Below are 205,467 nucleotides of genomic sequence, written 5' to 3'. Positions count from 1 at the left end.
CACAGCTCTTCAAGGAGCCCAAACAGCTCATCTCAGGGCTCCCAGCCCTGCAGGAGGGAGCTGCACTGCTGCACTGCAGCCTGGCTGGGGAAGGCACATTGTGCCTCCTGCTGACAGCATCCCAGTACAGCCCTTCTCTGCCAGCTCAGGTACAGCAGCGCTGGGATTTGGGATGGGAAGGAGGGAAAAGGAGGCCAGGAGAAGAGAGCTGGCGGTGCTCCTTGCTGGTGAGCCCTGGCTGCTCAAGATTGTCTTGAGCTAAGACAGCGCTTTATGGATGAAGTTGGATTAAAGAACCCGAGCACATCATCCATGATACTGCATTTATGGCAAATGTCATTTGGAAATATAGCAGCACCCAGCCTATCTGTCTTCCTCTCCGCCGGGGCATGTTTGTGCGGGAAAGCCAAGTTTAATAAAAATCTCCAGTTAGTTCTTTGGCTGTCAAAGCTTCAGTGGGAAGCATGGGGAAAATAGCTATTTTTCAGGGTTTGCTCCATAATCAGATGAGCCTTTGTGGTCCAAAGGCGGACAGTTTTTACTCAATCTGGACTTAGTGCTGGATAAATAGATCACTTTGATCTATTTGTTAGAAGGAAGAGGAGGATGGAGAAAGAAACATTTGGCTAATCCCCAATGAGTTGCGGATTTAAAATATCCTCTCCAGTAAAAGCAGCCAGTTAACCCTTCCACTCAGAGCAATCTGGAGCCCAACAAACAGCCCCATGCTCCCAATTTTATGCTGATTTTATGCAGTGATTGCTGTCAGTAAACCAGTTTGTCCCTTATAGCCCACGTGAGTTCCTCCCTGGAGAGCATCTCCCCAAAAGTCGATCCTTGTGAAAGGCCCAGAAAGGCCCTGGGCTGTGTGAGGGCAGAGGGACCTTCCTGGAGAAAGGAAGAGCTCCAAAGGCCATGTGGATGGGCTTGAATAAGCAGGTGCTTATGCAGGACTGGGCTGGGAGATCTTTGCTGCAAATACCTTTGCCCTTTCCTCCTCGCTGTGCCTTTTCCAGGGTGTTTTCTGCTTGTCGGTGCAGCAACAGCAGCTGTCCTTTCCCTGCTGTTGCTGCTGGCCTTGTCCAGGATCTGGAGGTATAAATCCAGCCTGGAGTGATGGCACAGAGGCTGCAGCAGCGAGGAGCACTGCAGCCACGCAGGAGGATACAATGCTGCACTGAGGATTTCTTCAGAGCCACACCTGGGTTGCACAGAGGTATTTCTGCTTCACTCCATGGTGCATGTGAATTATTTGCTCGTAAATGTTGTCTGCGCCATCCCAGAGGAGCTGCTGCTGCCTTCCTGTCCTCTGTAGCCACCGTGTTCTTGAATCCTGTGTTTATAATCAGTGCAGCTACTGCTTTAATGCTGTATGCCACCATAATTCAGCTGATCTCAGTGGTGTGGTTTCTGCTGCAGTGCCTTTGTGCAGGCAGCGGCTCTGGCTGGCCCTGGCTCCCCTGCTATGTGCCATCTCCCTGCAGCTGCCCTCTTTCTGCCCCACATCTGCAGTGCCTGGAAGGGCTCCCACTGTGAGCAGCTCCTGGCAAAAGCCCTGGGATGCAGGGAGGGATCAGCATTTGCGTCCCCCCCCAAGGGCAGCAGTTGGACTCTTCCTTCCGCCAGACCAGGGCTCAGGGGCTTGCTTTGTGCCAGGGGAGTTGCCACTGCCCCATTGGCCCCAGGCCCTGCTCCATCACCTCTTCCACTTTCTTCCCTCTGTTTGCTAGGAAGCATCTCTGTTTCCTCTGTGACCTCAGGTTGTGATAACCGTCTGCCCTCTGTACCAATGCCAAAGCAGCACAGCTCCCTCAGGGAGAATGGGGCAGGCTGGGGGACTTGGAGTGGCACGGGAATGCCAATGAGAGCACAGGACTTAGGGCTGATCCAGGAAAGACCAGCCCTGCTCACACCATATTAGCACATCCCAGCTGCCAAGGGCACTCCTGTTCCACGCAGCTGCAGAGGCTGCTGTGAGTATTTAATTGATTGCATCATTCAAACGGGGTCACCCAGCTTGTGTCAAAGCTTGCAGTGGGGAATTTAAGAGCCTGCCTAGAGCAGGGCAGCTAATTGCAGGGTCTGACCCCTTGTAAAGCAGCTGGCCCCATGCACATCACTCTGTGCCCCTTGTTCCTGCTCAGCTAAGCTGAACAAGAGGCAGCAGCACCCACCTGGCCATGCTTTGGGCTGTCTCTCATGGTGAGGATGAGTCCTTGGAAGATTTTTTAATTCCCACTCTGAGGGTGGGGCTGTGGCTGGATTTGGACAGCATGGGCAGTGCTGGGGGGAAAGTGGACTGCAATCACCCTCCCATGCTCTTGCCCCTCTGCCAGCTTTGCTCAATTATGGGAAATCCTTTAAGCTTTTGCATTAGTGCTGTATTTAGGTCTGAACTGTATTAAGACTTGGTACAGGGGAAGCAGAGTCAGATTTCTCACTCAATATAGAATGTTTTAAAGGTGTTAGTCACTATGGCCCCACTGCCAGCCCGGTGGCCCAGTGGCTGGGGCACAGTGGGTACTGCAGGAGGGGAAGGTGCTCACTGCCTCCTTGGCTGGCTGTGCCTGGCTCTGGCAGAGCCAGCCTTCCTCTCTCCCTCCCTTCTGCAAGGCTGGCGGGCTGGCAGGAGGCCCATCCTGCTGGCAATAAATGTGTCATCAGGATGCAAGCAGAGATAATGAGTCACGAACACCCACTACCAGGCAGCCCAGTCCTGGCACAGGGCTGCAAGGCAGGAGCAGAGGGAACAGGGCTGCTCCAGCCCACACCTCCTCTTCCAACCTTTGTGCTGCAGTGATCAGGCAGGAAGGATTTCCTCTTTGCAGCATTATTGATCTGCACCATGAGGACACAAAACAAGGGAGCATCCCTTCCATCTGGGTCTGCTGTGAGGCTCTTGGCAGTGCTGTCCTGGGGCTGAGGAGGCAGCTCTACTTCCCTTGTGCAGTGTGGAGACGTGGCAGTCTCCTAGTATCCTTCCTGCAGGTGCAACCTCAGCCCTACCTGCTGTGAGTGGACAGCTAGGCAAGGATGGGACCACGTGTCCCCCATGTGCAAGTGGCTGGGCCAGCTCAGGACATGATGGCAGCCTCCCAGGCTCCCATGCTCGCTAGGCTGTGCTTTTTTACAAGAAGAGCAGGCAACAAGTTGTGCCTCCAAAAGCAACCTCAACACACTTCCAAAACTTCCCCAGCCTCCTCAGAGATGGACCAGGGCAGAGAAGCTTTGATGGAAGCCTGATGGAAGCTTAGGTTTTCCATCCACTTAGGAGGCACACAGGGACAAACTCCCTTCACCCCATCCCACTGATCACCTATTTCAGCCAGATTGCAGAGTTTGGGCAACAAGGCATGGGTGGATAATGGCACCAAACTCAAAGCAAAGCTGCTAATTGCCTTTTATCCACCTCTAATCACTACTGGAGCTGCTGCTGCTCTTGGCGTGATGTCCATTCCCATTCACTGCAAAGTACTGGATAATAGAGGATAATTTTCTTCCTAGGGAACATGCAAGAATTTATGTCAAACAGGTGTAATGTGCAAAGAACTCATGTTTAAATGATCAGAGCATAGTGGCAGACCAAGGTATGAAGTCTTGAGACAGAGAGATTAGAAAACCTTCATAGAAAAAAAAAAGAGAGAGACTTGCAAAATGTTATGAGAATGAGGAAGAATTTAACATGGGATTAAATACTGGGGAAAAAAAAATAGGAAAATGAAAAGCAGGAGATAAGAAAAGACTTGGGGATGAGGCAGGTGCCACATCAAGGAGAGCTTTCAGACCACGGTCAAGGATGAGCCTCAGTGCTCTCCCCCAACATCTCAGATCTGCATCCCCAAACCACTTGGGGCCTAGGGCTGGACTAGCAGATGGACCTCACTGGGACAAGGGAAATGCGAGTGTGTTGGGGCAGGAGTAGGGGCTCAGACTCAGCACGGACAGGGGTTCAAGATCTGCACCTGCTTCCAGGTCTGCTGCAACACAAGGCAGAGACAAAAGCATCCTTTCCCTGGTGCCTGGGCTCACCTGGGGGCTGCCAACAGCACAGTGCCCATGGGCTCCTGGCCACAGCTGTTTTCCTGCAGGGCTTTGTGTGTCCACCTGCAGGGCCAGAACAGGATCAGACTGCTGGCTTTTATCCTCAAAATGAACTTGAGCAAGTTCATAAAGCACACAGCAGAAGACTCACGGTCATGGGCAACTACCACAGAGACCCAGCGAGCCCTCAGCAGCACAGCTTGCCCCATTGAGCCTACCCACGGTCCCTGCTGCTCTTCATCCTGGCTGGCAAATATTAACTCCATTTTTTAAGTCAAGAAATGAGCTGTTTTGCAACTCCATCCCATTTGAATTCTCCAATGAGACTTCAAGGAGCTTCCCCATCTTCGAGCCCAGGGCTCCAGGCCAGGCTCTGATAGCAGCGGGGCTCTGAGGCCGGGGCTCTGGAGCCTGCTGGTTCGCCCCCCACCTTGGGTGCCATGAGCTCTCCAGCAATTGCTGTCAGGGCATTGTACAGCTCCTGGATGTTGCCTGGCTTGTCTCCAGGCAGGCAGGTGCAGCTTCCAGGGGAGCTGACAGTTTTGGCAAGGAGGAGCTCTGCACCATTGCCCTCCCTTGGCAGGAAGGCTGATAAAGTCTCTCATAATGAGATTGCCGTGTTCTCACTTTGCAGGCAGTTTTGTTAGCTTTTGCAAATGCAGTCTGGGGAGAATCTCTGTCTGTCCAGACATTGCTTGCAGCTCTGCCAATACACTTAGAATTGTAGAATCATATAATAGCCTGAGTTGGAAGGGACCCACAAGGATTATCTAGTCTCATGTCTGGCCCCACACAGGACCACCCAAAATTCAAGCCCCACATCTGAGAGCATTGTGCAAACACTTCTCAAATTCCAGCAACTCAGTGTCGCGACCACTTCCTTTGGGAGACTGTTCCACACCTGACCATCCTCTCAGCAAAGAACCTAATACCCAACCTGAACCTCCTCCCACTCTTGGGATTGCATGAACAAGAAATGCTGCTTCATCACGAGGACTGAAAGAAGAGCTTACATCCCAGCCCGTTACCTGCCTCCTCCCTCCAGAGAGCCACATGCAGTGTGCTGACCCAGAGACATGCACAAGAACTCTCTGCTCACTTTGTTGCACGTGCACATCCTCAGCTGTGGCTGCAAAAAGTGGTGAGTGTGAAGAAGAGTGCACAGGGATGGGGCATGGCATGCAGTGTTTTCACAAATCCCCATTTGGGTTGAATTTTAGGTTTTATTCTCTCCCTGCAATGGGAATAAACTGGAGAGTATCACTCTAATTGATTGTTAGCTGCTTCGTTCTGCTATTGCATTTCATGCACAAGTTTGCACACTGCTGTAGCATTTGAATTGTAATTGCTGAGGGAATATGATTAAAAAGGGAAACCCGTGGAATTTTGAAAGAACTCTTCTCTTAGGTGTCAGTTTTAAATTGCTTTATATTCACAAGTCTTCAATATTTCTTGACAGCATGTTTACCTTCCTCCACCTTTCTTTTCAGTTAGGGTTTAAAACAACAGGCTTGGTTTATTTGTTCATTGTTACCTTCAGGCTTTTGAGCCTTAGAGAGGCAAATTTTCAGCTTTATCCATGACAGCACTGGCTGGAAGCCTCTCTATGTATGCAGAAAGAGAGAGGCTGTCACATACGTTGGTGATTTGCCATGGGAAAGTCTGAGGCCATTTCCATCCCATCAACTTTGGAGATGCTGGGGATGTTGGTGGAAGCTGGTGAGCGAGATGTGCTGGTATCACAAGATATGCGAGGTTCTGGGGAGGTGAGCAGGACCGAGATTGTCCTCCTCAGAAATTCCAGTTACCTTCTTGTACCAGCTGTAACTCAGTGCATCCCCAGAATCAGTAACTGCTTTGGAGGAATCTCTTTTTATAGGTGCAAGCAAAGTAATAGGTTTAAGCACCCCAGCAGAAACAAGAAATTTCAGAGAAAAGTCCTCAGAACTTGCCTCTGAGTCATCTCCATGTCGGCAGGAGAAATTGGCAAAGAACAAAAGTGTCCCTGCAGGTAGTGCTGCTGCAAAGGCCCAGAATTAAGAGGCTCAACCAAGTGAACGTGTCCAGCCCCCAAGACAGACCTCATCGTACTCTGAAGGAGCTGAAACAGAAAGCTGTTTTTATGATTATGGGGTTGGTGAAGAAATAACACAAAGTCTTAAGCTTCTTTTGTCTATATTCACACATACTATGTACTCAGCTAGTGTGTAACTTAGATGAAATCCTGGCTATCCCTGTTGGAGCAGCCTCCACTCAGTCACCTGCTGCAGACTCGCTGGCAAGGGCCTGGTGCAGAGCTTGGGCAGAGGCAGTGAGTCACAGCCACCTCTACTCGGTAACTGCAGCCTGCAGAGGCAGCAGCAGAAGTCGGTGCACTGCTCATGCTTTGTCTGGTGAGGAAGTAGCTGTATCCCTGCCATGAGAGCTGCTCCCTCCCTTCAGAGCCTGGGCTGCTCCTCTCCTGGCTTCAGGACAGGGCAGGGCTCCGCAGCACTGCACAGGAGTCGCCTCTCACCTTCGTGAGATGGGGATTGCAATTAGTCCTGGCCCTTTGCTTGTGCCATCTGTCTGCTCCCCGAACATCCCTGCAGGATCTGTGTCTTAGCAGGTTAATTTAATAACTGCCCGCTTTATTGTTGCTGGCCGCGGGCATGGCATGGAGCAGCTGAGTACATCAACAGCACAGAGCAGGAATCAAATGCTGCCCAGATGCTCATTTAGGAGGTTTGTTTTGCTGAGAGAGCACAAACCCTCCCGTTTGCGTCGTTCTCCTTGGCAAGAGATGGGTAAAAAACAGCAGTGGAGATGAAACCAGGTCACAGACCCAGGGCGTGCTACACCTCAGAGGTACGGCGAGGTGAGGACAGCATGGGAGCAGCAGAAAGGTGTTGTTGGCTGGAGGTGAGCGCTTGGCACGGGGCTTGGCCATCGACAGAAGCAGCAGCCGTTCTCATCTGGAGCATCAGCATCAGTTTCTGTGGCTGCAGACCACGGCAGCAGGCAGACCAGTGAGACAGCCCTGCGTTGGTGTAGGGAACGACCCCCACCTCCTGTACAGGCACCATAAAGCACCAAGCGCTGGGAGCTGGGAAGGAAATCTCACAGACCCCAAACCGATCTTCATTAACAGGACCTGGAGGAAGAACCCAAGCCGTGCCGGCTGTCGCTTTGTGCCGCCCAGCCGTGCTCTTTGCCCCCCAGCCCCATTTCCTCGCTCATTCCTCCACCCATCGCACAAAGGCCAGGCAGCGCCACAAAGACGCGCACACAAGGAACCAAAGCGACCGTGTAATCTCATTATTGTAACCTTCATCCTCCCTTTCCCCTTTTCTCCCTCCCCATTCGTCGCCGATTAGAACCGGCCGGCAGCTCTCAGCCGGTGAACAAATAACGCTATTTATGCACGCGGCCGGGCTGCCTCCCGGGCTGGGCGCGGAGCTCCCCCGCTGAACCCCGGCGCCCGCAGCCCAGCGGGAGCCGCAGCCGGGCACCGGACGCCGCGCCCCGGGCCGAAAAGCTCCGCGCTGCGGCCGAGGGGCGGCGCGGCGCCAGAGCGACCGCGCGCGGCCCCGGGCGGCCCCGCCCACTGGGCGAGGCCCGGCCCCGAACGCCCCGCCGCCATCTTGAGGCGGTGCCGCGGTGCCGCACGCGACGCGGTCCCCCGGGCGGAGAGCGAGGCGCCTCGGTGCCGCACCCAAACCCGTCCCCTTCGGCGCGGTGACGTCAGACGCAGAGAGGCGGTGCGCGCGCGGCCGGAAGTGACCCGCGCAGAGCGGCGGGGAGGGGCGGCTTCCGGTGCCGCAGCGTAACCCTTCCGGGCGGGGCTGGCCGCTGCCGGGCGGTTCCCGCGGCGCGATGGAGTGAGGCGCGGCGGTAAGCGGCGGGGCCTGGCCGCAGCGCGCAGCACCGGGCCCTAACGGCCGTCTCTTTTCCTCGGGCCGGCGCGGTGAGCGGCGGGGCCTCGCCCTTCTCCTCGGGCGGGCCGGGGCTATGCGAGGGCCGCGCTGCCGCCTGCCCTAGGCCCGGGCCCGGCGGGGGAGCGGCGAGCGGGGCCCGATGCGGGAGTACAAGGTGGTGGTGCTGGGCAGCGGGGGGGTGGGGAAGTCCGCCCTGACGGTGCAGTTCGTCACCGGGACCTTCATCGAGAAGTACGACCCGACCATCGAGGACTTCTACCGCAAAGAGATCGAGGTGGACTCGTCCCCCTCGGTGCTGGAGATCCTGGACACGGCGGGCACCGAGCAGTTCGCCTCCATGCGCGACCTCTACATCAAAAACGGGCAGGGCTTCATCCTCGTCTACAGCCTGGTCAATCAGCAGTCCTTCCAGGTAAGTGGGCCGGGGCTCAGCAGGGCTCGGCCTTCCTCTGAGGGCCGAAGTGAGCACGGCCGGGGTCCCGCGCTGTGCCGTTGCCTGTCGGGGTGGCTGCGTTGTGGAGGCCCACGCAGCGCTAGAGAACAATGACCCGCTCCTACTTCCCTCTTAGAAACGTGTTGGCAATCCCCTTTTGCGAGGAGATCACTCGATATTAAAACCAACGGTTCCTCTTTTTTTTTTTTTTTTCCCTTTTCTTAAAAGGAGTTTTTCTTCGGTTGCTTTTGAAGAGAGAGTTATTGCTCTTCGGTTAAGACTTGCTAAATCAGCTGCTGTTTTCCATCCCCCTCCCCCCAAAATCACGTTCCTGTCCAGCATGAGCTCGGTGCTCTGGCACTGTGGGTGGTGTGCTGAAGAGAAGTGAGCTGTATGGGATAATGTGTGGCTCTGGATCTCGTTCCTACTCTTAAAACTCTCAAAAAATGGAAACGTCTTGGCCAGCACCTGGGCTAAGCTGCCTGTAGGATCGAGGCTTTATTTGAAGGGAAATGTGCGTTTAGCAGCGCTGCATACAATGCAGGGATTCGCATCTGCTGTGTTGGCTTTGGGTTTGGAATTAGGCGTTTTCCAGCTGCTTGGAGAAACCTTGCACACAGAGCGGCTGCTTCTACTGAGGGCTCAGTTTTACCTTAGCAGAGGGTTCTGTGTAGTTGGGTACAAGCTGCAGACGTGCTCCCTTTGGAAAAAAAGGACGTTTGGATGCTTCTCCCTTTATTTTCACATATTTTGAGGACTGGTGACTCCCCATTATTCAGGGAATGGCCATACAGTTAGCAATCCACCCTGTTAATATTTAGTTATTCTTATCTGTTTACAACATGTTTGCTGCAAAGCCTGTAGGTGTAAACCACTCTGCAGATCTTTTACACAGTAGTGACTTCAGACACTTAATTGCTTTGTCTCAGAACTATGCAAGAATTTGCAGAACTTAATGGCTGGCACTGATTGTGACTTAAAACAGTCAGGGGACAGAGGAGGCTGACTCAGACTTGAAAGTGTAAACTCCTGATGTTAGCTCAGGCTTGAATAAATGCGTCTCTAGGTAATGCAATCTTCTTGCAGCATCTAATTTGGTTACTTACATGTGATTAAACGTGTTCACAATGAATTATTTTAAGCCTTCCACAAATGAGAAGGCTATTTAAAATTATTGGCTTTCTCAAGCTGCAAACTGAACACAACACCCTAATGTGTGGTGGTGTGATACTGCTCGTGTTACAGGTTTGCTGTCATTAGACCTGAGACCATTTATTTTAGAAAACTGAAATCAACCTTTCCAAACTGTGTCTTCATCCAGCTGAACTGAAAGGCTCTCTGAGATTTATGTTTTTATGGGTGTGTTTTATAAAATGTAAGAATAGCTTGTGTAAAATTAGGAAAAAAACCAAACATTATTAAAGGTGGGCCTAGAACTTCTTGTGAGTTCTAGTTCCACATGGTTATGAGTTTAATAAAGCTTTGAAACATTTTCAATATTCAGTAGCATGTGATGGTTGGTTAAACGTGCTTCTGTAGTGGTTGTATAGTGATTTCATATGATTGCTTGCACGTACTAACTGCTTGGATTGTTTGATCAGGACATCAAGCCAATGAGAGACCAGATTGTCCGGGTGAAGAGATACGAGAAGGTCCCTCTGATCCTAGTGGGGAATAAAGTGGATCTGGAGTCGGAGAGAGAGGTCTTGTCTGCAGAAGGCAGAGCTCTGGCTCAGGAGTGGGGCTGTCCCTTCATGGAGACGTCAGCCAAGAGCAAAACAATGGTGGATGAACTGTTTGCTGAGATCGTCAGGCAAATGAACTATGCCTCCCTGCCTGAAAAACAAGATCAGTGTTGTACAACTTGCATCGTCCAGTGAGAGAAGTTAAGGAAAACCTCAGTCATGGCCATACAGAGCAGGTTGGTTGAACAGTTGTAACTAACCAAAGCGTGCAAGCATACTGTTTAAACATGATAAAATGTGCCAAAGAGTCTGAAATGAAGTAGTAGAGCTTTGGAGGTAGTTTTCCTCTGAAAGAGCTGGAGGTTCGTGGGTTCCGTTGCACATAATTACTTGAGTCACACAGACTTCTTGCCTTACTGCAGTATTGGTGGTTCAGGGAACGCTGCCTTTGCTTGTAGCAATTTTGTAGTGCAGCAGAGTTCATCATCTCATCTCCACCTGTTTTGCTGTCAGCACTGTATTGGACATTACTGTATCCTTAATGATGTTTTTGTGATGTTTCATTGTGTTTGGTATCTGAATTATTTTCAAGTTAATGTGAATTACCTTGGACTTGAATAGCATTATATTTGTTGAGCTTCCCACTAATTGTACCGAGAAGACTTTGAGCTTGCTTTAAAAAAAAAAAAAAAAAAAAAAGCTCTACAGAAACTAAATGTGCTTAGAGTACATTTCTGTCTTATCAGTGGAATAAGTTTAAGAGAGCTACCCTGAGCTGTGAGGAGTGGCTAGAAGCCCACATGTACTAGTCAAGGACATGTACAAAGTGTTCTTCATCTAAAGACTCCTGAGCAGAGAATACATGATAAAATGGCCTCCCGAGGCCTGACTCTGCTTTCCCAGTGACTCATAAGAGGTGTGGCAAGAGTACAGTGCTCAGAAGGGACCCTGAAGTCAAGCTTCACTGGTCTTGGGTATTGCTTTCATTCTTCTGCAAGGCCCTTTGCCTGCAAGGTCATCTTTCTGTACCACACCTTGCCTTTCTCCCAGCTGTGTAAGTGGCTCTGCACCTCCCATGCAAGCAGCAGCACTGCCATTCCTGCACAAGGTGCTTCTGTAACCCCCTCCTCTGTTTTCCTCGTTGCTGCTGTGGGTGTGGTTTCAGTACCAGCTCAAACCCCTGCTTTGGAAAAGAGGCCCTTCTGTACAGCCAGCTGGTCTGTCAGACCCACAGTTGTTTGCAGAGTCAGATGCAACAGACTTGATGTAATCTGTAAGGGCAAGTGCAGAGATGAAGGAGGACTTGAAAATGCAGGGGAAAGAACTGCCTCGCTTGACAGCTACACTGATTAAAGCTTAAATTCTGACTGCCGTGTTAGTAACTCAAGTCAAAGGAGCTTCTTATGTCTGAGTGACAAGAGTGAAAACAGGTTATTACTGGAAGCTTTGGACTGTGCATCCTCTTTAATCTTGAGCGTAAGGTCAGAGAGTGAAGTCTCAAAGCTTGTCTTTGAGATTGTTGTCAAGTGCTTTGTGGATGTAAAATTTTAGGTGCTCATGACCCTGGTACTGTCATACTAAAGATAGCAGGGTATTTTTATCTCCAGTTCTGTGAAGTAAGGAAGGACTGCTGTCACCATGTAAGACATGTGTACAGGTTCAAGGTTTGCTTGGCTGAAAGGCGAGCAAACTACTGGAGCAGAGAAAAATACAAATGAAGTGCTGCAAGGTTAATATCTTGGACCACTCATAGTAATGCAGTTTCAGCAAGTTCTAAGACAGTTTCACAAATAAGAGCATCTCTTATGATATTGGGCCAGAAGTTACAGCAATCTGTTGAGTTACCAGTGGTTCATCTTGTGCAGATTGCTGTCTTCAGCTCTGACAAAACAAGGCCTGTTATCCGTGAAATTTGTACTGCCAGAGTTGGTTACTTCTAAGAGAAGCTTTTGAGTAACCCAGCCAGTTTGGAATGTGACTTTAGATACCAAGTTTAGGCTTAAAGATGGGAGGAAACAGAGCCACGCGTTATCTCTTTGAATCCTTCTAAGTTATGCCAAATCAGGATGAGTTTTCTAAGCAGAGTATGCTCTTGCTTTCAGAAGAAACATCTGTGTTCTTATGTCTTTGTGATCTCTTGAAACACAAGATTCTAAGTTTCTGTGGTATGGCTTTCTTCATTCTGCTGTGCTCAAGGAGTCGCATAAAACCTTGAGCATCAAAATACTTCCTTGCTTCTGGGAGATGCTGCTTCTGTCCAATATCTCTCACTTCAGCCTCACACTTTTTAGATGTTTTCTTATTCCTGGCTCCCATTCGATCCCTCCTCTTTGATTGAATTAGGGTTAGGATCTCATTAGCTCTGCTGCCTGGTAATAAATGTCTCGTGTGCTCTAGTGTAGGAGAGCTGCTGATGGTATTTTCTGATAGCTGTAATCTGCTCTCTAAGGGTAAATGTTCTTATCTGTGATCCAAGGGACAAGTACTGCTTCTCAAACATCTGCTTGAGCAGCGGCCCCTCCTAGGTAAAGTGAAACCAGGGCAGTTAGAACTGCTGTCTTAAAGGGGAAAAAAAAAAAAAGAACATGCATGTGGGAAATGGAGTTGATCTGTAGCTCTGTCCTGTCATCACCTCTGCAGCGTGTGTGTGACCTGTCTGTGCCTGGGAGCTATCTTTGGTGTGGACCAGTTAGTCAGCAAGGGGTGAAGTACACGGAGACTGTTTGTTTCTGCATTTTTGAGAAACTTAAGGGAGGGGTGAGTGTGTGTTGCTCCTAGTCACATCTAAGGCTGTTTCAGTATCAGTTTTAAGTAGCGGTTATCACTTACGTCTTTTTGGTTGTTAGCTCAACCTATCTCTTGAGGTATCAAGTAGGACATTGTGTAGGTTCTTTAACAATATTTCTTGAGTAATACATCTTTGAGTTACTGTTCCAGGCAGCCTTTGGTGAAATGAAGGCTAGAACACATACATAATCAGAATAACCCATACTTCCCTTTAAAATATGTGTTCTTGCATTTTGTTTCCCTCCCTGTCCTGCTTCTGCAGTGGTCTTCTGTCATCTCATTCTTGCATTCAGAGATATGAGATTCCCAGTAGCTGCTTCCTGTTGCTCAGTCCAGCGTTTCTCTTGTATTTTCAGTATGACAGTGTTTCATGTTTTACATCTTCTTTGAAATACAGTGCCTGTTGTTGAAGGTCTTCTTTAGAGGCACTGAACAGGTTGAGAACACTTACTGTTGGTTGGTCCTGGTTAGTGATTTCTGCTCCCTCCATTCATGGCTAACTGACATTAGCAAGTGCTGAAGGAAAAGTACTCCTTTAGGGATTAAACCTGAACGTATGCTGTCTTCTGTGTGTGACTGTGACACAGACAAATTCTTCTTACCAGGTTTTTTAACACCCCCCACCCCCCCTTCTGCCTGCTTACAGAAGGGAGTGTAGGAATGTCATGGGTGAGGAAAGCCAGCCTGGCGGTGCTCACTGTAGTAAATAAAATCAAATGGAAAGATCAGAAATCTAAACTGGGGGTTCCCTGATATGCAAACACACGGATGCTGAAAGAGCATTTTGAGGAAGCTATTCTTGCTTCTGTTATTACTGTGCCATGTGATTCTGTGCTGGCCACAGCTCTGGGTGCTGCGTTTAGGTGAAGTTTTGGGGTGGATCAAATCCTGGTAGGATGAAGAGCTGCCCTGTAAATGGTTTGCCTCCTGTGCTCCAGGCAAAGATGAAAGATGTATTAAGTAGGTCTAATGCATCACTGCTGAAAGCTAAATGCTGTTGGCTTTGTTTTGGTTTGAATTCTTTTCCAGCAGTACAGGGACCCTTCACATCCGTAACCCACGAACATCAGAGATACAGAAATGTCTTGGGCAGTGCTAATAAAGGTTACTTTTTTGTGTGTGATTAAGAACAGCAGCAACGATGCTGCCCTGCTGTGAAGCTGTCTGAGAAATGTTAAAAGCTTTTTTGATGGTGACTAAGGGGATCAGAGTACTGAGAACTCAGATGTCAAAAGCACATTGGTTGGCTCACCTGCCTGTTCCCAGGGTTTGTGTTCTGTGCCTTTGCTTTGTGTTGCTCAGTGGTGAAGGGTCTCTGTGCCACCAGTGTGAAGCCCATTCTCACTCTAGAGGAGCACTAAAGTTCCCTTAGCTGTTGGACATCTTTAAGAACAGTTGAGTGTCCCTTAGGGGCAGCAGTTAGGAAGTGAATGGTTGTTGTTACCTGCTTACCTCTTGCAGCACCAGGATTAGAGGAAAAGAACTCCAAGAGTGCCACTGTGTAAAGTACTGCTTTGGAGCTTAGTTCCACGCTGTAGAAGCAGCTGAGTTCCCTTTGAATATGTATTGCATATGATTTTCATTACTTACTCTGTTTACATTGCAGATAAAACTCAGAGGAAACTTGCACAGATGCTGCTTTGGAGAACTTTCAGCCCAGGTTGCAGAGCTGAGCCTTGGTAAACCTGTCTCTATTACAGCACATTGCCATACATCTAAGTGCATAAGGTTGGTGGCCTCCAGGATCCACACACCTTAATCAGAATGCTTAGCATGTTTACCATAAGTTTAAAATCTGTTCTTTATCTATCAGTCCTTTTATAGCTTTCTAAGTTCATATAATGGCTAATATGCAAGAGTTCATTTTTAATATTTTAATTGATTTCTTTAATCAATTTCTGAACTTGTATTTATTAAATACTTAAACTCAGTATTACCTACTCAATGCCTTTTAAAAGAGAGTTTTAATGGATAATAAATTGAGCCTTAAACAAATGGTTACTTCTGTATATTACCTCGCATCAGTGCTTATTTCTCTTTGCAAAGTTTTCTCCTCCAATGCAGTCGGTCATTCTTTGAGACTTTTTGTTTACGTGTGACAGTGTCATGAAAAGATACTGAAGGCACCTCTGTTGTATGGATGTAGTATCCCTTTTCTTGGCAACTGCAGCTGTGATACTGTTTGTAACTGGTCTGATTTGACAGCAGGGATCTGTTAGAATGGGGTGTGAAGTCTCCAGCTGATGTTTTTTGGGCAATCGTGGGTTTCTTAAACTCATTTAATCAGAAAACAACAATTGTAGCATTGAAAAATGGCAGCATTCTTTTTTGTCTACTGAGTTTCTCAACTTGCTTGTTTACATGTAGCTTCTCTATGCCTTTGGGAAGGGATAATGTATCCTTCAGAATGGGCTGTGTGCCTGGTGGGGGCAGCTCAGCTTTGCCTGGCACAGTAAGCGACATCTGGTAGACCTCTGCACATGTAAATCTAATGCAAATAAGATCACTTTACATTTTGTAGTTCCTAATATTTGTCTTTCTGAATAATATTTTAAAGCAATATTTGTTAAAAGTTTTTCTTGCACTGTCACAAATTGCTTTTTAGGTTTGTTGGTTTTTTTTTTTCCCAATAAACAAGTTTAATTTTAGAGACAAGTTGGTGTAACAAGGGGAAAAGCACCAGGTTTCAGTGATACTAACTGCAAGCGTGCTTTAAACAGCCATTGCCTTCCATATTGTTTACCTGATCAACATTTTCTCTGAATACTTGAAAATCTTAACAATAACACAGGTATAAAGAGCAGAATGGAAATGTACAAAGGACAGATGAAATCGTTTTGTTCAGTTTTAGTAACATGTTGCATACATGAGAGCTTTTTCTAGCAGTGGTTTAAAATGTGTGATTTTTTTTCTTTGCAGAAGTTTAATAACTGCAGCTCACCTACTGCACCAAAGTTCTAGGTTTTTAGGAGCCCAGCTTTAGTCATTTGAACATGCTTCTAGAAATGTACATCCTTTCCCTGTAATAGTTAAATACCTTCGAGAAAAGCTCCAGTAAAAGCAGTGATGGATATGTGAGGTTAAGCAGTTTCAAACTCACGAAATGTATTGTGGATGATGGCATTTGAAACAATAAAGGATCACCAGTACAGTATCTCAACATTAATGTGTTTTATTGGTAATAACACAAGCTGACTTTAGCGTTTAGCAGGAATACAGATTCTGAGTCTACATTCAGCACTGAATTTGAATCCTGATGAGAAGAGAAGAGCAGGTTTCCTGCTTGGGTATCAAAACACCTGATATTTTCTTGTGGGGTTACTTGAAATGTTGTTTTTTTGTTTTTTTTTTTCCCCTGTTTGTACAAACTTTATCAACAGGCTGAGGCTAATATTTAGGTTTGCACTTTAATATCAAAATTAAACCAAACCTTGTACTCAGAGTAGGTTTTTTTTAAGTGGTGGTTGTTGATCTTTTTTGTAGGTTGTAAGGAAGTAATAGGAAATAAAAGTAATTCATAAAGATCTTAGTTTTCCTTTGTCTAAAGGGGGAAAAAGTTGGTCGATATTAATCAGTGGCTCATTCCTATGGGTAGTTATCAAAGCAGTGTTCATTTTCATTGTCCTCAGCCAAAAAAAAAAAAAAAGAAAAAAGAAAAAAAAAGAAAAAAAAAAAAGAAAAACTTTAAACTTGAACTAGCTTAGAGTGACAGGACTGGGAGAACGAGACATGGTTGCTTCAGCACACTTTGGGGGGAAAAAGGGACCAAAAGTTATTTTAGGCTTCCTCAATAGATTGCATGTGAAGTTGCTTATTAGATTAAGAGGCTAATAAATGAGATATGTATCGTCTTTACTATGGCATCTGTTTAGGAGTTGTTCAAATCACTGCAGTAGGGCTCTACAAATAAAATGTAACCTAACATCATGTATCTAATGTACTGTATCTTTATCAGTGATAGGTGAAATCTGGAATAACAAGTGCAAAAAAACGGAACAATTACCTATAATGCTTTGTAAAAGAGTTTTTTCCAGTAGAAATCATACTTGTCATTTTGTAAGACAACCCTACAGTCCACCTGTTTGTAACTTTTTTTAATAAAATAGATACCTGTATTACCAAACTGGGGTCAACTGGTCTGTATTCCATTTCTTCCAGAGTGGGCCAAACAAGCAAGTCTCTTACTTATGTGTGTGTGTGTATGTGTGTATACACTCACTCACACTCACACTCACTCACACACACTCACACTCACTCACACTCACTCACACTCACTCACACTCACCCACACTCACTCACACTCACTCACACTCACTCACACACACTCACACACACTCACTCACACACACTCACACACACACACTAACACACACTAACACACACACATACACTCACACACATACACACACACACATACACACACACACATAAACACACACACATACATATACACACTAACACACACTAACACACACTAACACACCCACATATACACACCCATACATATACACACCCACATATACCCATACACACCCACATATACGCATACACACCCACATATACGCATACACACCCACATACACACATACACACCCACTAACACACATACACCTACACACACACACATACACACACACACATACACACACACACTAACACACACACACATACACATAACACACCCACATATACATACACACATATACATATCCACACACACACATATACACACCCACACACACACATACACATATACACATATACACACACATACACACACGCACACATACACACCCACATATACATATACACACCATCATATACATATACACATACACACACACATACACACACACATATATATACACATATACATATATATATATATGGTTTTTTTTTCTTCTGGTTTGAGTATATATGTTTGTCTTGTCCAAATCTGTAATGGCCTTATTTTTTCATGCAGGCATTTCTGTATGTGTAGGTGGCAATGGGTGCAGGTCCTGCTGCTGTCATCTTACTGTGTCTCCTGGTAACCCTGCGCAGGGCTCTCCACCCCGCTCACTGATGAGCACGTTTGGAGCAATGCTTCAGAGAGGCAGAAGATTTCTCTAGGAAACCTTTCAGCTGAGAGTGCTGTTTGCTGGCTGTTATCTTTAATGCTGGTAAAAGCCTTACATTTGCTAAGTGGTTGAGTCATCTGGGTCCTGTAACAAGAACTGCTTCTTCCTCAGAACTTATTGTCTTGGTACTTGACCTTTTGTATTACTTTTGTAACTAAAGATGTCTATTAATGTGAAATGCGTTTGAAACTTTTAAAAACAGCCTTGCTGTCTTAGCAGTGCTTCAGGTTGGGTAGGCAGGCATGTCACCTCCCAAACTTAATGCCCCTCCTCCTGGTAGAACGGCGTGAGCCTTATCTTGTTGGTAGGCTTCTACTTCCTCTCTGAGATGGGGAAATCATTTCCATCTCAAAGGAAGATGACGGAGAGGAAGGGCAGGCTCCCATCCCCAGTCAGCCTGCAGTAAATGAGTGCTTTCTCAGGGCTGTTGTGACCGGCAGTGATGTGTCAGTGGGTGCATCTGCTGACAAAGACAGCTGTGCTTTGAGATGCAGTTGGTTGCTTCTTGTCTGTCTGATTTCTCGTGCAGTTAAAAAAAAAAATTAAAAAAAAAAATCATTAAACAGTAATATTCCTGCTCTGTGTGGCACTGAGCTGCTTCTGTTCCTGCTCAGACCGGGAGCTGTGTGAGTGCAGCCCCCGTCAGGGCTGGGGGCTTTAAGGAACCAGGTAAGATTTGTGTGCAAGGCTGTTATATTTCAAAGGTCTTGATGCTGAGATTCAGCTCAGCTGCTGCTGCACCAAGTGTCGAGTGGCGTCTTTCGCAAAATAGGCGTGACAGCTTCGTGCCGCTGTAAGCCCGGGTTAGAGGGCACAGAGGTGGGGCTTCCCAGGCAGCTTTGTCTTCGTTTTAACAGTTCCTGCTACCAAAGTGCACATGCCGTGCAGAAAGCTGGGCCCCGTCCTGCTTCTCACACAGGTTTGACCCCCTCTGTGTTTGAACGGCACTCGCACAAAGCTGGAGGACAATTCTTCCCCATCCTGCACGGCACTGTGACACGTCAATGAGCTGCTAGCAGAGCAGAGCTGCTAGCAGAGCAGAGCTGGCCTTGCACGCTCGGTGTGAAGCTGCAGCCCCAGGAGGAAGTGCCGCAGATACCGGCGTGGGTGGGGTGCAATGCGGGCGCCGCACCTCCTGCCGGGTGGTGAGCTGTTATCTGCCCCTATCAGCTCCGCTGTAATTACAGCGCTGAGCTAGGTGCGAGTGTCTAGTCTTAATTAAAATGAGATACGGCTTCTAAAACAATGCGTTAATCGGTTTGAGTTCTCTCTGCTGGCCAGTCAGCAGTCCCGGGGTGCAGAGGTGGGCATTTCGGCCGTGCGTTGGCCACACTGAGGAGGCCGTGGGCAGGCTCAGGCAGGGGGGCAATGGCCCTGTGCTCCACACCGTGTGAAAGCGAAATCGTTGGCTTTGATTTTAAAAGTAGCCGTTTTTAGCTCTGCCTAGTCCGTAGAGCTGCAAGGAGCAGAGGAGGTGAACTTTCAGCTGCGTATCAGCAACAGCAGTGCCGGATTCAAATTTAAATCCCACTGTAGTTATTTGTTGGCTCTGTTGAGGGCAGCATTGAGCTTATAATAGCTTTGCTGGCAGCGATGATGCAGTTTTAATTACGGGGTTGTACAGAGTGAAGTGCATTGCTCTTCTCAGAACCTACAAAAGCAGCCAGCTCCCAGCTTCAGGTGGATGCTGCTCTGCTGTCTTCTCCTTCCTGCTGCAAAGAATGACTTTCACTCAACTTCAGCTCTGAATTGAGCTGTATAGTTGGAATTTGGTGGGCCTTGATAAAGCTAATAGGGGTCTTTAAAGGAAGGGAGCTGTAGATGAGAGGCTACCAGGAAGGAAAACGTTACCGAAATGCAGGATTGATGTCTGTGTGGTGGAGGTGGGTCTGATCCCTTAGGCTCCTTGACAACACGTGTGTTTCTCTGCCTACATGTAATCAAGGCTTACTCAACTGAGATGGTTGTCTCAAGCCAAGAGGGAAACCACATCTGTCATGAAAGTAAGCAGTATAGTTCCTTAAGGTCCATCTTTTCTTCTAGCACTCGTTCTCTTCTTCAACTGTTGGAGAGTCAATTTGATAGCTTCCTCAGCATCAGCCTTTGGCCATAGAATCATTCTTGACGATGCTCAGCAGAGGCTTCCACCATCCTGGCCTTTAATTCCCTGCTGAGCTGTTGCTGCTGCTTACGGTCTGATAACTATTGCCAGAGCTATGTGAGCAGAGAGCAGGCACTGCCCAGCTGTCATTCAGGTTTCTGCAGTGTAGTACCTGCATGGTGAAACCAATATGAGTTCCTAGCTGGCATCTGGTGCTTTCTGCCTTGGATTATAAGGTGGGAAAGCTCTGCTCGTGACTCAGGGAGCCATACAGAAGGGGTTGATGGGTTCAGCTGACAGCACTTATGAGGACAGAGCCTGGGCACCGTGGCCTCGTGGCAGTACTGACTGCAGGTAAACCTGCACTGCTTTGCCTTGTTGGGGTGGGGCTGTGTTGGGAGGGCCTGGAAGAGTTCATGCTTGATACAAACTGAGGACAGCCTAGCCAAGTCCTGGGGTTTTTCTGCTGCTACATAAGATGTAGGGAGCTGCATCCGCCTATAGAAGTGACTGAATGCTGAACAATGCCAAATCTATAGAAGCATCTGTGTTCCTCTGGCTTGAGAGATTCATGAGGCTTTGCTTTTTCTGTATAAATTGCTGTCTTGTGTCTTGGAAGTGATCTTTCAGAACTGATCTGTCAAAATTAAACTTCGCTGAACGCAACCATCATATTAAAAATGAGATAAAGTCGTATTCTGAATAATAGCTGAGTAGGGCTATTTAGGATTCTTATATACCATCTGCGTTTGCTTAAAGCAAATTCTGCTTCGCTTCCTGTTAGTACTTCATAGAATCATGGAAAGGACCTGCAAGATCGTCTAGTCCAACAGTCCTTCTTATGTGACATGTGAAATCTGGAGGAAAAAAAACAACAAAGAGTCAGCACTGCGTCAGTGCATGATGGGTGGTGGAACTGCTGTGCTCGTGTTCATCCCTGCAGACACCAAGGTTGGGGATGGGACCCTGAGCACCTGATGCAGCTCTGGATGCCCCTGCTCAGTGCAGGGAGTTGGACCAGATGGCCTTTAAGGTCCATTCCAACTGCATCGATTCCGATTTAAGCCTTATTGCCACCTGCACCAGCTTGTTGTCAGCCACAGCCACGAGAGGGAGCCTGGCTGCAAGCACAGCTCTGCAGGGATAGAGAACAAAAAGATAAACGGAGAGAAACTGGTATTTCATCGTGGTCGCAGTGTGTCTTACCAAGTGTTCCTGGAAAGTTTTGTGTTTGCAGTTAATTTCTCTGGGAATTGCAGGTGACACTGGGAGACTTTCTGTGGGAGATCAGGGGTTGTTGCTCCTCCAGGTGACGTGTCGTTGTGTCATGGTGTCATTGCTGTGCTGGCACCACCCGGGGTGATGCTGCTCAGCTCTCCCTTACGCTCAGCACGGCACCTTCTGGGGAGAACTGGGGCAAACTGGAGAGAGAAGCGTTGCTGCAGTGTCACCTTCTGGTGGCAAAGCACAGGTGGCTCATAGCTGATGATCCGGCACCGAAAGCACAGAATTAACAATGCGACCACTTCCATTTCCCAGCAATGACTTCTAAGTAATAACATCAAACTATTTTGCTGATGCTGAACAAGTGAAGTTTGATGGAAATCATTGTTGTATTCAATAAATAGGGTGGCTCTGGGTCAGAAGTTTTAGGAAGGACAGATCTTTTGGCTGAGTCGATTGAGATGTGCTCAAACCAAAATGACTTGTGGAATCGATGAGAAATAATTGTCCTTGTTAAAGAGTTAAGGAGCTTCTCTTAGTCAGGGCCAGTTGTTGGTGCTTTTCAGCCCTGTCAGACGACTGTACTCTTTTCTCAACAACAAATTGATGAGGTGTTTATGAATAACAGCACTCGCTGGTAGCTGCCTGTTGAGTTAGCCTGGAGGAAAGCCTTTCCTTTCGCTTCCTCTTTCTTCTCCTGCCCACATGGGTCCCAGCTGCCACCAGCAGCAATCCAGGAACTGGCAGTCTAGGAATCCTTCCCTGGAGCTGAGAAAGTCCTTGCTGGCAGGGGTAGCTGTGCTCGCACACAGAATCAGCACAGCAGCAGGAGGGGGTTTGCCTGGACCTCCTGTCCCAGTATTTATCTGTCTTGCACTTATAGGGTCATGGCTCGTGTGCCTGGGACACAACTCAGAGCTTTCAGATGGTATTGGGGATAAGCCCCAAGCTCTGCTCTGCATCCCCAAGAAGGGCTCACACAGGGTTTGGTTCAGCATAAAGCATTTTGGGGGCTCAGGTGAACCCCCCCAGTGCTGCCAGCCGGCTGGTTGCTTGCAGTGAAGCAGAGCAAAGCGCAGTGCTGCTCAGCCACCTTTGCAGCAGAACCACTCTGCCCTTTCTCCTGACCCTGCTGTGTGACTCCTGCCCTCCCTTCGCCTTCCCATTTCTCACCAGTATCTGTAAAATTCTGTGTTATCAGCCTCTGTGCCAGCCCCATCAGCACGTACCACGCAGCGTCAGTGCTCAGCCTTCTCCCATAGCAAGAGAAGCACAGTTCACAGGGGGAAGAATCCTTCAGCACAGCGATGCCGTTCAGCCCACTCTCAGGCATTCCGTGCCCTTGCTGCAGCCTCCCCTGCCCATCTGTGCGTGCAGCCCTGCGCCCAGCTGTGGGGAGGATGCAGTGTGAGCGAGCAGAGGGGGCTCTCTGCCCTGCACGCCGCTCGCAGCAATAGGGCTCTGCGCACGCCTGGCTCCAGGATGCTGCATCTGAAGGTCCAGTTCCTGGATGACTCTCAGAAGATCTTTGTAGTGGACGTAAGTGGGTCTCTTATAGAGAAAGACGAATGGCTTTTGCTTATCTAGTGTTATCCTTTGGATACTGGGGAAGGTGAGGCGATGCTCTGGGCGGGATGGTGTGCTCTTGTTTGTCTGGCTGCTGTGTTAACATCCAACAAGCAAAAATAAGTCTGAGAACAGCATGAAAATTACAGCTTGAACCACGCAACCTATGGTGAGAAACGTTTGTGTGCATCTCTCCTTGGGCATTGGGATGAAAAAGAAAAGGATGTGGTTTTGGGAATACCTAAGGAACAAGCTGAGGGTATCTTGTTTTTACATGGCAGTGTCCCAAAGCACACTGTCACTGATAATTCACAGGTAATGAATATCAGCTCTGAATATGCACTGTGAAATATGTCTTAAATGTCAGACATTGATATCAAAGGTGTTAGACTGGAGTGTGTGTGTGTGTGTACATTGATGACTGAAACTAAATGTGATTGATGCCCTGTCTGTGTGCTGGAAGTGGGACTGAGCTGTTGGCTGGGCTTTGTTAATCACAGCAGCTGAATGAATGAGATAACCCAAGTGAATCTGTTCTAACCTTTACCTGCATCTATTATGGGACTGCTGTGTTTAATATAAAATTCATTTTTCAATGTTCTGTTGCAGTTCTTAGGCACTTCTGTTCTCTTTATAGACCACCGCTCAGTCTTGATGTGCTGTTCAGTTTCTTTGTGACAGCGATTCTGCACAAAGAGGATTGCAAAGTAATTCCACTATTTGGAATGACATTGAGTTCATCTGACTTGGTTCCTTTGATGCATTTTAGACCTGAGTTTTTCTTAAAAATGAGAGTGGTCATTTACAGATGTTTGCAAGGGATTCGTATTGATTAGATCAGGGCACAGTGAGAGACCATTGGAAAGATGCTGCTGTTACAATATTGCTGCATTTTATCCATCTCTGCTCTCTTCTTTGCTCAAAACACAGTCCTGTGCCTCTGCACACTATAGTGCAACAAATAGGTTCCATTAGAGGGACTCGGAGCCATTTCCTTTTTTAGCGTGGAAGGGTCCTGGAAATCCCTTTGGGGCACTTTGTGTGTTTCATGCTGTGTGGTTCAGATAAATGAGAACTGGATTAGAGACTTCTCCATTAGAAAGGGACTGCTTTGGGCTAAGTCTTGAGCATGCATTTCGAGAGACTCATCCTAAGCCCTTCCCGAGTTTGGAAAGCTTTTTTCAATGGAGAGCACTTTGGTATAATGGGAGGAGAAGGACAGCAGAGAAAAAACATGGCAGGGCTGGTTACAAATCAGCATAACACAGTGCTCCGGGGCAGGGGAAGGCATCAGTGAGTGGGTGCCTGGCACTGGGAGGGCACTGGGCTGCTCTGCTGCTTGCAACGTGGTGAGGGAGGGAGAGCACAGCCTCTCCTTTCCACCATCCCCACAGGCAGCACCGAGGGCACATTTAGGGATGTGGGGTGCAGCCCAGCCCTGTGCAGCAGCTGTGTGCACCCAGCCCAGGCAGCAGCTCGCTGCCCACACACGGGTGGGGAACAACCCGCTGGGACGTGCCCATCCTCCCCGCACGCCTGACAAAGGCCAAGGCCTTTCATGCTGGAAAATTCTAGCTTAGAAATCAACCATTATAATTGTTTTTAATTAGCCTTGCGATCTTGTAATTTCGAGGAGAACCGGGTGTGCTGCAGAGCAAATGCTGTTATTAGGCTATCACTTTGCAGCAGGCTGACAGTGCAGAGCTGGCAGCAGCTGTGACAGGTGCTCATTACTGAGCCCTGAGCCACCCACAGCACCCCCCCCAGAACCCTGAGCTGCCCCTGTGCTGACCTGTCTGTGTTCCTGGGTGTCTCTGCCCAAGTTAATAACTTAGGAATTGAGTTTCTGCTGGTTTTTGCTCTCTGCCCTGTTCAGTTTTGGTGCTTTCTGGCCTCCTGTGTCAGAGCACGGTGCTACTTCATTAGCACTTTGCTGACCCAGGGTGTAGGATCTCTGCAGGGTCTGGTGCTGTTAATTACCACTAATTGCAGCTTATCGTGCCTAGCTGAGGGGCACCCAGGTAGTGTCTGTCTGCAGCTCCAATCCCAACAGCAGTGACTGCAACAGTCCTGAGGTGTCCTGAGACTGAGAGTTCTCTCCTGATTTATCAACTTCCTAAAGAAAGGTGAGAAGTGATGGGGAGAAATCTGACCTCCACGAGACAAGATAAGTGGCATAAAGCTGCAATTGTCCCATCCCACCTAACAAAGATATTTACTGAGTAAGGTTTTGCTGTGGCACAGTAACAAAGCAACCCACAGCCCATCTCAGCGGAAGGGAAGGGGATGAACAACTTCCCAACCTGCCTGAATTCCCCTCCCCAATGCTGTCAGCACTGCTAACCTGTAGCTTCTCCATGTATTTGCTCACCAGCAAAAGTCCTGCGGGAAGGGGCTGTTCAACCTCACCTGCAGCCACCTCAACCTGGCGGAGAAGGAGTACTTCGGGCTGGAGTTCTGCAGCCAGGCTGGGAACCACGTGAGTGCGTGCGCTGTGCCCATAGCATGGCAGCAGCATCCTGCATCGGGGTAGTGGGTAGAAAATGGAGATGGGAATACCTTGAAAATGGGAGCTGCAGGCCACAGCCAAGCTGACGAAGCCCTCGGGACAACCACAGCTTGTTCGTGGGGTTTACCCACAGCCACCTGTGGCAATGCAGGATAGCCCCACATTGGCCAGCGCTCCTTTATGGCATCCCACCACGGTGCTGCTGCTTTCATTTCTGCTGCCCTCGTGCTGTTTGCTGACCCAGCTCTTTGTTGCCTTGTTTCAGGTCTGGTTGGAGCCTCTAAAGCCCATAACAAAGCAAATTAAAAGTAAGTATTGCCAGAATGAGGTTCTTCTCAAGCATTGCGGAGGCAGACAGCACTGCACTCTGCTGTCCTTCTTTGTGCTTGGGGGTGGGAGCTCTGCCTTCTGGCGTTTACCTGCCCTCCCTTAATGAGTTGAGGCTGGGCAGAGTTGTTTGCAAAGACACACGAACCCTTGCAGAAATGTTTCTGCAAAGTGCTAGGTGCACGTTTTAGACCTGAGCTGTTCATATCCCAACAGCTGGGGTGGCTGTGTGTGTGCATTGCTGTGCTGGCAGAGCAGTGGGGATCGCTTTCTGAATGCCCTCCTTTCCCATCTGCAGCTCTTTGCAGCCCAGATGCCCAGCTGTAAGGCATTCAGCACGCAGTGACTCTGCTCCCTCTCAGGCCCAAGGCCCCACTGCTGCATGGTGATGCTGTGCAGCCCGGCCTGAATGCATGAGCAGTGCTAACACAGCCCCTCCTTCAGCCTGTTCCTCCGCCTGCAATGAACCAAATGATATTTGCCACAAATACGTGATGGTTAGGAGGCGGTCAAAAGCATGGGGCTGTGCGTGACCCTGTGTTTCTATCGGGAGTCCTGGAGCTGTCCTGCAATGGCTCTCTTGGTGCCTACAGAGTTGGCTTCCTACCTCCACGTGCTTTGCCTTGGGTTTGGCTGCTTGCTCTTGCTTGTCTCACAGAACAGCTCTGCTCAGATGGATTCCCCTGAAGCTGGTGCATCCCGAGGGCTCAAAGGGCCAGGGAAAGCCCATGGCTTTTGCTGAGGGTTTAACATGCAGCCCCAATGGCAGCTGCACCACTCCAGGGCATTGCTCCCATAGGAACCCATGCAGAAATCCCCTTCCTGATCCTTAACAATTTAAAGTAATGTTGGGTCGTGTTTTCTGTAATGCTATTGAGGAGTTCACCTCCTTGTTTATTTCCATCCATGGTGGTGGGGTCTGAGCAAGATGGAGGCCCTAGCGCTCAGGGCTTCTGCTCCAGACCTGTAAGGGGCAGAGTAACATAAGGAGAGGTGTGTGTGAAGAGAGTTGTGAATGTTCTCCAGAAAAATGAAAGAAAACTTATGAAGGTGTTGTGTTTTAAGATCCTAAGGAGGTTCTTTTCAAATTTATGGTGAAATTTTTCCCAGTGGACCCCGGACACCTGCGAGAGGAGCTGACGAGGTACCGTGTTTGTTCTGTGCTCCCCTTACTGCCCTGTCACCTTGTTTCTGCAGTCACTGCACGTGTGTTTATTGCCTTACCATCATCCAACCCAACCTGTCTGTTTGTGGTGGTAATCCCAAATATTGACAGAGCCCTGTGCTGTACGAAACAAAACCCCAATGCGTATCTTTTCTTGGTGCTCTGTTTTTATATAAAATCCACTCGATAGCAATGCAATGTGCTCTCTGCCAAATGTTTGAGCAGTTGGGCTCTCAGTCGTCTGGCTCTTGCCTCAAGCTGTGTTCTGAAAGAAGAACCTCCATTTTATTTTTGAAATGGACACGGCAAGCTCTTACATTTCATAGAAAGCACTGCAAGCAGGAACTAAGAATGAAACCAATGCAGTGCTTCTGCAGAACATTAGCCCTGAGAGAAACAAATGCCCTCCGAAGCATAAAGGAATGTTAGCTCTGAAACCAACTAATGGCCATATGAGCAGCAGGGGCACACTGCTCAGGGTGTGCCCAGCTGGATCCTCCTTGGGGGTCTGCAGGCTCCTCCCATGCCCCCCCCTCCAGCGCTCCATCCTTTGGACAGGGGCACAGGTGCACCTGGCTCTGTGTCCCGTAGAAGTATCCATGCTCAGGGCAGCTCCTGTCCTCCTTGCAGGTACCTCTTCACCCTGCAGATCAAGAAGGACCTGGCACTGGCGAGACTGCCCTGCAGTGACAAGAGTGCGGCGCTGCTCGTCTCCCACCTGCTGCAATGTAAGGGCAGCAGGGCTGCAGGGCTTTGCCTCAGCCGTGCAGCACAGGGTGCCCCCAACCCTGCTCTCCCTGTGTCCCCCTACAGCCGAGCTGGGTGACTTCCATGAGGAGACAGACCAGCAGCACCTGGCCACGCACAGGTACCTGCCCAACCAGGAGTACCTGGACAACAAGATCATGCACTACCACCGGCGGCACAGGTGAGGGCTTCTCTGCCTCTCCATCAGTGCTACAGCTTCTCAGTACCCTGACATGCCTGCATCCTGAAACCTTTTATTAATTCCTTCAATTTCCTGGTGTTTTTGGGATTCCAGGGGGAAGACGCCAGCTGAGTCAGATGCCCAGCTGCTGGATGTGGCCAGGAAGCTGGAGATGTATGGGATTCGCCCACACCCTGCCAGCGACGGCGAGGGAACACAGATCAACCTGGCAGTGACACACATGGGGGTGCTGGTCCTGCGGGTAAGCACCACCTCCTATCCTCCTATCCTCCCCTCTCCCCGTGCCAGCTCCAAGTCCTTCCCAGTCCCACATACCTTGGGACCTTGGAGCTGCTCTGGGCACTGCCCAAGGCTCAGCCTCTGTGCTTTGCCAGCTCGGGCTGCACGCTGCAGTGCATGCCCATGCAGAGCCCTTGTCAGTGCATGCACGTCTGTGTAAGCACCAAAGGTTACACAGCTGCGTCACGCACGCTCACCGTGTAATCTTCCAGCAAAAAATAGTCATCTACTGTCTGTGCAATTACATAATGCTGTAATCACAGTGTAGCTGCAGAATAACTACAGACTTCCTCGCAGCCGGTGTGAAACAGCACTCGCCTCCCACACCAACTAACTTCAACCTGGGAACATCTTGCCAACACAGAAAAAATCCTAACTGTGGGTCTGCAGTTGGCAATTAGTGCTGCCAGACCCGGTGATTTATTGAGAGACGTAAACACCCCCTGTGTGGAGGCATGATTGGAGCATCTGTGAGCTCACGGCAGCCTGGGCTCTCCCAGAAAGCCAAGAGGAGAATCAGTGCTATAGTATGGCGTGGCACCATTTGATCTGCTCCCACTGCGGGGCTGTGTCCAAATCAATGTGTAATGATAATAAAGGTGAGGTGTGCTTGCAGTCTGTCCAAGCTGGGGTTAAGAGCATGGAGGTGAGCTGAGCACTTCTTTCAAGAGCAGATTCTGCATTAATTCACCTGCCCTGTGGGCTGGGAAGGATGGGGTGCTGCTGTGACTTCTGTGAATTTTCTCTTGGACTGCTGCAGTTTCAGCTTTAGTAGGGAGCATTCAAGCCCTGAACATCAATTCCCACTCTTGGAACCAACTGATAGATCAGAACTGAACACCAGACCCCCGGAGCCCTTTGCCTAGAGCCAGGGAGGAGCACTGAGAGCTGCAGCAGCAGCTTGTGCAGAACCTGCTAGTTCAGCTCTGGCCCAGTTGTATTTCTGCATTCGTTGCTTGTCCTGTCCTACAGTAATGCTCTGTCCTTCCTTGCAGGGCAATACGAAGATTAACACGTTCAACTGGTCCAAAATTCGCAAACTGAGCTTCAAGAGGAAGCATTTTCTCATCAAGCTCCATGCCAACATTGCTGTAAGTGCTGTGCTGGGGCTTGGATGGGTAAGCAGCCAAACCGGACCCTGCACCCTGAGCCCTGTGTGTTTGTCCCCTGCCGTCCAGACTCTGTGCAAGGACACGTTGGAGTTCACAATGGCGAGCAGGGATGCCTGCAAGGCTTTCTGGAAGACATGCGTGGAGTACCATGCCTTTTTCCGGCTGTCTGAGGAGCCCAAGTCAAAGCCCAAAGCCCTTCTGTGCAGCAAGGGCTCAAGTTTCCGCTACAGGTAAGGGCCCAGGGGAAAACCTTGGTGTGAGGCTGCCCAGGGTCGGGCTGAGGGCACTGCTCACACCTTTCCATCCTCACTGCTGTAGTGGGAGGACGCAGAGGCAGCTGCTGGAACATGGGAGGAAGGCGAAGATGAAGAGCTTACCCTTTGAGAGGTACTAGGAGGTGGTGGGAGGGAGGAGGTGGGAGCCATGCGTCCATCCATGCATTCGGCCTTGCAGGAAGCACTACGCGTCCCACTATGATGAGAGGCAGTGTCGCTCCTCCCCGGACCTCCTGACGGATGTGTCCAAGCAGGTATGACCCTATGGGGTGGGGGGCAGCTGGAGGCCAAGCCAGCACCTGGCTCTTCATCCTACTGCTGGTCCTGCATTGCACCCACACACCCCTCATCCCACAGGTGGAGGAGCTGCGCTTGGCCTATGGCAGCTGCGGCTCCTTCCGCACCACCAGCGGGGTGCACACCTCCGAGCCCACGCTGGACAGCCGCCACAGAGGATCTGCCACAGCGATGATGTTTGCTGCCGAGCTGGAGCGCTCCAGGCCTGAAGTGGTTCCAGCCTTCCTGCCCCACTCCAAGAGCAGCTCTGCCTTCCCCCTGCTCTACTCCCAGCTGGAGCTGGAGCGGGCATGGGAGCCCACCGACCCCTTTAGCAGCAGGAGCCCCTTGACGTCCTTCCGGCCCCAACACAAGTTTGCTGGGAGCAGCAGAAGCCCCTCAGTGGGCAACATGCGGGAGGTCAGCGTCAGGCCGCTGGTGTACATGGACGTGCCGTGCCCTCCGCTGCCACCCACCCCGGCCTCCCAGCTCCTCTTCTACATGGACAGGCCACCGCCGCCCCTGTGCCATGTGCCCAGCGAGGAGGCAGAGGGAGCGGCCGGGGGGTGCATCCCTGTGGCCACAAAAACTGCCAAGTGGGGCCCAAGCAGCGCCTGGATGGGGGAACTGCAGCACGAAGCTTCGCGCAGGGCTGTGGGCAGCGGCGTGGGCCCAGACGGGGAGAGAAGGCAGCTGGCTTGCTCCTTCGATTACAGCCTTCAGGAGCAGCCTCCCAAGCGCTCCTGGAGTCAGTCGGACATGAAGGCCATCCGCTTCCCCTACAGCTCCGAGTTCAGGCCCCTGGGTCCATGCCCAGCCCTGAGCAGCCGGAAGGCCGGCATGCTGCAGCACGTGCTGGCCCAGCAGGGTGCAGTGCCAGGGCTGCGGCGTGCTGCTGAGCGCTACGTGGGCAGCAGCACCGAGTCCAGCGACTCCGATTCTGATCTCCTGGCTGCTGACTACTGCTCCCTGTATGGCAGAGTGCTGCGGGCACCCAGGGCCCGTGTGCGGCTGTCCTCGGGCAGCCTGCAGCTGGAGGAGGAGGAGGATGAAGAGGTGTCCTTGGCCACCAGTGCTGCTGAAGAGAGGACTTGCAGGGGGGCTTCCAGGTATTTTACATAGATGCTTCGTGCCTGCCAAAAGGAGGAGGCCAGGCAGAACCAAGCCTGCTGAGGGATCGCGGTCCTGCTTGCTGTTCGTGAAACAAGGTGGTTGGTTGGCTTGTACTGTGTGAGTGATGTTAGCTGTAGAGGATGTGTTAACAGATAGCTGAGGGCGTCCAGAAGTACCCATCTCCTGTGGCACATAGGAAGATGTCACATTGCTGTCACCAGGTTGTTCCCATGTCGGAGATCCAACACCAGGTAGAAGGGCTAGGGCTCTCCCAAAGCCCCACAGCCACCACCTCCAGTCCTTGCTCAGCCACTGCTGTCATTATCAGTACACTGGGTGGAAAGGAGAAGGCGGCTGCATCCCATGGAAGTTCATAAACATCTTGTTTTCCCAGCCCCAGGGAAGCACATGTTGAGCCCCCTTTGGAGGGGGGCAGCATGGTCAGGGAGCTGCCACTGTCCCAGCACAGAGCTTGTCTGCTACCTCACCTTGCAATCATGCTCCCAGCCCTTGAGAGCAGCTGCACACATTTTTTCCCCTTTTTTCTTTTTCTTTTTGTAATAAAAAGACCATTACCCTACCACTACAGGTCATCTACTCTGGCAATAGGAGAATGGTGCTACCTCTGTATGATGTTAGAGGAAGATCTTTCTACTTTTTCTTTGATTTTTAATAACTCCATGAGACTGTAGGACATGACTACAATAGGGACAGTATATCTATGAGTGATACTGGAATGGATTTCAGGAACATAGGAGCTGAAGCAAGGACCAAATAGATCAAGGTGCACAAAGAACTAGGTTTACGGTTACTGTCTCACACTGTGAGTCACTGTCTTTTGTTTCAGAAGCTGGACAATAAAAAGCAGTTGTTCACAGATGAAATTTGGTTTCCTTTTTGCCTTATCTGATTGTGACCCACCTTCCCCTGCACCTCAGAGCTCCCTGGTAGCCCTCAGTGCTCCTGGTTTCGGTTCCCTCTGTGCCTTCATTGTCTCAGCAACTGCTGAGGCTCAATGAGTGCTGCTGAGAACAGCCACATTCTTCGTCAGCTGCCCAAAGAAACATGCTAGATCACTAGTGGAGCAGAGTTTGATTTTGCTCTAGATTATTCCATGCTGAAGCTGTGAACTACCTGGACCCTCCATGCTGCTTTGGGACTGCTCTATTAAAGGAAGAGAAAAGGTAAACTTGAAGAGTTGTTTCTTCCTTTTCCCACACTGTATGTCAGAAATAGCATTTAGGTGTTATGCAGTTCACATGCATAACAAGGTAGGGAAAAGGTAAGCAACTACAAAGTCTATACATGGTCTCTAAAGAATACCCCTTAAATATTTGTCATACCTTAAGAACACAGGCAAATCTACGGTCACTGTTAGGTCCTGAGCATGTGAAGCTGTGTAAAGGCAGGCCAAGATGAGCTTTACCTTGGGAGTTGCCCAAAGTCCCACCACAAGACATCATTATCATCCAACTACAGCGCACAAACCTTCAGGAACTGTCAGCTCTGGCATGCAAGACTATGCTGGGAAAACTACATTGAGATGGAGAAACAAGGACTTGGGGACTATTTTTGGATTTTTCCATTGAGCACAGAGCTCTGGGACACAGCATGTGCACTGTAACTTAGCACATCCTACATGCAGACCAGCAACACAGTAGAGGAACAAAGCAGCCCTAAGAAAGTGATAGAAATTAACATCTTAAACTAAATTCACCACATAAACAGCTTTCCTGGAACCAACTAAAATAAAGAAACGATCACAGTAAGCACAAAAGCAAATGGATAACCAAGAAAATCCTTAACCACAGGACCTGTACTGTCTCTTCTCAGCCCCATTCACCAAAAAAAAGCAAAGAATATCAACTGACCACACTTCTACTAGCAAAAGGAAAACAGGATATGGGGGAATGACAGAAGGATTTGAACGGCTGACGGTGGAAGATATCAGTACATAGGAAAAGGCAAATGTACTCATTAAGCAAGCAAGTTGTACTACATGTGTCTATGGATTGGGGTATAAAACATCAAAACGTGCACAGTATAGGAAGAACATCAGTCTGGAGGAGCACTAAGGTTTCAGCATATCTAACTCATTTCTGTGTTAAGTGTAACTTTGCTCCTTGGAACAATGTGAAATGAGGCAAGCCAGCATACATCCATTACAACTTTGCAAAGAAAATAATTTTATTCCAGTGTTGTCATGAAAGTGTGATAAAAACCAGGCTTTTAACAAATACCAAGCTTTGTGCAAACACATTAAGATTCTATATACTCTCCTACCTAACTACAGACACCCAACTGAGTGCAAGAACAGGCTTTCACAATACCACATGCTTACCAAAGATGAGTATGAGAGGAATCAGACTGGGGTTTCATCAAGGAAGATATATACTTCAATATCAATTCTTCTCAATTTACAGTGGGACAACTAACAAACCAACCAAGCTAGATGGCTCTTGCCTGAATATTTTGATACCTTTTCCCCACTGGTTATCTGCTAGCAACAGAACAGTGTTGATTAAGTTACACAGTTCAACAACTAATACATAATGGGGAAAAAGTCAACCGTCCTCTGGAAACCAGTAATACAGACATCCATTCTTAAAGAGTTACTGTCCTATGAAACAGAAATCTTAGGTGCAAAAAATGCCAGTAAAATAAAGTTTTAAAGGGACTGATGTTGTAAGAGAAAAACAACATGGATTATTTCTCCTCCACACACTGTCCTAAGAGGTAGGTATACATCCACACATTTCATAGGATGCACCATAGTTCAGCAACTTGTCCTATTTGTGGTATGACTACATGTTCCTTTCTCCCATTAATTCACTATCCCTAGCTACCCAGAACTGGCTATAGAGCTGCACAGATTAAAAGACTCTGTGTCCACAGGCTAGAGGAACCACTTAAAACATTCAAGAAAAACTCCCCTCCACTTGGCCTCATATAAAAAATGAAAAGCACCTTAGGAAGGAGGTGGCACAGAAGTAAAAAAACATGCTTTTACTTCTGAGAAATTAGTATGCAAGTGCTTAAAATGAGATTTAGGACGAGACAGGTGAAGTAGATAGAAGCTGAGGTCACTGTGGCACAGGCCTTTCTGCACCTCCGCTCCACATCGCCCAGCTCACCATTAAGCCAGCATTCCCACATCTGCACATGGCTGTCACAGGGCACGAATGCTTGTCTGATCCTGAAGATGCCTCAGTGGGACTGAAACCAAGCTGATCACTAGAGCTGCTCCGCCTCTCCAGCACTCTGTGCTGCACAACAGCTGCTAGGTGTTCTGTGGGTAAGAACAGCATGGGGGTGGGAGGGACCCCAAACCTTTTTAATGAGAATGACCACGCAGCTCTGTGTGCTTCTGCTGAAAAACACCACCAGACTCTAAGAGGGACATCCACACCTCTGCACATCTGTTAGAAATCCAGAACAAAGCGCACGACAGAACAAGTTTGTGAAAGTTTACAGAACTTAAATATTTATTTTTAAACCATTTAAAACCCCCCAAAACATTGAAATAAGCTTCATCTATAAACAGATTTACAAGACTAACAACTACAGAAGCTAGAGGAGCACTACAATTTGTTTCTGTGATGCAGTTATTCTGTAAAGCTTCAGATCAACTGTATTTACAACTTCTGCTGCTTTTACATTTATAAAAATATTTATTTAATCCATAACATTGTTTTCAAAAACTATTTCCAGACTTTGTTTCTCAGATATAAATTCTAATCGAATTTCAGTTATATAGCAGATGAAAGTTTTAAACAGAAGCACTTTCTTAAAATTAAAACAAGGAATTAAAAGTAATTTCTTTTTTTTTTTTTTATACAGTGTAGGCACCATTGAAAATAATTGTCCTTGGCATATCTAACCACCATCTCTCACAAGTGTCCTTTATATAAAAACGATGTAATGGCAACATTTGACTAAAAATGCAGTATTTACTTGCACACCATTACTTTTTCAATATTTGGCAGATATATTTCAGATTCTTTAAAATGACTTTTGTGCAAAAACAAAATGTGCAGGTCTGAACCATAAAATAAACACACCCAGCCTTTATCAAAAAATAAATTTACACCAACAGTTCCACAGCTAAGTACTGAAAAACAATCCCAGTTCAAAACTTCAGCATAATATACATACTGGGTTGAAAAAAGAAAGAAAAAAAAGAACAAAACCAAAACAAAACAGAAGAGATTACCCATCTAGCAGTACCATAAATATATAACTGAAAGCAACTTTATAGTCTTACCTACTTTTTATGAAAAAAAATCACTCCGTACTGCACAGTACTACCTGTTTGTGAAAGAATATCTATAACTCAGCTCTTTGCATATTAACTGGTAAATACATATTTAAAATACACTTCCAGAAAATTATAAACAAATTATGTTGATGTACTGTATTTAATGTATTTCAGAACAAAAATGTGTATAAATATCTTACAGGAGAAACAACACCACCACAAAGAACGCTGGTGTTACGCTTATACCTGCTTGTGAGGTATGTATCATGCGACGCTCGGCTTCTCTGGCTCCCTTCCACCCAGGTATATATAGTCAGAGGAGAAACATTAAATTAAATTGGACTTCAGGTTTCGTCCATTATTGCCAAAAGCCCCACCCCCTCAACTGTATTGCTTTAATTTTCCTTCCATGACGATGTAAGATTGAGTTACTACTTGTTCTAAAAGGTAATACATATACTGTACATCAGGATATACCTGTTGCTACATATCACCTGCAAACTATTGACATATTGCTCTCAAATATATTTAATCATAGAGCTGCCTAGAATACTGTACCAATTTAGAATCATAGTAGATACTGTTGCAGGTTTATTTTCCAGGGCACGATAACTATATGCTGGTTGAAGCAGGTGCTACAGCAATAACCTTGCCACTACGTTTTGAATACGCTCGTGAAAAAGCTATTTTCTCTGAAGCTCGTTAGTGATTTACAAAAGTTTAACTCATGAATACAAAAGACCTGTACATCCCTGTGCACAGGAACAAAACAGCATCAAAACATACTGTACTCGCACTTTCTATTAACTAAAGTAATGGTTATTTCTAAAAGCAAAACTGCACCTCAACTTTTATCAGATTAAACAGGTGAAACTACAATATTAAAAGTTGTTCTTTACAAAATAATTTCCTGAAAATATAAAACCATGTGCACTGCCACAAAATAGTTGAGTAGGTTCTTTCAAATCCTCAAATCACCATCAATATGTTGCAAAGATCCAAAAGGCACAAGGAGCTCATGAGCTAAGCACTGCCAAGCTTGAAGTAGTTTTGGTGGGTTTCACTGGGTCCATACGAAACAGCAGTCAATTATGTGAAGTTTCTTAGGATGAGTCATTAACAGAAAATCTACGGATATGAAAATGCAAGGAAGAGTGTTAATGATTCTATTTTGGTGTGGCAAACAGCAAGTAACTACCTGTGCATCATTAAACTGGTAAATGCCTTCACCTCATCCTAACAGCTCAAAGGAAAACAAACAAGAAAACACACACCAGAATGCACACTCAAGAAAACATTCCCTAGAAAGATAATGGAAAAGGAGACTCTTTGACTTACTTGCCATAAACATACTTAAGATATAACTGCAGGCTAAACTTAAGGAAACAAAGTATGACAGCTATAATAAAATTGCAGTGCTGAAAGACCAAGCAGAAAAAGTCACCGTTTCTTATTAGTTTTTGTTTCAATAACCAGAAGTGTTCTGTATGAACAATGAAGCTAAAAGCTGAGCCCTATATGTAACAGATCTTTCACTTATCAAAAAACTGTATTCAAATCTCCCTAACACACGAGGTGCTCAAAATCAACCAGCTTTTCCCAAATGGAAGTGCTTCCCCTCACCACACAATGTATGCAATACTAACTTACTTCTGAAATTTCTCCATAAGTTTCTTCACCATCTTATCTGTGATCCCTGGACATGTTGCTTCTGCCATATTAATGCTTTTTTCAAGTTCCTCAATTGCTTTCTTTCTGCTAGCATTATTTGTGTCCTGCTGTTTGAGCTGAGTAGTAGAACAAATGAGATAAAGCTTACAGAATTCATGAACGTTCAGACAATTAATTAAAAAAACTGATCTGAAAGGAAAACTTACCTCAGCAAAGACAGGAGTGATTATCATAGTTAAACAACTCAAGGTTTTAACAAGATCTTGATCCTAAAATTAACAAATAAGAATATCAGTATGTTCCTATGCAGTATCTAAGCTGCATTTAACACACACTGTGATTTTAGAACTTCCTATGAGTTCAACACAGCCCTTACAGTACATCTCAAAACAGGCTACAGGACATCAAGCATTATGTGATGTGTAAAGAGATGCCTGATGGCACGCAATACATTGTGACAGCTCAATTTCCTCTCTCTAATATTGTATCACAGTTCAAAAAAAAAAAAATCATATCTCCATGAATAGATACAGATCTATTAGTATGTGATATCTTTTGAAGTTAAGGCTGACGAAGTTAAAGGATACATCAGTAACAAGCGTTATCTGTTGAGGTACAAAAAGGCTGTCAATTCTTATGAGAAAATGTATAGTTACAAAGTTTTAACACTACCTTCCTTACGATGGCTACAAAACCATTCCTTAATAGAACTCAGACTACATACCGTCCCATTCTGCAGCTTCTTTGCATCCGGTTTCTTCCGAACTGTAGTAAAGCTCCACTCAGGATGAGAGTTGTTCTCTTTGTTACTTGATTCCCTGAAGGAAAAGGATACGATGTACACAACACCAGTCACAACATAATGCTAAGCAGCCATAGGTAACCCAAATACATAACACAGAATCACAGAATGGCCAGGGTTGGAAGGGACCTCAAGGATCATGAATCTCCAACCCCCTGCCACATGCAGGGTCACCAACCTCTACTAGACCAGACTGGAACACATCTATAAGGATTATTTCTATGTCTTCAAATAAGAAAAAAGCATGTATTTAAAACTTAGGAAACGCTATCTCAGAGAGCAAACTGAAATACTATCAAAGCAAACAAGAGTTGCTGTCTACCTCTAGGACCTCCCTTCTCCAATGGCATCCCACCAAAAACAGTTATCTGATATCCAGAAAAACCAAAGACTTGCAGAAGGTATGCTGTTCTACCCACATTGTGCTAACAGTATTTCCAGTTGTGATTCAGTAGTTTCTGTATAACCGCTAGCCTCAGAGTAGGAAACACACAGCACTTAAGCAGAACTGAAAATGAGTTCAGAGGTTAAAAAACGTTTAGAGAACAAGCACATAGCTTGACTTAAGCATTAGCCTTTAGCTTCAAACAGTTTTCTTTAAAGAAGCCAATGGAAAACAGAGAACAAAGCTAGATAAAGAGACTAAATTGTGAAAATTAACTTACGAATCGGAACCATCGGAATCACTTTCATCACTACTATGTCCCTCTGCTTTCCATCTCTTAAACCTATCAATTAGCTCTGTCAGATATGAAGTCTTCTTGGCATTTTTCATAATGAATTTGTGCTTCAGGAGTTCTTTTGCTGTAGGGCGCTGTGAAAAAACCAAAACACTGGAATATTTAGTATTATGCTAGCATTTTATGACTTTAAATGTTAGCAGGGAAGATTTGGTACAACAACAGACTCCCAGTTCTAACACATACAGCACCAGGAAATTAGTAGAAACAGGAAGTCAAAAAAGCCAGTAATCCACATTTACAAGCACTCTAAAAATATGATCAAGTCACACAGACTATATTGCTTACCCTTCTATGCTAGAAAGTACACACCCAGGAAAATGACTAATCAAGTTTCTCCAATGCATTTCCTTGTAAGCAGAATTCAGACAGAAAACAAAAGTTCTACTAGGGAAGAAAGTTAGGTTTCTCTTCTGACAGTATCTTAGCTTTGCATGCATTCTGGGAAGCTGCCTCTGCCATCACTTCCTTTGTCATTCCTCCTCCCTCCATTACTTTAAACAAAAGAGGCTGGGGTGGAGAGAACTATTAAAAAGCACTGTTGCTATCTGCAGTCAAAATTAGTCTCTTGAACTATTTTAGTCAACTCTGATGCACTATATCAGCAAAACACTTGACAAGAACGCATTAAAAAAAGAAACATGAGCATCTCTACACACATTACAAACATACACACACACTTCTCTACTCACAAATGTTGGATCCTTATTCAGACACGCATCGATGAATTCTTTAAAAGGTTTACTGAATTCTCCTAATAAAGTTGGAGGATTGTTTTTTGGAATGAGAAACAGAACTCTCATTGGATGCATATCAGAGTTGGGTGGCTCCCCTTTGGCTAATTCAATAGCAGTGATTCCCAATGACCAGATGTCAGCCTGTGAAATGGAAAAATTACTTTCAGTATAAAGTTGAATGCCATCATAACAATGCATTTACTAACTGAAACCTGCATCTATATAGTAGAATTAATTTTAGTCTCAATAGATAATGCACAAGGATTGCTTTTTATTGCCCAAGGCTATTATTCCTGAAGACATAAGCAATTTAATCAGTCTTTAATAACTTCAACTAATGAATACAACACAATATTCTTGCACTGTTGCTTTCTTCCCTAACAGCCTTATTAGTTTAGCTAGGAAACTGCCAACAACTCCAGTTAGACCTGAAACATCAAGTTGGAAGCATGGGCTTCTGAAGAGTCATGAAGAGATACTGATTTTACCTAAAAGACAAGTTTCATTAATGCCTTATGAACTATGAGATCTTCTTTCAATTTAGAGACTTCTCCCAAGTGAAATGCACATTCTCTGCACTATTTTCAGATGAGTTACAAGAGCCATTAAAATCACTATAAGCGTTTCTCATTAAAAACTGCCTAGGAATGATTTGACTACACATGGCAAAGTTGTAACACTTAATTATATGGACAGCTTTGGGTTACAATTTGCATTTCTACAATATTCCTTTCCTATTTAGAAGAACTACTAAAATATCTCTATTTAATACTGAAGAATTAAAGTAGCTCATTGTTACTGAAATATCATAACCAACAACTGTAGACTAGAAATTAGTGTGTCCTGTCCAAAACCCTTCATCTGCTGTATCCGAAGGCTTGGAAAGAAAGGAGAAAAGGGTACTGCTCTTGCAACAACATTGAGGAGACAAGGAAAGCAGGAGATTAGGTTGTGCAGAATGTAAATGAAGGGGTGGCACAGCTGACACAGGAAAACCAGAAGATGAATTATTTTAATTTGGATTGGAGAACCTATTTTTAAAACAAGGTAGAGTGCTTTCCCAAAATGCCACAGGACAAGTAACAGTTGTAAAGCTGAAACCCTACACATGAAAATTACAGCTGGATGTACAAATTCCTTACTGTCATCCCTCATATGTATACAAATTTCTTCAAATCTGACTCTAGGAAAGATCTCTGTGGATCTTTAGAACATCTCAGATAGTCAACAGGTTTTTTATTAGGGCCCATCACAAGTACAGTTACAGACTTACTATCTAAGAAAAACACTACAAAAGTTACTTTGTACATACCAAGAGGTTTAGCTTTCTGAATGCATGTAAACAGGGTAGAAAATCTATCATCAGCACTAAAATAAGCTGCCATTTCACTAACCTCATGCCCTAAAGCATCTGATGGGCATACACACAAGAGAAATGGGACTGTCCCTCCTTATTATCATTTTTCCTTCCAGTACTGATAGAATTAGAAAGACAAAAAAACAAAGCCATTTATGTTAGATCAGCAGATAGAGAGGAGAGATCCTCTACATTCATACTTACTTTGGAATCATATGCTGACTGCTGGATAACTTCAGGGGCCATCCAAAACGGGGTTCCAACAAAGGTATTCCTCTTAATTTGTGTGTCTGTCAACTGCCCAGCAACTCCAAAATCAGCAAGCTTAACATCACCTTGCTCTGATAACAAGACATTGGCAGCTGCCAAGGGGAAATAATACAATATTTAAGTCAGAATGCTCTTCTACTTACTTTTAAGGATTTTAAAAAGATGCATTTTAAGTGAACCTTTTATATCCCTGTGAATCTTCTTCTCTGAGTGCAGGTAGTCAAGACCTTTCAGGATTTCCTTTAGCATAGTAGCTATCTGGAACTCATCAAAAGGCCCAGCACGAAGCTTTAGAGAAAACACACAGTAAAATAATTTTAGCCATATCTAATTTCTGCCTTATTATTGATTTAAATAAATCTTAAACTTGAAACATTTTTAATTTAAAGAGCTAATGGAATTCATAATGTGAAGATTCAATTAAGTAGCTTAGTATTCTACCAGAAAAAGATTCCATTAGAATAATCATCTTCACATCTCCTCTACTGGTAATACATTACAAATTCTGTTACTTTTCTATACAGTACACACTCCCCTCAGCATGCAATGCACATGAAAAGCTAGAATTTCCCAAGAAGTTTTACATTCTTATCAAATACAGCAGACCCAATGCTGCATTTGAGTGCATCAAGAAACTGTTTAATTCAAAACAAAACTTTTTTTTAAAGTTATTCCAATATTTTTGATTCTATGCTTGCTTTTGCATTATGAACATAATGCACAACTGTCAAAGCTTTGCACATCAGAAGACTATGTACATAAAACAGAATAATTAAGATGTGTGATTCTGCTATTTAAAAAACACAAAAAACTCACAGCAGTGAAATGGAAAACAATAAAATCATGAAAAAGTTGAGGTTAAGCAAAGGAAATAAAAATTAAGTTGCCCCTTAGAACACTAAAACCTAAAACCACTGAACACCACTAAAAACCCCCCACACCACTTCACTATTTTCTGACAGTCCAAAAGAGACTACAAACTATGTAGAAGTGTTAAAGAACAAATTCTCTCAGCTTCTTTCTCAAGACGACCAAATTCCAAAGCTACAAACTGTTACATGCTACTCATAATTCCTGTGTTTTTGCATTCCTAGAGTAAAGCTGATATGATGTAATTTCATGAAGTTGAAATAGGCTAAGCACATCCACAGACCCTTGCAGACAGAACCACTGGTAGCAAACATATAATTAACACCATTCTGTAATACTGAAGACATGATGCTTCTCCTTCAGATCACACAAAGAAAGCGTTATATTATCTTGCAGGAAAGGGTGGGTCTCATAGCTTTACAGCTGAGGTAGAGCTGCACTGAAAATATGGGGAAACCACATCCACATACAGTGAACTGTGCTCTCGCACTGTCTAAGCTACATCCTTCATGAATGCTCCACTATCTGAAATAAAAGGCACTTTCATGTTCAACCAGGATTTCTGAAAGTGGAAAACTAAACACCTTTTAACCAGTTAATTTTAACTGCACTCCGTGGTGACATACAACGTTCATTCCTGAGATCCTATCCTAACAGAAATATTTTGTATGCAAGTGTAATGAATAACCTGGTGGTGGGGCCCACAGAAACACCCCTACCCTCCCACAAGTTCCTCCTCCTCCTCCTCCATATGTGGCAAACTTCTATACACAGAAAGAAAACTACCACCTTGCATTTGACTGAGAATGAAAGTTTCCTCATGCTTAGAAACAACCAATAGGAACAACAAATAGACAAGAAAATCAGCATCAACTCAGTGCACCAACATGTGACAGAACTATTATACAAATTAACACTTCTTGAAGCATTATAATGTAGTGCTGATGTAGCAGTGAAATCTGGACTCTGTTACCAAGAGATACATACAACCAGATAGGTTTTACTAGGACTCAGAATGCAAATAATCATATACTTACAAGATCCAAAGCTGACCCTCCACCCAAGTATTCCATTATTATCCATAGTTTTGTGCCCTACAGAAGAAATGGGAGATGTTAGAAGTCCAAGGGTACCATTAAAAAAAGAAAATGTACTTCAGTGGAGTACCAGCCAGCTGATAGGAGAACACAGAGCCCCACGAATCACCAAGTTACAGCTCCTGGGCAAGACCCAAACCCTGCAAGAATGCTCACGTTTCTGAAGTCTTTGCATCAGACATTCCAAACCAACCACTAATAGGTCAGTGATAAGAACAACACAGTTCCTTTAAGTTATACTTTTTATCTAATTATCTTAGACTTCACAGAGTTTTTCTTCTCTGTTTTGAATTTTAAGCAATACTTCAAAGTCCTGTGTTCTTTTCTGTTCTTCATGTCATGCTACTTGAATCTTTACTCCTGGGAGTTACTGTGCTTTCTTTATTGAGATATCTCAGCTACAGTACTAGAATTCAAGTTCTTCCAACAAGGGTTTTCTAGGCGCTGCTTTTCTCCTTCATGAGCAACTGCAAGAAGTGGCAGATTCATGTAAACAGAAATGGAAAGATTTAGTACAAGATACATAGAGTATGTTTCAAAACTGGGAGCTCTTCCCAACTGCTCACCAAAATTCCCTCACATTTCAGAAACAAACCTAGAACAGTAATCCATAGGTTAATGCTCAAGAAATTACTGGAATAAAAAACACTCATTTGAAAAACACAGCTATCAGAAATACTAATATAGCCCAAGTACCATGCACACTTTCTAAGTAGGAAGTATTTACTAGCACTAGTTTCTTACAGCAAAGCACAAGCTCCTAGCAGAAGTCCTTTTTAAAGCCTCTTGCATTCTACATTGTACTCTGACCTACCCTATTTCCTGACTAGTGATAGAAATCTAAAGGAAACAACAAGCAAATAAAGGTGCAGTTTCTGGAAGTACCACATCCAATTATGCTAACAAGGCACACTCTGTTAGATTTATACTAAATTTAAGAAACATGCAATTTATGAGAGTCTATTCCAATATTATGAGATCAGCAGGGAAGGGCTGACTAATTTTAGCAGTTTTTATAAAGCCCAACTTTGTCAGTTGAGAAGACCTGCAAGGAGCTCCAGTTTAAGGCAAACATTGTGGTTACCAGACGTGTTTGGAGCATTTGACCATTACTTGAAAACAGTATAAGGTGGAAATGAATAAGTACTGTGTTTCTGAAATAATGTCTCAAAGAAACTGCTGCTATCCAGCGTAATCGGGTGGGGATATTTTCTAGCCAAGCATGTACAACCTTTTTCCTAGCTATTTTAGGTCAACCATGTATAAATAGACAATGTAGAACAAACAATATCTTCAGATGGCCTCAAAGCTTTGCTGCACTAAGTGCAGTACAGTTCTGCTGGAATACACTGGATGTTACTATAGGAATTTTCCATACTAAAATGTGAAAAGCTGAGAATAACTTCAGGCTTGTTTTAAAAGCAAAATCGAAAAATAAAAGCAGCCCAGGTGCGTTCAGCAGTTACAAGTTATAGGATGGACAATTAATTCCCTAGCCCAAAGGCTACATGGCACAAATAAGGAAAACAATCCACATGGTTTTGTCACCCAGAGATGATCGCTCTCTATGGGATCAGACAGAAAATACAGCTCACGTATTTTATCGAGCTTCACAAACTGGCATAACAAGAACACACCAGTACTGGAGTAACTCTCAGTAACTTTAATCTTTCTCCTGGATAAGCCAAGAAGGCAGTAATACTGACGTGAGGACAACACTTCAGCACTCTAGCATATCTTACACTGCTACACACTATCACTTTGAAGGGCACTTTCCACAATCTATGTTTTATTTAGTGAGGTATGATGTTAACTGCAATCAAAGTGCAATCCTGGATGACAAGTCAAGTTTACATGCTCACCTACCACAGGCAGGAATGTCTACAAACATCTACATCAGGATTTAAGTTATCTTGCATCTACAAAAGCTCATCAGAGCTGCTGCAACCTTGCACAACTCCACACATAACAGAAAAAGATGCGATACAAAAGGCAAAACCCTTTCCTACCCAACACAAATGTATTCACAGTATATTAACTACGTTTGTGTATCACCTACCAATGCTTAGATCTTGCAAGACATCCAAATTTAAGGGAGAAAATGATTAAGACTAGCAAAGTTTTGAGATTTATTCAACAGTAAATTCCCACTTGAGCTCCGAAGTTCAAGATACAAAGGTATCCCATGTCTTCATCATTTGGGAATTTTGCACCTTTTTGTTTCACAATAATGGAAAATGAGCATCAGTTTTATCTCAGTGGTAAGGAACCTTATCTTGTATCAATAGTGTTTTTAAAATATCTACTAGCAGACAAATAACACTATACTGTTAGGTAAAAGTATTTAGGGGCTGTCTGTATTTTTAAAACCACATTTACAAGTCAAACATGAAGCTGTAGCTAAAGAGCAGCTAGGCTGCAGAATATAAGAGTATCTTATATGGCATCAGTTGAGCTGACTAGATTACAAATTAGTAAGTCAAGTAATGGAGATAAAGACACTCTTTCCTCCTTCTGTTCAGTTTCTCCTTAGCAGGAGGAGCACTGGGAAGATCCTGCATGTTGCTGGTAAGTCACAGGGCCCCTGGGACTGGGTCACTCCATTCCTGTTAGTCACAATGCTGGCTCTGCATCCTGACAAGCAAGAAACTAAGCACAGTGTAAAGCTCCAGAATATTTAAGACTGTACATAGAAAAAAAAAACCTCATCTGAAACACTTAACAGTTAGAGAATCCTCACAGTTAACACATCTTATTTAATGTTTTCATCATAACATTCAATTATGAAATGTGCTTTCTTACAAAGGAGAAGAGCTGAAGCTGACTGGGACTTGATGGCAGCAACCATCTCCTTATTCAAAGTTCAATAAACTTGGTTACTTTTAAATACTGAAATACACCTGTGCTCTTTTTGCCCTACCTCTGGAAGTATTTATAGGAGCTATTTTCAATAACCTTGATGTATAAAACCAACAAGCCCATTTGATCACATCATCTTGGTACCAGTCATATCCACTGAGAACTGCTATTACTCTCAGCAGCCCAGGACTCTGCTTTCTATGAAATAATGTGTCTTAATTTTCAGGATCTAGCCTCAATGTTCTTTACCCTTTAATTATAAAGTCATTTTGTACAAAACCATACATACTTCACTGTTTCCAGAAGAAGTCTAAAGAATATGCAGAACAAAATACTGAACAGCCGAATACGAAGGCTAACAGCCATTCTCAGAATTATAGCTAATAAAAAGTTAGAAGCTATAGCAACCTTAGTTTTTACTTTTAAGAATAGACAGACAGTACTCTCAAAATGCCTGTTATTACCAAAATTAGAGTCAGCATAAAAGATTCTTTGGACACTTCTAACGAAGCCAATACACTCTTCCCCCTTAGGAATCTCAAGCTGAAAGACCTAGTACTAGAAATCAAGGCTAAATCCAGCCTAAGATACTAATTAGGCAGGGAAGAGCAAGCAATATAATTAACTGCCACAGTAGTCTGGGATGAAAAACATTCCTGTGATTTTTTAAGGGAAGTTTCTTAAGGGAAAATAAACAAAATTTCACAAACATCTCTTCACCCACAGAAGCCTTCCCCAAAATAGTAGAGGTAAGAAAAATCAGGAGACCAGCATTAATCTTTCAGAATACAACGAAAATGGAAAGTACCCAAACAGCAGTAAGGAAAGTAATGCAGAATTAACACACTCTTGCATTTGCCAGGAATTTTTAAAGAGCAGAAAACCCTAACCAAGAGCTGAAAGTTATATCCAGCCATTCTGTCACTGCTATACATTTACACACTTTCCATTTTTATTTCTGTGGGGTTGTGCATTACTGTGTGTGTGTTGATTTGATGTTTGCTTTTTTGTTCAGCTTGTTTCTTAAATTATGCCTTAGATAACACTTCAGAGTTATATAACCACTTTGTACTCTTGTCAGTTCCACTTTGTTTCAGGCCTACTATAATGCATAATTACAAACATCTCCACACCGCACAGGGTTTCCTTCCATATCAAAGAAAGGTTTCTCTTTTTTGTTAGCCTAGCTATGGAAACATTTTTCTTTCTCCAAAAAGGCACAAAGTTGCACTAGAAGTTGTGAGGAAAGAAAGAAGAGAGCACCTCTTTCTCCATGTAATTTTATAAAAGCAATAGGAATCTTCTGTCAACTCCGTTCCTTTTGTAGCCATTTTGTGAAAATCTGAGCCTTAAGGAGCATGCAGCAAAAGAAGCAGAACAAAGTCAACACCATTCAAAGGAAAAAACTAGAAGTCAAGTTGATTTGATATCATTCCCTCAGTTTTAGAATTTTTCCTTTGCATCATTCAAAACGGGCTGACACACTGCTAGTAAATATTTGTGCAGTACCATACGTTACCTTTAAATATGATCCATAGTATTTCGTTACATAAGGACTGTCACACTGACTTAAAACAGTTATTTCTTGCTGTATATCTTCTATTTCATCTTCTGCTTCCTCCAGGTCTATGATTTTTATAGCAACCACTTGCTGTGTCCGATTATCAATTCCTTTAAAGACTTCACCAAAGGAGCCTTTCCCAATGCGTTCCAGTTTTGTGAATAATTCTTCTGGGTCTGCTCTATGATTCTAGAGAAAAAGTTAAAAAAATAAAAAAGATATGAGCTATCTTAATTTACTTCCAAGTTATTAGCCCTCATTACTTCCCAAGAAACACATCATCCAGATTTATCATCATTAGAGGGCTCGTATCAGATGAATTTATTTCCCATACACTAACTTCTAATTCAGCTATTAGTTACAGGACGTATTTTATGCAATTATGTCAAAGGCAAATGAGTCTCACTAAGGAAAGCATCAGGTACAAATCTCATTTCCCACCTAACGCTTTTAAAGGAAAGAATAGCGCTGTTCTTAATATTAATCCTGTCTGTGTGGTAATTCAGAAGTTTGCAGAATGCAATTACTGGCACGAAGTGCTAACATTGTTACCCATGTGAATGAGGCTGGGCTCTCCTACAAGGCCAACAGCCTGGAGCAGACAAAGCTGCACTGCAAGTAATACAGCACACAGGTAGCCGCAAGAGGACTGCAGCACCTGGAGCCCACCAGCAGAATCCTCCACCCAAGCACCCTGAGCTTCTGAGACCTGCTAAGATGGTGCACACGTAAGGCAGCAAAAGGGATTGAGAGACGTTCAAAGGAGTGTGGATGCAGAAATGAAACTGAAGCACTGATTAGAACCTGCTGACATCACCCAAATAGGCATGGGGTGGGGGAGCACAGCACCAGACAGTACAGCACGTCTGAGGACACCTGGTTTACTCTGAAGGTCAACTGCTCTAAGATCAGCACTGACATCACACAAAGATCTTAACACTTCTCAGCTTCATTCAAGCAAAGAGGGGGCAGAGAGAGGAAGGAAAAAAAGAAAAAAAGAAAGCAAATTCTTATTTCTCTTTCAAGATAAAGCATATGGCTGCTTGTGTATCCAAAAGCCACAGCAGCAATTTCTGATGGATATGGATGACTTGAACTATAATTTAAGAACACTGAACTTCAGAGCATAGGAAATTTGCGGAAGGGTGAATTTAAGAGGCAAAGCAGATGTGTTAACAGAACAGCCCATGCTTTGCAGAAGTTAAATACATTACCAATTACAAAAAAGCACAACTGGATTTTGAGAAGGATGACCTCTAACGCTTGCAGCAGCTTTGCTGTTGTTAACTTGCCATGAAGAAGAAACCTCTGCCCAAAGGCTCTCTGATTCTGATGCCTGATGTCTCTCCTGCATCATGCTTACCCAGCAGACCAACTGAACTGTCATGACAGAAGCGATAGTTTTGGCAAAAGCAGCCATTGTGCATCTGCTGCATGGATTACCCTGCACAGCAGAATGCTCCAGTACCAGCATGGAACTCCACAAAACATCTTAACATCATCGTCTTGAAAATGGGTGCAAAAATCTTCACTGAGAAAAAAATATTGCTCCTTTTTTTGACTGGAGTAAAGCAGCAATCTCACTGCCTTATCGGCCCCTTACTGTTCCCTTCCTTTATCAGGATCAGAACTTATTCCACAATATGGTGGGATGAATCAGGGAGCAGATTTAGCTAAGAGTTAACCATATGATTTGTCAAGTTTATTTTCAGCGGAATCAATTCACTGCTCATATACACCAAGCTGCCATTTGTGCTCTCACAAGAGAAGGGAACATTAAGTAGTATGGCAGATTTGTGCTGATCTGTGTAACTGAATTTTTACATCTTGCAAATATATGAAACGCTGCTGTGCCTGCGTGGTACTTAAAGCCAGAAGAATTAGTATTTCTCCTTTGCTACTCTGATAAAAACCAAAGAAATACACAAGAATACACTTTCAGAAAAATAACTATGCATAAAATTGTTCCCCTCCCCCCCCATATATTGCTACATCTACTGAAGGACTTGAAAGATAAGCAAACACACAACCAAAGTGAATGATGAGAACTATTTTGACCTGAGATTTGGGATAATTACATGACAATAAATATAAAGAGAAAGAAAGCAAATGTAGGCCTCATGACTGTTAGTTGCAAACTAATGTATTCCTGAACTACAGTGTCAACTGCAGTAAGAATAGCTCTTCATTTACATTAAAAAAATGAAAGTGTAAAGAGAGGACTGGCAAAACTTTTTATTACCTAAAGCAGTCAGCTGCAGAAATACTAGCTTTATTTTGAGACACCTCAGAGCCTGCAACTCCCATTCAAGTTACCTGCTACCTATTGCTGGGTTTGATAGAAAACCTGTTGAACGCTTCCACATAGCTAAAAGAAAAGCAATGTGCTCCCGGACACAGTCACTGATCCAACCTTCACAGGAGCCTGATGAACTCAAAGAGCAGCTCTTAAGGTTTCTCCCCAAGCGAAATGCAAGCAGAAAATTCCGCTGGACTCCTCAGCAGAAACACGCACCATTCCACCCACTTAACAGTCAACAACGAGGCAGGCCTCAACTCTCACCCCCAAGCTACTTCAGGTGAATCAGAGCTTTTAAGGCTATTTTAACTCCCAGCAATTCCTAACGCCATCATGTGGGAGTGCTGCAGTACAGGGAGAGATGAAGCACGGCTGGATATCCTGGCACACAGCACTCCATGCACACCCATGGGAGAGAGTGGAACAAAGGCGCATCAGAGGTGAACAAATGGTGTGGAATTACTAAAGGAAAAAGGCAAATCTTTATTTGGAGCAAATCCTTTTACTGCGAGCAAAGCCAGCTTTGCAGCTTCTGTTATTCATCCAAGCTGACAAGTATCTGTAGGACACTCCAGGACAAAGGCAAGAATTTCTGAACAATCATGGCTAATATTGAGGTAATTTCTCTTGGAAAGGCTTCAAACTAAGAAGGCTCACATTACTTAAAACACAGGCTTAGAACAAAGCTGCACTGTGAAACAGACTTACCTTTACCTTTCTTAATTGCCTTATCTTTCTGGCTACTGTTCTAAAGTATTCCTCTGTCTCATAAAAACAGAAAACTACTTTTTAATCGAAGACAAAAAGATGTAGCAATGCCTATTCTCTCCCTCTCAGTACAGAGAAAGATGGAGATACATTTTATGTAAATAAAAAATGTGTGTACATATACCAGCAACACACACCACTGAGATTTTGCAGCACAACTGTCAGTTAAGCTCCTAATGTGCCAAAAATTAGAAATCTAATACTTCTAACACTCCTGAGCAAAACTGTTACTCCGTGTGCTTTCACTGAATAGGAAAGAGGTTTAGAAGCTTTGAAAGTTGCCCATGAGTAACTGCGTGCATTATTATTTTAATTGGTTTCTATGGAGAGTCAAGTCCGTTGGGCAACAGATGGTATCAGTACAACAGCGTATGGACTCCATCACCTCTGATAAGGTAACACCTGTAAGTGGACAAATTTGTAAGACTTGGCTCCTCTCACCCCTAGGCCTGCTCCCACAGGCAGAAGCAGCACCAAATACGACAAGCTCAGGCACATACACATGCCAGCTTCAATCTAGCCAGCATGAGTAACAGCACGGGTATCAGCATGACAACACAAACCCTCTGCACAGCTCAGGAAGTCCACCATTTCAACAGCGCAGCACAACTACACAACCTACATTAGTGCTTACCAAAAACTCTCCTATCCTTCTTTCCACCTCCACGCCATTACTGTCTGGGCTCACAGGCAAGTGTGTGTACATACACAGAGTCCCAGAATCATACTGTAATTTGGCTAGGAGGGGATCTCAAGAGGCCCCACTGTGCAGCCTGCTGCTCGCAGTCCCCAGATAAAAACCTCTACAGCCCAATAACTTCTGCCAGCATACCCACAATAGCTGCCATCAAGCACTCTGCCAATATGGCTTACATAAGCATTTTCTTTTTAATAAACACAGCAAGGCAATGTCCTGGCTAGATTCAGCTACAGGACTGACTGGCTGACTCACCTTCCTATCTATCTCTGACCCTTTCATATACCTGTTCTCCAAATTCTGCATTCCTCCTTTAAAACAAAGGTAAAGCATGCTGCAGATCTGACTTCCAAGATTATACAGGCTTCTAATGATATGCATCAAATTATGGTAAGTTATTTAGTAATTAAGCTGCATTATAATACTGAAATACAAATGAACAACAGGTAGAAAAGGATAATCTCCACATAACATCTTATTCAAGACCTACAATTCACAGAACTGAACCTTCTTGTATTCAGTAGCCTTTAACAAAATTCATTAATGAATCTTCTTACAACTGGATGAAAAACATTAGTTGTAAAGTATCTTAGATGCAAGCCATTAGCTCAGTTTCAGTCCAACTAACTCAGACCCAGGGTCCTCAAGGTTTCCCAGAGCAAATAATTCAGCATAGTCACATTAGATTCCTTCTAAGCAGCCATCAGTGAAAACACACACTATTATCTCAGAAGTATTTCTAAAACCTGAATGAGAAGTGCTGTAACGTTATGTGGATGCTGAAGCATTTCACACTGTTTATTTGGAATAGAAGTTCCTTTAAAATTGTAGGAGTGTTACAGAACAGCTCAGCTAGACTGGGAAACATTGCTCAAACACAGTTATGTGTACATTATGTAAAAGATAAAGTAATTCGCTCAGAAGATTTAATAAAAAAGAAGAATAGAGTGTCTACTGTCATATTTTCCAAGTATCCCCCCCACCGTGGCCCTAACATGTAGTGGTATCTTTGGCACTGTCATTAGAATTACCTGCGTAATTTCAAATACCTCAAACAATTTCTGGAGTGAAGTCTCACCTTTCTAGGTGTTCTGGAAGTCAAGGGTGAAATCTAAGGAGAAGAGCCATCTTACAGAAAGCTTCTGGAGAAGGTTGTTGTGGTAAAACTTTAAACAAAAAATAAGTCTTATCTGTTGTGCAGCCCCGCAATTGCACCCCGCAATCATATTAGCATTAAATGCCAGATGAAGAATACATGCGAGCTTTGCTGCAGAAGCCAGTGTGCACTGCACCATTTCCCTTAAGTCCCAGAACTACAGCTGACAATAAAATAAGCAGGCATGATAACTGCTACTTCACCATTAACTGCAAAATCTCTAAGATATCCTACTGTCTTAAGAATGCAATGAATAAGAGACACGCAGTTTTTAATATCATGTTAGTGACTTTCGAATCACTTCACCTCTTCTCAGCATTTACCTGACTAACAAAACACTGGGTAGAGCACATCGAAGTCACAGGTAACCAATTTATTCACAGATATTATCTATTCTCAGGGAATAAGTTACCTGTGAGTTTCTGTTCTATTCGGATGCAAAAGGAAATTGAAAATACGTGGGAATAGGATTGGTGAAACCAACAGGTTATGGGATTTTGAAGTAATGTCTCACTCAGCAGATGTGCCGAAACACCTTAATTGAATTTCTTTTCATATATTATCTGCATGCAGCTTCAGAGATTACCCAAATTATAGGCCACACACATTCTACTGTATCTCTCTATATCCACATATTTTACTGCCATATTTCACCTGTATCAGGAATGTTTTGCTTCTTTACAAAATAAAACCACAACAGGTATAGAAAGACTTTAATTTCTAGATCTCTTCCTCACCCACGTATTTTCTCTTAAATGCATATTACAATGTAAGTTATGCACACAGTGCCACAGGCTTGTATATATATATACACACATATATATACATATATATATAAAAAAATACTAAAATAGCTTGAAGTCAACGAAAGCACAGGTGCAAATCTATCATCACTTACAAAGAATCAGGAAAAAAACGCCTGTAGACATTCACAATAAGGGTGGAGCCTGCAAACATTTCTTCCTCCATCTTGTATGCACTCTGGCTTCTCGGTGACTTCTGTAGGGAATTCAACTCTGATGTCTCCCTGCAGTCCTTTCCAAGACTCCAACATCAAGATATCAGACACTTCATTATGCTTACCAGAACCATATGGTAAGTACTGAAGTAGAAAGTGACTTTAAAATCAAGTTGTTTTATTGTCAAAGTATCAAATCTTTATACTACCTAACTTTTCTATGCTACAGGGAACAAAAACCAGACTTGAGCTCTCCTGTCCTTAAAGGGGACCTAAGCTCTGTTACACCCTTAATGATGCACCTCCTTTAACTCAAGGCCAAGACTCACTGCTGTGTTTAGTAGGAGCCTGAAAACACTAGCGTAAAGCAAAAGCAAAACAAACAGAAACCCACAGGACTGTGTTTTCATCACACTGGCTATAAGGCCAGCTGCTTGACAATTCTTATGACTATCAGTTTTAAATACCAGCTTTCCTTCTTGCCCAGTCTCAGATTTTTAAGGGAAGAATCATCTTCATTCTCCAGCTCTCTCTGACCTGTGACAGATGCACGTTGTCAGTTGCATATTGTGCTGAAAAAGGAAACGACCCAACTTCCTATATTCTTAGCTATTCTCCCACTTCAGTAGCACAGCATGAAGCAGCTCAGGGAACAGGGTAAATAAGCAAAAAGCAAGAGGAACAGTACATCTACTATAGATGGGCCCTTTGATGCAGGCAATTATAAATTGACCCTAAATGTTTATGTATTCTGCACAGAGGAAAGACATAAAAAGGAAGTCCTCGTGCCAGAGAAGTTTTATGTAACTTACAGTTAACGGAGACCCAATTAACCTTCATTCTACATACAAATACCTTTTAAGCACACAGTATCATTTAAAAACAAAAATCCTCAAACCACTGCATACCGATGCCTGTCCTTCATTTGCTTCCATCTGTGAGGAGCACGGCCTGGCAAGCGGGAGGAGGGCCACAAATTACGTGACCAGATCTGCACTGTAATTTGCAATAAAAAGGCCCAGATGACAACACTCTATAGCTAGGATGTCTGGGTGTGCTTTGATGCTGAAGAAGTTAGGATTCAACAGATTCCTGGATCGCCAAGTGTTCAAATTCCATTCTGTATTTTATTATGGAATTCACCAAGCTGCTCTTTCCAAACAAATGTAATCTCCTTTGTTGAACAGAGCAGGACAAATGACTGCTGAACGGATAATTAAGCCACCTCAATGAACTGCCTGTACATCAGAATTAGAAGATAGAAGACTACTCCAGTTTCTCACTGGAAAAGAATATCTGCACTCTTCCTAGTCTGTGAACTGCTTTGAAAAACCTAATCTGCAGAGAGATTACAAAAGCCACGTCCAATGGGAACACGGAAAAAGCACCATTTATGGGCTGCAGCCTCCTTGCAGCGTATGCCCTTCCTTTCAGCCAGCAGCCTGCTTATCAGCACACAAACAATTTTTTTTTTTCCCTTTTTGCCACACCCATTTAAAGGAACAACTACGTCACAGCTCTACCAGCAATAAATTATATAATTTGGGCATTTGTACTATTTTTATAATGCTTAGAGGTTTAGCATCTGCAACTAAATTGCAATTGCTACCCAAACTTCAAAGGCTCCTCGCTGTTCTATCATAGAAGCCATTTCAGCATTCATTCTGTGCAAGTTAGAACATGATACACAGATTTTCCTCCTGTAAATAAGATGAAACTCATGCTATAATCCAGATAGAAGAAAACAAACAACAAAATCCAGCTTTTTAAACTTGCTGGTTCATAGACCAGAAAGCAGCAACAAAACCTTAAGTTAAACACAGACAAGTCTCCTCGTTAAATCTCTCTACTAAAATCATTGCTTCTTTTCAGGCTAAACAAAGTCAAAATGTGACAGAAAAAAACACTGGCTGGAAAAGGATAGCTCCAGAACACTGCACAGGAGTAAGGAGCAAGCCAGTAACTTTATTTCACACAGACATCTCCCCAGAAATAATCCACTGCCTGCAATAAACCCCAAATGGGAACCCACGGTTAGGGGATATGACACCATCCCTTTAGTTCTGGAAGGGACCCTTTGGAGAAACACGGCAGTCTTCTAGAATCCTGCATTCCCATCCTCTCTTCGAGGCCTCCTCTTCATACAGCCCTTGGTCATATCAATCATAGTGGATCTGAAGCTACAAGAAGCTCACAATGAAAAGAACAGAAATAAAACTCCCAAATGAGCTACAAAGGAAGGAAGAAACTTTCCCCACCAAGAACCAACCTGGCCATTTCAGGGAACTCCTTTTTTCCAATTCTGCAGCACACTCATAGCACAGCAAAGCAACTCATTACATAAAATGCAGAGGAAAGGCGTAGGGGAGGAAGAAAAACACCTTAAAAAACAAAATCAGATTCTTCTCGCCAACTAGGCTGGAATAAAGCTGAGCAGGAATGTAAAAGTGCTCTTGCTGTGAGTGGTTGCCAGATAATGCCTTCCTAGGTGAGAGATCAACAGCAGTGATCTCTGCCAGTCTGCACCACCACACCCAGCCTCTGCCCGGCAGCAGCTCTCTGCCAGTGCTGGCACTGGAGCTGTGGATCACCTTGCCCCTCCACGTTTCTCTACACGCTTTCAGGTCGATTTGCATCAGTGGAAATTCAGCCTTTTTTGCTCTGCACTTTACAACACTATTAGTCATTCCAAGGTGAATGGTTTTTTCCTGTATTCTACATTCAGCTCCCAGTGCAGAAGTCTGCACTGAAATACAGCTTGACATCTAGCAAAGCACAGATAGTAAATGCCCTCTGATAATCCTCCATCCCCTCCAAGTCAACATTATTCTAATATTCAGGACATACATCCAGTTGAAAGAAAAGCCTGCAAAAGGCAGACAGGGTGAGGAAATACAAACATTGAGGGAACAGATGGTTCTTGACTCCTGGTGCATGAAACCAGAGCTGTCACCCTGGGCTCCCAACATTCCCACAGCTCAGGTGTGAAACCTGCAGTTAACCAACAGTCCTCATTCATCAGCGCATACAGAATTCATGCAGACCCAAGATACGTAACTCCACAAGGCTTTTCCAGATACACTGCCTCCACCAAGACCAAAATTCAAATCCACATTTTTTGGCAAGACAAACTTTGCTTCACACTTCTAACACTCAGCTATGAAGGGAAGCTTTGAAGAACTGTAATCAAGCAAGATCTAAGCTGAAATCTTTCCCGAGCTACAGACCTAAACAACACTGAGTATATACAGTGCATCTCTGCAAAACCACATGCACAAGATGAAAAGAAGAACAAGACCAGCAAGATACTGTTACCTTGTCAGACCCTTTATTAACAACTTCACTGATTGAGTTCTTTCTGTCCTATTTATTTAGGTAGCAGTCCCTCCGGCAGAATGGTTTTTAGTATCACCAGATGGGCACCTTTCTCACGAGATTTAAGTTTCTCCTTCAGAAACTAAGGATCGTGTTCAGTGATCCTCATCTAATCAGCAGAACAGATTTCTAGAAGAACTGCTGAACTAATGAATTTAAAGCACAAATGACAGCTCTTTAAATAGAGTTTCAGAACATCAAGAAACCTGGTGAGGCAGGTGAGAAGGAATTTGACTGCCAATGACTGTTATAAGTTGGAAAGAAATAGCAGGACTTGCATCAGTGGGCCCTGACTTGATAAATACTTCACCAAGTTCATTCCTGCAGAGAGCATACATATAGCCACTAATTACAGCATACCAGGAAATTATGTTACAGAACAGTTTCACAGCTAACCTTGTACTGTTTATCCCCTATTCAATCCCCCCAAAAAACATCCATGAACTCTTCAAGTGCCTGTCAGTTATTAAACTCAGTTTGTTTTTCAGCCTTACAAACCACCTCTTAGTACTTCTCACACTTTTTGACCCACTCTTAAACCTAAAGCTAATCACCAAACAAGTGACACAACCACTAACAGATTTTAAATTCATCCTTTCACTTTTGGGAAAGACTGAAAACCGTATTTTCAGGGCACTGAAAACAGTGAAAACGAAGATAAGGTGCTTACAAGGATGTTTCATAGGTCTCACACTACAAATACTGCTGCAGAGGCACGTTTGGTCCTGAGCTCTTAGTGGTGTGCCACAGTTATCACAGATCTCTGAGAGAGCAGTGGGCACTGCAACAAGTCCTGCAGGGCACGGGTCACAGGTCTTCATTTTCAGGTGAATCTTTTCAATATTGAATTCAGTAAAATAGCCTCTACAGAATAAAGTAACAATTAAGTGTATTTTTAAAGCTGAACATCTGGTTTTAGGCGTTTGTTTTTTTTTTTTTTTAAATCGTTTGAGGGAAATTATTCTCTGCTCAAAAGTGATAGTATCAGATAGATGGTGCAGAAGAGCAAAGCAATTAAGGTGAGAAGAGTCGAGTTTGGCTTATGTATTCCCTGCAGCTTCAGCAGATTTGCAGAATTTCAGGTCAGTGCACTTAATGAGAGTATAAAACTGTAAAATCTGCACCCAAAAATTACTAGTAAGAGACTGCTGTAGATTTTTTTCTTCTCAGACTGATAAAAGTGTCTGCTGAATTCCAGCTGGTTATACCTACATAGATTCCACATAGCAAACACTTTCCAAAGCTTGCTCTACCCCCCCCTTGATGATACTAAGCCAATCTAAGTATGACCGAGCTCTGCTTTTCTTTGTCATCAGAGTAACTTATCAAAGTGCACGAGATGGAAGAACCAAGCTCAGCTAATGAAGCCTGAGCTGAGTTAGCAGACTGCTACTAGGTATGATACAGCTTGTACAGCAAGCACAACAAGGCAAACAACTGCAGCATTAAATTCCACAGATGTTTTCATGTGATCTACTTGAAGAAGCAAACAGGCATGCTCTCCCTATGTTTTAAAATGCTACCTTCCTGCAGCCTGACTGTACTGTGGCTCAAAGCTCAAATACCTCAGTCCAGTTTCAGTTCCTTGATTTAACTGCCAAAACCCTAGAGCCCACCCTAGCTCAGTCACAAGGAACCCCTCTTTTGTAGGCTCTGTGGAAGTCCCACAGCATCCTGCAAGAGCTGGACATCCCACTTTTCTCTAGTTAAGTCATGTTTCTAAATAATAGAAGTGTAAAGCCTTTACAAACCCACTGCAGAACGAGCACAACTCAGTTCTGTGGACAGCAGTACATCAACAGATCCTCGAACAGATCTTTCCTCAAAGGTCCAAGTTCCTCCAATGCACACCCTCTAAACATTTAGGTATCTGACAGTAACGAACTGTCTGCTCTTAACTAAGAGACACTCCTGAAACTCCAATGAATAAGGCTTACTAGAAACCTGACACACCTCCAGACTATCTTTAGGCACCACACAAAGAGTGCATTTCTACAAAGGCACCCATTTATTTATTTATTTATTAAATCTCAGCCCATCACTTCCAAATCTAAAAGCGATTTCTCTTTTCATCTCTCTACACCCATCCAATAACTGGATGTTCACTGATCTCCCTCACAGCATCCCGCAGAGAGAGGCTCTCCAACAGCCAGGCTCAGGCTGCGCGCTGAGCAGCGCTTTACAGCTGGTTCTGTTCACTGAGAGCAAAGCTCACCCTTACGTTCAAGTTTGTGTTTAATCAAGCAGTCCTTCAATTGTGAAGGAAAGTACAGTGGCTGACAGGTCACGTGGCTCCTGGCTGCTCTGCTTTTAGAGGAAGTTACGTTTTTTATTGCAGTGTAGTCTGGATGCCAGTAAGAGCAGATCGGGTCTAACTAACCTTTGTGGCTACACTCAAGACTACTGGATATACCAAGAAAGCCATAAGAAAAACAAAAAGTTAGATGAGTAGAATAGCAGAGGAACAGAAATACAAAGCCACAAATCAGGTTTCAGAAACACATACGGACAAGAAACACAAATGAGAACAGAATCAACACAAACATGAGTTAATTAATATTTCAGGCTTGGATTTTGCACAACAAATTGGAATAGGAAAAGTTTACACGCTGAAAAGTGTACCAGTTTAAATAAAGAAATTATTTATGTGAAGTTCCATTGCTGAAATCTAGACCAGCCTGAAATTTCAGGATGCTGATAGCAAAGTTCCCTCACTGCCCAACCTTAGAAAAGCTAACTGTCACTCATCTGTACTAATGAATTTTGGAGTAATGTGTAAGATGCTGTCAATAACATAAGCCCACGAGAAGACACATCGATCTGAACTGACATACTTTACATTTCCTGATAATTTGAAACAAACACAACCCTCTGTACCACAAAAACTGAATAAGAGCTTCAACCTGACTCATTTTATACATTTACTGAGTTCTTTGGCCATACTAAACAGGCTTAGAAGTTTGAGTGTTCACATTATACAACTGGTGCAAACTGGGCCTTTCTAAGTAAGTGACGAGGAGAAAAAAACATCTTTAGGAAATTGTTTGCACAGGCATGAATTGTTGGGTATAACATCTGGTTTTGTCAAGGACACAAGACAGGTTAAACAGAACGCAACCACTAAATAAACACATAATTCTGTAACTATTCATAAGGGCAGCAGATAATACTACCTCTGGGTCTTCTGTTGTTGTCATACTACTCACAGGCAGAGCTCAAGTTGACCAAAACAACTCTATGGGCCTCCAGTATTTTCAGATATAAAACATTTAAGAGACCTTAAAACAGTCAGAAGAGCTTTTGTAATGCTTCAGTGATAAACTGGCAAAGTCTTTTTGGAGTCTGATTTGTTTGTTTGGGATGGAAATCACAGGATTACAGTAAAACTGAAGGATTCATACCTGTAACACATTCTCTGGCATATTCTGTTTAAACTGTTACAGTGAAAACACTTCCCTCAACACAGACTATAAACACAGAGCTTAACATTACATGCACTTTTGCACAGTGCTAGTTTTAATACAACTATTAGATCTTCCTCCTTCACAGGCAAGTCTGTTTATTCCTTCTTCAGTCGCCATGCATTCATTTTAACACTGAGCAGATGCAGGGATGCTTTCGTAATCACTTAGATGATCTTGAATGAACAGTTCAAATAGGTATTAAGAGGAGGAAAAAAAAAAGTAAACTTCATACTTTAGACTACCACCCTTGGCCAGAAGATTTTTTGTTTGCTTTCTTATACCATATTACAGACCCTCTTAAGGAACAGCGAGGTGAGTATCTTTTCACCAAATCTAATTCCTTTGCATTGTAAGATTGTTGTGACTTCGGTAAAAGCATTCATCAAGAGTCATCAAAAGGAGCTATTTCTTAATTCTATACAGCTGCATGTATCTAACAGTTAAAAAAAAATAGGGAAAAAGGATTTTACACACACTATATGTTAAGAGATTTGGGATAAAGCTAACAGCACTAGAGAAACTATTACATAAACGTTAGTGGTTTAACAAAAAAAAACAGGATCTCAAATAATTCTCAAGGTCCTTTGGTGGTGACAAGGCAGCCATGGAAAATAGGTCAGCAATAGATCAAGTAGGTATGACAATAAGGAGTTGATAAATTTGGACTTTGAAATAGAAGTCTTCCAAACACAAAAACATTAACAGAAGATAGTGGATAGAAAAGCTTATGTCATCTTATATCAACAGCAAGTCAGCGGAGGACCAAAATTTAACTGATTTCAGAAGGCCTTCGAGTTACTAGAAGTGAAAAAGGTAAACCAAACCTCAGCATTGCAACCAATGCAAATCAGTATAAAAGTGGTCTTTATACATCATTTCTACACTCTAAAAAACATGTAAGATACCTGACCAGGAGAAATTTTAACCTTCTGTTCTGAAACCTCCTGAACTGCTTGTATCTCACACAGATACAAGGCTTCTCTGTTACTGGAACTGAGAAAACCCCAAAATCCCTCAGCTATGGGGCAGGTATGGCTATCCTAAAAGCTGAGAGAAAGCCAAAAACGCTGACGGAGCTGCCAGCCTCTGACAGGCAGAAAACAGCACCAAAATGAGCTCAGCTCCTTTCTGTTTGATAAAGATCTCTGCCCAAGCTCACACGAGGCTGTCCAGCAGAATAAGAGTGAACAGTCAGAGGTATCCCAGCCTTCCTCTGAAAAATCACTTATGTACGGCATGCTTGTTTGTTCAAACAAGTTCCACAAGCACGCGAAGGACACCGGGCCTCCCTCCCAGCCAAGGAGAGGAGGCATTTTCTGACAGATGACGGCTCCCAACGGCACGCAGCACAAACATCGGCTCGCACCTTTCCCGAGCACCAGGCCTTCATTGCACGCAGGGCTCCGCTCTGCAGGCCCGGGTCGATATCGTCACTTCCAGCGCACCCCGCGATTCGCTTCGTTTTGCCTTTCACCAGAAGCCCCTCCACGCTCCGGGATGCGGCCCATCCCGAACAAAGCGGTTTAGGGCGCTCAGCCCGCAGGTTCGCGGCACCGCGGCTCCTCCCCGGGCCCCACCGACCCCTCCCGCATCGCCGGGGCTCCGGCCCGCTCCCAGCCCCAAGCCCTGCGAGGCCTCCCCGTTCCCGGGCCGCCCCGCTCCGCTCCGCCCGCGCTCCCCCGGACCCAGCGCCCCAACGTCGGCCTCCGCGCGGCGCCGCTTCCGGAGCCACAGCCGAACCCGCCGCCTCCATTTTGGGACCGGCGCCGCTCGGAGCTCACCTGCATGCCGGGCACTTGCACCGCCACGGGCGAGTGGGCCATGGCGGGCTGCGGCGGCCGGGCGCCGCCCGCTGCTCCCTCCTCTCGGCCTCCCTGCTGCTGGGCGGCGGCGGCGGGGCCTGGAAGGACAAAGCGGCGGGGAGCGGCTTCAGCGCGGGCCGCGCTCCCTCCTTCCCTCCCCGCGCGGCCCCGCCCGCCGCCGACTCACCTCGCTGGGGCCGCGGGGCCGAGCTGCGCGACGCGGGCGAGGAGCGCTCTCTCCTAGCGCCGCTCTGCCATGCCCGCCGGACTCCCCGCGGCGGCCCTGCCCATGCCCCCCCTTCCCGCTCCCGAAGCGGGGACGGCGGCTGCTCGGTGTCCCCCGGGTGGCGGCTCTCTGCGCGGCCGGGCTCAGAGCGCCATGTCGGGCCCCGGGCGGCAGGAGGAGGAGGAGGCTGCTGTGCGGTGGCGGCTTCTTCCGTCTCAGCTCCGGCCTTGTGGGGCGGAGCCGCCGCCGCACGGGCCTCGGCGTCACTGCCTCCGCCTCCGGGCCGGGCGGCGGCGGCGGGGCCGCGAGTGCGGTGTGCGACGGGCGGGGCCGTTCGCGGTGCTGTGGGGCCCTGCGGAGCTGTCACGGCGCTCTGCCCCCCCCAGGCGCGTTGTGGCAGGGCCGTGTCCCTTGCAGGCCCTGTCTTACCCAGCGCCGTGCTCACAAACACAGAATTACGGAATGGCCAGGGTTGGAAGGGACCTCAAAGATCACGAATCTCCAACCCCCTGCCACATGCAGGGCCACTAACCTCCACATTTAATACCAGACCAGGCTGCCCAGGGCCCCATCCAACCTGGCCTTGAATATCTCGACGGCAGGGCATCCACAGCCTCTCTGGGCAGCTGTTCCAGCACCTCACCACTCTTGTAGGAAAGAACTTCCCCCTGGCATCCAACCTAAATCTTCCCTCCCTCAACTTAAAACCATTTCCCTTTGTCCTGTTATCTACCCTTTCTAAGACTTAATTCCTCTTGTCTGTAGGTTCCCTTTAGGTACTGAAAGGCTGCAATCAGGTCACCCCGCAGCCTTCTTTTCTCCAGGCTGAACAAGCCCAGCTCCCTCAGCCTATCTTTGTAGGGGAGGTGCTCCAGTCCCCTGATCATCTTCGTGGCTCTCCTCCGGACCCTCTCCAACAGCGCTCTGTCTTTTTTGTACTGGGAGCTCCAGACCTGAACACAGTAGTCTAGGTGGGGCCTCACAAGAGCAGAGTAGATAGGGACAGTCACCTTCCTGTCCCTGCTGGTCACTCCTCTTCTGATAGAGCCCAGGATCCCATTTGCTTTTCGAGCTGCAAGAGCACACTGCTGGCTGATGTTAAGCTTTTCATCCATCAAAAACATCAAACACAGCCACAGTGCCCGTACCCTGGTGTCCCCTGTGCGAATGATTTGCTGGATGTTTTATGGTTTTTTTTTTTTTTTTTTTTTTGTTTTTTTTTTTTTGCCTCTCCCCACCTTCTCCTTCCACATGGTCATCCATCATGGTCAGCCATCCCCAGGTTCTGCCAGAGCCTGGGGAGGAGAAAATTTCATTGTTTTAGGGCAACATTTTTCTCATTCATATGTGAGTCACCTCTCCGTGTTGCATGATTCATGTTCCTATACATTACAGTTTTGCTGGTTACTCAAGTGAAGCTAAAAATGACACCTTTTATGACACTGGTCTTCCCCTCACTCTTCTGAGCAAGAGCACAGAAATCACAAGAGGTGGTCACACTCATATTCAGCTACAAATATCACAGAATCACAGAATGGCTAGGGTGGGAAGGGACCCCAAGGATCATGAATCTCCAACCCCCTGCCACATGCAGGGCCACCAACTTCCCCATTTAATACCAGACCAGGCTGCCCGGGGCCCCATCCAGTCTGGCTTTAAACCCCTCTAGGGATGGGGCATCCACAACCTCTCTGGGCAGCCTGTTCCTGCACCTCACCACTCTTGAGGACTTTGCTCAAATTCACAGATCCATGAGCCTGAAAGCCATGCGACTGAAAGGTCAGGTGAGATATCGGACTGTTGTCCGTACCCCGTTCAGAGGGTGGTTCCCTTCAAAAAGGGTGTGATCAAAGGAGGTCTCTCTCCATTACAACATGGAGAAATGCTGCACCATGCCAAGGAGCACAAAACATCTCTGTGTAAGGTAAGGTTATGCTAGCGCCAAGAATTTCAGTGTTCGGCAGTCTTTCCAACCTTAACTCCCTGTGGTTTGAACCAGAAAACAACTCACAGTGATGTTAGCTAAGGACAGACTTGTGGCTCATGCTGGAATTACTTTATTTTCTGACTTTCCACTTTGTCCAGCCTTTACCGTTATTAAAATATTTCAACCTTCTGCACTATTTAAAAAATACATAGCTGTAAAAGGCTTCTAAGTGAAGTTATACATCTAGGTTAACCAGGAACCCATGAGGAGATCAGTTTAATGAGTGGAATATTTCATTTTCTGAAAGTTTGTATTGTGCACTTAAATTTTAAAATATTTTGATTAATAAATATTTGGGACAGAAAGAGGATTTCTAGTGAATGAATAGCTTTCTTAATTGTGTACAGCAGCTCAGTAAATAAATGAATAAATATCCATTCTTAACAATTCCGAATTGTGCCTGATTCATTCTACTTTAACATACCCAAGTCACTTCTCATTTTATCTCGTACTGATCTTTACAAGATGATCCCAAGAAAAAATCCTGGCAAATGAAATAGAGCAGTTTTGTTCCAACTGCTAATGCATCACCATTCTGGTTCCCTCTGTTCGTCTTCTGGCTCTGAAGCTCTGCTTTTCTTTTAGTTACCTTGATTTTTGTTCCTAAAATCCAGCTAACCAGTTATCTCAGCCTTGCCTGGATTGTCTTCTCCACCTTGAAGGCACTTCTTACTTTTAATCAGAGTACTAATTGCCAATCCATGCTTCCTGCTTTAGGGCCGTATACTGAGACTTTCAGCCTTTTAAGCATTTCAGACTTGTATAAAACCACATACAACAAAGGCTCTGTAACAAATGTATTTAATAGGATAAGAACAGGACTATTGGGATGCATGATACAATGTGTTTATGTCACACACACCAGGAAGACTATGGGATGATACAGGGAGCACAGCCAGGAAGGAAAGTCTGCTAGGGAATTTTGAGAAATCAGACAGGCACGTAAGGACTGAATCACCAAGCCAGGCAGAGGAGTGAGGTAGGCTGGCACCATAACATCTAAGAAAAGGGTTGTAATACTGTGTGCCACTCTGTAATTAGCAAGATCTAATTCGTTCATTAAGAAAGCCAGATGGTCAGTTGCTGATACTGCTGTATGAAAGGCCTTCCCTGCCCCGTCACAGCCCGCCATGTGAAGGCCTGTTGCTGCTGTTCACCAAGACTTACACTGTGTCTATAATCCACACAGGACTGCTCTTGGGGCCTCACAGTAGCGGTGCGACCCAAATCAGACCTTCTGTTGTATTGTGAATTCAGCTGCTGTGTTGGTGTTGCTGCTGTGAAACCACAATTATTTCTTCACCAGAAGACTGCAGGGAGCTGGTAAAAATACAAGGCTCTTTGGGGTTACCTGTACCACATTAGCTGCTTTAGAGCTACCGTAAAACACAGCAGAAATTTCTCTCACACTTCCAAACTTAAATGAATGCCATTACACTGGTGAGCAGAAGAATATTGCATTTTATAGCTGTGGGCTCAAGGGACTCCTCATACCTTTCTCACAATAAAAGCAGCATAGCTGAAGGGCCCTTCCATAAAGGCAGAAAACTGCATCCCAAACTGGTAAAATACTATGCCTTTCATGTCTTTATATTTGGAAAACTCCACTGAAGACACTTCGGATGCTAAAAGTCAAGTGAGACCAGAAAAAAAAAAAAAGTCTGCATATTTATTTTATTAACGAGAACACCAGAGATGTAAAGGGAAGAATGAAAATGTTTTCAGAAGGATATAATTTCTCCATTCCTCGACATAAATCAGTCTCTGATTCATGGGCACTAGGAGTCACTTTGTCTTAGAGGCAAGTTATTCAGCAGCTGCAGAATTTCCAGTACTGCTGGTGGGAATTGCTGGTAGTCTCTCACATGGAAGATAGATGTAGATCTCATCAATCCAATTTGATATTTCTACATCCAGTTAATCTGTTAAAATTGTAAAACTTTGCCATTGGACTAGAAACATCCATAGCTTCCCTGTCCACACCCTGCATCCAAGCTCCTTGCCTCCCCTCATTCTCCAAGCTCCTGCAACATCCGCCCTTCTCTGTTTCCTCTGTGATCTGGTGTAATTGTTTCCAGCCTCCCACTGTCTACGTCTACTGTCTACATGCACATAGGTGAGTGCCAGGACATAGAGTAGAGGTTCCCCTTGTTCCAAGCACAGTGACAGCCTGATGCCACCAGAAGAACTGGCTGCAAAAAGCCTTCTCCAGTTCTGGGTTTCCCTGGCCAGCATGTGCTTGGAGCTCCTACAGCACAAATGGATTATTGAGAGAATTCAGTTACCCACATCTGCCAGTGCCAGCAAAGTGTTTAGATATTCCAGTTCTCACATGATGTATCCGAACTGTGCACTTCATCCTGAAGACAACAATGGCACATCCACAGCGATGATTGCTTTACCACATTCTGCATCTTCCCTCAAAAGCAAGGGGACACATTTCTTCTCCTTAGAGGGGCAAAATGACACATCTTCCTGCAGTCTTCTTAGAAATAGCTGAACTATTTTTTAATTGTCACTTCCTGCAGTTTTAAGGAAAATAATCAGGCTGAGATAAACACCTAGAATGGAAAGGGTGGGTGAGGGATGCTCGTTCACCATCTCCTTCCATGCAAAGACTAACAATCATTAAATCAAACAAGCAGGTGCCAAATTCAAAACAAACACAAGTAGGTACTTCTTCATAGAGGGTATAGTTACACTGGGGAACTCTTTGCTACAGGCCAGAAGTGACTGGACAATGTAATGGAAGAAAGAAAAAACATAGGGAAATACTATTTATAAAACCAGCACCTCTGGTTGAGGAAGTATGCGAGCTGCAAAACCCTGGAGGCGTGTGCAAGCACTGCCCAGGCTTAACTCCATTCTCACACTCTTTCCCAAAGTCGCTGCCACTGGCTCCAGTCAGACAATCTGCCATGGCAGACAGATATTCAATCTGGCCATAATCTGCCCATTTCTGTGTTGAAGTCTCAACCTGGAGGGTTAACATTTGGCTAAACGGCACGCAGCTGGAATGAAAGAACCCTCCTGCCCCTGTAGGCAGAACTGCTTGCTCTGCCAGAACAGGGAGACACCATAACTATGATCCTAAATAATCCTGCAGCTCAGTTTCACCATCTTTTTCCTGGGAGTTATTCCTGGACATAATCAAAATATCAGTAAGTTGTCTTTACGCAGGTGCTGAGCTAACAGTGAATGCGTGTTGTACCCGTGTGGTGAATGGTGAGTCACTATATGACTAAAGATTAAAACAAGTCAAATGGTCTGTTCATAGGTTCAAGGGCAAATTTTCCACCTCTTTCATAAAAAGATCCTTGTCCTCGTGAACTTCATGTTTCAATGTAGTATTTGGCTTAAAGGAGCCAGTCCTCTGTAGGGTAGTCCTGTGCAGAAGTGAGATAGTGCTAAATGTTGTGTTTCTGCATTGTCATTACAAATACACTTTACCTATGCTTTCATTTGTAAAATAAACAGTGTGTTTATACACACACATATGTAATTATATACAGTTCAGTAGTTTAACATCACAGAACATAGATCTTCTTGAAGGAATGTTCTCATATACTCTCCTCCCTGCTTGCAAATATACTTTATTCTTTTAAATAACTCTTCTCTGCTCTAATTTCCCCCCATAGCAGGAAACCAAAATTTCAGCAAAGCTTGCGCACTTGGAATACCGAAAATACTTTGGCCACAGCAATGGAGGGGGTAAAGGAAGTGAGTGAGAGGCCCTGCCAGTGGGCAAACAGAATGCCAGCCCCATCAGCACAGCTTCTTTGCATAGCTGGTTCAGATATATATATAAGTAAAATACATAAGGTATTTATAGAATTAAAAACATTTTTATGTAAGGAAATAGCAACAGGAAACTGGATTTGGTAGAATTTCTTTATGAAAAAGCAATTGCTCCACATGGGTTGATAGCCCCAAGCAGCCTTCTGCCAACACCCAGCAAAGGGTGGGGAGAGAGAGAGAGGTGGGATGGGTTATGGGAGAGAGACAAAAGTGGGAGAGGAACTTTTTAAGAAGGAATAGGAATAGGAAAGGAATAGGAAGGAAATAGGAAGAGGAATGAAAAAAAAATAGGAAAGACAGCTTCAGAGAGAAGTAGTAGCTTGTCTCAGTAATTCTCACTTGGAATTACTGTTTTGTTTTGTTTTGCTTTGCTTTTTTTAAAAGGGATCTGCTCACCTTTTTATTGCATCTTTGATCTTTTTGGTGTCTGGCTTCTCTTGCTATCCAGAAGAGAGTTATCACTCCATGCACACTGGTCCAGGCCTACAGCAAGACAGCAGTTTTATGGTGAAGGAAACTGGGAAGAAACAACCAGAACAATGAAGTGCTAGGAGCACAAGCTGAGAGCAGGAGACCGCTTTTCCCTTGCCTTGCCAAGCTGTCATCATCCAGCCAGAGCCAAGCGAGCACTTGTATGTACACACACAGCTGTGCACACATACACACATAAGCACACCCATTTTCAGCCCATCTCATGCCTCCTGTGAGGCTTAAAACCTGCCAGGGCCATCGGTTTGCTTGGTGCTGCCCTGCCACATGACTCGCAAGCCCGCTTCCCTTCACACTGGTTGAAGTGAGAAGGGCTGCCTGCTGGGCCTGACAGCCCTTGGCTCCTAGGAAGAAGCATTCACACACGGTGGCAGCTCAAGAGAAAAGTTGAAGAGGAATCAAAGCCATCTCTGTTGAAATAAACATCTGCTCTGCGTTCAGTATCGTGGCAACGGGGCTCGCAAAATGCACGGGCAGCCCTCCAAGTGCTCCTGGCACATCACAGCTATTGGTACCTGCTGAAAACAGGCTGGCGGAGCAGCCACAGCCTGGTGGGGAGCACAGACGGGGATGCTCAGAAGAGAAAACTTTGGTCAAAGCTAGAAATAACTTCATGGTTTCCTTGGAGGAATACAGCTTAGAAATTCACTGCCCCTGCAGTGATGCTGGCAGATAGGAAGAGACTGCAGCACTGTAAGTTCTTGCATGGGGCTGGGATCACCCCAAACCACAGCCAATTTCTTCCTTGTTGCCCCAGATCAGGGAGAGAGAGAAGGCGTTGGGATGTAGCTGTAGAAGAGCACTTGTGTGAGGAGCAGCGAGGGTTTGGTGGCTCTCAGCTAAAAGAATCATGCAACTCCTCAAGGAGCTGTCAGAAATGGGAGAGACCCGCTGCCCTTGTCTCTGCCTACAGCTTCTGCAAGGCCAGAGCAGGGCACCAATTGCACAGCCCTCTGCTTTCCTTGTCTGCCTTTGCATTCGTGTTTCCCAGCAGCAGAAAGTGTTACCCACCAGCAAGCTGAGCCCAAAAGGAACAGTGAGCTTGAATAGTTGGGACTGTATTACTGCCACAGCTAGTAGACCCCAGTGCTGTATTTGCCTTGTGTACCTTTACTATTAATGACAATGCCCTAATAGGGACAGGACCATAGCTTGGCTCATGCAGACTCACACCTGAGCCTCCAGCTGGAACTTGGTAACGATGGCAACAAGTCTTTTTAATGAATGAATTGAATGTGTTTGAGCCAGGAACTGATGTGAAGAGACAGCCTGATAATACTGTGGTTACTGAGCTTCTTTCCAGAGCAGAGATGCACACTGTATGTAGGAAGCTGATACCTTCCTAGGAGAGGGAACAGAGAGATTTTTGTCTCTGGTCCATCTTACCCAAATTTCTCCCAGAGCACAAAGTGACAAACATGGCCTTCACTGGGAACAGCAGAAGAAAATTCTTGTTTGCATAAAAGACATGTGAAGTTGAGCTGGTTGTCAAAGGAGAACTTCAGCAAGAAGAGAGTATGGAACAAATCTTTTGGAAAAATGTTTTGTGGGAAATGATTGTGGGAAATGAGTATCGACATCTGTGTTCTGCTTGGGCTATCAGTTGATGAGAGCAGCAAGTGCCCAGCTTTGGGCATGCTGCTAAACATCAGAGGTGGTGTCTTGTGTAGAGGAAGTCAGGAGATGCTCATGACATTATCAAGGCCAGTAAGGGGGAAAGAGAGGCCACGGAGAAGCTGGGAGGGTGAGGACAGTTCAGAGTTTTGCTAATTTTAGCACAAAACATTACAGGAATAGAGAGGAAAAATGGGGCTACCAAAAAAGCTTGCTGGCTTCTCATTGCCATTTGAGTGTGTAAGTAAGGTGATCTGGAAACTTTCCTGCCTTCACAGCTCTTGTTTCCAGGAAATGAAGTCTCAAGCAATGCTGAAAACCAGCCCAGAACTGTGTTGAGGAGCAAACAAGGTGACAGAAAAGCTGACAGTTCTGTCTCAGTTCTGCAATCGCTCTTGTATGGACAGAGCTTCATATGTAAAACATAAAGAACTCCACGCAAGGGTCTCTCTGTGTGAATGGATAAAGCCTAGACACCAACACTGGGAGCTGGTCTAAGTGGGTTCAATGGTAGAGACTGAAGGAGGGAAGGGAAATTTCAAGTACAGCACCGTGCATAGGGAGTCATTTTTCTTCCAACTAGGACTGACCAAGAGCAGGTTAATCATAAGTTACTTCTCTCCCAGCTGCTTTGGGAGCTCTGCTTAATCTGATCCAACTACGTTTACCTGTTGTGCTGATGAGGAGGTCAGGCATAAATATGTGAATCAAGGCCAGCAAGGCTACTGGGGAGACTAAATGGCATGAGGGTGACAGACAGCTGCATCTATAGAACTCACAACAGTTGGTGCATCCTCCATGCATGCTAGTCTTGCATCCAAGAAAGTAGGCATGCTTCTAAGTGAAATGTAAATAATGGTGACATTTGGGTAAGTACCCTCTCCTACGAGCAGTGTGTTCACTCCAGGAAACTGCCACTACAAAGGTTCAAGTACACAGAGGATGTGAGTGAGATAGGGAAGAGGAAGCATTGCAGACCCCATTACCATTCATTGCTAACGAGCTGCTGAATACATGGGACATAGGTTCTCTCTTTCTCAATGTGTGAATGAGGAAGACAGCAGAATAACCTGCCAGAGAGTGCAAAAGGAACCCCAGGAGATGTGTTGAGAGCGCACTTCAGAGCCTCATCCTCCTGCTGTGTTTGGAAAGGCTGCTGCAAGGCAAAATGTTTACTAGACTGACTCAGATACCAAGTAGAATCAGGGGATAAGTGGGAGATGAGGGAAACAAAGAAGTCAGTGCAGCAGAGGAGATGAACTTTCATAAGAAGGAAGTGAGGAAAACTTGTTTTTGAGCTTTGTCAGGAAGTCCTGTGACTAACCCTATTTCACTCACTAATTTTATGTATCAAAATTGTATTTATTGCACATAGGAAAAAGTGCACAACAAAGCAGTGAAAAGATGGACTCACCTACCCTTGGCAAGGCTATTGCCAGCTCCCTGGAAGCTCTCCTGCCAGGAGAGTGTCCATCAGAGCACAGTTCTGCCTCTGCAGCTCTGGCTGTCGCATGGTGACCTGCAAACAGATTTTGTAACCCTGGGGAGGAAACAGAGTAGAGCTGTGTCTTGCAGAACCCTGCTGGTTTTGCAATTTCAAATAAGAAAATTTGAAACACCGTAGTTTTGCATTGCACCAGTCTGATTGTTCCCAGACAGCACAATATGGCATCTTCTTTTTCCATTTTCCCTTTCCTGCATCTTTCCTCTACTCTCCGAACTCAAAGGAAAGCAAAACTATGCTATTCTGCAGTTGCAGTGGCAGTTGCTGAATCACATGAAGAATAGAGCTGCTTAGGAAACTTCTCTAGCATAGCTTTCCTCTTTCTGTTCATTCATAGAATCACAGGTTCACTAAGGTTGGAAAGATTGCCAAGATCATCTAGTCCAACCATCAAGCCATGGCCCAACCATCATTACCATGGTGTGGACAGACATCCAGAAGTAATCCAGGAGTTTGTGTAAACCAAACAGAATGTACATGAAGTACAGCATCACCTGGACAAGTCTGTGTTCACAGAAAGGCAAATCACGCATGATGCTTAGAGACTGTGAAATTCAGGGGAGGAGAGGAGAGAAGGCTCGAAGTCAACAGTGCCAATGAAGAAGGATTAAAATTAAATATGCTTAATTTGGTTAAACATCCGCTTACAGATAAAAGGAACAAGCCAGCCTCCTGAAAGATTGTGCACAAGCCAGGAGGATGAAACATAGTGCCAACCTTTGGAAATATTGTCATCTCTGTACTGCTGGCTGCCCATGTGATGTGCTCCTGTGCCTCTGGCTTGGGATGCCTGAGGACAAGGGATGGGTGTGGGTGCTGGCAGGCAGGGCAAGCAGGTGCCCTCACATGTCCTTCCTGCCCCACATCCTGCTGCCACCAAGGGGAAACCCTGCAGGGTGATTTCCTCCCCTGCCATCTCCCCAGGAGGAGACAGGTCATGAATCTGCAAGTGTAAGGTCAGAAAGAGCAAGTCCCATATCTAGCCTTACCCAGTGCCTGGAGGTTTGTGCTTCAGCTGCTGGCCACAACCCTACTGTAGCTGTGAACCGTTTGGTGACAGCATTGAGGTCTGCAAGGACACACTCGGGTGATATAGGTCCAACCTACCCATGTCTTCTCCAGCACATTTCCTCCTGCTGCGGTGTGGTGGTTTATGGCTGACCTGATGGATGCATTGTGGCTGCTGGCTGGCTTGTCCCTTGGAAAACACCAACCTAACCAACAGCATGCTGTTGGCATGACAGCATGGGAAGGAAGAACTCTAGGGCCACATCTTAATCTGCAGTACTTTTCTTCCACTTCTCCTTGCGGTGATGGACAAAGGGAGTAGAAATCTCCTCTGTGATGTTGGGCTGCAGGGGAAGCTGGGACTTGGCCAGCAGCAGCAAATGGCACCAAGGAGATATGCACCCACCTGGGTGCTGGGAGTCCTCATTCCTGTTCCTGGTTGCTTCCTACCCAAACCCCTTAGGTGTGTTCCAGAGCTGCCTGTATAAGTAAATAAGTCTAACCCGCTTTGATTAATGTGCTCCTCTCTCAGCTCTTAGCATCTCACTTCTCTCTGTCCATGTGTGCCCATGCTCGTACACCCACAGTCCCCATGAAGTAAACATCTTCAGCCCTACAGCTTTGCCTCTCAGCCCATGCTTTGTGCTGAAGCATAGGCCATGGCACAGGGGTGCCCTGTCTGGTTCCCCAGACCTTGATGTAGGTCCTTTTTGCCCTGTACCTGGCACAGACCTGGTGCAGCCTGCCCATTTGCTCACTCCTGCAGGATGGCAGGGAGCAGTTTGCCCCAGCTGATGCCAAGGCAAAGAGCTCAGCCTCCCTCACTTTCAAGCTTCCACTGTGTTTTCAGCCCAGGAATGGAAAATACAGCCTGGCCCCATGCTCTGCAGGGTGGAGGAGGATGAGTAAGGTGGCTATCAGAGCCCCCAACCATGAGTCCCACAGATGTCTGCCCTTCTCATTACAAAAGCTGCTCTGAGGAACAGTGCCACGTCCCTGCAAAGGTCCCATGTTCTGACAAGCCACTCCACACCAGTGCTTTCCACCCAAAAGTCCCCACCTGTCTCTGCTTTGAGGGCTAAGGGGATAGGGAAGAAAAGCAGCAACCAGCGTCCCTCCCAGTGCTAATTCTTATTGTTGTTACCTGGGAGAGGCAGCACAACTACCAACAGTGAGTACTTGATGAAGCAAGACTTCTCCCCCAGTTATTTCAGAGATACTTATCACAAAGCACTGCCACCTGCACCAGCACTGCCTTTGAAGCTGACTTGTTTAGGAAACAAAATTGAGAGAAAATAGCCAAGTCACCCAAGGTGTCTGCACCAAAAGGAAGCTCAGCAGTCAATTAGCCCTCCTGTGATGCCTGAAGTGGATGGATTTGGGGGCGGAGGAGAGATAAGAGCAGATTACACCGACTTTCATTCATTTGCAGGTTAGGCCGGTTCAGCAGGATTTCTGGCTGCTGACATCAGAGCTCTCTGTGAGCAGAAGGCAAGGCAAAGCCAACACATTACATTTTCAGGAAATGCCAAAGAAACTGTCATTAGTGGCTTATTAATAAAATGTAATAGTTCCCTGTCATCTTAGACTTTTGAAAAGGGCCCGGGCACCCTGCTGTGCCTCTAAGGTGTTTCCCAGGTGTGCTTTACCTTTACTAATTCAGGCTTTCAGGCTGTTTAAGTATCAGGAGAGGCAACTGCAGGAGCCCTCTCTGCTAAAGGGAACACGAGACGTGCTGCCGACACTGGGTAACTGTAGGCTAACACAGCCACTTTGCTCACTTGAAATAGAAGTCCAATGGAACTGTAGGCAGTGCCCAGCAGCTGCACGCTGTGTGGGTCCAGTCCTGCTCCCTCTCACCACTGGGCTGTGTTCTGCACCTTGACAAAGCCCTTTCACACCCCACCGAGTCGTTCGGATGGGGGATGTGAAGCCCAGAAGCGGAAAGAGCATGAGGAACTCCCAAAGACGCCATGGAACGGCGACATTCCCATATAGAATGTCTGCGCTCCGAGGAGCTGTTAGTTGCTCTCAGACAGGAAAGATGCACGCCCAAACGTTTTATCCCAACAGCGGGAGGGATGTCCAGCCTCCATTCACCTCCAAAGCTCAGCGCCAGCCCCTCTGCAGTCCGTGCCCTGCAGCACGTCTGAGAGCACACCTGCACACCCCGGGGCACACCTGCACACCCAGCCTTGGCAGCTGCGAGGCGTGCAGGGTGCCAGGGCGTGCTCGGGGCGGGGGCTAGGCGTGCACAGCGGGTGGCAAGGCACGCATTCCTGGGGGTGGGAGTGCCAAGTGCCCGGAGATGGCACGCTGGGAATGGACGGAGCAGAGCAGCGCGGACCCGTTCGTAGGAGACTCCCGCCCCCCAGCGTCGGCCCCGGGCAGCGCCAGCTGTACGGGCTGCAACGGGCAGCTCCGCCTGCGCTGTTCCGCAGTTTGACATCGGTTCGACGAATAAACGAACGCACGCAACTGTTGTGGCATCCTCTTGCTCTCTGGTCATTGGTCGCCTTGTAGCGATATGTTGGATTACGCTCCAATTTTACACTTCCATTTCTTCTGCAAACGTGACTTCTCTGAGGCTCGGAGGGGGGACTGTCACTTCCCACCCCCTCCATTTTCACTGTTGGACTTTCGAGCACTTTCAGCTTTCCTGCTGGAGTTGGAAAGGACCTTTAAAGGCCATCTGGTCCAACTTCCCGCACTGAACAGGGACACCCACAGCTCCATCAGCTGCTCAAAACCTGACCTTGATGTCTCCAGGGATGGATCACCACCACCATCTCTCTGGGCAACCTGTGTCAGTGCCTCAATGTCCCTACGGTAAAATTTTTTTTTCCTTTATATCTCTTCTCTTTAAATTTGAAATCACTTCCCCTTCTTCTATCACAACAGACCCTTCCTTCCTATAGACCGCACTAGATACTGACAAGCTGCTATCAGGTCCCCCTGGAGCCTTCTCTTCCCTAGGCTGCACAGCCCCAGCTCTCAGCCTGTCACAGGGGAGGTGTCTTTCCAGCTTGTAAAACAGGAGATGGATGAGACCTGTGAATGAATACCAGGTGAGAAAAAACACCTGCCAATTCCCCTACCTGCCAAGCGGCTGTCTATGGGGAGCACAAGGCACAAATCTGCAGATATCAACACCTCGTTCATCACAGCCTTTCTATTGGTGTGGAAAGATGGAAAGTATGGTACCTTTCTCCATGTGCCCCCTCCAAGCTAAGAAAAGCACATCTAGCAGGAGCTCGGGCTCTCCCTAGGAACGAATTATCCTCCAGGATTAATAACTCCAGACAAGTCCAAGCTGGCAGGAGCAGAACCTCTGACTATTTGTAAATGAGATGCAAGTAACATCAAGGCCTGCCGTGGATCTCACAGTGTTTGACATTTCCCCCACAGCTCAGAGTCCCAGAGATAAATGGCATCAGCTTCCATTAGAAAGCTTTTACCTCCCTTATAATCAAGGGAGAGCCAGGGGCTGACTCAATTGCACCAAAAAGGCAAAGAATCCAAGGGAGGAAAAAAAATGGGTGTGATGTGACCCATCTGTATCTGTGTTGTATCAATCCGAGTAAGCCAGCTTGGGTTCTGTGCTTTTGGAGAGACAACATGCTGAACTACTCCATTTTATCTGGATTTACCCTTAGAAATAGAGGCTTTTTTTTTTTTTTCTTTTTTTTTTCTTTTTTTCCCCCGCTGGCGAAATGAGAAGTTTTACTCCTAATATTCAGGAGTCGTACTGAAAAAAGTACATGGCTTTAGCTTAAACACAGCAACAACTTACCACCTTAATTTTGTTAGCACTCAGAAGCACTTCACAACACTTCAGCTGTACAGTGAAAGCACTGACTGTGTGCCAGTTCCTGTAGAGGCCGCACATAACTCACTTATCCCAGGCAGGTGCCTTCAGATGAGAATCTGCTTACAGCACTGCTTGCTATCATGAGCTGTGTGCACTGAAGGCAGTGCTGCTTTGCATCGCTTCTTCTACTTGTCTGATGCCGTGGTGTTGCCTTGGATGGAGTTAATTCCCTCCTTAGAAGTAGCGTGTTCTGGATTTTTGATGAAAACAGCAGTGATAACACGGCAATGTTTCGTTGCTGCTGAGCAGCGCTCACACCGAGCGAAGGACTTTTCTGCTCCATGTGCTGCTCTGCCAGTGAGGGGCTGGGGGGCACAGCCAGAAGCCGGCTGGCCAAAGGGCTGCCCCATCCTACGTGACAGCACACTCAGCACTGGGGGCTGGGGAAGGAAGGAGGAAGGGAGGGGACACACGTTGTGACAGCGTTCATCTTTCCAAGAAGCTTAAGCACAATGAGCACTGCTTTCTCAGAAGGGACTGAGCTGCTTGCTGATGGGAAGCCGTGAACAAACTGCTTGTTTTGCTCTTCTTTGTTCTCACCGTGGATTTTCTTTGCCTTTATGTCAAGCCACACGTTCCCACAGTTCTACCTTTCCGATTCTCTCCCCATCCCACTGTGGGAGGAGAGAGCAAGCAGTGCTGAGCTGCTGTGGGGTCAAACCATAGTGTTGGGCTCGAGGGGAAGAAAAGTGGAAAACCCACTGGCAAATCAGGAGGTGGATAACAGGAGGACAATTTAAGCAGCAGCACATTCACGGAATCAACCATAAAACACCTTTATGCATGTCTAATCATTTTCATGATTAAGAAAATGGAATAAGTGCTACATATGGACACCATCTGGAATAGGACTGTATGTGGTTGTGTATGAAGACTAGGGGAGCTCCCAGCATCACATCCCCCCTGGGGCTGTGGGATGGACACAAACTCAGAGGTCCGCTTTGCACAGGGGACTGAGCTCTCAGCTGCTTCCTCTTCCTAGTTGCTAAAATAAAATAAAATAAAAAAAAAAAATCACATTTCCCAACCAAAACAAGATGTTACATTTTCTCATGAGGAAGAAAAGCTGTACGAGTGCTGAGTCAGTTCCAGATTGTGAAAGATACACCTCAGTCACCCCTGGAGAGACATGCATTCTAATCCCAGTTACAGGCATCTACAAATCCACAGGGGCCACACTCGTGCTGCAAATTAGCAGCTCTAGAAGGTTTGCTTAAATAAAGAGAACAAAAACTCAATGAAGTCCACATGCGTTATGAAGATGCTATACAGCTTCCCAACATACAGACAAAATAAAAGCTTGCAGGTATAAAGAAGATGATAGAAAGACCAGCAGCACAAAGTTGGGCACTGGCAAGCAGAAAACCTCCTGTTAATTACAGCTTATTTTATGAGAGGACCAGAGCCTCAACTCTCTTTTTAATAGTGCACTTCCCATTCTTATTCTACTTTGAGAACATAGCAACAGAGCAAAAATCCACATTGCATCCACTTTCATATGTTCTTAGAGCGAAGACTGACAAACGTGCAGCAATAGGTGGCACCAGACCTCATCCTCCTGCCATATTTGGTAGAACAACGAGGACGGGAGGCAAGAAGCAGCAGCCTGGCTTGGCAGGGCACTGGTAACGAAGCCTGCTTTGTGTATGCTGTCATTTGTGGTCGCTATCTCAGGAAGATCTGATGTTTTTCGTTCCTTCTGAGCATGCCCTGCCTCTGCTCTGTGCTAAGGCTGAGGGCATCCTGTAACAGAGGGTGGAGCAGGCAAGGAAAGAGCCTGTGTACCCTGCAAGATAAAAGAAAATGAAATAGGGGTGTATGACCCAATGGGATTGGAACAGGCAGTGAATCTTCATGCATTCCATTTTCCTTTTGTTTCAGTCCTTGCAAAAAATTATCATCTGTAATCAGAGCACTTCAGCAGGCAAATAAAGACACTGGCTGGAGAGCATTCAAAATGTGTGTGTCTTCGGGTGGGCAGGGCCATGCTAATCCCCCAGCACAGAACCACCTCAATGCTGCAGCCGCCTGAAATGCTGCATGTCCCTTTGAAACAGATGGGAATTCTCTCTAGAAACTGAATGACAAACATCACGATCGTCTGCAGAAAGGAAGTCTCCAAGAAGTTATTCGTCCAGTTATCCAACTCTTGCTCTAAGATTTCTATAGGGATGAAGTAAGCAGTTCTGTATCTCTTCACGTTGCTTACAAGCCCTCAACAACTGCTTGTACCAACCCCCTTTTTTTTTTTTTTTTCTTGGTAGGCCAGATAAACAGGGCAACCTTCCAATCAACTCAAGGAACTACAATAGCTTATCACCGAGATGGACACACAGCTTGCTAAATTGTAGAACAGTTGAGGTGGAAGTGACCCTTAAAGGCCATCTGGCTCAGCTCCCCTGTACTGAGCAGGGACACCCACAGCTCCATCACTGCTCAGAACCCTCCAGCCTGACCTTGGGTGTCTGCAGGGACAGTTCCTAAAGAGCTCTTGGCCATCCAGTAGGACAGCAAATGCTATTTCACAGGAATCTGTGAGGTTAATAGCTCCATTTAGCATTTTGAATGATTGAACCACGTGAAAGAATCCACTCCATTAATTATATTGAATGAAGATTGGTTAGAAAGATGTCCAGGGACGCAATTAGAGTATTAAAAAAAGTTGCAACAGTTTTCAATTGGCATAGGCAGGTAAGTGACAAAAGTTATTAAAAGCATTCCTCTTAGGCAAGAGAAATCAATTACTCAGTAAAAAGTGACAGACAGAGTAGAAGCATTGCTAAAAAATAACCACAAATTGTCAGAAGCCAGAAAATGACTGTGCAACAATCCATTGCAGCAAGAAGGAAACGCTCCTAATTCTGGACATACTGGGGAATGAGGACTGGCAGACCAACCAGGCAAATGTTCTGTTTGAAGGATGATGCACTTTTGCTTAGAACACAGCGCAGGCACTACAAGGAAGACAAAAAGAAAGACAAATTGCTTAGAAAATATATGATTGAGGCAGTGAGTTTGAAAGATCCAGGCTCTTTTCAAAGCAGAAAAGTGAAAGCAGACTGAAGTCAGGGCAACATTCAAGAGCGCAGAACAGCTGCTGAACAGCCACAGTCTGCGACAGTGGCAGGAAGGACAAGGAATCAACTCAATTTGCAGCAAATTCAATTTAGGTCAGTTACTAGGGGAGCTTTCTAATTAAGGCAAATACAGCAGAATAGGAGCCTGGGAGACCCTCCTTCACTGGAGATTTCTTTTGCAGGCAAACAACCACGGTGGTGCCCTGAGAGCCCCTCCAGCTCCACAAAGCCTTAACCAATGGGTGATGGAATACAAGCCACAAAGCTCTGCACGTGCAATAAAAGTGATGTGAAAAATCAGCTCTGGAAAAACACCAGCTAGTGATACTGCTCTATTATTTGCTCATCTGGGCAAGGTTACCTACATTTGAATGTTCTCGTGGAAGAGGATATAACTACCTGAAGGGAGGTTGTAGCGAGCTGGGGGTCGGCCTCTTCTCCTGTGTAACTGGTGATAGGACTACATGGAACGGCCTCACGTTGCACCAGGGGTGATTCACGCTGGATGTTAAGAAATACAACTACTCCAAAAGAGTGTCAGGTGCTGGAATGGGCTGCCCAGAGAGATGGTGGAGTCACCAACCCTGGAGGAGTTCAGAGAACATTCAGACGCTGTGTTGAGGGATGTGGCTTAGTGAGAACCATTAGTGACAGGTGAACGATTGGACTCAATGATCTTGTAGGTCTTTTCCTACAACCTTGGTGGTTCTGTGATTCTATGATAGAATGTAAATTAAAAATTAAGTAGCCAGGCTGTGAGTAATGTTCCTTGTAGCAGATGGGCACGTTGACATTTGAAGAGCAGAGCAGTTTCATGGCTTTTAGAAGTACCTCCTCGGTATTTTCTAAGTTTCTACACTGACATTTTATGTAAAGGAAGGAAATAGGTGATGCTCAGAGGCTTTGATGTGTAGGAGGTAGAAAGGTTCCAAGAGGCAAAACATGGTGACTAGGAGCTAATTTCAGTTCTCTCACTGCCACAGTCAAAAAACAATGATTTTCCTTCAACTTGCTCTGTTCAAGCAGGCCCAGGAGAAGAGGCAGTGACACGCTGAGTGCTGTAGGGAAGCACTGGACTTTTGTATTCTGGACTTTACAGAACAGCACCAGTGAGAAAAAGCTGATAATATGTGATCTAACTAATCTTTGATTGAATCAGTATGAAAAGACACCCAGTGCACATCCTAAAAAAAAAAAATAAAAAAAAAATCAGTACGTTTTCCAGGATGAAGCACACCCTGTTTTTTTATTTTTTTAAAAGCTCAATAGTAATTTAACTTTGGTTCAGCATGCTGCTTTCCAATCTTCCAAGTTCCAAAAAGTGATACTGCCTGAGCATAACAAACCTCTTCGTCTCTATTTTTAATCCCATGCTTTTAGTCAAGACTATTTTAGCCATTTAGGGTAAGTTGAATACAAGAAAAACTTCAGTGCAATAGGCTAAGGGGATGATTACTCGAAACACGGGTTAGCTGGAAAACATCTCTTCATAGACGCTTTGCGCAAGAGTCAAAATAATTTTAGTGCTTTGGCAAAAGCAAAGCAAGGAGCAGAAATTACTAGAATACACTGGCTGGGTTACAGCTCTGCTTATGACAGCAGTCATTAGCTTTCCCTGCTGAGTTATTACCTTAAGAGCACCACTTGGAAATAATTATAGCACAGCTGCAGAGAGGATACCTTAATGATAAACACGCTAGGTTTGCAGCACAGAGAAATTATTTCATTAACCTAAACCAATGTAACTGGTGAAAAAATACAAAAACAACAAGAAAAGACCCAGAAGCAATCAACAAGCTTTCAAGATCTTCGTGCTGCAAACCTGAGCACACCGTTTCCGGACCTGAAAATTTTTCTCTCTCCTGTGCCTCCCACCCAAACCTGTATCGCTTTGCTGTGGTGACAGCGTGGATTCAGTTACATCACCTTGATCTTCAGTCATCTACTTTCACCATGATTCAACAGAGGTTGTAGGAAACTCACCCAAACCGAAATACCTTAATCTGATTTTGTGTTTGGATTTTAGCTTTCATCTAGAAGCCACATTTCTACAGCTGGCAACACGCTCACTAGGGGTTGTTTTTTTGCTGCAAGCATTCAGTCAGAACAAGTGAGCAAAACCAAAGTAGTTGGTCATCTTCTCGATGGGCTCTCCATAGTGCTGGCTGACCTCCTGCTCTCCCCAGCCCCGCTGTGCCCACTCCCAGAGCAGCAGCAGCTGCCTGAGCACAGTGCCGAGGGGTTTCTGCAGTGCCATGGCCATGCCTGGCTCCCAGTCACCCACCTCTTCCTTGGGGCAAGGGGAAAATCCCTCCAAAACTGAAAGCCTTTTAACAAAAAAGAAAGAAAAGAAAAGGAAAATCAACCTTTTCCTTCCAGTGGAAATTCTGAATATTTCAAGTGCTAAATCAGAACTAAATTTATTGGGTATTTCCATTCACTGGAAAGTCTTCCATCTGTGAATAGTTGTACCTGTTGAGCACTGAAATGCTTTAACTTACAACTGAGGTATCCACCTACTGATTCCTTTTGAGCTACCTATGTCATGTCCTTACCTTAATTGAGAGCTATGAAAATTTGCAAGTAAATCAGGTGTTGGATTTTTCTGTACACATCAGATACAGAAAACTTCATTTTGTATCGAGCGCAGTGTATTAAAAACAGAGAATAATTTTTGAGGAGAGTTTAAAATCGTTATCGCTCATTACTGCCACAAGAATTTTGGAACTGGAAAACAAAAATCCAAATAGCCTTGCTATTTATCCTCACAGTTTGTTCTTTAACTTTGAATGATTTGCTCACTGAACTGAAGGGAACAACGTGTACTTTCACAGAATCTTTCAAACAAGCCATTGCTGATGTGCTTATTTGGCACTTGAGCGCATCTGGGTCTAAGCAGCCAGGCAATGGCTATCATCAGGTTAGCAACTTGACATTTTTTAATTACATCAGCAGCTAACAGGCACATAAAATACTCCAACTACTCCTATGGTTACAGCAAACCCAGTCAAATTTCTGCCTGAGAAGGTATTATTTATTACTTCTCTATTACAGAAAAACACACCAATGGAAGAAAATAGCGTTGGAGTGAGAATGCACAGGGCAAGAGCGTGCATTGTGTGCACAGCTCCATCTCCATCTCATTATTTCAGCCCCAAATCCTCGTGTTGCCCATTGAATACACGGGCTGGGCTCACTGAGAGGAGAGGTAGCAAAGCAACACTTTGCTCTTCTTCTGTCTTTTGCGTGCCTCAAACATGCTTCCTTATCAAACCACTGCCATCTTTTCTCAAGCCAAGAACAAAATGCCACACACCTGTATCGAAAAATATTCCAACGTATTTATTCATTTTTTAAACAAATGTACAGCTCAAGTAACTGCAACAAACAGCACACAGACAATAGCAAAACTGGGGAGAAAACCCTCACCGTAAACAAGATGTGCTGGAGACCACAATACACGCAGACACTTTGCATGCTAAAACACAAGCTCAGGAAGTGCACCCATCCATCGGGGGTCAACTGCTATTATAAGGAAAACAAAGGATTACCCCAAACATTTCTCTATTGATATAAACCATCCTCTGTATTGAAGCTCTTCTTTCAGCCTAGAACTTCAAGTCTGTTTTTACTCCCTCCTTTTCCTTAAGGGATTTCTGTTTGTTTTCCAAACAAACACATTTTGGTTTTACCATAAACACCAGAACAAAGCTGAAAGAACTCAGGGTAAAGTACCAAGGATTATCTTCCTAGATTGATATACCAAAAGCCACAAACCTTTACGTTATGTTATGATTACTGATACTGAAATCATACGTTTGTTTGTCTAGCGGTCTACAACGAGCAACATTTGAGATGAGGTAGATGTGAGAAATGATTCTCTCTCTATAATGTCATGAACATTGCATGGCAGCGGGAGTGAAGTTGATGAATGAAATTAATAACTTTCCCCTCATGCTATTCTTTTACTCTGGAATACCAAACAGTGCTGCTAGCTGACTCTGTATAGCCTGAGTGTCATTCTATCACACTGAAATCCCTGAGACTTCTTGTTTTGTCTCATCAACCAATTTATATATTTTTAGCATGTTTGCAAGTAGGAGATTTAAGGTAGTATGTGATCTGTTAGTTCTGCTGCATTTCTCCTTCCCTTTCCACCATCAGCAGCTGGAGGTAGGCAGGAGATGTGGAAGGAACTGCATATCTGAGTGGTTCAGTGGGGACTGGGAAATATTGAGGGGAGGAAGTACACGGGAGGGTAAAGGATGTACATTTATAGCTGTGTTCTACTCCTTGTACAAGAGTATGTTCTTAAAAACAAACAAACAAAAAAACCCAAACAAAAGTATTTCGTTTCAGGATTTTGACAGAACTGAGCTTGAGGGTAGGGCTGAATTTTAAAGCATCAGTAGTTTCAGAACACACTCCTAACAAACCTCTGGAGATCTCTTCCCAGTCTGCTATGAGGGCTTCAACAAACCACACACCCACACCGCGATGCTGAGGGAGAAGAGGGAGAAGCAAGAAGCCCCTCAGCACCTCTGCACAGCCCCTTTCTCCCCATGGCTTTCTGCCTCCAGCACAAACCACGCACTGGTGTCAGCAGCCTTGCAGCACAGCTCACAAACCAAACGCTCACAACTCAGTGCAGAGAAACGTCACAGTTGTGCCAGAAAACTTCTGCTGGGCTCTGCTGGGTAAAGTAACCTCAAAATAAAACCATGCAAGAAAAAAAATGAACAAATTCATTCATGATATTAAAAAAAAAGAAGTCAAATAAGCACCTTTTAAAAAACTGCAAAGTCCCAAGAGAGGAAACTGGAATCCGAATATCATCATACAGTTGAAGCAGATGATCTTCGTGGTCTTTTCTAACCTTAACAATTCTGTATCATTACTGAAACAACAAAGTTTGTCCCCAAGAAAGCAGGCCAAGGTTGTCATCACCTCCTTCCCCAAATCCGTCAGCACAGCAGTACAGGCAAATCTTGAAGTCTTCACATTCACTCAGTTTCTGTGGTTTAGGAATCATGCATCCACCCTGCTAATTCTGCTGGATAAACTCCCTATGATTCAGCTTTTATAGTCATTTGGCCAATATGGCCAGAGCAAGATGACAGTCTGGTGACAGTCACCAGCCACTGCACAACAGAGGTAAAGATAATGGTTATCACTTAAGAAGTTTCATTAACACTCAAAGTTCATGAAGGCCTTGTAGCTAAGGCACTTGAAAGGATAAAAAAAGTCAAAGCGAGCCTTCTGTGAACAGTCTGGATACCAGCTGGAAGGTGAGGAGTTGTCTCATACATATCTCAAGAAAAAGCAACTCTCATACTGGGTTTATTCAGCCCACGGCTGAAGCACAGCTTGGGAAGGTCAGGCATGGATGTTTCCTGGAAACCCCCTGCCCAGGGCACCCATAGGGCCACTGCTCTGCATCCCATCTGTTGGCAGCTCCATGTGCAGCACAACAGTGACTCACCTGCTGCAATCAAGCCCTGCCTCACCTGCTGAGGAACAAAGCCAAACACTTCAGAGAACTCACAGCGCCTGCTCCAAAACAAACAAAACCTGACAAAAAGCAGCCAACACTTACAAACTGTGCAGCACAAACACAGGTGCAGGTGACAAGTAGTAGGGCAGAGCAGGTCGGAGGCTGAACAAGAACCGCTGCGATGCAGTCAGATGAAATTTATGTACGTGCTCATCTCAAAGGATCCAAGATGAATTTTGCTAGCAGAGATGGAAGAATGGCCAACAATGGTGACGCATCTTCTGAGCATCAAAGAAATAAGGCTCAGAAAGGACTTTGGAAGGTAGGAGTTGGTGAATGGTCCTCAGGCCTTTTCACATCCACACTGTCACCTGAGTTAAAAGAACAACTCTGGAAATCTTCACTTATCTTCTATTCTGAAAGCAGTTTATCGGTGCTCTTTTTCAGAATTAGAGGATTCAGGAGTTTCTATTAAAATCAAAGAATGAATTTCTTCCTCCTTGATTAACCTGTCGTAACCGCTCATACAGTCCTCCTTTGCACTGTTCTGGAAGAGAAGAGCAATGTTTTTAGCAGCATTTTTTTTTCTCTTCATTGTGAGAATTGTTTTTTCAGCCCCCCAGAAGACAGACCAGTTTCACAACATAAAGCTTTGAGTAACTGTTTCCATACAGCTCTTACCATTGCAATTGCTTGGTTTTACGTATATCATGTTGGTTTTGAGATAGATGGTATCAGAAAGAAAAGTGAAAGCTTACAGATTCCGGCTCCACAGATAAGCTCACCAATCAGCTTTGTACCAACCTGGGGATCCTCATTCTGCTCCCCAAACATGCGCTTCAGGATTTCCCGAGGGTCCGGGATTGGGGGAAGAATTAATATCTTCAGCCTTCAGAAAATGAAGAAAAAAACCCTCAGATGAACTCGTTACAAAAGAAAAATCACCATTTCCAAGTCACAGTTGGTTGCAGACAAGAAAATGTGTGGAGTCAGCTTTGACACCACCAGCTCGTTTTTAGCTTCTGCACAACTGCAGCCCCATTCTTTAATCCCACACCTGTATATGCACTTCATGTATATTCATTTTGAATTTGGACTTCATTGCTTGAAAAGAGAAGATGTGACACCCGGAGAGCAAGAATCTAACTGTAAGCAGACATAAGCAATGTTACCAATGGGAAAACAGAGCACCTAGCTGGCCTGCTACTCTAATTCCAATGGATGAGGCACAATGGTGTTGCCATTCTTGCTATTTGATGCATGCTACTGAAAAAGCAACTACTTTTGAAACATGTCACATCATGAACAATTAACTGGAAGACAGATGTGTTACAACATAAATCAAAGACCAGTCAGAAGTAATGGATTGTAAATAAAGCAATATAATAATTTACCTTTTAAGGTAAACGAGTAGGATTATTGTGGACACTGTCACTATTAATGGAATGGTGATTATTAAAATAAAATTGAACGCAGAGTTTGGATTCTCACCTGGAAGACAAAAATTGTTGAAACTTAGGGATGTTTTGGGAGGCTTTTCAGGAAAAAAAAAAGACAAATAAATTAAGTCTAATTAACTCACAGACAATGTTTTTCAAACACTAATACTTTCATAGGCAAGGACTCATTTTTCAAAATGTGATATTGTAATGTAGATACAGTTGGCAAGAAAATGAAAAACAGAGACTCAGAGCTGAAGAAGTGACAGCACTTGAAAGAGGAGACTGCACAGCTAAATGGATGGCAACCCAAAACACAGAAGTGTAAGCAATAACAGAATTCCCTTGATCTCTCTTCATGCAAAATTAAATACCTACACAGGAAGATGATCCAGGGCACCCATTAACTCATTAGACAAGGTATGAGATTCCCAACACATAAATTCAAATTCAAGGAAAAATTGTTCTCACCGATGCTCCTTTCTTCACTCCATTCACTGTAGAACTTGCTGCTGTAGCATTCAACCTTGGGCTGTGCTCTCACTTGGAAGGTGTACTTACTATTAGGGTCAACACTAGGAATTGACGTAGAATTAAATTTAACCTAGCATAAAAGGAAAAGGTAATTTACTTTGTATGATTACCAATATAGTTTTTTGGTTAAAAAAAAAAAAAAAAAACAACAAAAAATCAACAACGAGCCCCTTTCCCTCTTGCCTTTATTGTAATACTAATGTTTTGATGGAAGATCTTTTCATGAATACTGAACTTCACAGGAAAGGTCATAACAGCATCTAACCAGCACAGAGCGCCTAAAAGAGATTCCAAAGCTAAGATTCAAACTGACTCACTGTACCTATCATATATCAGACTTCTTGTCTGGCATGGTGCCTTTTGTTCCTTTTTTTTTTTTTTTTGACAAAACATCTATGACTTGCACTGCCTGCCCCACTCTCAGACAGGGCAACAATACTGATTTAACTTTAACCATGAAAAACTCTTCTGCGATGCCTCCTTAGAGAGCTGGGCTCAAACTTCACATCTTTTTGATAGAAGACGGCAGTTCCCCAAGAATTGTTAAGATAATTTGAGTTTGCTAAAGATGCTCTGCTGGACAAGACTGGCACCTTGCTTTTAAATTTATCTTGTTGTTTACCATTCTGATCAGCCAGCACAGTCAGTTCAACTACACAGATTCAGGCATGACTACATCCAGACACCAAAGTCAACGCTTTTTATACGTATGTATAGTCAGTATATTTAAGACTGCACAACTTTTTTTCCACACCCACACTCTGTTGTCACTTTTAATCCCCTCCAACTTTCTGTACAAGGTTCTGTCATCTTGTGTGCAATTAATTTTGCTTCACAGTACTTGTCATCCAAGGACAAACAAGTCACCTGGCAGAGAGCAGACCAATAGCAGGCAAGCACAACGCCACCAGACCAAAGTTCCAGATCAAAGAGGAAAGCTTAAGCACTACAGTATATTTCCTGGTGAGTGCTGTTACTTAGTTGAACATATAGCTCTTTACCCGAGACTTATTACAATTTATTGCTCTGTAATAGACAAAGGCATGGATTTGGAAGACTACCATGGATTATGTTGTATATATATTACTACTGGAAAACTACCGTATGGGAGAAAAATCTATCAAATCCACACAATGCTTTCAGCTAGTGCAACCAACCCATTCACACGCAGCACGTAAAATTATTCATTTCTAAACAAAGGATGAGTTACTATGATCATCAACACAAGTTACAGAAGGCACACTCCTGCCTATGGCAGTGGGTTGGAACTGGATAACCTTAAGGTCCTTTCCAACCTAAGCCATTCTGATTCTATGCACAGGGAAAACAAAACAAAACACAATTGTTAGATGTAAGCAATGAAAACTCACTTGAATTGTCTGAGCAGTGGTCAAGTCACCATTGTGATATCTCACTTCATAACTGAGACAATTTGCTGGAATGAAGCCCGATTCACTCCACTGCAGATGAATTCCATTGTTAACATACGATAGTTTAGCGATTGTTGGTGTGGCAGGTTTTACTGACATACAAAACAGAAATAAATGGAAATAATTAAAAATGATATTGCCTTGGTTACAGATGTGAACAGAAGTCCTACATTGCATAATGTTACACATATACCAGCAACAGAAAAAGGAAAAAGCACCAAAAAAAAAAAAAAAAAAAAAAAGAATCAAAACAAAGAAAAAGAATAGAAATGAGTGAAAACTCTTCCTGAGAACCAAACCTTATCTATATAATTTCTAAATCAAAGATCAGTAGAAGAAGGGAACAGCTAATCATGCTGTTCCTCAAACACATTGACAAACCAGCCAGTTTCTTTTCCTCCACCATTTTTTCCCACCCCCTCTACACGGCATTCCACTCACCAAGCGTGGTAGGATTTTCAGTCTTGCATACAGGCATAACATTTTCAGAGTCATCTCTGATCAATATACTGATCAGTGGGTACCTATTGGCAGCCTGGGGGAAGGTAAAATTGAAGGCACATTCAAAGCTTCCTTGGCTCACAGAATAATTTTTGCACTCTTTATGTCTTTCCAAACCATCAAACCTATAGGAAAAAAAAAAAAATTAACTTCAAAAGAAAAGGAAGCAAGGGGCAAGCTTATTTATAAAGCTGTTACAAATCCTAAAGGCAGATCTTAAAGTTGTGCTATAGCATATTTTTGTTCAGCATTAATTTTATGTAAAAACCTTCTCACTCATATCAAGCTTTAGGAAGAATATTATTTTCATAAAGTGTCCAGCAGCTGAAAGAGAGACAGGTCACAGTGTTTTTACTGCCAAGCATCAGATTGATGACTGCTTTCAGACTGAGTCCTTGTTTTCTCCATGGGAAAACAATTTCAAGGGAAAAAAAAAACAACAGAAAAGAGTTTAGAAAGCAAACAAATCAGGATCACTTCCCGTCAACAGTTTCACTTGTGCTAGGACGAGGTGACTAATCTCCTTCCACAATGCCCAGGGTATGGCCGGTCTTGCTAAAGATGGACACATTTCACCTACAGCATGCATCTGCTTTCCAAAACATACCCAGTACCAGTGAGGCAATGACTGCCTCCTTCCTTGCCTCCCCAGGTTCCACTGAAAACGTTCCAGTAACTTTCCCTCCACAGAAAATGAGGGGATTGTTCTCAAACCAGCAACCTGGGCTTCGTTTAGGAGCACAATAGGAATGATGCTTCCCTGTTTCACACTGCCCTACTGAAGGGCTGCCAAAGGCACAACTGCCCATCCTATCTTCAGGTTCCCTCATGCATCTGTTCCTCTTATCTCTAATTTGGGTCTAGGAAAGAAGAGAAGCATTCAGAGCAGACAGTGCTATGTAGGTGCATCAACCTGCTCTGGTAAGCCTCCATTTCAGCAATGACTGCAGTGCACTGACCCAATTTGTTTATTCTCAGCTAACATTATACCCATGGTATCCCACAAGCCCCATCAGCCAAGTTTTTGACTGCACTGCAACCCTCTCCCTTTGGAACAAGAGTCTGTTTATGGCAGTCAGCTGGCAAGCATGGATGATGATAAAAAGATGCTCTTCATTACATGCAGCGTGAATCAGTTATTTATGACATAGCAGATACAAACAGAACTACTAAATGTTAATGCTTCCATACCATTTTCCAATGATTTAAGAGCTGACGTGCATTAGTGAGCAATTCTGACTTAAATTGCCCATGCTTATGGGGCTGCAAGGAGAGGAACTAACATGCAGCTCCAGTGCAGTTCTTCTTTTTCCTTGTTTGAATCCACAATTAGAGAAAAAAGAAGAAAAAAAAAGCAGTAAAAGGGCTTTAGAAGCAGCAAATCCTTCACATATCAATTTCCTGGACTCTGCAGAAGCAACTTCTGCAGCCTCCAGCAGCTGAGCTTTCTGTTGGACAGGACCACCCTTGTCCTGAAAGCGCTGTGCACATTTCAGAACAACAGGAAATAAAATGCATTAAGTAATGTAGAACTACAGATTAGCGCTAAAGCAGTTTAGGGCTGGTAATAAAAAGTTAATACGAACCAGTAGAATAAACTATAATTGGTATCACTACTTGCATTCTCTCCAGGATGCCACATACAAAGCATGTACTCCAGGTTGTGCCAGACACAGCTCAAGCCAACAGCAGCAGTACCTGGAACACCTGCAGGGCAAGTTTGAAAGTTTGATTTTACCAAAGTCTTCTCACTGCTTTCCAAAAGTCAAGCATCCCTTTTTATGTAACTGAAAACGTGCAAAAGGCAAAAGAAGAGTAATGTCCCAGCTCGTGTTGCCCCAGCACAGCAAAACATCAGTTTTCCAGTTTTCATTGACATCCCCCCAGGACAGCTCCTGAATGTCAGTGGTTGTAGCAGCGATACTCAAATTTTCCACCACATGTGAATTACTACTCAGTTACCTGAGGTGATGAGTCAGGAAAATATTTTGTTTCTATTGAACTACAGACACTTTAGAAAGGAATTAAAGTACTCAACCATTGTAGGCACAGTTTATCATCATTATTATGGACATCTTCCTTAAAAACAGTCAATTATATTTACCTTCTCTGGACAAAAATATTACTTTCTCAGTATTCTGAATGGTTGGAATAGATAATCTTAGTGATCTTTTCCAACCTTAATAATCCTGTGATTTCAGAAATACCTTTAGTTCCTAACTACGGACAAACACAACACTGGGGTAAGTTGGAATTTCCACTGATACTCCTAGACATCCAATCATAGAAATAAACTTACATGCTAGTGACTGATCAGTAGGTATAAACCAACGTAAGTTCCCTCTTATCTCACAAGCACAAGATGGCAGGTAGAAGATGAATGATGGTGATCTCAACACCTTGAAAGTGCATTTAAATGTGAAGAGCTTCCCTATGAGACTTTAATGTCAGAAGATTTCATTGTGTGCCATTCTGTTAAGCTCTGCCAACTGACCTCCGCTTTACCCACGTATCTCTCTCAGACATATTTTGCTCTGATGTATTTCTATGATATTTTGCTCCATCTCCTCACCCAAGAGATGCACGCCAGCCTCAAGCCTTGCTGTTCTGCATTACCTTTTGGTGGAACAGAGGCCTCCACCCACTGGCTGTGATCGGTGGCATTACTGTTCTTGCATTCACTTCTCACTTTGAAACGCATCTCCTTATTCAAGACTGTATCAGTCACACGAAAGAGACTCTTTCTCCACTCCTAGGTTTAGATGGGGGAAAAGAAAACCAGAACATTTGAAATAGCACACCAAATACACAGAAATTACTATTAATACAAACACACATTCGAATCCATTAAAAAAAAAAAAAAAAAAAAGCTGAAAGCCTGATGAAAAGCCCAACGACACAAATGTCTGACCACACATGGAAGAATTGATGTCACTTAAATGTTTGTTTTCCTTATCAGACATGCTCCCAACTCAGCAAAAGAGAATTCTGTGTGCTTGTTCATGTCTATTGTAGTGGGAGCAAGGAACCCTACCACAGTGGGGTTAAGAGATCAGAGAATTAGCACAGTGCAGAGGAAAATGATCCTGCAATAAGTCTGCATGGATCTAACAGCTATTTCACTGCTGCTGACCTTATTTGTTAGACCCTCCCACAAACCATTCCACTTGCAATCCAAGCAGGCTTCCAGTTAGTTACTGAAACTATTAAGGAAGTAAACATCTTTCTGCTGAGTTAGCAAATTCAGCTGACTCATAGAAAGGTCTGACAGCGATCATTAGAGGAGAGGGTGTCAAAAATGACATATAACCCTTTTAGCAGTGTCCAGACATCCTATCAGCTCATCTGTTTGTGAAACCGCAGCCTTGCTCCAATCCCAGCTCTGGGATCCTGGGGCTCTCAGACAGAACACAGCAGTCACAGTGCAAAGGCCGTTAGGAACATGAACAACAGCTCAACAACAAAGGATTACTTCAGCAGACATCCTTAGGGGCATTGCATTGATTTTAACCATGCCCAGCACTGCTGGTCCCATGGTCAGTGTGTACCTCAAGCTTCAAATTCTGACTGTTTGAAACTACTGATGGGTGGAAAATTATCTTGCTACCCCTCCCACAGCCCCTTCAGTGTCACAGAAATGCTTCTTGTCATTGTGATCAAAGAGTTGTTCATCTATAGTGAGACACACCGAGAATCACACCTGGGATGCAAAACACCCCAACAGAAAGAAAAGCAGAAGAGCCAAATGAACTCATTTTCAAGAGAAAAAGATTTCTTCCGTGCTGTCTTCATAACACAATGCCCACGAGCAATTGTAAGCACAGTGCTGGGGCAGGGCAGGCACGCACACACACTCTCACATTATTACTGCCATACTTCTGTGTTATCGGGAGTAGCTCCGTTATCAGAGAGTGACAGATTTTTGTCTGCATACTCCACATGCTGGCATGACTCGTTTTTGAGGTTTTGATCCCACGACAAGAATTAGAAGTTGTATTACAACTGCACTTTTTGATATGTCTACAGATATAATAATATCACACACACAGACATAGCTTTATCGTAATAATATATTCAGCAGAGCAGAGCAGAGCAGCAGGACAAGAGGAACTCACGTTTTTGTGCTGAGACACCTCATCGATCAGGATGTCACTGGAATATTCCAGGTCACAGCTACTGCTGATGTTCTCCGGGGGATTCCATGTCCAGTTCAAGGTGCAGATTTGGATAAATGAATAATTGAGGTTGGATGGAGGGGGAAGAACTTTTTCTCCTAAAAGGAAGGAGAAGTTATTGCTGTAACAACTCCATCACTCCACATTTCACCATTGATAATGACAGATTTTTAGCTCTTCATCAGAAGATAAAGAGCATTCTTTCCTGTTTGCTATCAGATAAGATACCGTCCACCAAAACATCTCTACCATTCCCATTAACAAGGCCCACTGATTATTTAAATTATTATAAGAAACACGGAAAATGTTTTAAAGTAATTTCAAGGAAATCACAGCATAGAGCATCTGTGGCAAAGAAACCAATGTTTATAGGGAAAGATGAATCTCAGTGCCCGTGGTTCCCATTTCTTGCTGTGAGTTTGCATCACAAACGCCAAATCTTTCGCAAATATATGTAGAGTCTGTGAAGCCATTGATGCTTTATCCTACCCACAATTCAGCCATCAGTACAGGTTCAAAAAGAATACTTCAAAAAGAGAAAAGTCATCACCACTCGACAACTGTAGGCTAGAGCCGCATTCAGCCCAATCTAATCAAAACCAAGAGTGTTACTCAAACAAACTGACAAAAAAAGCACCCACAACTTCTTCAATTACTCACATTTAACACCATGCTCACACACAGTGAGCCAACTTAGCACAGAAAGACAGTAATCACCGTGGTTGTGCTTCAGTGGTAAATGTTTTTGCCTCCTCCAAAGCACGACGGAGAAGAGGAAAGCAGAGGAAAGTGACTCAGAGGCGCTGGGATAAGCCCTGTTGTGCCTCCAACCTTCCAGACCTGGGCACTGAGTCACTGCCTTCTAACAACTCATCGCGGCTCGAAGGTCAGATGGAGAAGGAAACGAGACAGAAAGTAAAAAACTGTCAGGAAAAACTAAAGCGTGGTGCATTCTAGAAAAGGTCAGCAACTGGTAACTCCCAAAGAAACCCTCTGCATGCTACTAAAAGATATTTAATAAGAGGCCAAACAAGACGGCTTCTCGATGGCATTTAGGTCTCATTGCTACCTGCTGGCTGTGGAGGGGTATCCTTGCTGTGCAGCAGCTCCACAAATGCTTGAAACTGATACCAACCGGCGCTACGTGTCCCAAAACCCCCTCTAACGTTTGGGGCAACGTGTGTGAAAAGGGAAAACAATGACACAGATATGAGATGTCCCATCCAATTCAGCATGCAGCCACATTTGCTTCTGCTAGCAGAAGGAAGGGGGTGGAAGACAAGGTTCCTTCAGCAAGAATTCTGCTGCAAGCATCTGTCATATCACTATCTTAAATGTCCTGAGAGACATCTCTGCTGAAGCTCCAAGAAATTCATCCAGCAGCTGCAGGGTTCTCTGAATTTGCACAGCCAAGGAACAGGCAGCAGCAGAGCTCAGATGTTGCCATCTGTGTGACAATTTACGTTCAGAACGAAAATGAGAAGAGTCACCAGGATTTGCTGCCTTAGCCCAAACACTCCTGGCTTTTCTGAGCAGACAAAGCTTGTGGGATTATTATTATTATTATTCTCAACAGCTGATCTCAGAAGAACACGCAGCAATTCTGAATCACCAAGCTTACAAAATAGTCTCCTTCTAGAACACCAAGGCAGTGAGCCAGAACACCATCCCCATCACCTGTCCCACTCCTGAACACACTTCCCTATTGCCTCTTCCACAGCAAAGCCCCTCCAAACAGCAGCAGGGTCTGAGCCTGTCAGCACCAAATATTTATTCAACACGACTACATGCTCTGAGCAATGTCTTTTTGTGATCTTTCCTTAAAATCTTTGCATTTCTTTAAAATCACCTACAAAAGCCACAAATCATTAAAAAAGCGAGTTTTCTCAGTGATCACCATTTAAAAGGTCTGGTGACAATTTTCTGCCTGCCCGCAATGAGAACTGGCAACACTCAAGGTTTATAAATACATGAATTGCATCAGTGTAAGAGACTGAAATCCAAAAAGTGTTCTTAAGCCGAAGCTTAAGAATTGTGTGAGTTCATTCAGCTGAAAATTTGCTTTTATTTGTGCATCCAGTCCAACATACACATATATATTTATCTATAATATAGACACAATCTAATGCTTTGTTATTCAAATCTCATTGGCACAGCAATTTGGCAGGACACCTCAACAGCCAAATACAAAACACGAAAGATATGATTGTTTGGAGGGTTGGAAGTGGGTGATCCTTAAGGTCCCTTCCAACACAAACAATTCCAAAGCTTTAATTTCACTCTTTAAAAGAAAAGAAAAGGAAAACCAAAACCAAACAGCGCAGTGATAGCTTCTAAGAAAGCACAGCAGTAATGCAAAAAGCAGAGCTGAAACAATCCTGCACATAAACAAACACAAACAGCACCAAAACCCCACAACACCTTTGAAAAGCCAAAAGGTGGAAACATCAACGAACGTTTTGTATAAATTACTGTAAAAATATCGTAAAAAAGAACAAAACAAACAAACACAAAGCCCTTTCTCCTTGTCCTTTACTGTCTTAAGACGCATTTCGTGGTTATAAAGCGAATCGCACCCGGTTATAAAACAGCAATTCCCAAACGCTTACGGCCGTACGGACGCATCAAAGCGAGTAAAGGGCTTCATCCCCCGCATCTGAACACCCCCCGCTTCTCATCAGCCCCCCACGCACCCGCACCGCTTTCCTGCTCGCCCTTCCAGCAGCGAAGGAAGCCGGGATGCGGAGGGGCGGCTCGGAGCACCGCTGCTGCCCAGCGCACATCGCAATGCCCGCACAGCTTCGGCTCGGGTTTCTTAAAGCAACGGCAGCCCCGGGAACCACCGAGCTTAAGAGATACCTGCCGACAGTATGCGATGCTGCCCTGCAGGGAAAGAGACGCAGAATTCCGAGCATCTCCCTTCCCCGCTCCCGTAAGAGGCGCAGCGCAGTGCGGGTGCCGACCCCTCTGAAGCTTACGCACTTCGGGCGATGCAGCCACGAAACGAAAGAGTTTGATTTCGGTACACGATGCCAAACAATCCCCCCAGCCGTCAGCCGTCCGTCGGTCCGTCCGTCCGTCGGTCCGTCCGCTGGCAGCCTCTCGCCGATGACGGCTCCCCGCCGGCACCGAACCCGGCTCTCTCCGCCCGCCTCCCCCCGGCCCGGCCCCGCTCACCTGCAACCGCCGCCGCCGCCACCGCAAAACACGCGGGGAGGAACAGCAGCCGGCACCGCAGCGGAGCTCCGAACGAACCCCCGCTCTCCATCGCTCCTCCGCTCCGTCCGTCCGAGAGCGACCGCACGCTCGCACTTCCCGTCGCGGGGGCCGGGCCAGACGGGAAGAGCCGCGCCGCGGCCCGCCCAGGTAACCCGAGCCGAGGGGGAGCGGCCTCGGACGGCGGCTGCGGCCAACCCGCGCCCACCTGGGCGGCCCCTCGTCGTGCCCGCTGCTCGTCGGTACCGCTTCGTCCAGCGCCCGTAGCGCGGAGCCGAACGTGAGCCCGGCGCGTCTGCTGTGCCACCCAGGGCTCCTCCCCAGGCATCAGCGCGGCCGTCAGCTCGAAAAGATCGCATCTGGGGGAGTAAAAGTGGTTTTTCACAACTCGGCTCCGACCGCTATTGAAACGTGCCCGAGATGCTAACGTCTTCTCGTGAAGAAATTGAACATGTTAGTGAGTCCCCGGTAGCTCTCGTGATTTACACTCAGTTCTTCAGTTCCCCCCACAGCACAACTCCTCGCTTCCAAATCCCTCCTGCAATTTTGTGCCATTGCTGTAGTTGCCATCTGAACTAAAAATGTGGCTTGTTCCCTTTCCCACCCACTATGCCAGCTCTTCCTTATGCAAACTTTCCCAAACTTCCTCCGCTTCAACAGTTTTGCAATCAAGATGAAGGTTGCTTTTTGCTCTCTTTTATTGGTGTGACGTGGCTGTAGTTTTCCCAGATTTCCACATTAGTGGAAATACCCCACGAGTGATCTTTTAATACCAGGATAAGAAAACATTCGGGATGTGGAATTTTCCTCTGACCCCTGTTGTTCTGGTTAGCATTCCTGCTCCTGGTTATCACCAGAGAACAGATAGAAAATTGCATGGAACAGAGAGGAGACTTTGGCTAAATTTTAAGGCAAACTGAAACCGATCAGTGAGGATTGCTTGTTCCCACTCATCTGAACTGTTGAGTATTTCCTCAGTAATTCAAGGAGTTTTGCAAGAGTTCATCTGCTTTTCAGAGCTAGATTTAGAAAAAGGAAAGCGGATCTTTTTACGATAGGGAGGAGAATGTTCTGGGCCAGTGCTGTAATTTTTCTTTTCTGCCTGTTTGTTTGGATAGTCCTGGAAAAACAGGAGGGTTTAGCAAGTTTCCTAGCTGCTGCTAGAAAGCATCCATGAACCTCCAGTTATAAACAAATGAAAATCACCACTTCACATTGCAGGACACGACGATATTGTCAGGCTGTAGAACTGCATGTGGCTGATGTGGACTATGGTTCTGCAGATGATCTTTGCACGGCACGGCTGGGCAGACCCAATGACCTCTCTCTTGCTTTCAGTTTCCTTCTCAATGTTTTCTTTCCTTCCCTCTTTCTATTTTGTCCACTCTATCTCCTGGGATGTGGATCCAGGCACACAGCCGGGGCTCAGCTCAGCCTGTTGGCTGCCTGCCTGCAGTCGGAGGCAGAAGCAATGTTTCTCCCTGCCCCTGCTCTCACTACTATCGGTTTTCCTGTCTATGTCTCAATGCAATTGGAGCTTCTGCTGAACACTTTGATCCTCACCACCTCCCCGAGACTCCCCGTTTCCCAATCTCAGTGAGTCCTGTCCTGCATCTTGTTGTTGCAAGCCCCGGGCTTCCTGATGTTCTGAGCTAATGAATCTGCATTGCAGTGCCTGGATCTCATGCCGACGCACCTGATGTACTTCTGAAAGGCTCTATTAAATACCTAGCACATGGCATTACGTCTGGTTACATCAGAATAAGATGACACTGGTGAGCTGCCTTTGGCTGCGTGCTCCTGCCGTGTCCAGCCATGCAGTCGTAGGGCTGCGCAGTGACTTTGCTGACATGTTCTAAAAAAACCAACAGTAGCAGGTTAAGAGATGGATGAGGTGCATGGCGTGGTGTGGCTGCATGGTGACTGGCTGCAAGAAGAGGCAGCAGTGATGAGCAGTGTGGGGCAGGGGGGGGCTGTCCTTTCTGAGAGCAGAGATCTTCAGTCGCCCCACATCAATCACAAAGTTCTTTCCTTGTCGTTTCTGATCTTGCAGCAGCTTCTGTGGGCACTTCAGATCTCAGCTGACGTCATTACAGGCTCTTCAAAAGATGGATGGGGTCAATTCAAAGAAGAGTCGGCTTGATTAGAATACAGTTGGATCAGAAGCACAAACATCCAAAAACACTGCTGAAAAAATCCTCTCTGACTCAGCGGGCCTCTCCCTTTTTGACCTCGGTGTTCTTCAGGCCAGGCCAAGAGTTTTAGAGTATGCGTGCTCATAACAGCCTCATAACTCAGCAAGCTGCCTGCGAGCTGCTACCAGCACCTCTGAAATCCAGAAATGATGTGGATCTAAATCCTTCTAAGAACCCTTTTGGGTAGATGTGGAACCAAGCATGCTTGTGTAAAAACTGTATCCCTCTCCAAAACATTGATACTATAAATGGTACTATAAATGCACGCATCAGTTCAAGGTCTGTTTAATTCACCTATGTATTTAGCAAGGGAGTGACTCCTTCACCTCCCATTTTTCCCAGACAGGTGAGAACAAATCTGATTCTGCAGCAGTTTTGCCAAGACTTGCAAGAATCCTGTGCAGGAGAGCAGATGCAGCAGCAGAAGTGAGGTGGTAGCAGTGCTATTACGGACTTCCATTGCATCACATTATAGCTGCTACAACTGCCTGGGTTGGAATATTTATTATATCCTGGCAACTGAATCTCCCCATCAGCTGAGTTAGTGGGAGCAGAGTGACTGGAGATGTTCCCAAAAAGTCTGGGTTTGAGAACTGGAACTACACAGCACAGCAAAACCCTGATCATGAACTTACTGAACATTTTTCTTTTTTAGGAAAATAGGCAGATTTGCCACCAGATTTCCTCACTGGAGAATCACACTTTATTCTAAATTTGTATACATTCCTACATCTCAGTCATTGGTTTCCTGAAGAATCACATTTCTGGGATCCTCGGAGAAGGACACGTGACATTTGTGCTCCTGTGCTATTTCTGAGTCAACATCTTCCACTTCCCAATGAATAATTCAGCGCTAATCCTAAAATTTGGTGTGCTTACGCATCTGAAGGTTCTTTTTTTAAACTTGGAGACAGTGCACGCAATGGCACATCTGAATGACTTTGGTTCCCAGCATCTTAATGTGGTGTTGGCTTCAGCTCTCTCATTTCTGTTATTCAGAGAAGGAAAAAAAGAAAAAAGGAACCTAAGCAAAGCATATTGTTTGCAACACTTATTTTTCCATGTTGTAGTCTCTGTGTATGCACTGGAATAAACTCTCCCTTTTTTGGTTTGAATGGAACATGAATTTGCCCTTCTTGCTGAAATTATTGATTCTCCAAGAACAGGACAAAGAGCAGTGTAGGAGCACCTCAGGATTCTCTGGAGTTGCTTTGTGTATTACTCAGTGCCAAAGTTACACTGGATCACAGCAGAGGTGAATGGGAGGTGCTGCTCTCTGCTGTCATCGGAGAAGTTAACCAGGGCTGTACAACGCACATCCATCCAACACACACCATAAAGGCACTTCTGCTATGACTTGCTAGTAGCATGTGTTAACCACGTCCAAAGAGAGTAAATTACATCCAGAACAACTGAAATTCTTACAGCCACGATTTCCCATTTATTACCCCATCTCGTGGAAAGTTCTGTTTTTGGTAGAAATTCAGAACAAGTGTGCAGAAGAATATCCTCAGCTGCAGGAAATTCCAGGTCCCAGGCTTTTTTATTTTGAAAGAAACGTTGAAATGATGCCTTAAAATACCGCTTTCTAATCTGTGTGCAGGGAGAAAAGCCGCGTGCCAGAGGCAGCAGTAAATACTGACGCTTTGCCAGCTCGTCTCACGCAGGTGAACAAATCTCTAAAGCACGTTCTTGTGTACAGAGTGCTGGCAGACCCTGGGTGGCTCTACATGCCCTAATCTGTTTGGCTCTAACGCACAACCATCCAAAAAAGTCCCGATGCTGAGAATGGCGCTCCTAATCCTCGCTGCCAGGCACCTTACCCACTCCTTCTCCTTTTGTGCAAACAGCAGAGCGATTGCAAAACGACCCACGCATCTGTTGTGGAGACTTGACAGGTTAGACAGCAATTGTGCAGCAATGGTAATTAGAGGTCTACTTGCAAAATATGTACGTGCAGCTATAAGGATGGTAGAAAGAATGTTTGTGAATTAAGCTATTGCGACCAGAAATAAGAAAAAACAACGGAGGGCTTATTTCAGTGGTAACAATTACCTATGAAAAGGATAGGAAGGGAAAATGGGAGCACCTTCCGGGTAGAGTTGCCCAAAGATAGGAGTAATGACGGATGCAGCAGTCTGCAGTCTACTGATCACTCCCTATTGTTCTCAGATTGGTACAAACACAAAGCAAGGCCAAGCTGGTTTGTCATCAGTGTCATTATATCCTGTAACAAAAAGGCACCTTTTCCTTTGAGATTCTTCTGTTTTACATCCAGTTGGATTATTTAGCTGCAGGAACAGGGGACAAATCCTCAAGGAATGAGCGTTTTTCTTATTCATTTATATATGCTAACTGAATATAATACATTTTTTTAGCTGATTTACCGTAACAACTTTCTTTCTATATTATATTAAATTGAAATGACAACTTCAAGACTAACAACAGAATTAGAAGTGAAGACAAAAATTCAACTTGGAACATTAGAGACATCCAGAGACATGAACAAGAATTTTGCTGGAATTCCAGCAGAAATAAGGAATAACAAGTGAAAATTCATCCATACATGTTACTGTGGAACATCCAAGACATCCAGAGACACGAACAAGGATTTCACTGCAATTCCAGGAGAACAATTTGATTTTCTGTCATATTTAAGAGGTATAGCTCAAGAGTTTTAATATGTCCACATCTCCTCATTGCTTGGTATGTTCAAAATAGGTCTTCCATAAGTACCAGTGTTCAGAATATTACTAGTTCCAAAAAAAAACCCCTTTTAACGTATTCACTATTAAAACTGCTTCATCACCTTTTAGAAAATTGGAAAACTCTCACTCTCTGCCCTTGTATGTCCTTTGCTGAAAGATTCAAATCAGTAAGGTAGGAAACCATACTTACATGTCCTAATCTCTCTTCCTCTTTCTTGCAAGCTAAATGCAGAGCCTGCTTGGCATGAGAGCACACACAAGCAGAAATGCGGTCTGGTGGTCACGTTGCCACATCTGTGTGTTGCTTGCAACAGCTCATGGGTGGATTTATGGATCACAATGTTTGTTTCTCAAAAGACAATTTCAGATATTTAGAATCACACTGAATAAACATTTGGAATGTGGTACGTTTACTACCTGAAGATAATTTTTCTTACAGAAATGAGAGGCTTAGCATTCTATCAGCCTTATAGCCAAGCTAAATACCTAGGCTGGAGTCCTTCTTATAATGGCATTTTATTACATTTCATTAAAAACCCCAAACCTTTCCATATAAACTACTGGAACTGTATTTACAACTGATGGGATTTTGAAAAACACAGACTTTAAACATGTTGTTGGATAAAAGAATTCCTGATATGTTTTCTCCTTCCATAAGGAGACACAGCCAATGTATCAAAGCTATGGGGAGGGGAAAAAGGAGTAGAAGAATGATGGCAAATACATTTTCTCCAACACCTGTTGGACAAAAATAACATGTTTCCAGAAAACGGATTTGCTTCATAGGAGGGACCATTTATGTCATGTGATGTTAACACCAGTCAGGTCTGAGCTATTTCATTTCAATGCGCTGCACTTTGTTAAAAAACACATCTCACAGATAATAAGAACTTTATTGGAACATTGTAATTCCCAACTAACTTTCAGGTGCCTCAGGGTTTATATTTGTGTGAGACCGTGAATGATAAAGAGGATAAACTGCTATCAAATGATAAATCTCTCAGGTTGTCTTCAGAGGCTACACTCCATCCTTTTGCAGATGTGAAAGGTTAGCCAGAATTCAAACCAGCTAGAGTAAATCCAGCTCTTGTGGAGGTTACTTTACGACCACCTGCCCAGAGGATGTACAATAATTATCATTTCTAAATTAAGTTGTAGTTATTCCAGACCAGGGCAACTTTACTCTCATTATGAGTGCAATTGGAGACATCTGGGCTCCAGGTCTCTTTCTAGAAGGGGAAGGTCTCTTACAGTGGCTACAATTTCTCCTTCACGTCCCCTGCCCAAGAAAGCTTTTAGCAGCAAATATGATACAGTGCTAATGTCTATATACTCTATGCTCCTTCTATTTACAGAGTAGTTTTACATTTTATTATATCCCATTGTACAACTTTACATAGTACCTCTGTCATTTCAATTCCTTGTTCTGCAATTCAATGCATACTTGGTTAACTGCCTTTCCGTGTCTGGTTATAGACTTAGCTTTTAAAAAAAAAAGGTAGAAAAGAAGCACAGTGGTGCAATGTCCAGGCACTTTCCATGTTGCTCAGCAGAAGAAGCAAGCACCCTGTCTGAAAGCACGGTAAACTCAAGGGGGAGGAAAAAACCATAATCTCTGTTCATGGTGGATTTTTAAAAATCCTTTACACAGTTCCAAGTATTCCTGAGAAAGCTCTGTAAAGTGTCACCAATACGTTTATATTTCAGCAGTGGGTCTGAGAGAGCAGTAACTTCCATTGCTGGATGTGCCGCTGATGGCGCAGAAGACGTGCAAGGAGTCGTGCATCCACGGCGAATGCATTGGGTCTTCGTGGTACATCTAGGCAGAACAGAACAGCCACAAGCTCAGTAAAAGTTTCAGTTTGTTGCCTATGAAAAAGTTGTTTAAAAAGGTATGGGAAAGAGATATCCAACCTTGTCTTCAGAGCTGTTTCACAAAGGCAGCATAACAAAAATGAGAAAGAACAGTGATTTAGCAACTTCTGTAGCATTCAGATATATATGCCCTTCTGTACATTACCAGATAGTCTTCAGTTATGACTATCCAGTCTAGGAAAGAAACAATTTTCTCTGTACAGAACTTTAAAATTATATCTTAGCATTAATAAAATCAGATCTAAATATTTATATATAAGCATGGGGGATATATGCAGCTAAGTGCAGCAAACACCACTACATCTGTGCCACGTGCCAAGACTTTGCACTCTCTATCCTGAAAGATGCCTTACAGCACTGAATCTACATGCACCAGTAGGGCTGTCCTAGAGCTGAGTGTGTTTTTACCCTGTGATTCATCAGAGTTTGTCTGAATTTACAGTCGGCAAACTGAGGTGAATCACAGAATCACAGAAACACCAAGCTTGGCAAAGACCTACAAGATCATCCAGTCCAACCATCCACTTATCACCAATAGCTCTCACTATCCTTGGGCCATCATCAACGCATTCTGGACATCCAGTGTTCATCCACTCGGAGGCTTCTTGCGCCCATCTGCCTGCAGCTTACCAGTTGTTTTCACATTTCCCTTAATTAAAATATCAGTAGGAAGGCTACAGGCTGACCCATCTGTCCCGTCACCTTCACTAAGTGTGCAGCCTGTGCTTCGCAGCACCGAGCACACGTAGAAAAGGACCTGTTATTTGGAATGAGAACCCTTAAGGAATATAATGTACCTTCATGTTTAATGTACCTTCATGTTAACAAAATTAACATGTTAATTTTGCAGGAGAGGAAAACATGTTTCACTGTTTAGATTGTCAGATATTGAGCCCGTTTGATGGCAGTACAAAGTTCAGGTCAGCGGTTATCTACCGATCATTTTACAACAACTAAGAACGGTGCTCGTAAACACCATATTTTAATACAAAATACTAAAGCCTCACAGAAGAAAGTGAAAATATATCCTTCCCAATGAGCAATTCACTTTGATATTTCAGTTGCTGTACTATTCTGCACATTAATCGGAGAACAGGGCAATGCATTTGTAAATATGTTAAAATTATAGGGCATGCTATAATGGTACTTCTTTGTTCCAGGGTAATTTTAACTGTAGTGCTCCCACAGCACAGAACTGAGTGATTTGTTTCCAATTTGACTATTGCAGAATTCAGAAACCACAGAAGTTCCAGCAGCTGCATGCAAATCAGGTGTCCTGGAGGAAAGCATTTGCAAACAGCGCGGAGTAAGCAGGTGGCAACTCCTATAACAAACAACTCTCAACCAAATTCAGCAGTGAAATAAACAAAGTAGGCAGTGTATGAGAAAAAAAAGTGTGCTAAAGGAAAAGACCAGTAAGAGAAAGGTGGTCCGGAGTGGAATAGCAGGGAAATCTAACACGGAGGGGACGTGGCAGTCATCTATCCACAAACACATCCTCTTCTATATCTCTACAATGAAATTCAGCCCCATCATGACACTCCACATCCTGTTCCCCTGAAATGGTGTACTACTTTTTTTTTTAAAAAAAAAAAACAACTAAAAAGCCTTTGAGCATTGTTTTACTGTACATAAGACTGACTTAGAAAAAGCAGCCCGGTGCACTTTGATTATTTTGCCACTTGCGTGTTTCTGTGTTCCTTTGAACAACTGCTCCAATTACTGTGGGATTTACCTATTTTCAGGGACTGCTGCAGTTTTAATTAACTGTCACACATGGGATTGTTGCAGTAAAGGCAAACAAACAAAGTTTAAGCCGTATATTATCTAAGCCATAAGAAGACAAAAGACATTACGTCAGCAGGAGATTTTGGAAACTCTCCTAATTTTCAAGACATATGAATCACAACAGGCAGCAGTGCTTGTCTCACGTGCTTGCTCTGTGTGACTACAATGAGCTTTTTTTTGGTCATAATGAAGGCAAAATAGGAAAGCAGATGCTACTTCAGACAGTTCTCATTGTATTTCACAGCACGATACTAGGTAGGTGTGCACCTCACCGATGCTACTATTCAAATGTGTTTTCCTAGAAAGAGTCAAGAGAACATTAAAACAGATGATGGAAGGCAGCACAAATATCTTCACAGTGCGTGCAAATGGTTGGTATTAGGTCAATGTTCAAAGAAAATATTCCTTAAAGGGGAAAAAAAAAAGAAAAAAAAAAGGAAGTCAAGCAGGATATAATTGAGGAAATGGAAATTTAGGCAGAGAATTTCAATCTCTGACTTATCACAGCTTTCCTGCAATGTAGAAAACACGAAGGCAAACATGGCACAAGTATTCTGATGACCACTACATCTAGGAAACCAACAACACGAATCACTGACGACTCCATCCAGCATACCAACACCAGGATGAGACTTTCTGGCACTGAATGAGAGGATTGTGGGGGTTGGAAGGGGCATCATCGAGTCCAAACCCCTGCTACTGCAGTTTGTGTGGGAAAGCATCTAGTTGGGACTTGGATATCTGTAGAGAAGGAGACTCCACAACCCCCTGTTCCAGTGCTCTGTCACCCTCGCTATTGCTGTTTGTGCAGGTAAGATGGAATGGGAAACCAACCATGTCATTGATAACATGAGGTGTTTTCTATTAGTTTTCAGTGAGTTTTCAGCTTTAGCTACTTTTCAAGCACAGAGAACCACTTCTGTGGGCCCCTGAGATGCAGTACATGCCTGTTCATGGATGATGTCCGAAAGCTCTTTCACCATATCCCGAAAGTTTGATTTTAGTCCCTCGTGGTACTCCACTTGATCCTCTTTAATGAGTCTCTCGTTGAGCTCCAGAGCAATTCCACAGGCTTGTATAAACTTCCTGGGGAGGAAAAGAATGAACTTTAGGCATGACCATTTCCCAGTCTTCTACTGAAGCAGACAACCATGTCTTCCTGTTTCTCCAAGTCACATTCTAGGGCCATCCTGAGCACAGTGGATCAGGGAATGGGGAAGGATTGCAACACAGGACTGTGCTTTTTGAAGGAGCTCCTTGGAGGCTCCACAGGCACTAAATGGCACTAAATGTGGCACACACCTGCAGTCCAACACAGTGGTCTCTGACCTTCTCCAGAACCTGTGTAGACACACAGTGAGCAGATCCCAGGGAAGCCCAGCCAGCTGCCAGTGGGGACACAAGCAGAGGCAGGCCATGGTCAGGTTCACAGGGTTTGGTCCCTCTGAGCTCAAATTTCTAGCAGCAGGCACACCCTCCACGAAGAAATTTACATCACGTGGAGCTCTCGTACTGTTTTTACAGCTACTCATTTCATGGTTTCTCATTTTCTTCTCTTTATTTCACATGCATAGTTTTCCTTTTAATTATTTAATTAATTTAACTGAGACTGTAATAAAAACACAAGCATTTCTGGGATTTTCCAGGATGTTTTTTTTGTGTTTTTTTTTTTCCTCTGAGTGTGTGTGTGTGTGTACATGAAACAGATTATGTTTGGTTATTCTTTCTGGCTGCACAGCAGGGCTGAAAAGTAAAGAAAAACATTCCCTCTGCTCTGCAGCCGTGCATGGCAGATTTGCAGAGATTATTTACTTATTCTTTCCATGGTTTGCTTGGTTACTTGATGAAGGTAAACAGGATTGACACAAGTGCTGCTCTGTCTGTAAGTTACCAGTGGGTGAAATGGGCACCAAGCAATAAATATAGGAGCTGGTGGGCAACTGCTTGCTGCTGGGAGGTCCAGAAAGTAGTGTGGCAAAGTGTGGGGACACACATAGTCCTGAGGTAAAGTGAGAGCTTCACCTGATTGGGTCTTGGGGGACAGTTTCAAGTGGGAGGTAAAAGGCCATGTTCAAAGCACCTACTGTGAAGGGCTGGAGATAGATAGAAAAATGCCTGTGCAAGTCATGTAGTGTCCAGAATTAGAGACAGAATCCAGAATGACAGTCCCCCCCACAAACTGAAAAGGGATTTGTTTCAAAATACTTCATCATTATGTAGTTAAAAATCCCTTTGGAAAGATGGGAAAACAACGCACAATACGAGAGGGCCCTGAACATGACTATCAGGCCTCTGGTTTTCAAACATTCTTTCTTCACACTATCACCTCAAATACTGATGCAAATAACTGAATAAGGCATTCAAGCATGGAAATCACAACCCTAAGACCTGGCATATATTGTTAAATTGGCTTGTGACAGGTGGATTTTTGTAAGATACATCTGAGCATGCAGCGTCTGCTGATTTTGGGGACATGCAAAAACACAGCTAAAAAACCCAGGCTGCTGTTTTTTTATTACATTAGAAATCCTACCTGAACATTTCTTTCAACTCGTTCACCTTCTTAGCAGGATATTTGCTGGACTGGCTGTCACTTAGGAAAGCCCTGGCATAGGCCAAGGGACCAGCATTAACCTGGAACCAAAGAAGTAAAAAGTCATTTATGCCACAGCTTTGAGTCAATAAGGGCATTTTAGAAGGTTAGAACAATTTTTTAAGGCTTGAAAACCATTATCATGTTATTTGAATGCCACTAACTCTGCGTTACTGATATCACCAGAGCAAGCTGAAGTCTCTAAACTTGAGTGTTAGTTTTTCTATTTAGGTTTTGAAAGCCCAAAAGATAAATGCAGATAAAGAAGAGGAAGGGAGTCTGTTTCCTCATACTTTCCTCATACTTCTGCTTGGCAAGCAGTATGGTCTGAGTCTTAAAGTCATATATCCGGCTGGAAAAAAGTCAGGTTCACAGAGAGGTTATTTCTGCCTGATATTTACCAGTGCAATCTTAAAGAAATAAGTATATTTCAACACTCTTCCAGGGCCAGCTAAGGTACAGTAACACTTAGCACTGCAAACACCACTGGACAAAATGTTATTGTCTCAAGCCATTGGTGTAAGTGGCAGGCTGATGGCTGCAGTGCTGCAAACGTGGTAGTTAATCATTTATGGAAAGCAAATGCGCCGTGCTGCGAAAAGATGACTCAGTGAGGTATGTCTGTCAATGTAATTCTGAAGAGCTGTCAAGCCTTACCTGCACAGAAACACAGCCTTGCAGTTTGAGCTGCAGCTGGATCATGTCAACATCACCTGCAGAGCAGAGCTTTTGCAGCTCTGCTGTCTTGTCTTTTATTTCATCGGTTGCAACATCAATTGGTTTTAAATTAACCTGATGCTCATAATTGACTGGAATTCTCTTCTTTACGTATGGAAAGGAGTTCGAAGCTGGCAGAAACAGCAAAGAAAGTTTATAGATTGAAAGGCTGTTCAGTAAACAGAAGAATGTATAGATAGATCAGTTTTACTCAGTGTGGGTGAAATCCTGAACAAAGCTCTAACTTAACAGCATCATTTATTCATTTATAAAAATTTGCCCATAAAAATGTAAGAGAAATTCCCCCTCCCAACATGATTATTATACCACAATTCTGAATAAGAATTAGAGAAAATTTCTGATTCTTTTGGGATATTTTTATAAGCTAAAATAAGTCTATAATTAGTTGCTGATACCTATTGCCTCGTGTTCAGATGCTTTAACTTACTGGTTAGAATGGTCCTTTTTTTACACTGCTCTTCCACACTGCCATGCTTTTTTCCAGATAAAGTGTAAGGAGTCTCAAATACAAATCTATTGATATTATGATTCCTTTCAAATTCAGTCTTTCTTTCAGAAAGTTCTTTGTCTTCAAAATAGGGTTTCACGTAAGTCACTTGAATATGAGCGTACTTGGGGTCAAGGTCTTTAATGTTGACCTGTGAAACAAGAGAGTTACACTCTAGAAAAACAAAGGTTAGTGACTTACAATTGTTCAATTTATCTCCTGGGACCTGATGAACACTCTGATTCCCTGCTGTCCCAGCCCCATTGCGTGCGTGTGAATAACATATCAAGTACTCCCTTTGACCTCGGCAGGGATCGCTAGACTGTGAGCTAGCAGACACACAAGACAATGAGGTTGCAGCACAAGAAATACCTCATCTAGTGTCAAAAAAGGTGTACCTGGAAGGAGCAGTCATATCATGCTATCCATCAATGCAGCACATTCACACTTTACTCAGAACCTCCTAACACAACCATGTTGGTTCCAGGGCATGAGTTGTACAGCACTGTGCTGTAGCATGCAAATCTGCAGGCTTGCACAAAACCTTTGAGGTCTCCAGTATTGCTGTTAATAACCCAGATGAATCCATAGCTGCAACCCAAGGGAGCATAAAGAGATAGGTATTCTATGCCCAGTGTAGTCCCAGGCCCTAGAGAACAATATTTATGTCACACTCATCTGCTAGCCCCGATGTTCACTGCATTTCATTAGCTTGTTCACACAGTTTAATTTTACCTTATTAGAATCCTGGATAATTTTTACGGTTTCTGACCCAAATTTTTCTCCATAAAGTTTAAGAAGTCTGAAAGAGATCTCAGAAAGGCCCGTCAGCTTTGGCTCTTTGTAGATATATTCCTTCCCATCTTCTTCTTCAAAGAACGTCTAGCATTAATCACAAACAAGTCATGAGGAACAGATGAGTTTCTCTGCTTGGAAAACGTTCTTTAAGATTTGCTGGTTTGAAAGCAACTTTCTACTAACAATTCAGAATGTCAGTAAGGCTTAGTAGGCTATGGTTTGCACAAAGACTCTGTGTGGTCTAACAGATTCCTTCAAATATTGTGTAAAGAAATTTTATCCTTGACCAATAGAAACACATCATCATAAAGCACAAAGGCCTAAGTATGACTAACAAGAAATCCAAACAGTGTGGCAGAGGGGTTTGGCCCAAGGTTGTCTTTGAGGAAGGTTGGAAAGAGGCAACCAGGACAAAAAGCACAAAAACAAAGCATAGAGGATGAGTAGAAAAACAAATTCTCTAAGCCCTGAAAGCAGAGCCATGTGAAATTTGGAAATAAGAGGGTTTTGTGTAAGCCAACGGGGACCTCAAGTAATAAATGGAGAAACGTGTTTCCGCTGCTTTGATTTCTCCTGTATTCAGGGAAGTGGAACTCCGAATATTTGTGGTAAGTAGAGAAAAACTTGCAGCAAAGATTGTGCCTGCATCACCAGTCCTTCCTGTAACGGAAACAGTGTGAAAGCCTCATGCTTTGGCTCAGGTTCAGGAGTCGTGACAGACTGTTAGAAGGATCTCTGTGCAGTTTACAATATAAAGCTGGCAAAGCTCTAAAGTGCAAAACTGGATCGATCATTGGCTGTCAGGATGATGCTAGCTTGCGTAATTTGACCCAGTTATTTCTGTAGATTTTAGAAAGCCAAATTAGCAGTTGTTTAATTTGTTGCTAACTTATTTGCTTTTCACATATCGAAAGTACAAAGTCTGGAACCAAACGTTTGCTGCAGCAGAAGTCAGTGATCAGATTTGTTGTTGTTTGTTGTGTTGTTGTGAAGTGACAGTGGTGTTCAAAGGCACAAACTCAGGATGGTTTCAGGGGTACACATCAATTGCTCTAAAAGAAGGAACCAGGAAGGGCAGGGCTAGTGTCATTTACATAGCATTTTCTAGAGAGGTGACCTGCATTTCCCCCATAGTTACGGGTCTACAAGTAGAAGAGTAGCAGAAGACACATGGGAGATGAGATGTAACACATTTCATTAGATTAGCTGGAAAAATAACAACAATGTGTAACTGCCTTCAGGCTCAGAAGATATGATAAGATCACACTCTTTCTTGTGACTTTGAGCCCTAGATCTTCTCAATTTTTTCCAGCCACTTAGAATCACAGAATCATAGAATGGCTTGGGTTGGAAGGTATCTTAAAGGCACCAGACCCTGCCGTGGAGCTGTCAGGCTTTTCTGCTTAAGAGCTGCCTGAGCAGCAGCTGAAGGGTGCCAGGTGAGCAGTAGCTGGTGAGCCTCTGTCTATACTTACTTGTCCATAAAAAGCCACTCTGAAAAAGGTTCCAAGAAGCCTCTTCCGTGTGTGCATCACCTCCAGTATCTTAGCATATGCCCCATGAAGCGTTCTGTACAGTTGAGTAAGTTTCTGGAAAGCAAAATTTGACAGCAGAACTTCAAGTAGGAAATTCTAACTAAGGCTGGAAGCTACTGAAATATCTGAACACAATTCTCTGGAGGATTCAAACAAGAATTTCAGGCTTCAAGTCTGAAAGATACCACAGGCTGCAATAAAACCACTGTCCCTAGAGAGAACGCTGGATCTACAGTCTCAGCATGTTCCCTTTAAGCACTAAGCCTTTAAGGGTAGAGAAACTTGCATATTTTCCTCAATGATTTTTTTTTTTCTAATTAGAAACAGCTTTATGATGAAAAAAATAGATCATGATTTCTCCAAACTTCTATTGCAGAGTTGCATGCTGTCCTGATATGGAGAGGTCATGGGAGAGGAAGGGAAAGGGAAGCACTGTTCAGCAGCAGAACCTTACCAGAGCACAGATCACAGCAGGTGCTGCGAAGGAGCAAAGCTTTAACTCCTTTCACTGCATTATCTTTCACTAATTTGTTTAATGACCAGCACTGAAGCACAGTGTGTGCTACACTGATGCCAACCCATTAATTCAACATCAGAAATACAAGCACTTTGCTTTATCCTAGCAGTCTGTGAAACAAGACACACACAAACGAGTTCAAAATGCATACCTCAAATTCACGCCGCTTTTCATAAATAGGAATGATCAGTTTGGAAACTTCAGAAATTGTTTCGTAACGCTCTGCTTTCCACAGACCATCCACACATTGCTCCAGCAGCTCCACTAGGACTTCCTACAAGAGGAATCAAATGGGTGTGGTTAAGTCAAAAAGAAGATAAATCATTTGAGCTTCAGATAATTTAATAAGTTCCACTACTATGACCAGAGCTACAGAATTTTAAACACTGTGTGCTCTTGGCCTTTCCAAAGGTGTTCTGTAAGTTTTGGATGAAAAAAAAACAGACCAATTTTTAAAAAGTTTAATTCTTAATAACTCATTTGCACAATAGTAAGCAAGCATGCCTTGGTTATTTAGGTACCTCCTAAGAAAATGCCAAAGCTTTGGGAGGATATGGAGATGATAGTGTTGGAAGAGAGAGGGTATACGTCTAAGAAACACATCTGAGGAATATGTGTAAGATGTGCTGCTGGGGATCCCCAGGCCTAGCACTGATGAATGGACATTCAAGCAGAATGCACCTTCAAGAGTCACCTTGCTCAGCCACATGGCTCACCCAGTACAGTTGCACAGGGGTGATGGAGAAGTAATTGTGAGTCTTTATAATTTACAGAAGGATCTTCTCACTTCCCCTGGGCACTGCTCTGGTTTCTGGACTGTTCTGCTGCCATGGCAGCACAGCCCTAACTCAAGGGGAACCTGAGTTGACTTCTTGCTCAGCAGACCTTGACTTCTAACCTTCTATACCTTCTTGAAAATACTATGCTGTCCTGCCCTGTGCTGGCGAGAGTTAGCATTTGCATAACATGGCAAGCAAAGTTTGCGGTGTAGCTTTTTCAGTCTCGGGGCTAGAAAAGCCTTTCAGAGGAACCAAAAAGCTATACCAGATTTACGTATCTGAATTGCACACAAAAAAATCCATCAGTGCAGATTTCTCTTGGGAAATTGCCATGGAACAGTCTTTTATGCACACACCAGCGTACAACAATAATTTGTTACAGCTCACGTGAGTCTAAAACTAAATCTTACTTGGTTATCAAAACTCCTGTAGTCTGTGCTACGTGACCTCACCTCACTGTAATGTACGTCCATCATCCCGCCATCTTCTTTCATTGCACCTTCTTCGTCAATGTTGGGAGTGATTTTCCTGAAGGCAGTGCATCCACTGGGGAAGAGTTCTGTAGCAGACAAAAGCAAATGGATTCATGGAATAATTTATTTCAAATATATCTTGCTTCAATGGCCAAGGAAGCAGTCTATTGATAATGAAGTCCTACAAGCAGCAGAGGACTGCTCATTTTGGCTGCTCATTTGCTATAATAGGACTGAACACATGAGAATCTCCCCGGCCATTTGCCACAGGAGTCTTTCCTGATATGTGACTAACACCAAGCACAACAGATCTTCCAGAGTGCTATCCGAAGTCGCCTTTGACTAACCTGATGGCCTGCAACTGACTGACAGTCAGGAGAGAAGAACAAGGGTGTATTTTTGCACAGAAGATGCAAAAAGAAAGCTATCATGAGATGCTGGAAAGCTGGGTAAGAAGTGACTGGGATTGTACACCTCTAGCAGAAAGCACAGTTCTTGATGCACCCCAAAGCTTTGAGAAGTTCAGTCTGTATTGAACCATTTCCAGCCTTACATATACAAGTACATAAAGTGTCAGAGACAGAAATAACTCGAGGTATTGACTCAATATTCCTTTTGACTTGTTCCTTTTCTTTTTCACAAGTTCTCCCCTGTGACTGTGATCACAAAGAGGTGACAACCACATGGGGATTGTGGTCAGCAGCCTCTGGGACATACATAAAGAATGACCACTTTCAATGCTTTCCCCTCTGCAGCCATGTGAAGTTTGGATACGTATCAAATAAGCATGCCCTGATTCTTCCCACATAGCCAACACAAAGTACAGAATGTGGAGGGACTTCCAGCCCTCTGAGCAAGGCCCTTAGAGACCTTTCCTGCCAAGGCAGTGCCTGTAGTCATCTTCTGTGCAGCCCAACATTAAAAGCAGTGGGAAGCTAAGTCCTTTTCAGCACTACTTGCTCACATGGAGATGTGAAACGTGGTCAATGTATCAACTGGAGAATTGATATTTACAAGAAAACTTGCAAAACATTGTATTGTTACTTGAGAACACGTGAGTCTGTCCTTGCTTCCTGTTTTGCATTAAACCACAACACTCCCTTTTTTTCCTGGTTGCTCTTTACTTATTTGTATAGTCAGGTTACATATTTGTATAGTTAGGCTATAGCCTCATTTTTTGACTAACTTTTGACGGCTTTCTCCAATAGTTTCCCATATTGACTGTAGTGATACTTCTGATGAACACACTGGCAGACAGTTTGTAATATGGGCTTCCCCTGTGAGCACATTTCCTAATGTGAAATACATCCAAACTTTTCAACCAAGACGAGATGTGTCGGTTCTTATTTTACTCAGTAAAGTGCCAACATGACTACCTAAGAAGACCTGACCAGCCCAGTAACACTCAGGTTACTTTCTTTAAAACTGTTAATCATCTGATACCTTCATCATGCCACAACGCATTCGTTTGTCGGGTTTTTTCTTTTTCCTTTTTAGCTTGTTTAGAAGAGATCACAAATAACCATTTACCAAACTGTCACTCATCACTGCATTGCCTCACGCCCCTCAAACAGCAAACACTTACTTTTCCTGTGCAGAAACTCTGCAACGAGGGCTGCTACGTGAACGTAACACATGGCTGCCTGCAAAGCACAAAGGGAACATTAAAATGTCATCTCCACATCTGTCTTGTTAAGCACCATGTTTTGAATTACGTGAATTACCTCTGAGAAGTCTCCATTTTTCACATGTATTTTTGCCATACTGTCCAGCCATGTTTTCCGTAGCTCTGGGGTACTTGCATAAGATTTAGCTAAGCTGTACTGGAGATCTATCAGCATTTCTGGATCCTTTTCATGTTCTTTCATTTGGGCAGTGGCCATAAGCACCGTACGGATCCTCTTTGTCAAATCTTTGACTTCCGAAGGAAAAGCAGTTGCCTGATACAAAACAAATCTAATTAGAAGCAAACACAGAGACAAAAGGTGTGGCAGGCTTTTTCAAAGACTTTTGCTACCCGTAAGCCAAAACTCCACTTACTGCCAATCTAAAAAGCAAAGCATAGGAAATAACATTGACTGCAGTTTTACCTACTGAACACACGGTGCGTACAGCATACAGTATTTAACGTGCAATCAGAAGTGTTTCCACCTGGGCATGCACAAGACGTTGGCTATTCCAGTGCTGAACTGCAGCAGGTACCTCTATGAGCTGAGGAGCTGGGTGAGGGTTGGACAGAAGTCCTCCTTGCATGCAAACACCACAGAATGGAACCGTAAACCATTCCTGAAGCATTTTCCACTGAGTTCACCATCTGGACTGTTAGTGTCTGATGTGGTCACTCTTTAATTCCTGAAGTCCCATGGGCATTCTCACCACAGGAATGCGTTAAAGTAACACAGGCTCCAGCTGATCCTCTGCTACAAGCAGTTAGATTGAGGCTTATCCAGCCAAGTTCTGATAATCTCCAAGGAAAAATATCTAATATCTTTTTTGGTCTGTGTTCCAAAAAGGGAACATTTCTGGGAAGTCATTTTTCTTTATGTAAAGTTGGAATTTCCCTTGTAGCATCTCGTGCCTATTGCCTCTTGTCCTGTCCCTCTGCACCTCTGGGACAAGTCTGACTTCCTCTTCTCTAAAACCTCATCAGATGCCCCCTCATCTTTCTCTTCCCTGTGCTTGAGCCTGGCTCACTTCGCCCACATGCCAGCTCCTCAGCTATGTCTGTGTCTGTGCACAGCACCATCTCCAGTGTCCTGGAATCTCTCTTGTACTGGGAGATCTCTCCTGTACTCTTGCTCCTATGTAAGTACATAATCTGGATATAACAATGGTGGCATGATGCAAAATAAGATCAGCAAAATGGGGATTAGTGAAACCCCTATCAACATCTGTGTGCAGAAGGGAACAGAGCTTCTGTCATGTATATCCGAAATATAATTTTGTTATATCACAATTCAAAACCTAACTGAGGCTCCCATTCCTTTAGCTCATGGAATGATCAGAGCTGTAAAACTTTTCCTATATTTACTGGGTGCAATGGAGCAAATTGCAGTGATAATTTATTATTCACTGGATTGGATAGAAGCTGTTTATTTCAGCACAAGGGCGGACAATTATTTTCCAAAGAAACACAACCATCAATGTCTACAAAAGAAGACCTTATTAATATTAGCTACAATAAAAAAATTAATTTTAATTCCTGCTAATTATGGCTTTTAGGCAACAGGCCCTCCCTTGTCATTCCTGTCAAAGCTGGAAATTCTTAGAAAGGTCTTTGCATACTCTTGAAAGGAGCACCCCATGCAAATTGTAACCTGAATTATAGTGCTCCCTCCTCTTGGCATTAGGCATCACAGTGGAACATGACATAGTGCACCTGTCCCTATTGCTGTTGGCATAATCCCTTTGTTCTGAGCAAACAGTCCAGAACAGGCTTATAAATTTTACAATTAGAACTAATTAGGCTTATCCTAAACATGATTTTCTTGAGTGCATCCCCCATCTCGCATTAATGGCTGATAGCACACGATGTGATCTCTCTTCTCCAACTTACCTTCATAGGCCTGTCACTGTTTGCAAAGTTGTTAATGATGAGCAAGGAGTCCTGAAACCTCGTCCCACCGCTGAGCGCCACATCTGCTATTAACTGACTCACTGCAATTATTATCTGTTGGGACAGCAAAGGAGCATTATTTAAACAAGCCCAATAGAAGAGCTTTATTGTCACAGATACATAAAAAGCTCATTAAAAACATCATATCTTTCCCACAATGTAAACAAGGACCGTTGTTGTGGCTTCACTGTCTGAACTCTTGTGGACAAACACTCCTCAGAGGGCCAAACTTCTTTGCTGAACAGCAAGTTCACAGAATTAACGAGATAGCAGTCCTAATGCGAATGCTGATGTGGAAGTAGGTACCTCGATTATCATCATCTTCCCTGTTTTAGCACAATCCAGACAGCGTTCATCTGCACATCTAGGTATCTACATTTGCTTCAAAAATGTAACACTGCAAAAGCAGCTCCAGCAAAATCCCTCCTCCTGCCCTGAAGGTGTCTCATGCCAACCTTCCACCCCACCCCAGCCAGCATCCAAAGCAGAGGTGTGTCTTGTAGCTGCAATTCCAAAAACACAACAACATGGAGAGCTTGATGGAATTGTGTTGCACCCAGAAAGCCTGGAGCCAATCACTGAAAACAGGGATTAGGCAAAGCCAGGAAATCCAGAAGCTTTTTGTCCATATATAAGATCACTCCTTTTAGAAATAAATGATAAGCTCCTCTGTAGACATGAGGTAAGACATAGCTACGTTGATACACCCATTCACTACATCTGAGGCATCCCACTGCCCTCCTTTCCCCAGCTGCTCACCTGCAGGTGCGTTCTCAGAAATGTCCTCCTTTTGGTGAACTCAAAGTTATTTCTCATCAGCAGATACAGAAGAGCAGAAGCTTCATTCCTTGTGGAGGTCACCTTCGAAGTGCAGCACTTGAGGATCTCGTAGCAGAGGGCAGCACACATGTTCACCCTTCCCTTGAAAAACGCTGAAGGAAACTTCACAAGAGACAGGCAAACATTAGAATATACACCACAAAATTACACTTACAGGGCTCAGATGGGCAAGAGCATGGGGCAGTACATTGGGCTCAACCTTGTAAAGCCTAAATAAAACTCCTGCCAGAGTGTTGTGCTCAAAACTAGTTTGTGGGAATACATTCAGAGCCTATTTTTAACCACATTTCCTTGCTGTCCTTAGCTGACGTGCTTTTTGGGGATCTACTTGTGCATGTCCATCTATCCCTATCCCAAACAACATTTGGGTTCAGTGGCAGATTCTCAGCACAGATAGACAGAATTCTGTCTTATGCCCTTATAAAAGCCCTAAACATAGGAGAGATAGGAGAGGTCCCACCAATGTCTGCTGTGGGAGATATCTGCCAGAGCCCTCCAACGTGTCCTTGGATGCCTGCACCACTACTTCCACACTCCCTAGAAAAAAAACACCTAAAAAGATGACTTCCCTCAGGAATTCCAGTATGCAAAAAAGGCACACGCTTGTCCCAAAGCCCCTAACACACACGGTGACTCATAGCCTTGCCCCCCATATTGAGCTGGTGCCAGGAAGCAGTGGAACAAAGCCAAACTGCAGTATGAGTCCTCTTAGTTGGGAGCAGGGCTTGGGGATTTGCAATGGAATGGCCCACACTGTTGTAGTACATCTGCCCCCTGAGCAAAAACCTATTTCAGAGTGGCAGACCTCTATGCAGGACTTGCTGGAGCACCAATCCACCTGCGGTCAGAGCGGTGATTGGTGAGGAGGGGACACTGCATGCTGCTTCCTTCCACCCCCACTGCATTGGGCTGGGCACAGGGAAGCAGAAGAAGGAAGGGTTTGGTGCTGGCATGCAGCCGCCTCCGCAGCCACCACAGGGATGTGGCTGCAGGGGGTGACACCCGAGCCTGCTGGGGTATTGAAGGCTGCTAGGACACTGTGGGATGGCACTCTGAGCCCTACATTTCTTGGCACAGCCATAACCATGGGTCTTATCCATGCAGGGGAGAGGTTTGCTCAGTTCGTGTCTTCCTGGGCATGGTCCATGAGCCAATTCTCTGTTCTATCACCTTCTCCTCATAGGAGATGACAGTAAATACTGCCAATGAATTCACTCACATCCTCCGAGTCAGAGCCTGGAGCAGTCACCTTGGCCCTCTACCTTTTATGCTAAATATACATGATTCAGAAAAGCTGGTATGTACTCAATATCAAGATCCCTTCCAAACTAAGCCAAACTGCTGGAGCCATCACCGTGGCATGCTGGTAAATGGGTTTTAAAACAGGAACTAAGAGTTGTGTCTAGCAAGACTACTCCATTGGGTGTAGCCCACCATTACACAGAACCACACAGGTTAAAAGAGTGTGAAGACACTGCTCCAGTACGTGGTGATCTCTGCATCTTGCTGGAAATAGTCACAGGGAAAAAAAATGGGAGAAAAGAAGTGAATAAAATGGGGCCAAGAAGATCAAGCGTGCACTTGAGCAAGGAGCTATTAAGTAATTATTGCCTGTTGTAATTCAGTCCATCTCCCATTGCGAGATGGGGTCATGCTCAGAATTGGGATTAGCCCAGAGCTGGCTGCAGTGATATGAAATTGGGAGTGCACAGGCAGCACAGGGATACCCAAGAGAATATGGCTGACATTGACTCTCAGCATGACTAACTGATTGCCTGCAGGGACTTATCAGACACTTCCAACCCAATGCTAGGGAGAAAAATTTTTCCTGGGAACCTGCTGGAGGACAAGCTCCAGTCTTCTCTCTGTGCGTTTCTCCTTGTGTTGCTCCAAGAGGAGAACCTGTGCCCTGTTCACAGTAAGCCTGCATCCCCAGGCAACTCCCTGCTGGAGACTGATCCTGAGCAGATGCTATCACTCCTGGCACCTAAGCAGCACCCAAAGGGTTTGTGCTTGCCATAGCTTTGGCCAGCTGCTGAGTTACAGCTGCCAGCGGCCATTATAAACTCCAGTAAAGGAGGGCAGACAGCTTTATGCCCCCTCTTGCCTTTTCCAGCCTAGAAGATAGTGAAGTTCCCAGCCTGCTGCTGTGAGATTGTGCTAACAGGGAGGGAAAGCAAGACTTGATGTGGTTGGATACAATCAGCTGTTGCAGAAAAAGAGCAAGGCTCTGCTGCCCTGTTCCTTCAGGGCCTGGGATTGGTGATGCCTCCAGCATGTTCCCAGAACACATGCGTGCAAGCAGCATTCATTTTAGACCCAGAACCAAACATGCAAACAATTATAGACCTTGTTTGTTCCTTGCTTTCTTGCGTACCTTTTTAAAGTCTCCTTCCTAGCAAATGACCAGGTTTAGTGAAGGAAGAAGGGTATTTTTAAGACAGATTTTAGGAAGCGAAATAGCTCTCAGTTTTTCCCTCCAGCAATCATTTGCTGTGACACGAGATAAAAGGGGGATTCTTTTCATTGTAATTATTAGCTGCAGAAGGCCATAAAAAATGGGAAATTGTCTATTCCAGCTGTGTCAAAGGTATAATGCAGTTTTGGCTTTCTCAAAATTAACACCGATTTATAGCTAGCCATGATATGCAACTCAAAACAAAACAGCATAATTTCTGTATTTCAAAACAAGCTGGCAGGAAAACAAACCATCCTTGCACTTGCTGTGAAATGCTGTAACCCTCACCCCCAATTATTTAATCATCACTTTGTGTCTTAGAAAAGCCCTTCAGAGGACTTAAAAGGAAGTTTGGGACCCGTGTGGTTATGGAGTTGGCAAAGAAATCACTTCCTTGTAGATACCATCTGCTGGGCTCATATCTTGCTTTTACAGAAGCAACACTGTGTCCTGTCACTGGGGAAATGTGAAAAATTAACTGAAAGAAATCTTTCAGATCTCAGGACCAGTAAATCATAGAATGGCAGAATCGCAGACTGGTTTGGGCTGAAAGGTTCCGTGAAGGCCATCCAACCCCACCTGGCCTTGAGCACCTCCAGTGATGGGGCATCCCCAGCTCTGCACAGCCCGTGCCAGTGACTCACCACCCTAAAGGCCAAATCCATTGTGGCTTTGAGCTGGCAGAAACCCAAGGAAACCACCCGGACCCCCATCCTCCAGCAGCCCAGAGTGCAGCCTGCACTGCTGCAATCAGTGAGCACGTAACGCCCATAGGGCTCCAGGCTGTGAAGGCTGATGGTGAGATCAGATGGAACAGGTGTGTAGGTTTGGCTGCACGCTTAAACAACCACAGAAAATTTGCCAAGGAGGCAAGGAAGATCTCTTACTTGCTGTAGGCAGAATTTTTTTTTTTACAGCTAAACAAAATTTCAGCTAATTAAAGGGAGAGAGGAGCAGGAAGACTGTGTCCATGTGGGCTGTGTGTAGATCTGCAGCAGGATGTATTTCAAGGCTACGCAGACCATGGTCAAGCAGAAAACTTGACAGACACAGGGAAAGGCAGAGCAATAATCATCAATTATACCCTGCAGAAAAAATGGAGTGATTCCTCCAGCTGCCAATGTGGGAGGATGTAAGGAGCCCTGTGGAAGACCTCAAGTAGGAAATTGTGCTGTCTGGAGCCAGCTAGCTAGTGAGACTTCTGCATTTTCTGCTTTTGGTTTATCTGCTCAGGACAAACCAAACATCAGTCCTAGACATATTCATATTAGCTCTTAGCTTTGCTGTGTGGTTACAGTAAAATATTCATAGCACAGGCTTTCTCCATCTGTGAAAAACAGTTTTAGATGTCTCTGTCTTATAGCAAACTTTGTTCAGTGAGTTGTGCAAGACCTCCTTTGGAAATACTTGCTGCATATCCATAACATGCTGGGCTGTCGGGCTGCAATCTCAAGCCACACAAATTTACCTCTTTAACAAAGTGTTGCATTCAAGTCACTCCAGAGCTTTTCATTCATTTGATTATAACTGCAGCTTGGAAGCAGTGGAACTTGCGTGTACCTCTGGTATCGAAAATGTATTTATGAGAAGTGGTACATTGTGACAAACATGGAAGGAAGTGCCAGCAATAGCATCACACTGCTCTGGTGTGGTTAGCTGTGGCTTTGAGCTCAGGGGGTTGGACAGCCTCACTGTGTTCCAGGGCTCTGAGCTCAGCAAAGTGCAGGGATTGGTTCAGCCATTGCTACCCTCTCCCACATGCAGCCAAGGCCAGGAGATACTGGTCTCCTCTGTCATGCCTACAGAAATCCCACAGGTTTGTGCTATGTACCTTGCTGATGAAAGCTCTCAGGGAGGCAAACACGTGCTTAAGAGCTGCTTCTGACTGCCCGTTTTTCAGAAAAGCAAGGTGAATATCAAAAACCTTCTTCATGAGGGGATTGTGGCCATCGTTGCTTAAGAGCTGGGTCTGGAAAGCAATGAGAGAATTTACTTTGCAGCAGTGTTGTGCCTGAAGGTGAAAATGACAGCGATAATTTTGCACCATATCAATTCTTAACCCTTAACATCTTAATTCTTAATTAAGATGTGGAGCAGAGTCTTCAGTAAAACTGTAACCAGAAATCATGACAATCAGTACAAACTTACAGGATTTGGCCAGAGACTATTTTAAGAGAAGAGAATAAATCCACGTTGACACTATTGCATCACTAATTCTAAAACAAAGTTAGGTTTTGGACAATGCTCTGTAAAATGTTCACCAATGGTCCAGGTATGCTTTAAATAAAACAGGCAGTTACCAACATACGACACTGCTTTCTCCATTTTGCTCTATGAGTCTCAGGAAGAGTTTTATTTACGATCCACATGTTTTAGTTGAAATTATTTATGCCGTCAATAAGAACAGCATCAGCACTTTTACTGCAGCACACTTCTGTGTGGTAACACTGGATGTCTGTAAAAGCAAAGCAGAAGCCCATTAAAGCAGAAGGGAACGCAGCCTATCCTGTGGTTTGAAAATCATGTTGTTTTGTGGTCCAGCTATATTAAAAAAGAGGCAGCGGTGAAAATAAAACAAGCTTTAACTCTTGCATCTAGATCCTTCTGCTGCTGCCAAGCTGCTATGGAGCAGATGGAAGCACCAGGATGGCCTTTTTTCTCAGTAACAGAAGCACAGGATATGATTTGTTTCGTGTTGTTCAGTACATCTGAAAATGAAATCTTGGTGGTGCTTACTCTGAGATACAGAGCTGTTCTTGCAACACCATGCAAAACACAATGCTCTTTGGAGGAACTCTGCTCATGAGTTCCTCCAATTTCAAGGAAGAGCTTTTCTGGACCAGTATGTCAGTACTTGTTTGCCTGCCTGGGCTTCTCTCCATCACAGAGGCTCTGATTCTTGCAGATGTCAGTGACTGCCACAAATGTGAATCAATACATGGAGGGGACTGGTGCTATTTGGACTGTCAAGTACAGCTGGAATTCCTCAGCCCTAGAGACATCCACATACAGCAATACACAGAAATCTAAATGTAAGCAATTAATGATAGAAAGCAGTGACTGTTCAAAGCATGCCAGACCTTCATTTCCCTTTCCACTGCCTCCTTTCTATATGGTGGTTTCCTTTTTTTCTATTTTGCTCATGTGTACAATCATAACAAACAACATAACATCCACATAATTTTCTCTGGTCTTGCATTTTTGAAGGAATTAGGAGATATTGCATAATTGCTTGGCAAGCCCATGAAACACTCCATGCAATAAGCTGCAAATGATTTACTTCTGTAAACACTTCACAATCTGTCAGTCTAAAAGAACAGATCACTGAAAGCAACAGGCACACAGAAACACAGCATGCTGTACGATGGCACTATTGATTTCAAAGCTGACCTTGAAACTCTGAGTGAAAAAAGAGATGGTGTCCAGGACTATCAGGCACACTTCAGTGGCTATGTTGCCCTCCAGCAATGCCTGGTGCACAATATCTGCTTCTGAGGTGCCTGCATCTGTGAATGGAAAACAAATCAGGAAGAAATGGTGCTCAGCACTCCCACCAAATCTAAGTGCTGATACGGATAAGGTTCTCCCTTTTCACATCCCCAGGCAATGAGGAGCAAGTGATCAATGGACGCGTGCATGTTTTCAACAAGCTAGTATGGCATGGGCACACCTTGCTCTGCTGTACGTACTGTGGTTGAGTGTGAAAGATGTGTCCAAGCTGCCCAGGTGTTGAAGCCGTGCCTGCATCCCCCCAGCTCTGCTGCGAAGTGCTGGCATTGTCTGCGATTTCCTATCAGCTGCCACGTGCTTGGACACCCAGACGTCGTGCACCCTGCAAGGGCAAGGAAGGCTGTGGGATGGGATAAGGGTTGCTCCAGGCCTGGGGGCTCCAGCACAAGAAGGATGTGGGGCTGCTGTAGCAGGTGTGGAGGAGAGCTGCAAAGGTGCTCAGTGGGCTGGAGCACCTCTCTTATGATGAAGGGTTGAGGGAACTAGGTTTGTTTAGCTTGGAGATGAGGAGGCTCCAGGGAGACCTCACTGTGGCCTTTCAGTACTTGAGGAGAGCTTATAAGCACTTTTTCTAACAGAGTCTATCAGTGATAAGATAAGGGAAAATGGTTTTAAACTAAAAGAAAAAGAGGGGAAACTTAGGATAGATGTTAGGAAGAAATTCTTTACTCAGAGGGCACAGACACTCACCAGGCACTGACTCTACTGGCTAGAGATGCTGTGGATGCCCCATCCCTGGAGGTGCCCAAGGCCAAGATGGGGCTCTGGGCAGCCTGACCTGGTGGGGGGGCACCCAGCCCACAGCAGGGGTTTGGAGCTCAATGACCCTTAAGGTCCCTTCCAACCTCAGCCATTCTGTGATTCTATGACACTCGAGGCACCTGCCTGGAGACCTGGCCTCCCTCTCATGCGCTATGTGGCTCATCCCAATACTGACTGAACTACTCCCTCCTGCTTCAGATTGCCTTCGAGCTAAGAACACCAGAGCTGCTGCTTATAGGGCTCTCACCTGCAGCCAGCTGCAGGGTACACTGCAAACCTGCACAGGCAGCCAAAAGTGCCTGGGGCTGGGGGTCTTGTGCAAGAGCTAGAGGGGAAGGAAAGGGAAGGGTGCTACAAGGAGAGGACTCTACTCATTGCATGGCACTGAGATGAGTCCCAGCGTGGCCCCACAGACTTCCTGCCTGCTAGGGTTTGCCCAGTGTGGGTGTGAGTGCTCCCTTCCTGCCCAAGCTGCAGCAGGGAGTGTGGGGAGGGCCCCCAACCCCGGATGGAAGAGCACAGTACCTGGCGATATTTCTCTTCCCCACATATCTGAAGTGAAATAAACACACTCTGGAAAAAAAAAAAAAAGAAAGAAAAACGTTACAGATTCTGCAGATCAGGAACAATCAGAACATTTTAAGTCATCCCAATCCTTGTCTGTAGGCACACTCCTCCACACATGAGAGTTTGGGGTCTATATTCATGCGTTGCAAGACCTCAGACCCTTGCTTCTGAACTCCCTGGTGCTCTGCTGACTCCCCAGCTATCTGCTGCTGTGCCACCTCACCACACCCTGGCCGGACACCTCTAGGGCTCTGCAGGGCTCTGTGTGTCCTGAGAGGTAGCTGCACTCACTCCTTCCTCCTTGCTGCCAGCACAGAGGTGCAGGGTTTGAACTGCAGCCTCGTGATACTCACTCCAGAAGCACAAGGACGTTGATCAGCTCTTGAGGTGAGAATTTGTTCCAGTAGGCTAAAAGCGTATCTGAGAGAGAGAAAGAAATACATTGAGATTCTTCTCTTTTAATAGAAAAGGGACCTTATAGACCCAAGCAGCTCACGACGGTCTCTTGTCTTTCTGGCTGCCCTCTGGTACATCCCATAAGGAGCAAGAGCCACCAACCTTCAGAGATCATCTTCACAATGTAGAGGTAGCACATCAGGAGCGTGCGGATCTCAAACTGGTCCAGGCGGCTGCAGTGAGACACGCTGCTCCTCGTGGAGCTCCTACGGATCTAATGGGACAGGAATGTCACGTAGAGGCCCAGTGGCCATGGGTATCTGGGCTGTGCTTGAGCACAGACACAACAAATCTGGCATGTGCCAGATGCACCAGCGCTCCTCCCGTCCCCAATAGCACCTCATAGGACATGCCTTGGACAATTCCCATCTAGGGATAGGCAGTCTGGAAATCCAGCCAAAGCTTTCTTTGCCCAGCAAACAAATGTCTGGGCAGAGAAGGATGCCTTATCTAGCAAAATGCATGGCAGCCTTGCTGCTGCTCCTGCTCGCTACAGCATCTGAGCTCTGTGACGTTTTTGAAGTTTTTGCCAAACAAAATTCATTCACTTTCACGGTTTAAAGCAAGAATCTTTTTGTTAAATGTGTATGCATCAAACCAAAATGTCAGTAACTAAAGAAACAGGAACTTTCCACTTAAGCAAAGAGCCATTTTGTTTTCTCCTCCTGAGTTTTGGGAGTGCCTTTTATTTTTTTCCCCTCCTCTTTCGTGAGTTAGGCAAACAGAAGAGAAAGTCTTCTGTTGTCAGTGTCTGAGGGAAAGGAAGGCTTGTGCATTCTGTGGTGGGAAAGAGGGGACTTTTAAAGATGCATCACGTCGTTTGGCATTCTCTGTGCTTGCCCTAGTCATATCCTCTGACAAACGGATACAGTTAAGCTCTAAGGAGGATGCTTCTCTTAAAGCTGTGCCTCATATGTTTGGAAACTGACCCGCAGATCATATGTGTTGTTTATTCTGGGACAGGCTATGGACGTGAGTCATAAGAACACAGAATTAAACATTCAGATTAGGGCTGCAGATACAGTGCTATGGCCAGAACTGTGCTGCCGACCATGCCAAATTGTCCAGAGAGCACACACTCCAACAGAACTGCAATAAACAGTGTTTGCTCCCATACAGAGCCTTAGAGCTGTGCTCCTTCACAGTGCATTGGTCTTACAGGGCTTTGAGGAAGTGATATACATTGACAGAGAAGCTATTTTCTACTACTTTGAAAAATATACCTTCAAGGATACGGACGAGTGTACCTGGCTGTGGGGATGAGGTGAGCTGAAAGCCAAATGTTTTCTGCAAACCCAGCCAGGTGTTGCTGCCAGCAGGGTGGAAGCACATGCCCTGAGCTCTGCAGTGTGATGCTCAGGCGATTGGCTGTGCTTGGTTTTGTAGCCTTGTGATTCTTGCGGGGGAGCCCCACCTCTCCTGAGCATGTCAGGACACAGTCAGCAGGAGTCCGGATAAGCATTGCTTTGCTTTGCTCCTTGGAAGGGCCAATGTTTTTAAAGCTGTAGCAAGGATTCGTGCCAACCCAACACATCTGGAGAGCACCTGAAGGCAAACCAGGAGCTGGTCTGCACAAATACCGATTTCCATGCGTGCGATCTGCCAACAAGGGGAGCACACACCATCTGGATGCTGCAGTCGGACCTCTTTGTGCTGTCACCTTCTGCAAGTTTATGACTGTGCTAATTTTCCTACCAATATCTCATCTCCCACGTCAGCAGTCACCAACTCTCACATCATTGTGCTTTGACTCCCAGCTGTGTGTGTGAAAACCACTCAGTGTATGCTGACCGGGCTCAGCCCTGTCCCAGCACAGAGAACACATCTGTGTGTGGATACATGCACCGTGGGAGCAGAGCATTTCCTCATGGATTTTGCCATTCATAAATAATTTGCCAACACTTACATTTTTGTCTCAGAGACTTTTAAAGAGGGAAAGCATACCAGACCAGTAAGCCCAGCTTCTGCTAAGATGAATCTGTTTGTTTCCAAACTGAGGCATTTCATAGAATCATAGAATGAATCACAGAATGGCCTGGGTTGAAAAGGACCACAATGATCATCCAGTCCCAACCCCCTGCTATGTGCAGGTCACCAACCAGCAGCCCAGGCTGCCCAGAGCCACATCCAGCCTGGCCTTGAATGCCTGCAGGGATGGGGCATCCACAGCCTCCTTGGGCAACCTGTTCCAGTGCCTCAACACTCTCTGTGTGAAAAACTTCCTCCTAATATGTAACCTAAACCTCCCCTGTCTCAATTTAAAACCATTCCCCTTGTCCTATCACTATCCACCCTTGTAAACAGGTGCACCCCCTCCTGTTCATATGCTCCTTTCCAATATTGGAAGGCCACAATGAGGTCTCCCTGGTAATTACAAGCTGTTTTTTCATTGTTACCAATTGTTTTTTGTCCCCCTTAGCTAACAGCCTGCGCACAGCACTGAGCACTGTCCTTTCTAACCCCAGATACGTTACATTTTCACTCTGATCCGGGGAACCAGTTGCCCCCTCTGAGTTCAGGGATCCTTTTGAGTCCTCTCGCTTCATCCCATGGCCATTTGGAAGTGCTGCTGAAAAAAAAAAAACACCACAGACCCCAAATGATGCGGTTTGCACTCACACTCCTCAACATATCACACTGCCAAGGACTGGTGGTAGTTGCATTGAAAATAAAAGCAAGAGTAGAATTTTAGAACAGTTAATTTACCTGAATCTTTGTCCGCAATCAGGCTGGATCTGTTTGAGGGGGATGCAAAATTGCAGATGAATTCATCCCTGGATGCCTGTAAAGCAATAGGAGGTTTTTGTGACCAACAGGAGATAGCACCTATTCTTTTATAGAAGAGAATAATGGAATAAAAAAGAAAATTAGAGCAGCTTTTAAAACGCAGGTGAAAATTGCTTACATCCTTAATAAGGAAACAAATGCCCTGGGGAGTAGTACAGAGAACAGCAAGGCACGTTAGAGGAAGCGATGGCAGGTTGTTGCCTTTCATTTTTCATCACTTGATTTGATGTTGTTTTTATTCGGACTTTTTTTTTTTTTTTTTTTTCCCCTGTTGTTGCTTTGCCCTAAACAAACTGGGAAGCCTCATCTGCAAGCCTGAGCCCATCTAGGAGGCAGACGGGAACTGAGTCCTGTTCTAGCTCATTGCATTTGGAGGGACTTACCTCTCTGCACAGCACGATGCATGCCATAGAGGAATACAACAGCAAAGAAAACAGCAACGCAGCAGGTAGAGAACCGTCACAGGAGAAAGGTCAAGCAAAATAAACAAGCACATTACTGGATGGAAGGAAGAAAAAGAAGCCCATTTGGGCCGCTGGGCTGTACTCACAGGGCTGGAGGCAGCTGTGCAGGAGATGAGCACGTCGCGGCCGGCCACGCGCTGGATGTTTTCCAGCAGCAGCCCCAGCAGCGGCAAGTAGAGCTGGACGATTTTGGCCTGCTGGTTCTGCAAAAGGGGAGAGGAACAGAGGTAAGAGCTCAGGGTTTCCACAAAGTGAAAAAAGGAAATTCTTCAGCCAAAATGTGTAGATGCCACCAGTGGGTATTACCCTTCCAGCAGTGAGCTCTGGGAAATGAGGGATTTCGGGGGCTGAATGGCATTCCCAGTCGTACGGGAAGCATGGCAAACAAATCATAGAATCATAGAATGAATCATAGAATGACTTAGGTTGGATGGGACCTTAAAGATCATCTAGTTTCAACCCTTCTGGCATGGGTTGGTTGCCATCCACTGAACCAGGCACCAGCTCAGGATGCCCAGAGCCCCATGCATGGCCTCAGGCACCTCCAGGGATGGAGCACCCACAGCTCTGGGCAGTGCCAAGGCCTCACCACCCTCTGAGTGAACAATTTCCTCCTAACTTTTCACCTAAATTTTCCCTCTTTTAGTTTAAAATCATTCCTTGTCCTGTCACTGTCAGACCATGTAAAAAGTCAGTTCCTCTCTGCTCAAAAGCTCCTTTCAGTGCTGGAAGGCTGCAGTGAGGTCTCTGTGGATTCTTCTCCTGGCTGAGCAAGTCCAGATCCTTCAGCCTTTCTCCAGAGGAGAGTTGCTTCAGTCCTCTGAGCATCATCATGGCTTCCTTTGGACCCACTCCAAAAGCTCCATGCCTTCCTTGCACTGGGGGCCAGAGTTCTTGACACACAATCCCGGATTTCCTAACTCTTTAACTGGCAATTCACAGCTCCATTTTGAAGTGCAAAACCCGGCAGTAATGAAATAAAAACATTTGCTTCTTGAGAGGTGCTGTCTATTGCTTCCAGTTGGGAATTCTCCGTAGCAAACACTTCTAGTTAAAATAGTTTGGAGGAAGGAATTAACTTAAAAACTTGAATTAACTGATACAGATTGTTTATAAAGTTTTGAAATAATCAAGAGCAGTCTATTTGGCCTTTTCTAAATCATGGTTCTCTGACAACCAATTCTTTTCTTGTTAAAAAATGATTATCCTGGAGTTGACAGAAAAAGATATCTAAGGGCTGTGTTGTTTTGATACAAGCACCCAACATTTTCTTCTGATTCCGTATGACAAAAGATATGAGAAACCTTGATAATGCCCATGGGCTCAGCAAACCCTCTCTCAACCATTGATGAAGATGAGGTTTCCTTAGCTGGAGTGAAACTGCAGCAGCATCTGCTGCCTGCAACGAGGCTGGTTTCCCGGACGCCAGCTGAGCATCCTGCCCTGGCTCCATGCAGCCTTCTGGCCATGCAGCCCAGAGCAGGACACATACCAGAATTCAGCAGGGCAGTTTTAAGACACGTGGCGTTTTTGAGAAGGCAGGGAGCTGCTGCATGCTGATGAAGCAAACAGTTTCTGAATTAGCATGAGGGCTTTCAAACATCCAGAAGAGCCGAAACAGGCTGCCTCTGACCCAGCTGTGACAGAGAGTTGGCAAACCTCTCCTGTTTCACCAAGTCTGTGCAGCAACCACGTGTTGTGGTTTGTTCCAGGCTGTGCGAGTCACTGGGGATTCGTGGTGCAGAGAGAAACAAGACCACCTCCCACTCAGCCCTTCCAGTTATGCTGCTGAAAGTCCAGAGAAGGGAGAGGAGCTGCCTCCAGTCCATGCAGAGAGGCAGGAGTCCCTGGTGCATTTGGGTCACGTCCCCCACCCTTTGTGTCCAGGATGCTATCCATATTCCAAAGTAAAATCCTGAATGTAGCAAACTAGGAGCAATTTTAAGAGCTAAACTCTTAACAGAGGCATGTTTACAGCCTACAGCAAGGACACGTAGTGTCTGTGCTGGTAGCTCAGTACTTTCAAGGACATATGTTTCAGCAGGGATCAGCATCGAGAAAGAAAACCAGCCCATCTCCGAGCTCTCAGCAATACCACATGCTGAGCCACTGACCAAAGGAAGCTGAAAACTCCCCAGCGGAAATCCAGCATCTCGTGAGAATCCACAGATCCTCTCTTCTGGCTCACTAATTGGCAGAACATGCAGCTGACTTGTAACAGAGATCAGTCCTGCTTCCTAATTATAGTACATTAACGCAGGATATTAATTTAAGTCCAAGTCCAGAAGACCACTGACTTTGATTAACTTTGAACAGCCTCTTGGCTAAGGACACTTTCAAGTCCTTTAATGGCTCGAGGCTTTATTATGTAAACTTTATTATGTAAATACTCAGCATGGATAAGAGCTCTGCAGTTATCACGCCACATTATTTGTATTCCTAGACCATTTCTCAAAGCTATTCCTCTAATGTTATAACTGTAACTCAAAACGGTTCCCTGAACGGTAATGAGAACACCCTCAGTGCATCATACAAAATCTAAAGCTGATGTTTTTCTATAAAATTCAAGACCTTTACGTTTAAAAGCCAAGAAAATAAGCCTGACCTTGTGCTGGTATCTGTTGTCGAAGGCATGCTTTATCAAGAGATTTTTTAAGACTGTGATGGCCATATATCTGATATCATAGTTGTCCTGCAAGGCAACAGAGGTTTCTCTGAGAAGCATCCCCACCAGGAAATGATGCCTGCAATACTCATCAGTTAAACTGTATTCAAGATTTACATCTGAAAGAAACAGCAAAGCAATGGTTAAGGGAACTGTTCCAAAGATCTATTCAGACTGAGACAGAACTGTCAAGTAAGCCACAACAGTTCATGGGTAGGGTCCATCTCACTCTCTCCTACAGTGCAGTGATCTTTTAATGAAGCCTGAATCGATGACAGCTTTTTCAACCACAAAGTAATATGAAAGAATTTGTCATCTCCCAGTTCAGACGAGGCATTAACTCCAGCCCTCACCACCTCAGCAGCAGCTAAATGAAGGATTTATGCAGCGCAAAGCTTTGCAAATCTCAGTGCTCTGAGGACCAGTTGTAAAGTCAGAGATGGATGAAACAGGGAAAGGCAGCACAGCTCCAAGAACCGCGTGCTATCATCAGGGTCAGAGTGCGGAGCAGAGGCAAACACTGCTGGAGTGAGGGATGCAAACGAGGTGCCAAGTGACCTCCAGCAGTTTATACAGCCACACTGTAGGACTCAGGAAGCAGGGCAGGGTTCCAGGGAGCTGTGTGCCAGGAGCTGTGAGGCTCCTTTAGCTCCCTGCCAGCAGACACCAAGCACCACTCCATGGAGAAGGGCAGCTCAGTACCTAACCATCCTGGCGAACTGACTTGCACTCTGCATCTCACGCAGATTCGGGCTGTATCTATGCTGTGATCAAAGGGGTGGCTGCAACAAGGGTAAGGCATCATTGTCACTGGCTTGCCCAGATAATGCAGCGGAAAAGAGACACAGATTTCAGTGCGGGTTGCATGTGCACTCAGGCTGCTACGGATGACCTTGCCTTGACACCCACCATTATCTCTTTCAGGCAGCCCGTATCCCTAATCAGAGCCTCAGCAGGCACTGTTTGACTGTTGCATTACAGCTCTGAGCCTCCCAGAGGGATAACCTCAGAGCTGTGTGCTCCTCCCCCAGATGGTACAAACCCCGTGTGCTCAGCTCCGATATGTTTTTGAAAAGCCCACAGGCGTGAAAGCTTTTCTGTGGTGCACACACACAGCTTTGGAAGTCCCAGCCAAAGGGCTCCAACACCACTGTTCCATACAAAAAATACTTTCAGATTGTTGGCTGATTCATAAGTTGCCCTTACTGGCTTGTGAAAATCTGATTCAGAGGAAAGAGAAAGCAATCTGGAGCATTATCTAGCTTTCACTGTTAGTCATGTTAGCAAATGCCTAAGTGTCACACATCATGGTTACTTCATTAGTTGGATACAAGCTAATTGACTGGAGACTGAATATTTAATTTAATTGGACATTAGAGGACTCAGTCATCCAAGTTGGACCCACCTACTGCTCCACAGCACATGCAAATATCTAATTTGCATGTAAAAAGAAAAGGCACAAATATAAAGACAGCAAAAGTAAGCAGGAGTAAGTAAAATTTCTCCAGGCTTGGAGAAATTGGACAGCATGTTTTAATGTTTTTCCCAAGGCACTTGCTTAACTTCCAACTCCTGGCAATCTCATGGGTTCTTTGCTCGAGCACAAATACCTAAGGATATTTTAAAAACAAAACCTCAACTGGCAGGTCCTAGTCACAGTAACACAGAGGAAAGATGAGCTGCTCCTACAGCTTTTCAGTTTCACCATTGGCAAACACAAAGGTGAATGTTAACCAAGGAAGAGCACCCTTGTGTTCACACGATGCTAACAAGCAGAGGAGAGGCACCATGGTTGTGTGCTTTTCTCTATCTCAGCCATTTCTAGCAGTGCAACTTGTTAAACTATGCCAGTCAAGTAGCCAAAGTGATGTAAGAGATCAGCAGCTGGCCCAGAGGAAGCTCAGAGCAACGTCTCAGAGAGACATACCAGAATAAAGGAAACCTGAGAGTTATTGCTGCTTTTGCTACCTGGGTGCAAAGGTAACCCCTCTAAGGTTTGCATGGCTGCACCTGGGGGCACACCCAGCCATTCCCTTACCTCCACCAAAATAAATCCACAGGGCTTTCCCATGGGGAATTCCAAACCTCACTTTCCTCTGTGGTACTTGGCCAGGCTGCTTGCATCCAGAGCTGGCAATCTGCACTGTATTTATCAAGCACAGGTGAGAAACCATTACCCAGAGAGCATAAAGCTCTGTCTATAGAAACCTCAGGGGGCCCTTGAGGTGTGTCCTGCACTCAACACAGTGGCTGCATGGCTGCAGCCATCCAGATTTGCACGACACCTCAGTTTAGGCACTTGCAAACCTCGTTTGCCCTGCAGAGAACAACACCAGGAGAGGAGGAGGTGTGGTGTGACAGTGAGAACAGGCTGGGTGTGCATGATGCCACTGTATAAGCATGGTATGCACTGAGGATTGGCACAGACTCAAGACTTGTGCTGGCTGTGTTCAGCCCAGGCTTGAGCACAGCCCTACTGTTGTTCAGACTGAAAGCAGAAAGCCACAAAGAGAGCTGACAGCAGAGCAGTGAATGCAGTCTGTTCTTCTGTATCTCCGTTTGCTGTGACTCTGGCTGATGGGACACCCTTCTAATGCTGACAGTTGTGGGTAGAAAGGATTAGACTTGCACAATCTGTACTTACTGAAAGAGGGGCAACTTCTTTTGGATATTGTTAATCCTTTGCAAACTTAAATGTAGGAAATACAGTACAGACTGATTGCAGACCATTCTGACTAAGGTAACACTGCCAGACCAACATCTTCTCTTGAGGTTAACATCAGACAGGCTAAACTGAGCATACTTTCCTTGACACTAAACTGAGTTATGCCTGCTCTGAAGCCATCGAGAAGGACAAACCATAGCTTTCTAACCAATCCCTTGAGAAAAGACATACCTTGAGCTCTCTGCAGCTTGGGTTTGGAAAAGGTCATCGGTAAGTTCAGAGGAATGTAGTGCTCATGATTGCAAATGGTTTGAAGAAATTCAAACTTGTATTCAACCAGCAGCTGAGAAAACAAATAAATAAAACCGAACAAACGCAAAGTATGTTTTCAGTTTGGCTTATTTGCTTCTAGTTGTGTTTCTTGCACAAAGACTGGGGAATCTAAACAGCACTCAGTGCAACTCTGTAATTAATGGCAAAAATTTCATGGTATGAAATTATCACTACAGAGCTTTGATTGATGCAAACAGATACAAACTTCCAAGAAATGTACTACTTACCTTAGGGTCTTTAGGGCTGAATCCAGAAATGTAATCATTGATCAGGTTAAAAACAAACCCTCTGTCCATAAAGGTCAAACAGCGCTGCAGAAGAGATAGTGGAACGTCACCGATCATTAAAAGAAAAAGCAATCACCCTAAATCATCTCCATGCCACCACCCCACCAGCAGCCAGATTTGACCTTCCAGACTGCTGCTGACTTTCCAAAATTGCTTGCTCCCATTTTTCCAAGATTATTTAGACAACCTCCCTTAAATCTCCAGCAGACAACAGAAATGTGTAAAATGAGAACATGTGTATTTCATCCCAGGTTTTGAACAGTTGCTAGGCAGGATTGAAAACCCTAGATAGCATATTGAGTGCCACAGTCCATCAGAAAGATAAAGAGCCTTTCCTAGGGAAGAAGGAAACTCCCTGAAGTTTTTATCACCCAAGAAACATAAGGGATGAGGCAGTACAGACACGCATGTTTGTTTGCTACTTATTTCTATACACATATAATTCTGATTAAAGCCTGGGAGAATGAAAGAAACTGCTGACCTTCAGGAAGTTAGCCAAGCTAAAATTGGCATTTCGGGATTCTTCGGGGATTTCATTATAGCGTATGGTCACATGAGGGATGATGGCAAGCAACAGTGAGTGAAGGGCGTGCTGGTAGGAGTCTGGGAACCGCTGGGCCCTGGGCAGCTGAAAGCAAAAGTGTTGGGTGAAAAAATTCACAGGAGAGTTTGTTTGTGGTGGTTCTGTAATGCAGCATTGAACAGATTCATTTTTACCTTGATTTTGTTTTCCTCCAGTAAGTATATTGCCATGGACTTCGCCAGTGCTTCAAAGAAAAACCACGAGTACTGGAACAAATGAAAAATACTATTACTTTTCTCAACAGGATCGAACACGCTGTGTGGGGAAAAAGCAGTGTGGGAGGGAAAGTTTGCATTCAGATGGCATTTTGAAAGCATGGCTGTGCTCAGCAGCCAGCTCAGCGTGGGAAGGCACCTGGAAGCACACTTTGCTACCTGGGGTAGGAACAGCTCCAACCCCTCTGCACCCCACAACAGCCTGCAAGGAGTCAGCAGAGTTTGGGGGGCCAGCCATGCCCAGAGGGCAGCAGCTCAATTTTCCTCCCCTATCTGGCTTGAAGAAAAGAGGTAAAACTGGCAAAATGAAAAGCCCTTGCTTATGGCTGGCCATGAGACTTAACACATGGGAATTTGTCTTTGTTGTAAGGGGAGAACTTCATGTACAAAGATACAAGGAGCCATCCTGGTAGCTTTGCTCCTGGGTGGGAATACTGGGCTTTGTATCAGGTCCCATTTTCTTCCCTTCCACCTCAAGCAACCAAGCACTGCCTGTACTTCACCTTGAGCAGTTTATTGATGGCGAGAAAATCTGCTGATTGCTTCAAGATCGTGGCCATGGAAAGGACCAGGATTTCATGGGTCATCTTTGCCTGTGTCACACTGGGTTTCTCAGCTCGGAAGACGTACTGGGAGGCAAGAAGGACAGTGTCAGCAGTGTGCCTGCTCCAGCACGGAGCTGCATGGAGCAGCGAGCCGTGACTGACCTTTATGAAGGAGCGCAAGTAGTGGTCTAGGCCTTCTTCATGGCACTTGGACACGATGTGCAGAAGAACCCTGGGGAGAAATGTGTTCAGCACGCAACATGAGGGCAAGTTCCTCCCACACGCAAAAGCAGACACCACGTGTGCCCTATCCTGCTCCACCCAAAAGCCTCACCACTGCTTTTTCAGCCAATTTGCAGACCAGGGTCCCTCACAGCTCGTGTGGCTGCACCATTCTTGCTATAGCTCAGCCTCCCCACTGAGCATTGAGTGCTGAGCATCCAAAGCCTCTTCTCTTGGTGTCATCCAGCCCTGCTGCCTTCAGTGCTCAATGCTCCCTGCACAAGGAGGTGGAGGATTCCCTGCGGGGGACACATCCTACTCTTTATGCATGCCAACATGAAAGCCTGCAGCTACTTACACCCATATTGCAGTGAGCATTGGGCACCTGAACAACACTCAGGGGTTAGGTAAGTCAAAAACAAAAATATGCAGTTCATCTGCTCTCAGCCAGTTCTCTTTGGCTGGCGTTGCCCAACAGTAGCTGCATCTTCACAGCAGCTACATGGAGAACAAACCCATTTTTGCCTACTGCACATGCTGCAGATTCATCCACACTCTATGCTTCATGGCATACTGAGTTTCGCCTCATCATGAGCCCTGTCTTAATAATGGTATGAGTGACTATTACAGCTGCAGCACTACATCAAATAAATAATAATTAAAAAAAAAACTATGCAAACAAACAAAACAAAAAATCAAACAACAACTCAAAATCTGTTCAGAGAAGTGGGGAAAAATTCTCTATGGTTGTTATACTCTGAACCCCCAAACCCTATACTCCTCCTGAACCTCCAGATTTACTAATTCTGAAAGCTCTTTTTTACTGAACTAGGATAGGTATCCTCTCTAGCTCGTAGTTACACGCTCTGGATTATTTTCAAGCTGTAGTCTGGCAATTCACTGGGGACACACAGCCCCTGGAGAACATGCCAGCCCTCTGGATGCACTCCAGGCAGCTGATGAAGGCAGCAAATGCCTGGTTTCCCAAGCCAATATCAGAGCTTTACATTCCAGTCCAGGTCAGAGAGAACAACAAACTATTGCACACTGTCACAGACCCCACGAGTCAAACCACAGAGTTTACAAGCCGTTTATCAGATACGGCGGCTTTTGAAATTCCACTCTGAAATCCTGGATAGGAAAACTGTTGTCATTAACGGAGAGCTACTGACAAACTGGAAAGCTTTGAAAAAATTGGTGGAGGGACACGCGGGAACGGATCAGCCAGGAGGTGTCCTCTGTCCTTAGCAGAATGGGAGAGTGTTCCTCACAATAGGAGTCCTTACAGCCCATGTCACAGGACTGAGACTACAATGGGCCCTTCATCCTTGGGGACCCAGGGCTCAGTCTCTGGCTTTTAGTTTCACTGGAGGGAAATGCTTTTGGCTGCACGTGACCTGGAGTTGAAGCAAGACCTCCATGGAGTGGTATGCAGCATCCCCCTCTGCTCTGCAGTATGGTGGAAGCGTATGTGTTTAATGCACCCATCAGTTTACATGCACAGGGATCTCAGGTGGGACAGAAAAGTGCTCTGGCAGCTCGTGCTCCTCTGGGAGCAGCAGCAGGGCACAAGGCAGCACTGCCCTCTGGGGGCTGCAGGCACTGCCGAGCAGCACTGCACAACACCCTACTGGCCTGAAACTTCTGCAGTGAAGCCTCTGAGCCACAAATAAATCAATCAATTCATCCAATCCCTGCTCCCAGGTTTGTCCCCTCACCTCCTCGCTGTCCCCACCACTCCTTCTCAGCAGTTATCTATAAGATCACACATTTCCCTCAGGCAGCTCCCAGACCCCACACTACCCTGTGCCACCTGGACGTGCCATCCGGGTGCTTTGGTGCACAACCACTCCAACAGGCAGCAGTGGACAGCCAGCACTGCCACTTAGCACCCTGTACTGGGAAACCACCTCGCCTTGCACTGTAATTTGTGGCTTTGCATTTGTAACCAAAGACAGATGGTTTACCAGATACTCACATGGTGCAGTTGACAGCTACTTCATCTTCCTGGGTCACATTTGTAAGGACTCTAAATAGTTGCATAAGAATTACAGGTAGAAACTGAATCATTACTTGGATCTCCATGGCGTGCAAACACTAAAACAAATGTTCAAAACACAGACACTTTTAGTTCAACAATTTGCAGATGTCAAATATTTATAGTCCACAGATATTTCTGGGGCAATACAACAGGCATCAGAAAATGCTTTGGGGTGTGGACATCAGACTGCCAGAGGACAGGGGGACTTGGATCCCAAGCAGTGCTCACTGCCTGCTTCCAACTGATGGATCCCGGCTGCGTGCCCTCAGGGAGCAGCGTGAATCACTCCTGGCAGGTATTAATCTTCCTCTAAGATGTGCCAAGGCAGCTGTGACTTAATTAGAAATCACATGCTATAAGCTGACCCCAATGACCCAGAACTTAAGGCTGAAGTTTTGCTGCCAACTCTTCTTGCTACTTGATGGGATGAAGTCCCATTTTCCCAAATGCCTTTACAAAGATCTGATACCCAATAGCTTGCAGTGAGACCTTTCTCTAGAGGTCACAGCTTACTATTGGAAGTGGGATTTAAGATCTGGTGAAGGTCAGGATCATCTGGTGCATGCACCATTCACCCATCACATAGCCCTCTTTTGCCTGAGTATCATGATATGAGTCCAGAAAAGATGATGTGTTTCATTTTCAGTTTTTAAACTGCAAATCTAAGTCTTAAATCTGTATGTAAATATTTAAATTACTGAAATTACTGATGTCGCAGAAGTAAGAAGCTCCCACTTGTGGTCAGTAAGGAAATGTCTCCCTGTCTGCAGACTGCAGTGAGGTCAAAGCAACTGCTCTTTTAATGCTTGGCTCCCAAATCCGCTATATTTTTGGTTAGGGTATTTGTACACTGTGTGAAACACACCCAGTAACTCCGTGATGATAAATCCCCACCACTGGAAGTGGAGCTGTTGCTACAACAGCAATCTCAAACACAGGAAGCTTGGAAGGAAGCAAGGATGCTGAAGAGCCAAGGAACACAGCCCCTTCAAAAGCCTTGCTGGACTCTCTCCAGTGCCCTTACTCATGCTGCAGTGAGTGCTGAAAAGCTGGGTCTGGGGTCACAGCCCATCTATGGTGAAACTTCACCAAGCTGCAATCTCACTGATCTTTTTCGGCCTGAAAAAAGTCCTGATTTGAATGGATTTATTCCTGAAAGAGAGGAATCGTGCTACAGTTTTAAAAGTTTCAATTGGATGTAGGGCAGCTGGGGGGGAGCATTCAAGTTTGCTCCTCCTTGAGGAGGCTGTGCCATGAGCACTGCTGGGTGATGCTGACTTGTTTCATCTCCTGGGAAAGGTAGCAGGAAGCAGCACACAGACAGCAGAAGGTCGTGTCAGTAAGAAAAGGTGAGGATCTTGCACAACCGATCCCAGCACTGCCCAAGTGTGTGTTCCTACAGAATAGGGCTCCAGGTATTTACTGATGATGCAGAAAAACATAAAGCTCACTGACAGGCATTGTTCACCTTCAGGTATTTAACAAGCTCTCCAGGGACTTCCTTCACACCTGCCTGAACCAGCTGGCAGTACTGGAAGAATTTGTGCAAGTGCATGTCCTGGAAAAGATGAAAAGCAAGTTCAGTGCTGCAGCCTCAGTCTTTGTCAGTCCCTGCTTTCTAGCTTACATTTGAAACTCCACAGATCCGCAGCTGACAGACCATGTCCATAGCAAGCTCCCTGTCATTATCACTGGCACTTTTTGGTCCCCAGCTGCCACCCCCCCAGGACTACAGCACTGCTGCAACTCTTAATGATTGCCATTGCTTCCCCATTCTTCTCCCTCCTCCTCCCAGGATAAAGTTAATTACTGGGTTACTTAATCCCGAAAAGGATCTGGGAATGTATTTTGAAGGGAAGTGGAGATAACATGCTGTACAAAATCAGTAAGACTTTAGAACAGGTTTAGATTATGCTGAAAACAAGTTGCAGTGAACGTAAATGCAGCTGATCACATCCAGCACAGGACATCAAGCCCTGCCAAGGGCATTTCCCTATGGGCAGTGCAGACAGGCAGTGCCCTGGAGCATCTGCTAGGAATCTTTGCTGCACGTCACATGAAGCTTAGGGAAGTCCATCACCACTGAAAGTCAGCAGAACACTTAAGGACTAGGTTAAACAGCCTAAACTGGTTTCAAAGGGAAATGAGGAATCTGGTTTTCTTGTGACAAGTGTCTGCTGTAGTCAGAAAACTTCTTTTTCGTATGGCAATGAACAGCCTAATGTTTGGGGGAAATCTTTCATCTCCACCAGTTATTTTCCTTTCCATGCCATTGAAGCAGTTCATTCATTCAAATGTTTCCCTTGTCCTGCCAGTTACAGAGCCTCTAGCCAACATAACACCAGCACCTCCCAGTGCTCATTCACTCGCACAACTGTCTCATCACACCCTGACAAAGCAGAAAACCCAGGCAATGAATCCCAGACCTGCTGCTAGAGAAGTATCACAGCACTGCTCTGCAAACAGCAGAGAAGCAGCAGAGATACAGCAAATCCTTCCTCTGCTTTTGTGTTAAAAGTCTACACAGATAACATGCCCAACCTACCTGGGTGTAAATGGTTGAGTCCAAGTGGATTCTGACTTTAAAGAGTGGCTTTGCTCCATCCACCCACTTTGCATCCACGCTGGACTGCTGTGAACAGACAACATTCATGCACTTGGCTTCAGACTGTGGGAAGAAGGTGGTTGTGTGCGGGCAGACAAGGGGTGAGAAGGTAAGCTTGAGGTGGAATGGGGACCCCCAGTGACATGAGAACATGCTCACAGAACACGTCCACTCTCCTGCTGTGCACCATGTGCAACAGCCCAATCCAACCTATCACAAAACACACCAGTTTTGAGGGCTACACTTCTGTGATGATCTTTCCAGCCACGCACAAGCACAAGCCCAGAAACTGCGGGGGCAGCAGAAGCTCAGCTTTCCTTTTCCCTTTATGTTTAAGCCCATTTTTTAATGTCTTCCCTACCCTTCGTGACTCTGTGTCCCCAAGACCCAGGTAGCCAGGTGGAAGGTTGGATGAAACAGGCAAATGCCGTTCCAGGGTGACAATCCGTCCATCCTTCAGCAACGGGACCCAAGCGTATCCCACTGCAGAGGAAACCAATGGACAAAATTAGCAGACACACAGTGATGTATAGTTAGTTCAAGCTCCAAAAACAGCTGTATCTCGCCCTACAAAAATCCAACTCACAGTTGTGCAAGTGGCTCCTACCAAGCAGGGATCAATCATATCAGCCTTGCTAAAACATATTTTACCTGCTGACTCAGTGAACAAAATTCAGCACAACGGAGATCAGGAATGGGTTTGAGGAGCAGAAATGATGTGCAAGCCTTCAGCAAAGTGGCAAAGGTCCTTTAGTTGCCCAAAGACCAGTTGGAAGGAGAAGCATCCCAACCAGAGGGACTTCAGTCTTTTACACGTGCCCAATGTTGGCAGGAGTGGCCCCTGAGGCCCTGATCTTGTGCCAAGTGCTTGATAGTGACTTGACTGACAATTTCCCCATTCATACATCAATGTTTGGTACCAGCAGCAAAATTTGAGCTTCACCATACACAGCTTAAACCCACAGTTTCTCTTAGGATGCTCCCATAAAAGAAAACATAGACAGAAAAGTGTTGTAGTCAAATATTATGCTCCAGCAGAAGTAATGTAAGGAGTGAACATACCTTGAGTTTCAATGGTGTCCTGTTTTTTCGATGTTGCCTTTGTATTAATTTCACAGCTGACATGATAGAAGGTGAAAAGCAAATGATGCTTTTGATGGAGGTGAATTGGAAGCTCAATTTTAATCTAAAATGATATCATGATAGGTAAGGCTGTATTTTTAATCACGGAATAGTACTTTAAGTTCTATTTTATTTCACAAATGTTACATTTTATGCAGTTTTACAAGACAGACTACTACCATCTTAAATAACTCCCAACTAACATTTTCAGCACATTTGCACATTACTTATTAATGGTGGTGTGTGATTGGAGTGCACAAAGCATGACAGTAAAAACAGCAGAAAACAAACTGGCATTAAAAATTGATAAAATCTCTGGCTCTGCTGGGTTCTTCTACTGAGGGGCAAAGAGATGATGTTTGTTTTTTAACCTGTATTTCCCCCAGCCCTGGAAACAGATGTATCCTGAAAAGCTGCTTGGCTTTGTAGCACCCAGGAAAGTTTATTTCCCACCATTTTGCTTTACCTCGTCGTAGAACTCCGGGCTCTGGTTGTGATGCAGCACAGCTGCATAAGCGTTGGATGTCAGGAGCTGGCCTCCAGGTTTGCCATAGATACACTGGAAATACAAATGAGAAGCTTGATTCGGGGCTGCTGCCACCCTAAATTAGATGACCGAATGGAAACAGTGAGCATGGAAACTGTTTTCCTATTGTTCTGCTCAGCCTGGTTGGCATATGGTACGAAGCTGCAAACAAATGTCAGCCCCAGGTCACTAGAAATAAAAGGTACCCACCTTTAATGGCCTGGCATCAGCTTCATCTGAATCCCTGAACTCAATGCAGACAGCAATATTCCTTGCCTGAATTAGAAGAAAAGAGGAGGATGAGCCACATCCACAGGTCAGCAGCATCACTCCAGAGCCCACCAAGTCACTCACCTTTGCAAACACCTTCTGGTTCTCATACTTCAGATGCAAGGGGTACACATACAGGTGGTTTTTGTAGACAGTGAAGGGATAACAGTATTTTGCAACTTCTGGGACAAGCTCCTCCACTTCAACTGCAATGTTCTCACAGCTCTTCTCAAAAGGCTTTATAGGAATATAAGAAGCTGTCACACAATCTAAAAGAGAAGGAAAGGATGAGCACATGCTGCACAAACATGGGAAGCACAGCTCATGTGTCATGAAATTTGCAGGTCTGAAACTGCCATTGCTCCCAAGAACTCAGTTCTCTCCATACCAGAGGGCCACACGTGTGACCAGGCACCAAGGTGTGGCTCACTCCGTAAAAATAATTAGGGGGAAATTCTCCTCTCAATCATGTAACATCTGAGGTCCCCAGCTGCACTAGCAACACTGAGAAAAGATGGGTGCACAGGAACCACAGGGCTCTGCTCTTCTTGCCAGAGGGGACTGCAGAAGTGTCACTTCACTGAAGCTCTGGGGAAAGTCAAAGGGCCTTTTGGACTTCCCACGTCTGGGCAGGGATGGCTGCTCTGCTCAGCACCTCCATCTTAAGATTCCAGAAATCTGACCTGTTACTGCTTTATAAAAAATGCCACATGACCACATGACCAAAGAAGATGGACTTCTGAAATGACAGCTTGAGACTGACTTCTCAAAGTGCACAAGTCCTGCAGTGTCAGAACTTTTCCACCCTCTGCTTCCATCAAGAGAGTTTTTAACTCAAGTCATGGTGTTGGAGGAAAGGGAGAGGAAAGGCAGCCTGCTAAAAAGTCTTTTAGACAGGGAAACAGATGACAGAATCCATGACAGAATATGGGATGATCCTGTGATGTGACACTGAACACACCACAAGTGTGGAGAATCAAACTGAACACATAATGTTATGGATCAAAAATGTTATCTGAGCTCAATGTAATAATAATGGCAAAAGCAGACAGGCGTCTTCCTTTAGATTTAGGATGTGACAGCCATGCAGAATGTGACACCCTCAGGTGAATCTCTGCACTTAGACCACATCTCTCCACAGAATCCATCAGAAAAACAAGTCAGTGGTTGTGTTGAATTACTGATTTCTTATTTCAACCCCAAGATATTCTTGCTAATGAAACAGAAAAGCTCCCCATACAAGCACTAACTCCCGAGGCTAGCACCATCAGCATTTATTTTCAAATCCAAAATACTTACTTGTGAAGTCCAGTGGGATGTCCTTGATGACAATATTTAACTGGGCTGGAATGATCTGCAGCTTTGTCTTCTCTGGTCTGCATTAGGAAGAAAGGAGTGAGATGATGAATTTTGAAAATTCAAGTGCTGAACCCATCAGCAGGGCTTTTAGTTACCTCTTGAGTATTTTAGAAATTGTTATCTTGTGCTTACACCTACTGCTTAAAAATGTATGTTAAAAGGCCTGTTCAGCCTCTGCACCAGGCTTACTTCTTATACTCTGCTAATAGCTTCAGCATATCTTCATTCGAGAGTTTGCCACTGTCTTGCTTGTACAAGGGCGAGAATTTTCCTTCAGCATCAAGAGTGCCCTGGGAGTCTTTGAACACCGGTCTGCAGAAAAGAAGAGACACATTCCCTAAATGATGGTAAAGATGCAGGCATAGGACAATCAAGCTTCAGAATACACATGGCAAGCTGCACACCACCAAATCCCTATCCACTATGACAGTCATTTGGTGTTCCCATGTCATTATTGCCCCTTGTGTCAGCACCAAATGGCAATTTAGCAACAGGAGGTGGTGGCAGAGAACTGAACTTGCCTGTAGGGCCTTCTTTTGACATGAGTTTTAAGGGAGTTAACACTGAAATAACAGCAATGAAATACAGTCACTATCTCCAGTTGTTCCCAAGAACATTAATTAAAGCAGAGCCAGAGACAGAGATGTAACTGCTGCTTGTCTCTGCTTTTGTCCCCTCCCTGGCAATGTATGGTGCCAGGGAGTAATTTCTGCACCAGTTCTCACAGTAGCACGGGACAGGCCTGTGGGATGTTCTGCTTTGAAATCAGTAGCTGCAGGTCAGCAGGAAGGTTACAGTGTTCCCAGAACTGTTTACTATTTAATATTTTGTTTCTAATTCTAGAGAGTATATTTCAGGCCAATCCACGTTCTGCCTGAGAAGTCAGGGCCAGATTCTGCCCTCTGTTGCTTCCATGCAGCCTCACTGACTTCAGCAGCTTGGCCCTCAGCCCACTCAGCCACATCAGCCTGATGCTGTCCCAAATCACTGACAGCAGCAGCTCCCAACCCAGGAAAACCACGGTTCAAGGCCACTAACCTGGCGGCCCAGCCAAAGGGCATCCGGTACTGCCCCAGACGGCTGCACACCTGCTTGGCCACCTTATGGACCTTCTGGGCTGTCTGAAAAACACAAGAGAGAAGGTGAGCACGTGCCACTGCTTCCATGCTGCGCTGGGAAAAGAAAAGAGAGGGCTGTGTTCTCCAGGGAGGAGATGCTCTGTATTTCACAACGCACAGCGCTGCATACACACAGCATAGCATGGCCTGAGGAGCTGATAGAAAATCCCTGTCACCTCACACCATGCAGATTTATTACAGTACAGGCAGCAGAATGTATGGAGATCAGACTTTGCCAGAAAGCAGCTAAAGAGCGGCAGAAACATCCCATGTTACAGACCACACTGCTGCCCACAGCAGCATGCAGTATCGCTAAGCAGACCCCCCCCACAGCCCCATCTCACCTTCCCTGGGTCCGAGTTTTTCATGTATGGTTCTGCACAGTGTGTAATGCTGCCCTGCAGCACCTTTTCCACGCGGGCCACCAGGAAGATCTCCGCATGCGGGTCGGTCACAGAGAAAACACCCTACAACAGACAAGATGGGAGACTGTCAGCAAGTGGGGTACCCTACTTGTAGCTCTGGGTTTGGCCCTGATTGTCCTCTCCCAGAGGGGACACAGATGCCATGGATGGGCCACTGGAGCTATCAAGGCTTGAGAATGGTCAGCTCCTGAAGAATTCTAGCTGGTGCCTGTGAGCCCACAGGAGCAATCAGGCTGAGACTGACCAAAAAATGAAGCTACTGAACAGCCACAGCCTCACAGAGACACAGAACAAGAGGACAAAGTCAGTTCTTCACCCGTTTTATGTAGCGCAGGCAGGACTCAGGGATCCCATGCACGAGGCTCTCGCCTGGCGAACGCCCCTTTACATCCTCCACCTTGGAAGCTGATGTATCCAGCAGCATGTCACGGACAGATGGAGGGTTCAGGTCCACGTGGAAGTCTGCAGAAATCTTGCAGTTATTTTTCAGGTCAAACAACGCCAAGCTGAGAAAAAAGGGCTCAACCTGCAAATGGAATCTGTGTGTCAAAAAGTGCGTGGTACCAACTCAAGGTTATTCACATGCATTGCTTTTCCCACCAGCCATGCCATTCTTACAATTCATGCTTATTTGATTTATAAATTCATAAACCCACTTTTCTCCTTCAGTATCTTATGTTTTGATCTAATCAATTTAAAAAAGGCTTTCATTAGAAAAATGGAGGGAATTTTCTATAAATGATAAACTACAAGTTTGGAGAAAAAATGATCCAAATTACTCAGTTAGAGCTGTTTGACCCTGGTAATGGGACAGAAAGCATGTTTATGTTCACATGCTGGAAAACACCTTTTATTGCCTGAAGTCCATCAGCTCCAGATGGCCCATCTGCAGACACTGAGAACATTCCCTTGCTGCTACACACGGGGGCACAGAAGCAAAGTAGGTGCAAACCACCTCCCAGCCAGGAGAGCTAGCACAAGGCTGGGAATTCTATGTGCAAAATCTACATGTGGGGAGCTGCTCTACAGCTGAAGGCTGTCTTGCACCAAGCTCAGCTTGTTTTGTAGCTATGGACTTTAACAGCACAATGCAAGTGGCAACAATACCATGTGTTTTCAGTTCAATGATCCCAGAAACTGTTGTCCACATAAGGATAAAAGTGAAGGCTTGAAGAGAGGCTGTACCACATCTGAGATGTTACAGCATAAGTTGGAGGAATTACCTCAATACTAAAATTACCTCAATACTAAAAACATGCTGATTAGGTCCAGCACTGGGCTGATAATATCAATCGAATAATATCAATCTGTTATCAGTAATGCATTCATCTCCTGGGAGGGACTGAACAACAGGTTTGGTGTGCTGGCTGATCCCACCAGGACCGCGATACCATCAGCACAGAGTGGTCAGCTGGTGCTGCTGCCTCCCAGCTCTGCAATGCTATCTGCTGCTCTGGGCACCCTTGTGTCAAGGGCTGACTCTGATGCAGGACATGGTAATAGGGAGAATGTCATGGGAGAAAAGACTGGAGGAGAGTGGTTTGTTCAAGCCTGGCAGACCAAAGCCAGAGAAGAGATATAATTGCTAGCTATAATTTTCTGAGCTGCAAGCTAGATACAAGGAAAAGCTTTTTAGGCTAAGGCACAGCTTTGGCACAATAACAAATGGATATAATAAAGTGGCTGTGAATAGTATTGGTCTGGGAGACAGGAGATTTCAGAACAGGGAAATCCCTTGCCATTAGAGGAAATGAAATAAAACACAGCAATGGGTGCCTTGGAGATGGAGTTAATCATTTACCAACAGGACTTTCGTGGGGATCCAGAATACTGCAAACACAGTTCCTGTTCCCTGTGCCCCTGAACCTCTGGCTTCCTAGTATTCCCAGTTCCTGGCAGGCCAAGATATGTTAGGGCAACTCCATCCCAAGACATATCTGGAACACCAGAATACCAAGGCAGGCAAACCCTGCAAAGACCCTGGGCCAGCAGACAGCACCTGCCCAGGCCCCACCATAGCTCATGGCAGAATGGGACTCCTTTATCCATCCACATCAACCTGCCATAGGTTTTTGTTGCCAGTAGACAAAGCAGGAAATGCCAGAGCTCTCCTTACGTTGGTGGGTCCTCCCTCGGACTGGTCGCTGAGCTGAGCAAGGAGGTTGAGGGACAAATCTTGGCAGCAGACCACAAAGCGCCTGCTGCTCTTCTCCTCGAATGGCTTCACGTCCGGCTCCATCCCCGAGAAGTCAAGCCTCTAGACAGCAAACAAACAAATGCGGTCTCATTAAAAAAGAAAAGATACCCCCAAATAATGTTAAGGGGTGACATTACAGCCAGTACGATCTTGACCATTTTTGTTTAAGTGGTGCAAAAAGTACAAGACGTTCACAGATGAGTGCCACTTTGTGATGTTACACAAATGCGCTCAATTCATGGGGATGTATCAGTTTTTAGCAATCTGGTTTGTAGAGCACAGAAAACTAAACCTCAGAATGATTTCAGTTCCTTCCTGCTTTGCTGTAACCCTGGGGATCTTCCCAAAACACCATTTAGAGCTTGGGGAAGGAAGCGGAATATAAGCCGTTGTTACCCTCAGAAAAGTATCTTTCACTTAAAAGATTTGACTAGTTTAAGAGATGGTCTCTGTGCCTGAAATAGAGAGAAGGCACATGCCTTTGGGATCATGAACATCTTGAACTGAATGCATTTCTAGATGCACGGCAGTAAGTGGTATGGTTAGCAACAACAAGGGCTGCCCGCAGAGCTGGCTGGGAAATCCAAACAGCTTTGGTTATAATTGCATCCTTCCTAACCCAGCACACGCATGGCTAGTTAGTTCCTCAGTGCCCACCCTTCTCAGAGAGCAGGCACATATGTGACCAAAATGCCATCAGCCAGGGAAAGACTCATAACCTTCATCTCTCCCACTGTCCTGGGCACCAGGGACACAGCTACCAACCCCCCTAAACATCAGCACATCTCTCAGTGACAATCTGGCACGGTTCTATTTGCTTTTTCTCCCTCAAATTCTGCAGAACCTGCTTGCAAAAGTGAGACACGGATCTCACAATCAAGTAGTTTATACAAAACAGGGTACAATTGTTCATCTGATTCTGAGAAACTCTTCCCACTGTTTTCTCCATTCCCTTTCTACGAGGAAAGTACACTGCATGTGTATGTTCCTTCTCCCAGTTTCCTTAGCAGCAGGCACACAAGCACGTACACATTGCACTGAGGGAGGTGATTTTGGATGTCCAGTCTAAGAGCAGATCTGACTGACCCACACCATGATGTGGAGCTCTGTGTACGTTGAGAGGGCAGAAAATCTAGCCAAAATTTAAAAAAAAAAAAAAAAGTTCTGTGTGCTGCACTGAATGATATTTTCATTTTTATTATTTGATTAAGTAATAGGAAACTTCTTCAAGCTTCTCTTAAAAAAAAACAACAACAAAAAAACCAAACCAAACCAAAACAAAAAAACAAAAAACAAACAAACAAAAAAAACACACCTAAATCTCTCCTGGATGCCTCAGGACTATCTGTCAAATACTTTAAAGAGGTGTCAGGAAAAAAGCTCATCTAGTACAATTAAACTTTTTAAAGCCTAATTACACTTCCTCTTAAACCAGGATGTTTTTCTTCACAGGTGTGAACTAGCAAAAACCGTTCCAGAAAGGGAACCAGAAACTAAGAAAGGACTTGGAACAATTCTCTGCAATTATGTTAACAATTGCAGCTCATTCCACTGAAATCCCACAGCTGGGTCTTGGCAGAGAGCTCAGCAGAGAGGTCAAAGCTGAGCAGAAAACAAACCAAATAGTGTCCAATCCCCTATTTTGGGCATTAGAACAGTGTGTGGAGTTTCTTCTGCTTGTACCTCCCCACATGTGAAAATTCTGCAGTTCACCTCTAGCATCACTGTTCACTCCTCCAGATGTGCTGAGCTCATGCAGCACTGCAGCTCTCCTTGCAATCCCACTTCTGCTGCTTCTGCCCCACTGCGGGACCCTCCAAGAGGCCCAAACGATGAGTTTGAGATACAGAAACAACAAAATGCATCACAGAAGCCAGAAAAGTTGGAAGAAGGCCACGTGGGGGGCTACTGCAAATGCTCCTTTTATTTGAGCTATCAGGTGAGCATTGATTTGTTCAGACCTCGTTGACACGGATGTAGGCTGAACTCTTATTCTCCAACCTGCCGAAAAACATGCTGTATCTGCAGGCAAATGCTGTGGTTGTTTAAGGAAATAGGGGAGGCACGATGCCAAGGGAGCAAAACCTCACATTTGCCAACGGGGGAAGGTTTACCTGGACTTCTGGGTCAAAAGAAAAGAGGTTTTGTCTTCCATCATTTCTGCTCAGTTTGTTCAGCTGATCTGTTTCTCTTCCATACTAGGACAAAGAAAAGCATTGATATTACTGCCTGGCCTGACATCCATTCAATGAAAGAATGGGAGAAAATAAAATAAATATTTTTCAGGTATCCTTTGTGGCAGTGCAAGGCTTCCCAGCTGCATCCACCAGCACACCTCAGAGTAAGGCAATGCAGCTCTGCTGAACTGAGAAAGCAGACAGAAATAGACAGCTGCACTCTGGATCATGCAGGAGATAGAAATGGTGGAGAGAGCTACAGATGGGGCTGGGAGAGTGATCCCTGCAAACACAGTACCTTCATCAGCTCTGGATGCATGCTTCTCTCCAAGCTTTCCAGGATGTTTTCTGATTTTCCCTGCGTGCTTGATTCATCATCTGCAAGGACACGAAAAGCAGATGTTCAAAACAACTGCAGGAGCACCATTCTATTTTCCTCTGCCAGAAAGCATCCTGCAATATTTGCTTACAATAGCACAAAAATAGTTTATGGATAATTTATGGAGACTTTTCCACTTGGATATAAGATTTTTCCATACGTTACTAATAGCAGAATGTACTATTAACAGCCTGCTAGATTTTTCCAAAGCAGACCTTCAGCTCAGATCCAACTTTCCAGGGGTCTTGAAACGTTGCCATGGATTTCCCATCCAGAGAAAGGGTCATGTTTCTCTCCACTTTTATCCTTCAGAATATTGTCTGCATTACACTAAGCCATTTGGCACAGCATCCTTTGTCAGCCACAACACTTGCAATTAATCCACAAAGAAAAATGGATGCTTCTGCAGGCACCCTGCTTGCTTCCTGCTAGAGAAGGATGAAGGCAGGTACTGATTTATAAACTGACCTTGTGCAGCTTCCACAGTATCTTTCTTCTCTTGCACCGAACTCTCACTATTGCTCTGAATGATCTTCCTCAGTGTCACCAGCCACTCTTCCATCTCCTGCTCTGTTTCAGCTGCAAGGTAGTGGCTGTACTTATCTATCGTCTTGAGTTCAAACGCATAGCGGCGCATTTTGGGACACTGAACAAAGAAGAAAGGGCAAGTTTTGTGTTACGCCTCCCTCAATAAATCAGCACAGTACCTTCTGCAAAGCTCCTCTCTGAAAAAGCAACCTGAACTGAAATACTACGACAGGGAGAAGAATCACCTCACCACACAAGGACCCTCCTCGGTACCTCTGCTGCAGTATTAAGAGAGGGCTGTATGGTTGCAATCATGTGCAGTACAGCTCCAAAGCTGCCAGTTACTCTGAGAGTGGAATTAAGCCAGAATGAACCACAGACATTGCACTGAGGAACAGCAGCAGGCTCCCTCTTATGTCATTAGACCTTTAATATTTACCCAGAGAAGCCAGGAGTTGGATTTGTCCAACACAATAAGTAATGTGGCACATTTAGAGGAATCTATCTTAGAGGAAAGCTGTTCAGTATAATTTTCTGATCTCTGTCTTTAAACAGCACTTCCCAATGAGAAACACAGGCGAATCTGATGCAACTTGGGCAGTGCATCCTGTACATCACCAAGACATCTTCGCTTCTGCGTTAGCTGTGTTCAGAAAGATAAATGGAAATGCACAGCTCTGACTCATCTGTGCTGAAGCAAACAGCCAAAGTAATTCAAGCTGCTGTGCAGCTCTGCCACACTCGGTGCTTGGAGCTTCAGCTCTGACAGGAACAGCAGAAGGCACAGCAGTGATGCACTGCTACACTTGGCTCTCAACCCAAGTTGAAGCCCAGTAAAAATACCTTCTTCTAAAACCTTACAGGCACTTTGGGAGTGGTACACCCGAAGGGCTGCACATTTGGGTTAGTTGGTAAGCTCTTCTTTCACCTCTCAGTGTCACAGTGAACATTTCCATCTCTGAGCTTGCAAAGCATAAGCCCAAGTACAGGCACACCTACCTGGACAACATCATTACAAGCATCCAGGAAAATACAGCCTTTGGATTCTTTTGAAATTTTCTCATCTTTGTAGGAATTAAGAATGTAGGAGCCATCTGTGAGTTGTGACAGGTAAAAATATCTCCTCTTGAATACCTGCAAAAGTATAACATCTCACTCATGAAAGTACTCGCTCTGCTGGATATCACAAGCAACATCTCAGTTTCTGCCCTCCTGCTATTGAGAAAATACTGTTAACAAGAAGCACTGATGACCCTTGAGTGTTGTAGATGCACCCCTCTGAGAATGACTTGGTTTTGTAATGAGAGACTTTGTCATCTGCTTTAATTTTAATGTCTTTGTTGTTATTATGATTTTGTCCATCTAAAGCAAAGCCCCAGGGCTTCTAGCTCATCTCTCAGCTGGCTCCAGCCTCAGTTTGTGCACATGGCAAATTTAGATCAGGGCAACAGATTCATCCTGCCCTCCAGCATGTATTTTTAGAGGTTTTTTTTGATAAAGACCTCAGAATTACAAAGTAAGCCTCCAGAAGACTTTGTAACAGACACATGGAAATTCCTAGCCCTCAAATGCAAGCCAAAGAACACTGCAATCCATGCAAGTGCTCGTGGTTTCATTTATTGTGGTTTTGTGTTGCCATTTTTTTCTAACACATCTGTTTTCATGATCTGGCTTTGGCTTAGCGTGTTCAGTTCTCACCTCAAATGCAGTAAGTTTGAGAAAGGTATTTGTATGTTTGAGTTATTGTTATGAAGACTGAATTAATTAATTAGCCAGCACACTCTCCAGCTTTCTCTCAGAACACCTTCCTTCACACTTGTCAGCCCATAGGCACTGGACTATAATTCAAGAGAGCATTTTGGCAGCAATTAAGACAGCACCATATGCTGGCAGGTGTGTGAGGCACGGGGTGCATCTCACAGGGGCTGGATGTCACTCTTAGCAGAACCACGAAGCACCCCAGGGTGAAGCAGCACTGTAAAGCTCTAAGTGTTCCCACTGTTCTGGATACATGGAATAGCTACAAAAGAACATTTTTCACCCAGATGGGAGACTGCCAGTAACTCTGTGCCCCCAGTCACTGCTGACACAATCACATGTTCAATAAAACCACTTGCTCACTTGCATGGAACTGGAAGGGAGCACTGTGCCTACCCCCTCTGAATGGTATCCTCTGGCATCATTTAGATAAGTAGCTTGCTGCAGAGACTGCAATTACCAACAAAGCAAAGAACTTCATTGCAGCCATCCCTCAGCTGCACAGCTGAGGATAACTACACAATATTCTCTCTGTGCTGTAAGAAGGCAGCTGCATGGTGGATCATTGGACAGGCTTCTTGCCATGGCAAAAACCTGTGGTGGAACTATTAAAAATTTCCACTGCAAAACTTAAGCAATGTCAGGCCAGATTGTGTGCAAGGGAGAACAAGAGACAAGGCAGCTGTTGCTCTGAGGTCAGTAGTGCTCTGTCTCCTCAGTGACATCATCCCTGCTTTTAGTGCAAAGACTTGTCATTTCAGTTTAAAGCTGCTCTCTGTACATATTTCCTACCAGTAAGGAAACTATCAATTCAGAGAGTCCTCTTTGCAGGGCAGCTGTTTGTTATTTAAATTGCCTTCCTCTTCCTAGCCTCTGCTGCTCATTGTGAAAACAATCTTGGTTTACTTGAGCACACTTTGCCTTCTTGCTCAGCTTGCCTGTTGTGATTTGAAGTGCACTGGGCTTAAATTCTGGGAAGGGAAGGATCTGTTTCCAGACTGCGTTTTCCAACCTATTTTGGGATGCCCTATAAGAGGGGTAGACACACCCAAACCATCCCTGCACTCCCACTGCCTTTAGAGATGAGATCTGAACTTAAAAGAGGTTTTTTCTTGTTCACAATTAACCTAACACAGGATAAGTCTCACCCTCATGGTAACAGTGATCGTGCTGTTGACATTTGCTTTGTGCAACCAGCCTTGCTTTATCACACCGCCCTTCTGGGAGCACAGTGATGAGGAATCCTGAAAGAGAGCAAAAGACCAGAAAAAGAGCAGGTCAGCTTAACTGCCTCCCATGTAAAATCCCCCTGGGACACAAGGGTATGACTGCACTGGAAAGCAATACTGTTAACCACGGCAACGTAGTTAGCCCCATAGTGTCGAATGCACACTTAACATGTACAGCGTTATCCCAAGAAAATTCAGAGTCATCTCTTTCCTACAAAGGAACAAGCTAGTTTGGGTCAACTTTCAAAGGAAAAAATACATGTATGCTGACAGAGCTGCACAGGGGTTTTGCAATGAGGAAATGCATATTGGTCCTTAGGCAGTATTTCAAACAACTGGGGAAGTAGGACATTTTCTAGATGGTCTCTTAGGACAGTTGCAAAATGCAGCACTTCAGATTCATTTCATCATTTCCTTTTGCATAAATCAACTTTCCATTTTAAACTGAGGCAGAAGAACATCAAACCCAAATAGCTGAAATGTGACTGACTTGTTTCGCGCTTATCAAACCAGAAAGTTTCAAGTGACACAGCTGCACTGTTCTTGGCACATTGGCTGGGATTTTTACCTTTGGTCCTGCCTTGTGTTCCCAGAAAGGGAGAGCAGCCCTCCACCCACACCTGGCAATGACCTCCACTAGGGACGGAGGGAAACAAGATGAAAGAAACTTGCCCTGTCCCTTCCGATGACTCAGCAGCAGAGGTGAACTTTGACTATTTGCCAATGAGCTATCAAGGCACTGCTTTATATCATCTCCTGCATCCAAAACAGCAGCTTTTCAACTCTTTTCTTGCCAGACTTCCAATTAAAAAGAGTTTCTAATGCTTTATTTCCCTGGGTAAAACAACCCACAGTTTCTCCTTCATAACGTTTCAATTTTTTTCATCCAGAGAATCAAGAGAATTCTTTTACATGAATTTCCATTGCATATCCTCATGTAAATGTTCTGTCAGGAAACTATAACAGAAGCCTTTAGATACAGCCAAGCCAAAAGACATAAATGCCAGAATATCTGCCAAGGTATTTGGACTACTCTTCCATTACCAACAATGGTAACTGCATTTGTTTGTGTATTTGGGACACTGATCAGAAGAAAGCAAGCTCTCCACCACATTTGGATAGCATATCTTTGTCCCTTTACTTTTTCAGAGGCATGCTGATAAGATACCACACAGCTCTGTCTCCAGCCAAAAGTAAATACTATTTAGGAGGTAACGGATTAAGTGAACAACATACTACAACACAGCCAAAAAATCAAAGCTAGATTTGACAATACATTTCCATCTAGGAAAAAGCTATCTCAGTCCAGACAAGAAGTGTGCTGGGAGATACAAAACAATTACTAAAAGCACGCTGAAGTAACTCTCCAGAACTACAGCACTGCAAGAAAGAACCTTCCCTGTTCCTAAGTCTGCTCCTCAGCAGCATCTCAGTGCCAGGCAGATCTTAAACAGCTGGATTAAACTCCTTACACTGTAATCTAAGAATTCTTAATGCCAAGTGTGTGAATTAAACTTCACATAAGAAAGCGCTACCCTCCTTCTGCAGAAAATGTGATATACACAGTAAGAGCTGCAGATTTTGAGGCAGAGCACAAGCCTTTTGAAGAAGAGGATCCTGATATAGTTGTATCTATGTGTGTCATGCGGCTGGAAACCAAACTGTCTGCTTTAAATTATGGCCATGAAGAATTTTACTTAGTTTGTCAGCTGGCTTTTTCTTTCTTTTTTTTTTTCCCCCTCTTTCATTGCTGCACTGAATCAAATGGAAAAGCCATGAAAAACTTGATGGCTCATCTTCCATCTAATTTAGGAGACTCTTGGCTCCGGCAGATTATCTTGTCCCACTTTCAATTAGATCAATGCCTCAGTTTTGGCCCCATATCTGTAGTATGAAGCACCTCACCAGAAAACCACTGCTGGGAAGTGAATTCTGACTTTGCCTTGTGAAATCAGCCTTTTAACAGATCTTAGAGTGGAATATATAAAAGATTTTCTCCTTACCTCATCTTTTTCAAAGTCTTCATCGATTTCAAACACGTGGCTTGGAATCTTGTCTGGCCTGAAGGATTTGCTGAAATCACAACACATTTGAATTGTTAACGACTGGGGAACACAGATCCTCTACACCAGCTATCCCATGCCAGTTACACTAGCAAGTTCTGCAGAAGATGCTAGGAGACCTCCACCCCTTACAGCTGGGGAGAGCCAACTTCTGAGCACACCTTGTGGAAGCTAAGTGCACAGACCACGCAACTAGCTTTCCGTTTTAGCTGTTTGTCTCTGCGGAGTTTTTGTTGACTTGCATTTATGCAGCACAGGGATGCAGCAGGCCCATCTGCCTTCCATCTCACTAAAAGAGAAGCCAGATCAGGCTGCAAGATTATTCACAAATTTTAATATGATTTGATCAATGCTGTTGCTCCGTTGCTGCCTCCCTTCTCTGTAGGCTCTTCAGAACAGACCTACTTTGACTGTTTCTCCTAAGCCTGATCAAACCACGGCCCTGTGACCACACATTAGTATTCCAAGGGAGTGTGACACTTACCATGGCAACATCCGAAAGTCTCCTGAGTATTCCTCATATTTGTAGTTTACCACGTGCCAGTCGGAGCTGTAGGTTTTAATGCACTGGAAGGAAAACAATTGAGCTCTTTGAGAGTTACGACAAGCAGAACAAAACCATGCACAAGTCCAAAAGTTTACAGGCTGCTGGGTGAGGTAAGCAGGTTGCTTCACTTATTTTGTGCTGCCATACAGAACTTCATAGGAAACTTCTCAGTACGGAGACAAAAATCACACAGCACCTGGCTAGACACAGCTACTGATTTTGAATCTATAGGGCTCCAAGACTTGAAAAAAGGAGCAGTGATCTGGGAGGGGATTGCTTCCCACGAAAGATTTCCTGCCCTCAGAACTGCAGTGCCTCTCATTCAATGCCGACCATCACTTTGCATTTATTTCCATTGCCCATGCAGGGGAATGGTCCTAGAGAGCAGCATTTTGCAGAACAAACCTGCAGCACTCAGGATGCAGCGAGGGAAGCTGTGCAGCCCAGCCCTGCTGCACATCTGCACCTTGCAGCTCAAGCCACACACACTGTCTGAGTACAAAACCTGATGGGAAGAAGCGAAGCACAAGAGGCACAAGTGGGAACTAGCTCGTGCAAACACCCTGCCAGAGATCAGCTCTTCCCATGCAAGAAAAAACAATCTGCAACTTGCAGACCAGCAGCTACAGCAGAACACCTTGCCTAAGGGAGAAGGTGCTGTGGGCAGGAACTGCATGGACTTTTGCCCCTACCTCTTTGACAAAGAGGCTCTGAGCTTTCTTGAGAGCATCTTCTGGCACTGTAGACTGGACAGTCCTTCTCTGCCGACTGATGACTGAGAGCTGCAGGGAAAAGGGGAAAACGGTTTCACTGCAAACTGGGTCTCCAGGGTTTGATGCTTGTTTTGAGTAAATGCAGTGGGCCCAAATCACCAGGGGGTCTTTTTGCTTTTATGTGTCAGTAACACAGCCAAAATCAACGTGTGGCCAAGAGTGGAAATTTTCCAAGGTAAGCAGGACTGGAGATGAACGAGCCTCAAAGAGAAAAAACAGCCAGCATAAACTCACAGACACATCTTCGATCGGAAATATCAGCAGGTCCCGGAGGGGATCACTGTAGATCTGAACTTTGCGTTGGAGGATCACGTTCTCATAGTCCAAGGGTTCAACCACTTTGGTTTTTTCCTGTAGGAAAAATAGAAGAGAGAACCATTACATATATATATAAAATAACCGATAACTAACATCTTGTACATTATTTAGTCAGATGTCTTCAAACCACGTTACCAATGGATTGCCCATTAACTCAACAATTGGATGCAAGGAAGCACTGGCATCCATGCTTTGCAGTGATGGAAACAGGGGTTAAATTATTCAGGCCTGGTTATAAACTACAGGAAGAAAGCAAGTACTACACTGCTTTTGCCCAGGCATAGTCTCTAATTTCTTAATGGAGCAAGAAATCCTCTTCCACAGGCCGCAGCTTTAACAGCTGCAAACTCCAGCTTCCTCCAGTATGAGCAGAGCTCAGCAGCAACACAGGCTCCTGCACCAGCATGAAGCTGGTTTCACTAGATGAGGTGATGAGAGCCTTTAGAAAGGTGCTGCTGGCAGGATGGGAACAAGCCACCTGCAATTCCAGCACAGGGATCCTCTCTGTGGAAGGAAGATCCCTCTGGAAATGCAGGAAAGACCTCTGCATAAACCACACCCATGGCTGGAAAACTCTAGAGTTTGGCTTTGCTCTTATTTACATTTCTGGGCAGCAAGAGGAACTTTTCCAAAATCCCTGGAGTCATCATTAGAAACTATTAGGAGAATGCCAGCACGTTTTCTCCTGTACTACTTCTGTTCATGCTACAAGTCCAGAAAACAGAGCTTAAAAAAAAAAACACAAAAGCAACTTCCAAAGCAGGAAAATATCATCTCAGCTCTCCAGCCCTAGACATCAGCATTTGTAAGTACAAATCAGGCACTGCAGTTGAGAAAGTTACTCCGTACACTGAAAGCAAACACATGACAGCACATGCACATGAACAGTTACAATAAAAGAGGAAGGAATTTCCAATTTTATCTCTGTTTGAATTCCAGCTAAAAGTCTGCTCGTGCCTGGCTATGCTACAGATGGTTCTAACGTGATGCCAGGCTGGCAGGTACCCAAGGGAGAGCACGCCCTTGCAGGTGGGGCTGTCCGCTCTTAGAAAAGGAATGTCAGAATCTTCTTAATCATCAGCAAACTGTGAATATTTTCACTTGGATGAATAGTTCCTTGGTTGTTCCACCATTCCAGGCGCATACCTGGCAAGCTTGTGATATGTGCAGTGAAATACAAGATGAAATATTTTCCCCAAAACACTTCAGAAATGCAAGGAGGGTACCTCTCAGACTGTATTTCTCAGGACTGCATCCCAGCAGCAGGATGATACCCCAGCTGCTTGCTGAGGGAGGACAGCATGGAGCCTGCGTGCAGTCTAACCTGTATTACCAACATGAGTGATGTCTCAGGGGCAGCTGCTTTGCCCTGCTTCTGGCTGTCCGCAGAGAATGTCTTACTTTTGTCTGGGGAAAGTACACCTCCTGCGCCAGGCATTCTCGCATCCAAAATGCCTATTTTCCATGCTTGCAGGAATCCAACAAGGATTTGCTCTGTTGAAACGGTTCCCTCTTAATCGCTCTTTGGAAAACTTTGCCTCACTCCTAATGCAGTCCTAAAAGAAAATTCCAGAGCTTACTGAGCAGCACTGGAGCATAACAGGGAGCAGCCCACTGGGTCACGGCTGGGGAAGGGCAGTGTGACCCCAAAGAGAGCCCAAGCTGCGGTACGAGAGCTGCCAGCCCCAGCACTGCTTCTGCTCCAGATCTGAGTTGCACAGGGATCTCACGTAAAAGAAAAGGACTACCAGAAAAACAGAAGTCCCTAAAACCCAGCAGGAAGATGGAGAGAAGGGATCCAGTTTTTCCTCAGTTAGCCTCACACTCCTTAAATGCTTAATTGAATTTGGTTAATCATCCGAAGCACCAGTCTTATTCCATTACAATGCTACACACTGCTGCGGATTTGCCAAGCCTGGCACGTTAATGTGAATTAACACATCGGGATGCTCACAAACTGTTCTCCCATTTGTAGGCATAAGCTCTGGTGTCCCTAAATCTCAACAGCTCTGTTGCCATCCCCGGAGCAATCCCACCAGCACCCCCAGCACGAACTGCTTAAACTCACACCGGCTCACCATCTCACCCTGCCATAGGGTAAGGGTGAATTAGATTCCTTCTAAGAGCCCTGTGCATTGCCCTGGTGTTAAGTAGTGGCTTTGGGTACTCCGAATTCAGCTGTGTGATGGCTCTTTGCAGCATAAGCGCAAGACAACGCTGCATGCAGTGCACCCTGCATGACATAACAGAGTTAGTTGTCACAGGCCATGAGGGGAACCACAGCAACGTCTCAAAGGATGTAGGTCAAGCCATTTGCAAGTAGAGCAACTGCTGAGAAAAGGATGTGGTGTGGCCTCTGCCTGCCGCCACGGAAACACGGACACCTCCGTCAGTCTGTCAGGGCCCTGCAAACAGAGCAACAGAGCTGGAGGGAGCCCCTGCTCCCCCTCTGGTCCCAGCAGGGCAGGAGATAAAACACTAAGCCCTGAAAAGCAGATTTTGAAGTCTTAGTTCCTCTAATGAGCAGGGTTCAAGCACACCTCCCAAACCAGACCCAGCCCTGCTGCCCAGCGCTGTCACAACAGCAGATGGCACCCACCAAAGCCATTATGAAAGCGGAGGAAGAACTATTACGCTAAAGCAATTAGAGTCTTAGAAACCACAAATTCCTCCACAGGGAAAGCCAATTTCAAGTGCAAAGAAATGCTGCCAGTCCAGCAACAAACCCAACACATTTCTGCAGGAAAAAAAATGCACAGTGCTGCATGGGCCTGCATGAGGCTGGGTCACAAGCTGCTCTTGGACAATGGCACGAGCAAAACAACAGCCCGTCTATTACACTACTGACTCTCCACCAAGAAGCAAGCTGGCTGGCATTTTAACAGGAAATTCAATTGAATTGCTTCAACAGAAACATGCCCACGAACGCCAGCGCAAGGCAGCACAGAGAGCCGGGCCCCAGGAAAACCCCATGGAAATGTCTCCAGCCTCGCTGCCCCGAGCCATCTCCTGTCTGTAGCCATTTGCAAAGCACATAAAAATCCTTACATTTGCTTTATAAACAAGGGTTCACACATTCAATTGGAAAAGGCATTTCTATTTTCTACTTTTACTGCTCCAAACACAGTGGCCACCTCTCTTCTACTGTCCTGCATTTAAACTGTACAAATGTGGTATTTTTTTTATTATGTGAGTAATGTTTTTCTGAGCTCTCGTTCTCTCAGAATTACTATAGGTATAACCACAGTGACACTACTGTACAGAAAGTGAAGGAAAAATGTTTAATTTGAGATTATTTTAAAACAGCAGCCTAGGGAAAACGATCAGAAATGTGTGTATTCTCAGTGCTTTCAGGCTGGCTGTCATTTAAAACAAACAATATCCAGAGAAGAAAGCAATCTGATGGCAAACCCAGCTGGCTTGGCTCTGCGTTAACCAGTTTGCTCAATGCGTTGACACCCACCCCGCGTGGGCTGACAGCTCACTTTTCCCCCTGCTCAGCAGAAGGCAGCTCCAGAAGAACTCACAGCCCCAGAAGAACCCACAGCCCCAGCATAACAAACGCACCACGCTCAGCTTTCACTTCTTCCCTATGGTCCCCAGTGGGTACGATGCGTAGCCATCCCTGCCTCCACCAAAACACTCCACGGCTCAGCAGCGCTTGGAACACAGTGATTTTTCAATCCTCAGAAGTGAAGGTTGACCCAGTGCCACAAACCCACCCTCACAAAGCAGCTAGAGACACAAGTGATCTGTGTATTGAAAGTGATGCTTCTCTGAAGTGTCTGAAAGAACAGGAAACAGCATGGACCATATGTACATATCAATGTATTGTCTCAGACTGTTCCCAAAATCTAGCAAGCATTTTATTGGCCATTTACTACTTCGCCTGCAATCTTGTAATACACTTAGGTGCAACACCTAGCAAAGGATAGATGTTAAAACAAATCCCATAGGACCAAGTGGGTGAAATACACAGAAAATAGGAGACAAATTCAAAATGGGGAATTGATTTAAAGCTCAAGAGGCAAAAAAGAGGAAGCACACACCCCTTGGTCGTACCAACCACAGACACAGCGCTTCCGACAGCAGCATCAGCCCAGGGAGGGACCCTGTCCTACCATAATACATAACCTGCAAATGCAGAGAGATCACTCAGAGAAGAAAACTCCCCAGTTATAGCGTTGCTCATGAAACCTGATGGTCATGGGAAAGTTTATATGAAATCTAGGAACCAATCTTGGCAACCCCCATGGGCACGTGGAAGCGAGGGGTTTCACTCCATAGAAAAGCTTTTCCAAAGGCAGGGGTTCAGAGACCACCAGTCATGGCACTCTCAGACCGTGTAGTGCTAAAGTGGTTTTGTTATTTAAGTAGCACATCTGTGGCTCTTCACTTTCTCAGCCCCCAGCTCCAGCACTGCCATCTGATCGCATTTGCAGGCTCTAGCCCAGCTTGCAGGAAGGCTGGAGTGCTTCATTTAAAAAAGCCTAGATTCACACATAATTCATCATCCCAGGAGCCTGGGCAGAAGGAAGAACAACAGAAAGTGAGAAATGCTTTGCTTGCTTATCCAACATCTGGAACCATCGTAACCCAGTACAAAGACAAACAGTGTGTTTGGCCCAATGCCTTCAGAAGGAGAGGAGAAAGGAAAGAGGTCGGAACAGAGCAACAGGGGAGGAAGGACAAGCAGGGCGGCAGCGTTAGTCAGCACAGATGGCAGCAGGCACAACAACGCAGCCTTGCTGCTGCCAAGTGGTTTGCAGGCTTCTCAGCACAGCCACGTTCAGAGAGAAGCCAGGAAGGAGGCAAAGATGCAGCTCCCATGGGACAATGCTGCACACACGGCTGTCAGTTGGATGGAACTGCAGGGCCCTGTGCAGACACGAGCTATGGTAAAACCACAGGGAGGAAAAACAGTCAATACGGCTGGGTATGAGCAGGCCAAGGCTATTTTTACACTGTCTAGAGAGAAGGAGGTTTAAAAACACAAGGCAAATGCCCATCAGGAATCCTAGTTGTGCTGGAGTACAAAGCCTTGTGACCTAGAAAGAGTCTGCAGGACTTGGCCACAGCTCTGACCCAAAACCCTGGGAGGGCTTTGTATGAAGGACATGAAGGAATTACAGGCAGAGGGGATGGTTGTTGTGGGGAAGCTCTTGGGAAGGCTGAGTTGAGTCTGGAGACAGGGGTTGGAGAAAAGCAGGGCCAAGGAGGCACTGGGCATGGAGGAAGGAAGGAAGGGGTTCGGCTCATCTGTTTGCTCCTGTCCTAGAAGAAAACAGATCCTCCCACTGGCAGTGTGGGCTCCCTGGCCAGATGCTAGGTGATGCCTTCAGCAGGATAGCCCAGCGCTGCTCATCTCATACCCTGGAAACAGCCATATCCCAGCTGTGGTCCAGGCAGGCACAGCAGATTCTTCCTTCCCCAATTCCCCGGCACTCCCTCAGCAAGCACTCCTGCACAAGGCTGCTGTAATTCCTCTCTCCTCTTCTCTGCACTGAACAGAGATGGCTGGCTCTGCCTGGAGTGCTCACTGAAAAAAAAAATCAAGTGATGGGGAAGAGAGGATGGGTGCACGGTTCTGGCACCATGCAAGGAAACATCTGCAGTGAAAATTACTCATGTTTTCCATCCTAAAGCACAGAGTTCAAGTCCTGCACAAAGCAGTCTCGCTGCCTACACCTGCCTGCTCCCGCAGAACAGGGCACACAGGGCAGAAGCCTCAGCTGAGCACTCTAAGGCAGATCCTGGCATCCAAATGAAAGATTTTGATGACTGATTACTGCAAAAAAAAACCCACAATAGATCAAGTCACTGCAACCTTTCTTTTCCCCCCTATCTCTGGCCCCTTTTGCCTTGTGCACTGGGGCCAGCACACGCTGGGTTCTGGGCTGCTGCATGTTGCCAGTTTGCATTCATTTGGGATTGAATCCAAGCTGGTGAACCCAGCTCAGAACCATGCATCGATTGGAGCTTGGATGTCCCCTTTTTCAATGTTATACTCAAATCTCTAATGAAAAACGAAGTGTTTGTAGTTATCAGCATTGTCTTTGAGAGCATCAGTTCAAGATAAAAGCTTGGAGAAAGTTTGACAAAATGGTCAAGATATTGGTATTGATGTCAGGGGAGACACATAAGCATTTACCCATTACTACTGCTCAGTCCTGGCAAAAGAAAAGTGAGTCAGGGTCTGAAGCACCTTCAGACTGGCTTAGAGATGATGGGAAGTCAGGATAACCTTAATTTCCTTCCACTTATTTAGAAGTGGACTCCACACTTGACAGTCTTTAGGAGATCACATTTTGAAGCTTAGATCTGCAACCACAAGGGCCAGAGATGCTGGTTTTTTTCCTGAAAGCTGAAAAACTTGCACAATCACTTGAGCTAAAGGAGACAGCTGTTCAACAGAGTGGTGGGTTTGCAGCCAACCTGTGCACATCACCTCTGAAAACAGCACCCCAATCAAATAGGAAACACACCACCAGACTGTAGCTGGGACATGCCACAGCACCTCCAGTCCCCAGATACACCCCAAATCCCACTTCTCCCTGCATGCATGGGTACATCCTGGCTCAAACCCAGTCCTGCTGCCCAGGGAACAGAGCTCAGTGCATCCCTGCATCAGCAGAGCTGCACCTGCATCCAGCTGAGTGTCTCCTGCAGAGATTGAGAGAGATGGAAACGCAGTGCTGCTCTGATTTTCTCCTCTGAAAATAATAGCGCTAATAGAAATTGGCAAAAAGCTCCTGGTTTCCATGGGACAGCTGAATTTCTGCCAGACATGAATTCTCAAAACATTCTGTAAGTGCAGGAATGCTAAAAAAGGGGAAATAGTAATTACAACAACAATAATACTTATTTATATAAGCTCTTAACTGGAGCACCCCAGATTTTCAGATGTCACTGCTATTTCATCATTTATTATGTAGTACGAGTTTTATATTTAGCATCGAGTTCCAGAAGATCCAACTACAGAACATCTTAAAACAATTAATTGCACATAAGCAGAACTCCTCCCCTTCCTGCCTGCTCCCAAAACTCCTTGTTTTTCACTCAAGAAACCTCGTGCTCTGGGCCAAGCCAGCCCTGCAGCCACTCCTGCAGGCAAATCATGGCTGGGGGCTCACCCCAGTCTCTTCAGCACCGCAGAAGAACTGGAGCAGGAAGTCACAGATGGGTTTTGGGTTGCCTTAGCAATAAGGTGAACACCCACAACTGTGAAGTTAAACCCCAGAGATGTTGGTGGTGATTGAAACAGCTCAGGAAGTTGTCTGCATAGCCCCCGTCTCAGCTCTGCCTGCGGTAGCTGCTAAGTTAAATGGTTCTCTCCTCAGTAAGCACTGTGTGTCTGTATGCTCCATAGCTGCCCGGCAGGCTCTGCTGTGCTTCAGCCCAGCCAAAATAATGCTCTTGGTGGAGGCACCTCCAAGCTTCCCCAAAATGAAGACATCCGTACGAACGTCAGCATTATGCAAAAGGACAAGGGAGCACAGGGGAAAAGGTTGAATGTAACTTTCCAAACTGCTGCCTGGGGAAGTGGGGTTTGCCTCCCTAAAACCCAGCTTTGTGCTGCATTCAGCCTTCTCCACCACCTCCCTCCAGGAGATGAAGGCTCCTTTCACCTCTCCTGACTCCGTGGCTCTGCAGATACATGGGGTTGAACTGCACAAAAAATTCTCCACTCACAGATTCACCGCTTCCACCAAACACCTGAGAAATGGGTGAGCCACAGCTTTTGCTTTACTTTCAGACATCATTGCCCCTCTGGTACCCCCATCCCAAGCACTCAGCATGCAAGTTGTGGCCCTGTCCTTCATCTGTTCTCTCCTAGCACAGCACAGTGCTCTCCAACCTACATCCCAGTCTCCTGACCACCATCAGAATGCAACTTGAAGTGCAGCTGTCACAGAAAAAAAGCTATAGCACTATGACATTAATAAATCCTAACTTTGTCCAGGAGAGAAGCCATCCTTATCCTTAGCTGCACCTTTGCCACGTCCCTACTCAGGGGATGGAGAGGCCAGGCTGCTGCAGTATGAATGTCAATCAGTATGGAGCTAGGGCAGGAGGAAGGAGCAAGGATACTCTGGACCCAAGCAGTGGTCTCCTTCCACACAGCCACTCCCCAAGGACAGCCCCGTGACAGGAGTTATTAATAGGAGAGAAAAAGAAATTGCATTTCAGCAAGAAAGGAGAGAGGGGTGAGAAAGGGGTTAGGAACAAGCAGACCTGACCCCATTAGAGAAGCAGCGGGAGGCAGAGAAAAGCTGTAAAGATGAGACAGGGCCGTGCTGAAGGGAAGAGCCAGCAAGAGAGAGCTTTGATTTGCACTTTTTAAGGGAATGAAAGAGATAAAGGAAGATGGTGACGGGGAATCATACTCCAGTACATATTTCTAAGATGACAGCAGTGCCCACAAAGGCACACAAACCCATCCTTCTCTTCCTTAGCCAGAACAGGAGTGAGGAGGCCAATTAAGCAGGGAAACCTAAAACCACAGCCCTAAGACCGGTTGTTCTTCAGCTGCTGTGTGCGATTGTGATTTGCACTCTCAGGCAGTAGAAATATCAAAAGCTTTGTGCAATTTTGCATCATTAGAGATAAGTCAGTGTGCAAAGAGCTAAATGGAATCATGTAAGAGCCACCAAACTGCCTATATAAAAGGATGCTGTAATACGCACGCCAGCAACCCAACTTCAAACACTCCTGGTACACTGCAAATATATTCAGATACCAGAAAGGGCTGAAACAAATCCCCACAGCAATTCCCTCACTGGATTTTGGTCACACCAAATCCTCTATTGCTGGTGGTCGGCTGCCGACAACCACCTGCTCCAGGCACTGCTGATAGCAAGTCGGGGCAGATGCTGTCTGTGCAGGGACACCTGCATCTCCATGGCATTGCCTCCAGCACACAACCGACTACTCTCAGCTTTGCCCAACAAGCATGAAAAGCACAACCACAGAGCTTGAAACATGTGGGAAGAGGTGCGTGCGCAGAGCTCACATCCTCAGAGCCTTCCTATCATGAGCTCATGGAAACCTCCTTCAAGGATGCTTTGGGAAAGATAAGACTTATTGTCTACATGAAGCTGTTGGAGCCTCCAAAAACCTCAGGAAGTGGCCACACTGAGCGTGGTTCATCCTACAGTGCCCGTTTCTCAGCATAAGGAGGCATTGTTGTCTCTCCCAGACTGGGTGTCAGTGGCAGACGCTCTGAGATTTGTAGGAAGCAGCCCCAGGTGGCTGCATGGTGTGCAGGCCTTGCTGCCCTCTGCAAAGTGATGCCCTTCACCCAGAGCACAACTGCTGCGCACTCAGACAGGAGCAGCCCCGACCACTTGCACTGCACACACAGCCCAGGGCCATTTAGCACTGAGCTAAATGAGGTCCTTGACAGCAAGAGCACCGACTCAGGAAGGCAAGTGATTAATTTTAAGAACGCGTTTAAGTGTTTTCTATGAGTAATAACCTCACTGTGAGCACTTCCACAGAAGTCACCGAGCATGCGGTGGTGGCACTCCGGAGGCAAAACTCCCACTGAAGCAGGGGCAGAATTTCCTCCCATGTCTCCAATACGTCTCTTTTGCTATTGAAGTTATGCAAACACAGCATATCGACTGCACCCAAAGGGGAACATGCATATATTCCGTGTCTCTCTTGAGCGTTGAGATCACTACAAGCACTGCACATAAACAGCCTTCACACTGATCAAAGTGAATTTAGCTTATTAAAGGAGGATTCTATGCAGAAAGCTGATCTCCTCTGCAGGAGTATAAATTCAGTCGCATATAATATAGATTGAGCTGTTAGAAAAACACAGAGAGAACAAAGCACCTTTTTGCTTCCAGTCAAAACCTTCTCAACATCACTCTTTGGAAGCTTTTTATCTCCTGTTTGGTGTCTGCCTGAAACCGAGTGGTACATACAAGCCCAGCCCAGCCCAGATCAAACAGAACCCATCTCCTCCTGGCATGCAGCCCACAGCCTCATGTCAAAGCTGCCAGCAGCACTGCGTAACACAGGAGAGAAGCCGCTCTCACATCTGGATGGCAAGAATCAGCGCAGTTTGCATGCAGATGATCTCCCATGCTGTAGTTGCTGGGAGCTGATGTGCTGGCAGACATATGGCTGAAGCTGGGAGCGTGCCTGGGTGCATGGGGCTCACTCCTGCAGCCACATCCCACTGCACAGCATGCATGTCACCAAGCAGTGCTACTGAGCTGGCCAACACCCAGTGCGGGGAAAGCCTGCTGCCCAGATATGGTGCTCCCAGGCCGTGTCCTTCGGTGAAGCTGTGAATGTATCTTCAGTTAATCTGCGTAGAAATGATGTAAAGAAAAGCGGAGCGCTCGTGGGAGATCAAAAATTGCCACCAGATGACTTGTTTTGGCAGCACGGTGGGAAAATGGACTGTCTGTGTTTTGTCAAAGGTTTGCTCCTCTGATTTTATCTCTCCCACACATTTTATTTCTCTGTCACAACTCAGAGAATGACACCTTTGGAAAACTTGCAACATGCTCGAGGCAACCCTCTCCCATTGGTACTCAGCCACTGATCACTGCCCAAGGAGTGGCCCAAGAGAGGCCCAACTCTATGTTGTCAGGTTGGATATTAGATAGAATTTCTTCTCCAAAAGCGCAGTGCTGGAGCGGCACAGCTGCCTAGGGAGTGCTGGGGTCACCGTAGCTGGAGGTGCTCCAGGACCGTGGAGATGTGGCACTGAGGGATGTGGTTATGGGCATGGTGGGGGTGGGTTGGGATTAGACTTGGAGATCTCAGTGGTCTTTTCCAACCTGAATGTTTCTATGATTCATTCAAAGAAACAAGTCACCCCAGGCAGCTGGTCCGGCTTCCCAGGCAGAAGGCAGAGCATTTGCTATGCTGCAGCACCACAAGGTTACGGCTCTCATTCACGTGCATTCTGCTCAACTCTACACCATCCCCAATAAGTTTTGGGGGAAAGCTAAAATGGGGCAAAGGAGAGGTACAGGGACACACACCTCCACCAGACCACAGAGCGCACATCCACATCCCCAGGGCATAGGCTGAGCTCCATCCCATGGCACTGCTGTGGTTGCACAGGTCCCACATTTGTTGGCAGCTCACTGTGGGCTCCTCACCCCCTTCCCATGATAGTCAGTAACATCCTAAGTGTGGAGAGAAGGGGAGGAAGGAGGTTTCATTGAAGGCCTTAGCCAAGAACATCAGTATCCATTCACTGCCAAAGGTCCTCTGGCTGCTCTCCTTGAGCTCCAACCTGGATCCTTCTCCTGGATTTCAACACTTTAGCTATCAATTTGTAGTTTGAATGCAGTATTTTACTACTGTTGCCCCAAGGTTCAAACTGCATGTAATTTCATGACTAAGAATGGTTTAAATTACTGCATGTAGGCCTGTTCCTCTCTCTAACCAAATCTTAAAACTTTCCTTCATTGTTTTACACGCCATTTATCTCACCAGCCAATTTAATGCTTTTGTGACTTTGTTGGTTATTCTGCCAAACTTCCATCCATTGACTTATAACCAGTAGCATGCATCAAGGACCATTCAAAGCTGAAGCTGATACAATCTGCCCTGCAGCTTTGCAAAGAAGAGTGGGCAGAAAAAATCAGGGTTCTTGTGGTGCTGCTCTGTAAGGCTGTGTGCTTTCAAGGGATTCCTGTTGAAGCCTTTTGTCTCACCAAAAGCTCCTCTAAACAGCACATCATAGAATCCTAGGATGGCCTGGCTTGAAAAGGACCACAATGATCATCTATTTTAAACCCCCCTGCTATGTGCAGGGTCAACAACCAGCAGACCAGGCTGCCCAGAGCCACATCCAGCCTAGCCTTGAATGCCTGCAGGGATGGGGCACCCACAGCCTCTTTGGGCAACCTGTTCCAGTGCATCTCTGAACACAATGCAATGCCAGAATGCCAGCCAGGAATGCCACTGGAAGCAGCAGCCCAGGAAGGGGAATAGAAGAGCACCAAGTGAAAGCTGCACTTCATCCTTCTTCATCCACTGAAGGTCTGAGGTGTCCCTGGGCTCCCTGCCACAGCTGGGTGCTACAGATCAGGACTACAGCCCCACTTGCAACAAGAGCAGCACTGACTGCACCCCAGCAGATGGTGCAAAGGAAGGACACGAGTACCCCAGGGCACCTGGGGGTGGAGTGAAGCACGGGACAGATCCCCATTGCTCTTTCCATCCCATCCCTTTGACAGACACAAAGGAGTGAAGTTACACCCAAGCCCCGACTGACTTGACTCCAGGTTTGCACACCAAAGAGAGGAATAAATATTCTCCTTCTGCTATACCAGTATAACTGGGGAACCAGGAACAGAAAGAGCATGACATGAGCTGCACTGCACCTGCAGGACCACACTTTGGGAGCTGCCTCTCTGCCTTGCAGCATCGCAGCGTTCCTGCCTGGAGATGCATCTCCTCTAAAGCACAAATTACAGCTCCATGCAGGCTGACCTTTTCCATGACGTTAAAGGTTCTCCTCACAGAGATGTTTTCATTTAGCAGTATTTCACTTACAGACTGCAAATGGCTTCTTATTCCAGACAATTCCTCCTCCTGAGGGAGTGCTCTGGATGCCCAAAGTGCTGAAATCCACCAAGTAGTGATAAAGCTTCATGGCACCCACTCTCTCTTGGGAGGAAGATGAGTGCCCTGGTGCACAGTGCTAGCTCTGCACCCCACACTTTCATTCATGTTCATCCTCACAGTTTCCTATGGACTTAGCTACAGCCAGATCGTGGACACCAATCCCATCCATTTCTTACAAACAGTGGAGGGAGAGGAACCACCTTTTCCCTGGAGCAACCTGAGGAGCATGCTCCTCATCCCTCATCACTGAGAGTGCCTGAAGTGCTAACCAAGCTCACACCACCTCCTTTCCCATTCTCCGAATGCTGCAGTATCCTATGGCTCTTCCCAGGGATGAGGAAGTGCTGGGATTTATCCCTTTGCTGCTGAACTGTCAAAAGCAGGAAATTCTGCCAAGAGCAGGAATCAGAGCCACCTGCCCTACCCTCCTCCAGTGCTTGGCTGCAAATGCAGCGAGCAGAGCAGCAGCTCTGGGGATTTGCCTTTCTGAAAGAGAATGAGAGAGAGCTGGCAGAGGTGGTGCAGGCAATGAAACCCTGGAGAGCCTCAGAAAGAGTGTCTGCTGAACCCTGCCAGCTCCCATAGGCTGCTTTATTTTCATCTGCAATCCCACCCATCCCTCTAGGCTCTGACAGAGGGCACACGGCACAAGCATTGTGCCACCATTTGCCTGTAGGACACCAAAGCTCTTGAGGTTCTAAACAAGAGGTTCCATCAGTTACTATGAAGCATTTATCTGTATGTATTGTTGATGAAAGAGTGAAAGCAAACCCCACAGGAGCCTGTCACGACATAGGAAACAATAGCATTGGCATAAGAAAACCAGACTGGATTGTCAATGTGACTTTTTTTGGCCTTAGGAATTAGTAAATTTATAAGAAAAGTCTATTTTATTAAGAAATTTTAAAACTCTCCATCTATTTGGCTCACACACAATTTAATATACTAGTTGAGAACGAACAGGATTTATTCACTCAACTTGTACCGCACTTTCTGCATGACCCATTTCCTAACCTTCCATCAAAGTCAAGGTCAAGTGTGATTGCACGCTAGAGTAATTCAATGAGCAACGGTGAAACACATCCCACAGAGCTCAGGGAAGCTTTGAACTCCCCCCAGCATCCCCTCAGGGTACCGCAGCCAACATTTGCACAGCTGTGCACACAACAAAGACAACCTGCTGCAGCATCCCACATGGAGGGATGAAATGCATCCAATACACGTGGCTTCCATCCCAGACGTTGGGGCACAGCTCCTGGGATGCTCACACAGCAATGCCAGTTCGCTTCAGTCCCACCCCATTTGTTTATCAGCTTCACAATGCCTGCACCCAACCAGGATGAGCTCCGTTACCTGTCTGCTCGTTGCTCTGCACTGATGAATCCTCATCGATCCGTGCTCCCACCACTCAAGTACCACCTAACTAACCCAAGGTGACAGAAGCATCAGTTCCTGTGACACTGACACCTCTGGAGCACGTTCAGATGGACAACGACGGCAGGCAGCAAGCGGGGCCGAAGGCAGGATGGCACAGCACAACCCGTGGGAAGGAGCACCCGAAGAGGGCATCGTGCTCCTGCCCTGCCCTCCCCCATCTTCTGCCCGGCCCAGCCGCGCCCTGCCCGGCCCTTCTCCCTCAGCCGGCGCACTCCATCCCTTGCTCAGCGCTCCCCATCCCCTGCCCATCCCTTTCCTCTTCCTCTTCTCCCACTCTGAGCATCCCCTGCCCATCTCCGCCCCTTTCGTCGCCTCGGGCTGGGAGCTGCCCAAGGTACCGCCGCACCGCGCCGTACCGAACCGGAGCTCCCCTCCTTGCCACTCACCAACACGAAAGAGCTTCGCACCGCCTCCGAAACGCTCTGCCGCAGCTCGGCGGCCGTGCCCGGCTTGCTGAGCCGCTTCGTGAACTTCCTCACTTCCGACATGGCGACATGGTCCGAGCGGATCCGAGCCGAGCGGGGCCGCGCCGCGGGCTGCTGCCTCCGAGCGCCGGGCGGGGCCGGGCCGGGCGGAGCCGCTGAGCGGCGGGCGGGGACGAGGAGGGACCGAGCTCAGCCCCCGCCCCGGCCCGGCCCCGCTTTGTCCCCTCAGCAGGTGTTGGGCGCTTCCCGGCCGCGGAGAGCCGAACTTACCGGCGTTTCCGTGCCGTTAGGGCTCATGCTCCGACCGCAGCCCTCTCCAAAGCGGGTCCCTGCTGCCTTCTGTAAGGCTAAGCATCCAGCAGGATGAGATCCCGCTACTGAGCGTCTCCAGCCTATGGCTTTGCTGTAGGAAAGTGCTTTGATCACAGCGCGTACGATCCCAGCTCACTGCCTGGCTGCTCGGCCAGAAGTCAGGAGGGGAGAGGAGTTAATGCCTGCTCCTGGTCCCTGTAGCTTTGTGCACAGTCCAGAGGATGGCGATTTGATGGCAGAGAGAGCCTTTGATTTTATTTTACTTCATGTATTTTATACCTTACTTTCTTACTTTTCAAATTGCTGTGCTTTATAGTGCAATGTCATTGTACGCAGATACTGCATTGGATAGAGCTGCCCTACAGTCATACAGAGGGTGGTGCTCCCTGCAGGCATTCAAGGCCAGGCTGGATGTGGCTCTGGGCAGCCTGGTCTGCTGGTTGGTGACCTGCACATAGCAGGGAGTTGGAATTAGATGGTCATTGTGATCCTACTCAATCCAGGCCATTCTATGATTCTATGATAGTCATGCCCTATGGAATTTGCACATGTTGTGTGCTATGGCTGATTGAATCCTATTTACAAGCACTGCACTGGAATTGTCAGCATGCTGTCAGCCACACAACATATAGAGAAATTGTTTAGATTATAAGAGCCAACGTGTAGGGGAGTAATGAATACAGCTACAGATCCAAACCACTGAAACTGTTATTTTGTGACTCCTAAAGCATGCAAGCCAGTTATTGTTCTGCTTTTTAGCAGTTCATGGAAGGGGCAGCAGACACCATTTCATATTAAACATCGCTCTGATCTTCTACAACAGAGGCAAAACAAATCCAAAAGCTTATACTTGATTATGAAATATCTAGATGGGAGACAGAAAAGGAGGAAGTTTAATTACTCGAGCATTAACATTTTCACTAATATTCTTCCTTAAGGCTTTTCAAAATCTGTCTAAACTAGTTCTAAGGAAGCAGAGAGCTTTGTAACAAACAGTGCCAGCTACAGAGCACTAAGGTTCACTTCCTTATCCCTACAGCCATAGGAATTCTTGCAGAGATTTCACCAGTCTCTACATGGCTGCTGGCCCCAGAACAGGGCAGCCCTGCTCATCCTGCCTGCAGGAAGGAGCTCGGACAGCCTGGGCCCATTGAAGAGCAAGAGCCAGTGCAACAGCAGTGATGGGAGACCAGCATTCATGGCAGTACTATTCTCTGCCTTTGGTTTGCTAGATTAGAGAAAGTTCTGAGAACAGCACCATGATGGGTCATTTGACAGGAAATAAAATGATCCCTGGAGTACCCACCCCTTGTTTATGCAGTCAGAAGCAAGAAGTTCCCAGTGAGGTTACGAGCTCAGCGCAGTGCCAGCAAGGGGCTGTGCCCAGTCACCATCCCACTCAGCTGAGCCAAGGAAGAGCCAGCAAACTGAGGCTGTCTTGCAGAGCTAAGCATGGAAACAAAAGGAAAATAGAAGCAGTGAGGACACATGACATGAAAACAACATGCAGAAAGCTCTATCTCGGGAAGGCTGAACATCAGAATAAAAGTCTCAGGCACAACAAGCACTAGGGCAGCTAACCGAGCCACAGCATTACTACAAGAGGATGCACAAGGCTGCAAGGCTTGTGGCGTTTACCAACATTATGACACATGAGAACACAGCAGGATTCAGGAGGTGCTGTGCAACTGCTCAAGGCATCACCTCGGAGAGAACAGCTTTCCTGAACTCAGCCATAAGAAACTCACAGCCTCGACAGACCTTGGAGACCTCAAGAGGTGAAAATGTTCTGTTCCCAGGACAGGATGGAAAACATAGGCTCTCTTACAAAAGACAGTCATCACTGAAATCACTTCTATTTTCATTTTTCAAATTATTATTTTCGTAAAATAGTTCTTTTTCAGTGTTTTTCTTATGAATACCCAAACTGCTGCCTTCTGCCATATAAGAACACCAGGCTCTCCAGTTGAAGGGCTGCAGCTGATGAATTGCTGCCCTTTTCCCAGGTATGTGCACTTACTGGGAGCACAGGAACCACAATGAACACATTTCTCTGAAGGAACAATCTGCTGCAAGCTCAGGCTGACTTCAGGACAGCAAAGACTACAGGAAAACAAGTTTTGCACATATGCTGTATTAAGACCAACAGCAAAATCTTACCCACTTGTTGGTAGCACTGTAACATAGAGTTAAAGCAACCAATTTTTTGCCTAACTCACCAGTTTGCAGCTGACACTGATATAAAATCTGAAATCCTACATATGGGGCTCCTGGGCCATCACTGAGAACCCCTCAGACAAGCTGTAGGGTTAGAGGCAGGCTTAGGACTTCATTTCTCACAAGCCATCCAAGGTAAAAGACAGGTAATATCATTAGAAAATAATCCTGTTTTGCACTGCCTTCACTGGTTATCTGTGTGCCTATTTATCACCTTCAAATGGGTCTATCCCAGAAAAACACTTAACTAAGTGATTAACCATAAGTAGGTGATTAATCCCATTGCTTCACTTCATTGCACAGAGGCCTGCATTCCTGCACTGAGCCAGCAGGATTCGGTAACCCAGACCCAGGCATGACTTTTTGCTGGGAGGAACAGTTATGAATACCATTACATCCTCACTTTCCTCACTTCACAATTTCTGGGAGCATATTCCAGCTGTGTAGCAACACATCGATGCTACGGTTGGGCTAAGAGCTCCTTGCTGTTAAAGGGCTGCCCTCTGCTGACTTACCCAGGATTGCATGGCCACAGCTCCTCAAGGACAGGAGCAACACAAATCCCATATGCTGCTTCAGGATTTCTCTACCCCCCAAACAATGAAGGGGAAAGTAGGCAAAATTCACTAGTTTTATGTGCTCCACATACTTAGCATTACATTCTGATCCGATTTCCATACAGAAGCCTGAATCGCCATTGAAGCACACACAGGAAAAGGATCATTTTCTAATCATGTGAACTGAAGAGCTGCCTTAGCATCCCAGTAGCAAGCCACTACTATTAGGAAAACTACTAGGAAAGCAGAATTAGTAGCTGTAGCCATTAGCATGAAAGAACCCTGAAGCACAGCTCCAGTACCACATACTGAGAACCACCAACAGCCTTCCAGTTTGTTCCCACTTTCACAGAATGAATCAAAACCGATGTGCCTATATGAAAATCTCAAACGATCCATAATTACCTGTAATTAGAGGGAAAACAGATACATATAGAAGATGGACATTGCCAAAATACAAATTAATTTGAGTTGGAAGGGACCTTTAAAGGCCATCCATCCCAACTCCCCTGCAATGAACAGGACCTACAGTTCGATCTGATTGCTCAGAACCAATCCAGCCCTGCCTCCAGCAACAGGGCATCCACCACCACCTCTGAGCAACCTGTTCCAGAGCATAACTATACTCATATTAACAAACTCTTACCCCGTAGCCAATCTAAATCTTGCCCATTTTAGTTTGAGACCATTTCCCCATGTCCTGTCACAACAGAATCTGCTACAGTCTGTTCCGTCCTTTCTCAGAGCTGCTTTAGATACTGTTGTTTCTGTTCTCTGCACATGCACCAGCTCGCAGACTCAAAGGTAGTAGAGAAACAACTCTGTTTCCAGTCATAGCTGCTTGCTGCCAGAATAAACTGTGACAGGAACCAGCTACAGTAGAAATTAGGTCTTGAAGGGAAGCATTTGTATGATCTTTGACACTACAGATAGCTCACTTCATGGATTCCTGTGTTAATTCATACACATCCTCACTTCTATCTCCTGAAAATTCTCAATTGTATTTTATAAGTGGATTCTGGATTACATGGATGTCAGCAGCTTTTGTTAAAGCACAAAAGGATAAGTAGACCCTTGGAAAAAGAAATTACAGCCTTCTGCATATGCAACCTATTACCAAAACTCACTTTTGGAGTTACAGATTGAATGTGTTTTTGTGCCATCTTCCCACCTCTGTCAAGTCAATAGAGCTCCCAGAACAAAATCAAGAGTTCGCTTCTGCCTCATGCATACAGGAATTTTCAGATCCGTGAGCTATACTTACTCCAAGTGTGTCAAGTGTGTGAATTTTATAAAGCACGCAGCATTTTTTGTATTTATTTTGTTGGACAATATATCCTTTGCAATTCTCTTTCACGTTCAAGCCAATACATCATCACCTGAGAAAAAAAATGTGTGACCAATTCCCTGACTTTCCATATCTTCCTTCTCCCACTAATGGCAACAACAGGAATCTTTACACACTTCTGAAATCTCCTTACATAGGATTGTTGTACAACTACATTCCATTCTGCTCCACAGTTAGTCCCAGTATTCCATTCCCCACGACAGAGCTGTTAAAAAAAGTGACAGGATGGGACAAAACAGAACTAAAAAGAAAAATGAGCACACAAGTCCAATGATCTCACAAAGCAGCCAATGCTGTTTAGACAAATGGCAAATTTAGGCATCAAAATGGAAAAGAAGCAACACTTTCCAAGTGCGTGACCAAGTTTAATGACATTTTTTTCTCTGAAACACTTGACCATCAATAACATTTCATGGGTTAGGGTGCCCAGAATGTTACTTCATAGGTGTTTTATATGAATATTTACAAAGACTTCCAAAATTCAGTGGCACTAAACAAACAAACAAGAACTTAAAACTTTAAGCTACAATGCTTAAAAAAATGTAAACAGTTTATTTTACATAGTTGTAAAATATAAGAACTTTCTAACGCAGCTTAATTTTATCTGGAAGGTGAATGTATCCTGGTGCCCATGAACAAGGAATGAGAGAATTCTTTACACAAGTATTGTGCTCCAGTGTGCAAAAAATTATATATAAGAAAGGAATCTAAAGTCCACAACACTTAAAAGACAACAAAAAATTTCACGTCCTGAAGTTGAGAAATTTATAAAAACATTTACACATTGTTGCTGACCCATCAAAAAACTTGCATAACTTAAAACTCTGAACAATAGCTACTACAAATTCAACACTTTTCTCAAATGGAGTTTTGTGCAACGATCAGACCGAATCATTCACCATTTTTTCAGCCATTCCTCCATCTTCCCCACCCCCCACACCCCAGTGGTCACAAGAGCCACCAAAATCTCCGACAGATTTTCAACTTAGTGCATGTAACCAAAAGGCACACACAGATGTGAAGATGTTTTCGTGCAGAAACCTGTGCAGGTTCACAATGACATTGCAAAATACCTCTTTTCAGAAAGTTTAGAGCCTAATGTTTGGCAGCATTATTCTTACACGTTCCCTCCTATTCTAGAAGCCAAAGTGTTAATTAGGCAGACACTGCTTTCCAAGAATCCAGTATTTGAGTAGCCATAAAATAAAAATTTTAAAAATAAATCAGCCTGTAACATTATTATATTAGATACTCTGCTTTTGCCCACATTATTTATGGAATTTTAAATCCCACAGTACCATGGTTTTATACTGTCAGTTGCAAAACAATTAAGATACACATTTCTTTTTGTTAATGAAGACTTTGATTGCTCCAGTGAAGTCAGCCGATAAAAGCACTTCTGTGTGATCTGTCTTCAGTGCTCCTTAAGGAAAGAGAATAATCTGTTATTTCTTAAAAATGAATCAAGCTCTCATTAAAAGAATTGCTGACACTTTTCTTTCTCCAGCACATTCTTATTATCTAACCATTTCTTCAACAAACATCCGTATTTCTAAGAAAGGGAATTCTGCATTATATACAAGCTAAAGCTGTACCTCCTAACAGCTCAAGTTAACAAGAATGCTGCCAAAATACACAGGGCAACAACTCCAACCCTCACTTCCTGTTCTGGGATTTTTATATTGTAGTAGCAGTCAGGATGTCCAGAACATTCACGCCCCTTGCAATGACTTCTCTTCCAAAGAAGCCTCCCTCCCACACTGAAAGTATTCTTCTCATATTATGGTATCTTAACACCTACCAGAGGGAATGGTATCAGTTGTTTCAGAATCTTCTCCTTTACTTTCAGCTTCTTGCTTATCAGAAGTTTCCAGTGACACCATCAAGCCAGGATTGGGAGCAAAAATCGCAGAGGTGACCACAGCATTGTGCGCTTCAGAAAGACAATCCAATTTTGATTACCTTGTTTCAAGGGATTGTTCATTTTACAAGAACAGCAGGCATACATTTTGGTAAGTATCCAAGAATAACAGTGTTAGCTGCACTAACTAAATTCATCATTCAAGGAACAATTATCATTGTTTTACAACTCTGAAGCTCCTATAAGCACCCAAAGCTAATTAGCAAGAGTTCCAGAGCACATTTGATATGAACACTGCCCTTCATTTCCCAAAAAACCCTGTGCATTGAGTGGTAGTGAGGCTGAATAAACAGAAGAGTTGCTCTTTTTCTTTCATTACGTGACAAAATAAATAAATAAATGTTTGCATTTGTTTTTGAAGTCACTTTTCCATAAGGGATCCAAGGGCTGATAAGTGTTTTGATTATATACTTACACAACTCAACTCTGCCAGTGAAACATGGCATTCATTCAGAATCTGACTGAAGCTGGAAAAGCTCCAAGTCACACCATCTCTTGCCATCCCAATCATGCATCCTAATTGCATGCACATCTCCTGAGGATCAGGTTTTTGAGTCCACTTATTAAGAATCCAAAAATGACAATGCACCTTGCTTTATAATGTTAATAATTTGTTCAAACTAAATGAACAGTAATGCTCAGAAAAATATTTGTCTCCCAGTTTTTAATTTTTTTTAAAGTTTTTGATAAAATAATTGACTTCTTACCTTTAATGCCTTCCCAGAAGTCATTACGGTCTCTTCTTACAGATGTAAATTTGCTCAAGTCATGGTAGGTACTCCAAATATAAACATATTTATCCTCTGAACCGCTTACAATGTATGTGAAGTCATGGCTTAAGATAGAAAGAAGGAAAAACATTACTTTCATTGGATGCTCAAGTGTTACAGTGGCTCTTCAGATGACTTGCAGTCAGACTAAGTTCACAACTTATAGAATCTTTACATAGAATTACAGTCTTCAGTTACCCTTGTATTCTGAGCTATAAGACATCTCAGAGGCTCAGATTTATACCAAGGTATACAGATTATTCAAACAAAAGCCTCTGTACTTCATGGTACCTCCAAAATTCAACAACTGCCTTGCCATAATACTGTCTTACCTAAAGCTGGCTTTGATTTGGCTGCTGCTGTTGACATAACCTTTGTATTTCATAGATAAAGACAGATCTCTTAGGTCATACAATCTAATTCTGGAATCATTAGATGTCACCAGTATCTAGAAAGAAATGAAAGAAAAATTAGAAGTGGAAGCAGTTAGCATGTGCAAGAAGGATCAGAGTTCATTCTTCATCTTTCGACTCAAGGCTCTGTTCAGAGCAAAGCCAAGCAAAAGGACTGATTCCAAAGAACAAAGTACACTTTTTTGAATATCTGCCTTAAGCTTTCATCATTTTTTCAGCTTCTGTACAAATCAAAAAATGGCTCGGGTTGGAAGGATCCACAAGGATCATGAAGCTCCAACCCCTCCCCCCCCGCCCCAGAGCAGGCAGGGCCACCAACCTCCACATTTAATACTGGACCAGGCTGCCCAGGGCCCCATCCAACCTGGTCTTGAACACCTCCAGGGTGAAGAATGAAGAATGTTTCCAAATGAATATTAAATTTGGAGACATAAGCTATGCCAAAGAAATTCTCACGGAAAGCCATTTAATCTATAAACATTTTCTCAGCTTTACATTAATCAGGGCAGAATATCACTGAATATATATTTTACCACTAGTCAGTACTCTGCAATGCAAAATAGGCAAAAGCAATTTCATCTAAGGAGAGTAAGAAGAATCCTGATTTAAGTTGATTATGGCAAACAAAAGTTAGCTGAGCAAACGAACTTAATGAGCATTAGATATAAGTGCAAGACTCCAATATCAGGTCAAGCTTTTACTGAAAGGCAGTACCTTATTTTCCCCAGGCAAAGGTTCAATGCCAGTAATTTTTCTTCCAACTCTATTTCGGCCTCTGGTAGAACGTACATGTATTTGTGTATGGTACTTCAAGTGCTGAAAAGAAATTTAAAATTGTTTATTTGAAATAATTTGATTGAAACTGAAGTTTTTACCTATTTTGCTTCAGGTTCTAACAGGTTTTGTCTCCTGATACTTAAATAAAAAGCATGACTTTTCAATCTTTATTGCTTAACATGAGAAAACAATCTCAAAAACTTTCTTACCTCTGTGTCATAGAAGATGCATCTTCCATCATACGTGCCTATTACTGCATATTTGCCATTCTGACAGAAGTTGGCAGCTGTAATCAATTTTGTCTGCCCATCCACTTCATTCCATAACGCCACTTTTTTGTCAGGAATGTTCCAGAGTCGAAGTTTCCCATCCAGTGAACCACTTAAGAAGTACCTGTCATCCTGAGAGGACACACTGCATTAACCTCTGCTTGTGCTATTAGTATGCCCAGAAATATTTCCTTAAAACCATCCCAACTAATTTCCAAACTTCTTTGCGGAATCCCATAAATGTGTTCATTATGAACTTTATGATGACTGAAAAGACAGTATTAAACTTACAAGTCTAATTTCTTAGAGATTTCTGAAAATATTACACATATGCAGTCTTCAGAACAAAATACCTCAAGCTAAAGCATTGCTCACTGTTAGGACAATTACAATTTTTCTTCCAAACACAAGATGCAGAAATACTAACCCTGTCAGCTGAGTTATTCCAAATTAGGCCAGCTGTGATGTCAGCCTACAGACAATTCACTTCCCACCTTATTCCTACAAATGGTGAAACATGGACACTCTCGGTGATGCTTGGTGAAAATGAAAACACTGTTCTGGAATAGTATCCAATGGGATACTTTAAACCACACAAACTATTATTCAATGTGTTTTTAAAGTTACAAATAAAGGGGTAAGAATCTCAAATTCTGCCTCTGGAAGAAACAAGACTATTACACTTACTCTTGGATGGAAGGCTATAGCAGTGACGAAGTCTATGTGCTGGAAACAACAGAGACATTCTCTTCTTGATATGTGCCATAAACGGACAGTTTTGTCCATAGAAGAAGAAAGCAAGAAGTAGTTCTGTGGAACAGGAGGATTCCGAGGTTAGTAATGGGCACAGAAGTAACAAAATACGGAAGCAACCTGATACCATGCATTTTTGCTTGAATTACAATGCTTTGTACAGCTTTCTTGCAACTACAGAAGCATCAGCCCAACAAAGCTCTCGTGCTTGATCACTGATGAATATATTTACCAGTTTCCATTTAACACTGTTTCATTAGATTATGTAACTTGCTGAGATGCTGCAATTTTCCTTAGCACAACATTTCTAGGACACTGACTAGAACTGTAATGCACTATAACACAAATGTTAACAGGCTCCCCACCCCCTGCTACAGAAGAAACTTGGGTGGGACTGCAGGGAAGAATTTTGAAGCTTCTTTAGAGAACAGCATGCCATCAGGACTGCCTACTCTTATAGGCAAATACAAGAAAAGCCCCATCTATTCACAACACGTTTCAGGAAAGGCAACTCTTCAGAAATCAAGTTTCTTTTGGAGTGATATCCTAAATGCTAATGGAAACAGGTCTCATCAATTCCTCCCTTTCCATGAAGTTCAACATTTTATTATTTCAGATAGAAATGTTTTATCCAAATTACCATTACTGAGTGGTGCTTTCCTTAAGCCCAGAACACCAAAGCTCAGTTATTAAACTCTTTCTGGAAGAATCTCAGTGGAAATGAGTACTTGGAAATGTAGTTACAAGAAAAACCAGCACAAGTTCCAGAGAAAGGGTAAGAACTTCTCTTAAGATCCTTCAACCAGAGTGAACTCTTACATTAGCAACACTCTTCCAATATGGAGAATTATCCAAATGAGCTTTGTGTGAAAAATTTTGATAGTTAAGCACAAGGCAGTTCTCTAGTTTCAGTACATGCTTCTCTTCAGTAATTTTTCAGAATCTGTACACTTTGCATAAAAACAGTAAAGCATACAGAAGGCAAGAAAAGCCATTAACACCATAACTCAGGAAATAGCTCAGTGAAAATTCCTTTCCTCCAACTCTAAACATTTCAATTTACTTCAGTATCAAAAAATGATACAAAATCATAACTGTATTACTAGCTTGTTTTTTAAAAAAACCTTAATTAGAGAAGTCCAAGAAGTTAGTTCCTTTTATTGCAGCTACTTCAGATGGACTAAAAAAAAGTGATGTTTCTACAAACCCTTTCTCTTAAATTCAGTGATTGTTTTGTACTGTTCAGATATATATTTTAATGGCATTTGATATAACAATGAAAACACAGGAGAACTGTGCAGCCTGTATTAAGGTGCCTTACTTTAGACCAGGAAAGATCAAGGAGATCTGCTGTATGCCCTTTGTATTTGCAAAATGGCCGTTGACGAAATGGAGCATTTTTATCATCTGGGTCTTCATCAACTCCACTGCAAATCTATCAGATGAAGGTACAGAAACATTAGAAAATGTTAGCTGGAAAACTTAAAAAAAGAAAGCAGTTACTGCTTACATGAAGCATAGGGCTGTAACAATTTGAAGGAACTCTTAGATTACACAAAATAATGTTGTACTAATAAACACAGTAACTTTAAAGCACAAATGGACTGTGAAACATCGTCTTGAAATACCAAAACCAAGCAGCTCCACACTGTCCATCAATACAGCTTTTATTCAATGGGATAAACTTGACAGCAATTTAAACAAACGTTCAAAGATAATCTTTTGGAATCAAGTAGACCAAATTTGAAAAGTGTATTTCAATGCAGAAAGTAAACCGTGAGTTAAAGCTTCAGTGTTCTAATGCACATCAAGAATGCTAACTTCCTAACAAAAGGGCCTTTCAGCACTGACATGTGGCAAAACAAAAACTAGAATTTCCCATACAAAAGCTCATGTAAAAATAGCCTTAAAACAACACCTCTGGTGTACATGGCACGCAGTTATTTAAGGGTAAGGACAGATTCCCTCTCCCCACCAAAAGCATGCATTAAATAATATTACTGCTAAAAATCTTCAATTAAACCCTGGTTTTATCATTTGTTTCTTACACTACCAAAAACAGAAAAATCCTGATCACACTGATTTTAACGGCAAGATTAAGAAAGTATCTGAATGCTCTACAAGTAACAATGTCTTAATACTTCTGGTCTGTGATGGTCCATTTTATTCTATCCAGATGTGTAAACAACATCATGCTTTGCCAGCCTTTTAAGTATGCTATTGTTCAGCTTGGCCTTTCTCAGAAAAGAGAATATGAAGTTAGATGTTAACTGTAAGTAACGCTCTGAAGGCAAAACGCTATGCCAGGAAATTCAATAGAGTTTTTTCCCCCCTCAGTATCTCTTTCAGAAATCTGTTCTGGGAGACAAGTTAGTTGCAGAAGGCCACAGCGAAGCAAGGCAGACTACAAAAGGTATTAAGTATAGTGACTTGGTTCCTTGCTTGCTTCCCAGATATGTGGGATAACAGTATTTGACCGAAGAATATTGACAAAACGTTTTGTCTATGCCTCAGGCCAAGAACTATTTATAATGTGTTTGGATAAAGCAACAATAAAGACCTGGCTTTACAGAACAGTGCAACCACGTCTTCCTTTCTCAATATCTAGTGTACGTACCCCTGCATCGGTATCAGACTTCGAAGAATTGAGACTCTCTTGAGATGGGGAAGGTGAGACACGGCCTAGAACAGAAGCAGAAGCTCCACAATCAGCACCAAGTTCCTACATCAGTAGAATTTCTAACATTTTAGAACTCTAGCAGCATATGGAAAGTTACCTTCTGTGTTGTATTTCATTCGCATATTATTGAAGTAGTCAAAAGCATTTTTTAAAACCCATATTCTCACTACATTGTCCTGTCCTGCAGATGCAAGTAATCGACCACAGTGAGAGAATTTCATTGTCCAAACAGCACCCTGTTCAAATAAAGACATTGTGGTTTATGTTACATAAACTCCCCTTTCCATACAAAAAATGCTTTTATATGTCAACAGATGTGATTCAGGACATACACACAAACAAGTTGCAGATTGAGGCACTGAAAGGTAATGGTTAAATCTTGTGGACAGTGTAACACGTTTTGCAAAAAGTTTGAAAGAGCATACAGGGGAGAACACTGTAGAAGTGAGGATTTAAGAGAGCTCAGTGCCACCACAGTGTTCTACATGAAACTGGTATGGTTACTAATGGACAGCAAGGCAGAGGTGACATGCAGAAGCAGCAAATATTTGTAGCTGTGCTTGAAGTTAGTTCAAGCTGTGGTATATTTCACTTTTTCCCCTTGGAGAAATCATGCTTGTTTACAACAATTCCAGCACCCTAAACAAGTGCTATATATATAAAGCAAATGAGGATTTTGCAAAGCTTCTGACAATTCTTTATCCAGTGCAAAGTCCAATGAGTCAACCAATAAGAACATAGTACCAACAAGCAATATTCCATCTTCTCCTTGCTATTTAATGAACAGATACTAGCTATTCGACCACACCAACCCAGCTCCCTTTTAAAATACTTTTGGGGAATTTCCTAGGTTTTAAGAAGTCAACTATCAGTTTGATAGAAACTAACATAGATGCACAGACTTCAGGATTGGAAATGTTTGCTTTGAAGGACAGGTTTGAATTCCCCAGTGAAACTGACTGCTATATGCCATTATCATCAGCCTAATGCTTTAAGATGAGGGACAGCTTCAATTGTTGTCACAACTGCTGTCAGCAAAAGCACCTGGGGAGTCAAATACTAGAATGAATGAGTTTCAGACTCCACAGGTGAACGTGCAGCACTAAAACAGTGATGGATAGGAGATTTTGCTGCTTACCCTCCACAGTTGCCTATTTGGAAATATCACATTCCAGTCTCTTCCCTCCTTATCATTCCAGTTCACACATCCCATTAATCTCTCCCCACTTTTGCCTGCAGAACTCATCCAGTATTTCAGTTCATTCATTATGTTTATATTTCTCACAGGCACATAAGTTCAGTTTCTGCTGACTGGGTCAAACTTGCTGTTCTGTGCTCACTTCTGTTAGTGGATCATAGTCTATTTCTGGCTTACATTTCTAGGCACAGAAATCAGGAAAACCAGTACTATGCAACACAAACTCTTTTGAGGAAAACTTCCAGAGAATCTCTCATGCCCAATTATGGGATCACCCCTTTCTTTTCCCTGAAAAATTTAATCAAACCAGTCAAGTTCTCATTTCTTGCCAGAATATTGATTTTACAGAATGGAACTGTCCTTCAAGAAAAACTTTGAAGGTCATCAAGTAGATAAAGTCTAAAAGTTGAATTTTAGGCTGAGCAGATTAAACAAAACAAAAATGGAAAGGAAATCTAAGACGTACCATATGCTCTCCACTGAGATCCTGAACAACTTTAATTTGTTCAAAATCATAAGGACCTTTGAAGCCATGTGCTGCTTTGAACTTAACTGGTCTCGTATACGGCATCCCTTCATCATCACTGGAAGAAGGATCATCTTGATCTGTATGGAAGACTAAGAGGAACACAGATTCAGAATGTTGCAGCACACTTTCTACTAACAAGAATATGTGCCAATACATTTCAGTAGCAGATCAGTCCTGAATTTGCAAGTTTTGATAAACAGCTGTGAGAACTTAAAACAAAAATACGTTGCAACAAGGTCTAAAAATACACCTACACTAATTTTGGTTTGCAGTACATCCAAACGCTCAACACCCAAAGTAACTGCCATGAATTTTGTTTCATACCTTGCACCAGGTTTTGCATTCAGTACATCCTGCACGTAGCAATTTCTACCAATTTAATGCATGCTGAAAATTACAGATTTAATCATATTGGTTTCTTCTGACAATATGCAGAAAGGGCCTGATAGACTGACTGCCCATGGAAGCAGGAGAACTGCAGAAAAACTGGGATAAAAAGCCAGTGGCAACATAGGATCCTAAAGTGCAGCAGTTCAGTGGCACTTTTGTCTCTCTGGCTGTAGTTAAACTGGCCTAATTAAGTACTAGATTCCTCTCTGGAAAACTGCTGAAACAAAGGGACAACTCAGTTGTTTTCAGAAAAACTTCTACCAGGAGTTCCAGCTGTCTGAGGATAGAGCATTGATTGTCAGAGGGCCAAGTGACTTCATTAAAGCAATTAAGGAAATCCCAACTTGTAACTGTGTTGGAATAACTCTTAAGAAAGATTGTTATACGGTTAGAAAGCTGTCTAGATATGAAAGTAAAAATCATACTATTCAATTGGCTTAACTAAAAGTTAACTCAACATCTGCTTCAAAAGAAACCGGCCTCGTAACCTCAGAATGCCTACCAAGCTACAAACTTGAAGAAGCCAGCTGTACTCGGGTAGCATACACCAGTATGCGTCCCCTCAGCCAGCTTTGGATTTGAGAAGCCCAAGGATAATCAGATTTATTTGGTGGGTGGGGTGGTTAATGCACAGAAATCATGTCACTGACCTTCATCTCGAACACTCTTGACTTTATTTACAGCACGTTCCCCATACTCTTCAGCAAGGTGCTTTGCTCGCTTTACAGATTTGCCAAGGAACTTTTTCAGCTGTGTCCTTAAAAAGGAAGGCATTTATTCAACACAATAGTGGCAAATTCTTATTTTTTGTTATTACGAATCAGTAGCTTTGATTTGAAATGCAGTATTATTGTTTTCCATTACTGTTTCTAAAAATAAGCATTTAATTTGCTAGCAGTATGTAATCTTCAGTTTAACTGCAGAAAAATAGGCTTAGGTAATTTCAGATACCACTTAAATAACTTGTTTGGATTTAAGAAGGGGAGTTTCAGCTTAAAATGAAACCTGACATTTATTCGTAGGGATATGAAACAGCATCTTACGTTTTCTGCTTTAACCTCCCTCCATCAGTATCTGTCTGCTGTGTCTGCATTTTGTCTTCATCATCAGACTGTGCTGCGTCGTTACTAGGAAATACAGAAGTTGTTCAGTACAAAATCTTACTGTATCTAAACAGTGAAAAACCAGTAAAGTAGGACCAAATGATAAAACAGCTCTTTCATTTTTTAGGAATCTCGATAGTAAAACTGCATATACGTTCTAGATGCCAAAGAAACACTTATATGGAAGTGAACTTTTATTTAAAACAGCAATGCAAAAGAAAACCCTACTTTTTTTTTTTTAAATGTATATGCATCAATCTAGGCCTTAGAAATAAGTCCAGTTTCTAAGTTGACATAAGACCCTGATCATTAAAATGTAAAATTCAATTTAAAAAACAACTAATATTCAGTTTTAAAGATGAAAAAGGCCCAAAGCTCTGAACAGAGCAGGGAAACCTTCCAGTAGTAGCTACGATGACCACAGGCACACACTGCAGTATTATCATGAACTTTTTATTAAATTAGAAAAATTCAATAAATAATTCTGTTGCCTCAATAAATAACCCAGTTCATACAGAATAGGGAATTAAACATGCAAATCAGAGACAGTTGGATTGGGACTCTTGCACAAAGAGTCCTCTGTATGCAAAAAATGACAGAATCAATACTAGAAAGAGGTTAAAGCTATCATCATTCATACCTGACATATTCTTTAGTTCTCCTCATGATATGCAAAGTGAGAGGATTAATGCCTGTTGGCAACTTTTCTTCTGCCAAACTCAGGGGTATTTCTTCACCCGTGTCAAGGTTTTTTATCATTACACTTGCTAGAATTTCCTATGGAAAAAATATGGTGTGAAGTCAAGATGACTCAAATAGGCATCAAAAGCAAAACAGAAATCATGTGGTCTTACAGATTATTTACAGTAGTGAGAGATCATGTTGTTCACTGTATTTTACAAAGTTCAAGCTAATCTTGCTGTCAGCACATTACTGCAATTGTTACAGAGCACTACACACAGACAAACAATTACATGTCATCACAAGCTTTGATTTCATAGACCAGAAATACAGTCATATAACCATCAGACTACCTGAGGCATGCTGTGCTAAAATTAAACATACATAATAAAATTATTCTGAAGCATCCCCCTTTCAGGTATTTTAGCAGATATAGGCAAAGAATCTCTACCTACAGATAAAGAGTATTTAAACCCATCAAGTACTACAGAAATGGGTTTTTTTTGGAACATGAATACACCTGTTGAGCAATAGCAAGCTGACAACAGTTTGATAACATCGCTAGGATAAACTGAAGTTATTAACTGAATAAATTACTTCTCAATATTAGGAAAGTCATTCTCTTGTTGCTAACTTCTTCCTGTTTTCTTTCCTGTGCAGGAAAAATTTATCAACTTTGCTAATGTTCCCTCACACTAACTTTGCAATGTGTTTGTATAGCTAGAAGAACAAATTCACAGCTTCCCAGATCCATTACAGCTCATGCTTCTAAACATTACTACTTCAAATGACTCAAGAACCACAAAGTCCTTACATGGACTAAGCCAGTATGCCATCCCTTTTATCTGAGCCTCTGGCCACAGCTTATAGTGGGTCAGAGGGCAAGAGCAAGGTGCGAATACTGCAATTAACTCAGCAGACTGGAAAAAGCAAGCACAAAGAAGTATTATGTACACATCAGTCTTATTAATACCTCATCCGTGAGCTCTCTTCCAGAATTTGATCTGGGTCTTTGTGGTCCAAGTACTTCATTTGTTGTTTGGCCATCAGCTGCTTTTCCATTTTCCTGAAATTTTGCAGACAGAAGATACAAAAATCTCTAACAATGGAATGACAGAAAACATTACTGTGATTCTCAGACTTGAAGCCATTTCCCAATACCTGAGCAGTGACTATTTTATCTCCGCTAGTTGCGCTTGCCAAATCCAAAGAAGGCTGAGAATCCTTGGGCATGACCTCTGTCACTGCACTTGGAGTTAAAAGACCACCAGCTGTGAAATTCTCTCGAGGAACTGAAAGGAGATTCATAACAGTAAAAAGAGCATAACAAGAGCCATGGACAGGCTACAGAGATTACTGGAGTCCTGACATTATCTGACAGTTTTCTGTTCATTAGTTTTTCCATCAACCACCACTAAATCTATCCTAACAACTATATATTTCATATATCACATCTATGCCTCCAGCTATTTCACACTTTGTCATCTTCAGTTTTGCTAACGAATTGTTTTTCTTCTTTTGGTTATTTTCCTAGTGACCCAGCATACTCATTTTCACGAGCCCTCAGCCTACACCTTGACTTGTATTTCTAACCTAATAGAGATAACAGATACTTCATTTATCTTCTGCATTGGTATGGCCAATTCTCCTTGCTGCAGAAGTAGCTCTTTTGGTAAAATGTGTTAGTTTGCAAGAGAGTCCAAGAATTAGAAGCATTTGTAATGCAAAAGATTTTTATTTTTATTATTATTATTATTATTATTTTTTTACACTGTAAGAATTTGGAACCGTTAAAGCTTTTCTTTGCTTGCAGGTCAACTACACTGAAACCACAAGATCAAACAACTCTTCACTCAGAACACAAAAATAGCTGAAACCAGTTAAATAAATGACTTGCCTTCTAAAACAGGTTTTTGTACTTCAAAATCCAGTTCACTCTTCTTTTTCCGGGGTGGTGGAGCGGGCCGTGCAGGCGGTGGTGGTCTCGGAGGAGGAACGTTTGTTGGAGGTGGTGGCCGTGCTGGAACAGGCTTCTTTGTGCTAGCAACAATATCAGGTTCCACAGTAAGATGCCTCGGTGGTTTTGCTGGAGGCATTTCTTCTGCTGAAGGAAGGTCTTTGGTAGATAAATCTGAAGTCACTTGTTCTAAAGTATTTGCCTCTTTCTTATCTGTTATGTCCTCATCTTTTGATGTTTCTTCTTGTGCTTCAGTTTCATCCTTTTTATGGTCAGTTGCGTTTGTTAGCTTTGTTAGTTTACCAGTTTCCTGTTCCTCAGAAGTAAATAAAGGCCTCCCAGATTCCAACTCAGTGTCCTCACACACACTCTGATGCACTGGTTCACTTGGATCTTCTTGTAACGAAGCTTTAGCAGCTAGTACTTCTGGAATACTATTAATGATACCTGCACCAGCAATCCAAGCATTTGCATCTGAAGTTGGAACAGTCAGTCCTTTCCCTCTAGAAGCTAAAGAATCATCATCTAGTTGCTGTGCTTTCTGGCTTTCTTCTATAATACTGTCAATAATCTAAGGAAATAATTAAAGAAAACCAACATTGTACTTAACAGTAGGTACTTCTGGGGAAGACTTACCATACAGTTTGTACAATAAACAGAAAAACTCTCCATTGAGGAGTTACTTTGTATATGAAACATATTTTGACTATAATTCTGAAGACCAGAACCTAGATGCAGGAATAGGTGCATCTGAACAATGAAACAAAATGAATAATTTTCTTTCCTCTTTGAGAGACAGCTATTTCTGCATCAAAGGTTGTTCAGCTGTTTGAGATTTCATACACCAGTATATAAGATTCTATACAATAAATAATTCAATACTTGCAAATCTTAAATACATTTTTAGAATACTTTTGCTTGATGTTTATCTTTTAGATGAATATTCTCACTAATAGAAGTCACACATTCTGTTAGCTTTTGGGTGACAACTCATTAGTGTTATTTCATATCTCCAGTGTGAGGATGGAAGTGTAAAGAAGCATAACTAACCTCTTTTGAATCATCTTGCTTCATTTCTTGTACAAAGGTTTCATTCCCAGCTTTGTGCAGCTTGCTGTCCACATCCTATGAAAAAAAGATTTCAGAAGATGGTAGTGAGAAGTTCTTGAGTAAGATTACATACAGCTTGAAGAAACTGCATTAAGCATGAAGGAAAATAATGCTGCCACATATTCATCCATTATGGCATAAGTATCTATCTGGCAGAAGTAATGCACATTACACATGAAGATTATTTCACACTGGCATACACAAAATCAGCGTGCTCATTGCTAAACAAAAGGCAATTCAACATTTGGTATTTAACCTTCTGCTTGCTTGTGGTGTAATGCACAGAAGTCCGATGAAAGACTCCAAGACAAACATATCTTACTTGGAAAATGATGGATTTTATAAATGACCTAAGTTCTATGTCTTTAAAAGATTTCAGCCTCAACTAAAACAAAACCGAAGGTATCACCAAGATTAGAGAAACATACATGTTTAAGAATCTGGAGCAAAGAAAAGATACATAAACATACTTTGCTCTTTGTCAAGTTGTGGGAAAAGATGCAAGAACTGCTTTATCACCACTTACAACAGCAACATTATTAGTTTTCAATTTAAGTGTAGTTTAGAAATGTACAAACAGCAACACCACTTTGGCACAGCCTGTTAAACAAGGGATAAAAATAATTCAGTAAAGTGGGTTGTGCCAAAATAATTTATTAAGATCTTGTAAGAGTCTTAAACCTTGCATAATAAAATATTTAACTAATCATACTTATGGATAAGTAGCTCCAGAAACAACAGACACTGGGTATATCAGGTACATGCATCTATACAGAGGCTTAACACTGAAAATATCCCAGCTCTGAGTGAAAGGATTCATCAATTTCCAAACAATTTTATGCTCAGGAAAGCAAGCAGTTGACACCACAGAGGTTACTGCTTTAACCAGAAGCCTACTTCAACCTCAGTTAGTATGGTCTATTGCACATCACATGCATCCTGTTGACATGAAGTACTGACGACACTGCCTAGAGCACTGCCTACAGGGGAATCTGATGGAAACCCCAATGCTGAAAGGGACCTGTAGAGAACACGTAATCCTTCTGGCTAATGGAGCAGTCTCACAAAAAGACTTTTTGTGACTGGCTCGAATTTACCAAGTAACTTTCAGAACAGGTGTTGGCTTAAGAAAAAACAAACATATCTTGGCTGACTCCCTGAGCAGAGATACAGAATCACTGTTCTCCTCCTCCTCCTCCTCCCTACTATGCAGAGACAGCTGCAATTATTAAAATCTTATTCCTCTTTGTCCACTCCTCCGCCACTTCCATACATTTTTTTTTCTATTCTAAATAGAAGTTCCATTTTTCTTTTATCACCGTTTATCTTCAAAGGCACAACTTAAGAATTTAAGTGCAATCAATGCCTACAGTAACCCATTACATTAATTTCTAATTTTGTTGACTTAACCTCACACACGTGTTAAACTTTGGACTTCAGGAATCTTTCTTACCCACTCCAAGACAAATTATACCATTAGTCACAGGTTGAGAGAACTGACACAGTACCAGGCAGAGAGAGAACAGTGTTTCAGCTTGAGAAACAGTGACTTAGGACGATACTTACAAAAAAGAAAGTGCTGTAAGCAACACGTAAAACTTGGTAATGAAAATCCTCTAGGTTTCAGCCAACAAGACATTCAAGTTAGTTTGGCAGCACTGAGCTTAGTCAGAATGATAGCTACATTTCTTGAAAGGTTTATTGTTAAAGGGATGTTACACGTTTAAAGTATTAAGTAGAACACAAAATAGATGGCTGCTCCACAAGAGATGCCATAGGAGCTGGTAGCACTGTAAAAAGATGACTGATTTGCTAGCAGCTGAAGAGAGGAAGCTATCACCTACTTTCTAACAGTGCTGACAAATGTAGCATTTGATTTATTGGGACAAAATATTGAGCCTTCTTTACTCCATCCAAGCACTGCACAAGTATCACTGCTGGCTCTTTGGAGACCAGAAAAACAGTGACATTTGTACAATATTCAACTCCTTACTTATTTAACAGGTGTCACACTCAGCTGACTGTTGCTGTGCACAGATGCAGCACACCAATTACTTGTGTAGGAAGTGGCAATGCCATCTCCATCAGCTAAATATAGTGTTGTATGTTCACATCACCTGAAATACACACACAGATTTTTCTTATTTTTGAAGACTGGAGGGAGTAAAGTCAGTATTTCAGATAAGCCAGGACCCCCAAAAAACCAAGTCCCATGGAAATGTGCTTCCTATTCACAAATCATCTGAAAGAGGATAGTCTAGCAGTGAAGTACAGCTCAATTAACTTGCAAATTTCATTTTTAGAATAAAATCAGCTTCAAGACATGTTAAAGTTCCCTAAAAGTAAAGCTGAAACATCAAGAGACACAAGCAGAACATTTGCTCCCCACAGCAAAGAAAGCTTACCATTCCTCAAGGTGTCAGGACTGCCACAGCACACCTACATTAAGTAGAAATGCTTACATCTGATTGATTTTAAGAAACTCACCTTCAATACAAAGGATCCAACCTTTGATGGTGACCTGTTAGAAAGAGAAGACAGACTTATGCAGAGCTCCAGGAAAGAAATCTCAACAGTAAGCTTTGTATTAAACAGTTTTAACGGTCCTTCTTTACAATGAGGTATACTTAATGATTCAGACAAGCAGCGAATGCTTCTGATACACTGCTCCTTTATACAGAACACTCCAAAGAGAGTTAAGTGCTCTTCTGTCTGTCACAAACCCACTGGAGATTCTCTGATCCCTGACAGTTTCTCAGCTCCAGCTTCCAGAAACCACATTTCTGCCATCCTTTTCTAATATCCCGATGTTACTCCAAGCATACATTTAAAATCATTTCCCACTACACGTAGTGCATACCCTGATACAGTCTGGATGTATTAGCATCCACTCGGAGACAACCTCTCATTTCACTAATTACACACACACACAAAAAAAGGAGGTATCTTTGGGGACTGGCATCATGCAATTACTTCTCTTCAGGTCACCACGCAAACCAATCAGTGAACTGTCAACTTTCACTACATCCCAAACTTGCAGCCTCAGCAAGATTCTCAGGATGCTGTTAGATATTTAAACACCGAGTCTTATTTTGATGACAAGATTGTACAGTTTCCTATCACAGCACTTGTCCTATCACAACACTTGCCAGCTACCAGCACGCTCCCTTCTGCTGCAGGCACATCACTCCCTCACTAGTAGCACACGAGGTGAGGTTCAAACAATGTAGCTGCCCTTCCCAAATTCCTTAATTTTCAAATACTCAGCTTTGTGGAAAATCTGCACTCAACAAAGAAGCATCCCACGCTGATGCTCTGACACAACACAGAAGAGCACAAAAACTTAGTTCTGTTTTCACGTAGGGTTGCTCAGTAGATGATGGGATTAGATATTTGTAACACAATGGAAAGCACAGCAATGACAGCAGAGCAGCAAGGCCTCAGGCTGCAGCAAGTGAGAATTTGCTCAAATGCAACAGCTGTGGGCACAGAAACAAAGGGAAGAAGCTGCTTACCTTCAGAAGGCCTGAGGTATGCAGTGATCTCCAGCAAGATGTCCTCACCTCCACTGCCAACCCTTACATGAGGGCTGTGAGGGGTGGATCCTGGCTCCAGCCCTTCCATTCACTCAGGCACATTACATACACCTGAACTCCACTGGGCTGGCCCTGCCTTCCACCAGGTGCTCCATCACTGCTTCAAGCCATGACTTAGCATTTCCACTACAATATTTTATAATAGATTTTGCAGGTTGCATTTCAAGTAAAACGCTTCTAACTCCAGTATCCTAACGTGACAGCACCAGTAACATCAGTTTAACAAAGAGAGGAGTTAAAAGTTACCCACAAAGATTGGGCAATAGTGGAAGAAAATTCCTATTTCACCTGCACAAACAGCACAGGTCTGATTAATAAAATAAATAAATACGAATAAACACTTCAAGAAGATCTTTGTATTTATTCAGCTGCAGAACTCGTCCCAATACTGACCAGCCTAAAGGAGGCCACTCTCCCACTAGCAGCTCTGCTGCAGTACTCAAACTATAGTACTTAGCAATTCTTCATTACACAGTAGGTGAACTGTGTTTCTTTATAAGAAATCAAGTGAGACATGTACCTGCATCCAAACAAGTGTGCCTTACTTCACGTTCTTCTCTCACAACTGTCATCCTCCTTCATGCCTACAATAATTTCTGAGGTTTTTTCCTTGACCTTTTTTCAGTTTTTTCAGCCTTTTGACAGTGGAGTGACAGAGGTTAAATCAGGATGTTTTCTGCCACGCTGCCTCTCCATCCCCACTCTAATGACCACAGGACCAACAGATGCCTTCACTGACTAGCTACACTGGCACCTAGATCTCTTTTCCTAGGATGCTTACAGAAACAGACATTGTTTGGACTAGTAAACAATAAGATGTCCATACATCATCCCAAAAGCAGTTACACATCAAAAGACCTGCAGCAGAAGGGAAGGATGTAAGCCTCACCACAGGCAGTGGAGAAGTCTCCAAACATTTTGTTTCAGCACACTTCAGCTCACACATTATCAGTACAAGAGAGCTATCTCAGCCAATTATCATATGATATTCTGTAACTAATTCTGCCATTTTTGCTAATTAATCCTTACAAAGTACCAGTTATAAACATACTTAAGGATACGGTGCTTTCCTTCATAGAGATTTGATCATTGGTAGTTACTGACTTAAGAGTGAGAACTGGGAGCTTCCATACAACTTGAAAATTCCACTCTCACACATCACAGCAGCAATGAGTAAAGCAACCAAAGAGCAAAGTCACCACTTCAGAATTTCTATATGAGCAATTATTAAACTTCCCCATGCAGGGCAGCGGGGAGGAAACTAGAAAACACACTTTTAATGAAAGCAAATTTATCTGCACTACTTTGCAAAAAGCTGTTTATAGCATATGCTGCAAAATATATGTATATATTCCTATGTATTTTTGCTGATCATCAGAATACGAATGTGTAAGGAAATAACTGAAAATGCAAATACTAACAGTTTTCAGTTGCCCTTCCCCTCACAAGGCTTTCACTATTTTGTGGGTCCCAACTCAGCGCCATTACACATGTATAGGTGTCAGAACTGCAATCTACAAGCCTGCTTCCAAGAAGCATCCAACATAGATGTGAAATTAGCTCTCAGGAAACCCCAAAGCTTATTTAGAGAAAATACTCTATGTTGTTAGTACAGATTGAATATCAGACTGAATGACAGATTCAGTATCCGTATTTCAAAGCCCTCTGAGATCTCCTTACTCGATGCCATCAATCTGAGCCAATGATGCATTCTTATGGGTTATGGAAGAACAATAGGAAACAAAAAAGAACTTCAGTTTTAATTTCTTTTAACTTATACCATAGCAAGTCCTATTTATACAGGTGGGGAAAACTTGCAAGTCTGGACAGACAGCATTATTTGTAGCAAATAAAAGGTAAGATATGGAGCTGGGACAGATTTAATGGCTCACTTTTACCAAATAATGGATGTTTCCTGCTTCCCACTTCTGCTTTTAGCCACAAATCCCACATCTTCACCCTACCCTGTCTCCATCCTCACAGGCTGCAGCTGTTTTAACTTACTGAAAAGATTCTGCTGTTCCTTGTTTTCACTTGCTTTCAGTTACTGAGTTAAAACAACTCAGAAGGGTTTGGTGATCACTAGCATCTGGGCAAGGTGAGAAGCAGGAGCATAACTACGTTTCTGTAACAACATGCTGTTAATTCATCTTGCAGAACTGTATGCCAAGGCACATTTTTCACCAGGCTACTTAAAAAGCTAAGTTAACAAAAGCTTTGCTATGTGTGAGGATGCAGAGGAAGTTTTTCACACAGAGGGTGGTGAGGCACTGGAACAGGTTACCCAAGGAGGCTGTGGATGCCCCATCCCTGCAGGCATTCAAGGCCAGGCTGGATGTGGCTCTGGGCAGCCTGGTCTGCTGGTTGGTGACCTGCACATAGCAGGGGATTGAAATTAGATGATCATTGTGGTCCTTTTCAACCCAGGCCGTTCTATGATACGATTCAAACCCAGCCCTTCCCTTTTTCAAGGCACCCAGGAGCCATTTATACAGATTAAAACAAACCCTTGATCAATTATTAAAGTTCCAACGGATGGATCCCACAGCCCGTATCTCATTGCTACGCTGAGCTACGTGGCACCTCATCCTGCAAGGTCAAACCGTGGAGAGGTTTGGTCCGGACTGCCTGAAAAACCAGAGCTGATACAACCCATTGAGCACAAAACCAGAAAGATATTTACCATTGCAAAAGAAGGAGCGTGTTTGGCTAACGGCAACAACACAGCGAGGCAGCTCTGAGCCAACAGGTGCAAGAAGCTGTGCTACAAAACGCTGCTAAAAACCCTCGATACTTAACATCCAGGCAACGCCATTAGAAACGAACGACAGAGCGCACCTGAAGTTGTTTAAAAGACAGGAACAGCGAGCCCGGTGCTGCAGAAGCCCCGTTGCTCATTCTGCACCAGAAAAATCACATCTTTCCGTCACTAAAGGAGCATTTGAGCCATCAGCACAGATCGCACCGCCGCACCTCCTTCCCAGACCCGCGTCCTGCCCGCCCGAGGAAGGTTTGTCTCACCACAGCATGATAACAGCAATGCCAGCTCCGCCAGCCGCCCCGTCTCCCCACAGCCTCTCGGTTTCGGCTCTTCCCTCTCCCCCCACCGACCCACCGCGCTGCCCCAACACCCGCTGTGTGCAGACGGCGGGGCGGCCGCCTCCCCCAGAGCCGAGCAGAGGGAGGGCAGGGCAAGGCAGGGTAAGGCAGGGCGGCGGCCGCACGGGACTCACGGCGCGGGGGAGGCGGCCACCAGGTGAACGTCTTCGGGAGCGTCGTAGAACTCCTCGGTGTCGCTGTCGGAGGCCATGGCGGAGCCGGGCCGCACCGCGCTGGGCTGAGCCGCCGGCAGCGCTGAGCTGCGGGGCCGCGGCCACGTCCGGGCAGGACGGGACGGGCAGGCGGGGGCCGAGAAGCTCTCGCGAGAGCAGCGACGGCACCGCCCCCTGCCGGGCGGAAGTGCGGGAGGGGAGCGGAAGTGAGGGTGGGGAGCGGAAGCCGCTTGACGGCAGGTGCCCCCTTGAGGAGCTTCTGTGCGCAGCGCCGTGCGCCGACGCTGTGGAGGCCTGCCATACAACACTGTGAGGCCTGCCCTAACCTGGCCATCCTGCTGGTCTCCGTCCAGGCCTACATCCATAGACGACACCGTAGGAGAGACATACTTGCGTGTGGTTGTCCCTGAGCTCCCACGTCATGCAGGGTATGGGGGAGGTAGGCAGAGCCTATCCAGCAGCTCATGGCTTCGGAACGCTGGTGTCTCACCAGTGTTCTTTTAGTGTTCGTTGTGCTGCTGCAAAAGCAACACTCCCTGTGACTGTTAGGTGGTGTGCAATTGGAGGTTGATAAATGAGGTGCTATTAGTGAGTGGTGTTGTTAAGTGCTGCCCAAACATTCAGTTAACGGGGGCAAGAAAATGGATAGGGAAAAGAGCAAGGAGAAAGTCTGAGTGTTTCCTGACCATAAGGGGAACCAAAATCGAGGTGACAGTGTGTAATAAACAGAAGACAGAGAATTAAGGTATTCTGTTAGATGAATTGCTGTGAATTTTCAAATTGTAATGGATGTCTGAAATCTGTAGTAGGAATTAAATTATGTGGTTCCTTATTTGCTTTGCCTTGTGTTTTCCTTCCTATGAATTTTCATCTCCTGGTCATTTTTGTGCTGCCATCAGATTATGAATGATCAGACAGTAATAACTCATGGAATAAAGAGACTTCCTTTGAAATCTGGAATGCTTTTAATATCTGCACAGCAATAAGTATGTGTGTCTGAGCCAAAGCAGAACTGCTGCCTGAGCACAGCTTGGGAGAAGGTCACTCTGTGGCACAGCTGCTGTCAAAATCTGTGAAAATAAAATGTTGAGGCTGATTAACTGTTGAGCTAGCATAAAACTGGTAAGGACTTAATATGTTTGGGATAGCCATTGTTGTCAAATTGGTTGATGTTGAGGTGTCCATGCACAAACACACGAGCCCTTTCATGTACACACAATGTAGGGCTGCACCTTCCTGTTTCCTTAAAAAAATCATGAAACTTCCCAGCCAAACCAGCTGGGATGTCAGGAAGGAAACAAATTGGAAAAGCATAAGCGATTCATTCAGTTCCTCTTAAAAACAAATAGGTATGAGGCTTGTGTATATCTCAAACTCTTCGTGCTGAAGAATTTGGGCAAACAACTGGTACATAAAATTACTGACTTGTGATTCACTGCTCGCTGCTCCTGCTCTAACTGACAGCCAAACACGCCGATTGCATTAGCGTAAGTGGGATGGTCTCTGAATTATTAAAGACAACAATGATGTCACCTTAGATGGGAAGGCAGACAGCTCTAGAAGCTGGAAAAAAAAAAAAAAAAGAAGAGCTATAGAAAAGCATCTTGAATTGTTTAGCAGCCTGTCAGTAACTGACGGCAGCTGCATGAGTCCATGTTTTGTTACACAGAGGAAATTATATAGCTGCAGAATTAAGTAACTCTAAAATAAAAACCCAGCTTTACGTAGCTATTAGTGCAGCCTAACTGCAGTGATCTTGACCTTCATGCTCCAAAAGCATTTGCCTTTTGCATCAGAGCAGCTTCTTGGAGACTGTTTAATCCTCCAGACCAGGAGCATTACAACCACAGCTCACTGTAGCACAGCCCAACCTGCTTTGTCTCTGGAGGCAAATAGAGTATTGGCTTTGGAGGTCTTGTCAAACAGCCCTAAGCATCAGGATGACCTGGGTGTTTTCTTGCTAGGGCTGGCACAGTCTTTCCCATGTTGCAGACAGAGATGAGCACTGAGGCTACTGTGCCAGCACTGATGAGCTGCATGCCCACAAGCCCGCTCCCCTCCTAACACGGGGATGATATATTTTTTTCCCTTTGGCTTAGATGTGAACTTCCCTTAGCCTCCCATGAATCAGGGCTCACATGTCAGCCTGTCCCCAGCACCCCAAAGGACAGCAGGACCATCCTACCAAGAGCAGCACTGGAAGTTTCCCAGCCTTTGGCTATGGGAATACAAGAAAAACTGTTCTGAGCAGCAGCTGTAGAGCAATATAAACAGCATGAGAACCAAGGACACCTCTAGAAGAAGAAAGAACGTCTCACAGCTCTGATTGGATAAGTGCCTGCATGAACAATTGAAGAGTGTTTTGTAGAATGCTCTGTAGACATGTAAAGGTGGATGGGAAAGTTGTAGGGGTGGATGGGAAAGCTAGAAAAAGAAAATTTGTGAAGGTGTATAAGAGATGTGAGAACTTGTAATAAATGATTTGGATTGTTCACATCTGAGTCCGTGTATCAGACGCTGCATTTGGCCACTGCCAGGCTGACTTCTAGCAGAAAGAGTTGTGTATGCTTCACTGAGCATGCTACTATTTTCCTGGTTTGGAGGCCCAGGAAGCACCAGAGTCTCTCTCTGTTGTTTCTTAGCTCATTTGCTAGTGCTGATGTTGGCAGATAGGTCTTCCTTCCACTGAATCTTAACATACCCACTGCAAACCAATACAGGGTAAGTTTAAAGCCTCTGCTAAATATTACCAGTCTCCTGATTCATTTAGTCACCTAGGGACATAGGCTTTTAAAGAAGATATTTTAATCATTGCATTAAAAACTAAGGATGAGAAGTATTTTCTGGACTGGTTACCTCCACATCCAGTGGTGGATCTCCTGCCTGCCTCAAGGCTGCAGGGAGAGGTAAGGGGAGAAGTGTTGATTCTGCATCACCCATAGGATGGGGAGGTAGAAGTTGAACCCAAAACATACGGCTGACCTAAGAATTTCTCCTGCATCTGATCCCGGAGCTTGGAGATGCTTGTCTGTGTAGCTATGGTATTTGGTAAGAGTACAAGAAACAAGATGATGAGAAGTGATGTCTGTGTGGAACTGTGCTGTGGCTTGGGGGTGGCATCAGTTAGTTAAAGGAGGAGATTCCCTTTGGATTAAAGCCCTGAGCACCAAGCCTGTGCGGGTCTAAGAGGAGGAGAAATACCTTGCACATGCATGCTGGAGTGTATTTCTTTTCCATCACTTTTACCTTCCTTTGCTTCCTCTTTCTTTTTCCCCTGCTGTGATCCCAGTGGATGTGCTGCTCCCTGCCATCATCCCCGAACACTGACATACCCACTTGCTGCAAGCTGTGGTGGAGCCTTCAGAAATTGTCACTACCCAGAATGGTGCTGGGGATCCAGGAGGGATAGGGGGAGGGTGACAAGCAGGAAGCAGCTTTGGAGAGTTTCAGCAGAGAGAGAGGAAATGAGGGAAATAGGAGCAAAGAGGGAGGATGCCAGTGAGCAGGGAGCCCAGACACGACAGATGAACTCAATTCATCCTGCAAGGGATGGAGTAGCACAAGAAATGCAAACATGGGGAGAACTGGTGGTATATGGTCCAATACCTGCCTTCGGGCATGGAGGAGGAGAAAACCTGGGAAACACACTGTCATAGAATCATAGAATGGCCTGGGTTGAAAGGGACCATAATAATCATGTAGTTTCAACCTCCCTGCTGTGTGCAGGGTTGCCAACCACCAGACCAAGCTGCCCAGAGCCACATCCAGCCTGGAAGTTATGCTCAGCTGAGGGCTCCCAGACAGAAATCCTGGTGACAACAGCAAGGAAACCCCCATCAGTAGCAAATCAGATCAGCCAACAAACATACATCACACAATCACACACCCAGTGTTTGCTGAACATGGGGCAAGGGAAAGCAGTGGTGATGCTGCTGGCTGTGGCTGCTGCTGTGTGTGGTGAGTGAGCAAACAGACAGTGGCACTTGTTGGCTTCTTGTCACTGAGTGACACAGGGAGGCTGTCATGGCTGCACTGTTCATGCCAGCAGCAATGAATGGGTTTGTGTTCATGCAGGAGCTGTGCAGAACTCTAACATGTGCCTTTCCTTCCTGGGAGCGTGGAAAGTGCTCGGCACCAGTCACGCTGTAGGAAAGAAAACATACCACTGCAAAATGCAGAATAGTTCCTCTGGAAAATATTATCCCAGGATGGATGGTATCTTTTCCCGCTGTGATTAAGAGGAAAAGGTGCTCTGACAAAAGAGCTGATTGTGTTGGGAGGTTCAGGCTGTGGGCAGCACCTCACAGCCTGTCCCGACTCAGCTCCTCCCATACTACTTTTCTTCTGTTTGCAGCCTATAATCCTGAGGCAACTGGTTGCAGGAGTTACATCCTTGAAGGGCAGAACGTGAGGCACGTGTGATGTTAGATTTCTCCATGGCACAACATGTCTGGTCCTTCAGCATTCCAGCATGGCCTGGCCACCACCGCAGTGGAGCAATCAGTGCAAGCTGAAAGGTGCTCAACAGGCAATTTTGATTTGAAGTTGAAGTTGTTGGCTTCATTTTTCTTTGGAAAGACCAGTGCCACCCTGGGGAAACCCAGCAGTGAGTACTTCCCCTGCTCGTGGACCAGGCCTTGCCTCCAGCCCAGGGGCATGGGGATGTGGTGCCTGGAACTGAGCAATATGAAACAGGAGGTAGCACAGCTATGTGGGATAAGAAATCAGAGAATCATAGAATCTCAGAATGGCCCGAGTTGGAAGAAACCTCAAAGATCATGAAGCTCCCCTCCCCCCACTGCAAGCAGGGCCACCGACCTCCACATTTAATACTGGACCAGGCTGCCCAGGGCCTCATCCAACCTGGCCTTGAACACCTCCAGGGATGGGGCATCCACAACCTCTCCGGGCAGCTGTTCCAGTACCTCACCACTCTCATAGTAAAGAACTTCCCCTGACATCCAACCTAAATCTTCCCTCCTTCAACTTAAATGGTTAAGGCAGCCCTGGCTGCCTCCCAAGGTGCCCTCCCGAAGCTCCCTGTGCACAGCTTTGTATTCAAAGAATTCTCCTGCTGCTCTGACTTGTACTACATCATCTGCTCTCACAAATAAACCAATTTAATTACATAGATATTCTCTTTATTCATTCTTCCTGGCATACTGACAATTTCTGATGTGCAGATGCGTTGCGTCTCAGCCTTTGCCAATGCAAATTCTCCATCCTCCAAATTTCCATGTATTATTTTTGCCTGAAGATGTTCAGTGGATGCATATGCTTTCATATGCATTTGTTACAGTTTTGTTTGCTCTGTGTTCCATCTTTGAGTGCCTAGGAGTGTGCTGCTAGTTTATGAATCAGAGTTGGAACATCACTATATTATGGAGCCATGAGTTATGCTTTCCTCCGGAGATCTGCTTTTGTTCTTCATTGCAGCTCACCGAAAGTCACGATGAAAGCAATCCATGCTAAAAGAAGTGCATTCGCTATTCTTGTAAGGAAGAATCGGGAGCAGCTTCCTTTGAACTGAATTTTGTCAGGTTTGAAAAGATAATTAGCAACTTGTGAAGATTAAAAGAGAATCCAAAATTAATGTAAGTGTTGAATCAGAAACAAGTAGCTTTTACTGACGTGGCTTTACAGAACAGTCAGGTTTGAAAGGAAATGTAGAAACAGAAAAAATAATGACGTGCAGCAAATGAATTATATTGCATGCATTTTCTGCATTGGACACACTTAAGCCAAAATGAGTGCATTCTAAAAACACATACACACAAAAAAAAACCCAGATAGATTTTGACAGGTACAAAAACACCACAAAGTATTTTATGGCAACCGAAATCTAAGGTCGGAAAAGACCACTAAGATTCCCAAATCCAACTCCAACCCATCCCTGCCATGCCCATAACACATCCCTCAGTGCCACACCTCCACAGTTCTGGAGCACCTCCAGTGATGGTGATCCCACCGCTCCCTGGACATTCTGTACCTCTGTATCACCACTTTTTCAGAGAATAAACTGTAACTTCCAACCTGATCCTCTCCTGGTGCAGCTTGAGCCCATTACCTCTCATCCTGTTGCTGCTACCTGGGAGAAGATGTCAACCCCCTCCTCACTACAGCTTTATATATGCCATTAGTGTGAAGCCAGTTGATACTAATAAAACTTCTCGAATTTGTGGTCATCGTGTCCACGATGTCATGTGCCTGGACAACTCCTTCTGTTGGAATTTGGGAAAAACCCAGACTGCCTTGGGCTACAACCAACAGGTCAAAGTATTCTTCGACTGGGATTTTATCAGCTGTTAATCTATTTTAGACTCCTTTCCTCCACAGAGCAATTGCAACCATTACTCTATGCCACACGAAGAGAGGAATAGCTATGAGTAATTTTGCTTGGAGGAAAATAAAATTGTTCCTGTCACACAGAGATATCTGCTGGTCATAGAGGGAAGGGGAAGTTAGTAGCTCTGTTGGCAGGAGCAGTGCTGGAGCTGGTTGTGATTGAAGGCTTGCAGCCGGGGTTTCATTGTTCCAAGTTTCACTACTAAAACTTTTGCTTTCTTGTTCCTGACTCATCTGTGGTGCCATGTCCTGCTGGGGCTGGGGGCTCAGGACTTCATGTGCTACCCAACTTGGTCTACCAGTGCAGGTATTTGAACCTAACTCGTGAGCCTGGGTCTTCCAGTGCTTGTATTTGTACCCTCCAAGTCTGAGTTTCCAGATCTTCCCTCAAAAATTACATCCTCTTCCACAAACATACTGGCCACTTTGGCCAGCAGCACTGTTACCTGTCCAAAAAATGTGGATAAAATGCACTTGCTGGGAGGTCCTGGAGAAACGCTGCAATGCCCAACCACGTTGGGGTGAGTCGGAGTTGCCATGGCAGCCTTGAATTCTCCTGGTTTTGTGGTTTTCTGCCTCAACCTTAGTATTACTTTAACCCCAGTTTATATATATCTGTGCTTTTGATGATAATTACTATTTACTTAATGGAATCTTGATGGATTCTAGGTCCCAGAGGAAATTAAATTACCGCTCTCTCCAGTGCCCAGAAACAGCACATGGTGAATATCAACAAACTTGCCTGACCAGATGTGGGAGAACCATCTGAAATGGGCCTTTGGGGTTTTCTGGTGTTTGGAAAGAATCCACCAAAGAACTGCTCACTGAATCACCTGTCGCATTCCTGGAGGTGAGCTGCACTCCCTGGTGCAAGGAGCAACACTGGCAAAGGACGGAGATGGGCAGGGACAGCCAGGTGGTACCAGGTGTCCATAAAAAGTGGCAGAGAGAGGTGCAAATAAGGCTGGGATGACAGCAGTGCAAAGCAGAGGTGCCCAAGACAGATCAGAGCCCTTCTTGTGTTCATTTGCATTCTCTTTTCTACTTTTTCCTTGCCAGCAGGGAGAGCACCTTGCTCTGCCATTGCACTTAGCTTGAAGGATAACTCAGGGTCCCCCTTTGCTTCTGGATATATTTCTTTAATTACAGCCAGCAGAGGCAATTTATTTGTTTACTAGCATTCAGGAAACATACCCAAGGGAGATCTCTGAGCATGACCACAAAGCTGATAAGGATTAATGGTAGGTGATAGAACGCTGGATAAGGCTATCCTGACATTTGGGTCAATATGATCTATTAATGCCGTGAGCATTAAGTAAATGAATATCAGGTTATTATATGCTATTATGCTTAATGAGTCAGTATTTACTTTTCCTCTAAAAACTGCTGAGTACCATGTTTAGCCTCGTTGCATGCTCTGGCAGCCAGGAGAGCAGTCTGTCTGTTTTGCTAGCAGTCAGATTAGTAGCAACAGCACCTCTGAGCTTCCAAAGAACACTGTATGCCCTATATCCATTATTCTTAGATAAAGCTAGCAGTATTTAACTTACTCTCCATTGCTGGCAGAGAATACATTATTAGTAGGAATAAATCTCTTTCCTTCTACAGAAGCTAACAGAGATCACTGTCCGTTTGTGAAAGCAGCTCCCAGAATCTGGTGTTGGTATTGTTGGGACTCACGTAGCAGCTCCAGATCCCTGCTGAGTTGAGAAACAGCAACGCAGCTCCTCTGCTGACACCTGCGCCTTCATTCTCACCTCTCTTAATTTCCTGCAACTTCATTTCAATTAAAAGCTAATAATAAACCCAAAGATACTTAGGAAGTGCAGAAACCCAGCTGTATCCTGCTCATGGGGGCCAATGTGCTCGAGCAAGCCCAAGTGGGGAAACTCCATTTCCCACCCCAACAGCTGCCTACATGG

At 44.6% G+C, this 205,467-nt stretch overlaps 6 protein-coding genes and 1 long non-coding RNA gene across 17 annotated transcripts; 2 read left to right on the top strand and 5 right to left on the bottom strand.

Annotated features, from left to right (window-relative positions):
* Positions 1-7,810: 7,810 nt before the first annotated feature.
* RAP2C (RAP2C, member of RAS oncogene family) lies at positions 7,811-16,986 on the top strand. The gene is made up of 3 exons (XM_010715410.2): positions 7,811-8,370; positions 9,993-10,312; positions 14,470-16,986. The coding sequence occupies exons 1-2, from the start codon at positions 8,098-8,100 to the stop codon at positions 10,269-10,271; spliced, it is 552 nt and encodes a 183-aa protein (XP_010713712.2). The 5' UTR covers positions 7,811-8,097; the 3' UTR covers positions 10,272-10,312; positions 14,470-16,986.
* A 558-nt stretch (positions 16,987-17,544) lies between these two features.
* Positions 17,545-31,763, top strand: FRMD7 (FERM domain containing 7). 3 transcript variants are annotated; one of them, XM_085230672.1, is made up of 12 exons: positions 17,545-18,902; positions 25,249-25,353; positions 25,649-25,691; positions 26,776-26,854; positions 27,506-27,603; positions 27,689-27,803; positions 27,918-28,065; positions 29,099-29,194; positions 29,282-29,445; positions 29,534-29,602; positions 29,669-29,744; positions 29,848-31,763. In XM_085230672.1, the coding sequence occupies exons 1-12, from the start codon at positions 18,861-18,863 to the stop codon at positions 30,886-30,888; spliced, it is 2,076 nt and encodes a 691-aa protein (XP_085086798.1). In that variant the 5' UTR covers positions 17,545-18,860; the 3' UTR covers positions 30,889-31,763. The 3 variants fall into 3 exon arrangements, with proteins under 3 accessions (XP_085086798.1, XP_085086799.1, XP_085086796.1); XM_085230673.1 differs by having other exon boundaries at positions 17,545-22,847; positions 26,821-26,854; XM_085230670.1 differs by having other exon boundaries at positions 17,545-22,847.
* Positions 31,764-34,336: 2,573 nt separating this feature from the next.
* Positions 34,337-61,943, bottom strand: STK26 (serine/threonine kinase 26). Its single transcript, XM_085230541.1, has 12 exons — positions 61,808-61,943; positions 61,600-61,718; positions 47,060-47,290; positions 42,622-42,678; positions 40,894-41,002; positions 40,649-40,806; positions 39,043-39,228; positions 38,276-38,424; positions 37,533-37,626; positions 37,015-37,077; positions 36,788-36,924; positions 34,337-36,265 (listed from the first exon to the last, which is right to left on the bottom strand). Exons 2-12 carry the CDS (start codon positions 61,639-61,641, stop codon positions 36,241-36,243), a joined length of 1,251 nt encoding a protein of 416 aa, XP_085086667.1. The 5' UTR covers positions 61,642-61,718; positions 61,808-61,943; the 3' UTR covers positions 34,337-36,240.
* A 4,465-nt stretch (positions 61,944-66,408) lies between these two features.
* On the bottom strand, positions 66,409-71,606 carry LOC146543768 (uncharacterized). Of its 4 annotated transcripts, none has more exons than XR_014885029.1 (3): positions 71,149-71,606; positions 68,028-68,148; positions 66,409-67,219 (listed from the first exon to the last, which is right to left on the bottom strand). It is a non-coding gene; the product is annotated as an uncharacterized LOC146543768 (long non-coding RNA). The 4 variants fall into 4 exon arrangements; XR_014885030.1 differs by having other exon boundaries at positions 71,153-71,604; XR_014885027.1 differs by having other exon boundaries at positions 68,028-68,114; positions 71,149-71,600.
* Positions 71,607-82,513: 10,907 nt separating this feature from the next.
* Positions 82,514-96,563, bottom strand: IL13RA1 (interleukin 13 receptor subunit alpha 1). Its single transcript, XM_085230414.1, has 10 exons — positions 95,945-96,563; positions 92,708-92,865; positions 91,209-91,344; positions 90,179-90,299; positions 88,533-88,717; positions 88,032-88,183; positions 86,599-86,731; positions 86,083-86,179; positions 85,493-85,577; positions 82,514-85,235 (listed from the first exon to the last, which is right to left on the bottom strand). The coding sequence occupies exons 1-10, from the start codon at positions 96,309-96,311 to the stop codon at positions 85,116-85,118; spliced, it is 1,554 nt and encodes a 517-aa protein (XP_085086540.1). The 5' UTR covers positions 96,312-96,563; the 3' UTR covers positions 82,514-85,115.
* A 4,166-nt stretch (positions 96,564-100,729) lies between these two features.
* DOCK11 (dedicator of cytokinesis 11) lies at positions 100,730-171,509 on the bottom strand. Of its 5 annotated transcripts, XM_085230413.1 has the most exons (54): positions 171,309-171,509; positions 156,796-156,912; positions 156,481-156,570; positions 155,726-155,808; positions 155,182-155,251; positions 153,098-153,193; positions 151,191-151,325; positions 150,132-150,309; positions 149,583-149,662; positions 149,222-149,305; positions 147,027-147,167; positions 145,227-145,436; positions 144,830-144,952; positions 144,406-144,488; positions 143,557-143,679; positions 143,308-143,384; positions 142,093-142,277; positions 141,949-142,014; positions 141,679-141,771; positions 141,153-141,276; positions 140,452-140,573; positions 140,031-140,117; positions 138,954-139,043; positions 137,423-137,541; positions 135,385-135,454; positions 135,181-135,306; positions 134,597-134,668; positions 134,361-134,507; positions 133,820-133,903; positions 133,491-133,602; positions 130,535-130,713; positions 128,016-128,132; positions 127,385-127,460; positions 127,153-127,247; positions 124,781-124,892; positions 124,576-124,642; positions 124,181-124,228; positions 123,903-123,980; positions 123,073-123,215; positions 122,774-122,889; positions 121,215-121,352; positions 116,845-117,027; positions 116,026-116,139; positions 114,194-114,409; positions 114,055-114,112; positions 112,449-112,555; positions 111,369-111,491; positions 110,641-110,754; positions 109,103-109,249; positions 108,308-108,518; positions 107,800-107,990; positions 107,083-107,183; positions 105,497-105,635; positions 100,730-102,705 (listed from the first exon to the last, which is right to left on the bottom strand). In XM_085230413.1, exons 1-54 carry the CDS (start codon positions 171,408-171,410, stop codon positions 102,583-102,585), a joined length of 6,285 nt encoding a protein of 2,094 aa, XP_085086539.1. In that variant the 5' UTR covers positions 171,411-171,509; the 3' UTR covers positions 100,730-102,582. The 5 variants fall into 5 exon arrangements, with proteins under 5 accessions (XP_085086539.1, XP_010713483.2, XP_085086537.1 ...); XM_010715181.2 differs by lacking the exon at positions 123,903-123,980 and having other exon boundaries at positions 171,309-171,508; XM_085230411.1 differs by lacking the exon at positions 123,903-123,980 and having other exon boundaries at positions 127,153-127,244; positions 171,309-171,508.
* A 4,616-nt stretch (positions 171,510-176,125) lies between these two features.
* On the bottom strand, positions 176,126-197,372 carry WDR44 (WD repeat domain 44). 2 transcript variants are annotated; one of them, XM_085230626.1, is made up of 20 exons: positions 197,162-197,372; positions 192,820-192,853; positions 190,273-190,347; positions 189,163-189,793; positions 188,427-188,557; positions 188,239-188,331; positions 187,225-187,361; positions 186,525-186,608; positions 186,132-186,238; positions 185,029-185,180; positions 183,462-183,600; positions 183,302-183,366; positions 182,006-182,119; positions 180,619-180,741; positions 179,872-180,063; positions 179,600-179,701; positions 178,805-178,920; positions 178,410-178,537; positions 177,583-177,714; positions 176,126-177,204 (listed from the first exon to the last, which is right to left on the bottom strand). In XM_085230626.1, exons 1-20 carry the CDS (start codon positions 197,236-197,238, stop codon positions 177,110-177,112), a joined length of 2,727 nt encoding a protein of 908 aa, XP_085086752.1. In that variant the 5' UTR covers positions 197,239-197,372; the 3' UTR covers positions 176,126-177,109. The 2 variants fall into 2 exon arrangements, with proteins under 2 accessions (XP_085086752.1, XP_010713481.1); XM_010715179.3 differs by lacking the exon at positions 197,162-197,372 and adding an exon at positions 196,950-196,972.
* Positions 197,373-205,467: the final 8,095 nt, after the last annotated feature.

Source organism: Meleagris gallopavo, chromosome 9 (genome assembly GCF_905368555.1).
Source record: "Meleagris gallopavo chromosome 9, MGAL_WU_HG_1.1, whole genome shotgun sequence".
Lineage (NCBI taxonomy): Eukaryota > Metazoa > Chordata > Aves > Galliformes > Phasianidae > Meleagris > Meleagris gallopavo.
Note: the sequence above shows the minus strand (reverse complement) of the source record. Positions and strands in the feature narration are given on the sequence as shown.

Coding starts and splice junctions, on each gene's coding strand:
- STK26 (XM_085230541.1), bottom strand. CDS start 61,641: ATGGCCCACTCGCCCGTGGCGGTGCAAGTGCCCGGCATGCAG. Junction 37,627..38,275: donor GATTCCGATGGTTCCGATTC/GTAAGTTAATTT, acceptor CTTTTCCTTCAG/GGAATCAAGTAACAAAGAGA. Junction 36,925..37,014: donor TCACTCCTGTCTTTGCTGAG/GTAAGTTTTCCT, acceptor TCTACTACTCAG/CTCAAACAGCAGGACACAAA.
- DOCK11 (XM_085230413.1), bottom strand. CDS start 171,410: ATGTCGGAAGTGAGGAAGTTCACGAAGCGGCTCAGCAAGCCGGGCACG. Junction 127,461..128,015: donor GCACAGCTGCCTCCAGCCCT/GTGAGTACAGCC, acceptor ATTGCTTTACAG/GCATCCAGGGATGAATTCAT. Junction 111,492..112,448: donor TGGACGTACATTACAGTGAG/GTGAGGTCACGT, acceptor TTCCTCTTGTAG/GAAGTCCTAGTGGAGCTGCT.
- RAP2C (XM_010715410.2), top strand. CDS start 8,098: ATGCGGGAGTACAAGGTGGTGGTGCTGGGCAGCGGGGGGGTGGGGAAG. Junction 8,371..9,992: donor TCAATCAGCAGTCCTTCCAG/GTAAGTGGGCCG, acceptor TTGTTTGATCAG/GACATCAAGCCAATGAGAGA.
- WDR44 (XM_085230626.1), bottom strand. CDS start 197,238: ATGGCCTCCGACAGCGACACCGAGGAGTTCTACGACGCTCCCGAAGAC. Junction 188,332..188,426: donor ATAAAATAGTCACTGCTCAG/GTATTGGGAAAT, acceptor GCAAAATTTCAG/GAAAATGGAAAAGCAGCTGA. Junction 187,362..188,238: donor GAAGAGAGCTCACGGATGAG/GTATTAATAAGA, acceptor TTTTTTCCATAG/GAAATTCTAGCAAGTGTAAT.
- FRMD7 (XM_085230670.1), top strand. CDS start 22,791: ATGCTGCATCTGAAGGTCCAGTTCCTGGATGACTCTCAGAAGATCTTT. Junction 27,804..27,917: donor CACTACCACCGGCGGCACAG/GTGAGGGCTTCT, acceptor TTGGGATTCCAG/GGGGAAGACGCCAGCTGAGT. Junction 29,195..29,281: donor AGCTCCATGCCAACATTGCT/GTAAGTGCTGTG, acceptor CCTGCCGTCCAG/ACTCTGTGCAAGGACACGTT.
- IL13RA1 (XM_085230414.1), bottom strand. CDS start 96,311: ATGCCTGGGGAGGAGCCCTGGGTGGCACAGCAGACGCGCCGGGCTCAC. Junction 92,866..95,944: donor GGCGGCGGCGGCGGTTGCAG/GTGAGCGGGGCC, acceptor CCTTCCTTTTAG/GAGAAAAAGTTCTTCCCCCT. Junction 90,300..91,208: donor GGCCTCTGTTCCACCAAAAG/GTAATGCAGAAC, acceptor CTTGCCCTGCAG/GTGTTCCAGGTACTGCTGCT.